Raw genomic sequence first — 214,967 nt, forward strand, 5'->3', positions numbered from 1 at the left:
ATCCTGGTCCTCCCTTCCCCCAGAGTTCCAGGGACTGCCGTCCTTGCCTGTGATATCCTTGCAAGGCAGCAACTCTCGTCTCCAGCTCTATCATGAGCATTAATTGCTGTATTTTGCAAAATAGGGCTGTGTTCCACTCAAGAGGTGCTGGGTGCACCGCCTTGGCAGGGGTAAAACAAAACTTCTGTGCAAAACAGCATGAACTAGAACAAAACCAAATGGGGGGAAAATGTTACAGGTCTGAGTCTGAGTTTCACAAGTGTATTTAAAGAAAGGAGAAAGAAGTTTAATTGGAAGTATGTGAGAAAAGAAAGAAGTTTATGGTTTTACTTTCAGAAGTTAGTCTGAAGACTGATTGAAAAAGCAGTTTAGACAGTTTAGACTTTGCAGTCTCAGACTCACTGAAAAGCCTGCAAACCAAAGGGAAATCTTTGAATAAAGTAGTATTTTTTCTAAAAAGACAATATGGAACAAACTTTACACTCAGATCTTTCATCTTCCCCTCTGTTTCATTGAGCTTCCTATGTTACAACCTGCTGTTTTCTGAAGCGGTTTTTAATAAAAGTGCCTTTGAATTAAAACTTTTTTCTCCTTCTTAGTTCAGTTTATTAAAATGATTCTTTTGTGCTCAGAACAACAAAAAAAAATCACACAAGGACAAAACATGCAGGGAGTCGTTGAGTGGTGCTGAAAAGACCTACAGTTCTTCATTTTTGTGAATCAGTAGCAAAGTTCCTCTATTTTGCAATTAGTTCTGCTTCAACAACCAAAGAAAATACAACCTGGGTGATCAGTTCGGATTTAAAAATCTGAGGCAACAAAAGGCTGTCATGCTCAGATACCAGTGAAGAAAACTCTAGAAACTATCCTCATAAATTAAAAGAACTTGATAGAAGGTACACTTCCTAGTAGGACCAGGTTCACTCTTACACCAAAGGGCGAGCAGTCCTTTAGTTCTTGGGCCAAAACCACACAGTTTTAGAAGGAATTAGAGCACCTGCAGACCCCCATTAATTTCCAGTCATCTGCCAGTGGACTGATAAACTCAGTGCGCAGATGTTGACATGAAGACTTAAGGATGACAGTGGGAGAGGCTCACTTTTGTGCATCTGCATGTGGAACAGAGCAAGCTACCCTCCATGAACATATTCACAGAATAATAAAACTCATGTGGGGCAAGGTTTTATTAAACAAAGAGACTCCTTGTATCAACTGGTGAAAAATTGCACAAACGGAGGGCTATTTTCCTGCTTTTCTGGAAACACTCCATCAGACATTAAAAAAAAAATCCACAAAACTCAGTTTTTTAAAAGAATCCCATTGCTACAACACCAAGAGTGGAAACACCCATGTTCAAATTATCTTTGACATCTCAGTTTCTGTATCTTGTGAATGTGTCTCATGGTATAATCCTCCCATCATCTAGTCACATGCTACTTCTTTGGCTTTGTCCAGCAGGAAGTTTAAGATGATTGCTGAATAAGGACTTGCCCATATACTGGAATGTGATAGGAAGAAACAAATATATAGAACATCTTCATTCAGTAACTCCATCCAAATGTACAGTTAACAAAGTGACTTTATTGTAGAAAATAGTGTATGCTAATATGTAAGAATGATTGGCAGAATTAAATTAGCTGCAGCTACCTTCATTTTAGAATAGTTTCTAAGAGGTTGGTTTTTTTGGTTTTTTTTAATCCTGGAAGTTTTTTGACAGAAAAACTCTCCAGGCTCTTACAGTATAGTAAAGATGATAAAAGTCAAGGAAGTTTGCAAAGACTGGAATTTCAGGCCAGGAAATTGGAATTCAGAGATTGCGACATTCAGCCATGTGCAAGTCCTGGTCTGCAGCTGGAAGTGCTGGATGGAATTTAATTTGTCTCATGTACATTTTTTTAGCTAGAAAATAGTAGAAGCATGGTTGTTTTAAGGAAAATTTTTCAGATACTGCATCACTTCAGAGCAACATTTTCTTTCCTCTAAGACTACCTGCTCTTCAGAATGCTTGTTCAGTCAAATCATTAAAGACTCACAAAATAAATAACGTATATTAGGTATGCCATAAGACACACAGTAAATGGCTTATGGGCAAGATGATGAAAATAGTTAATAAAAATAAACGTTTCTCAATCTGTCACCCTTGCAATGCAGGAGAAATTGTCTCTGATGAATTTGGCAGACAGTGTTATCTGGCAGGAATGGTTCACTGAAGGTAAGTTAAGGGAAGGGTAGCTAAACAGTAGTTCATGTGGCATTCAGCATAGACCTCAAGCTCAGTATTCAGGCAAATAAACTCCAGCCTAGAGTTTCCAGCCTCTACAGCAGTGGTTAATAATAAGCTCACAGGAAAGTTTTTATTTTCTCCTGATTATCAAAAATAAAGATTAGCTATATAAAGCCATTCTCTTAATCTAAATCATGAAAGCACTGTAATACCATATGCTCTGTTTCAAAGGAAAGAAAAATATTTTGCTTCAGGTACAAGGGTTGAGGTCCAAAGTACAGAACCCACCGTCACAGGCATCAGTAATTTGTAATCCTGGTAACCTGAAATTCCTACTTTTCAGAGTATCAGGGGGCAAATTTCTGACAAAATGAAAGTTAAAGGCAATGCCTGTTCAGTACAGCTGGGACAGATCACAACCTCAATGACTGGACTAAAAAAACTTGCAAACTGTAGTTTTTCAAGAATATGTCTATTTTAGTGAACAGGACAGCTTATACAATTACCTTCTGTGGATGAGACAGAGCTTTATTTCTAAATCTATAATTCATGATCTTAAGACAGACAGATTTTCAAGTAGCATGAATTCACAGCTGCTTTAGAAGGCTATAATGATCTCTGAATAGATTTTTTTTTGCTGGTGGGTGGTGGGATGTGCACTTGGGAGAGCAGCAGTGCACAAATCCACATTCACACAGAAACACAGAAAAGTAAAGTCATGCTCCAAACTGATGACTCTTTTGAAATGGCAGAGATTAAGGTGCTGCATTTGGCAAGAACATTGTGCAAGGGACAGTGTGTCTGTCACAACAGCACAAGATACAAGGTTAGAAATGTGGATATCAAGAAGTGTTATAAATGGAGCACAGCTTCTATTCAGGCAAGGCACGAATGCAAGCTTTGGGATAAAGCAACTGTGTTTGAAAGCTTTGACAAGCTTGGGACACAGAACTACCATCAAATTCCATGAGAATCTTTAAAGTTCTCAATTTCAGTTTACTGCAGGTGTCTTTCAATTTACTAGAGAAATTTCACCTGCTACTTACATTTTCAGGCAATTATAGTTACCAAGATTTGAAATATTATAACAAATGTAATTTTTGCTTTTTCATTTAACAAAATCAATACAAACTGTACAGATACCAGTATCTTTTTAGCCACGCATTAAGATGGACTAAACTGTAAACAATATACATGTGAAAGAGGAGAATCCAGACTTTGTGTACAGTTGTAACTTCACATTGCTTACTTAGTATTTTTCCAAAGGACTGAAATGTATGGGTAATTGTAATCAACAAATCTGAGACCAAATATAAAAACCTGGCATGCAGCGTGTATTGCAAAAGTGCCTGCACCTCTGGAAGACATATTGATATAACTCACAGTAAAGATAACTTCAGTCTTTTAACACTGACGGTGAAATATGCATTTCACAGGATGACACAGATAGCAACTCACTGATGTAATACAATAAAGCACAGACAAGCACTCTGACACAGTGTGGATTCAATCCTAAAACAACTCCTTTCATATACCCATTACCTCTGCAATGATGAATTCATATGCCCTTCTGTTTCCTGCTGCTTATTGATGAGAAATATTAAATAGCATCACATAGATGAACATCACACTGTTTTTCCTGCAAGCCCATGGTAGAGAAGGTCTCCTTGTTTATAACATGTATTTTCTGCTGGCCAGCTTGCTGCTTCAGGAGAGTTTGCTGGACTCAAATCATTAGCCTTCATCTCATGGTTAATTAGAATATCTGTTTCTCTCTCATGCCTGTTTATTTTTTGGTTTGGTAAAATCCAATTTTTCAAATTAGAATTAATGCTCATAAAATGCTACCCTCACCTCTCTGAAACTGAAATAACTTAATAGGGTTCTGACTTAAATGTTTCTGCCACAGATTACCCACTGTAATTCTGGATGACAACTAAACAGCAGGTGCAAAGGACTGCTCAGTTAAACCATAGCAAAATCCAGACTTTATCCACTGTGTGATTATGGTGTTGTTTAGATGGGGTAAACTACAGAGCATCAGGTGAAATCAAAGATGACACAACAGAAATTGCCCATTTGCATTCAACACAAACTCCAAGACCTGAAAGTGTGAGGGAACAAATGAAACTGAAAATTAGTCAGAGAAACACAGTGTCGCAGTAACATCATAATGTCCATGAAAACAGACTCTTATATGGAATAATGTCTCTAAGGGAGACGGATAACAAACAAAACTAGCCAGCTTCAGTTGAATGAAAATGCAAATAGTTTTCTCCTGGCCATTTCTTGTGCATGGCACCATAGTAGTGAACATAATCAGTGCCTGCATTACAGGACCTGGTGTCTGCACAGAAAATGGAGGGTATTCTGGTGACAGACCTGTTATTCTAGAAAGAGAAAAAATTCTGCATTCATATTAGCAGCCTTTACACATTTTCATAGTCTAACCAATTTAAAGAAATGTATAAAATGAGCATGGGATTGATATTGAGGACTTCTTTGCTCTGTCTGCTTCCCGGTAACCTGAAATACTGGGAACAGGGCATAAGTTTGAAAAGCTGTGTCAATACAATGCCAAAGATGTCACTATCCTTTCTGGATTTATGTCTGTTCCTGTAAGCAGCTGATGCCACAAGAACAACAGGGCCAGGCAGCCCTCTGTAAAGAAACATCTGGTGAAAAGAAATTCCAAGTTTTAATCACGTGTCCTTCTAATATCCCATCGTGTGACCTAGGGGTCTTGGGTGTGTGGGTTTTGGCCCATCCAGGTGCCCCGGGCATGGCTGAAGCCCCAGGCCAAGAACTACTGACCCTTTTCCTAACAACAGGGACAGGAACCTGTGGCCTGGCAAGGAGATCGGCTGGAGACTGTTATAGGTAAAAATTGACTCAGCCGAATTAAAAGAAAAAAAAAACAATAATTTTTATTGTTTGGATCGAATTCTATCTGAGCCAGCCACAAAGAAAAGGACAGAGCCGAGCCCGGAATCGGCGTTGGGTGAGACGCAAGTTCAACCACTCTGGCAGAGGGTCTCTCCTATGCTTCACGCCACCAGTCCTGGGCGAGCAGTTTTTATACAGTTTATTTTGCTCGAGGCCGGGATTTCGGCGATCAGGCTTTTCTTTCTATTCAAAGTCCCACATATTCATAAAGTCTCTTTTCTCTGCGCCGGGTTGAACAATCCGAGGTCCGGGAAAAAATGTACATCGATGATGGAGTTACGGGAACCCGGGAACCCGGCATTGAGATGTATCTTTCGGTGGTTCCAGTGATCCTAATCTCGGGTAGTTGTCGGGACGATCATCGCCTGGGAGTTCCTAGATCATCTCGAGAAACAACCCGTCTCCGGAGCAAGCTACTTGTATTAACTTGTAAATGAAGCCTTATCGGCAATAGTTTCGACATACGTGAGACAGCCTTCCCCCTCCTTCTGCCCTGGCTCGCTTGCTTTGAGTCTATATCTTTGTCATATAAAAACTCCTATCTATATATATTACTCTATAGGCATGAATATGCCTATTACACATAACCAGACGATGACACCCAACCTGGACTTGATGATGTTGGAGGTGTCTTCCATCCTGAATAGTTCTGTGATTCTATTACTTTCCTGCCCTTAGGCTGTAGGGGTGTTAAAAGCCCATGGCCCGGTCCCTACACGGAGGCAGATCACTCTTTGTTGTTTGGTTATTGCATCACGATTAAATTATTTTAAGGATTTGGTCGTCTGAGCCTCTGCTATGGGAGAGCTAGTGTGACTGTGAGGGGCTGTGCAGCTGCCAAGGAGCCTCTGTCCCAGCTCAGGTGGTGCGGGTCTGACGGCCAGGGTGGCTGGCTCCTAGATGGTCGGACAGGGAAGTTTCCCCAAGAGCAACTGCCTGCCGATCCCGGCTGCAAGAGAACGCCCACTCCTCCTCACCGCGAGCCGGTCCGGAGGGTAGTGGAGCCGCCCGAGGGCGATCAGGGCTCGGGGTGAAGAAACACCGGAGAGGCAGGTCCGGTGCCCTCGGGCGAGGGGCGGCAGGAGCCCGCGCCGGCCCCCGGGGCCGCGCGAGAACAGGCGGGGCGGCCCCCGGGCCGCCTCCGCGATCGATGTATGGGCACTCGACAGCGGTAGAGGAGGCAGCGGCGATGGCGCTGAGCGGGGTGCGGGTGCTGGAGCTCGCCGGGCTGGCGCCCGCGCCGCTCTGCGGGATGATCCTCGCCGACTTCGGAGCGCAGGTGGTGCGAGTCGACCGCCTGTCCCAGTCCGCCGCGGCCTTGGCGCACGGAGACGTGCAGGCCCGCGGGAAGCGCTCTTTGGCGCTAGACCTGAAGCAGCCGCAGGGCGCCGCGGTGCTGAGGCGGCTGTGCGGCAGGGCGGACGTACTTATCGAGCCCTTCCGCCACGGTGAGGGGCCGCGGCTGCCGGGGAACCGTGCCGGGGCGGCGCTGCGGCCGCGGCGCCCGGGCCGGGCCGTGGGGGGTGAGCGGGAGTTTGGAGGTGCGGGGCCGCGTGTTGCCGTGCTGAGAGGCTCCAGCCTGTCTGTGGTCTCTGCGATACTGAGTGGAAGCGGGCAGGGAAGAGCTCTGGAGGCGCTGGGGGCGCTTCTGTGTGGCGGATTTATGCACTGCAGCCGCTGTGTGAAACCACAGAGAAAGACCGCCGGGAGCGCTCAGGCAGGGCCCTGCCGCCCGCCGGGCTCTGGAGGAGCAGGAAGGGTGTCCGAGCCGAGGGGTCACACCGAGCTTGGAGCCCTGGACGAGCAGGAGGGTGTCCGAGTCCAGGGGTCGCACCGAGCTTGGGGCACCATCCTGTATGATGTCCAGGCCTGCTGCTGAAGTCCAGCTTTTTTGACGGTTGCTGTGGCAGTCAGAGTTTGAGCTTAAAATTCCTCTGAAGACAGCAGATCTGGCATTATGGTTACACATTTACAAAACACATATCCCAGGGAGAGGAATATAAGAGTTACATGTGTTAAATAGAGTAGTATGATTCTGTTGTACGGGGTTACTCTGATTTGGGATCAAATCCAGGTTACGAACTACAGTCTTCATCTTCAAACATCATGGCTAATTTTAGGAAGTTGCTTTCTACAAACTAGTCACTTCCTGCCAGACTTAAGTCTACTTTATGAAAGCCTTCCTTGTGTTTTTGCAAGTGCTTTCCATTTTAAATGTAAGATTAGAAGTGAGACAATTCTTTAAATACTCAATTGCAGATTTTTTCAGTTTTTCAAAACTGTCTTTTAAAGAGAACTTTTGGTTCATTTTTTAATTACAGTATGCGTATTTACTAATTTATAGGCATGCTTAACATCTGATTTTCAGTAGCAAAATTAATGCCGTTGTAAGATCAATGGACTTTTCAGATTGACTACATTCCCTCTGTTTATAAGACATACACAGGCACTCACCTGATGGTTATGTCAGTATCCTTGGGTGCTCCTTGAGGGTGCTGTTCTGTTAGAAAAGGTCAGGTTGGACAGGGCTCTGTGTACACGAATCTAGTTGAAGATGTCTCTGCTTCCAGCAGGGGGTTGGAGTAAGTGACCTTTACAGCTTCTTTCCAACCCAAACCATTCTATAACCATGCTTCATTGAGCTAGCTGAAATGTTTTGGAGATTTTACAGACAGTTTAGAAATAGGAGACTTTATCAGTTAAACATCATACATCATGGACAGATAGTGTGGTGTGCCACAAGTAATTATTTTCCTTTGGAAAATGGGTTTATGCTTACCTTAAAATTGTTTGTTTTACTCCCCAGAAGCTGATTAAAAAAAAAAAAAAAAAAAAAAAAAAAGAAAAAGTTACATTCAGCTTTTTCCTTGTAGCTGATCTCCTGGTTTTTCCTTATGAAATTTTATTTTCTTTGGTTTTATGGGTATTTGCTGGGCTTTTTTCTCAGTTGGAATTTTGTAACTAGATACTAGGTTGTCAGGGCCTGTGACTAGGCAGATTTGCCTGAACTAGGGAAATCTGTGAGCCATCATGAGACTGCTGGAAAACAGTGAGAAGGTGAGGGCCCAAGCTGCAGAACAGTTTCTTGCGAGGCATGAAGACATGTGACATTACAACAATGACTTTGTGACACCAGAGGGGTTGCTTGTCACCCCATTTCCACTTGTGCATTTGAAAATCATGCGTTTTGCCAAATTTCACTGCTTTCTTGGGAGTAATCACTTGCTGCTGCCCAGTAATTGGTACAGTAGAAATGGATCTGAATTAAATTGGTGGTGTAGTAAAAATATGGACTAGTTTTGTGAGGCAAGCTGGAGTAATAGATTCTGGGGTGGAACAGGCATTGAAATTATGTTATCCTTTTGATTCCAAAATATGTGGCCCAGCAGTGCCAGTATAGATCATTGGTAAAAGTCTGATCAAACTGCACTGAACCAGTAAGAAAGTATAATTTATTGCAATTCAAATTTATTCTCTTAAAACCACTGTTTTAGGACTGCAAGATTAAAATTTTAGCCTTGATTTCTGTAAATCCATGCTGATTCAACTTACATACCATTGTTTCTAAAAGTTCCTTATTCCCTGCATTAAAAAAGAGCACATTTACTTGTGTGCAGTTCTTACAAGGTTCTTACACATCATCTGTGGAATAGTGGCATGGTCCAGTCACATCAGTGAGTTAAAACACACAGGAACATGAGGTACTGAGAAATGGTGAGGAAGGTATATTCCAGTAAAATACAGATGAAATTTCAAGTTATTTTAATATGGAAAATGTAAGAGTTTTCTCTTTCTTTTTTTTCCTTGTTTTACCAGGCTTTGGTAGCTTTCTGTCTTGTCCAGTGGTGCATAGTTTTCTGTCAGTCTTTTGGAGAAGTAAAACAGGAATAAAAGCTGAAAAAAAGATCCCTAAAGCCTAATTTCCACTTGGTTTATATTAAAAATTTATGCAGTATGTTGGTAATTGATAATGTTCGTGTTGTGACATGGACACTGAAGTAGAATGTGCTACTTCATAAAGTGCAGTTGAGTTCTGCTGTTGTATACTCTAACTTTGAGCCATTATGTTTTGAGTGTTACTAAATGTGAATTTGAATTCCTTGCTTATGTCTTTTTAAGGTGTCATGGAAAGACTTGGTCTTGGCCCAGAGGTCCTTCTACAGGAGAATCCCAGACTCATCTATGCTAGACTTACTGGTTTTGGCCAGACAGGAAAATATGCCAAGTCTGCGGGTCATGACATCAATTACTTGGCTTTATCAGGTAGGCTGTAAAATTTTGTTAAATAAAGTTTCTTTCCCCCCTTTGATCAAGATTCAAGAACTTGTTGAAAGCAGATAGCTCAAAATTTATCTGAGGTGCAGTCTGATAAAACAGCTGATCTGAAGAGTGTCAGTGAAATGGGGCTTTCCTTTCACTGTGCTTTCCTCTGATGCTTTCAGTCAGCTCTGGCACTTACTTAGCTCCTCTGTAAACTTCCTCACAAGTCAAAAACGGGTCACAATAAAAGAGGACGTTTTCTACCAGGTTATTAAGATGAAGCAGCTCATTGAGGGGTCCAACCAACCAGTCAGCACACAAAAGGAGGAAATGTGTACTGGACCGGCTGTTTGTTTTGCCAGCAGTGAGCTGTTACAGGCTGGATCAGCATGTCTTCCTAGGCTGTACATTATTTTCCTACCTTTGTGCTATTCTATCTGAATGAAGTATCAAATATTTTTCTGAAGAGAGGACAGGATATTTTCTTCAGGGCCCCTTTCCTAGAAGCTCTGTATACTTATAATCATGAAAGGACTGCAGATTATTTTATGTGCTTGTGAGCAGATTTTTTTGAGGAAAAAGATCTAGGAAAAACTAGGCAGCATAAGACAATTGAGATCTTGTGCTTTTCTGCTTGTAAATATGTCTCCACTGATATCAGCTGAAAGGAAGAAGGCTTCAAATAAAGTGGAAGTGCTACATTTCATTAAAATGTTGTGGATATTATGCTGGTGTATGCTGGTTTTAAGTGGTACGATTTTACAAGTATGCAGTAGCAAACAGAAAAAAAAATTATGCACCTCAGGTGCTGCCCTTCCATGCATGGCCCTACCTCCTGCTCTTCACACTACTTCTGTCACTGATGTGTCTCTGAGCCTGTGAAGGAGGAGAGAAGATGGCCCAAAAGTTCTTGGCTTCCCACTGGATAAAGTAGTTCTTGTAGGAAAGGGATGGAGCAGAGACAATGCAAACCTGGTGATCTGGTATCTCCTACTATGAGGAGTCATAATGTTGTGGAATTAAATTTCTTTAGAGATGGATTCAGTCTTCCCTCATGGAAAATTTTAGAGAGTAGAAAAGATTAAAGAAAAGATGCCTCATTTGAAACACTTTGACTTCATGTTAAGATGATTTCAAATTATGACGGTATTTTTATTTGTTAGCAGTGGAGGGAAAGAGTCAGTACAGAAACAGCATGGTCCATCCCTATCTTAGTTTGTAGTACTTTCTGGTTTACAAATAGAATTATTTTTATCTCTGGAGCTGATTTAATCAGTAGTGTTTTGGTTAGTGATATCTTCCTAAAATAATTTTGCTTGAAATTTCACAGATCAAGTTTTTCTGCCTATTAAAAGGAAGTAGAACAAGGTGTTTGAGAGGTGTCATTCCTCAAACATGAGATCTCATATTCTGAGTATTTTCCTAATGAGCTTTGGCTTCCTTTAAATAAAAAATAGATTTTGTTAGGAACTCTTAAGAAGTCAGTATATTAATTTTCTGGTGCCTGTGACAACTTGTTAGACTATTAAAAGGAAAGTTTTAGGCAGCAGCAGGGGTTTTACTCCTGCACTGCAGGATTTGGAAACCTTTTATACCGTGCACTCTGTTGCTTGCCTATAGGAAGTGCATTAGACTATTAGTTAATTAAACAGTGCATCAGTTTAATGATACACAGTTTAGTGCATTGTGTGCAATTCTCAGGAAATTCTGACCATGTACTCTGCAAGTCTCAGGTCTCAGGCCACAGACACAGGAGATGGATGATCACACTGCAGTTTCTTGCTTGCCCAAAGGGAATTGCTATGAGGCAATTACAAAGAGTAAGGTCACAGTAAAGAGGTTGTTCAGGGTGGCAGAGAAATGCTAACAAATTCTAAGCTCGGACTGAAGTAAACTAGCTTAGCCTTTACTCTAATTCCTTTTGTTTCTGCATAATTGCTGGCATAAACATAGGTTCCTTGTGTTTACATTGCATGCATTCAGAGATAACCTTCCTGTGTTAGTCACTTTTTTCTTAGATGCAATCTGTTTTTTTCCAAAGGTAGTTGGAGAGGCAGGATAGGACTGAAGCACAGTTGTCAGTGTGAGATCCTTTGTGATGATTATTAGTTCATTTTTATGAGCACATAAGACTATACATCTGCATTTTTATTTTAAAATATTCAAAGAAGAACACTTTATCAAAGTGGCTTTGAGACACATCCATAATGCCTCTTATGGGTGAGATTCAGTGCATGTACAAAGTACTAATATAGAATTACTGCACCCAGGGTTGGGTTTTTTAAATAAAATTTTGTCCCTATGTAGTCAAAATATCAACATCTATCTGTGAGAGTTTTTTTAATCTCTTTAATTAATTACATCTTCCCTAATGTGCTTTCATACATTTTTACTCTTGTGAATTAAAGAGCCAGCCAAGCAGAAATAAAAAACATTAGAAGATTGCTTTATGCCTTATTTATTTGCATAGTTTGAAAAGAATGCTTTTAATGGTAGAAATCAATGTTTATAATTAATTTTATGCTTATCTGTGCTTTGTTTTCTCTTTTGTCAGGTGTGCTGTCAAAGCTGGGTAGAAAGAATGAAAATCCTTATGCACCTGTAAACCTTCTGGCTGATTTTGCTGGTGGGGGTGTCATGTGTGCACTGGGCATTGTTATAGCCCTCTTTGAACGTGCCAGATCTGGCAGAGGACAGGTCATTGATGCAAGTATGGTAAGCTTGTTCTCAAGGAACTTGTGGTTTCTCAGGCTTTCTTAGGTGTTCTCCTACTCTAAATCTGGGAAAGGGAGGAGATTGTAAAGTTTAAAATTGAGAATTTGGGAAAGGGAAAGTGAGTGATCTCATAAAGTGGCTATTCCTTCTCATGCAAGCAATTTTCATGAATCACTGCTGGCATAACATCCTTATGTCATGCACACATACTGCAGCCTCTCCCCTCTCCCTGCTTTTGCCTGTCTGACTTCTTCACAAAGTATTAGCTCTAGGTATTTGATGAATAAGTGTGGTGTATGGAGATAAGGTGTATAATAAACAATTGGCTTACTGAGTAATAGCAAAAATGACAATACTCTTGCAATAAAAATTGCATTAGCTTTATTCGAGATACATCTTCTTATGATTTTGTGACAGGTCATATCTTATTTAGAAACCCTGTTCGCTGGGATAGTTACACTGCCTATGGATCATTGCCAAGAAGTCAATTTCAAACACAAATAAATGAAAGGCTAAATTAGCTTAATAATGAATATTTTTTCCACTGGAAGGCCACCTACTTATACACAGAGAAAATGAAAAACTTAACAAGTGGAGTTCTATAGATGTTTGTTGGGTTTTTTTTTATCTGTTTTCTCCAATAAGTTGAATGATGGATGAGCTATTGTGTTTAGTAAATTTACAGGTGATACACATATGTGAAGGACTACAAGTATGCTGGACTTGGAATAGAATTGAAAATGACCTTTTCAGATTGGAGCCATGACCTGAAAGAACTGGCTGCCATTCATGGACATTGCTGCTCTGTAGTCCTTTGTAAGCAGAAACAATTTGTTGTACAAGTACAGTAACAGTAAGAGAACAATTGGCTAAAGTACAATCATGGGAGTTTTTCATAGTCACAAGCTGAACATAAGTCAACAATATCATGCTGTCACAAAACACATACATATTGTATTAGGATGTATAAACAGGAAATAGAGCCAGCAAAGTTTCTGAAGCAATTATTCTAATCTATTCAATTTTTATGAAGTCTCAGGAAAATAATGTTTCAGACACTGACCATCATCTTTCAAAGTTGCTAATTTGAGGAAGATCAAGTAGCACAACAAAAATTATGACCTAAAAGAAGAATTGAAGGAGATTGTGTATTTGTGAAATAAAAACTGTGAAAAATTGTAACAAGTCTTCAAATACTGAAAAAGATACTTTTTGTAGTATTATCAAATTTTCCGTATCACAATTCAGCAAAATAAAGGAATTTGTTAGAAGAGGAATCAGTGAAGTCTGCTAATGTTCTAAGGAAATTTGTAGCTCATTTGGAGTAGAACGTGTTGTGGGGCTTTTTTAAGCCCTTAAAATTGTGTCTTCCAATTTTTTCTTGTCTCCTCATAATTGTGGAATTTACAGTTTCCTGCTGATGTGCCTGGTGAACTGTGAAATGGACGGAATATTGTCCAGTATCACAGGATGTACTTTACCTAGCATTTGGTCATATTCCTTATTTCTTGAATAGACTTTCAGTGACACAGTTGATGAAAATCATCCATGCATCATCAGCAGTAAAGACTGCAGTAAGTTGACTGGTGGGTGAGCCTGTTTTTACAACTAAGGTTTTTTTTTTTTTTTTTTTTTTTTTTTTTTTTTTTTTTTTTTTTTTTTTTTGTGGAAGAAATTGTTTTAAAAATCACAACACTGCAGCATTTCAGCTGTTTTGTTTTAACACTCTTTTTGCTTAAGAGACTCTTTACTTAAGCTGTTGTACAATTTAGGTAGTCTGAATATGTTAAAGACTCAGACACATGGTACAATTTTCTACAGTAGAAACTGCACTGTGCAAAAAGCAGACAATGCCTGTCTCAGAAGAATTAAGTGCCTGGCCTGAATTGATTCCTGCTGGTTGCTGTCCCTTCTCATTGATCCTATAGGGATCATTGCTATCTCACAGGAAGCCAGATAGTTGCCACTTAGAGCGGACACTGGGATGTGACACAGTAGGCACAATTGTACCTCTTCATTCTTGCACCACACTGGAACAGAGACATGTGAGTCAGGGCCACAGTTTGGGTTCACTAGAGTTTCAGCCACAGAACCTTCTGCTAATGATAGGCATCTGACTGAGTATAACTCACTCTTTGTGAAAAGACAGTCACAGGAAAGCATGCTGGTAGTAATAGCTTGCATAATAGTCTCATGGCAGGAGCACTTAGCAGTGCATCAGAAGACTGAGGTTCTGGGTTTTCCTCAGCCTGGAGGTACTCAAAACCAAAATGCCCACATCCTAGAAGCCTTCATCAGTCACAAGGATAGTTTCAGTTGGTGTGAATTCATTCCCACTTTTGTTTGAGCTGTTTTCAACAAATTGTGGAAAGAACAGAAGGCTTGCGGAGCAGACAGGTCACCCATTAGGGTGATGCCTCTGGATTCTTGTGTCTGCTTCAGAGACTGCAGATGTTTGTAACATGAGGGAGACATGAAACACATAACTCTTACTGTAATCATTCTGCAATTAGACTTAAGTGGAGACTCTTCATGTTATCCTTTTCATGTTGTAAAAGAAGGTGACCACATTAGTGAGTGTGTGGTGTTACTTTTCCATGCCTCTGGAGGTCTGGTGCAGATGTTAAGACACTTTTTTTATTTGTCTCTGAATTATGGTGGGCCTCAGGCAGAACCTAGCTGACCAGTTGCCCAGACATAGATATTTCTAAAGTCCCTATACCAGTCAAAAACAGATGTACTGTTTTATTTTAAGTGTTTCCTGGGTAAGTAGCACATAGATGTTGTACATCTGCGGACTAAGAATTATGTCAGGACCAAAATGTAGTTTTCAGTTAGGTCTTATTCTGATATTTTCCCCATCTTTTACTATCCTTACTTTCAGTGCTTTTTGTGTAATATTACTTTTTGTTAATATGAGCAGTGCAATATTAGGTCATTAGTAAAACAAACTTTATTTTAACATCCTTGCAATAATTTTGCAGATCTGCAGATGAAGGTATGCAGTATTTTCTCATATGAAAGTACTGTAATTGACTTTAACATGTGACAGTGAGGATAGAAGTATTCCTGTCCTTGAAGCAGTACTAGAGAAGAGTCAAAGTAAAACACCTTAAATGAAGAAGCCCTCTTGACTGCATACTTCAGCAATTTGCATGTTTTAAATTTTTGCATAGAAAGGTATAAACTAATAGATCTTTCCACATGAAAATTTAGTAGCTTTTTTTTTTTTTTTGGTACAGTGTCTATTCTTTTCTCTATAGACAATATTAGGTTAGTTTTATGCAGCTGAAAATACATGAATCAAGTGATACTCAGAATAATACAGCTCAGGTTTTAATCTGTTCTACTGGACTGTTTCTGGTCACACACTATTAACTGGCTTATCTTTGCTTACAGTACTTTCAATACAGTTGAAAGAAAATCAATTGTGCTGATGAGCAAAACTGTAGGATGTGATTTTTCTTGAAAGACTGTCCCAGCTTTGGTAATTATTGAAAAGCTGAACAAACTGAATTTTCATCTAGGTGTACTGCACAAAGACAAAATTTCGAGGAGCTATTTGGACTGGAATTACTCATGTTTTCTAGCATTGCATTCATCAGACTCTTGTCTATTTAGATATTCCTTTGCTATGTGTGTGTAGCTGCCAGTGATGACAGCTTTTGTTTTAACGTAGCGTTGGAAATTTTATTTTATTTCCTTCAAATTTTCTGCTCAAAATAGCAGTCTTCCTATAATCAGTATATTTAAAGGAAATTTGGTATTTATAGGACTGGCACATATACCTTGTTTTCCAGAGGTTTAAAAGGTTGATGGCTGTCTGATGCTTAATGTTGCATAGAGCTAAGAAGCTCATCCCATCACTTGTAATTACTCCCTCATAATGAGCTTGCTAAATGAGGAAGCTTTGGTCACTGAAAGGGTGTTGCCCATCTGAAGCTGCCTGACTACATTTATGCTCTTTCTTATTCTCTATTTCTAGATTATTTCACATATGCAGTGTAAACAGTAATTGAAAATTTTAAGAAACGGAACTGCTTACCAGAGATTCGGTCATTAAAAATCTTAGAAAAGGGCAGAATTGAGAATAGCTTTTTGTTGTTTTGTTTTATACAGAATTTAGATAACATGCCAACTAATTTACTGGAGCTTTTATTTTTTTTTTTCCCTCTAAATCTTCAAGGTAGAAGGAGTAGCATACCTAAGTTCTTTCCTGTGGAAGTCACAAAATTTGGGACTTTGGAGCCAGCCTCGAGGTGAAAACCTGCTAGATAGTGGTGCGCCTTTTTATGAAATCTACAGGACCTCTGATGGAAAATTCATGGCTGTTGGTGCCATTGAGCCTAAATTTTATAACCAGTTAATAAAAGGTGAGTAGGTTGGAGCAATTGTTACAGAACAGCAAAGCATGATTGTGTGAATTCTTTCACAGTTGGTTTTGATTCATAATGCATAGTTCACAGAATCACTAGGTTGGAAGAGACCTTCAAGATCATCGAGACCAGCCCATGCCCTACACCTCAACTATCCATGGCACCAAGTGCCACATCCAGTCTTTTTTTAAACACATCCAGGAATGGTGACTCCACCACCTCCCCAGGCAGACCATTCCAGTACTTTATCAATCTTTCAGTAAAAAACTTCCTCCTAAAAAATGGGAAATGTGATTTTTTTGTAAAAGTCAAACACTTCCTGAAGCTAGTTGGGTAGTTGTGCAGCAGTTTAATTGACTTTGTTTTTCCAGCCATTAATTTATTTCCTTTTCAACTTGATCTTGAAAAAGAACATATAGTTGATCATTCCATCATCGATTATTTGCAGTTCTTTGAAATGTTTTTCTCATCCCATCCCCAAGAGATTTTCGTGCTTGCATAGTAGCTGAAGAAAAAAGTAAATATAAAACTGTATCAAAGTAAAATTCAAGCCCTTGCCCTGGGAGTTAGGTAATTTGGAATTCCAATAAATATCTTCAGGGAGAATGCTTGTATTAAGTACAAAGCAAATGAGAAAAAAATAAGGCTGCATACCCAAATACCCATATGTTTGGCTTCAGTGATCAAACACTGGCCTGCAGTATTCATGGCCTGCAGTATTTTGTTCTTTGGAGATTAAGTTGAATCACTTAAGCTACAGGACTGGGATAGAATCTGTACTTGTTCAAAAAGCATCAAAATTCTGCAGTGGGTGTGGTCCTGTTTGTGACTCATTCTCTGTGAACCTTTTCTGGACAGTCCTAACTTCTTTTTATTTATCATTGCTATGGGGCAAGACTTGGGCTTTTCTCTCTCAGCCAGGTTATCTAGAGATAAGCCTGTGATGGATGAAACCAGTGGCCAGGTGATACAACGTGGTCACTGATGGTCTCTGTCTTCTTTAGATGACTCTTTACTGAGGAAAATGCTAAAATTCTGTTTTTCTTTTAGTTGTTTCTCAGAAATTTAGAGCTTAAAGTTAGAGCAACTGTGAATTCTTCTGCTTATGTTGGGGCACCCACACTGGACAACTTTATTTTCATGTTTGGAAGTACTCCTATGTTTACAGTGCAGAGAAGTTGCTTGATTTTAACAGCTGAGGTTTCAAAAACAGTTATTCCAGCAATAAAGAGCTAGTATGTATCCACTTGTAAGTAGACAACGACTGCAATCATTGTTGCACGTTTCAGTCTGTTTCTGCCATATTTTAAAAATCCAACATATATGCTACAGTCTTTGAGGAAATTTTGCTTTTGCTTGTAATTGTATCACTGTCTTTGCTTGTTTACACTCAGTGAGTTTCCTTTGTTTATTTTGTGAAAATGTGTTGTTTAAAGTAAATGACCAAATTCAAGATTTTCTCATAATATTGAATTTAAAGTAACTGCTCTTTTGTTATTTTGTTTGAGGTGCATATCATGATCTGTTCAGATATACATGTAGGAAATATCTATTCCTTTCAGCACTTAGGGTTTCAATCTTTCTGAAGCAATAGTGCACTAAATTAGAACAGCAGAACCTTCTTGTGACTTAGGGATAATTTCCTTTCTGGGATACTTATTGCAGAAATTAAATGCAGAACTTAAGCCTTTGAATATTACAGGGAAGAGAAAGGTGCCTGTGAGAATTGTATTGCTCTTTCACAAATCAGAGGATCTTTGACTTAAGCTGAGTAGTCTGTTTCAGGCATTAACCCCAGCTTTGAAGTGGGTTTAAAATGCTCTGTTCCAGTTGCAATTTCCATACTTTTCATTTCATAGCTTTTCTCCATATTTCTGGTCAGTTCTGCTGGTGAGCAATTTGGTGCTGTTCCAGATGAAATATATTCAAAAACCACTGGATGTCTCTCTGTCCATATTCAGAGGGTAGATCAGTTTTGCCACTCCCATACAATGAGAGTACAAGGATATGGATGTAGCAGATGTCAGTTGGAGATTTAAAGACTGCAGAATTGAGAAAGGAGTGTGATGTCTCTGAACAATTTGTCTCTACTCAAAGAATTCTGCTTAGCCAAAGCGGAACTGATTTCCTTTTGGTTTTGGTTCACTTCAGTGTTTCCCTGCAGAGTTCCTGCAGGAGCCCAATGCTGGACCCAAGTGCAGTTAGTGACATGGTGAGGAAAGTTCTTAAGGAGGCTGCAGAGGGAAACTAAATTACAGACAATAAAGCATATTAGTTTAAGAATATTGTTGGCTTTGTAGATTGTGCTCAGCAGGGACAACTGCCAGAAATTGCCAGAAACGTATTAATTAAATAAATTCCAAAAAGGCTTTATGAGAAACTGAAGCTATGTAAAACAGATGGAGTATAGAAGTATTTTGGGCTCACTATTGACTATTTGCTATTAACAGACAAGCTGTAGTCCTTTTGGCAGTATTAATTTTATTGCTACAAATATCAGACAATAAATAGCTAAAATGCCTTGGCATCTTATGAAAAATATGGTGGAATAAACATTTGCTACTAATGTTAAGCCTTGATCTTTTGACAGAAAGAGACAGAATGTCTTTCTGACCTGTGAATTGCTTCTGCGAGTTTGTTCTGTTTTTTAGCAATAGCTGCTTAGTCTTGCTGCAGCCAGGCTACAAGGGGTGTGAAGAACACAGTAAATACTGTGGAGCAGGTGAGATTAAAGGTTTAATTCTGAGTTATATGGTGTAAGGTCAGTTACAGAGGGTGAACTTAGTGTCCACTTAAATTAATACGGAAAGCACTGACAATCACTGAAGTACTGATCTTCAGTTCCTACTCCACAGGACCCCTTTCATACTACTTCAGTACTCCTGCATTGTATTATTTCTGTTTAAAAAAAAGAAGGAAAAATTCTGAAGGAGTTAAAAACATAGTTTACATCATTATGGAGGATTTCCATGGGACTCTCCATTATGTGATTAAGTATTGTGTCTTGTATTAAAAATCTGCTGATATACTGAATGCAGTACCACATTGTTACTGAGACATGCAACATGAGCAAACAGTTTCATTATGTTTTAGACTCAGTTATACATAATGTTATGTTTTATTTTAATGTATTTATTTTGATAAACCTTAAACATTGTACAAATACTGTAGAGGGCCAGGCTTCTGCTGCATCAAAACATTTGCAATTATGGTAATTGAGTATGTCAGCTTGGAGTACAGCTATGGATGCATTTGCAATGAGGCCTGTAGTACTGTGGGCCTGATCAACTGTCACTTCCTAAAAAAAACTTAAGTTTCAGAGATCAGAGAAAAAACTTTACATTGTTACTTTAATGAAAATTCACTACTCTCTTCTGAAATACGGGATATTCTGAAATTCAATTCCCTGTCACAGTGAGAACAAATTTTATTTAGTCAGAAAAAGAACAATGACCTTCACCTTGCAGCTGTTGTTTAGCCCAAAATTAAGGTTTCCCATGACAGATGATTTTATTCGGTCATGTTATGACAACATCATTTCCAAATTACTCTGCTACGACCATACATTTTTGAAAAGAAAATTAGCAGGTTAAACCAAGAAAATCCTGAACAAAACTCTGCTTTTAAAATAGTATGACTGAAATAATATAAAAAACTGTTTTAATTTCTGACATACCAAAGCAGTTTCAGTGATTTATCTAATGAATTTTGCTGGTTTCTTTCTCTTGAAATTGGTGCCTGATCTTACTACAGTTTGACTAAGAAGTTCTGTAGAAATAGGGATTTCAGTTTGCTCCATCAATAAACAATGTGGGGATATATGTCAATAGAGCTATAGCATTTGAGGGAGATTTAAAGTTACATCATTATAGAGAGACAATATTTCACTTTTCAAAAATAGTTTCAAAGCTGTACTAAAGTAGGTTGACTGTGCTTTTCCATAAAATCTCCTAGATGAACATTTAAACAAAAAGACTTGGAACTAAGTTGTGATTGCTTTATAAGATACTCTGTGTAAAAGATACTTTGCTTTTCATTACGATGAACATTTAAACAAAAAGACTTGGAACTAAGTTGTGATTGCTTTATAAGATACTCTGTGTAAAAGATACTTTGCTTTTCATTACACTGGGTGAAGTCTGTGCTCCTGTGGTATCCCAGGCAATTACGTACCATGTAATAGTTTCCTTGTTGAGTCAGTCACTCCTGCTCTGATACTGCTCATCTGTGCCACAAATGGTGAGCACACGCTGGAAAATGAGAACTTGTAGTGCTTAAATGCTCTCAGTTCATCCTGTTTAAAACTGAAGTCTTCAGTGGTAAGCAGAAAATGACCATGTAATATTAAATTCCAGGTTCTGCATATTGTTCCAGTTTGCCAGAGAATGTGCAGTGAGGCTCAGCCAACTTCCCATCTGCCATAATCATTAAAAATAATTGTGTAATGGGATAATGGTAGAACTCTGCTCATGTTGGACCGCCTGCTAGAAGCCAAACCATAGTTAATAAGAAAACGAGTACTGTGAAACTGAGTTTCCACTTCACAAGATTCCATTCTTTGAGACAGAAGCTCAGGTAGTGAGTATTTTACTTTCCTTTTGTGGAAGGTAAATTTGTCTCACCTCTTATGAACTACTTTTAGTTCATAAGTAAACTATACTGCACTGTTTGTCACTAGTGGAAGACTCTGAAAATCAATACTAAAATTAATTTTGAAAATACTGCTAGCTTTTATCTGATCATTATGTTCAACCAGTGTGAGTTACTTTCAGCTGATCTCATTTTAAGATGACATGAATGGTTATGGACACAAGAGTGTAAGTTCAGTGATTTAAGGTGCACATGGCTTGATAAAATCATAAGGACTTATCATTTGTAGTATAATTTATTGTGGTATCCACAGGCATTTCTAATAAGATGTGAGAATACTTATTTTGTCTTTGACTGTGATGAATTTCTTCTGAGAGTGAACAACTGCAAGGCTGTGTTTCTGAGTCTGGAGACTGGCAATTTCTGTGTGTTTTCCTTTGAAGTGCCAAAGTACCATTTCAAAGCATGTATTCATTTTCAAAACTATGTTTAATAATCTTGTGATCAACAGTGAAATTCTTAAATACTGTGTTAAACTGGGGGCGGGGGTACTGTGGGCCCTAAGAAGTGCATATTTTACAGATTATGAATGGAGAGAAAGAATTTACGGAGCAGAAGAAAAGGAGTTATCTCCCTTTCTTCTCCCCTGTATGTTTAAGCAGCAATATGTCTACCTCACTCAGTGGCAAGGAAGCCATAGAAAGACAAGATATTTTAGGTGTTTTCTGCTTATCTACAGCTAAAGACAAGAGGAGGTCTCTGTAAATTCTGTCTACAAACAGCCCTCTATGAACCAAGCCTGTAACACTTGTTAGTCTGATTAACTATCTAATACCAGATAACCAAAGATATAAAAAAAGAATGCTCAAAATTCAATTTTGCAGAGCTCTACATTTCCTTTGCCTTTTAACAGGGAACTGCTGTTTTCTAAGAAGATCTTTTTTTTGCTACTTATGCATTATGATGATAATTGTTTTCTAGTCTTTCTAAATTCTCAAATTAGCTTTTTTTGTATCCCTGCTTTTTCTGAATTTTTCTTGCTGTGTTCATGCTCCTGAATTTCACAATGTGACTGTTAGAACAGCCTTCAGTAGATCACTTCTGATTTCTATTTGGTATCATATATTCTGCTTATACTTCTGTACTATCTCCATTTTGAAACTGTAATTCAATTGCGTTTTCTCTTTCTTGTTTTTTACCTCCTTTTTGAGATAATCTCTACAATAAGTGATAAAAATTCTTGCATCTCCTTGAAGTAGCAGAATGAAAGAGCAAAGACTGCAGACAGCAGAATCATGAGAACAGAAACAGATATTGGAAACTGTTCTGGCAGCATAGAAGAGATGTAAGCTCCCCGGTGAGAAGGGATGTGATGCTTAGTTCAGGGATAGACCTAAGACTTGCCTAGTTGAGGAAATTTTCATTACAAGGCCTTGTGTACCCATGCTTTGCTCTGGTGTCTCAGAAGGGATGTGCTTAGTGCATACCTGGGTGGTCCTTGCAACTGAGATGGAAAGCAAGGTTATTGAGCAGTTAGTGAGTGAAAGGGCTGAGGGAATTGGAACCTGGGAAGCGTGCTGGAGCAGAGGGAGCAGGAGATACTGCTGGAGCCTCTGGACAGTGGAGTGAAGAAGCAGGTCACTCTGCCTGTAGGCACCTGCAGCTGAGCTGCCACATGTGGATCAAGCTGGGCACATTTATCCACACCATCTTCTCATCTGGGGCTAAAAATAGCCCCATCATGTTGAACTTCAAACATTGTAGCTTGCTGAATGTCCCTCTCTGGCAGATGTGCTGTCTCCTGAGAGATAAGTGTATTGCTGTAGTCCAGTATCAGCGATGATGAGAGACACAGGGAGACTCTGAGAGATGGTCAGAAGAATCCAAATTTATTGTGGACTACCTATGCTTATATACTATTCTTGGAGGGCTAGTAATGTTTTTCTACAATGGTTGGGTTAATCATCACATAAACAAACTTACACATTTTACAACATCTCTTGCTTGCAGAACTTGATGTGATTTTCTTTTCTGGTAAATCAGTCTGATTTAATCTTCAACTTGATTTAATCCTCGAAGTTCTGTTTGCTTTTGCCAAGGCATCCTGACTATCAAATCTCTTATGCTAACCAGGTCCAAAGTCTGTCATCTGTCTTGTGTGTAAATTATCTAAGCTGTACGATAGTTAAACTTTGCTTTTCTCCTTTCAGGTCTTGGGCTAAATTTAGATGAGCTCCCTTCTCAGATGAGTTTCTCCCACTGGCCTGAAATGAAGAAAAAATTCGCATCCATATTTGCACAGAAGACGCAGGATGAGTGGTGCAGCATATTTGATAGCACTGATGCCTGTGTGACCCCTGTTTTATCCTTCAAGGATGCTGCCTCACATCAGCATAACAAAGAAAGAAATTCTTTTATCAAAAATGATGAGGAAGAGATAAGTCCTAGACCTGCTCCTGTTCTATCAAGGACTCCTGCTGTTCCATCCTGTAAGAGAGATCCTTTTATAGGAGAGCACACAGAGGAGATACTTCTAGAATATGGGTTTACTAAGCAAGAGATTGATAAACTTCATTCTGATAAAGCAATAGAATTGAAGGACCTAAAAGCTAATTTATAATCTCTGACTGCATATCAGATAAATTTCAGGCTGATAGTGTAAGCTTTTATGCTTTAAAATTGAACTATATGACACATAAATTTTGGCATAATATTAATTTTAAATAATTTATATTTTTTAAATTATTGACATTTTAAATTTAATTTGAAAACAGTGATACTTACACTGATCTGTTTTCTAGAATGATACTACAGTTGTGATCTGAAGGTCTATGTAGTTTACTTTTTAAGCACCTGTAAACTCTCAGAATGTTGTTTAAATATTGTGTCCTTTGGTTTGATTATTTTCATTCTTGGTTACACCATTGATTTGCAATACATGTTGTAATTACCTGAAAGCAATTATTTTAATAAAATGTAGTTATATTCTTCTTAAATGAGTGATTGTGCTGTTTATTCATGAATTAGAAGGGATTTTTTAAATCTATTTTTCATATCATTAATTTGCTTTATCATGCTGAAACTATAGTCTAACTAATGCTATTCTCATATGTGCTGCTGCAGAGCTATTATCTCAAAGTTGATCTATTTAACAGCCTGACTACATTTTCTCAATGCAGTCTCCTTATTATATATTACATTTAGAATATCACCTTGGCTAGAAACTAAATTCAGAATCAATTTGGTTTATTTTTAAAATATCTGCCAAATAATTATCCTTTCCTCTCCTTATGGAAAAATGGTAGGCAACTTTGCTGCACAGGTTTTAAACAATGGTTATTCTCACTTCCTTCATACTTTCATTTGAAACCACCTCTTTCAAGACAAAAGAAAATAAGCTTTTATAAAAAATAAGTTATATGGTATTAATAAAGTATTGTCCAATGTGTGAGGAGTTATGACATGAAGAGTTGGATGCTCTGATTATTTTGTCTGTTTTGCTGAAGATTGGTTTGTAGGCTACAAAGGCTTCCAAAGCTGAGCTATACTTTAGCTCATTCTAATGTGTTGTGGGAAAAATGTCAACATTATTACCATAAAAAAACCTTTTACATTTTACTACATAAACCCCAGCCTGGAAGCAAGAATTATCTAATAGGTCCTGGCAAGTTGTCTAAATCATAAGCAAAAACACCTGTGGTTTCCAGCTGATAATCAGTCTAGTGTAAGCTACTGAACCTTATACAGGGCTGCCATAGGATTTGACAAGTTTCTTAGTCCCAGATATATCTTACTGTGTTGGAGAAAAATCAACGTTGTCAAATGTGATGTCCATCATGGATAAATTTTGAAACAAAATTTACTGATGTCAATTTAAAACCTTGTGTTTCTTCAGGATATGTTGAATCAGCTGGCTCCCTCAGGTGGCTAACCTGAAAGGTACAGTTTGAATAAGGTCACTACAGGTTTCTTTTAAAGCCTTCCCCTAGCAAATAAGACTGTTTAAAAAACCCACCTCTAAGTAATTTTGATACTCTCTGTTTTCAGAAACCAAGAAATAATCAGTTCTTTTGCAGGCAGTACACAGCACACAAAAAGTACTCATCAGTTGCTTGCATTATATCTGCCTCTAATGCTCAAGGGCAATGGATAGGTTCACTTACTCATCCTTATGAAGTGCGTTGAAATCCCTTTCCTGATAGATGCAGATTTTTTCCCCCCAGGTTAGTCAGCAGGGAATGGTCTGATGCTCATGTTTGCTGAATGGAAAGATGAGGACTGGGTTCCTGGTGTCACTGCAGTCTTACAGCAAGAGGAACAGCAGGCTAATCCTGTGCCCAGACCATGTGATGTATGTTCCCGTTATATGTGTGCTTCATGCATAAACAGTAATTCCTTAGTTGTGGATAGTCGGGAGCAGTGCAGACGCCCAAAAGCTCAGATCAGCTAATGTGAACACACACTTCCCCGCCCCCTTCCTGGCATAACTTGTGATCACAGAGCCATGAAAGTATGTGAGTCCCTCCCCCAGCACAGACCGATCCCACCGGGCATATGATCTGGGCCCCATGTCAGCCGGAGCAGGCAGCACCAGCTTGCCACGGTGCTGCTCGCAGCCAGAGCTATGACCTTAACGAAAGAGAGCTTCCATGGGGCTCTCCTGCCCACCTCTGGAGTGGGCAAGGCTGACATGGATGGCATCAGAGAGAAGGAGGAAGCTCTGAGGCAGTCAGTGATGAGGACTGGAGCAGCGGTGCCAAGGAGGCGAGCAGTGGGAAGGCTGGTCATGCACAGCATGGCAATGTTCGGCCGGGAGTTCTGCTATGCCGTGGAGGCCGCCTTTGTCACACCAGTGCTGCTCAGTGTAGGGCTGCCCAAGAACCTCTACAGCCTCGTGTGGCTCATCAGCCCTGTCCTGGGCTTCTTGCTGCAGCCCGTGGTAGGTTCAGCCAGTGATCACTGCACCTGTAGCTGGGGCAGGAGGCGACCTTACATTCTGGGTCTGGGCATCATAATGCTGTTAGGCATGGCTTTGTACCTCAATGGGGACGTGATGATCTCAGGTGAGTGAAGGGCGTGCGCTATGCTGACAGACAAAATTCATCCTAGCCTTTTGAATCAGAAAAAATTTTCCTTCTTAAAATGCACTGTTAAAATTTGGTATCATGTAACTTGGGCACACTGAAGGAGCTGGGGAGCACTGTAGTCTTTGTGTACATTCAATCCTAACACTGAATGTTATGTATCCTGTGCGTAGTGTTCTGTAGTCTGTGCATGTGATTGCATTGTATGTTTCTTTGGTTGCCTGATAAGCTACAGGTAAATATTTGCTTAGGCCATAGAAGTTTTTATGAGCTAAGACCTACCTTGTTAGCTTAAATGATAGTATTGTTTTTGTGATGTAATACATGCCCAAACTGAATCCCCGTTCATCCCTATTTTAGATGGATTAGTATTCAAAATACTCGCCTTCAATTATTGCAGCACTGGCTTGACTCTTGTGTTGTGCTGGTGAAAACCAAAAATTCTTAACTGCTCGGAAACCCCGTTGCAGCTGAAACATACAAAATAAAATAGGAGTGACATCCATATTGTTACATATTAGTTTGGGATATAGCTTCTTAAAGTCTTGATACAAAGCTGTTGCTGACTAGGCAGATGGGGGAGGTGTGTGTTTAATGGATTGATTTATTATTTCTTCCTCGATATTATTGATGTTGAATCAAATTGATTTCATTAACCCAGAGGGAGATGTTGCAGTCAACTCTTGATTACCTAAAACAATATAAGGGTTGGACAAAGAGAATAAACTGAAACTTTACAAAATGCATGTGTTAGGCCACCAGAGCATGCCTTGAAGGGGTAAAGGAATAGATTAAGAATAGAGATGCCCTTGGTCATGGAGCTTGAAGAATGCTGAGCATGTGCTGACTCAAGGCAGTAAGTCATCCTAACCCAGCTCAGCACTACACAGACTCAGCTCTCCTGCTTCTCTGATGAGATTCTGGTGTCACTGGACTCACTGGACCAGTCGTTGTTTAGATTTTGAGGTATCAGGAAAGACTAAATGTGGTTTTGCAGAACATGGTACTGTTGCTGTCAGAATGAGGGTGTTTTTCTTTTTTTAGCTTTCATCGATGAGAGAGACAAGCAGCGGACGTGGGCAATAGTCATTACCATGCTGGGAGTAGTACTTTTTGATTTTGCAGCTGATTTTATTGATGGTCCCATCAAAGCATATTTATTTGATGTCTGCTCTCATCAGGATAAAGAGAAGGGTCTGCATTACCACGCCCTCTTTACAGGTACACTGATCCCTTCTTTTCCTCCCTACGTCTCAAAGGAGGGGAAGGAAATTGCATGGATTTTATCCTCACTGTGTTTCTAATCTTGAATGAACTGATCATCTGATCCTGCACTTCAGTCACGAGACTTTTGTTGCTGGGTTTTCATTACTCCAGAGAACAGCAACTTGTGATTGCTGCTACAAGAATTCTGAAGAAGGCTGCAGGCACAAATAATTACAGCAACACCGGCATGATTTAAGAGTAATTAGTTATTTTAAAATGTGGAGTAGTGTTTGTTTGGTTTGTTTTGCGTTTTTTCAAGTCTTTGCTGAGGGAAAAATTAATGGATGTAGCTTGTTTCATTGCTATTGCACGTAAAAATAACATTTTTGACTTGTCATGTGACATAGAACAAGAGCTGCACAAACCAATGGAATTGATTTTCATTCTTCAGCAGTGCTCCTCTATGTGCTGTATAGAAACAGGAGTTTTGTGTAAAATTCAGAAATTCACAACTCCCACAAAATAAGTCCAAGTGGTTCAGTTCAAGTTCCTGAAAATGAAGTTAACAGCTTCATTTCCCTTTGTACATTTGTGGAATGTTGTCAAGCTACAGAAGGACACAAAACTGTTGGAACAATGCTGAAGATAATGTTGTGTGGAGACCTCATAGGAACCTTCCAGTATCTGAAGGGGGACCACAGGGAAGCTGGAGAAGGACTCTTCTTTAGGAAGATGAGGAGAAAGTTAGGCTGGATGTTAGGAAGAAATTCTTCCCTGTGAGGGTGGTAAGACACTGGAATAAATTGTCCAGGGAGGTTATGAATGACCAACCCTGTCAGTGTTCCAGGTGAGGTTGGATAAGGCCTTGAGCAGCCTGGTCTAGCTGGAGGTGTCCCTGCCAGTGTCAGGGTGGGTGGGTCTGGATAATCTCTAAAGTCTGTTCCAACCCCTCAACATTGATTCTATGGAATCATCTGTACAATGTGAGCCCTGTGTTGAGGAAATGCACAGGGAAGGCGTGTAAAGCTGTGTACCTATGAAGTGACCCGGGAGGAACCTCCTGCCATGTCTGAGAAAGCACTAGACAAAAAGCAGACTACATGAGAAGTCATGCAATCTTTGTGGCTACTGAGCCCCCAGCAGGAGCAGAGACACGTAAACTCAGTAGCAGTTACTCTGTTCAAGGAGGGAGGTGTAATAGCTACTGACAACAGGCCGATTTTGGACACATGAAATACCTATATCCAGGAACACAGTTAATAAGGGAAACTTAGAGCCACATGGGAATGAAATCTGTATTATCCATTAGAAACAGATAAAATGTTAAAGAAACACTTGTTTGGAAAGACAGAGGAGTAAGTCTCTATGTATATTCAGCACAACTCTGGTTGCAATTTTGTTTTGGATGATACTAAAAAGTCTCCAAGTTTGAAGCTACAGATTTAGCTGATTCAGTGTACTGAGCTGCAAAAGGGGATGTGGGACAAATAACATGAAATAAGACTGGGGCAGAGTGTGTGAATTGGTCCAGCATCCTGTGCTCTCCACAGCAAGTTCATCTTAACCCTTCCTAACTGAAAGTTCCCTGGTTTGGTGTTGAAATCCTCCTTGATTGGAGTTCTACAGCCTCCCAAGGCAGTCTTCTCCAGCAATTCACTGGTCTTAGTGTTTGTTTTCCCTAACTGTAATATTAATATCCATTCCCTACCATTTACATTTGTCATACCCCATTTTATCCCTATTAGACAGACAGCAATCTTCCCATTTCTTGTCCAGGCTCTGTTTTAGATAGTTTCTTTTTCCTACTTTAGTTCCTTCTTTCCTTTTATACTTAACATTTCTAAGATTTTACTCTCCAGTTTGCCTTCAGTTTCGGGTTTGAGCATGAAAATTGATAGCTTTGAAGTTATGAAACCCATGGCCACTTATTCAAGTGGAAGAAAGGGTGCACACATCCAGTAACTCAACAGTCAGGCTGCATTCCAATATCATAATGCTTATTTTTCCAAACAGCATGCAAAGACATCCTCTAATGTCAAACATTCTGTCTGCAAACATACCCTGAAAATAACATTGTGTAGATTTTCTTTAAAAAGTTATTAATAGCATAATTGTTTTTTATGAGAACAAGAAAGGATACAGTCTCCTGTGAAATGCCATAGGTCACAATGAAGGAGGGCCACAATCAGACCCAGGAGGGCAAAGAAGTTACAGAAAGCCCAGAATGAAATCAAAATCCCATTTTTTTGGGGGAAGCAAGTGCAGATGGTGTTAATTTTTCTTAGATGCAGGGCTTTGCTGTAGACTGTTATCAGTTCTCCTAAGCAGAAGGGTAGAAATGCTTCCAAGTTCTTGGAAAGTGCCTATCCTGTGGAACTCCCAACCATCCATCCCCCAAAGCCACCTGGTTAACAAGGTGTCAGGACTCTACAAAGGTGCCACCCCTACCAGAGCTTCGTACTGAATGTAGAGGGCACGTACCTGTGCATCTCTGTGTGCACTTGTAACAAAGAGAAGAAACTGTAAAAAAACCAAACTGACTGAAATTTAGGTTTATTAACACCAAAGAACAAAGTAGCATTCTCATTTTACCCTTTAGTCTACAGCTTCTGAGAAAATTAGTAAATATATATGCTTATATTTGTTCCTTTCTGTTTTCTTTTCCAAGTGGTGTTGTACTTGGATTTGTGTAAGTACAAAACAATGCCATTGGGTTTATTTCCTTTTTTTTTTTTAATTTCACATGGAGGCAGTATTTCTGTTTGGACTAAGCTAAATATAATACAATTTACAAATTCTAAACTATAGAAACTCTCAATATAATTTTTAAAATGTTTGTTCTGTGAAAATAAAAAAAGAAAATCACAATAATTTTTGTAGGATTTAATTTAGTATCACTTGTATTATTTACCATTTCAAAGAAAACACAGTTTTAAAGTGTCAAAAAAAGAGATGGACCCTATTTTGCTGTGTGTTCAGGCAAATTCTGGAGAGCTTTACCTGACATATCTGAGGAGATTTTTCAAGAGATGTTTTAGTAACTGCTCATGTATGTGATTAGCTCAGTATTCCTATTTCTTGTGATAAATATCTGAAGAGTGATTATTCCACCATTTCTAGAGGGCATCACATATTGAAGGTATTATGTTCTTTTTGTTTATTTTGTCAATGCCGGTAGACATTTTTTTTTCCCTTTCTTTTCCCCCACCATTGTAGGTTTGGGAGGAGCCCTGGGTTACCTTACAGGTGCTATGGATTGGGGTCAAACTATACTAGGATATACCTTGGCATCAGAATTCCAGGTGATTTTCTTCTTCGCAGCCTTGGTTTTCATAATCTGCCTTACCATACATCTGTGCAGTATTCCCGAAGTCCCACTGAGATATGAAAATGAAGAGGCAAAGTTCTTGTTGGAAGTGACTGAACACCATAAATACAGCTCCATAGAGGAGGAAATTAAGAATGGTCACTTAAAATCAACATGTACTGAAATAAAGGCTGCAGCCAAGCCAGGGAAATGCATGGTTGCATCACGCACAGAGGTGAGTGCAGAGGTGATTTTATAGTTCATGTCTTTGCATCCTTCAAGAACCCTTAATTAGCTATTGCTGATTGTTTGTAATGGAGTCCTTTCACAAGCACAGAAAAGAACCCTCCACCAGGATACAGACATAGGAGAAAGCCTGTTTGCCTTTTTTTTTTCCTTTAGAAAATATTGCCCGCAAGAGGCATGAGACCAGCTAATTCTGATGCTCTGAACCACTGGCAGGGATGAGGGAGAACCTGGCTGGATTTGCTGCTCAATGTCAGTGTCTTGATGTCCTCCTCATGTGAATTTTGTGAATAGGATCTACTTTGTCCTTTAGTCTTGACATAATTAGCATAAAATTGTGGACAAAGACTACAGACCATTAATCTTTGATGTAGTTCTCTAATTCTCACTGAAGTCCATAGAATTTTGTACATAGTACATGTGAAATGTGTGACGTGGATTTTCTGCCACTCAACATTTTATTGAGCACTAAGGTGTTTAAAATTGCTAACTCTACAGCAGTGCTACCTTGCTACCAGAGTTTGAGTTTTATTTTGAGTGATATTTTAGCTGTGCCTTTGGCAAAATTTTGAGGTGGGAGAAAACAGTGAGTACTTTTAAATCCTCACTGTTGTTTTGTTTCTGATGCATTTTTATAAAAAATTTCAACCTAAAGCACCTAGTAAGAGGTGAGTCTACCAGAAAAATATCTGGAGACCCCACTTCTAGCATGTTGTTGAGAACAGTTGATCTTTTTTACTGTTTGGTTGATGACTTTTAGTGCTAGAAATCCTCATGGCTATCTCATGGTACCCTAGGTAAGCAAAGTATAACACAATAGTGGTGACACAATTGCTTCTCATTTTAATTCCACTTTTGATTTCTTGGCATTATACATTGATACACTGATACAAAGATTTGATAAATCAGGTAAAATGTACTAAGCTTGTTATGTAAGTACTAAGCTGTACTAAGCAAACAGTTATAAGTAGGAAAGCAATACTCTTGTTTAATCTGTAAGTAAAAGGGATTTCTTATCTTTTATTATTTATAATTTGTTTTATAATAATACTTGGTATTTCTAACTGGAAGAAAACTACTATTACACCAGATGCAAGACGTATGAAATGAGCATTGCCTGATGAGAATGCCAGGCAAACACGGAGTGGGGCAGACAGCAAGGCAGCAGTTGTGGGGAGAATCTGACAAAAGCACTGTGATGCTGTCTGAGCTTCCCCACAGCAGACCAGCTTCAGCAGCCAGCATCCTTCACCAGCACTGCTCACTCTGAGTATCCTCTGAATTGTTAGAGATGCTGAGCCTCATCAATTGCTTGGACCACGTAGGCTTTAAAAAAAGAGAAGGCAAATGAAGATGAGAGAGTGATGCAGTGAAAGTGGGGGGAGCAGACTGTGGTTTGAGGTAGCCTCTGCCTTGGGAAGAAATAATTCCATGGAGTCAGTAACATGAAAAACATGGAGTTCCATGTCCAACACTGGAGGTGAAGCTGTGGTGGTGAGCCTGTGCCATTGCTCTCTTCTCTGCCTAGGCTGGGCAGCCTGTTAGAGTCCCACAGTGCTTTGATCAGTCTCATGTTTCTTTGATGTGCACTTCTTTGTGTGCATGAATTCTAGACACTCACTGCTTTAATGATCTGGCTCCTGTGGCACATGTTGCTGAGTTCATTCACTACCATAATCACTTCCTTGAAGAATTAGTTTGGCTTCCTGTTTTTCTGTTTCTTTTTTAAATTGCAGGCATCATGGCTACATTTCTTCTAAATTAAGGCCTATGTTCTCACATGCTAATAGCTAACATGATTATTAATGAGATTTGACCTGCTACAGTATGAACAGACGCCCAAAGCAATTCGCCTTGTATTCTTTTGAATGGTGCCAAATTATTCAGGGTCCACTGCCAAAAAACCCAAGTCATATTGCTTCCTCTGTATTCTTATCATCTTATTCCCTGAACTGTAGTGATTTTGTAGAGATTATTGGTATTCTGAGCTTTTGAAGGATAAGGTGCTTAAACAGAGCCAAACTTCAGCACATTATTTAAATTAGCATGCAGTTTGTGTGCTGGTATGTTTTGAATGTGTGCATTAAACATTTATGGTTTCTATTTCCACTCTCTGGAATATCTAAAAAGAAAAAAAAGTTTTTATCTAGCTGTCAAATTATTTTTGGTAATCACTGCAGTGTCCTTTGTAATTCCATGACCTTATCTTAAAACTTTGATTGGAAAGGCTATTTTAAAAAGCAGGGTGGAAGAATTGCAAACTAAATAAAACCAAGTCAAACAATTGTAATTATCCTTGAAATAACACTAATGAGTCAATCTGGAATTCTTTTGTTTCCTTTTTATATTTGTAGAAGAACATAAAGCTTACCCTGTTTAGAAAAAGACAGTGATGCCAAGAGAAATTCCAAAGGATTTGGACAATACACAGTCCAAGGTGGAAGTCAGCAACTTGAATTTTGGCATTCCTATGGGGATTAAAAACTTCACACTGAAGCAAAATATTTTCCAACTTTGTATGTGGTGATTATTCATAGAGTAGCTTGCAGCATAGCCTAGTTCAAAGGAAAGTATAATTGTGAAAAGCAAGTACAAGACTGAAGGAAGAAAGGGAAAAAGGACATCTTAGAGCAAATTGAAGATGAGATCTAGTCCAGGAATTTTGAGTAATTAGCATAACTTTTGCAGTTCTTCCATATTTCATAACATATACTTTCCCTTACCATCTTTCCCAACACTGTTGTCTCCAAATATCATGAGAGAAAATTGGAGGTTTTCCATCATACATAGTTAAAATCAAATTTTTTTTTCCTCCTCTTTGAAAGCAGTGAACTATGCAGGAGCTTTAATACAGGAAGAATTATGTGTCAAAATACGTGATATCCAGCACACCTACAGTAGTTAAAAAAAAAAAAAAAGCAATATAAATGATCTGATGAATGTGACTGGAAAAGAAACTGAGAATTTTGGGGCACGGGGCTGAGACAAGGAGGGAGATAACCTGGGGCATTAAAGGTGGTGAGAAGATTTGATTTTCCTCATCAGTGAGATTTGTTAACCAGCACCAATTAAGTTTTGATCACGAAATGAGTTATTTCTCACTTGGTATGAGGTGTTCAGATGCTGGAGCTCATATTCTCTGTGTGCTACAATGGGGAACCACAGCTTCTCCCTGCTTCAAGGACAGTGCACAGTGGAAAGCTCATTATATGCCCGAAGATGTAGAAGTTTCCCGAGAAAAAGAAGTTTCCTTGGGAATTTAGCACATAGAATGGAAAGGGAATAAGGTCTCAGAAATCTGTAACACATTTTAATTTTCAGGAAGCATTTTGAGCATAACTTTTTTTCTGTGGCAGCTTTAAATTTTCAGTGTAAAGCTGAATGGTCTCTATAAAGAAATAAATTTTGTTTCTTGTTGTTTATGTTGTTGGTTCATTGGGGTTTTTTTTAACTCTCTGAGTCTGCTTTGGCAGAAAAATTCCCTGTGATTCTGCATGTAAATAATTGTCATACTGATAATAACAGCAAAAAATGTTACATTTCTGCTGGTATACTCCATGTCTTCTATTGTTTCCGTGAATTTTATAAATTGAAGAAAACTCAGTACCCAAGCAACTTTTCCTAGCAAAAAATAAAAGACTTTGGAAGTTTAGCAATGAAAAGATACCACTAAGGGCTTCTTCATTTGCTGTCAGCTATTTCATTAGCCTTCAGGACAATAATACTGTATTATTCTTGAATATTTGCTTTTAGGAAAAAAGGCAGATGACCCTTAAATACCTCTTGAAGACACTTTTAAGCATGCCATCCCACTATCGTTGTCTCTGTGTGAGCCATCTCTTTGGATGGATGGCTTTCCTGTCCAACATGCTTTTCTTCACGGATTTCATGGGACAGGTAAAGTATAAAATACTCTCATTACTCTTTCCTTGTAGCATCTCCTCCTCCATCAAAAATAAATGCAATGGTGTTACTATCCTGAGAAAACTACACTGCTGTCAGAGCCATTTATATCTGGATGGCTCAACAATAGTTTTGTAAACCAGCTAATTAAGGTCAGGCCCTTGTTCCAAGGAAATCATTGGGGAAAACCTTTAGTGTTTGTAAGGCTATTTGTGTCTAAATGTTCCAAGTGAAGCTCTCAGAGCTGGTCCACACACATCCATTTTCTGCTTTGCCTCGGAGCTACTCCCAGGTTTTCTAGCTGGGGCAGTACTTGGATGCAGCTGGCCTTGTCCTGATGTGTGTGCAGCATCCACGCAAAGCCCTTCACTTGCACTGCAGCCTTCCTGGCCTCAGTCCATGCAGCTCTTTGCACACAGGGAGCTACTCGGTAGCAGAAAGTTTTATTCCTGTATTTGTCTGTCCTGAGTCCCTTTTCTCAGCAACTGTTTGCCTTCACAACACCCAGTGGTGCCTTTTCCATGCCATTCCCAGGGACTGTATGTCCTTGACAGTGATTGTTGCCTATATGGATGTCTCTGCCTCCTTCCTTCCAGAGTAGTAATATGGTCCTGCCACAAATCTCTCACTGCCACTCCCTGCTCTACTGTGGTTTCCACACAGTATTCCCATTTCCTTGCCTTTTTTGTCTTTGTAGGCAAGACAAGAGGCAGGGACTTCTTCCCTGCAGTGCAGATGAACAAATGAAAGAAAAATGTTTTGCTTGTCTAGAAAAGTAACTGAATAAGACAATAACTGTGTGGGAAAATTAGTGTGTTGACAAAAACCTGAAAGAGAAAACAGAAAAAAAAAAAGGTAGATAAATTAGGGCAAGAAAGGCTAAGGCAAGAAAGCAGAAGTGGAGAGAGAAAGTTAGTTGGAAGTGGGACACCCAAAGCACAGAAGAGCAAATGAGTTGATGTAAAGTAGACAGTCCAGGAAAAGGCAGAGGGTAAAAAATTAGGCAGAGCCTGGGATGTGATAGTCCAGTGAGGGTGAAACCTGGAAAATTACAAATGGGTGGTTAGGACACTGCTCAACAGATTCCTTGAATGCTCCCTACCAGGGATGGGGCCCATAAGAAGGAGGCATTCCCTACATGGAGCTATTCCTGCCTTCTGTAATTTTTGTGGTCTCTTTCAGGTTGTGTACCACGGGAATCCCTACGCACCTCACAATTCCACTCTTTACCTTACCTACAAAGCAGGAGTGGAGATGGGATGCTGGGGACTGTGCATCAATGCAATTTCTTCATCAGTCTATTCTTGTAAGTATCCATGAACAAACTCCAACACTGTGTTTGCTGTTTGCCATTGTTCAAAAACCATAAAGAGATGCCAAATTACCTGGATTTTTTTTCTACATTGAAGCTTTAAGGAATGTTACATTCTCAGCATTGTCAGAAACTCGTATCTTAGCACAAACAGTTCCTGACCATATGATGAGGGGTGAATTTGGCAGTAGGACATTGTTCTGCACATGAACTGACCCTGAACACTAAAAATCATTCTGAAATTAAATGCCACACCAAATTCCTACATGCTCTTTCACCTAGCAATGCTGTAGCTGTAGGCTTTCAAATGTGACCTCTCCCCATTTGCATTCCCTGTGCAGAAGGTCTTGCCAGAAGCTTGAATCTTGCTCTCCAAAATTATGTGTAAACATGCTAGCACAGCTCCTCAAGAAGATTTTACCATAACTCTTCCCAAGGATTAAAAGACTCATGATCCGAAAACTCAAATAAGTAGCATTTTGGGGGTTGATTTGAGCATCTAAAAGAGGCTTGAGGGAAATGTTTTCACCTTTGGAGCTTAACTGCAGGCATTTTTGTGTGGTCTTTCTGTGGATGAGTATCTCTTGGTGCAGCTGCAGTGTGAGCTGTAGGTTGAGCTTGGGGTGGTGTGAGCAAGTATTCTTTGGCAAGTTTATACCTACAATAATTTGAGGTAATTTCCAAAATCGTTAAGATTATCTCCTTCATTGCATTTTACAAAATACATTTTTTTTTTCCTTAAACGGAACTGCCTGATAAAATGTGACTTTTTTTTTTTTTAATCTTATCAGCATTTTCACTTTCTTTTCACAGACTTGCAGAAAGTCCTTCTGCCATACATAGGATTAAAGGGACTTTATTTCATTGGATACCTACTTTTTGGACTGGGTACTGGATTAATTGGTTTGTTTCCCAATGTCTATTCCACTCTGGCTCTTTGTTCACTCTTCGGAGTCATGTCCAGCACACTGTACACAGTGCCATTCCACCTCATTGCAGAATACCACAGGGAAGAAGAGGTGAGTGCAATGTCTCAAGAAGCATTAAGTTTATATCTGTCTGTGTTTGTTAAACCTGTTTTGGGGGTAAACTGGATAAAAATGGTGAGCAGCTTTTAATTTTATTTTTGAACTATTAATAATGACACATATGAATGGGGAGTTTCTGACAGGCGGAGTTTACATCCCGGCCCCAGACTCTCCAAACAGGCCTTCAGTAAAACAAATAATTATTTATCATCAGATCTGAAACAAAGCCAATCACAGTACATGTTCAGGCAGTAAGCAGGTAACTGGGCTCCACTTGTGTTGTCTTCAAGTCCTACCTTCTTTATATCCTTCCTTCCAGCCACATTAGCAGAGGACTTACTTCTGAGTGCCTGAGGTTAATAACAAGCCTGTAAAGGCTGTCAGAATTTTTAGTTAACTGCAAAGTGTTACAAAAGCTCTTAGCTAATAAACAAATGCCATTCAAGTAGAAACAGCTTTATATGGTTCAGTATTAAATCATATACCACATCCTCATTATCTTTCTAAATGTCTGTGGTTGGGTTTTTCTCCTCCACAGCCTTAAATCCTGTTCCCAAGGAAAATCTGGAAAAACTTGCACACCTTGTATCATGTTACTGGGCACAGCAGGATCTTCATGTATTGTCAAGTGTTGAGTTCTTGAATGGAAATGTCCTCTCAAGTCTCCTAAGTTAAACAGCTGGAAACAAGAAAGATTAAGGAGAGTTGGAAGAAATTAGGAAAAGTTCTCAGTATATCTTGGGACATCTGAAGAAACTAATAAAGGCAATGTTGAACCATTGGAAAACCAAATAAAAAACATAGTTGAAAGCAGCACAGGGCTAGATCAAGTGCTAGACAACATGTCCTACTGTTTTGTACAGCTTTCACCAGCACCCTTTGAATGATGAACACAACAAAACTCTTTTAATTATTCTCCTGAATGCTAGGATGATGTTTCAAAGTGATTAAATATTTCATATATACGATTCCTAATTTTTCAGTTAATTTCTTTGCTCCTTCCAACAAAGAATGATCATGGTGTGTTATCAACACAAAACAAAAGACTGAGAATGAGCCCAGGTTAGGGTGAAATCTAAATTCTTACCTCAGGTCAGCCAACTCAGAGAGGAGGAGTAAATGCAAGATTTTTATCTGTTTCAAGACAGAAGTGAAATAAAATAAGCTAAAGTGTACATGAACTTTACACTTAATAGGCCAATATATTCATGTGTTACTTATAAGACAGTTGTTTCTTGTTTGGTGTATGGTATTTGCTATGACTGATGTAAAATTACATATAAATCTATGTTAGATTTTCTATTAATGGGTTGAGGTTTAGCTCAAATCTTTTATAATGTACAAGGCAGGGGAAAAAAAAGCAAATATCAAGCATTCATTTACAGATTCATGTATTTGTGGTCAGAACTACATATATGAACATTAGGAACAGCCCAGCAAAATAAATACAATTTATTTTTCAAAGTGTCTAAAATTGGGACTTTATCATTTCAGAAAAAGAAGCAGATATTTTTCCCCCACTCTACCAAAATCATGTGTTGTGTTTTATAATGCTGCCATTTCAGCTCCTGTTCTGTGCTGCTGTTCCCTAGGATCCAAACTCAATTTTTTTTTCTACTGGATTAAGAAGAGACTGTTTGTCTCCAGCACTTGTGAGCTTTGTGTAGCTCAAAGGCAAGGTAATAGGGTTTGCAAAAAAAAAAAAAAAAAAAAGGCATCTTAATGGCTAAGAGAATTTGTATACCAGAACACCGTGGTGTTGCTGGCCTGCAGCCTGCAGTGTGGGAACTTCTTGTCATTGGAATAAAACCTCCTCCATTTAACAGCCTATGCAGGAAGAAAATAAATATGTCAATTATCACATAATTTCCCAATAAAACAAAGTAATTCTTTCTGGAGGAAGGACCCCCAGAGATCATGCAGATCCTTCTCAAGGAGGGCAATCTGGAGCAGGCTGCCCCAGGTCTGGTTTGAATGAGATCCCACAACCCCTCTAGTTAACCTGTTCCACCAGCCTCACAGGGTGCTAATATGCAAGACACCTGTACATAATAAATGAAGGCTTTTGCTCTGCTATGTATATCATAGCAGATACACAGATTAGTGATTTAAAGCAGTCCTCAGCAGAGTAGAAGAATCCTAATCTGGATGTTTGTTTTCAGGTTGCTTTCATCCCCAGCAATAAAAGTATTACATTTGTATTTTAGAACTGATTTTCTTTATGTGTTTTGAGCCATAACTCCAGGTTCCTGCCTGTACGTGTGTGGGGTGTACCAGCACTGCTGTAAAGCCTCTGGATGTGGTTCCTCACAACATCCTTCCTTCTAAAGTGAAAAGATGGGTTTGATGAGTTAGATGGATAAGAAAGTGGTTGGATGGTCACATCCAGAGGATCATGGTCAATGACTCAGAATCCAAATGGGTATCAGTGACAAGTGGTGCACTCAAGGATCTGCACTGGGACCAGTGTGATTCAGTATCTTCTTTAATGACATAGACTAAAGGATTGAGTGCACCCTCAACAAGTTTGCAGATTACACCAAGCTGAGGTGTGAGGATACACCTGAAGGACAGGATGCCATCCAGAGGGACCTGGACAAGTTCATGTGGAACATCATGTGGCCCATGGGAACATCATGAGGTTTAACAAGGCCAAATGCTGGTGCTGCACCTGGGCTGGGACAACCCCTGGTACCAGCACAGGCTGTGGAATGAACAGACCCAGAGCAGCCCTGCCCAGGAGGGCCTGGGGGTGCTGTGGGTGAGAGGCAGCACATGGCCCAGCCATGGCACTCACAGCCCAGAGAGCCAAACGTGTCCTGGGCTGCATCCAGAGCCCCGTGGGCAGCAGGGCAGGGAGGGCATTCTGCCCCTCTGCTCTGCTCTGCTGAGACCCACCTGGAGCACTGCATCCAGCTCTGGGCTTCCAGCATGGGAGGGACAGGGACCTGCTGGAGTGAGCCCAGAGGAGGGACACAAAGACGGTCACAGGGATGGAGCGCCTCTCCTCTGATGAATGGCTGAGAGAATTGAGATTTTTCAGCCTGGAGAAGGCTTCAGATTGACATAATTGTGGCATAATTTGAAGGGACCTTGCAAGAAAGATGGAGAGGGGTTTTTCACAGGGGCACATAGTGACAGGACAAGCAGGAATGGCTTCAAACTTAGAGAGAGTAAATTTAGGTTAGATATCAGAAAAAAAATCTTTAATGTGTGGGTGGTGAGATACTACATCAGATTGTCCAGAGAAGTTCTGGATGCCCCATCCCTAGAGGTGTTTAAGGCCAGGTTGCATGTACCTTTGAGCACCCTGGAAAGTATCCCTGCTCGCAACAAGAGCATAGGAACAAAATGATTTTTCAGGTTCCTTCCAGTACAAACCATTCTGTGATTCTATGATGATTCTTTGATAATATGATAGTATGGCTCCTTCAGCCATGAGTCAGAGCCAAGTTATTCATGACAGGATGACCTGTACTGTTAAATGTCAGTTTGACAGAGCTCAAATTGACCTGAACTTGAAAATAATGTGTAGGTTTTCTGGTCAATTTTCAATTATTTCCTTAAGAGAAGGGATAGAGGGGAAAACTGCAAATGAGAAAAAATTTGGTGGAAGCTTGGAAAACTCACTGTTACTTGTAAAATCTCTATGGTAACCTCTGTGGTACCGGGAGCAGCAAGCTATTGATGAGACCCGCTGCCCCTGGAGCTGTAACAATGTCTCAGCCAAGAGCTGCACGTTGCTGACACTGCCCCGTTTCTGGGGTTTGTTCTGTGCTTCTTTGCAGAGCCTGAAGCTGCAGGAAGGGGAACAAGCAGGGAAGCAGGGGCGAGGGAAGGGCATCGACTGTGCTGCACTGACCTGCATGGTCCAGCTGGCCCAGATCATTCTCGGCGTGGGCCTGGGGCTCCTGGTTAGCATTGCTGGCAGCGCCGTCACCGTGATTTCGGCATCCACGGTGGCGCTGGTCGGCTGCTGCTTCGTGGCTTTCTGCATTCGGTACGTGGACTAGGACTGCAAGAAGCAGTCGGAAGGGATCTCCCCAGGGGAGCATTTTCTTTCTGGGTCAGTAGCACTGGTGCTGTTGCTGTGCTGACGCTGCTGGCATGTGATTCTCTCTTACCTCCTTGGATCGGTTGCAATTCCAGTGTTTTATGAAATGGAGACTTGATAAAACTGGTTGCCTTATGCCTCAAACACATACACACACACACACACACACTCTCTCTCTCCCCCCACAGTGTGTTCACGTGCTGTGACATGTGATGGTGTGTGTGGCCACGGTATTTTGATGCTCTACACCGGGAATCATTATGAAACTCCTCATTACCAATTTGTGAAAGTTAGTGGATGAAGAATGTGACAAATTGAAGTAAGATAAAAGGACAGAGTTAGGAAGAATGTTTTTATTTATCTTGTTCTTCAAATGTTCAAGTGTCCTAAGCTGGGGGCTGTTCCCTCCAGTAGTCAAAAGCTGCAGGAGATTCAAACTGGTTAATTACCAGCTACTGTCAAAAGCAAATTTAAGTGTAAAAAATTACTGGAATATAAAAAAGATTGAAGCCTATTGTTTAAAAGCATTACTGTAAAGTAATTATTTTGTACTGGATCCTGCTGGTTTTGTATGAATGAAGTGAAAGTACTGGCTGAGCTTGTCAGGAAAATCTGTCTAAAGCTGCTTTGCAAATCCATGTGTAGGTACCGACCTAAAAATCTATCTATGGAAAACAGTTGCCATTTCTCCCTTCTTTTAAAAATGGCCTCTCAGTTCTGATGCTGTAATTGAAAAAATAAACTTGGTCAATGTAAGAATTTGACAGCTGTTTGACCACATAAATCTTGACATTGGATATGGTAGCATCTGTCTTTTCTCTGTTTTCCTTCATGCTTTGACTGAAATGGCATTTGCTCTCTACAGAATATTGTAGATAAATTCAGTTCTGCAAAGCACTATCAGGAATTATTGTACAGTACATACATAATCCCAGTTATTTGTATTTAATTGCATAAGAAGCTTCATTCTTATTTTTATAATACTGCCAGAGTTTTTAAAACCTGTTTGTGAAAGCAATTTATTGTATTTATGCTGTGCTTCTTCTGTCCTGAAAACTGTCATATCCATCCACTATGTTATATGTTAAGCCACCTGAAGCCACCTGCTAAGGTTGTTAATGAATATTGAGAGTCTATGGGCAAGTATGGTGTTTATGGTTGTTTTCATTCTTAATGTTGCATGTGTATCATCAACACTGTTCAGAGAAATGCAGTATTGAGCTTATCAGCTCTTAGAAGCTCTGCAAGACACGAACTGGCAACACCAAAAATTAAATGGTTACATTTGAGCATCAAGTGCCTCTGCAGAGATGCATCAGCTTCATCCTTTTTCTGTGTTCTATAGAGTAGAATGAGTCACATATTCTCAGGAAAACAAATTTTCCCTTAGGTAAATTCTTATTAATTTTAACAAGCCTGTGGGATATCTTTTCTTGATGATGACTGTAGGCCCCAAAAGGGGCTCAGTGCATGACAAACTGCACCACAGCATCTGCATCCTGCCTATTGAAGAAGCCATGTTTTATGGTTTCTTTTGCTTTGTGGCTCTTCATTTCACACTCATTTCACACCAGAGAAAACCTGGGAAGACAGAGCCCCTGCACTGTGTTTGAAACAGTTTGCAGGTGCTGAGACAGCTGGAGCACGAGGGCCTCAACAGGCACAAACAGGGGGAAGCCAGAAAATGAAGGATTGTTGTCTTCACAATTAGCTTTATGCTATCATTAACTCACTAACTTCCATTAACTCTGTATCTCCTGGGAGGATGAATTTTCAAGGGAAGAGCAAGGCATCTATGGAGCCATAAAAACAGATAAAGGAGGAAGTGATTTGGTTTCATAGAACTGCACCATGTAAACTTGTGCACCAGGAGCTGAGGTCATAAAGCTCTGATTCCACTGTGAGGCAGTCAAAGAAATTTTGCAATGCTTACCTATGTCTTTGTCAATATTTTCTTTGAGGTTTAACTCCATTAGAACATTAACATTTAAATGGTCATTTAAATCCCTGCTCTGTTACGCAAAGAGGATGCTGGCCCACAAAGGGACCATAAGATCTGTGGCAATGTAAGAAGGGTCCTGAACCTGCAGAGAGAAGTGAGAAGAGCCTATCATGTATATCAGTGCTATTATTTACAGATTTATTCAGAGAAAATTGTTTCAGAAACTTGTATTATCATTTCTCACAACCTCATGATCTTTCCCTTTAAAACCCACTGTCAGCTACAGAAGACAGAATTAAACTCATCTTTTCTCTGTAAATCTCCATCAAAACATCCTGTATTGTTCCCAGGACTGCAAAACAGTATGAGTCTTTGTTAGAAAGAGCAAACTGACAAAAAAGTATGGTGCTCATACTGAAGTTGAAAATGTATCTCAAATGTTACTGAAAACAATACAAAATGTTACTAACTCATAAAAGGGGATAAAATAAATATTTCTTTTAGCAATAGAAATGTTACTAATGTATGTTACTAATATAATATATTACAAATACGTTAAAGGGGATAAAATATTTATTTCAGAAAAATAAATGCTAAAATTTTAAAAATGTTGAAGGTATTGAAGGATTGTACTGTAATGCTATTAATTTAAGAAGTTCCACCTCTTCTGTGCTTTTACACTAGTTCTGGACTTGAGCCATCAATATGAGTATTGACTGTACTTAACATCTACTTTATAGCAGTGATGTGAGTATAAAGTTACAGGTACCCTGTTCCTGATCTTTCTCATCTGGTTTTATTTCCATATACATAAAATCAAATAAATAAAGCTCCTCTCTGTATCATGTTTATGCAAATGATACACTTAGACGAACCACATAGAATCACAGAATGGGTCAGGTAGGAAGGGAACGCAGTGGGTTATCTGGTCCAATCTCCCTGCTTCAGCAGGGCCATCCTAGAGCACATGGCACAGGATTGTGTCCAGAAGGTTCTTGAATGTCTCCGGTGAAGGAGACTCCACACCCCCTCAGTCACCTCTTCTCAGGGCTGAACAAGCCCAGCTCCCTCAGCCTTTCCTCATGAAAGAGATGCTCCAGTCCCTTAATTGTTCTTGTATCCCTCCTCTGAACCCTCTCAAAGATGAGATGCCCTGCAATAACCAACCCTCCTCCTTCCCACTTTCACAAAAATAGTCATGGCTGAATAAAACAAGGCAGGAGACCAAGTCTGTCACCTTATCTTCATGGCACTTCCCTTTTTCTTTCTCTTACAAACATCTGCCACTTACTCCCCTTTAACAAGCAGGTATGTGACACAAGCAAATCCTTAAAGGAACTTCTGGTCTCTTGTTTAGAGGACTTGAAGTCTTAGTAATGTCACAAGTATTCTGATTTTTTTTTCTCCCGTGTTCATTCTGTGTTTCATAGTGCTGTCATTAAGTTTCTTTGACTTGCTTGAAAACAAGCAACTCAGGTGGCTTGTGGCAGATAAATCTTTTTTTCCAGAAAGGCTACACAAGTCAGGATGAATCATAAATGTCTTTGCCTTGGGAGAACTCACATCTTTCACATTGGTGCCTGTGAATCACTACCAGTCCCTGCAGCATGTGAAAAGATGGTGCAAGTGAATGTGGCAATGGTGACATTTGATATTTTTGAACTGTAGAAGGATTGGGTGGAAGTATCTGCTGTAAAATGTCTGTAAATGATTTTTGGCATGACAAAGCTATAAAAAATGAGCTATAAAACAAAATTTTCCCCTCTAAGTTTCCAGCATTCATTTCCAATCTCTAGCTGCTCCATCTTGTTTATTTAAGAAGCAAATGTTCGGGGTCACTTGTTAAAGATTGAACTGTGAAAAGTGATTTGTAATTTTTATGGGCCCTGATGTGATGCATCCACGAATGCTGAGGGAGCTGGCAGACATCATAGCCAGGGGGCTCATGATCATCTTTGAAAGGTCATGGAGATCAGGAGAGGTGTCTGAGGGCTGGAAAAAGCAAATGTCACCCACTCTTCAAAACAGGCAAGAAGGAGAACACAGGAACTGGATCAAGTCAGTCTCACCTCAATATCTGGAAGGGGTATAGGCCTCCTCAGGGTGTTCACTGATGACACAAAGCTGAGGAGTGGCAGATACCCCAGAGGGCTCTGCAGCTCTTGAGAGGGACCTGGACAGGCTGGAGAGGTGGGCAGAGAAAATTTGTCTGAAGTTCAACAAAGGCAAGTGCAGTGTCCTGCACCTGGGGAGGAACAACCCCTGGCACTGGTACAGGCTGGGCCCAACCTGCTGAAAAGCAGAAGGACAAGGACCTGGGAATTCTGGTGGACAACAAGCTGTCCATGAGCCAGCAGTGCCCCTGTGGCCAGGAGGGCCAATGGTGTCCTGGTGCATTAGGAAGAGCATTGGCAGCAGGCCAAGAGAGGAGATGCTGCCCCTCTGCTCAGCCCTAAGCAAGGTCTTGTCTGGAGGGCTGTGCCCAGTTCTGGGCTCCTCAGTAAAAAAAACATGGAGCTCTTGGAGTGCGCCCAGCAGGGAGCTACAAAGGTGATCAAGGGACTGGACCAGGCTCTGCTCAGTGGTGCTGAGCAATAGGACAAGAGACAATGGGCAGGAACTGATGCACAGGAAGTTCCACCTGAACATGAAGAATGTCTTTGAGAGCAATGAATCACTGGAACAGATTTCCCAGAGAGGCTGTGGCATCTCCCTCACTGGAGTTATTCAAGAACCTTCTGGATACAATCCTGTGCCTTATGTTCTAGGACAACTGTGCTTGAGCAGGAAGGCTGGAACAGATGAACACTGTGGTCCCTCCTGACCTGACCCATTCTGTGATTCTGTTGCCTTCTATGATGTCCAGTTTCATGCATTGCTCCTATAGATATGCAAAATGTATTAAGCAGAAGCGTTTCCTAATTTTTTAAAATTGGAAATTAGCATTTTACCTCCCCAGGTATTAGTATTTTACTTTGGTATTAAGGATAGTGACTTCATTTCAGAGCCATCAAACTGGAGGCTGGTCCCGTGGGTAAGCACTTGCAGCAGCAGGAAAACAAAACTCAGTGCTTTCCAGCCTGGATTGCGGAGCAGACTGAGATGAGCAGCCCTTCTGTTTCCGGGGGCAGAGCTGCGCGGTGCGAGGTGTCGGGGCGCTTTTGGCGCGGGCCATTCCCAGGGCTCTGCCCGCTCCAGGGGAGCCGGGCGGGGCTGTCCCTGCCCAGCCGGGTGCTCGGCTGCCTCCTGGTGTTCAGCGCCCACCGGAGCCGCCCAGTCCTGCCCTCCCTCTTAACCCTTGTCACGATCCGCTCGTGCGGGGTGTCGTGATGGTTCGTTAAGCGACCCCAAAAGTGCAAAAAGGCAAACGGCAGGGGACCATCAATTTAATCACAACAAATGCACCTTTATTGTGGTACCAACAGCAAATGCGATAGAGGGGACAGAAAAGGGAAATAAAAAATAGAGAGAAAAGAGGGGAAGGCAGATATAGCTACCACCGTTGAGACGAGATCCTCAATGGGCCAGCCACACAGATTCACCATAGTCCGTGGGGGTGCACCGAAGTCTTCCCAAAAGGTTGCAGTTTATATAGTCTTTAGCCAAAGTGAGTGGCATCTGGCCAGAAGGTGGGCAAGATCGATGGGCCATTGTGAAGAGCCCGTTGGTCTGTGAAGCAGGTGCTGGCATGCAGGTACAAGCCACTGCTTGTCACAACCTGTTTGAATGCGGCGTTCTGTAGAAGCACAGCGAGTGCACCTGCTAACAGTCACTTGGCAAGTGTCTGTCACCTCGGCCAGGCCAGAACTCCTGTCAGGGGTCTTCAGGGTCCTTGGGACGGTTGTGAGGCAAATGAAGGAAACTTCCGACTGTCTCTCACACCCCTCCACTGGCTGCTCACCGTGGGGCTGCTGCCCTACCGTTCTCCTTTTCTGTGTGTGCTTACACAACCAAGGAAAGCTGCTCGTTGCCAGCTGTAGCCCGGCTGCCTAACACATTGCAGACCCTGCCCAATGGACATGTGGTGGTGGGGAGCCCCCCATGGACACGTTTAGCATCAAACGCATGGCAGAATCTGGACTTGGAAACCTTCAGTGTTGAAGCCAAGAGTCGATCCTGCAGTGCAGGATTGCTGTTCCCAGCTTGTTTGGAAGATGAGTTTTTGTTGCATTGGCTTACCACAGCTAATGTGCATCAGGAGGTGGGGGGACATTGGTGGCAGCACAGAGGGAGGCAGCATCAGAGTCTTGGACACCTCTGTTTTCAAGGCCCCTCTGCTCGTTAGATACTGAGAAGGAAATGTGACAAACAGCAGATTTGTGGAGTCTAAGGAGTGACAAGAGAGAAAGGAAACATTTCTGACAGAGATGCCTTTTGCTGAAGTCTGGGAGCTTTACACTGGGGTTGCACAGCTGGCAGATCACTACCTAAGTGCAAATGTATCTCAGATGATTTGGAGTTTTTTCAACATTCAACATATTTCAAACATTACATTTTCAACATATTTAAAAAAAAATATGTTAGCTTGCAATGCAACTTGCAAATTATTCAGTTTCCACAGATTTTGAGGGTTGAGGCACTTTTTTCTTTAATAACTGCCTCAGTTCCAACAAAACACCCAAACCTAATAAGCAGACCTTTAAGAAATATATCCCAAATATTGTTAGATTGTTAGATTATCATAACATTGCAAAACATGGCAATAAAATAGCTTTTGGAACTATGATTCTCTCTGAGAAAAAGATGGCACCTTATCAAAGGGTGGTGTTCTTTTCTGGACAGCAGTTTTGCATTTTGGAATATTTTCCTTGGAATTGCTTTATATCATGTGTGCTCAAAATTCAAGATTTCAGTTCACATCTCTGAAAATGAGATCTGAAATTTAAACTAGATTCTTCTTTTCCCTATTATGATCCACTGTACAAACTGAGCAGTTACTTACTAGTACTGTAGGATGTCTTTCAACCTTCAGTTCAGGACCTCATGGTTTGCTCTCTATACCTCTATATCCACCACTGGATTGGCCTATGAACAAGGGACTGGATTTCAGCAGGAAGTGAATTTTGATGGGCAAGGCCCGTTGCTGGCTCATGTCCACCTTGTCCCCAGCTCCTTCTCTGCTTTCCAGTCAACTGGACTCCAGCCTGTGCTGGTGCAGAGAATTCAGGACTTTATTACTGCCTTTGTGAGGTTCCTACCACACCATTTCTTCAGCCCATTAAGGACCTTTGAATGGTGGCACAACCCCTTGGTGTGGGAGTCACCCACCTGATGTCAACATGCTGATCAGACTTCACAAACACAGATGCAAGTAATTTTCCACAAGATTCCAGTTTTATCCAGTGAGGTTCAGCTGAGTGAAAGTGGAAAGGTTCATTGAACAATGATTTTAGAAGTCAGTGTTGAACAGGTAATTTGGCCATTGTACAACTGACCATACTCATCCAGCTGTTCTGAAGGAAAAACAGAAGTCCTTGGAGAAACAGTATTTCATTGTCCCAAAAATGGATGAGTAAAGGAGAGAGCTAGTATCCGAGTAAGACACCTTTATTTTGTTATTTCCCACACTGAATAGTAATCAGTCCTTTCCAATCAGGAAATCAATGTTTGCAAAAGATTCTTAACTGAAGAAACTGCTTCTGTCTGCAGCTGATCTTTTGGCCTAATTTTCTCAGCCATCCTATGAGTCTATATTTAAGATTTTGGGAAGGACTCTGAGTCTATGCACAGACATAGGCAGAGAAACCTGTTGATGTGTATTATCAGCTACACTTTAGCACAGGAATGAGTTAACTGGCTACTAATAGCACTGACTGCTACTGGGATTGTACCCAGAAGAGATTCTTTTAACTGCTCTCATCATGATAAAAAGATATTTTCAGTAACTCTCTTTAAATGGAAAAATAGGAATTCTCTTTTGAGAAATAACCCTCACTAAAAACAGAAGTTCCAAGCTCTCAATCTAATGTCCTTGAGCTGCACCACACCCATATCTGCTCCTGCTCCAGCTCAGGGATAGAAATTAGATCAGTTTCTGTGCACACACTCAATTGAATAACCAATTTTAGAGCAGAATCGTGAATGGGAATGAAGGGGACTGGACTTTTTTTACTGCTAAAGTGAGTGCCAGAATAACTCACTGAGAAAGTGAAACAGCATTTCCACCGAAGAGGCGTTTCAAAGGAGAAACCTGGAAATGCATTTGGAAGTTATTATTACATTAAGACCTTGTTAGTTATTTAGGGGCTGAGATACTTAAACGTCCCTAAAGAATGAAAGTCTTCGCCTAATGAGAATATCCGGTCTTTAAAAGTTCTCTCAGTTTGTCACTAGATGTCAGCCTGCACCTTCACGTCCCTACCCTTCTATAACCAAGTGCACCTCTCCAGCAGCACCCCACCAAGAATCTGTAACATAAGGGGAACAAGCATGAAAATCTTGTCAAGAATTCGATAAGTATTGTTTTGTATCTTTCAAGTATGTTTATTTTAGTACATGAAAAGATGATTGTTATAAACGAAGACATAAACATTTGTAGGAGTGTTTTTGAAGGGTGTTGTAGTCATACCGGTATACTCAGTAGGATTTGTTGTTGTTGAGCTGGAATGATCTCTGCTGAGCCCACGCACCCTGTGCACACAGAGCAACTGCACCTTCTGCCAAGACTAGGCTGGTGACCCTGCCCATGCAACACACAGCACAGATTTCAGGCTGTTAGCTGGGACTCACAGCACAGGTGAAGCAAAATTTCTCTCTGCTTGTTGTTAGAGCAGTGCCCTTTGGCTGTGCTGGACATGCACTGACCTGCACAGCCTGGGCTGCTGGTCTGGCCTAAATCAACATTTGGCCAAGTGTGGATGCATTGTGTCTCTTTGAAACAGAAGATCCATGACTTACACTTGGTGGATCAGTGGCTTGTGAGAGAGTTGCCCGCTAATTTCATTGTCCAGTCCCTACACACTCTCAAGGTATTTTCATGTTTGGGTCACTTGCCAAATGGGAGGTTTTTATGTCTCTAGTGATCAGACATTTGGGGTTTCCTCTGACAATGGTACATTGGCACTCTGGGCTAACTATGCATTGTTCCAAACACCACCTCTTTTACTGTGTTGTTTTCCTGGCACAAAATTATGTCTGCATTGATATCCACAGAAGCACATGGGTTTTGCCATGCTGAGGACCACAGAGGCTGTCTTTCAGGCAGCTTACTATATACTGAAATTCATAATTACACTTTAGACACTTGGAAAGCTGTTTATTTAATGCACAAAAACAGTTAAACATTAGATAGGGGAAAAAATTCCAGCAAGTTAAGCAAGAGATTACGCTGTTCAAAAGCAAACACTAAGAAAAGCATCTGGCTGTGAGAGTCCTCCCATGTCCTTAATTTAGATACTTCCTCCTAGCCTACAGAAATATGATTATCTCTCTCTCTCTGAACTCTGGCTCATGGTATCCTTTTCTCATACAACTGTACAACATTCTTCACGTGCAACACAGACATTAGGGCTTTCTCCCAGATCAGAAATGCAGATTTTTGCAAATCCTTTAGCACAATAAGCTGCTTTACCAGCAGGTCTAGAAAGACCTCAGGTTCCTGGATAGCATACTGCATCTTTAATTGAAACAGGACCTGGGAGCAAGTTAACCACTGTCCTTGGGAAGGGGAGACCTAGAACCCAGATGGGTATGCAATTTCTATTCTGTATTTGATGAAGAAAAATATCTCCACAATCCTCTTTGGAGATTACATCCTAACCACTGTGCTGCCAAGCAGAGTTTGAGGGTTTTCGTTGCCCTTATGATCCAGCAACAGTGAGCAACTCAGGCAACAGGGAACTGTTTCAAGCCAGAGAATATGAGCACATTCACAAAGTAGCCCAGGGATTCAGCCATTCCCCTGCGACGTGGAAAAGGGGAACTGAATCTCTCAGGCTGTGAGGGATAGCTGTGACCACTGATTTAGCATTTCACAAGGGAGGGGGAAGGAGCATAATCTGCACATACATTGAAGCTGGAACAGAAGCAGCACATCTAGGCACAGATTCAAAGGGATTGGGGGGTGGGGGTATGAGTTGAGTCCACAGCCGCTTCTGACTTACTGTGGCCTGGCTCAGGGTCTTCTGTGTTAGGATGCAGAGATGCCTCCCTCACAGGATACACACTGTGGCCAGTCCCAACAGAGATATCCCCATTAAGCACAGAAATAAGTGCTACAGAATTAAGCAGATTTAGGCATGCTCAGGAAGAGGTTTCTAGGCACAAAAATTTTACTAGAAAAAACTTAGGTACCTACAGACTTCACTGGTCAACCAAGTCAGGATTCAGGAGGTTAGAGAGGCAGATGTACAGTACTCAGATGCTCAAGTTCTTCTGTGGATATGTCTGATTTCTTTGGAGTCTTTGCATCTGTGTAAGTATGCCCATCAGCCACCAGCTCACCTCTGCTGTTCTTCTTCAGACAACTTGTAAATCAGTATCTTCCCCATTAGCAAATGCCCAAGGCTGGAGAAGTCTTTTTTGCCTTGGAAAAAAAGATAACTTCTCCTTGCAAGTAGCAGAACCAGCTGCTTTCAGACCAAACATGAATTTTACAACAGGAGTTACCAACACGTACAGTACACCTAACAGAGTCTGAAAAGTGTAATTGCCACTATGGCGTAGCAGTTTTCTCTGGACAGAAATAGCAAGTTTTCTCCATCAGTACTTAGAGGTGACAAACAACCCTCTGCCTTTTTAGATTCAGGCAGATGTTGGAGTTAGACAGCAAGGAAAGGGGTTCGAAATAGAAAACCATTTTGAAACTTGTATTTAAATAATCATCTTATATTGCAGTACTAGGGATTAATGAACTTGTGTTCTGAAATCAAAACCAGAAATGTTGCACTTTTCTATAATTTAAAACAAATACTTTGATATTTTGATTTCGATTTTTTTCCTCATAATAAAATAAATATTTTAAGAAGTAGATAAATAACCTTATCATAAAAACTTACACAGCTTAAAAATACACTTTTTTTTATCCCCCTAAAAGTTCAATTCAGATAAGTCTCAAATTATTCCAGGCATTTCTGTGGAACAGAGGCTGGTAAAGGCCAATCCCTGACATTCTCTAGGCTACATAAGCACTGCAGGCCCTAGGGCTGCTCAGACTAGAGGAACTGAACTGAACTTCACTGAAACACTGGCAAGAGTCAGCGCAAACCCTCAGCAGAACTAAAGCTTTTGTGCTTAGTTTTAAGTGAACCCAGAAGTATCCCGGAGCAAGTGATTTGAAAGTGGCTAGGACTGTTTCTTTTTCCCCCTTTTGTTTTTTTAATTTTAATTTTTTAATTTTATTTACAGTTGTGCTGACTTCCTGGAGTGAAATATGAACAGTCTGAAGTGCAGCAAAAATTAAGCCTGCAATCTCAGTGCCCTGGGAAAGATGCTGTCTTGCTTCACATGATCTGGGGCTGTGAGGTTTCTTTTCCCCTCAGTGGCCTGGAGAAAGGCTGGGGAACAGTATTAGGGGGCTCACATCCTCTCTCCAAACACAGGCAAAGGAACACCCCATGAAGCTGCAAATTCCGTCCTTGAGTTTCTCCTTGGCTGTCTGGGTTGCTTTATACCCTGGCAGCAGCTGCCTGCTAGAAAAGCAGATCCTGCACTGATCTGGAGAGGAGCACAGCGTCCCTTGTCCCTGCTCTTTCCTAAGTCTCTAAAAGAGAGGAAAGGTGCCAAGCCTGAACAAGCAGGAGCTTTGTACCCACTTGTCCTGGCTGTTCCCCTCAGGGCAGGTTTGAAGTAAAAGAGAGGCTGTCTGATCCCTGTGCCTTCAGTAGAGCCCAGGAAGCAGTGACCAGTCAGGCATGCTCCATTTACAGGGTCCTGCAACAGGAGAAAGCAGCTCAGCTCCCTCTCCCTGCCACAGACAAACACACAAGGTGGGAGGGCTACTTGCAACTGCAGCCTGAGGGGAAGTGATTGAGGCCTTCCAGCCTCAGTCCACCCCAACCAGATCCTCACCTCCCTGTGCTGCTTTGCACATCCTGCATCCTCCCTGGCTGGAGTCCCATCACCCTCATTAGTCCTTGTTCCCCAGCACAGGTACAGGCACTAAAAGGCATCTCATAGAGGCATCCCATCACTACCTCCTCCTAGTCCTGTTCTGCAGCTCAGGGTGCATCTTCCAGACAACAGCGTCCATCAAGTGTCTCTGAGGGCAGACAAAACCGCAAAAGACCATCTCTCTCACAGAAGTCCTTTACTCATCCCTCCTCCCCTTGTCCTGACCAGGTATTCAATAACCCCAGGCCACATCTGGCACTGTGCCACCCCCCAGAGCCCCCTGCCATCTCAGCAGTGCTGCTCCATGGAGCTGGCAGGCAGCAGGTCATAGCGGCTGCTGTACATCACCACCCCGGGGGGGTAATAGGCCACCTCTGCCTGGACGGCTGCAGCACGGGGAGCAGCAGGGACAGGGTGCACAGGCATCACGGCATGCAGGGCCTGCTCCTCCTTCTCAGGCTTGGTGGTGTCAGTGAAAGGGCGCATGGTGGTGAGGGAAGGTGAGGTGATCCTCCAGAGGAGGGTCTTCAGTGCCTTGCGGAACTCCCTGCGCATGAGGCAGTAGAGGATGGGATTGAGGCAGCTGTTGGAGTGTGCCAGGCACACGCTGATGGGGAAGAGGTACACTTGGGAGAGAAAGTACTCGTTACTGAAGTGCACCATGTTGAGTTTGATGAGTATCCCCCAGGTTGTAAGTGCTTGGTTAGGCAGCCAGCACAAGAAGAAAGACAGCACCACGATGGACACTGACCTAGTCACTTTGGAGCGGCGCTTGATGCTGGGGCCACTGCAGGTGCGGCCTACGTGCTTGTCACTGATGAAGCGCACCAGAAGCAAGTAGCAGAGACTAATGACAACCAGTGGCACCACGAAGCCCAGCAGCACCTTCTGGATGTGGTACAGACCCAGCCAGAATTGGGCATTGTTGCCTCGGCCCTCTGGGAACTTGACAAGACAGAGAACATCATCAAAGACAGTGGCAGTGGTGGAAAAAATGGCATGGGGCAGGGAAGCCAGGACAGCTGACAGCCAGATGAGTGCACAAAGCCACTTGGCAGAGCAGCAGCCACCCAGTGGGTCTCCTCGACGCTGATTCTTCAAGGCTGAAGCCACAGAGCGGTATCGAGCCACACTCATGGCAGTAAGAAAGAACACACTGGCATACATATTCATTGCTGTCACATAAGAGACGATCTTACACATTGCCTTGCCAAAGAGCCAGTTGAAGTCCAGCGCGTTCTCCACTGCCCAGAATGGCAAGGTCAGCACAAACTGGAAGTCAGTCACTGCCAGGCTGGTGACAAAGAGGTTGATGGAGGATTTCCTCCAGCCTTGCTTGCTTTTCATCAGGTAGAGCACCAGCAGGTTGCCCACCAGTCCCAGGGCACACACCACGGAGTACACCAGGGAGATGACAATCCGCACCACGTCAGAACTGTCCCCCTGCATCCCATCGGCTCGCTCCAGGTTGATGGTCTTCAAGAACTGTAAGAAGGACACGTTGCTCCCGTTGTCCATCTGAGCGCTCTCCAGGAAACCCAGCGCCGCGCCCCAGGACTCCCTGTCCGCTCCTTCCTTTATGCCAGCGGCTGGCGAGCAGACACCGCGCTCGCAGGGCTCGCCCATCCCATGCTAGGGTGGAAGACGGGTCTGCGGGAGCTTTTTCCCCAGAGGCTGACCAGCGTCGAAGGGCAGGCGGACTGCTGGGGCGGCAGCAGGGTCTGGGCACGGCACGGTGCCGGCCGTGCGGTGACAAGGCTGGCGCCGCTCGGCTCCGCGCCGCGCTTTTATCCGCGCCGGCGGGGCGGGGCATGCGCGGTGGGCGCGGAGCTCTCCCGGGTGCTGAGCGCGGCCGCCGCGCCCCCACGGATCGCCCCCGTCCCGTCCCGTCCCGTCCCGTCCCGTCCCGTCCCGTCCCGTCCCGTCCCGTCCCGCACACCTGGTCGGGAACCGCGTGTGTGAATCAACCGGGCGTTCCCTCGGGCTCAGTGCGGCAAGTGCCCGGCCAGAGGCGATGCCCTCTCCCCCCTGCCCGTGTCATGCTCCCTTCCCCTATATCTTTCCCCATCTCCTGAAGTGATCCCCACTCCCCCGATGTGATCTCCTCTCCCCGATGTGATCGCCCCAATCTCGATACGATTCCCCTCCCCGATGTGCTCCCCGCCGATCAGCTCTAACAGAACCTTTCTCCTCCTGCGTGGGGACAAGTTTTGGGGATGTAGCACCTTCGCCGAGCCGCAGGGTGACCCGGAAACCACCCGCACTTTGGCGCTTGAGAAACCTCGGCACCGAGCCGGACCGCGCCTCGCCCTCCCCTGAATGACCGCACTCCGGACAGGGACCCACGAACGCCCCTCCTGCTTTTGGGACTTCGGGGACGGTGTCTACCTTATTTTAAAGCGAACGGCACGGACAACGAAGCTATAAAGGCCGGCTATCGGTGCAGGCGACAGCAGCAGCTCCCCCGGAGGCAGAGGGATCTCGCCCGCAGGGGGCCCCCCTGTCTTGCGCCGGGCCCGAAAATCGCTTCCCCACCAAGTCTGCCGCAGAAACAGACAGCAACCGATGGGAATAGGAACTCAGGCTTCCTTCCTTCTGTTCCGCTTCTAAATAAATCAAGATAACTGCACATTTTGAAAACCAAGATTCTGAATATACCTAAGTAAAGCACTGTGAATCAACCATCTGGGGGAGATCTACGGAACATTTAACAAGTATATTATTTTTCCACTAATTTATCTCACTGAACTTCCTGCAAACATATAGTTGTGCGTGCTATTTGTTATCAGCAGTCCTCTCATCACTTTGATTTGTATCTGCAGGGATCCTGCAAAAGTATCAGCCAGATGATGGCATGGGAGTGTTAAAGGGGAGAAAGAGTAATTAGAAATTTTATGCATCATTCATGTTGATTATAATGAGGGTGCAATATACTGGAATTAGAAATATAAGGCTCTGGGAAGGTTTAGTCTGCAGATTACTTGCTATAATAAATAGTTTGGTACCAGAATGACCAAAAAAAAAAAAAAAAGAGAGAGAGAGAGAGAGAAAGAGAAAGAATTGGATCTTCAGAATGCTGACCACATCAGGCCTCAAAAAATGGACCCCCTGATATTTTTTCCTGTCATGCTTTAACCCCAACTAGCAGTCAAACCCCTTGCAGCCACTCATTCACTCCTCCACCAGCAGATTTGGGCAGAGAAGTGGAAGGGTAAAAGCTGGAAAATTCGAGGGTTGAGATAAAGACAGTTTAATAGGGAAAGCAGAAGCCACAAATGCAAGCAAAACAAAACAAGCCCATGGGCAGGCAGGAGAGCAGTGCCCATCACATCTAAATGTCACTTGGGAAGACAAATGTTGTCACGGGAAACATGCCCCCTTCCCTCTTCTTCCCTCCACTTTATACCCTGAAGGTGATGTCAGACGGTCTGGAATATGCCTTTGGTCAGTTGGGGTCACCTTTCCCGGCTGTGCCTCCTCCCACTGTCCCAAGCACCCCCAGCTTCCTCGCCGGCTTGGCAGTCTGAGAAGCAGAAAAGGCTTTGGCTTTGTGTAAGCTCTGCTCAGCAGTAACTAAAACATCTCTGTGTTATCATCACTGTGTTCAGCACAAAGCCAAAACATAGCTTCACACCAGCCACTTCAAGGAAAATTAACTTCACCCCAACCAAATCCAGCACATCTTCACAATTTTTCTAAATGATGGTTTTCATACCTCTTAATCACTGACTAAGGTTGCATCTGGGTGGCATTTTCAACACACAGCATTAAGTTGCATCTCTCAGCCTGCTGAATGGCAGCAGTTTTCCAAATTCTTTCAACCAGAGGAAATAATCCTTCCAGTGAAATTCAACAACCCCATTAGTCCCATCAGTGTTGCACAGTCGACTGTAAGACAGTATATGCAGAAGAGAAAGACACTGATCCCTTAAAACCATGAGAAGAACCATCATATAAACAAGCAATGTGAAAATGCTGAGTTTCAGCCAGACCTGCAGAGGTTCCATAAACAGTGCAGAGGGTGAGATGCCTCCCAGCCCACAGCAGCAATGACTGCCTTAGCACTAGAGTCAGGACTTACTCAAAACCAAGTTTAGTAAAACATATCAGCAATTTCCCCTCTCCACTTACCCCTGCTACTATTAGCCCCCAAGGAAAAAACAACCTGTAATAGAGCCATGCAGAGACTTAATAAATTATTAGTGAGGTTGATAATGCAGAAGTGGACATTTTCTAGATTGAATTCTAACCTATTCTCATCATATTGCTACCTTCACAACCATGTATCAGTGACATATCTTAAATATGTCACTGAAAAAATTGCAGCAAACATGTCTTGCATAGAATAATTTCTTCTACCATTTTTTCTGTTTGGCACATCTTGCTGATATATTGCTGAGACTGAATGGTCATAATGGTTCAGAAAGGGAAAGAGGAGGAAAATAATGTCCAAATTCAGATTGCTTTTGCTGTTAGTCACCCAGAGAAAGCAACAGAGTGTGAAGTTAGGTACCTCCTGGGAACACTGGTAGTGGATTTTGAACTCAGGTCTGCAAGTGTGAAATGATTGTCCAAAGTTTTTGCTCATGTTTAGACCCCCAGAAAAATTCCTTTTTAGTCTTGGGTTTTTCTTTTGTCATTCTTCATTTCAGAGACATTTTGGAGGCAGGTAAGGGAACTTGCAACATCTAGATGAATAATAAAAAAAATATTTGCTGAATAATTTATTTAACACATTGCCAGAACACTGCCATAGCTGAAAAAATGTTTAAAAAAGCCATCAGCTACTTTCAAAAAGTATTGCAAAACTCACTAGATACAATCACAAGGATTATTGTCCTGGAAGATACTGTTGTCTTCTTGCTCCCTATTCATTCCACCCATGCTGCCAAAGCTGTGTTGCTAACATGTAACTTTCCAGAGCCTTCTTTTTATCCAAGTGTCAGTGTAATTGGTATTACTTACTCCAGATTTCTGAAAACACTAATAAACTTGACAGGCGGAGGCTTCCATGATGCACTCTGGTGATAACAGTGGAAAAAATGGCTGATTTGTGTATTTTGTTAATCTCAAATAAATCAGGCAGAGGCTTTTTTGCATATATATAGTACTATGCTAAAATAATCCACAGGGCTGAGATTGCTAGTTTGCCGGCAGGCAGCATCAATCAGTACAGTAGAATTAAAAAGGTTTTCACTCGTTCAGACCACCAACAGAAACTGCCCATTGGTTTCAACTATATTGTGTCAGTGTCCTGCAGGTGTTTCTCAAAGAGCATTGAAAAAATGTTGTAGTTAAATATGCCAAATAAACATTTGCTGAAATGGTGATTTTCCTATGATTTACCCCAAAGAATTTCTCTAATTTTTCACTGCATTTACAAACCTCATACACAAACAAAAGATTTATTATAATTACAACAGTGACTGAACCATCTGTATGCTCCTCTGAAATATTTTGGCAAGGGAGATGGTATTCTGTTTTCAATATGAAAGGCATTTTTGTAGCTTAAAGCAGATTTTTAAAATATTGAATGTATCACTAAATACAGAAACATGGGACTATTTCTTAGGATATTTTTGTAGCAGTAAGAGATTTTAAATTTCTTTTTCATATTTGACACACTGAAGCAAAAAAAATAGTAATAGTAAAGCTCTAGAACATATTTTATTAGAAAGATTTTACTAGTGTGTGTGGCTTAAATGGGCTTTACATTATTTAAATGTTGCATTCTTGCAATTGAATTCTGTTTTATGAATAATTCTTTTTATGGCATCCTCTCTCAAACAAAATTCTGGATCAGGAGAAGGAAACTAGAAAACAGGAAAGGGACATTTCATGTTTATTTAGTTTTTCAGTTCTAATTTCTGGAAGCGATATGGTCTCCTCTGAGTTTTTTATGAGCTCAGGGCAACAATTTCATCCTTCTGACCAAATTCAGGCAGTAACAGTTCTGTTACTGTTTTTTTTTTTTTTCAGTTTCAGTTCTAGTTTCAACTGGATTTCAGTTTCAGTTCCAGTTTCAACTGGATTTTACAACTCTACCTTCTCCATCCTGAGAATGAACTTGGTGTGACTTGGTGTGTGTCCACCATGGGAAGATTTTGATAGCAATTCTTCTCTTAAAAGTGCAGTAGGAAATGAATACAGGCTTTCATTACAAAATCTCAGATAACACAATGATCATACTGCGATTCATGGACCACAGGCATATCCTCCAGAAAGTACTATTTGGACACAGAAATAGATTTTAATAAAAACAGAGCAGAACAAAATGAAACCCTTAAAAATATTCCAAAACCAAACAAATAACCTCCCAAAAACTTTGGTTACGTTCATCATCCTTTCATAATTTACTTTCTAGGCAGACTACTGAGAATATATTTTTTGGGTACTAACTTAAAAAGATAATTTAAAGTGACTTGTTGCTCCAGAAACATGCTTTTATTTGGTTAATATGGATAGTATAACAAATGAGCTTCTAAATTCATATGGTGCAAGTTTGAAATTATAATTTTGTGAATTAGCTCACTAGTCATAAAAAGACCAATCCATGTTTGAAGACTGACTAGAAATCTGAGTGTGAGCATACAAAAATTTCATGTTAAAGAATCACTTAGAGTTTGCTTGCCTCTTATTAAAATCTGTCCGCAGACATACCAGAAGTGGAATGTCACCAAATACTTTTTTTTTTTTTTTTGCAAGAGTAACTTATGAAGTTCCAAAAATCTGTAAAGATTATAATGCAATGGAAGTTGAGAGATTCAACAGTGGCTCTGGCTCAATTACCAATAGTTAGCTGTTTTAAGAGGCTGCATCTCTAATGAGAAACAGGGAATAAGACTGAAGATTAAAAAAGTGTACTCACAAACTTCTTTATAAATCTGACAGAGAAATAATACATCAACAGTGGCAATTACCCAGCAAACTCCACAGGACCCTTGGTATTCAGAGTCATTCTCTTTCAGTTCATCTCCCTGCCAATAGTCACAGTATCACAGAATCACAGAATAGTCTAAGCCCACCACATCATGTATGATCCATGCTCTTACCGTTTCTAGTCCAAGCAAACTGTTAAGCTGCCTGGATAGTTAACAGTCAGGTCTGGACAGCGTTTCGCCTTGGATGTGACAGACAAGGATGTGTTATACTCCAGAGGTATCTCCTCTCTCTGTCGACTGCAGGAGCAGAGCAAGTGTGTATTACATAATTTTGTATCTTTAAATTTTGAGCAGAAGACTGTCATTCCTAGTAAAGCAAAATTTCCTTCCATGTCTCTCTTCACATGGACTTCATTTTGTAGCAACTCTTCTATGCCAGATCATATAATTTATGTTTTAATTCCTCACTGCTCAGAACTTCTGCTTTTCTGTCTCTCAGTAAACATTTCTACATACATATAAATTGCAATACATAAATTTCTTTTATGGCTATCCTGGAAGTCTACTTAAATTTAAAAGAGTCCAGTATTGTTTCTGGTTTGTCAGTCTAGGATTGATTGTATCTCTTGACTGTGATCTTTCAATAAATGTACAGGCTTTTCTGTGTGGAGCTGCACCTACTGAACTGCAATAACTTTGTTGCCACAAGAACACAGCTGATGTGGTGCTGTATTCTTTTTCTTTTTGTAACGAGGTTAAGTTAGCAAAAACAACTCACTTTCTTTCAAAAAAACCTCCAAAACCTCAGGTTATGCCTCTTTGGAACAGGAAACCACTGGGAAGACACAGTGCCATAAATTCTGTTCACTTAAAATGGACTCAGTATGTACTCATATCAGAAGAGTGCTTTCTACTTGTGCCATTGCTTCACATCTTGACTGTTTTTAGCTGGGATAGACATAGTTTTCTCCTTAGCAGCTGGTATAGTGCTGTGTTTTGGACACTGTGTCAGCTACAGCCACAGCATCCCTGAAGCAGGAACCCTACTGTCCCCCCCAGGGTATTTTCTGGCACCACACCCAGTGAATCATTTTTTCTGTGTATGTGCATGCTGGCACAAAGCCCAGGGAGTTATAGATGTCTCAGACCAGATTTCCACAGCTCTCTTACTCCACTCTGTACGACTTTTCAATCTACTAATTTTTATCATATTTAAAATAAAATCAAATCAAAACAAAACTCATTCCCACAAACTCTCCTGAGTTCCTAAAGCTTTTAGTTCTCCATCACTTTCAGGGTTGGAGAGAATTACAGGCAACAGGAATTAAGTTTTCCTGCTGAGGAAGAAACCAAGATGGAATCCTGCAGGAAATACTAGTTGCTTCCCATCAGATTCCCCTACCAGTGAACACCTAGCTAAAGAGGTGACTGAAAATGGAAGCAGTTAAATGTCTCTCACAAGAAGGGCTGTTTTTCTGATGGCCTTCAAGAAGTACGTTAAACAAGTACTTTGTAAACATATACCAATCCCTTGAACTGTCATACCTTCTTTTCACTACTCCTAGCCTGTTCTCCTCATTTTACAGTATTTTTCCTTTTTATTTCATTTGGCAGAGATACTTCCTTATTTGCCAAATGAATTATTTTAAAATATTAATTTCAAATTGTGTGGCTTTTTCTATACAAAAATTGTCAAGCATTTTTTTTTAAGTTAAATATTATATATATAATATCAATTTCAGGTCACACTTAGCTTTAAATTAATTTCAGGGAAGTACTGATAAAGAGCTAAGCAGGCTATAATTTCCAGTCTCACAAACTAACCTCATGCCTATTGTGTAGGATAAAAATCCTAATGGCAAGAACACCAGAAAACTTGTCACTGTAACAGATGAGATTATATTATTTGTGTGAAGAATATATGGACAGACATATTGAAATAAATACTTTGCAATTAACAAATCTTCTCTTGCCAAGTACTATTGGATATCAAATATTCCATGTTGGATATCAAATATTCCTCTTGCATGGTCTGTGTCCTTCCACTATCTACAAGAGAGCACATGATGATTTCTAAATTAATTATCACTTTTATAAATATGTCCGTTTCCAGAGTTACCTTTCTGAGTCCTGGGGGAAGCCACATTTTTCACTGATTTAGAAAACCTTGGAGCTTTAACTATTTTTTTTGCATTTTTGTGCTCTGGAGTCTGGAGTTCACAGTTCTTATAGCTAAGGCAGTTGAACTGTGGTAGCCATTCATCTTGAGAAAACTGAGCAGAGAAACAAGCTTGATTAAGCACAGATTGCTATGAAAGTATACAAGAAGTCCATGGTGGAGTCAGCTTTAGGCAGGAGGCTATCAAAGCAGATGAGGAACCCAGCCCAGGTCTCAAGCACGGGAAAGCACCGAAATGTGCACCCACCTGCTGATCCTTGGCCTGGCAGTAACCAACTTGGCAGACAGCACATGGCATGCACTTTAAAATGTATATTTAGGAACTTTCTGTTCATAGGGAGGACATTCAGAAGTAACCCCAGTGTGCCAGCACACTGCTAAAACACGAACAGTCTCGGCACCCTGAGGAGTCTTAACCTGCATCAGAGGAGGCTTAGGCTGGACATTAGGAAGATTTTTTTTCACAAGGAAGGATGATTAGACTTCGGCATGAACTGCCCAGGGAGGTGAAGAAGTTGGCATCCCTGGAGGTGTTTAAGAAAGCACTGGATGTGGCTCTTAGTACCATGGTCTAGTTGACATTTTGATATTCAGACCACAGTCTGGATGCAATGATTGCAGAGGCCTTTTCCAACCTGACTGACTCTGTGATTCTGTCAGGCAGCCGGGAAACTGGGCTCTGGCTGCCGGGCCCTGAGGCGCCATGGGCTACGGAATGCTTCAGCCGGGGAAGCCCCCGCATCCCCTCCCGCCGCATTAGAAAGTGGCGGAAACGGGTCAAACTCCCGCGTGCCTCGAACACTTTCTCCCGCGGCTGGGGAACCTCTGCCAGGGCGTGTGCGGGGCTGCGAGGCACCTTGCCCCGGCCCCTCGGAGGACACCACCGGCGTGACCAGGGAGGGGATGCTGCCTTGTGCGGGCGGCCCTCCCCGAGGGCTGCCGGGGCGAACGCCCCACTTCGGCCTCGGTGGAGGGCGGAGAGGGGCGGCAGAGGGGCCTCGCCTCTCCTCCCTCTCCGCCGGCCCGGCCCGGTTCGTCCCGCCGCGTTAAGCCGGGCGGCTCCGAGGCGGGGGCTCCTGGGAGCTGCTCCCTCCCCACAGCCCTCCTTCCTCCGCCGGCAGAAACCAGACACCGGGACGGCCCCGCGCAGCCCTTGTGCGGAGCGGCGCCTGTGTCCGGCGGCGCCGGGAGCGGCCCGGCCATGCCGCGGCCCCGCTAGGCGCCCTGCTCGCAGCTCCCCGGCCGCACCATGCCATGTGTCCCGCAGAGCCGGGCGGCACGCGTGCTCTCCCTCTGGCTCCTCGTCCTCCACGCCCAAGCGCCCTGCCTGGGCAGGGCCCTGCCGGCCGGCAGCTCCCCGTTCCCCGACGGCGGGCAAGGTCAGTAGCAGCAGCAGCAGCAGCGGCGGCGGCGGCGGCGGCGGCGGCGGCGGCGGCGGGCGGGCGGGACGGGACGGGACGCGGCGGGGAGCGGGTGCCGCCGAGGCTGTGCTGCCAGCCGGGGCAGTTCGGCTCCGGGGCGCTGCTCGGGCGGGAGGGGCGGCTGGCCGGGCCGTGTCGGCCCCCGGAGCTGCCCAGACGCTGCCGGAACGCGCGGCTCCGCGTACAGCGCTGTGGCTGCGCCTTCCTGCCGCTCCTGGGCAGTCATCGAGTCATCGGCTGCGTAGAGATGAAGGCTAAACCCTACCTGTTGCAGATCTTCCCCGTTTAGAGGCAGCTCTCTAAATGCCGGAATCGTTTTGTGCTGCTAAACCGAAGAAGTTTACTGTCCTGATGGTTTATTTATTTCTAAACAAGCGATCGCTTCTGTACCAAAGCAGCAGGCGCTGCAGAAGGATCGGTCTTATCAGGGTTCAACACCCGCTGAGTTTCTCACATTCATGAGGATGGTAAATTGCAAGTCAGACTTTGTCCGCGGGAGGGGTTTCTTTGAGGCTGCCCTCACAGTTATTTTCTCCCTCTTTTGGAGTGGGGAGTGCAACTCAAGAATTTTATTTTTTATTTTAGTTTTTGCCTGATTAAGAAAAAGTCGTGGCTCCCAAGGGAGAAAAATTATGAGTAGTTGGAAGACACTGCCTGGCGGTAGAAGACCCAAAAGTATATGAGGAAATTTTACTTCCTGATGCAATCAACAGCTGTGGTGCTTTCAGGAGAGCTTGAACACAAAAGAGAAAATCTTCTGTACCGCTCAGAGAGTGTGGAAAAGAAAGGTGTTTAAATAAGGTGCTTAAAAAGTGTTTCAATAAGGTGCCTGAAAAGTGAATTTTCAAGTATCCTGAAGTTGGTTCCTGTTGGATTCATTGAAAGTGGATGCTAGCAGTAATTACCTCCCTGTGACTCTACATGGGACAGAACAGGGTGGTTGTGTTAGCATGTAGTGGCTGTTTAATTATTAGGCATGTGGAAATTAACGTAGAAGTAATTTAACTTTCTAGGCATGGAAAACAGTCTTTTCTAAGAATTTGCAAATAGCATTGAGTAAAGGGGCAGTTAAAAAGTGGCTAATTTTTTGCACAGGAAGGTTTCTTGCAGTGTGAAGTGTGAACTGAAATTTGTATGTGGTAGAGCTGAAGTGTTCTGCTCTCTCTAGATCCATAAGTGTGGTAGGTGGGACAGCTGGGGATGCCCTTGCTGAGTCCTGAAGGCATGGTCTCTGCCGTGGGGCTTTGGAGCTTGCTGTGTTTCCTAGGTATGATGCTTCCTCACAATATGAGCCACACTATTTCCTATCCCAGAGAATGGTTTGAAAAGAAGCCAGAGGGTCTGAGGGGCACATGTACACAAACTACAAAGATGGAGATGAAACAATGGCAAATGATGATGTGTCACATTTTAAAGGAATTTTGTCAGGGAACATGTTTTTTATTTAAAGTAAATTGTGGTTTTCCTGTCATGTGTGATAGATCATGTATGTTTTTCTCTTTATCCTAGTTTATTCACTTTGTGTACAGCCATTCTTAATAAGGCAGCTCTCTGCCATGTGTGGCAAATCTGAATCCACAGAGGAGCAGAATACACAGGAGTGGTTTTGAATATTATCAGATGTTTTCAATGATGCGGAATTACAAATATCTGCAGGGAAGATTTCTCTGACAACTTAATACTTGGGTTCCTCAAATGAGTGTGAAGGGCCTGAACTTTGTCCTCTGTGCCCAGAGGGCCTGAGCAGACACTGTGTTTGCAAATTTGTGACTCAAATTTGTGCTGCTCATTGCTGTGTTTCAAACTCATTTGCAGCACCAATGCAAGCCAGCATGCCCAGGCATTCCAGAATGTTTTCCGTTCTGGAAAGACACAACATTCTCTGGAGTGACACAGCCACCTTTCCTGGCCTGTAAATCCTGAGCAATGTCCACACGACAGGCAGGACTCCCCTTGAGTGTAGAGTATGCTGGGTGTCCAAGGGGGATGCTGTGACATGCCAGACCACAGCTTGTCACTGGCATTTGTTCTCTCCATTTATGTTTTCTGCTGCAAAGTTTTATGGAAACTTGTGGTGTTTTAATAGGAATTTATGTTACTGTATGAAATTAGAGGCATTTGGTGTTGAAGGATGCAGCCCTTAATTTTGAGCAGTCTGGCTTGCATGAATTTTCTTCTTTCCTATAAGGGCAGAAAGGGATCACCAAAATTTTACCTCCTGTCTGTTTTACACTCTTCTGCAGGCAGAAACTATGCTAGCTTAGGCTTAGTGTGGAGCTCAGTATATTTTTATCTTATAGTTACGACTACCTTTTACTCAACAGTCTAGGCAAAACTTTACTGATAGTGATTACTTGCAGAAATATCATTACCCTCATCCTGTTAGACTTTTGTGTTGTAATCTTATTCCCTCTGGTCTTTTGAAGGCTGTTTAATAATTCATTTCTGCAGTTGTATTACAGTACATTATTATTGCAGTATAATCCCCCTCTCCAGTGACTCAACAAGTATTTAATGTGTGGATGGAAGAAGTTCAGTTTCTCTGCTTTGATAATCCAATGCTTCCGCATTATTTCCCACCTTACTGATCCTGATGGCCTACTTTTCTTTAACCTCTATACACTAAGTGATGCTATAGTGATGAAGTAAAAAACTTCCTTGCATGGTTTTAGATCCAAAACCACAAGTCTTTGGTCTTGCATGGAGTTCAGCAGTTAACCCACAAAAAATTATGTTCAAGACATCAGGCAGAGGCAAATTGCAAAGTGACAGCAAATGAGTAAGTTTTCCTTCAGGCATTTGATTTGATTATTTAATGAGTTGTGCTGAAAACCATAGAAATGGGTACCTGGTCTTCTAGCATTCTGTGTTAGTCTGACTTTGCTAGCCATATGGAAGTCCCGTATCTGGGAATCCCAGTATGGGATGTGGGACTTGCCAGAAGTCTCACAATTTAACATCTACAGATAAGCTGTATTTTTTGGTGTTTCTCATCTCTTCTACCTCCCTTTTTTTTTCCTTTTCTGCTTCACTGTCAAATGTGAGGAGGCTTGGTTTAGCTTCAGCTGCTGAATTGTCAGGCATCCAGCACCTTTTGTGCTGTCCACAGGCTATGCAAACTGCAGGCATGAAGATGTGCACTGAGTTTCCAGTGTCTCAGTCCCCTTATGTGGACAAGGGCAGATGTCTCTCAGAACCTGTGGTAGGCATTACTGTCCATGTTGTCAAGACCTGGCTCTGTGAAGGCCCAAAACCCCACTGCTGTGGCTTGTCCTGCCAAGACTCCAAGTCACTGCAGGCTTGTGTACAAAGAAATCTGTTGTGTAAGAGAATAAGCTTGCTTCTGAAGTAAATGTGCTGCTGAAAGTAGGCCAGATTTCTGATGTAGTTCTATATGTCCTGGGAGAACGGGGATTTTGTGTGTTTTGTTTTGCTTTCCTTTCAATTGGAAGTGTTTCAGTGTGTGTGTCTCAGGGGTCCATGGCCTAAGGAAACTCAAGCAGCCACATCTTAAACTGCAGCTAATGAGGACAGCTGAGATGTGCTCCTTCCAGAAGGGGATGAATCCAGACAGCTGCCTGCTTAGGCAGGATTTTCCCTCTGTGACTTTGAAGGTACAGGTGATGGAGGGAGAAGTGCTTCTAAAAGGATTGTCTAACTAGACTTAGCCTGGAAGCAGCTGGAACAGGCTAACTGCTTTGTTAGCCTAGTTAATGAATGAGGTATAGTCACTTCATGTGTGAGTGGCTGGGACTTTGGGAATGAAGAGCAATTCTGGGTGAAGAGGAACTGGATTAATGCGTGTCATTATAACTTCTTTTTAATTAAATGTGTTCAGACTGTAATTTCTTGGGCAGAATTCAAGTATACCAGCAGACCTGGCCCTTAGGGTATGAGTTCTTATGGATTATGTTTTGCGTGGATTTGTGTTATTTGCATGGGGCTTTTGCGTTTCACAGTAATTTAAAAAAATAAAATTGGGTACAGTTGGTGTTTCTTCTGTATCTTCTTGCATGCTTCCCCTGTTGTAGCAGAGTACAACAATGTCAATAATGCTCTCTTCCCCTCCTAGAGTCTGACAAGTGATAAGATTTCCAATCTTACCCTGCTTGGAATGCCTTATACAACAGAGCACGATGACTTCATTCTCTTCAAACGCTTCTTTGAAATTCTGAAGCTGCAGCTGCAGCAGCTGCTAAAGCTGGTGCTACTGAGATGCTGTTGCTACCAATAATCAATTTGTGTTTTCTTCACCTTTGTGTGTTTGCAAGGCTCTGTGTCCAATATCAGGTGGTCAGCTTTTTGGATGTGTGAAGATCACACTCCTTGATCAGAGTATCATGTGCTGGAGACCTAGGTCATGGAGGGTTCCCAGCCCTTATGGGGTTGGGAAATGTGGGTATGTGTGACAGTCAGTCTTTTATATGAATGGTAACAAAATGTTGGAAAAGGAGAATGTTTAGCTCCTAAACTGAGTGTTACAACGGGAGAATGGAAAGCCCAAATGAGGAATGTATTCCATGGTAGTCTGTGCCCTGCCTGTCATAGGATGTTGTGATGAATTGCTCTCACTTTTGATTTTTCCTTTAAGTTATGTGAGATATGAACAGGCTAGCACTCACTCTGGTTTTGTTTCTTTTTTTTTTTCTTCTTCCCTTTCTCTCAGAGCAATTTGTGAAGATGGTGCCAGAATACCATGTAGTTCATCCGGCAAGAGTAGATGCAAGTGGGCATTTTCTTTCTTTTAATCTACACCATCACATTCCAAGTCTGAGGAAGAAGAGATACCTTGGAAAAAGTGAAAATGTGGTATACTACAAAATTAATCATGAGGAGAAAGATCTGTTTTTTAATTTGACTGTCCACATGGGATTTCTTTCCCATAACTATGTAGTAGAAAGGAGACGTGGCAACCACACCAGAGCGAAGATTTCAGCTCGCTCAGGAGTTCCTTGCCATTTCCTTGGCACAGCATGGCAGCATGGCTCTGGCAGTGGGACAGCAGCAATCAGCACTTGCAGTGGCCTGGTAAGTGGTGTGATCTTTGCTGGGGTTCTGGGCTGTTTGTGGTGTCATTAGAGCTGAGCTGGTTTGAATATGTCTGCTAAGAAACTGGATGAGCCAGTCTGATGCCTTACTAACTCAGAAAGAATGTTTAATTCTATGGATGTTTGGATTTTTTGAAGAATCAGAAAGTCAAAAGGTGATGCTGAGGCCCCTTGGCACTTACTTTTAGCTAGGTTTTTTTTTTTGGTGATCTGGACTGAAGGTTTCTATCAGTCCTACAGCTTGAAGCCATCCAAATATTGAGTCATTGCTTTGATTCCATTAGTAGTTGGATTGCCTTTCCAATGCATCTGATTAAGAGCTTCTGTTCTGTTTTCCTCTAAAGGGAATGTAGCTCAAGTACACTGCTCTGTGAATCACACACAGGGCTGGTGGGTTGGGAAAACGCAATTGTTTCCCTATGAACTGCACTGCAGCTTCAAATATAAATGATAGGTTAGATGCAACCTTAGCCAGAGCTTTGAATTCAAGTGTTAACCACTGGTAGGCATCTCTCATGTCAAAGAGCACTTCTAAGGCTGGAGCTTGAAGTCAAATATTTCTTGATATCCTGTGGTTCACACTGAGACAAGGAGATGGAAACCTTTTATTTTCCATGCTTTTTGTTTTTTAATCAGGGCCATAGCTTTGGTTTGTGCTAGAGCATGAGGCTGAGTATGCCTTTCTGAAGGGGAAGAAGGAACAAACTGCTTGAGTGTGAAGCAAGGTGTGTAAACTGGCACGTGTAATGTGTGAGAGGGAGAACCCAAAGGGTTTGTGGAGTGTGCAGGCAGAGGTGGTGATGAAAGGCGTGCAGCGTGCATGTGCTCTCCTGCCTTGACTCCACATGCCTGGAGTGGTGGTGAATGACAGTGTTTGAGAGCCCCTGAAGCAGAGGACTGATGCCTTTTGGCCAACATGTCTCAAATCTGCAGGAGACTGGGGACTGGTGCTTCATTTCTGAGCCTGAATACCAGGGTGAGTGAAGTGTAAAGTGTAACCTTTCCCTGCTAATGTGTCAGTATCAAAGTGTGTTCCTTGCTGTTGAGCTGTGTGAAGCTTTCAGAAACTGTGGAAATTCTTCTGGCAGTGTGTGAGAAACAACATGAAGACAGCACTGGTATATATGAATTAGGAAACTCTGGAGTTTCTGGAAGTGCTGATAACACATTTGGCGTGTTTCCTGGATAAACAAACCATTGCTTGAGGCCAGAAGTTGCAGTCCCACAGGTATGAAGATCAGGGATTTTATTTTCTAGGTTACATTTCCAGTGGGGACCAACTTATCATAATTTCTCCAAAACATGTTTTAGTCATACAGGGTCAGTAAGTAAAAGGAGATATGATGATGTAAGTAGTTCCTTTGGTTGTTTTGTTTTGTGCTTTATCAGAATGTCTTTGTTATTTTTCAGTAGGATGAGAGCTTGAAAATGAGTTGCTAGATCTTCATTATGTCTTTGGAAGTATTTAGTCTTCAACAAGAACTAAATAAAAAATGCAATTTGCATTTTAAATCCAGCTTGGTAATATCCTTTAAAGTTATCCTTTCATTTGTGTTACAAACTTTGACTTTTATTTTCACTTGAAGGTTTTGAAAAAACACTTGAATCAGAAAAATCACTGTTGAGGTTTTGTGTTCCCAACCTGCCCCAAAATGAAACTTTGGAAATATATAATAATAAATTAATTCAGGTTGAATAAATGAATTTTGCCTCTGGGTAAAAACAAGATGGTTTTGATATTATGATTTTTGAAGTCCAGAAGTTGTTGCTCTGAAGAGGTTGCAGTAAGAGTTGGGTCTGTATCTTGATTCCCCTGGGTACCACAAGCTGGGGAAAGGTGATTTTGCTTGCCTTTCCCCTGAAAGTTTTCCAAAAGGCCTAATGTCATATGAGAACATCTTTTGATTAATAATTTTGTCAGCTATGAGAAATGAAATCTGATTTTCATATTAAAAATGTAACATTTCTGAAACTTTTTTTGTTTGTGGTTGTCTCCACATTTCTGCATTCTAGTGCTGATTTATTTTCATAGTGGTGATCCTCAGTTTTTGCTCTTTGGCATCAAGTCTATTTCTGCTTTATTTTCTTTCTAGGTTGAGCTGTGTTTTTCTATTGAAAATACTTTTTTTCCATTTACTCTTGTGAAAGAGGGGAGGAGAATGAAGGAGAACTGAGATTGAGTAAACATCATGAAATTATAGAAACTTGCTTCAGATACTAAAGTAACCTATGGCATGAGGAGAAATTAATAGCTTGTTTGCTGTGGTAAAACTATGCTGATATGTTCAAGCCTCAGAACCCAAGAGCTGGTGAAAACCAGTGTCTTAACCTTTAAATACTGGGAGCAGGAATGTTAGTGGTGCTCCTTCCCTGATGCTGTTTGGTCTTGACACTTCAGGTTCATCGTCAGATTAAAGCCTACTGTGCTTTTGTTGCTGAGGCATTTTTTAATAAGCTTGGTGAAGCACCAATTTACCACGGTAATGCATGACAGGAAATTCTGTGATCCCTGAACTTGAAATTTTTTGCTTTCTTAGTCATTGGAGCTGGTAAAAAAATACATATACAACTGGAAAATACTGATTTGATTAAATGAATATGTTTTATGGAATATCCTCTTGGTTGTCATTTTTAGTGTTAAATGGTTGCATTATTATTTTGTAATTTTGCTCAAGTGAATTGCTTAAGAATATGTCCACCCCCATTTTACAAATGGTGGCCTGAATTGGAGCAAAATAAAATCCTAAAGATGCCTGTGGGAGGGGAATCCTAGTACTAGTACTCTTTGTGGAATAAGTTCTCATTCTGGGTTTGTTTGATTTGCATTTGGCCACTTCTTAATTTCCAGGACAATAGTGGTGTATAAGAGCCAAAAAAAGATGTGTGCTGTAGGTTTGTGTTTGCCATAAAAAATCACTCACAAACAGAAAATCTAGAAATGTATTTCATCTCCCTTTCATTTTCACTTTGAAATATATTCCTGCTTCCCTTGGCATTACACAGACATTGCTGATGTATTTTTTTATGTACACAAAATGGTCTGCAAGGGAAACAACAGAATGATAGATGTGAGATATAAGAATGGGTGGCACAGTCATTGCGTGACATTGTTCTTTTTTTAAAAAAAAAGTAACTGTGTCTCTGTTTTCAGAAGTATATATGGGAAAAAAATTCATACAGGGATTTGATCAGATTTGGGCAAGGGGATACAGAGGATAATTAACAGAGATCTGGAGGAAATAAGATGTAATTTCCAAATCAATTTTTTTCTTACACCTTGTGAATTCTCAGTTTCCCTTTCATGCTAAATAGATCATGACCTTCTTAGCAGGTTGAAGAACATGATACTGTAATCTCTGTCTCTTTCTCTATGGGTCAGTTGCTTAGTAAAGTCTTTTGCACTTCTGAGCATTTTTGAATAATGCATGTGTTAACATGGTCAGAGTGGGACAGACCTCGCTGTTTATTTTGGGTCACACTTGGATGAGGGAATCCTGGAGGGGAAGTCACTACTAGAACACATGAAACATCAAACTGCGGCACTTGGAAGGGGAGCAGACATGAAATCACCTAGATACATGAAAATTTTCAAGATGAAATAAAGGGAGAAATTTATTTGTTTTTATATCTTTGAGTGAAAATGATGTTTGGATTGGCTGTCTTGGCCAACTATTTAGGGCACTCTTCTAATAATGCTCTGAGTTTTCCCAGTGGCTTTCCACAGAAGGCTACAATGAACTTTCCCAATATTAATTTCTTAATTGTCAGTTGTGTGCCAGTCCTGAAAATCCCTTGTGTTGGAGCAGTGGTGTCAGCTTGTCCTCTCAGTCGGGCTGGGAGCGAGCAAAGCCCAGTGAAGTTGAATGAATACCTTAGGTTTATATGCAACAGTACCTTATGTTTATATGCACCGAGTCCTACAGAGCTGGGAAGTGAGTTTTCCTCTGATAGTCTATCCTCTTCATTAGGAACAAGGCCCTCTTTTATCCGTCAGTAACACAGACATTGTTTATAGTATTTTTAGATGACAAAGCATCATTAAGGCTTTATTTTCTTGACACTTGTTTACAGAGCAGAGCTGCCAATCAACAGTTGCTTCAGGGGATGCATTTATCTTCAAAGGCAATGCAAGCATTAGCATGGGAAAGGGAGGAGAGTGGAAGCACATTAGTATGGAAATCTGTGCGGGTGTATCTGGCAAGGTCCTGTCCATACAGGACCTGTGGGAAGATCTTGCTTTGGCTGTCTCCAGCTAGTCAGAGGGTTGCCTCTGTCCTGGTGGTCATCACTGTTTTTAAGAAGTGCTGTGTGCCTTTGAAAAGATTTTTGGAAAGTTTCCCCCACCTCCATTCTTCTGTCTGTGCTGAGCCACAGTCAGGGCAGACCTTTGTGGACCTTTAATTGGTGGCTGTATGACTGTTTGTGTAGCAGCTGGTAGGAGATGCTCCAAGTGGGACCAAGATGACCCTCTCTGGGCACATCTTTGTCTGTCCCGACACCTGTGACAAATTAGTCACTGAAGTGGAGTGGTGACTGAATTTTGCTTGAATGTAACCATTCTGTATTGCAGGATATCACCATTATATGAAGCCCAGAATGAGCTCATACAGTTCCACCTGTCTTCTCAGTGTAGCTTTCATCTTTTGCAGACTTGCATCAGTTTGGGAGAATTCAGCATGATCTCTGTTCTCCTGTTACATACCAATAAGCTTTTCTAGTTGGTGTGAGATCCTTTCTTTATGTTGACCCACATGTTGCTGTCTTATGACCTGTCCCAAGTTGAACAGTTCTATGCAGGTATCATAACAGTGTTTTACTGATAGTGGGCTCTGTGACAGTGGTCTAATACCGCTGTTTAGACTTTCCTCTCCTATACATATAGAAAGCATCCTTCAACATACTGGACTTGGTATTTTCCTTAGGTGAGGTTTGAGAATAAAAGAACCTTTAAAACAGTTTTATAATATTTGTTCTAACATAATGGAAGAATAAAATGTCTTGATAAGCTTATAATACATATTTTTATCTGCTTCTGTATCTCCCAGCATTTGAGCTTGTTTGATTACTGACCATTTGTTTGTTAATCTGTTGTTAAAGGTAGGTACCAGGGTTTAGCAAAGCTAAAATGCTACACAGTTCACTCCTATAGCCCAGAAAAATAGCCATGTCTTTTTATTCACCTGTAATACACATGCAGCTAGTAGAATTGTTCCTCTTCCAATGGAAGTGTCTTTTGATTATTGAAAGTGGCAAAATGTGGCAGTGAGAAGACAGTTAAGGGGGCATGTAATGTTTTCCTCACTTAAACTTCTGACCGCCTGGAATTGGATTCAGTGCTGATCCCTGACTGGACACCCCCAGAACACATTTGAGCACCTGTACTGTTTAGGTGGCTGTTTTAATTTTACGAGTTGAATTGGAATGTATTCCAATTGCTTCGTAAGATACATGAATTCCATTCTGTGAACAAGGCTTCTGGGAGACAAAACTAGAAGTTCTTCAGGGGTCTCCTGCTCTTCTCTCATCTCTCCTTTCTTCCTCTAAGACAGTATCTTGCATCCTTCTTTGTCTTTCCCCTGAGGCATGGTACCGGGTGGGTCCTGTTTGTGTTTGGAATTATGGCCATATCTGCCTCTCTGCCGGTTGTGTCTTCTTACTTAGGTGTCAGTGACATCTCCACTGCAGCCTCTTTTGGTTTGTCTGGCAAGGGATAATCTAGTGGAACCAAAATGTCAGAATGTAGTGTTTGGAGAATGGGAAGAATGAAGTCAAGCTGTCAGCATTTTCCTTGGGGATGAGAATTGCTCCATGGCTGGATACCATGGAGTTTCCACAGTGTGATGATTGCAATTTGGCTTGTTCTGGCAATCTTAAAGAAGGAAAGACCTGCCAGCTGACCTGGTTGTGTAGCTGCTGTACATCATATGCTTCTCATATGCTGTAGTATGGAAAATACTGCAAGTAGAAAAATATACACTGAAAGTTAATGCAGTTTTTGCTGTGGCATCTGTTCTTTGTTGTGCTTGCTTTGCCTTGTGTCTCCATTATAGTAATAAATATCTGGGTATTCTCTTTGACTGACTAGTGTTATGGTTGTTTTGCATAGTTTTGTTTTTCTTTTTGAATATGATTCAAAGGCAGGATGTGTGGTGGTCTACCCCCATCCCCCAACAGATTCATCATTCAAACTTTCATTAGTATTTGCTGCAGTACTTTAACATCCATCCCTTTTCTTTGTGTTTGAGCTTCAGCTATCCATCTGCCAGCTCCCTTCCCCCAGTCTTTTGTCTTCAAAAATACTCTAATTGACAGGTCAAACAAATTTCATCAGTGACCTCAATACATGAGAATCTGGCTGTGTCTGTGGCTCCTACTTTTGGCCTTGTCACCTTTAACCAGAAGCTGGGTCTGACTGGAGCTTTTATAACATTGTGTTACATTTCAGTGGAGGAGTCTTTGATGGGGTAGGTTAAAATAAGGATTGGTCTTTGTGATCTGTGATTTGGATGGAGTACTCAGATTTAGAATGTTCCTTTAAGATAATGATTTTTTGAGAATATGAAAGGATGACTCTTATAAGATAGTTTTAAGGAATCTTAATCTCTTGTTTAAATATGTATCTATATATTTGCTAATTATTTAGGAATAATGTTCATGTGCAGAGCTGTCAATCATCTTTCCAGTTTCCATGAGTCTTTGTAATCAATGTACTATGCCATGATTTCATTACCTTGGTGTCTTTTTATAAAACATTTATGTTTACTGAGGGAAGCCTGTGAGATTGAAGTTCAGGATGCAGAAGTAAAAAATATGCATAACATCTATTTTGCTTTGATTCTTAATAATGTAAGGTTTGTAATATGGTCTGTTCTTTATTTCTTTTAGTATCTTCTATTATCTTTGTTGTCAAAGCCATTAAATTCTTAAGAATTTTGCAGGTAAAGGTGAGAACTTTTGATCAGTGAAATGATGGATGTGCACACTCAGCTTGGCCAGTGGCTCAGCACAGCTGTAAGTTGTTACTGAGTGAGGTGCAGTGCTACCCATGTCCCTGCTGATGGTGAGGAGCGCATGGAGAGTTCAGGAGAGATTGGAGGAAATTGCTATGACTGGGAAAATGGGGCGCATGTGAGAAGCAAATCTGTGGGGGACCAAGGCTTTGATAGTTCTGCTGTTCATAGAACTTTTTTTTCTTTACTTCATGTTCACGATGGCCTCTTCAGTTCTCTTTGTCTGTCAGAGAGAAGCAGCTGCAGTCCCTGCACAGTGTCAGCATCAGAACTTGGTTATATATATACATCAGACGTACATAGCCATGCAAATCTGTATTCATACATGTAGCTCTGTCACTGCAGAATGGCTCCACTGAAACTAAAGCTCTTGGGTTCAGATCTATTTCGTGAGCTGAGAAAGCTTCTGTCCTGTTGTATGTATTTCTTGTTACCAACCTGTGGCCAAAAAAATTGTTGTGTGTGTTTTTTTTTTCTCAAGAATCTGATGCTTAACAATGGACCTACCCGACTCATTTGTTAATTGCAGCAGAATTTAAGTATTTAGTGATTTAGGGATATTTAGTTGCTTTACATACACACTGGCTCCAGGTGTGCTCTGGAGAAGGACAAGCATTAAAAATTAGTAAGTAGTCATGAAAACGCTTGTGGTCTTGGTTAAGCAGTGGCTGTATTTAGACTCATCCATGGTGTGTTCCAGTTCTCATGGCAAACAGCAGATCCCTTATAAATTGCTTGTTGATGCATTGAAAGCCCAAGAGTAGATCTAAATTAATTCTAGTTAGAACTCACAGTAAAGGCTCATGCAGATGCAGCTTTGGGTTTCAAGATTCCTTTTTTCAAATTTCACTTCTCCCTTCCACCCCCTTTTGAAATGTATATATTTGAAACAAAGACAATTTTAAATGATCAGTCCAAACTTGAATCTCTGCTAATTTTTATGCAGTGTTAATTCTGTCTGTTTCCTTATCTAGAACAGTCATTGACCAAATCTGGTCAAAACCATAAAAATGGAGACTGTGGGTAGGGTGAGTGTCTATTTTATCCAGCATCCTCTGTCCAGCAATGACTAAGTAAATATGCGGATATGAGTAAGAACATGGCAGTTGGCCATCTCCCATTTGGTCATCCGTGCTTCTGTTTTCAAGTCAGATAAATTTTTTGTTGGAAAACCTATTGATATATTAGTATTTTGCACATTATCTGGGCACCCCTTTACTCAGTGTTAGAAATATGAATCATTACATCTGAATTATAACACTTTAAAAATTCTTTAGATATATCTTCATTTGTTTTTCACTAGCTTTTTCTATCAGTTTTATTTGCTGCTTCTTGGAGTTGTTGTCCAACAACTCCTGTGGAGGACACCGAGCATAGTATCTGAGATTATTTACTCAGTGACATAGTGTATTCCTAATTATTTTTAATATTTCTTGATAATTCCAGACGCTTGCCAGGTTTGTTGGACGGCTGTTAAGATTAGTTTATTATATAGATCCAGTTTTTTTTCCTCATGAAAACAGCAGCTCAGGTTCTTTCTGCACAGTAGCAGATAGATCAGAGTCCATATGCTGCTTTCCCCCCTTTGCTGTACCAATTTTCATTCATCTGTTAATTAGATTTTTTTTTTATTTCTTGTCCAGCTGCTCACTCTTAGGAGTTTTCTGACATTCGTTAGTTGTCCTTTGTCCTTGCTTTAATAGCTTCTTAGAGTTTTCTAATATCCTGTATAAGAGATTGTAAATTAATTTTTAATCCAGATGTTAAGACAAGGAAATTGGTTGAATGTGAAGAGTCATAGCCAAGATGCTTCATTATTAATAAAAAACACATATAAGCCATTAAGTTGCTTTTCCAAATGAAGTGATGTAAAATTGCTGAATTGCCAGCTGTGAGATCTAATCTATCATTTCAGTTGACTGTGTAGAAGATTGGTAAATTTGTAGACAATGAGGAATCTTGAGTGGCAGGGAAGTAAATGGGTAAAATGAGCAAGTGGTGGAGACGAACTCCAGCAAAGTGATGAGAAAGTAGCCTTTAACTCAAGACATCCCAAAGTGGAAGGTTTCCAGAACACCTGGAGGTCAGTGAGTGTGTCCTTTTGTCTGTGCTCTGTTCTTGCAGCCTTTTGATAAAAATCTGCCTGTGTCTGCTGATGAAGCTACTGAGTTTGAAGCATCTTTATTTTAATCCAGTCTGGCCATTGCTGTGTTCTTATGGCACAGGGTTTACAGCAGGCTTTCACCAACCTGGAGTAGTTTGCCATATCTGTATTTTAACATAGGTGCCTTCTCTTGAAAGTTGTGTGTGGAGTGGAAAGCAAGAATTGCTTGTTGTTGCTGCCATAAGGCATAAGAAATTATTTTAAATACAGGTTCTTTCTGGCTTTATTTTCTGTGTGGAGTCTGGATGTCCTTTGTTAGATCTTTGTGCTCAAAGAGCCTAAGTAGATCTTAATGTTTATTAAACTGTTTTTGCCATGTCTATAGACAACACCAAAGTGTTTTATCTGCATTGCCTGCATATTTTAGAACAGCTGTTATCTTTTTCTGAGTAATTTATAATCAAAAGGAGAAACTGTATTTCTTATTACATTATGTTAGTTTAGAGTGGCTGAGTACTTCCTGCGATTTTTTGATGTATCTTTATATAATGTTGTTAAATCACAGCTGATGGCAGATGCTTGTTGAAAAACAACAGGTGTGTTATAATACTTTTTTCATCAAAATGCACAGCACAGGTTACTGCTGCTTCTTGGAAGCAGGACCCCAGTCCCAGCTGTCAGAAAAAAAAGGGGTAAATTAGAAAAGTACAGGTTTCTCCTTACATGTAGAACTACATGTTTCTTATTTTATTGCTAGCTGAGCTACAGAGACGGCATGCCACTTGTTTATCCAATTAAGTGTTCTATTTCAAATCAGGAAATGGATTTCACTTGGCTTTGGAAAAGAGATCAAAAGTTTGAGAGTAGTAATAGTTCAGGAGAGAAATGCCAAGGAATGTTATGAAGCTAAATGACCATTACTGCACCTGTGAAAGCAATCCAACTCTAAGGAGGTAATGAAACAGGAGAGTGTAAATTAGCTATGACTAACCACAAAGCCTCTGCCTGCAGTAGCAATCACTGCCTTGCAGGAAATCGGTCGCTGTCTATTCATATAATATAAAATTTAATATTAATATTTTAGTAAAATAAAATAGAGATAACATTAAATGCATTAAATGTCATGCCAGATGATCGGCTACAGTTATTTACCCAAGTGAGGTTTTAGGCTATTAAATTTATTTTGCACCAGTATTCTGAATTGCTTTAGAAAAGAGTATTATCTCCAGCCCAGTTGTATTATCTTTTTGCCCATTTTCTCATAATTAGGACACATCATCTTCTGGCAAGGCAGCAGAGCAGCTTTTGGCATAGTCTCTTCGTGTTATGGCTGTGAATGTTGCTTTATACGGTACTATTTCTAGTTAAGTTGATTATCATAATACTTCTCAAGAAATGTGTTCTGTAAAGGACTGAATGACAATTAGATATTGTAAAATATAAACAAGCCGAGTTTGTTTATGTCAAGCTTCTTTATGGAGACTGGAGCTAGCTGAACTGAGTTGCGTTTTTTCATCCTTTACAAATGTTCTGTGTTTCCCCATCACTAAGAGCTTCTATTCTCTGAACTATAAAGTCCTATGTAACAATTGAATTGAAAGCCATTATTCATCCAGACAGGCCAGTGTGAAGACTCAAGATGCAGAACATAGAGATGAAGTGACGTGCAAAGTCTGTAAGTGGATAAATGGTGTGCAAATTAGAAGCCCAAATGAGAAAAACACATTAGGCATAATAGCTGACATTCACACAGTAGATGGATTTCTGTGAAGTGCAGGAATTTGTGAATTGCCCATCTCCCACTGGCATTCTTAGCCCTCACACAAGCTATTTTTTGTGTACAAGTCAGGAGATCAGAATGATCTAAATTAAAAATAAAACCAAAAATTCAAAGCAGAAAACCTCCACTAACTCACCCCTCTTCCCCCAAACCCTTAAGCTTCAACCACGTTTCTTAGTGCCTTTCTTTTTAATTTTTTAACCTGATTACAAGACAAGATCTCATGAGGAGTTTAACCTGAACATGGCAGTAGATCAACCTGTTTATCTGTCTAGGATCTGCAGCAATGCCACAGAGAATGGAGTAGTATTCTTCACTGTCATTTGTCGTTCCACTGTAGAAATAAATCAGTCATTAATTTATACTTGCACGGTTCATCTACCATTGGTGAAGTGCCACCATTGCTAACTGGAGTCCTGTGAGGCATTTGGGAATTGCCCATCATCCTCCCTACCCACCTGGCTGCATCCCAATAACTGGGCTAATGATATCCAGCAAGGTGAGTATGTGTTTATTTGTGTGCAGCATTTACTCTTGTGTATTTGGGATGTGTCAGGAGTGTGATAGCTCTGCATTTTGGAGCACTGTGTCACTTGGGGTGACACATTGCAGTTTCATGGTATTACTGGGAGAAAAAAAAACTGTTCATGTGCTCCATGAAGTCTCTGTTCTGGGGCTGCTTTTATTTTAAATTTTCATTGATACTCATGGGACAAGAATCAATAATGTGTGATGAACTTTGCTCAGGATGCAGATCTAGAAGGCATCATCAGTATGGAGAAGGACCAGGATATTGTATCGTTAAACCAGGAAATGGTAGACGTGAAGTTGAAGAGGGGAGAATTCAAGTGTCATAGTGTGGAGTCTAGAGTCACAGACTTAGCAAATAATAGACATTTCTACCTTAAAAGCTCATCTGTTACAAGTGTGAGGCTAAGTCTTGAATATATTTGCTTTATACTTTGTGGACTTTTTGGGGGGCAATTTGTTAGTAGAAGGATGTTACCTTGGAGGAAAAAAAACAAACATAAAAAGGAAAAAAGAGCCTAGGATTTGAGCAGAGATTAGAAAAATATGGGAAAATGTGACTAAAGGTTCACTCAGGATACACCAGGCATTTCTCATCACTCCATTTGAAAAAAGGGTAAGAATCTGTGGGAAGTACCACATCTTATTTTACTATTCCCCAGGTGTTTGCTTTCAGCATTTTTGAGAAATAGGATGGGGGTAAGAGATGTTGGTCTGAGACTGTCCTTTTCTTCTTATGTGAGATTTAGTTTTTGTAAGGTAGAACTGGCAATTGGATTTGTAGATTTAGGGTTTTCCTTTTTGTCTTGTTTCTAGCTGCACGAGTTCTGTTTTGAACACTGGGACCACAGTGATTTGTGAGGATTCACAGTCTCTTCTTGAAACATGCAGACTGATATCCTTGGGAAGACCTGGAAAACTAAGAAAACATAAATAAAGTTTTAAATTGTAGCATAAGAGATAAAGTAACAGTGGGAGATGATTTAGCCATACCTGGCACTATATGAAGGTAAGATTTCAGGAAGTCAAGACATCCTTTTTAAGCACTGCTCTTAAATCTGGTTGAAAACATCTTGTGTCCTTTCATGGGTGGTCTTTGTTCACTTCAACCTTACCTTTCTTTTAAGGATACAAAGACTAAAATGAAGGTAATACTCCAAATAATACTCCAAATGAAGATAATACCAAAGATTACCCAAAGGTTTCTGAGCCAAATGAGATACCTAATAGGAGCTAAATTAACACACTTGTGGGTAACACAGGAAGGCAGGGGAGACAAGAAGTAACAGAGAGACAGAACTTTTAAGACAAGGGGGAGAAAAAAGAAAATGAGTGTTATTCATGCAGTTTATTGCAGAGTAAAGATCTTGGCAGCCATAAAGTTCTGTTGTCTGGGAACTGTTATGCATGGAAGCTGAGCCAGCATAGAGTGAGTACATCCACAGGAGAGTAAGCATGGTAATATTCCTGTAGGGCTTGCATCAAGGGGTGTTTTGCTGCAGTGTAACTCAGCTTTGCAGCCAGGGAATCTGGCACATGCTGTTTGTGGCAGAAAAAGTTGTTCTGGGCAAAAAGCACATTTACAACAGGTTTATTTCAGGGTGTCCCATCTGCCTCCCTATCTGAAGTATTTATTTTCCTTAGTATTAAGTGTTTCTCTACTGATCACCACAGGTATACAGCAAGAAAAAATTAAGTGGATCCTGAAAACAAGGTTTGCATGAGGACTGTACTGTTTACCCCATACAATATCATTCTTTAATCCTCAGACTTTTGCCCAACCTCTTTCCTTTGGAGCAACCAAAGGAAGGGTTACTGGGTGATTTAGTTCAGAAAAGCAGGGGAGTGCATCTTGGTACATTGATATGAGAAATGTGTGGTGCCCACAACAGCAAGTGCTTTGGCATTTGATCCAGTGAAAGGAAGGAGAAAAATATGAGGTGCAAGCAGGGCTTAGGATGTTTTTATAACATCTTTCTTTGTCCCATTCTGAGATCAACTTACAGATGCAAATACATTTCATACCTGTCCACTCTAAACAGTGAACCCTGGGGAGTCATGATTGTATCATACCTTCTTGGTCAGTCTTCATTTAAGAATCTGTAAGCAGACCAATGAGGGTTGCTGCATCATTCAGGCAGGAAGCACTAAAGAACATGAGTCCATCATAATTGTATTTACCAATATGTAACAGGAAAAGAATATCTCTTAAATTTTTCCTTTTGCTTTGGTCCTACTGTGGTTGCTGTGGTATTTTGTATCCATTAGAGTGTATGCTGTCAGAAGCAAGTTAACATTTCTCTCTTCACATAACCTTGACTTAAGACCCCTTTGTCCCTTCATGGCTTGACACACTGATGCTGTGTTGCTTTGTGAGTGCAGCTCTTTAGTGTAATGGCAGCTTCCAGGTGTCACTTCTCACTCTGCCCTGTGTGGTGTGGCTCAGCCCTCTTCTGTTCTTCCCTTGCTCTGGCTTTTGTTGCTCCCTCTGACCCCTGCTTGCAGGTGTGGCCACTATTTGCATGACCTCTCTAGTCCAAAAACAAGGATGGCATTGGATTTGGAAGTAGTCTGGCCACCCTTACCCCCCTCCAGTGGCATCCTTTTATTCTCTTCAGCAAAGTGCTGTGGTGCCGTTGGGCAGTATCAGAAATATTAGATTGCAGGAGAAGGCTGTTAGAGAGCAGAGGTCCCATACACTGAGGGAGTGTGGGGATGATGGGGTACAAGTTAGTCTAAATACAGCGTCTGACTCTTGAAATTACATAGGCTTCAATTACTGCTTTCTGTCTTTTGTTGGTGTCTCCTGGGTCATATCCTTGCTTATCAGCGGGAGTGTGGAAACCTGGGAGTGACTGGATGTGCTGCCCAGAGTGCCCTGGAGCTCACTCTTTATCCAAAAGGCTTAATAGTACTACAGTTTCTAAGACTATCATGTATCTTTTTGGCGTTGGTTTCATTAAGGATTCAAATTCGTTGCTTTCTGTTGCTGAAGTAAGATAATGTATCTTACATTGGTTTGTTACATGATCGCAGTGCTCTGGAGTTGCAGAGAGAGAAGCCTGGGCATTCTGTACTTGTGTGCTGAATTCTGCAATGTAAGAACCAGATTAACTCTTTAGAGAGTTATTTTCTGAGCAGTTTGCCAGGGCTAGAAAGGCTTCTGGTGGGTCATCTTTCACTTTAAGAAGTTAGTGAGCAAGTATGTGAGGCAGCAAACTATTTACTTTCTGGCTGGGATTCTTCTATGCATAGACTTGCACTGGTTTTAATCAGAGAGCAGACATGGTGCTTACTCTGTAGTCTCTGTTTTTTTTTTTTTTAAATCTCTGAAAGGCTAATTTGTGTTCCAGCAACTGTATTAAAAACAGAGAGGTGAACCTGATGTGAACAAGAAATTCTAATTGTTTGACTCTGCATAGGTGTTGGATAACATCACAGAAAATACACCCTAATACTTCCAAATCTGTCTTGTATAGAGGCTGAGGCAGAGACCAGCTCTTTGTTTCACTCTAATGCTGAAGAATGAAATGTGCTGCCTGTCTTCTGCAGTGGTGTAAACTTAATGGCTGACTTGTGATACAGTTCTGTGTTGTGTTATGTGTTACCAGAGCAAAGGTTACCCAGAAGGGCATTTTCATTCTGTGCGTACAGTTGGAAAAAAGAAAGTAGTTCCAGGTTATAAAATGTGTTTGTTTTTACTCATCAGTTGTGCCATATTTTTTAAATCTGGGAAATGGGTAGAACTGCTCCCATTAGAGATGAGAAGAGGTGTGGGGACAGGGCTGGGGCGGGAGGAGTGATAGTTAGAGCTGGGCAGCAGGGTGAGTCGGTGTGGTGGGTGCCCATGAGCGACCCCTGGGTGCTGCTGGAGACCCTGTTGTGTTTTCTTGGCTGCCTCTGTGGGCAGTCTCTGATGGGTTCCATCCATGAGCTGGCCAGCTGGATCCTCTGCCCAGCCAGCTGAATGGCTGCTTGCCCAACCCAGTTGTGAAATACAAATTAAAGGCAGTGTTTAAATGCAAAGGATTTGGCTTTGCACATGAATTTACTGTAAGAGATCTAATAGTATAGCAGCAGTTTGGCATAGTATCTCATGGGGCTTTTGGAGTATGGGAATTTTTGTTATAAGCAAAACATTTTTTGAGCCATAAAAAATGATAAGATGATTTGCAAATGTCTGTCACAGCTAAGGGCCAAGTTCTACTCTTGTCGCATAGCCAATAAAAGGGTAAACACCAGTGTGATGTTGAATATTTTTGTATGCTCTGAGATTTTTAGATCTTTGAGTATGTTGATGCAGATTTCCTTGCATATAATGAAGCAAGAATGTAGTGCTTTTAAATAATGTTGCCATTTTTGCAGGATTATTAGGCAACATTATGGTAACACAAGAGTGGGATCTGTAATCTGTTTTACTGAAGAGTATAATGTCAGCATCTTCAGTGCAGCTCAAGTTACTTGTGTGGTTTTGTCAAAAGCTGTATGTAGAAGCACTTTTGCTATCTAGAGGGCTTTATTAAATATAGTTAAGTACCATTTGAAAATGGAGGTGTTGCTTAGTAGAAGATTTGAAGTGAACTACTTGTCTCTGTAACTACTAGTGGTAGAAGTAAGGGTACAGGAAAGTTTTTCAAATCTATGAAAGAAAAGCTGGAATCATGTCTGATAAACTTTGTAAGGAACTAGAAGAGACTGGCATGAGAGGCAAAGGATGGAAAGGAGCAGACAGTTTGGGAATAGGATCTTCGTCTGTGGGCAGTTGTGAGGGGTGCACGTTACCAGTGAAGGAGATGCCTGTGAGAGCTGGAAGTCTGCTTGCTGCAGTTCAGACTATTTTGTATCACTCTGTCTCACGAGGTGTAAACAGCTGTGGAATTTGGGAGTCTGACATGAGAATGCAAGACCAGCACAGTCCCAGTTTCTGTACTTCTGTTATCGGAACAGCTTGCACACATCCACACTGGTTGTTTTTTTGTTGTTGTTGTTGTTGTTTGTTTGTATGTTTGTTTTGCTTGGGGGTATTGTGATTTTTGGTGGGGTTTTTTTTGTTTCTTTGGGTTTTTTTTGGGCTTTTTTCCTTTGTTTTATTTTGTTGTGTTTCCTTTTGTTTGTTTGGTTTGGTTTCGTTTTTTTATTAATCTGTTTTAATTTTAAAGTAGAAAACAATCTCATTGCGTACAGAAAATTACAGCAGTCTGCAGATAATACTTATTGAAATAACAAGCCCATAAGAAAGAGAGGAGGCAGTTGGGAAGAATCCCTTGGGAATATAATCAAAATTGATTTTCAAGCAGTTGTATATTTTTGTGTTGTTCCTGCTCGCATGGTAATGCTTTCAAGCTCCCTGGGAAAAATAGAAAGTTCATGTCCTTAGAACAAGACGGACTTGAGCCTGGTTTAAAACTCATAGGGTACTTTTTACTGCCACCCCTTCCTTCTCTTTTGTACTCTGTCCTAAAAACACCTTGTGCATGTCACTGTGGAAACACACATCAGAGAGTCGTAATTGAAGGGCTGGTAATGGGGACAGGTTTAGGTAGTTCAGATCATTGATTTTCAGGAGCTGTGTGTGCCTTTCAAAGAAAGTTTAGTGCTGCATTGGATTTGCTAAAATAGAAAGATTGGAGAGAAGCAAAGCAGTGGCAGTAGCTGTGCCACAGAAAAAGTGTGTTTCTGGGAAAACATGAGTCTGCTCATGTGAACAAATCAACACTGACAGATGAAAGAATAACAGGGTGGCAATAAGTATATTTTGAGTAAATTAAGCTCTAACTGTACAGACAAGAAGACCATGGAGAAAAGTACGAAATACTGTGTGGTAGGTAGATAGCAATGTGCAATTTTGAAGTGAATACCTCTTCTTGTAATTTGGTGTGGCATCTCTGAAGAAAGAAAGCAATTCTAGTCTGTTACCTGCTTTCTAGCAAAGCTCTTCTGTGCTGGGAAAAGCCTGGATGTTGGTGAAAATAGAGTAAATGTGTTGGTTAGGCAAAGCAGAGGTGGCTTTGCCATCAGAAGAGATGTAAAGCAGCACTTGCAGCAGGAGGTGGTAGTGCAGGAGAGATTCCCAGATCCATTGTGCATCTCCTAGGATTCTGTTAACCCTTTTGGCTGCAGATGTACGTTAAGGACAGTTTTCAGCCATCCTAAGGTCAAACCAAGACTCAGAGTTTCTGCTTTGCAGACAAGAGCCTTGTTTCCAGAAGCACAATTCCTCTTTTGTGTGAATTTTTGTAGAAATTGGACTGTTTTCTGGAGCTCAGATTACAAATGGCAGTGGTGGTTGTGTGTCTTATCACCTGTCTTCCTGAGAAAGATCTACTCCTGCAGTGTTTGTACTGTCTGCAGATGTGAACAAGAACATTTTCATGTTGTCTTTCAGACCTTTGTACGAATGTTCATTGCCAGAAGGGACAAAATCGATAATACCAGAGAGTTTTAGTGGAAATGTACCTGCTCGATAATTGCTTCTCATTTATAATTGTCACTTTAGCTCTCTCAGTTATCAGGTTTTGAGTCAGAGGAATGAGCATAGCATTGATTTTTTTTTTTAAATAAAACATTCTTCATAAAAATGTGCCAAGACAAATGCCTTAGAAAACTTAAATGTGTCATAAATGTATGTTTTCTGGTCAAGCTTGCAGTCTAATTAGGAAATGTGATTAGAAAATGTAAAAAATGTAATCTCATTAGATAGAATCTGTTGGCTTTGGCCATACTTCCTGCTGTTAATTCTTTACTAGTCTGGTTAATATCAGCTGTCCTTCCTTGTTTCCCTTCCTGCCCACCCTGAATCATGTCAAGCTGACATGAATGTGATGTTCTGTGATGTGCTGTGTGCCTCCAGTACATACTATACATATACAAGCACTGACTCTTCTGAGTTCTTGGAAAAATTTCTCTTGTTCCAAAATTCGTCGAACAACCCCTTAAGTTCCCAGGTGTTCTTGACCTTTTCCTTTACAGCTCTTGGATACAAGTTATCAACATTTGCTGGTCCTAGAAATGTAAAGATTTGGGGACCAAGCTTCGCTCTTTAACACTTTCTTTAGTTATTTTCAAAGTAGGAATAGTATGACTACATTGCAGGACTGTCTTCCCATCTACAAAACAATAACACTTGGGTTGACAATTCTGGTTTGTTTTCTTTTCTTCTATGTGTCAACAGTTCAGTTATTTCAATTTAAAACCAGAGTTTGTCTTTGTGATTTGTTACTCCCAACAGGTATTTTATATTTGTGTTTCACTACCTGTGTAATCAGTGTCTGAGGAGTAGAAAGGATGTAGACAAGGTAGATGCCTACAATAGTTGAGCTTTTTTAATTCTTCCTGTCTGCTGACTTAGGCATCTGTTCATTTTGCCTGGGGACCCTTCTGGGGAAATTTGTAAATACCAGTCCTTGTTTCTGAGCCAGGTAGCATGGCTTGTTCATGATGTCAGTTGATGTAGGTAGGTTCTGTTTATTGTTTCTGAGCCAGGTAGCATGGCTTGTTCATGATGTCAGTTGATGTAGGTAGGTTCTGTTTATTAAGGTGAGATTGCAAGGACTGTATCAGTTAGAATAACACAGCAGCATGTGGGCAGCTTTTCAGGCAGATAACTAATTTTGTTTAAACTCAGTTTGGACTTGAAAAAAGCTCTACTGGACAAATGTAGAACCATAGCTTGGATTTATCAGGTTTTGTTTGCAATTTGAGCAGCACTGAAAGAAATAGACTCTTTTAAAATAGTGCTTTCACAAATGTAGTTCAGAGCAAATTAAGTTACTCCAATTGTGCCATCTGCATATGCTTGATCCTTTAAAATACCTAGCAAAAAAGCTGAGGAAATGAACACCTGCACATCTGTCTCCCTGAAGGTTTTATTTCATCAATTTCTTCTTTTCAAAGATTTTTTTATTCTGTTGCTGTGTGACTGTATCATGTTTTAGGATGACTTTGTTTTCGGCTTTTCACTTTTAGTTTCAAAAACCAGTGTGAGATAAAAATACAAAATAGATAAACCATAACAATACCAAACATTACCAAAAATTTTGTTTTTCAGGAAAGGCAGAAATGTTCTAGTGATGGCATTATGGCTTATGCATAAAATTTTCCCCTGTTGATGATAACTTATGTTCACTCTCTTGGGTCTTTTATAAGTCTTGCTTCATTGTGCAGGCTTGTAAATCTCAATTATACTAATGGGTGTCATGCTTTCACATTATAGGAAAGAAGTGCCAAATACAGCCCACAGTGGGATGCCCTCATCCAGCAACTAACTCTTACACTATGGAGCCTTTCTCTTAGCTATCAAAAACATTTAACACTGGGGAAAAGAGCATTAATACAGCTTGTATTTGAGTCCAGGGACCATGATCCGGAAAGCTGTTTGCTGTTGTGTCTCTCAGGCTCTTGCGTGTTGAAAAAAGAGGTAAAAGAGTTGTCATAGGAAAGGAAGTAAGTGGCATTTGCAGGGTTGATGGTCAGTTAATTATTGCTGAAAAATACATAGCAACTTGCTCTTTCTCTTTTTAGAGATGGCATTTGATATGCTACCCTCATTTACTGAAATATCTTGTAAAATTATTCTTTGCTGTGAATTAGAAGGCCAAACATTTGTGCTCCCCTGTTTCTGAGAAACCATTTTTCAGAAGGGCATGAAACAGGTTGACACCATGATATGGCATTTTAATGAGGCCTGATGTCCTGTCTCTATTTTGAAAGAAATCGAGTCACAGATGTTAACTGCGCTTTCCTGAGCAGGACGGGTAACTCTCATTGTTACTGTACTGCTGGATTTGGTTGCAGCATTTGAAAAAGGGGCTGAACAAAACCATGTACATTCAGAGAGATGTATGGACCAGTTTTAGGGGGTTTTGATGCTTTAAACCAGTGCTCTTAGAACAGGATTCATAACGGTTTATTTCAGACACTTCAATGGGTTTATTTTACATGCTTACCCGAAGATGGTGAGGTGGGAGCATGTTTGCATGAGATGGGGGTCCAGCCTGCTAAGGGCCAGAGTCATCCTTATGAAGGCCTCTAAAAGTGTCCTTCAGCAGCTGAGCTCTGAAATAAGGTTATTGGTGCTTCACAGCTTTGAAAGGGCCTTTTCTAGCACAGGTCATGTTTATTTTTCATTAATAATTTCCATAGGTATTTCAAGCACATAAAATTATGTGGAGGGAATCTATGATGTTATCTCTGACTTAAGCAGGGGTTAAGTCTGCACATTCAAAAAGGAATGAAGTTACTACAGCCAGGATTTTTGCATTGGCTAATCTGGTCTTACTCCAGGTTTATACCACACCTAGAGGTGCCTGTAAGTATACTCTGAATCCTAAACCTTTGACTGATTTAAAGAGATATTTTGTCTAGTCAAGTCATATTTTGTCTGTAATTTAACATTGTCTCTCAAAAAAACTGTGTATTTTTTCCTTTTTTTCTCTGTTTCCCTTTACTTTCTCCATTCCAGCCAAAAAAAATTATCTTGACAAATATTTGACCTCACTGAGTATGCTTGAGACCATAGCAGAGCTGATGGGGTTTTTGACTCTGGGGTGCAATAAGCAGATTGACACTGGGGAGATTAATGTTCTGGCTGTTCACATTCCCTGGAAGTCTTTGCTGCAGGTGATGCAGCAGTTAGGATTTCTTAGAATTTAAAAACATGTGCAAGCAAGACAGTAGAATACTTAATATGGTGTAGTAATGATTTCATATTATAAACTTGTAACTCAGAGGGAGAACCATCTGGTTAAAAATATGTGCATTTTTCTCATTTCAAGTATAGCCCCAGGGTTGTTCTTTTCTCATTTTATTTCTTACAGCTTTTGATTTGGTTGAGAAACTAGTTAATGATGTATGCCAATCAAAGTCATCAATAGCTAACAACGAAAATGAGAATTAATTTTGGAATACTCTTTTCTCTCACTCCCCTCTGTTATCAAGTAAATTGCTAAATGAACCTATTACTCCTTATCTTAAGTTAAATTATTAGAAACAGACACTATGGTTTTTCATTGGGGTTTTTTTTTGGCGGGGGGGATTGATCTTTCCATCAGTCTCCTACAGGTGTTTAATATGTATGGTGTGGAGATATGGACAGATGCAAGAATAGAAGGATCTCAAATAAATAGAAGGGTGACTTCCTGCTCTGTTTATAAATGCTTTTCTATTTTTAAAACTGCTTTTATGGTATGATTTTTTAAAAATAGAAAGTGAACTACCTCTGAATGTGTAGTAGAAAACACTGGGTTCCATAATTGAAGGCCAGTTGTTGCTCTTGATATAACAGATGTAAGTCTGCTGTGTTCAATAATTATTTCTTCTCATGTAGCTGTAGATCAGACTCTGCAATGATATTCCAAGAGTGAAGAGCTGAAAAGGGGTGAGAGGCAGTAGGGCTGTTCAGCTGCTGGACAAGAGGGCTTAGTGGCCTTCTGTGATGTGTGGGGTAATTGAAGGAGAGTATCACAGAGATTGTGTAGCAGCTCACCTCATCTGCACTTTGTAATGTGAATATCAAGGTGCATGAGCAGGATTGGATGACCTCAGGTACCAGGAAGGCCCAGCTCCAGCAAACTCCACCTCCTGACAGCAGCCCAGACACAACTCTCTTGTCCTGGACAAGGTGAGTTCAACACCTGCTGTTGTGTTTTACCCCATGGCTGCCTTATGCTGTGCTGTAAATAAATACAGGCCTTGCTATGAGTCTTAAATGAGAGGCAGTTTATTGAAATCTAAAAATACATTAAATAGCCAGGTATCCAGGTTTATTCTCATCAACAGCTGTTAAGTTACCATCTGATGACACTGGTTGCTTGAATCCTGTCACTTAGCTGAACTTTAAAGATTGTGTGGAACTTTAGTTCTGACTTGAATAAACATTTCAGTTCAAGAATTTAATAAAGTCCAGAATTTTCTCTCTGTGTTTCTGCCTGATTTGCAACTCTGGTGTGTGAAAGTAATAAATGAAATTGAAATGGCTTTTTCTGTGTGGCTCTGGGCTATAAGACTTTTCAGACCTGGTGGTACATAGGAATGTCTTTGAAATAATAACTCAGCTTTTTAGAGAAAGTGGAAGGATGTGGGTGACTGACACAGATGGCCTTCCTTCATATCATATTCAAAGAATCTCTTATTTGTTGTTTTTCTTGTGGTCAAGTAAGAGGTAAAACTTAATCTAGAGAAATCCTAGTCTCCCAAGCATTTTTATGGACTCATAGATGTTGGTTTGGGTTTTTTCCCCCAGTCACATTCCCCTTATTGTATGTGCTGAACTTCAGAAAACTGATGAAGGCTCTTTAGCTTGCATGGAGAGGGTATGTATGAGAAGAGTGGATTTTCCAGCCGAAGCATGCTTGAAATTCTTTACAGCCTTCTTTTTTTTTTTTTTTTTTTTTTTTTAAAGCTTGTCAGATCTAAGTTTTCAAATATATTCTCCTTGCAGAGTTGCAGGAGCACAGACTCTGCAACTCCGTCCCTGGAGTTGTCAGTGATTGCATTTCTCTTCCTTTGGTGTGGCAGCTCCAATCTCAGTCACTCCTCCTTTTTCCTGTGGAAGTAGTATCTGAAAAATACATGTGTTTGGTGGTACATGGTCACCCTGTGTGTTGATACACTTTTATTCTGCATAATACCTGTATAATTTTGTTGTTTGATGAACTTGTGACAAGCAACTAATAAAGAATTTTGGACAGCAGTCATTTCTGTGCATTGATAGTGCCACATTAGTGACAGACAGAGGTAAGGAATTCTATTTCAAAGGTGTCTGTAATTCTCAGTGAAATGGATATTAGTAGTTTGGTAGGTTCAAGACATTTCCTGCTTTTCAAAGTGGTGTTTGAAAACCTGTTGCATTCTGCCAAAAGTTACTACAATATGTATTTTCATTCAGCCCCGCTGAAGGGAAAAGAGGGAGACCAGATAGATGAAGATAAGATCCTGAATCGTATTCAATTAATAAGGCAGCTATGTAAAATCCTGCCACAGTCCCACAAAAGGATTCAGGTTTTATGGATCTGTCTTATCCTGACAGCTCCCACACACCAACATCTCACCTGCAGACATAGATTCTAGTGGAGGCAAGGCAGGGTTAATTGTAGTTGTGGCATTAGTTTTGGGAAATAACATTTATCTTCTGCCTTACAACCTACTTCAGAGAATATTGTGCTCGGTAAGTAGGTGAGACACATTAGGGCTCTACTCAGGAGGTTTTCATTTTTCCCTGGCACATCCTGAAAATGCAGGGCTTACTTTAGTCTTGATCTCTACTATCTGTAATTAAATGCTTAAATCTGGTGTATCTGCCTAAACAGGTAACTAAATTGATTCCATCTGAAGTATTCAAAGCCACTGAGCTGAGTGGAGGACTTCATTATATAGCTCTTCCCTGACATAGACCACATGGATCTTAATGTTTGCTTTTTTTCATTTGCTTTTCAAAGGAAGATCTCCAAGCTTTCAGAATGTAAACATCCCAGAGATAAAGAACTAAGCCTTCAACTCCAGCTTTTTTCTGAATGTCCAACATCAACAGTTGAACAGATGTAATCAGATTCTCAGGGAAATGAGAATGTTTTTCTGCTTTTGACTGTAGGTTTCTTTAGACTGGTTCCCAACCCTTAAATATGCAGTTTTTGGGGAACCAGAGCAGGGGAATGATCAAGAAAGTTTGCTCTTTCTTTTATCTGCATGTACATAGCTCAGTTCCTGCTCTTTTTAGGGAAAGATACCCATTCTCTCTATGGAAATGAAGAGGGATGCATAGCCATTTAAAAAACCCTGACCCCTACAAAGGAAATCAAACCAAAACCCAAAATAAAAATCCCTGACTAAAAGTAGCTGGTGCCGTGCATGCTGAGAAGTAGTGTGAGACAGTACAGTAATAAAACCAAAATGGATGATGTGCTTCTTGTATTTTTTCTTAATGCTTTAATTACCCAGTGTACTAGATCTGAGAAAGATTTGTGATGTTCATAAATGGCAGAGATGGGTCAAAATGCCATTTGAAAACAAGCACCTTACAATCCTAGCTGGTGTGGCTTTTACTGAAAATCTGTCCAGGCTGTACTGGAGATTTAATGTCATTTAATGCCATGCTGGTGAGTTTGGTGTATATATATTTTACATACTTGCCTTTTTTGGTATAGACAATAGTGTTTTTGTGCTACCCAGTTTTGAGTCAGTGGATCAGTGGAGACTTTAATTTAAAGTCTTAGTTTTCTATCATTTGATAAACATTGTTGGTGTTGGTGTTGTACACAGTGATTTATGTATATTATTGAAAAAAACCTTATTTGTGTTTTTTTTCTCCTATCTGAAGTTTTTTTAAGCAAACTAGCATAGATATGAGCTTCATATTTTGTTTAAATTTCAAATTTGTTATGTTTGAATTGTTAGTTGTATTGTTAACCAAATCACATCTGAGTGCTACTTCTAAATAAACCTTAAAGTACAAGCATGGTAAGCAGATGGACTTGACTTTTTTCCTGAGTTCTTATTTTAACTTGAGTAAATTCTCTTTTTACAGGAGCCAGTCATTATACTTTGGCTGTATTTTGTTAATTTGTAAGCATGCATTGTAATGTCATGAAAACTGGGTAGTCCCTGGTATTCCTCTAGTAGGCTGCCTACTTGAGCAGGAAAAATTAAATGGGAGAGTTGAAACTGAGATTATGTCCTAAATGGATGAATCCAACCTACTGCTTCAGGTTTAGCAATTTCAGAATTACTGTTTTCAAACTCGTGCATGCAACATGCTGTGAAATTACTTACTGAAATGCTAGTGAAAATGTATGTGGGGGAGTTTTTGTTTGTTTGTTTGTTTTTCTTTTTGGCTCAAAATGATTGATTCATGTGGCCTACAGAGATAATACAATATATCTACTTGAATTAAGATATCAGACTCTTACCTTAAATTTCACCCATGTAGACATGTTTTGACCATGTTTAACGTTAGGAAACTAAATGTCCATATGCTGCTGATGCAGAAGGGAGACCAAGGGCACCTTAAGTACCTGGAGTCCCAGAGGTGCAGGAAATTGTTTGGTATGTCCAGATGATTCTTGTAAGTTTGCTGTGTTGCAGAAAGTGGTGTTGGTTCCTTTCAGATATTCCAGTTTGATGTGAGGAAGATCCATCCTAATCCCACAGATGGAGATGAGTTTTATCTCCACTGTTTCAGCTGGACATCTAAAGATAATGTTTACTGGCACAGATTGTATTCAAGTTCTTTCAGTCTTTCTTCAGTGTTTTGTCATTTCTATGTAGATATCCAGGTTACAATCCCAAATATATTGGCCATACAACAGGAGAGGCCAAAGGTGTGTAATGTGTAATTTCCGTAGCAAATGTGGGGTTTGTGTGGTAGCTAGTTATAGTGATCTGTTGGATTGACTGTGCTACTTACTGAAACTTATCTTTTCCTTTCCTCTGGTTAAGATTGATAAGAAGTGTTCACTGATGCAAAATGTAACCATTTCTTCTTTGGAAGGGCCATTAGTAATGTCTCTTATTTTTGGTGGCCTTTGCAACTTAATTGTTGCTGTAGGTACAAGATGGCAGTTGTGTGCAGAACTGTATTCCTGCTGCTTCCACAGTATTTAAATGAGTTAACCAGATGTGTTTTAGCCTTCTGAGCTTGTGTGTTTCTTTGCCAAAGGCAAGTTTTCATCGAAGGCAGTTTCTCTAGGATTTTTTCACAATCATGTGTGGCTAAAAATTTGATTAGGCTGTTTCTGAAGGATATTACCACAAGTGTTTTTTCCCATTTTTTAGCTGGAATGCATTTGCATCTGACTCATCCCAAATGTCAGCAGCTAGAGGGAACTGATTTGAGTTTAGAATTGCATCTGAGGCCTGAAGATATTCAGATATTCTCTTTTTGTTACTAAGGACACCTTATCCATCATTGCTGTTTGTTCTTTAAAAATTGTCTTTGGTGAGGTTGAGAAGTGCTGTCCTTCCCACACGTGGTAAATTTTTACAGAAGTGTCCCTCACAGGCAGTTATTGGAGTTCCTGAGAGAGAAGTTTCCTGGGAGAAAGGTTTCTAGTGATGTAAATAGTAAAGGGCCAGGAGACCTTGTGCTCCTTTCTTGATAAGGCCTTTATTAAAAGATAGCCTAAGGGGGTGGGGGTACGGGGTTCCTGACGCTGCCACTACTCCCAGGTGAGTGGACGTCCCAGAGGAGGGGTAGACGATCCTGTCGATTATGGCAGGGCCAGGGTCTTCACCCTCGGAGGATACATCTAAAGACTCCCCTTATGGCTCCTTGGTCTAAGGGGGTTACTCCGTTCGGACCTCTCTACAGTCATGGCAACCGGCTCCAGGGATATTGAAGGCTTTCTCTGATTCTTTGGGACTTTCCTATCCTGCAGATGTGGATTGTTGAGCAGTCCCTACTTTGACTTGTGGTCTGAGTCCATTTTTGGTCCACTGCTGGGGTCCGGCAATTACTATGCAATAGACGCTAGGCCTTCTGGGAATCAGGAAGTCATCCTGGGGAGCAGCGGCTGAACTACCCGACGTCGTGAAGGGGACAAAAGAGGGTTCAACTTGCTAGGTACAAAGGGTTCTAACAAAGGGGTTAACACCAGGGAGAAATACAGAAACAAGAGGAATACAACTGGAGTGTGGCTTGGGCATGGGGGCAAATACATCATGTAGGGAAGATATGAACAGGGGTGGAATTAGTGAATACACAAGTGAACTTTCGAACTGTGGAATAAGCAGACAAATGATTAAACGTACAAACAATTTTGAACTGTGGAATAAACAGACAAATGGTTAAACATACCAACAAATGGTTAAACCTTAAATTTATTCATAACACTAGGACCAAGGTATAGATGCTGTGTGTGGTTGTGTGGTAGAGTGTGAGCACTGAAAAAGTGTGCCCAAAGAAAAAATGTGGCATATGACCTGAGCAATATAACAGTGTGTGAATCTGTTTCTTTTCGATCAGCTTTCGCTTGCTGGAAACTTGCTGGAATCCCCTGGTTCTGATTGTGTCAAAGTAAAGTGAGTTAAAGAAATGTAGGTCAACCTGGTGAGAAGAACTGCTTCGTTTTCTTCTTTAGGAGAAATTTTATTGAAAGCTGCTAAGTGCCCTAGAAAAACTGTACTCAGGTTCCAGGAATAGGATACTGATTGCATGCAAAATAAATTAAGAGAAAAACAGATCCAAAATGGCAACAAAAAAGGATTATTGTATCCAGAAGTTTGTTTGAGGTTATGAATGCCTGGTTATATCTGAATGTTCATTCAAAGTAAAAAGCTCAGTGTCTAAGAAGCGGACTCAGTGTCCTTCATCCTTTAGAGCTTTCAGAAATAAGATTTTGCTGATTTCATATGTTTGTGAGTAGCAGGTACTGGAAAGCCATGTGTATGGTCTTTTTTACAATCCTGTGATTCTATTACTGAGAATTAGAACAGTTGTGTTAAAGCACTATTCTTGGTGGGTTCTGTGTGCTTTGTTTTCTTTCTGGTTTTGGATCTATTTTTTTTAATAGTTGCCACTCCATGCCACGTGATAATTTCCATTCTGTTATATGCTCTTTATTATTGATGGGAGATGCTTTGGAGCAGTAAGCATAGCGTACTTGTCAAATGTATCACTCCTGCAAAAGATGGCAATGTGTGGGAAGAATGCACAGCAAATTAAAAAAAAAAGGTTTTTATTGAAGGAATCCAGCTTAACGGCTTTAAGGTTGAGAAATGCCTGCTGCCGTGTTTCTGTTACAAGTACTATTGAATCAAGGGTGCATGTGGTCTAAGATCTTTCAAACACTTGGTCATAAATGCTTTCTGTATTGATTTCTTCATAATGACACTCAATTGTTGCTAAGTCAACAATTTCTCATTGCTTACTCTGTTTTGTTTGATGAGAACATGTTTGGGCTTTTAGGGTTTTTTTTTTTTTTTTTTTTTTTTTTTGTGAACAGACTTAGGTAGTTCTTTTGAGTTTTTCTGCACTCATCAGTGTGATATACAATAATTAATGAATTTTTCACAAAACTAAATTGGCTAACGTGGTTGTACTATCCTGTTTTATATATACTAACTGAATACAGAGAGATGAAATTCAGATATGTTCACTGCTTTAAAGCATTTATTATTAGAGGGTTCATTTATTCTTGCTCTGACAACATAAAATCACAAATTTTTGCATGTTCAGTTCCTGTCAGCTTCCATTGCAGTTTTGATATAAAAACAAACAACCAAAAAACGGATATGTTATCAGGGCTTGCTTATGAAATTTTATGTTAGTGATGTGCCCATTAATTGTATGTTGATGTTTAAAGAAATATTAGTTGCACACGTCTTGAGAAACTGTTGATTGTTTTTGGAAAAAAATTTTGAGTTACTGCAAAAAACCAAAGTGGAATTTTCCTCTGCTCTTTTCTGTTCATTTTATAACTTGGCTGATGAAGAGGATTTTATTCAGAAATAGCCTATAAGCACAGTGCAATGGTCCAAAATCTGAAACTCAATGCCATATTAGGTATAGCTGCAATAAGCTGCAGCTTTGTTGGAATGATTACACTTGGGGACTGGAATTTGGAACACGAACAGGGTTATTAGCACAAAAATACCATTCTAGTGTTATTTACTGCTTAATTGTTTGGACAAATTACACTTCATATAATGAAGTTTCTAACACTCTCCTAGTATCTTTCATCACCAATCTGTGAAGTTGTTGCACTGGTGAAGCAAAGTTGACATAATTTGGACTAAAAAATAATGCTGTTCTCAGCTGAAAATTCATAATTTTGACTAATGGAATCAGTGGAATTAAGGATAAGAATTTAAGAAGTACCCTGATAACTCTGTTGCATGCAACTGGCAGTGAAGACCTTGTCACTAAGCCTACGAACATATTTTACCTATATTGCTGTTTGAAAACCAGTTAGAATTCCTAAAAAGCCAGGAAAGGTCCCATTTGTCTAATCAGCAGTTCTGCTCCAGGAGGAGCCAGAAATTCAAGGCAAACATGGGCCGTGTGGGACACTGCATTAATCCCAGTTTAGCTGCTGTTTGCTGACTTCAGTTTGCAGTTACTAGAAGGCTGGTAGAGAGCCTTAGCAAGGAGTGAGGGAAGAGGGTTTGAAAGGGATAAATAAACATTAGGTTCTGTCTGCTGTTGCAACTGTCTAGGAAAGGATTCTGCAGGACAATAAGGACCTGCAAGGAAGGCTTTGAGGAAATGGTGTTTAGCTCCGAAATATTTTTGTAGCACTGCAGAAGCCAGTACATGAGAGAAGAATGATTTTTACTTGCCACACCACATAGTACATAACAGCTTTATTGGCATTATGCTTTGGAGGAAGAATGTGTTTGTGTTTTCTACTCACATGAAACTAAGGATTGCCTCCCTTTTTTAATGCAATTGTTCTGCACCCAGTTGACAAGACCTCTTTAAACTTTGCTCCAAGCACAGGCTACCTTTGCACTGGAAAGCACTGGCAGAGTTCTCTGTGACTGAACCCTTCATCCATGCTTTGAACAAGGTCAGTTTTCATAAAGGTATCGTATTCTTGGTATCTGAGATAACAGTGTTGGAAAACAAAAGCAGACAAATCTCAGATTTCATGTTTCAGTCTTCCAGCAATCTCAGGCAAATGAAAGATTTGTACAGACTCTGGCTGTGCTTTCACAGTCTTGCACATCTCTTATGTTAAGAATCTAGCTTTAAGAAACCGAATGGTCTGAAGGGGTAGTGTTTCCTGACTTCATCTGCTTTATGGGGTCCCATACATTATGCTTTGAGAATTGACATAGTATATGTAGCACTGTGTGCTCTAAACTGTACCAAGAGGGCACATATAATAACTTTACTAATTCATCTATATGAATTAGTAAAAATAATACAGATTAAATGGCATTGTTTCAGGTTAACATATTTTAGTATTTATGCAGTGTCATTTTTACAAACTGCTTTGTCATTTTTTTATTTCATTATAGCTACAATTTGCTAATGAAAATGAGCACTGTGATTCAGCTGTATTGGAATGAGATGGAAGAGTTAAATGTCTTACAGGACTGCTTTGTGAGGTGTAGGAATAAACACAGTACAGGGATGTAGTATTCTTTGAGTAGTGTTATTCAGAGCAGCAAAAATTTACACAGAGACATAAGAACCAAACAGAGGGTGGCCTGTCTGATCCAGTATTTTATTCACTGGTACTGCCACTGTTACTTCAATATTATGAAATGGTCATCAAAATTAAATAAATGAAAATAATAAATTCATAAAACCTACATTAAAAGCAGAAAAGATCAGAAAGCTGTGTGGAAAAAAAAATCCACAAAGACATTCAGTTACTTAAATTAATGAGAATATTTAGATAAGTGTTTCTCAATTAAATATTTATATTTTGCTTCCACTGCCTTATGGTTTTAAATGTTTCATAAGTTTGATGAACGAGGAGTTACTACAAATGATTATAATTTAGAAATTAAACATATTCCTGAATCTCCATCCATTCCTCATGTGATGATTAGGATATCTCTATACAGTAGAGAATATTTTCAGTACTGCTTGTAGGGCTGCAGTGTTATGTACACATGCCAAATTTTAAGTTAAATGAAGACGTTGTGCCCCTGGTGTCTGAATTTCACACAGCAGTACAGACTTGGCAGCGCTTGGGTTTTACAGCTGAGTAGAGGTGGTGTTAACCACTGTGGCAGAAAGAAGGCTGGAACACAAATTACTGCAATGGTATCCCAAGTAAATGAGATGTATTGGATGGAATATGACTCTGTCCCCTTCTCAACTTGTCCAGACCTACAGGATCAGTGAAGAAGACACTTGCAGGGCACTTTGTGTGCAGTTTAACTCATCCCAAGACTGATGGTTCAGACCAGATGAACTTGCCTGTTCTTCAGTGATGGGGGAAGAGATTCTGAGGACACAAGCTTAAGGGTGTATATCTAGTCTGATGAGCGCCATGTCTGGAGTTGGTTATTGACCTTGAAAAATACTAAATTATGTGTGGAGATGAATGGCCCCAATCAGCCCAGTGCTAGGAGGGTAATTATTTTTTTTGTGTGTTTCAATTTGTAAGAATAAATTTAACATCTGGGATTCATTTTTACCATCTTTGCCAGAGACAAGATCCTGCAGGGACATGGAGGGAATCCAGAGGGATAAAATTGACAATGAAAAGCCTCCCTAAAAGTAGTCAATTTGTGGCCTCTTTTCTAATGCAGGACATCAGTTTACACAATTAAAGTAATAGTTTCCTTGATAGTTGTTCTGTAATCATCTGGCACATAGGCACAAACTTGGTAGATTCTCCTTGGTTCTGCAGTAGAGTATCTTCTGAGTTACTTAAGAACTGCTGTTGAAGACTCTGCAGTCACCTTACTGCATAATGAGGGCTGATGGTGGCATGAGTTCCTTTGCTTTCACAACCAGTAATCTCTCTTCCATTACACTTCTGACTTTTGTCTCAGCTTGGGATCACTGACCCTCAGTGTGTAGTTGTGAGTCCATTCTCCAGAGTCTAGTTCCCACTGATGGGAATTTACTCAACAAGATTTACAGTGAACTCCCTCAATTTACTCTATAGCATAGCTTAGAAAAAAAATCAGAATATAAACAAGGTCACTCTTGCACAATAACTGCTTAAGTGTGTTTGGTCAGGATTTGAACTGGTGGCCAGCTGTAGCCAGGGAATATATTTTCTTCTCCTGCTGTAATGCTACGCATAGTGACTCCTCATGGTGTTCCTGAGCTTCTTTTTGTTTCATGTCACTGCTGGAAGCATGGTAATGTGGCATAAGAGCAATTAATTTATTTTAACTCTGTTTGTTATTCATTATCGCATGTGTTGCATCAGAATGCAAGTCAGATTTGTATAAATCAGAACAAAAAAAAATGGCACCTCCAGTATTGCATTCTATGTGATGCAGATTAAAAGAAATTAGTGTCTTTACCTCAGACAGAGAGCAGGTGCTTCTGATCATGATAGTAACAAAGGTTTTGTCAGTGAAGAATAGGGATGGGCAAACATGACTAGTCAGTGCTAGAGATCTTTAATTGAACAGGCAGTCATTGGGGAGGAAAGCTGTTTCTTTCTAGTTCAAGAAGGAAAAGGCAGTCAGTTTCTTGAACCTTCATCACTTAGTACTCCCCATAGTTGCAAGCAAGTGGGATTTGGTGCATTGAACAACCAGGAGAGGTTTTGAAACTAGTTTCCCTCCTGGCTATTGACTGAACCCATTATTAAAAACAAAACAAAACAAAACAAAACAAAACAAAACAAAACAAAACAAAACAAAACCAAAAAAAAAATTGAGAGAACTTTCTCTAGCAAGTTAAATTCTGTCTGGAGGCATCACTGGGTCTTAGTCTGTCTCTTAAATCATGCTCTCAAACTTTGAGGACATTCTGCTTGTGAGGCTTAGTAGTTTCTGAAAATATCAGAAAAAGACCTTTTTTCGAAAGACCTTCCTGACAAAACATAAACATTCTGCTGTCCTCCAGTGCCACACAATTACATGGAAACCATGGGCTTGTCTGTTCACTGCAGGTTGCAATACCCTCTCTGGGTTTTCTTCTGGGAACCAGCAGCAGAACTTCACATGAGCTCATGGGCTTTGTGTAGTAGCTCTTTCTGCTACCCAGCCTTCTCTGTGGGCTTGACCATTAACATCCCTCCCAGTCTCTGAATTTTCAAAGATACTTTGGTGTCTCAGTGAGGAAAGGGCTGAGTTCTGCTAAGCCTGCTGTATCATTCAGCAACATTCAGTGTCGGAAGGAAGGAAGGAAGGAAGGAAGGAAGGAAGGAAGGAAGGAAGGAAGGAAGGAAGGAAGGAAGGAAGGAAGGAAGGAAGGAAGGAAGGAAGGAAGGAAGGAAGGAAGGAAGGAAGGAAGGAAGGAAGGAAGGAAGGAAGGAAGGAAGGAAGGAAGGAAGGAAGGAAGGAAGGAAGGAAGGAAGGAAGGAAGGAAGGAAGGAAGGAAGGAAGGAAGGAAGGAAGGAAGGAAGGAAGGAAGGAAGGAAGGAAGGAAGGAAGGAAGGAAGGAAGGAAGGAAGGAAGGAAGGAAGGAAGGAAGGAAGGGAAGGAAGGAAGGAAGGAAGGAAGGAAGGAAGGAAGGAAGGAAGGAAGGAAGGAAGGAAGGAAGGAAGGAAGGAAGGAAGGAAGGAAGGAAGGAAGAAGGAAGGAAGGAAGGAAGGAAGGAAGGAAGGAAGGAAGGAAGGAAGGAAGGAAGGAAGGAAGGAAGGAAGGAAGGAAGGAAGGAAGGAAGGAAGGAAGGAAGGAAGGAAGGAAGGAAGGAAGGAAGGAAGGAAGGAAGGAAGGAAGGAAGGAAGGAAGGAAGGAAGGAAGGAAGGAAGGAAGGAAGGAAGGAAGGAAGGAAGGAAGGAAGGAAGGAAGGAAGGAAGGAAGGAAGGAAGGAAGGAAGGAAGGAAGGAAGGAAGGAAGGAAGGAAGGAAGGAAGGAAGGAAGGAAGGAAGGAAGGAAGGAAGGAAGGAAGGAAGGAAGACTTCAGGTTATTTCTTGCACCAACATGACTTAAACATTGACTTTTCAGCAAGTTAGGAAATTTCTGGCTTATCTCCAGCTTGACTCACCATTTACCACCTGACAGCAATTCAGTCTGGACTCTCACATAGAGCACCAAGCTCAGAAGCATTTGGGAGATACACCAGAGATATATATAAGGATGCCCAGAATATCTGCTTGAACAGAAAAACAGAGCCTCTGTCATGAAGTCTCTCCCACCAGAGTCCAGATCTCCATCACTGGACAGTCGTCATGAGGTGACCTGCTTGAACAGTACCTTTAATCACCCTGATGCCTACAACTCTTCTTCTATGAAGGCTTTCATAACTTCATCACATCAGGCTATGACCTCTCAGAATCAGTCCTTGAATCAGATTCCTTGATAGACCATGAAAGCAAAACATGATGGCAATACCATTGACTTCTTGACTTCTCCAACCTTTTAACTTGGTTAGTTGTGTCCAAATGGACAACTGACACATCCAGTGCAGGTGAAAGGGCTGTCAGAAGGATAACTACGCTATGAGGAGGCAGTCACAAGAGTACTCACCTGGACATGGAATGAAAATACTGTGGCATATTTTTCAACAGGATCTTTGAACATAATAAAGTTATCTGTGTGCTCCTCAAAATATTGTAAAACGATGTTCTTCTTTGATGGTGAATTACAAAAAGTGCCATTTATTAAATGGATGTATTTTCAAAATCCCAGATGTTGGTAGAAGGATGCTCTGGTCTAAGTGGATAGGTCTGAACTTGGATAGAAATCTATTAGAAATTAATCCAAAAGTACTTCTCATGTGCATTCCACTTGCAGGTTATTTTTCTGTCTGGGCTTTTCTATTAGAAATCAGTCCATGGGCTTTCCTATTAGAAGTCCACTTGGAAGCCCTCTTGGAAGAGGGGACTGTGATGAAACCCTTATTCTTTCACTCCTTGCAGAGATGTCTTGTGTTAATTATCCAAGAAAAGAATGTGTTTCATTTGCGGCATAGGGATTGTGAAGCGTTTCTGGGAATATGATGCTGTGTTTGAAAAGTAGTAAATGTTGTGAAATAAGAATGAAAAGATTTACCCCAGACTTTGCTATGGTTTGGGAAGAAATTAATAGATTGCTGTTCTGGAGAGCCAGAAGTGGCCTGGATCAGTGCATCTATGGAAGTACAGGCAGACAAACTTTAATACACAGACAATTGTCTCATTTATAGACAGGCTTTCTGATGTGCTTCTGATTCCTCTGTATATGGTGTATCTGTATATGTTTAACAGATCCTGGAATCTGGCAAGCATTAAAAAAAAAAAAAAAAGAAAAGGCTTAAATGGTGGCCAATCTTATGGCTCCATAGGACGCATATTTTTATAATGAACTGTGCCTTGGCTACCACATGGAGAGTTTTGCTGGGTTCCTCAAGAGGTAGAATGTGGCCCATAACATTTTGTAGCTTTGGCTGTAACATGGATTTTTTTGTTTCTGAGACTCTCAGGGAGGTCTGTAAACCAGCATATGAGTGACAAATGAGTGTACATGGTATTGTTTATTGGATTGTTTTTCAAGCCACATCTCTATAGGGAGCCCGAATGATAAAATAAACCTTCCTCATGTACTCATTTTTACTGTTATTGTTATGAAGAGTAATAATTCACATGGCAGTAGTGCTGTGAATTATTATTAGTGATGTGTGTCTGAGTCACAGGCCTTGTGGTAGGTTCGGCATAAATATCACCAAAAACTGCTGTGAGACTGAGAGTGTAGAATAAAAGGCAGCAGGATGAGTGCAGACTGGGAAGGGATGGGTTTTTTTGGAAGATGTTATGTTAGACATACATTTTGCTGTTCTAACTTTTCCTCTCAGCAAAACAATGAAGTTTTCTGTTTGATTCTGAGAGTTTGTTGAGCCTTTCAGCAGAAACCCAGCTTGCAAATGCTGGCAATTCTGTGAGTGGCCCTAAAATGTGCAGATGGTATATGTCACCTAGGAAGCCGTGTTTGCTACTGGGTATTAGTGTCACTAATATTAGTGTTAGAATCCTTTGTTTGTTGGCTGTTAGTCCTACAAACTTAATTTGTAGTTGTAATTTGAAGTAATGGTAATTTGGAGTTGTGGGTTTCACTCTATTGTCCAAAAATCCATGTGGATTCCTTATGTGGGAAGAATCTATATTAGTGGATCAGTAATACTGGCTGATACTCTCTGTGTCTGTCTCTTTTTCATATACAGGCATACAACAGGAGTATGATATTTCTAAAAGATCTATGGTAGTAGAGGAAAATAATTTCTCTACAATTTGAAAAGGTCTAGTATATATATGTACGTTTTCAACAAATGTTCCATCTGAAGGACTGCAGATTCAGTTCAACTGACTTATTTGTGTTTATGCGTTACCAGTAGAATGAGACAAAGGTCAGAAATTTTGTTGTAAGTTGAGGATTGAGTTCTTTTCTCAGTTCTAGTGTAGCTGTAGTGCATGGTTTCTCAAATCTTCTGTAGTTGTAGGGATCCTACTGAGATGCCTGTTGTACTTCTAGTGTTTCGTGTGTTCTTGATTTTAATCTGTATGTCTGTGTAACTGTATCTTTTGCTTATTCCTCATTTGCTTGCTTTCTCCGCTACACACTGCTGTGGCTGAGAGCTGAGCGTGGTTTCAAATGAAGGAACTAGAGCTAATCTTTCACTTCTGCAGCTGTGTTAAGTCTTCCTGAATTAGCAAGATTATTGTTTAAGGACGTCAGACAAATCCCAACAGCTTCCCTGGAGCCACAGAAGATAAAGGCTGAGACTTGAACTGCGGAAAAAAATATGAGAAAAGACTGAAAACTAAGGCAACTGAAAATAAAAGCATCTTATCTTTTTATATAATTTTTCTAATGCCTCTCAATGAAAGGTAATCTCAGACTGTGCTAAGGTAATGGGATCACATTATGCGAGGAAGCCAAACATGGGGTTTTGGACAGTTTGGGCAGTAAGTGCAAAGGGGAGTCTAGAACCAAAGGAGGAGGCACCTGAGCAGTGTCTGGGTAGGCATAGCAGGAAAGTGGCTGTTCTCCTGTCAGCAGCACTGTTGAAACTCTAAACTGATGAAACTGTAAAAAGATTTGTGTGAGTCTTGATGTTTTGAAGAAAATTAGGCAGAGTCCAGATATCTCCGGCCCAACAACAACTGGTTTTGGCTTGTGGAAGGACAAAATAAAGTGTATCCTGGTCTAGGATTAGGTAATGTAGCTATTGGAAAACAGCCAGCAGCACTGGGGGAAGAAGCCTCCCAAAAGCGATTTTTAACTGCCAGTTGCACTACACCAGCCCTGTGATTCTGACTCTACTCTGGCAGAATCTGTCTTGAAAGTCTTCTCATATGAAATTTAAGCTTGGGACCTGTAAGTGCTGCTATGTTTTGAGTACTGAGCATAGAGTATGGTTAAGCATATTTTAAAGTGACAGTAGAAAGGATGGGAACAATGCATGTGTTTTCATCTGAGCCTACAGGGGATTATTCATTGCCTTTGGAATCCATATGTAGTTTGTTGTGTGGTGTAGGCTATCAGGTCCATTCCTGCATATAAATGAATGAAGTTGAGAGACAGAGATGTATTTGTTTATTTTCTGGTTTTCATTGTCTTAGAGGAGAAATAAAAAAGGCTGAGAAAGAAACAGAGCAACTTGAGAAAATCTTGCCTGAATTGTTTTGGAGAGGAGCACACACCCACACCCACACACACTCACAAACATGCACACACACACACACACACCAAAAAAAACCAACAAAACTTTCCCTTCCCTTGTGCAAAAACATTGTTTTTCAATGACAGCATTTCCATTATTGATGCTTCAGTGGAATTGTCAGGATCTGGCATCATCCTGTAGAAAAAACCTATTTTGAGCATGTGTCTTTCAAAAAGTCAGTCTCACGTCTCAGTTGAAAAGATTTCTACACTACAGTTCTGGTATTTACCTGTGCAACTCCAGCCAATAATGAGAGCAGAATGAATTGCTTATTTTATGTTTAAGTTTGAGAGAGGTAAATTGTAAAATATTGATGATTCAGTTCAGAATTCCTTCATAAATTTGTTTGTAAACAGTTCTCTGGCTACACAAAAGCTTGTTAGAGGTTTATGAGTCAAATACACCTCTCTTCTAAAGAACTCTTAAATCCATTGGAGTTCTGTCAGGACTGCTTATGTACTAATATTTAGTATCTTCTATTTCTTCCCATTGTTATCAAGTTTTTGAATTTTTAGTATTTCTAGATTAGTAAGAGTCGTGCTGAGTAGTAGCTGAAGATGCTTAGTATATTTTGTGTTTATGTAAACTTCTTTAATAAAACATTTTATTGTGCAGAACCATGAGCATGAGGAACATGTCATATGCAGACAACATCTCTCTTATTATTTTCTTATTCTTTTGCATTTTCCCCTAAGTATCATTGTATCAGTGTCATGTAAAAAGTATTGAAAATCCTAAGGGAACAAACAGCTGAATTCTTAGAAAAGCTGAACATCTGTACCCTTTTTTTAAGTTTAAAGGGGTGTTCATGGTTTCTGAATTCCTGTGAGGTACATTATGAGGATTTCAAAACATGCCAGTTTTAGAGAGAAAACTTTAACACCCTGTGAGCAAAAGAAGACAGTGGAACTTTAACAGAAAGAAAGAAAATGAGTCCCTTTATTATTATTATAGCAAAATACTTTTTCTCACCTGCTTGGTTCCAAAGAATGTTTTACTGCAATTTTTTCTCCAGATAAATTGCTCAATTCTTTTCTATTTTGGCCTTTCTTTTTAGTGCTACTGTATTCAAACCTAAAAGTCTGACTGCTGCTTTTAAGACAAAATGAGATGCTTTTATTGCAAAAAGTGTTGTATTTCAAAACAGCGAAACCAATCTCTTTGCAGATAAAGAATGGTTTTGATGGAAGGTCTAATTCTTGTCAGTTTGAAATAAACCCAGTAATTTTTTCAACCGTCAAAACCTGTTTTTTTACAGAAATAGTTTACAAAGAAAAAATCCACACATATCCACACATATCAAAACTGTGTGAAATAAAAATCTTAAATGAATAATTTTTAGACTGAAACCATATCCTTTGAACTCATGGGTGAGTTGTACAACTAAGACATTTTCTTTTTGCAGGCAGACAAAAGTGTATTTCCCAAGAATGGTTTCTACAATGGACACTTTTAAAAGAAGTGATTGCTGCTTGCAGGAGGATCTAAGACCGATGGCAGTACAAGGTCAGCCCAAAAGCCCAGTCTGCCCTGAAGTTAGTCTGGGACAAGAAGGATTAGTCTGACTTGAGAGAGGTGTGCACATGTTCTGCACTGACATCCCTGAGGGGTATCTGAGGATGATGTTACAGCTTCAAGGAAATAGAAACCTGGAGCATGAAAGGTACAACAGGGACAAGCCCTTTGGACTGCAAAAAGAATGAAGAAGCACTCAACCAAGAAAGCCTCTTTTTCTATTAAAAAAGCTCCTGCAGAGACAGCATCTGAGAAGCAGATGGAGATTTCCTTCTTGGTGGAGGGTTTTAATTTTCCAGAGCTTTGGCTTTGTTGAGTATGTGACTGACTTTCAGAAGGAAATCATGATCAATAGCAGATTCCTGGCAAGAGGAGTAAGAGAAGGCTGTAAAGTAGGAATATCTCCTTGACATACAGTCTGTTTCTGAGCTGGAAGTGGTATTTTTCTATTCAAAAATGAGGGACTAATCTTCCCTATATAAATTTGTCCAGCTATTTCTGGTACCTCTCTAAAACATTTCTGATTTCCAGTTTTTTGTGGCATCTAGGAGGACTTGAGCAAAGTATTTGACGCTGTGCCACATGACATCCTTGTTTCTAAATTGTTTTTTTCTGAACTGGAGATATGTTTTTTTCTAAACTGGAGATATGTTTGGCCCAGAACCCAACTGTTTCCAGGGCTGCATCCAGAGGCCCATGTGCAGCAGGGCAGGGAGGGGATTCTGCCCCTCTGCTCTGCTGAGACCCACCTGGAGCACTGCATCCAGCCCTGGGCTCCCAGCATACGAGGGATGTGAACCACCTGACTTGGGTGAAAAAGTGTTTCATTTCCTGCGGGGACTGCTGGGCTCCAGGACAGTTTGGATGGGTGGTGGTGAAGGATCTCTGAAGCCTGGTCTTTAGAGCATATGGTTTATTGTAAAGGATGAAGGGCCCTGCGCAACTCGTGGCAGGCCCGGGGAGAGCGGGGGAGAGAGAGAGAGAGAGAGAGAGAGAGAGAGAGAGAGAGAGAGAGAGTGGCAGGTGGGTGTCCCAGCAGGAGGGTCCAAGAGAGAGCGTCCGGTCCCTCGGCCACACCTTATCAGGGGGCTTCAAGGTGGGCTGGGACAGGACTTGGGCCAATGGGGTTACAGACACCTGATACTTCAGGGGAGAGTTACAGGTGTGGAATGAACCATACATTGGGGGGTGAGACAGAACATTCCATTTGACCTTAGGATCTATCAGAAGGGGGGATTGTTTCCAGCTTGGCTGCATTATTGTTTTCGAGATGCTCAGTGATTAAGGTTTGGTATTTCAAACCTTGTTTTCATCTCGATATCTGTATTCTCTGATTCTTTTGCCAGGCCATCATATTTATAGGGCCTTGCTATTTCATCTTCCCCAACAATTTCCCTTCAGCTTGATTTGAAGCTCCCTACTTTTTTTGCTAGGGCAAAGAGGTAAGAACTCTCCAGACTCTGCCACTTGCTGCTTCTCCATGTTGTCTGTTTTCCAGCCTTTTAGGTGCTTATTACACACAGCCTTTCTCTGAAAAATGTTAAACTTGTTGATTTGTCACCAGCTTCAGAAGCACTTTAAAGTATTGAGAAACCCTTGTCATTTCATGAGATCTCTTGCCCAACAGAAAAAGTCCTGGAAATTACCAGAGTTTTTATGCTAGTCTTTGTCTAAGTAGTTTACTGAGTTACTGGTTTTGTATCAGATTTGATTTCATTTTTATTGAGTATGTCCTGCCAAGGAGAGTGTTTGTTTGTCTTGCAGGATTTTGCTTTTACTGCAGTGGGCTTTTTGCACAACTTGTATTTCACAGTATAGGTCATGTCTCCACAGCTCTGAGAGAGAAGTTAATTTTTTGCCTGTGAGCTTTAGTGTCTTGAGTGCACAGGTAAATTTGATGATATATCAGTGTATGCACTGCACCTCTCATATTAGTGGGAATGGATTTCAGTCAGAGTTCAGGCTTCAAGAAGGGATTTACATGACATTCAGAGCTAACTCAAATGCTTTGTGCTTTTAAACTGACCTGAATCCAGTGCTGAATCAGATCAGCCTTTGTTATGTATGAAAGGGAACTGGGTTTCATAGTAGATTTGTAAAAACATTCATGGTGGTGTGCCAGATGCAGTCATGAAAGCACATCGTTCTCCCTTCTCGTGCTGACAGAAATAACCAGGAGAGTCAAGTGATTGGCATGTGCTTTGCCCCAGGCCAGAGGAGTTTAGCACATCTGGTGATTGCCAGTTACCATGAAGCTGGTTCCCAGAGTGGCACTTGCTGAGCATGAACTGTGTACTGGAGACTACACTTCATCCTGCAAGTCCTGGATCTCAGTTTGAATATTGTTTTTATATTTTCATTTAATTTCTTCTCCCTTCTCCTTCCACATCCTAGTTCCTATTTTGGTCCTTTTCTAAACAGAGACTAGTTTGTGGTGCAGAGTAACCTTTTTGGTGTAATGTGTCACTCACTTACCACAGCTGCCCTCAGCAAGGACTGAATTTTCCTGTTTTGTAAGGTATTTGGTTTTGATAAGCTCCCTCCGCCTTCATTCCTCCCCAGGGACAGCACAACAAGCTGCAGCTTGAGCATGGCTCGCAAGCTGTCACAAGACTCTGCAGAGCAAACAGAGCAGCTGCTTGCATACACCACCCTGGATACAAGGGCAGTGTGTTTCAAGCTGCAGTTGTTGAGCAGAATCCATGACTCCTCATGGATTAGTTAGAAGGTTCTTCCATGTCACTGTGCTGCTCCTTTGGTACTGGGAAGTCACATTCTGGAAAGGCACTGGAAACATGGGTGATAAGCAAAGAAGAGGCTGAGGGCATCTGTACAGGCTGCCTTTAAGGTCACCTTGAAATGACACTGATGTTAAGTGATGGAATGACCCTTCCATGGCATGGTGAAATTCATTTGTAAGTCCCATCTGTGCTGTGAAGCTTCATGAGTTTGGAAAAAAGAGAGGCAGAATCCTCCTCTTGCAACACACCTATGGTGACAAATGCAGACCTAAAATATCCTCTCTGCTTCTGACACCACTTCTTGGTTTTGGGCTGAACAGAATGAAGAGAGAAGAGCATCAACAGATGGGTCAGTCTGATGTTGCCTCACAAACTTCTTTTTCATCAAGCAAAATAATTTCTGTGGAGAGAAAGAAGTTTTGCTGTGACCTTCTCTTGCTCTGCTGTTGAGAGGAGTAAGGTTCCTGAGAGACTTCCATCCACTGGAAAAGGGGATAATTGTGCTTTCTTCCAGCCATCTGCACATGTTGTGGCAGCTGTCATCATTTGTATCTCTGCTTTCTGGCTGTTGACTGGGGGTCCTGTAGGTCACAGTAATACAAACAATACTTGTCAATAGAAACAAAGCCACTTGTCATTTGATCAAACGCATTTGCATTTAGTTATTCTCTAATAAAGTTTGAACTCTGCAGTATTAACATTGTCATGCTCACTGGCTTGAAATTAGTTTTAGAATATAAGTGAACAGGAAGCCAAAACAACCATGGTGCTTTCTGTCTCTGTGATTAGAGATCATGTCTGCTTTGTGAATCCTCTTGCCTGTTTTTTCATTCTTAATAAAAACTACTGTTTAGGCACAGAACCTCTTAACAATCTGGTGTTAAATCTTTGCTCTTCATCGTTAGATAGGCTTTAAATAATCAAACATAACCTGTTTTGCAAACTGTGAAAATGTACTGGCTTCCAAATGAGAGCTTCAAAACTTCTCATTCAAAGTGTCAGAGGGGATTTAAAATGCTGAGAAGTACGAACTATTTCTACATAGTTAATTTGCATTTTCATGAAAGGCAGTTTTAATATTAACAAGATAAAAATCCCCCATTAGTACCATGTAAGCCCCCTGAGTGCAGTGCTTTCTGAACAAATTTGATTAGAAAAATTAGAGTGAGATGTTTCAAGAGTATTTTCCATAAAGAAAACAGCTGTTGCTCTTTCTTACTCTCACAAAATGTCTTTGGAAGAATTGGGCAAACTCTTTGTTTTGTCTGAGAACAGAAACACTTGTCTGAGTTGTTTTTTGATCCCAAATGAAGTAAAAACTTGATAATCTCACCCTCTTGGGACTAAAGTCAAAGTAAGCCTCTTGTTCTCGAAAAAAGAGTGGGGTTTTTATTACTTTTTTCTCCTCTAGTTATCACTAAACCTTCCAATATAAAAACAGGGGAGGAAGGGAAAGGGCAAAGCATAAATATGAGGAATAGTAAAAAACTCATAAAAGAGATGTTATTGTTCACCAAAGAGCATCCTTCAAGCTGGATAGCAAAGCTGATTGATTTTCAAATTTATATTTAGCTTGCTATTATATTTACCCTGAGATATACCTCGAGACCTTATTACTTTTTCATAGTCCTTGCTTGATGCAGTGCAAGTGTGACATAGCTGGCTTTTGCAGGAGGAAACTCATCTGGTCATACTTACTTCTCAAGGTAACATCTTCAACTGATGTAACTTGCTGTGTGGCTCAGAGCACTGGCGAGGCACCATGACCCAGGCTGTTCAGGTGGGGTGTCACCTCAGTGCCTTTGGACAGACCAGGCAGCCCAAAGAGCTGTGACCTTGTCTTCCTCAAAGACCCGGGACTCAGCAGCAATTGAGCAACGGGGAAATACTGACAGAAGGAGCCTCAGATCTTCAGAGTGCTCTGGACTTCAGGTGGTCCTTGGTGGTCTGTTGCAGCTGCAGTGTAAAAATCACACTGGTAAATAGAAGGAGGGTTGAAACTATGATTGAGTTAATGAATTTTTAATCAAAAAAATTGTGCCATGCCATCTGCCTGCTGCATGGTCAGTGTGTGGCAAACACACCTTGTTTCAGCTTACTAGAACCATGCTGAGGGCTGTGTAAAATTTATTAAATACTGTCTTTGCTCTATTTCAAGACAATAAAAATGTCCAGTTGCTAGTACTCTAGTAGGCAAAAAAGTTTTACCCTGTTAGAATTTAATGATGCATCTGAGCTTTAAGTGCAGCAAAGAAGGACAGTTTTGGCTTGTCTGGAGTCCAATGGGATGTATTTCAAAAAGTATAAAGTGAGAATGTGGAAAGGAGGTGGACAACATGAAGTGACTGCTGCTGGGCACAGTTAGAGAGGTAGGAGCTTCATGTTCTTCATGAACTGCTGGATTTCAAAGCTGCAGAGATGCTACCTAATGAGGCTCAAAGAAACTTAATGGCCAGGCAATTACCATAATTTGTGGATCTTCTGTAATGAGAAGATGGGATATTTCTACAGTGCAAACACAGCTGCAGCGACAGGGCAAGTAAATGTATGAATAAGATACCTGGACTCTTTATTCTTAAGGAAAACCACAAAATAGAAGAAGTAATAAATGTTTTTAGGATGGACAATAAAGACGGTGGTGGAGGATGCCATGACCTGAATGAAGCATGAACAAACATGTCTTTTAAAAATATGTGCTCCAAGTTGTACATTTTCAAGTGAACGTGCTGCAGTCTCTACAGAAGATTAATTTCACAGAAAGTTTCCTTCAGTAGAAACGAATGTATCTAGGCTGCTTCTGATTCTGTGTGAGATGCAAAGCTTAGAGTGAGTTCAAGATCCATAGAAGTGATACCTGATTCAGAATTATTTAATGAACTGTATCTGTGGCACAGCAGAGGGGCAAATGAATGCCTATTTTGTATTGTTTGCTTCTCTTACATGTTTTTTTGACAGCAGGGGGATTTTAATGCCTTAGCTTCTTAAGACTTTTCCTAGATAACCTTCATCCAGAAAGAGTGAACAGAAAAAATGAAGTCGAATGTGGACACCATCAAGCTGGTGCTATAACCCAGAGGATTGATTCTCTGCCAAGTCTCTCTGAGTGATTGTGTATCTTGAGTAGTTGTATGACAGCTGATAGACATGGCCTGAGAGACTTGACTTCTCTCCTTGCCTGAGGATATGCTCCCAGCCAGAAAGACCATCTCTCTGAAACATCCAGAAGTGATGTCTGTCCCTTAGGAACCTGGGAACTGGAGCATGACAGGCAATCTTTTCCTCTCCAGATACCTTATTTTCTTCCACGTAAATCCATCTTGTGGTACATTTGACTATTTTTTCCCCCTGTCCTCTGTGTTTGAACTTTCTCACATAGTCCAGGGCATAACTCTGCACTTCTGGCCAGTTTTCTGTCTGTTCCTAAAATATTATAGCAACTGTGACAAAAGTATGTAAAATCTCATGGAAGGATAGCATTCTGTTCTTTTACTTATTTTGTCCTAAAAATAAGTTATTATTTTTTCAGACCAAAGCTATGTTAAACCACAAGGCTGTGTTTCAGTTCACTAAGTTGTGCTGAAAGCGTAGTTTTTTTCTGCAGAATTGTGTTAAGAGTGGATGGTGTTAATAAAAATCTTCCATCAAATTACTCAATACCTAAAAACCCCAACCTCTTTCTGTTCTGAGCAACATCATTACAGATGTATTTTTTTCTAGCTCTGTCTGAGGATGTAGTGAAAAATCTCCTCTGGATGCTAGGTTTTTCTTTTGGCTGAAATAGGAACAGATGACAAATTAAAAAAGAAAGATCCCTAGGAAAAAAAACAAAAAAAAAAAAAAAGAAAGGGACATACAGAAAGGAACTAAGTGATTAGCTAAAATAAATTTAGTGTGTGTAATGTTAACAGATAATTTACTTCACCAGCTCAGTTTAGATTATTTGTAGCTGCAGTTCTCTGGTAATGCATGTTTCATATGCTACAATTTTTTCTTTAATTCTTGTATGCAATCATAGTTTCTCTTACCAGTTATTGCAGTTGCAATAAACACCTGGAGCAAAGTACCTAAAGGTATAACCCAAATCTTGTCCTCTTGTTTCATGTTGCTTCTAAAAATCACTGTATTTTCAGATTCTGTCACTGTCCTGTTGTCAAAAATATTGTATGAAATTTGTTGTCAAAAATATTGTTTAGTTTCAGGGAGTTACTCACTGTTCTCACTACAGATGTTATTTTTTTGGCATTATTGTCAACATACTGTTATTGTAACTTTAGACTACAGATTGTTGTTCTTTCCCTCCCTTTTTCTCCTAACAAACACCCACTAATTCCAGGCCCTCCTGTCTGGGGTAATATTGCAATTTCAAAACCAAAGCCAAGGGTAAAACTGTTCTTTCCCTTCCCACAGGATTCAGCTTCAGCTTCCCACGTGGAACTGATTGGAAAAAATATGCCAGAAAATGTATTTTGACAAACTCCAAGCTTTTGACTGAAAGAAATATGTGAAAAATATGTGCTTTCCACTGGAAAATGCAGATGCTACTGAAAATCAAAACAGTTGGTTGAAAACTTTTAAGTCAGAGGTGTTCCAGGATCATGAGTGTCCTTTTGGCGAGTGACGTGCAATGTAGGAAATATGATATGTTCAGGGAGCTGTTTGTGTCAAAATAATGAGGCACATGAATTAAAAATCCCATTAAGTGATGTAGCAGCACTCCCAAATACAGTATGGTAAACATTTGCAGGCACAGCATGTCAGAATCTGCGGGCAAAGAGTGAGACTTGAAAGAGGGGAGAAGAACAGTTTATAAAAAATACTGTGGTAGATTAGTAGATTTTCACCTGTAAGCTTTGAGGGAAACACATACCCCCCCCAAAGAAACACACACACACACAACGCACCCCTATTTTCTGACCATTTCTGTTGCTGGTGGCTTTTCATAAGGAACTTGAAATGAGGAAAATTTCTCTGCAGTAATTTTTTCTGTGGTGATAATTATACCCTTTCATTAATGTAAATATGAATGTTTTTTTTCTGATGAGGCTTTCATAACTGCCCTCCTTTGTGTATTCTGAGGCTGTGTGAATGCGCTCAAAAGCAGGTGAAGCTCGGAAAAAGCATATATTGTATTTACATAGCTTTAAATCTGAAATGAAAAATTCTTCCTTTTATATTTATGAGTCAGAAAAGAACAGCTATGAAGAGCAAAACTAAATATGTATTTAATCAGAAAAGGGAATTTTGCCAGTCCTCAGTGTTTTGAACTAAGTTTAATGTGAAGATTGCTTTTTTTTTTCTTTGGTCTCAGTTAGTGTCAGCATTTAATTTCTTAGTGGATAGCCTGTGCGGGGTGAAAATGCAAAAGCAGAGCAGGAGTTCAGTAAGTGCTGGAAGTCTCTGGAAGTTTTTGGAATGCCCCTATGTGCTGGAAATGGGCTTTTACAGTCACATGAATATAATGAAGTTTTGCTTTTTTCTTTGCTCCATACAGCTTGGATATACAGCTGAATTTTAACATGCAAGCATTGATGAGGGAGCTTGAGGTTACCACTGATAGGCTTACTTCACCTTTTATAGGATTGTCTGGCATTTCTTGTTGCAGATAGACCTTGACACAATAATCCGGCAACCACTGCCACTTGCTTTAAAAAATCAGGGTCTGCAAATGAAGATGGCTAGTTCTTCCTGTTCCCAACTGTCTTAAATCCCCATAAAATAATCTAATAGTCCAGTCACAAATTACAAATATCTAGGAAAGATTGAACCCTGTGGAAGGAAAAGGAATGGACAAGGATTTATGAAGGTGTGTTGATTCCCTGAGCAGCATGAGGAACACCACATCACAGATTTCCTGGTCTGACCACTGTAGATGCATTCTTGCTGTGTGGATTCACTCTTGCGTGAATGTGGATAAAACGGATGCTCCTGTAGTGTGACTCTGGTAAAAGAAATATGAGTATGTTGTTTAATAATCAGAAGTCTCAATTTCTTTTTTCTTAAAAATGAAACAAAGCCTATACAGGCAGTAGCTGTAATCCCAGATGAACAAACACTTGTGACTCTAAGTCCTGAACCTTTGATGCTTTAGGGGTATAAACACAGCTTCGAACCAACACCAACCTCTGGCTTTAAAACTTTGACTTCCATTGGAAAGAAAGAATATCTGATCTTCAGGACTGTTGGGTAAACTGTGAAATGACAGTCACAGTTATTTATTTGTACAGATTTGCTGTGGGATGTATTGGCCCTGTGGCAGTAAGTGTGGAGGCAGAAGGTGTCTCACTGAGCTGCCCCTTGTCTCCTTGTACGTAGAGCCCATGGTTATTTTATAGTTTTATAAGAGTGCTTTTCTTCCATTCATATGATTTCTTTCATATCCTTAACCTCATAGTGGCTTTCCCAACCATCCAGAGAAACCCTAAGGCTTTGGAATAGTTAAAAAGATTTGAAAATTTGTCTGCGATTCTATGTTTGAATACAGCAGCTGCAGGAACAGAGTGTTACTGAGTTTTTTTCCCCTCTTCCAGAATAGATTAAGAGGGGTGCACTGAACACAGCAAGAAAGTAAAGAGGAAACACAACCATAAGACTGGAATACCCCAGCCCCCTGTCGCATCCCCAGTGTGGTCTGAATTGTCAGTAGATCCTTTACTTTTAGATTTAATACTGCTCCATATATCTTGACATGGAAGGACAGTACAGTGGTTTTGCAATGTTTGCAGTCCCTGCCGAAATGCTGAGACACAATGGACCGAGGCCATGCCTGGTTGGAAGTATGTCCTGGATCATGGCAGAGTGAGGTGTAAAAGGATCCTATGCAGTCCAGATGGGTATCAAGGGCCCTGTAGCTTAGGCAAACCAGGGAGACTGATACAAAAGTCTCAGCATGTGAAATGTTGCAGCCTTTTTAGCTGATCCACTGCATGTTCTTAATAGCTTGCTAATTCACAAAAGGCTTCTTATTGCTTCCATTGTAGTGTTGGCCTGGGGGCCAGTGAGGGTTTATAGTCTGAGACACACTTGGACCACACAGTCCAGCCCATCTGATGGGTTGGGTAATTGATTTTGGGACTGCAGCTGGGAACAGAATTTTGATTTGCACTTATGAAACTGCTTCTATTCCAGTCTTGATCTCCGGGGAATAGATGCAAAACACCAGAAGAACAAGATGCAGCTCTTCCTCGTGCATCATCTTTGTCAAATCAGCTTTTGACCTTTTACTTGCTTTGTAAAAATATGAGAGTCTCTGACTCAGTTTCAGTTTATTAGGAAGGGGATATTTTTTCTTTTTCCTTTGGACTGTAATGACTGTGAGGTGTGAAACAGCCTAGATGCATGCAGCAGGGTAAGTACTGAAAACCTGTTGTGTTCATATTTCTCCAGTGTAATGACTGGCTTGTGAGGAAAGCTCGGGGTTGGTGGTTTGAAGAGTATATTTATTTTTGTCTTCTACTACTGAACAGAAGAGATTAACTCTTTTGTGCTTATTTTCAGACTGGATATTTCCATCTGCCCCATGGGGATTATTTCATTGAGCCCATCAAAAAGCATCCACAGAAGGAGGGAACACCCCATCCCCATATTATCTATGGTGCAGATAACCTTCAAAATGCTTTAAGGAGAAGACGGGCCATCCCAATGGAAAAGGAACGAGCATGTGGACTGAATGGTACTAATTTTGCTGGATTTTTCTTTTGCTTTCTGTGTCTTTTTAAGTAGCTTTTTTTCCAGTGGTGTGTGCCTTTCCTTCTGCCAGGCTTTTTAAAATTCTGTAAGAAAAGATTATGTAAAATGACAGCATCTCAATCAAAACACCACAGGAGCCACCCATCTGTGTTCCTTTCTGAAAAGTTAAATCCTCCTTATGACTACTGGGATATGTTTTTCAAGCCATTGATCCTTTCTACCCTTTTCTCCAACCAGAACTGTTCAGTGAGTTTGAAACTTGAATTCTTGAGGAGTTCTGGGATAAAAAGATTTGCAGTCAGCATTATTTTTAATAAAATATTCTCACTCCATGCGAGTTCTGTCTTCAGCATAAAGTAACTCCTGTCTAGTCAATGGTTTAAATTTAGGATTTCTAGATTTTCTGTGATTGTTAGCAGATTATTTAAAGAGTTTTATTTAGTTATCCTGAAAATGAAGTACAGAGCATCAAGAGCAAGATTTTTTAAGTAGAAGTAAAAATAGCTTGAATATTGGTGCAGTAATACTCAGGATTATGTCTTATGTGAAAACAAACTAGTACACTATGCTGGAAGGGAAGAGTATATCTAGAGGGTAGTTGGAATCTCATAATTACAAAATTAATTCCTTTATTTAGTAAAATACTTTCCTTGATTTATTTCACACCACAAATGTACAAATTTTGCGTTAGTTTTCTGACGCCTTGAATCTGAGTCTGCACCAAACTTTAGAAAAGCTTAGTATTGGTAGGGATGAATCAGTAATTCATGACCTAAGGCCTGAGTTATATACAAATAAAGCTGCAGAATTCACAGGAATGTGTTTCTGTCTTTCACAGGTCAGTGGTTTATGAGAAGTAGGTTCCTTTCCAAGAAGGGGAAATGAAGGGAGGAATGTAGGAATTTTTAATCCCCAATCACGACTGCTGATGAAGTTTTACTGCTGTGTAATATGGATTGGTAAATTAAAGAAGCAAAGAACAACTTGACCCCCCTATATTTCTGGTCATAGACCTGAATTGCACTTCTTGCTTACTGGCCCAAGTTATTGCAAAATGGTAACAGGGGAAAAACATGAGAAAGCTGACAGGAGAGTTACTCAATCTTCTGTGATACTGGGAAGGTAAAGGGGAAGCCAAACGAATTAATATGAATGCTGCTCCATTTCATTATTCATCAAGTAAAAATATATATCTACTTAATAGAAAATAACCCTGGATTTGAAAAAAACAGGAGTGTCTAAAGGTGATGTTTATATTGGTGTCAATTTCAGATAGTTCCTTGAATTTTCATTCCTTCTGATGGCTACTGAGCTAGACAAGAGAAATAAGTTTAGATTTGCCTGTGAAGAATGAGGAAGTTGTTCTTGCCTACTGTCTTCCAGGTTTCTTTTATGGCTGAAATAGCATATGGAAGAAATAACATCTGCATGCAGTAATTCTAAGAGTGGAGAGAAGATAGGAGATCCTCAGGAACATGCTGTGTGCTTGCTTTGTGTGGTCTGCTTGTTTTCTTTCTACCTCTCACTGTTTGCTTCTTCTATCTTTCTTCAAAGTCATGCAGAATGAGACAGAAAAAGACTGGCTGTACCTGAACACTGTAAAAATGAGCATAACTTCCCTGCGTCACTTAGATTAGCTAAGTCTGCTCTAATAGATTTGTCAATTTAAACTCCCTGTCTGATGTTATTAATTCCAAAGTGACAGAATTAGTTCTGGTCTTAGTATGTTCATGATATTGCAAGCAAACAAAGGTAGTCCCTTATGAACTAACAAAATAGTCAGCTATAATTTATGTTTCTTTTTTAACAGTCAGCCTTTAGAGGTAATATCTGCTTTTGACCAAACCGTAATCTTGGCTGTCATAGAAGTTAAAGAATCAGTGTGAAGAAGTGTATGGGGGTAAAGCCATTTCCTTCATTATATTTTTCCCTTTGTGTGACAGCATATAACAATCATAGAATCCTCAAAAGGCCTTAGTGTTTATGTTGTGGGTTATGTGTCCTGGGCTGCATCCAGAGCCCTGTGGGCAGCAGGGCAGGGAGGGCATTCTGCCCCTCTGCTCTGCTCTGCTGAGACCCACCTGGAGCACTGCATCCAGCTCTGGCTCCCAGGACAGGAGGGACAGGGACCTGCTGGAGTGAGCCCAGAGGAGGCCACCAAGATGATCAGAGGACTGGAGCATTTTTCACCCTGGAGAAAAAGCTTTGGAGTGAACTAATTATGGCCTTCCCATACCAGAGGGGAGCCTGCAAGAAGGATGGAGAGAGACTTTTTACAAGGGCTTGGAGTGATAGGAAAAGGGGAAATGGCTTTAAACTGAAAGAGAGTAGATTTAGATATGATATTAGCAAAAAATTCTTCATCTTGAGGATGATGAAGCTCTGGAGCAAGTTGCCTAGAGAAATTGTGAATGCCCCATCCCTGGAAGTGCTCAAGGCCAGGCTGGATGAAGCTCTGAGCAACCTAAGCTAGTGGAAGATGTCCCTGCCCATGGCAGAGAGTTGAAACTAGATGATCTTTCAGGTTATCTTCCAAACCAAGCCATTCTGTGTTTTGTTATCTCATTTCTGAGTAGCCAGCCTTTCAACAGGGATAGAAGAAAGAAAGAATTCAGTGTCATCTTCTATTGATAATGCACATTGTCAGAGCAGTTGCTCTTGTTAGAAGTGAAATACAGAAGAAAAAGGGAAAGTGATACAATTCTTGCTTTCTGTATGTTTCTGTGCCAAATTCATTAATTCAAGGCTTTGGTGAATACCTTGTGCATAAATAAATTTTAAAGGTAGTAAATTGACTCTGCCACCTTTTCAGGATTTCATGTACTTCATGCTTTTGAGGTTGGTGCCAGAAATCTTGTACACCCATATGACATCACAGCTTAGAATAATGCATTTTGGGATCACTTCAAGGCAAAGCATTTTCAATTTGCAGTTCATAGTTAATTGTAAAAACTAATTATATTTTATAGGTTAAATTCCATTTTGTGTTTTCAACCCTCAGCAACCACTGTTGCGTATTGTGTGTCTTACAGGAACTGATGTTCAAATATTTTAACCTTCTGTGCATAGGTTCATCATGCAAAGTGTATTTGTTTATTTGAGCTCCGAATTTGTTAAGCTTTTAAAATTAAACTAAGATGCTTGTGTTATTTCTGTGACTTACACTTGGTGTGTGTTCAGGTTAAAGTGTAGCGGTGATTTTTGCTTGAAGAAGTTGAATCACCTCGATGCTTATGAGTCAGTGCACAGAGTTGAGTGGTGATAATAGAAATCTTTTAGTCAGAAACTAATCTGCCTGTGAGGCAAGGAATATAAAGACTAGTTGTACAGAAAAAAACAAAGTAAAGGAATTACTACCAGGGGGAATAGGTAGAGGATGCTGATCTGTGCAGTCTTTTTCCAGGTTTGGGTTTTTTTTAATGTAAGATCCGTGTCTCTTGGAAGAAGCCTTGTGCAACAGCAACTTTTACAACTTTTACTGTGGTAACAACTGCATGAATATCCAGGGTCCAACCTGCTTGTTCCCTGTCTTGCCTACATGCATTAATGCTTTATAATCAGTGACTTTCCTGTAATCTTGCAATGATTACCTTAATTACTTTATAATTGATACCATCTCTAACAGTTTCAGATACTTGGAGAAAAATCATCGCAGTAAATGACATAAATTAAAACTTATGTTTGTGCTGCAGATTTCCATTGCTGCTCAGGCAAATGCCAGCTGACTCAGTCATTAGCTGCATGCAAAACTGAGTTACTAATCTTGAAACTAGCATAACAATACTGGACTCCACTAGCACCTGTCTCGCCGTACCATTTGAAATATGTTTGAGAAGTAGCAGCAAAGATAAATGAAAAGTGTCCCTGTGCCTTATAAAAAACCTCTCTCATCCTTTGTGCCCACTGTAGAGGAAACTGAGGATCTGGGAATTGGTTTTATTCTTCCAAGTAGGTGATTTTAAAAACTTGACAGAGCTTTGAGATATAATATAAGGGAAGAGAAATTGTCCGACCTTCTTACAGAACAAGTCTACTTGTTTTCATGTAGCCTGTCACAAGCTATTGTTTTGGTTTGTGAGCTTTAAAATAAGAGAAATTTTGTTAAGTTTGTGAGTGAAAATGCTGTGTTGTAGTGAAGCTCTTCCTAAGTGCTATGAGTAGGGGACTAGTACAAACAGATGGACTTCTTTTTCATGGCCTGGAGAGAAGGACAGGTTGCTGTTGTTCATAGGGTGAGGGCAGTTAAGTTTATTCAGATTGCAACCCAGTGATTGCAACAGAAGGCTGTGAAATGTAAGTAAGGTGTGAAAGGTTTAGGGTATTAAAATAGATCTCAGAGAATATTTAATTGGTGCTTTAGGTGTACAAAAAACTGTTGTATGTTTTACCCTCATTTTGGCATTGAAGTATTTGATAGATCTGAAGTTAGGATTAGTTTGGGTTTAACATGGGTCTCCAACTCCTTGTCTGCAGAGAAGTTACAAATCTTGAAACTGATTTTTGCATTTGGAGCAATTTTGCTCCAAAATTGTAACTGTAATGGGATAAAGCTGGAGTGGAAGAAAGAAGAGGCTGGCTGCTGTGTGAAAAGATGAGAAGGGAAGGGGGAGTTAAAGGAGCAGAGCAACACTGTGTGTGCAAAACTGTTTTTTAACAGTTTTGCCATCATCACTCAAAATTTAAGTATTTTGAGTGATGATGGCATAATTCATTTAATAAAAATCTAGAATGCCATTAAGCTGTTTCAGTCAATTACTGCCTGTTGTACTTCCTATGTCTGACTGCAGGACTTTATTCAATCATTGTCTTGCTTTTTGACGATTATCTTGATACTGTCAAAGGCTTCTCTTCAGTTTTTATGCTTGCAAAGTGTACAGGATGAACTAGTAATACTGGCTTTTGACCCTGAAATCTTTAATTCAATCACTTGAAAGAAGGAGGGGGAAAAAACACGACGGCAGTATTTTATTCTTAAGTGATAACCTATCTTCTTTTGTTTTAGAAGGACATTGTGGCCAGTGTAAGCAGCTTTGCTTGAACTCCTGGTTTTAAGCTCAGAACTCCTGGTAGAGGCTCTGTAGCTTCTGCCACTTTTAAAGAAAGTTGCTGATATTTTCCCAGTATTTGTTTCTCCTGTATTTAATGACATCAATTATAATTCAGCTTAATTAGCTTGGTTTCTCCAGGACATGGAGATGATTATTCATAGGATGATAAGTTGGCACATTGAAATTTTCTAAGTGAGGTTAATTCAGCCTCAGTTTAGGGAAGAGCACCTTTTACCCTGCATGGCTCTTCTTCCCACAACTGGCTCTTCTAAGCTGCTTATCAGATGCTTATCATGAAAAAAAAAGCACAAACAGGGACATTCAGTCAGAATGACCTCAATTTTAAAGCAGGAGCAATGAAGCAAACAGCTTGCAGAAGAACACAGAGTATCTCTCATCTCTAAAACAGTTTGCATTGAATTGAAAAAAGTGAGTGTCTCCTTGTGCAGATAGCAATATTTAGCATTTCACAGATGAGGAACCTGGGAAATAGAGACATGAGAATTGGTTTATCACAGCAGCCAACGTGACAATTGCTGCTAACTGGTATCAAAACACTTCCCCCCTCCTGAGACAACCTCATGGAATGAAATCAAAAGATTCTAACTTTCTTTTGGTTTTCAGGAATACATGGGAGGTTTTTTTTAGTTGCTTTCAGTACAAGTAGAGGAAAAAGGAATAAAATACTGTATTTTCTGCTATTCTTCCTCTCCAGTTAAATGAGTGAGAAGTCAAAGCTAGAGGTTTACCCAAGTGGATCAAAGTTTGTGCTGAGCAAGGGCCTGAGATGGCTCAATGCTGGCATCTTTCCCAGTCCCTGATTGTTTTCTCATTTTTTTCTCCTTTCTAATGGAATCTTACTTTCAGTATTTCACTTGCTCCTATTAACTGAAGCAAAGTGAATTCCCTAAGTACTTGTGTTATGCAGGAGGTGGGGAACAAAAATCTGGCAACACAGGATTGTTGTTATAAGGTCATAATTGTCACTTGTTGCCACCATATATGCTACCTCACTCAAAACTGAGTAAATTTTAAATTTCTGTGACAGGCCATTTTCCAAATAATATGAATCGAACCTATAAGGAGGGAGAAGTTCTTCTTCATTGTGATTCACCAGTCTTTCTGTTCAGTCACTGTGCCAATGGAAAGAAATAGTGTTTGCTACACCATCCTTGCGTACTGTATTTGCTTTCCTCTAGTTTTAAAGGTAGTCTGTGATCTCTTCCATGTCTTCATTGAAAGTTTGCATAACTGCTTATCAGGTTGAGGAGTCTCAGTCTGCATCCAGGCTAACTTAATTCAGCGTGTCTAACCAAGTACTGAATTAGAGGAATATATTGTGCTCTTACTCTGTACCTGTAGCTTTCCTTATCAATCTGTGTGTGATGCTATTGCACTTCTTGAGTTTAGCAATTGATTTGGTAAACAGATGCCTTGGGAATATAAATGTTGAAATGCTGCCGTATTAATTTGAAGAGCAATAGTACACTTTAAAATTAAACTATTATGTATCACATCCATCCCTTTCTCTTTTATAGAGTAACAATAGTCTTGAATAATTGTAAACCACATTTTCAGAGGTGAAATAGAAAACTCAGAAAGCTAAGCTGCATTTGGTTAAACGTTTCTGATGCAGGAGTTCGAAAATTTGGTCAGGGTACTTGATCCATTAACAGAGTAGTATTGGCAGAGATGTTCAGTCTACTTAGGGTCAGATTTCTCAGTCATACTGAGCTCTCTGTGAACCTTCCAATAAAAAACTACAATTACCTTATTATTTCTGGGCAGATCACAGATTTCCAGTTCTCAGAAGCGCTGGACTCATTCTGTGGGGCTGATGAACTGATATGGGCTCAGTGTCCAAAATTAGTTTCTCTGGAGTTGCATTATCCTTGATGAGCCTCCTATTATAGATGACCCGCTTTAAACAGGTGTCTGAGTTCAGTTTTTCTGCATGAAACACTATGTCCTTGCTGCTTGCCCACTCTTTGCTTGCGGCTGTGTTCTCTACTCTTTGTGTTTCTGAACTTGGATCCATTTTGTGTGTTTGGGGCAATACCTTTGGAGCAATTGTACTTCAAAGGCATTAATAATATTCCTCTAAGCATAGGTTTTAGCTTTATGGTTAGTTGGGAATGAGAGGAACTGAATAACTTGGAAGGCTATTTTTTCTATCCACTACTACTTCAGTTAACTTGTAAGCTCCCTCCTTTTTAGGGATAAGTGGGGTCCCATTTGCATTTATCCCACATCATGCACAATTGCTTGGGCTGCACAGATATTCTGCACCCCTGTGCTATTTATGTACTGTTCTGAAATAAACTGTATGTAAATAACAGGCTGGAGAGATGCTGTTCACTGAAAGGTCATATAGATTACACACATTGTTTTTCTAAGAAATGGAATTATCCCAGAGAATCCATCTTTATGCAAAAAAAAAGATGGACAGAAGATTGCTGAGCTAAAAGGTATAAAAAATGTTTTCAGTTGCTGCCCTTAAATACTGCACTTGTTTGAAGATTTTGTAGAACTGTTTTGTTGCATGACCAAGTTTGTCCATGAAAGACCACAGGAGAAAATACTGATTTTTTTCTCCTCTTACAATCTCATTTAGACTTACCACTTTTCTTCTCTTGCAAATACTCGACCTAAACTTACTTCAGCAAACAGCATGTAATGTGTCTTAGCTGAAAAAATCAGCTATTCCTGTGCTCTTTAAACAGCAATGATGAGGTCTTTGTACACATAAATTAGACTCCTACAGAAAGTCTCTTCTAAACTCTAATCAATGTCAAGAAACACTGTTCCAAAAATAATAGTTGTGCAAAATAAAAAGTCCAAACATTTTATGTCCTTTATTAATCTTTCTTGTAAAAAATGTCTTGATCTAATATTTTGCTCTTCTGCAGAACAGCTTTTGAGTTGAAGCTGCAGAGAAAGACATTTTTATGTTTTAAATACTTTTTAAACACAGTTAAAACACAATGTAAGCCTATCTCCCATTCTGCTAAAGTTGAAATCAGCAGCAAGTTTCTTGCCTGCCCAAACTTTAAAACAAGCTGAAGCAAGATCCTTCCTCTCTGATCTGCACTGTTGTTGGTTGAGCCCCTGGTCTCTGTTCCCTTCAGGTCTGTGGAGGTTTTGGATTTGAATCAAACTCTTCTTTCAAATACTGCAGTTTTAGAAGGGATCATTCCTGTAATTTTCTGTATGATTTGCCTGCCATTATTTGCCTGATGTTCTCCAGCTAGAAACACTCTCTGCTTTATGGCGTTTTCTTTTCAGCATCCCAACTGCATCCATTGCCCATGGTGAGGTGCTTCTAGGTTAGTCAGGTCTTCCTCAGAGTAAATGGAAGATGATGAGGGAGTTGAAATTTCATCTGTCAGGGAGGTCACAGAAAAGAAGGGCAGTAAAAGAAGGGAGTTTCCTGCAAAGCCTGGACTGGTAACACTGACAGGCAGCTTTATATTGGGGAATTAATTACTAAACAACCTCTTCCTCATTTTAGGGTTGTAACTTGGTTTTGTTCATCTTAATCTATTTTTTTTTTGATATTTTTCTCTCCTTCAGCTATAATTAATCATACTGTTTTATGGTGAATGTGAACTGGATGTTTCTTTCAGGCAAACCTACATTTTTCCCCTCTTTCTGGTCCAATGCATTTACATGCCTTTATAATTTACATACCTTTATAACTCCTATTCCTGGTGAGAATAGGAGTCAGGGAATTTTTGCAAATAAAAACTGAAATTGTCATTAAAAAAAAAAAAAACAAACCAGAGACTCAATCTGTTGGCAGGGCTTTGTTTAATTATCTTTCCACAAGAGTAAAAATTTCAAAGTTCAAACCCAGATCTCAGCAAGCACTTTCAAACTCCTTGGCATTTAAGTGTGGAAGCCCCAATTGCTCCTGTCTTGGAAGGATTCTGGCATGGTTTTCTGTAGGTAGTGAACACAGGGAGTTCAGTTAATTAAAGCTGGTGTTAGTGGTGAAGCTCAAGCCCATGCATGACAGAAATGCAAATAAATTAATGGGCTTATGACATCCGACAGGTTATAGTGCCTCTGAGAATCAATCTCTAATAAGAAACTGGAATCAAAAGAAAAAGTCACCCTCAAAACTTGGGCTAAAACTGAAAACATCCCTGAGCGTTGCAGTGATATTCACAAAGAGCTGAATGGAACACAGCTCACCTGAAGCTTTGTTATCCCAGCAGGGTAGCTCATGCAAGCTGGTGGCAGGAGTTATTAACCTCTCACCTCAGAGATGCTGTTGGCTGTCTCCCCTGAGATGATGTGATTTATGCTATTCCTCCCCTTGCTCCTTCTAGGAGTTTACAGATGCCTCTGTCAGTTCTCCCCAGCTGCAGGACCGAGTCTGTCCCTGCTCTGTTGCTTCAATGTCTGTTGTCTGTGTACGGGTGCCTCTTCAGTGGCTTAGTCAGGCAAGTGAAATGGTGTGTGCCAGATTGGAACAGGAGAACCTCAACAGTCACCTCTCAAAATGTCGTGAAGCTGGAAAATGTTGTCATCAGGGCTTGTTTCTAAGGATAGAAAATGTTAACAGCAGTGTAAGTGTGTATAAGATTTTCAAGATGTCATTAGCATAAATCATTCTGGTGTGTGACCAACCCATTCTTCACTGGGGGGAAGTTCTCATTTGCAAGAACTGTGGTCTAAGTGCTGATGTTTGTGGCAGAGGCACAGGGTTGGGGCTGAGCCTGAGCTTTTGAAGGCTGTATTGCTTAGTAACATCATCTGATATACAAGACATTTGGCCTCAGCCAGGGACAAGGAGGCCCCTTAAAATGCTAGCATGTGCTTTTTTCTTTGAGCAAACTGGAGTGATTGGTGTTTTAAATACAGTGGAAAAATGGAATGGAAAAAAACAACAGCTGGTCCAGAGAAAGGCCAAATGAACTCTGTTGTGTAAGCCCAGGGATAAGAAGGTTATAGCATAAGCTGTGTTAATGATATCATATGAAACCTTGAAAGAATAGCATTTTGTTTCAAGATTAATTCCAGACTGCCTTTGTCTTATTTTTCTTAGTAATCTAAATCAAAACCAATCTAATTAAAAGTCGTTGTTTAACTACCACTTCAAAGACTATTCTGTTCATCTTTCTGTAACAGTTTCTCTCACATCAGAGATGTTATACATTAATTTAGTTGGGGTACTTTACACCTCTTGAACTGTGGTTTGAACATTTAAAACTGAGATGTCAAGTTTCAGGAATTATGGGTGAGCTATAGTAGCTATTGTTCATGAATAATGAACTTCGGTGCAGGGGATGTTTACTTGATGAGGTGCTTTCTTGAGAACGTGGCTTCTGTGTCTGCAGCACACCACAAGCATGAAAGTCTTCAGATAGGTGCAAGAGGATTGAGAGATGGAGAAAATTGAACACAGAATTTCACTAAGTTGACCTGTCAGTCCGTGCTATCCCCTTCCCCATCTTCCTTTCAAATTTCATCTCATGTGATGGTGCCAAGAGGACTGAACAGCCTACAGTATTTTATGGAAATCTGTATTTATTTTGGATGTTTCTAAGGATGGCTGATGAGGCAAGGAATAGGATCCAGGCATTCTCTCCAGCCTTCACCCTTGTTTATACAAAATTGCTCATGTTCATCTTGCTTCTCACAGTCCTTTCATTATGAAAATAAGTCATGATAGCTTTGAGCGATGTCTGGAAAAAGTGATGTTTTCTTCATAATTTCAGAAAAAGCAAGGGGAAAAAGCAGTTGAAATTTAAGTCCTGTAAATGTAACATTAAAAATCAAACCTAAGGTTTTGTGCAGTCCATTAGAACAGCTAATTAGTTCTGTTATAAAATGAATGGTGTTACCTATTCATTTGCTCTGTTAGTTCAGGTAAATGATTTCTGAATATTACTATTAATTGGCATCTTCAGACTGATTTGTAATTTTTAAGGTTTTTACGTAGTAAAACTCATTGGTAGCAGGTGAAGTGGTTAGAGATGCCTCTCTTTTAAGCTTGGGTCTTGCTACAGAAATTGCTTTGGTCCTGCCTATTTCTAAGATCCTGAGGTGAGAGCAGGACCATGACAGTGACAGATGGGGTGGGGATGGGGTGAAGCAGACGTCGCTGTCAGGTAAAATGTGTTTGCCAGACAGTGTTGGATAACCCTTCACATTGGAAGCACAGGTCTGCTTTATTTGCTCTCTAATCACACTGTGTGGTCCAGTATGTGGTTTACATGCCCTCCTCAGCATGGAGGTGGCTGTTTCTTCTGGATCTGCAGAACTTTCTGAGCTTGCAGTTAGCTAGCGGCTTGCTGCTTTGCACAAAGTAAACAGAGGGGAGAGCTGAGCATCCTGTGTGTAGAGAGAGGGTTGCAATGGGGGTGCAAAAGCTGTTGGGGGTGAAGGCTGTAGGGAGCACAGCTAAGATGGCTCTGGCAATATGGGAGTCTCAGAAAAGGCTGTTTTTCCTTGATTCTCACATGGAACTGGCACCATGACCTGAATTCTGTTGTGTTTCAGCCTGTGTGCTATGTCATGTCCAATGTGCTCCAACAGGTTCTTGTTTGTCCCCTGTAAACTTAGACTTAGTGAATTAATGAGCAGGTACAGTTTGTAGAAAGGGATCATTGGAGAAATCCTGAGAATGTCACCACATAAAATAACTTATGTGAGTACCAAATCTCGTCTTCACTTCACTAAAAGCCAAGGACACCTGTTTTTCCCACGAGTTTCAAAGCATTTGTAAAACACTGATTACTGTCTTGCTTTCAGGCTTTTAAAATCACTCTCAAGTCTTTTTAGTGCACACTACCTATTAATTATGAAGAAATACTTTTGAGAAAACAAATGTGAAAAGGAATGTGTTTATACCAATGAGCTAAATAAAACATTGAAATGCAACACTAAAATAAAATTTGGCAAATTTGTAAGGGGACCCTAATGGACCTCTGTTCGGCTACTTGGATTACTGAAATAGTTTTGTTTAAAACTTACAGGGAGTACTGCAAATGCTTTATATTTGGTTTTAGAGTACATTTCTTGCATCTCCTTGTCCCTCTGTGTGTTTTGCAGACAAATTGTATGATATATTTTCTTTGACGTACCACAAGTGCATCTACAGCTGACACAGAGAATACCTTCTGGTTAGTTCTGAAAAAAGCAGGGATCTGTCCTCCTACTTAATAGATTTTAGATAAGATGTTGGAAAAAGGGGGAAGTTTAATCTAGATTATTTTTTAACATTCCCCTACCCTTTTGTGTTATAAGTCAGAATTTCAAGGCAGCCAACTGAATTTTAGGCAGCTAAATTTAAAACTATTGATTACAATAAAATAGTTTAAATCCTAGAGGAGGAGCCAATAAATTCTCATTGCCAGTGCTCAGTGAAATAACCACATGTATATTTTACTGGATGCTTTGTTAATTTAGATAAGAAAATGCATCCTCATACATTTTTATTGAAATAATCAGGAACTGAGGTCAGATTATTTCTTAATCAGTCAAATCTGCAAGTACAAAGACAAACTTCTATTTGGAACTATTTTAAAGAAAAAATAATTTTATCTGCTTTATGCTTAGACTTGAAATTATATATTTCTATCTAGGGCTTCATAACTACCACGTTACAACTGGAGAACTCTCTCAAATCCCTGTGTTGTAATCTGAATTCTTGACTTATTTTCACATCTGAGGGAGGTACAGTAAGAAGACAGATAAATCTGTTTTCTTGAAATCTGCCCAATGTTTTTGTGGTGGCAGTTCCAATAAATAAGGGGGTAACAGTAAGGATAGTTTCAACTAGTCTCCCCAGGTCCTTTGCAAGTGCATGTTCAGTAACCTCTCTGTTACCATCTAGAGATTGAAATATGTCACAGTCAAAGCAGTACTTTTTGAAGGCTGAACTAGAAACTTTTATTTCTTATAAATGTGAGTGTATTTGAGTAACTGAATGATAAAATACCCAGAAAATACTAATCCAGTGCCCGAATGTGTAGCAGAAATCTGACATTGTAAACATATAGAATAGCTGCAAAATCAGGCAGTTTATATGGTGAACATAAAGAGATCATCTTTAATAACTTTGCCTGAGAAATTTTATTTAAAAGATGCCTATGGTATTCTCTATAATATGTATTCTGGTTGACCATGTAACTTTTTATATGTAAGGTAAGTGCTGAGCTGGCATTTGTTCTCATTGTGAAACATTGAGGATACTCATGTTCACCACTATTCCCACACAATGAGATCATGTTTGTGCTGATCACTGAAATACTCCAGTGTTCTTTGGCATGGCTGCCAAGTAGCATATAGCACTCTTGGTGCATACATTGAATTTTCTCAGACTCTTGCTCCGAGTGGCCAGATCCTGACTGCTGAGAGGAATGGCTGGGCTGTGCCTCTGCCATGAACATTGTCACAGCAGGTCTGACAGGCACAGCTATCTGCTTGCTGGTTTTGACTCTTAGAGCTGTTTGGAGATTCCTGGGGGATGAGCTGAACAGCGCTTTCCAAGCTCTCTGTGACCCAAAATGAGTCTGAGCATAGTGGAGGTGTCAGGGCAGAGAGTGCTGACATCTGAAAGAGAGTTGGCCTGAAAATGGTGTGAGGGGTTCAGATGCCTGGACTCCTGAGGGTCACAGCTGAGCTGAAACCTTGCCGAGTATTCAATGAGGGGTGTTGTTTGGTGTTTTGAGAAAGGAAGAGGTGCAGTTAGGGAAGGAGATGCAGAAGAATGCTGTAAGATCAGGACAAGGAGCAGTACAGTAGTGGGATGATGTGAAATAGCTTTAGTTCATCAGCCGTGCCTTTCACACATAGTTTCTAACCAAGTTGCTGAGATTCAGCTTTTGTGAGGGTGAAGCTGTGAGCTGGAGCAGTCTCAGAGTGCAGGGAGGCTGCATCCTCTTCTGGGACCACTCAGCAGCCTGGGTAATCACAGGAGTGGTAGTATCTCCCAGCTGTGCTGTGCTGCCTGTTTGTGTTTGCCTCTGACTTCCTTCCTATCCCTCCTGGAGAGGAGGCAGGAGCAGCTGGTCCCAGCTGGCTCTGTACTAATCATTTGCAAGCACAGAGAGATGGAGATGGCTGATTCTGCTTTATTAACTTGAAGGGAAATGATGAGCCGGAGAGGAGTTCCTGTGGTACGCAGGTTGGGTCTTGGGGACCTAGAGGAGGTACTTAAACCCACTGAAATTTGTGATTCTGTGTGGGGAAGCACAAGCAGGCAAAACGGTGCTGGGCATATGTTAATATCTGATTTGTGAGAGATGCTTCTGCCTGAATGAAGGTGCAAACAAGACTATATGCTGAAGTTAACAATATGGATCTTATTTAACAATGAATGTGAGGTAGAGAAATAGGGAGAAGTAGAAGGGGGAGGACGAAGGAGGGTGAGATCCTTCTGCTGTAAGATCAGGACAAGGAGCAGTTCGGTAGTTGGTCTTTCTTCACTTGGCGTCCTGGAGTACCACTTTATACAGCCCAAATCCCAGGGAGCCACGGGATGGTCACAGATGGTGATCCCACAACTTGGGGTGATACATGGATGTGCAGATGCTTCCTTTTCCACCGTTTGCCACAGGAGGAATTTTTGTCCAGATGTGTTAACCAGGATGTGCTAACCAGATCCTGCCACCAGGCCTGGAATAGTGCGTTCCTATTGCAAATTTCTCCCTTCTGTGCTTAACTCAAGTTCTCACGGTGGTGATTTATCTTATGGCAAGTTCCATCTATGACCTTGACAGTGTTTGAAACAGGCACCTGTACTCCTCAAGCCCTTTAAACATACTGGTTTGGGCATGATGAGGATATTACAGGGAGCATTTTGCTAAGGGTGTCTGTGTAGAGGAAGTCCTTTCTCGGTTGTTGCAAGGCTGAAAAAGACAATACAGGCCCCTTGGGTGTATGGAGCAGCAGTCTGTCCTCACCAGGGAGGGACAGTGACATACTGAGGTTTTTGCAGAGGGCTATTCTTTGATTCTGTGAGCTGAACAAGAAAGCAGCTGCCAAATGAGTGGAAAGTTCAAATTACATGGAGTAATGTACTCCTAGGAAAACATCTGACATAGCTTAATTTTTAATTGTCCCTTATTGTCTTGGGTTTAATCCCTGGGTAAAAGAACAAGAACATTCAGACAGAAGGACAATCAGGGTTGCAATGGGGGTGCAACACATTGGCAATGATGCAAAACATTGGCAACTTCAGGCATATGTCTCCCACTTCATTGTTCTCTGTGTACCTCCTGATGCCCAGCACATCTATCATTCCATCTTTACAGCCGGAATGGCAATGAGCAGCAGACAGTATCTGATTAAGTGCATCAGTCAAGACAGGTCCAATTTTAGTTTCATTCTACTTCAGAGTGGTGTGACTTCACTGTTTGATATTCCATGTTTTTGACAGCAGGAATGTCAAAGTTAAACAAACCTTGCCGAGTTGTAAGCTTTCTTTCTCTGTGCTTGTTTTTGCTGGGACTTGGGGGTTGTCAGCATGGGCTTGTACGTGATTAAGTAGTTGTAATAGTTTCCTGTGTGAATACTTCTTCACACTCAGAAAGCATTTATGTGACTTAGCTTGGCCTGTTTTAGAAATGCTTATAAAAAGAGCTAGTTTGGTTATCTGTTCAGTTTTAAATTCACACACTCGCTTCCTTTTTTAGAGCAGTTCTCCCATTACAGCATGTGAGTCCTTACTCTTACATTAGTTTTGTCTGTTTATAAGAATTAGTTTTGTCTGTTTATAAGCAGACCCTGTGTGTAAAAAACGACCTTATTTCAGGAGGGGTACTTAGAACAGGGAAGAGGATTGCTCACTGCATTTGATTTGTAAGCAATTAGTAAGTTCTCACAGCAGATCAGCTATGAAAGTTTGCCCACTTTCTTATGAGTGAAAGTATTGCTTGTACAGTGACTGTGTTTCAACACAGTTTATTGACCTCTTGAAAAACTCACCCCTAAACTGTGTAATTTGTTAATACTTAAACTAAAGGCATGACTTAGAACAAAGTGAAGGGTTTTGGAAGAGTCATAATGTAGCAAGTTATGAACAGTGTGGAATTTATTCTTCTAGCATCATTCACACCTCCTGTCTGGGGTTGTAGAGTGGCAAAAATGACAGAGCTCTTGTGCAAAGAGAAGGGAACTGATAGTAGAAAGTGAAGACACAAATCAATGCTACTATATTTTGTGTGACAGTCTTCACTTGTAGAGTTCTCCTCTACAACTCAGTCATTCTCCTCTTCTGGGAACTTCCAGACATTTTCACCTTGCTTCTGCAAAGCACTGTGTACCTCCAAAGATGTTGAAGGCTGGTTATGTGTAGTTAGCACCTTGAAGTCTCTTTGTTTTCCACTGTATGCCACACTCTTCCTTGAGCAACACCAGCCGGAAACAACAGCGCCTTTTTTGTGGAAATCTCAGATAATGCCTTTAAGTGAGGTGAGTCGTGCTTTCTCTTTTAGGGAGTTTGGAGTGGTGGAAGGAAAGGAGAAATTAACTGCTTAACAATCAAGCTCATTTTGAATGGATGAGTTGTTCTAAATGAAGAAGAACTTGCATGGGTTTTTTTTAAAGTGAGATCCCTGATAGTTAAAGATTAGAAAGCTCTTTCTTGCAAAGGACTGACAAAAAATGTTGTCACCTGATGAAAAATTAAATTTATTTGTTAGAGGGTAGATTTTTTTTTCAAATACAGAAACCATACAGATTAAACTGTCCTGAAGAAGTTTGTGGAATACTGTTTTTTTCTTATATGGCTGAATCTTACAGATAATTTTAAGTATTTCCTAGTAGCTGAAATTTAAGGGTCTTTTCTGTTGTTTTTAGTCAAGTAGGATATGTAGGGTAGTTTCAAGGGACCTTTTTATTTTCACTAAAAACAATTTGGAATTTGATCTTAATACCCAACCATTTTGCTGAAGTTTATCAGCCATTTCTATCTAGAAGCTGATGAAATGTCATCTACACCATTTCTTCTGACTGTGCAGTCAAATGCCTGGATATCACATATCCATGTTGGGACATGGTATGTTACTTGTTGGGCTGAATCAGTTTTTTTAATTAAAGATTCACATCTGCAAAATTATTATCCCAGAACAGCTAGAAACTTCTGAGTATTGCTGCTTGAATTTCATGCAGTTTGTTACCAACCTTGTTTTTGTTTAGTCTTAGACTGTCCTGGCGACACTCTCAGCACTACATTCCTTTCCTGTTCCCAAGAACTGCAACACTATTTCTATCTGTGTTATACCTGTTCTTCAGAAATCCATAGAAACCTTCAGGGTAGGAGTACCCCCTTTCTCTCTTCTGTTTCTTTTTTCTGTTTTCTTTCTCTCTCTCTTCTTCTTTTTTCTTCTGTGGAATGAGCTGTGCTCAGCAGTTATGATGGAAATGAGGCTTTCCTCAGGCAGCACTGTTCCTAGTCTCAGGCCATTCCTCACTTCTTGGATAGTCCTGAACTGCTGGGCTCCCAGTCAAGACTTCCATGCCTGGACAACAGGGTGCCTGTGATTTCTCAGTAAATCTGAAAGCACTTGTAACACTTTACTCATTGAAGGTGTTATAAATGAAAAATGATCCAGCCGAATTAAAAAAATAAAAAAAATTATTTTAGCAATAGAGATCTAACTTAGCCAGCCACAAGGAAAAGGACAGTGCCGAGCCCGGGATCGGCGCTGGGTGCAAGACACAGAGATCAGCCTCAGCAGAGGTTTCACTCTATGCTCCAACCCCACCATCCTGGTACAAGCGATTTTTATAGGGAAAATTTTGCCTGAAGCCAGTATTTCGGCATTCAGTCCTTTGTTTCATTCAAAGTCCCATAAGTTGATGAGATTTCCTTCTCGGTGACAAGGCAGAACAATTCGAAGTCCGGTGTCATTGAAACCCTTGATGAAATTTATAGGAACACGGTATTCACATGTCTCAGCCCGGGGGGATGTTCCTGATGTCCATCTTGGGTCATTCACGTGATGATCAGCACCTGGGTGTCTCCATATCGCCTCAGATAAGGCTCATCTCCTGGCCAGCCACATCCCTTTGCTTTTAAATCGGGTTTCAACATACACCTGGTTTTGCCTGAGAAGGGTGGGGGGCTTCTAATGCTAAAGGGTACATTCTAACAATTATTTAATATTAGATATCATGCAAAAAATGGCGCGAATTATACCTGTTACATATAACAAAGGTAAAAGCAAGGTAAGGTTATTTAACTTCAGAGGTGGATGGTTAAAAGAGAGTCAAAATTTGGAGAGACATAAATGCAGAGGTAGAACTGTACTTTGTAGCTGCCTGTATTTTAGTGTGGCTTCAAGATGTTATCCCTCTCTGCTCTAACTAAAAAAGCTGCCAGGAGTCTTCACGCAGTGGGGATCCATTCCTTAGATGTCACCTGTCCAGGTGACGTATCCCACACAGGAGGTTGTCCATCACTGAGGAGAGTTCTTTCTGCAGAATCCTCTGGCTATCTGGCATTCATTTTCACCTCTTCCCTGATTTTCATACAATACGGTGCCTCATGCTTAACCAGGACTCCAAACTTTTCCCTGAGGGTTGTTCACCACTGCTGTCTCCATGACTTTATACATTTTTACCTCCAGTGCTATCAGCTGCCCAGACAATTAGCAATACTTTTTGCTAGCTGTAAACAGAAAACGTGAAAGCTGGCCTGAGCTTTTATTTGGCCATAAACAAAGCACTTAACCAGCAGTCTGAATGGAGATTTTTGTTCAGATAGCTGTGGGGAAGGTTTTTCTTAGCTCAAAACCCTTAAAAATGTAGATAATGAGAACTGTGCTTCATAGAAGTAAGAATGCTGAAAACTGCGCAAATGTGCAAGGGGATTAATGAATACCAGCTCATAAATAGCCCCTCACTGAGGAGACAATTGCTGTGACTGAACAAAGATTGAGGGAGACGGGTGGAGTGGTGCTGCAGTGTGGGTTAGTGGGGTTAGGTTATAGCAGTGATAGCTCATTGCTGTTGTGTACAGGACACTTGTGCACAGTGGCTCAGTTCTAAATGTGGCCGGTGTTGTTTATTAATGTGGCATATTTCAATTGCACACATTATGTGTTATCAGAATCGAGGCATCTTTCAGGCTTACATCAGAGAACACATTTCTGAAAATGTGAATGTATAAACCAAGATACTTACCATCTTTTACACCAAGAGATACACACACCCCGGTGGTGCCGCATTTTGTTAGGTACACAAGATGGTGTGATTATTCTGTCTGCGCTTGGGTCTAAAGGGCAAACAGCTCATTCATGACAAAGGTAAAGCTGGTGTGAAGGGACCCAGCTGCCAGATCATCTGTTCTTCAAGGGCAGAGTGTCTGGGTAGCTACTTCTCAGCACTGGGAACTGCTGGACTGCTGGAGGTAATGTTGGATAACTGTCCCCTGCCGCATAGTCATGGAGGTGATGCTGGAAAGGCTGTAAGCATTTGGAGCTGCCTTTCTGGCCTGTGGATGTGCCCCATCTGGAATTAGGACATCTTCTTTCATGAGTGAGATGACAAGGGACTACTGCAATACATGTAACAGAAACAAGTGCTCCTGATCCTTTGTAGGACTTGAGAAATCCCACCGCTGTGGAAGCATTTCTCAGGGTCGGGGGTTGCGGGGATTGGAAAAATGCCAGCAGTTGCTGTGAAACTGGCATCTCATTTGCTTTTTAGGCCCTGCATTATTTAAGTTGCTGGTATTTCCCTGGTAACATGGACAGCTGGCATTCAAAGCTAGAGTGAGTGGAGAGGCATTAGCTCCACTGAATACAGTGCAAGGTTGCTAGCAGCCCTACAGAGCAGAGGCTTCTTCCTGAAAAGCATTAGACGCACAGATCCTTACAGTGGAAGCAGTAAGTGTCTGTCCTATCATCAGGAAGGATGGCAGCAGGCGAGGATCCCGTGGCCACCCTGCTGGTACTTAGATGACATCTGCTGGTCAAGTGTCTCCACTTGTCAAGGATATTCTCCATGCACAGAACAAGCCATTCTTGGATGTGCCAAGAATGTGTTGGACTTAATGTGTCATCCTGATGGGAAAATGAGCTGCCTGCGAGGAAAGCATATCCCTTATCTTAAACTATCAGCTGGTGTCATTGGAGGGGTTAGACCCAATCCATAGGAGAGAAACTCCTTGAAAAGGGCATCCTCAATTCAATTTTTTTTTAGCTTGGCTCTGTCTCACAATGTTAATCCCTTGTGTTTGAGTGGAGTGACTTTTTGGTGCATGTTTAATCCATCTCAGGAAATTCAGAATTTAACTGGACAGCACCTTTAGCAGTCTGGTGTCACTTTGGAGTTGCCTCTGCAGTGGTCAGGTGGGTGGCAGCCAGAAGAGTCACTTCCAGCTAATATCATCCTGTAAGTGTTACAGCCATACAGTTCAAGCTTGAAAATATTTTCAAGACAGCATTGCTTTTTACTCTTCCAGATACCCACAGCTTTTTCAAACAGCAGCAGCATCAGAGGGAGAGATGGGAGCAAAATCACACAGCTGCCAGGAGGGTTTCTCGGCGCTCTGTCAGCAAGGAGCGATGGGTGGAGACGCTTGTGGTGGCAGACAGTAAAATGGTTGAATATCATGGAAGTGACCATGTGGAGTCATATATCCTCACTATAATGAATATGGTATGTACAATGTTTTGGGGTTTGTAGATAGGCGAATGAAGCAAATCTGAATTTGGTTATGCTGCTGATCTTCTAACAGGTCTGCTCATGGAGAAAAATGTAGTATCATTAATATATATGAATTGAAACTCTGTATTTTTAAGTATTTTTACCTTGTATTTTGTATAGGCACAATTTTTCTCTGGAGATAAGTCTCATAGCTGTAAGTGCTAGCACTAGCTTTCTTTCCACTGAAATTCTCTGTCTCCCTTGGAACTTGTTGCTCAGTGGTGAATTCAGATTTTTTGCTATGGCAGAGAGAAATTCTACAGGTTTTAAGTATATAAATTCTTTCACATATCTGTGGATGAGAAAGGCACACAGGAGCCTGCTGGAAATTGTAGTAGCTTTGCAAAAGCTAAAATACCATTTTAGCGTTTTTTAACCAGCTTGTTACTGTTTTGGTCACAAATCCAAAGAGCAATATATGACCTATTATGAAGCAAGTTAACTGTCCCAGTTGAAGCCAATACAGCTGTTTTTCCAGGTAAATATCCTTCTTGGAGTACAGAGTTCACAATGGAATAAAGTAAAGTTGAACTTAAAATGCTTTCCTGTGTGGCAAGTTTCAAAATATAAGTTGTTCTGGGAAAAGCCATAGCATCTGCCCATAGATATGCCTTCTGTTATTAATACCTGTTATCAATATTATGTGTATCATGGTAGATATTGAGCTTGAGAGTACATTGAGGATGTGTTCTATCTGGTTATCATGGAAATGAGCAATATATGTGGAGGTAACCAGAGTATAATTCTAGCCATGGTGACTGATCTGTCCTGTAAGTTTATACAGTATGTTCCCAGCTGTGCCCCAAGCAGTGCCCCAGTTTGCTACTGAGGCAATGAGCCTGAGTAAACAGGTACAAAGGTTGTTCGAGCATGTGAGATTTTGTCCACATAGGGAAAAATGCTTGGAATAAAATCCAGTCATTATCAGATTCAGGAACAAACAAGACTCAATATTTTCTCTGCAGTCTGACCTTAGATATCAGGGTTATTGAAAATGTTTCAATTTTCACTAGAGTACCTTGAAAAAGACCCATACACGAATCAGACCTCTGTAAACACAATTTCTACTTAATTTTGGTATTTTCTTCTTTAGTGGTCTTCTCCATAAGAGTTTTGACCCAAAGGCAATCCATTTTGTTCATTCGTATTTCCTGTGATAGATGGTATAGGTCACACATACAGATATGTATAGATAGGTTGTGATTATCTCCTGCTCTGATTCCTTTTCCTCCTCTCTAGTTCAACATTTTGATGATGTTTATAACAATTGAGTCACATTTTTCCAGAGTTCAGTTCTTGTTCTTTTTTATGTGGAGTCTTTTTTGAATGGAGTTGTTATCTTTTTTGTTTGCTTTCGTACTTATCATCCTCTCCTGTACTCTGAAGAGTAGCCATTATTCAACTAATTTCTCTTTGCATATTACTGACTAAATTTGCTTTTTTTGTGACAGAATCTTGTTTGTTTAAAACAGGATGATTTGATATGCTGGTTTATTTGCACCCTGAGTGGTCCTCTCCATCAGTGTTGTATGACTGTAGATGTTGTGTTCCTTTCTGCTAGTATTTTTTATGAACTCAGAAATTTTTGAAAGGGCAGTGGACATAATGTAATCTTATTTGGGCTTTTGCTCTTTAGCTTAGTAACTTTTGCCAAAGGCTGTATCATCATTCATTAGGCAGAGTTAGCCTTTGCAGTAGTTGTAGTATTTATTGGATTTCAGTAAACTTGCAGTGATTCGAGAATTTAAAAAGCAAAACAGTACGCTAGAAGAAAATGTGTTTTCTCTCTGAAGTTGTGTTCTGCTATCGAGGAATCAGTTAATCTCGTATCTCCTGGCTCTGGCACAGGTCACAGGGTTGTTCCACGATCCAAGCATTGGCAATGCAATTCACATTGTGCTGGTCCGGCTCATCCTCTTTGAGGAGGTGGAGGTAAGGTTTTTATTTACCTCAAAATATCACTTACAAAACTTCTGGGTTCAATGCATAAAGCTGTAATTAAATTTGCTTAAAATAATGGTTTTAATTTACTCTGTTAAAACCTACAACATGTCTGGTTTTAGGAGAAATGATGTCCTGGATAGCAAAGAATTTTAAATGATGACTTCAGGTATTTCTGCATAAAATTGCATAGGAAACTGTAATTAAAACAGGCAGGTTAAGAATGGGGAAATGGAATCTCCCCAGTGTCAGAAGAACGTGGGATGCCAAAGAAGACTAGATAAGAAACAGAAACTACACATCAACATTCAGGATTTAATTTTTTAGCATTGCCTGAAATGTATTATGAAGTGTAGTGCTATGGAATTTGCAGATCTCTAAAGAGGCAGATTTCTTATTGTGCAGTTCAAACACATTTTTTCCTTTTAAAATCTCTTTTGAAGCAAAGAAAAATGAGGACAAAGTAGATGTTAATTGCTGTAACTAGTTGTCTATTGATAGTTTCCAGTGTCTCTGTCTCACAAATATGTTACTATGTGCTTAAATACATGCTGATTGTCATGATTCTGTGGTTATTTTTTAAATGCTGTGTACAATATAGCTAGCTCTGACCAGAGGTACACCTTTAAAGGGGTTTTCTCAGTGGCTTAGAATTTATAACCACAATCCAGATGGTCCCAGTGCTATTGAAGGCAGTAAACCAAACCTCATGGCTATGTCTTCAGAAATATTTACTGAGATAGAGTCCATCCTTATAGCTGTCAGCATAAGTAGGACAAAAACTTGAGGTAGCACCTAAACAGGACAGTTATGACCTGAGATCCATTATGCCCTCCAATTAACTGTATTTGCTAAACTTCTGTGGCTGTTTGGGTAAAAAAATGTGGATTCCTGTTCAGTTGAGGAATGGCAATGTTGGAAGTAACAGTGTTAAATACCTTTCAAAATTTGTTTTTAAGTTCCCCAGAAATTACTGTCTGGTAACAGTTAATCCCATACTTTGGTGCTTGTTAAAAATGAAGCAAACTGAGGCAATATAAAGTGAATGTCTCAGACAAGAAATTAGAAAATTCAGTTTTGGATTAATTTATTTTCCATACTTTTTATTTAAGGTTTTCAGTAATTTGCATGTAAACTGTATAATAATAAGTTGAGGAAAAAGCATTTATGACTGCATTGTTTCTCTTTGGAATTGAAATAAATACTCTGTTAGAAGCATAATTGTTGTCTGAATATGACAGTGTTCACATAACATTGAGTGACAAATTTGATCACAAAGTCCCACAATAAATAATCTTCACCTTTTCTTCAGAGGAAAATTTGATTTCAAGAGAATATAAAATGTTTGAAAGTTTCAGTTCAGTGTTGGATATTATGAACTCTCATAAGAGTTGTGCATGCTGTAATTTTTCTTGTAGCTGCACCAATTACAGAAATGTCGCATTTTAACTTAATGTTCAATGTTAGATAAGTAGGTGTCATTGCTCCTAACGATGGCTCTCACTTCAGGCAAAAGCATAATCGCTTACATTTAGATTACCCATCTTCACAGCTGACTTCAGTGAAGTGTTACTGCAATGCAGTGTGGTCTTTACAGTAATATATTCCTTCATTTCCCATTAGCAAGGCTTGAAGATAGTGCACCATGCTGATAAGACATTAGCCAGCTTCTGCAAGTGGCAGAAGAGTGTCAATCCCAAGAGTGATGTCAACCCCACACACCATGATGTGGCTGTCCTTCTTACGAGGTATGACAGCAGTGACTGGCTGTTGTTCAGTTGCATTTCTTTGGTGATGATATTTCCTTTATAGGCTCATGCCATCACTTAGTTCATGCTGCACAGAGCTCAGAAACGTGGTCGAAATGTTGATGACACTACATGTACAGAGGGGTTAGAGATGCATCTTAGTCACAAAATAGAGATCTGTGGGTCCCGAGAGGTGAGCAGTTTCCACAGCTCAGGCCATTTTCCCCACTTGATCCTATCTCATTTTGTGCTCAGTGACTGCTCTATTCTTCTTTGAGACAATATACCAAAACAAGATAGCATGTAGATGAACAGCTCTTGAAGAAATGTGCAGGTGCAGTCAGAAAGGAAGAGTATTGTGCAAACATGGTGCCATTCATTTTTAAGCTTTAAAGCATATGATTTTTAAATATCTTCATATTTAAAGAGACACAAAATGTTAAAATATTTTTTAATGTCTGAGCAAGGGAGGAACAGAAAACTTGAAAGTGAGGTTGTCTGACATTATGCAGGGAGTTTATGTCATAGTACGGAATGGGACTTTTGCAGGTCTGTAAAAATTGATTCAGTCTGCACAGAAATGGCAGAAATGATTGAGTCTATGGTGTGAAAAAAACAGCCCTTGGATAAAGTCTGTCAGGCAAAAAAACCCAACCTAAAACACCCCTCAAGTGGCTGAGTAAAAAAGAATCACAGAATCGTTAGGTTGGAAAACCTCTAATATCATCAAGAGCACCCTTTGACCATTCCCCACCTTCTCAACCTTTTCTCAGTCAAAAATCTTAAAATAAGAATGTGAGATAAAGTCTCACAGTGATGTGAGATTTTACTGTCCAAATATAAAGCACCCAGACAGTTCACTTGAATGAAGCTGAGCTATGGTGACTTTGGTAAAATGTGCTTTAAAATGCTGCCAGATGTGGTGGTTCTAAAACTTTGACTTATGGGAGTTGACAATAAGTGTATGTATCTAGTCACTACAGCCACATAAATACTGGCTGCAAATTACAGCATTTTAATATAGTAGTAGAACAAGTTGTTCCATACATGTTTGTAAAAGACTAACCACTACAATTTACTTAAAATGCAAATTAGTGCATTATGAGATGGAAGCTTGCTATCCAGTGTCAGTGACACTCCACTGGAGTTGGTTTTAAGCTCTTTAAATGGCACATCTCTTTTGTGATTCTAGAAAGGACATTTGTGCTGGCATGAACCGTCCCTGTGAAACCTTAGGCTTGTCTCACCTGTCAGGCATGTGTCAGCCTCACAGGAGCTGCAACATCAATGAGGACTCTGGCCTCCCCTTGGCTTTCACTATTGCTCATGAACTTGGACACAGGTACAGTTGACAGGGAAGGGGGAGCCTGTCTGAGTTGAATTTGTTATTTGCATGTTAATACTCAAATTGTGAGACAGAAACAAAACAAAAAGTGAATTAATCAAAACTTATTTCAAAGCAAAAAAAAAATTCTTAAGGTTTTGATGTGTGTTTCACATATACAACTATTCAGTACATCAAAATGAAATAATTAAGCGACAAAGAAGCATCACTCAATTGTGCTAATTTTTCCAACATGTGCTAGATTTCTATGCAATTACTTTGGATAATCTCCAGGTTGATCCAAAACATTTACAGAAAATGAACCTGTCTCATTAATGTTAAGGTGTTTCAGTAGTGCAGATTAGCTAGAAAACTCATATATTTTAACTCATATAGTGAAACTTATACAGAAAAACATATATTAATCTTATAATATATTTAATATTTATCTTTTTTTTTTTTTTTTATGAAACAGTAAAGTCTTTTTAGAGCATTTCTTAGTAAGTGGTATTTTCTGTATAATAATGCTAAGTGGGTACACTTCGGCCCAGGATAAATAAAGTTCCTGCATGTTTAGTTTTAGATATGGTTGTTTTGGTTTTTTTGGGTTTTTTTTTTTATGATTGGGTATTTTTACTTAAACTAAATTTCTCAGAATTTTAGATTTTTGGAGGTGTTTTGGTTGGTTAGATGGTTTATTAACTCACTTGAAAAAAAATTGATTTTTGAAACTGTTTTGACAAAGCTGTTTTGCTCAGGGCAGAGCAATTATCTCATGGATACCCTGGTTTGACTGTAATGCTGCACTTTTCAACTGGGCTATGTTGCTTGGCTAAGTCACGTGTTCATTGGTTTATCTACAGTCACATTAATTTCACTGTGTGCCCAGCCACCAATCAGGATGGAGTCTCTTACTTCCTCATAGGATATAATGATGATGATGATGATGGTGGTGATGGTAATGACCCTGTTAACCATTAATTTGCCACTATTTATTCAACTTCTCCGTTGCCAGAAAGGAAATTGTATAAATAAGTAATGTTGAAATCACTCCAATTGGATCTGGGTGCTGTGGGTTTAAGTCACTTAGTCCCCATAGCCTGTTGCTGGCAGGGAGCTGTTTTCATTCACACTAATGATCTGAGGAGGATTCTTCCCTGCAGACTGATCCATCTGTGACCTTCTCCTTGTCTAGACTGGCTGGCTGGTGACTCTGTGTCCTTTGGCGGCTGTGAGGCTCAGTACTGCTGTGCTTGCCCATGCAGGAGTGGTGCAGGGCCTTCCCTTAAGGACTGTCTCCATAAGGAATGTCAAATACTGTAGGGTTTGTTGTCACCCTGTTAACCTCAAGCCAGGCTAGTGTGCACAGGTTGAGAAGTTCAGGTATAGACAAATTTGTAAGAACAGATGAACAAAAAATAAGAAGACAGACATGCTCCCATACCTTAGATGAATGCCAGAAGTCAGCTCTTCCCCACACTGTCTCTCTAGATGTTTGCAGTCTTAGGATTCAATAGACCCTGTTTGTGGAAAAAAACCTGTCAGAAAGAGAAAATCGTTGCATTTATGCTTCTGACTCATTACTGGAATTGGTTCTGACTGAAATTAGCTCTGCTTTCAGAACTTTTGAGTCATGATATGATTACATTTTTGAGAAACGTAATCTTAAGTATTTTGAACATACTTTATCTGATTCGTGACTGAATCATGACCTGAATAAAGCTCTCACTGCTCTCAGGACTTAACACACCTCCAGGTGTTAACAATGTAGGTGTCAACATCTTCATATATCAATATCTATGTATGTTATTTTTTCAGATAATCTTCACTCTGAGGTGATGAAGAGGCATGTATGTTCACTCAGTTGAATACCATCCAAACTTTTGTGTTTATGACTTCTGCAAGCTGTTGAATAAAAAAAATTCTCAGCATGTTGGAGATGCTGGAGAGAACCTGCTGTGGAGATCTGTTTGCACAGATTGAGAAAATTAAATGGGATGAAGGAATAGAGGTTGGAGGAAAATTCACTGAACATTTGATAATTTTGTAAACAGTATCTCTGATGCAGTCTATCAAAAGTTCTAAAAATGAAAAAAACAGTAGAGACATAATTATGAGAGAGTCTAAGAATGTAACAAAGACTCATCTTAGTTAAAGTGGTGCAAGTTTGGGTTCAAGAGTTAGGGAGCAGTCTTAGCTGTTATGGTTGTAACCTGACTTTCAGGTTTAAACTTTGATTTCTGCCCCAACTGTGCACTAGTGTTTGGACTCCCTTAAAAGTACAAAAGTATAGTTTGTGACAGCCTGTTCTTTATTTTGTGTAGGGCAATATTGTTGTGCATAACAGACATGTTTGAAAGCCTGTGGGGGTGCAGATTTTTCATAGATTTTGGGTCGTATGTTCTGTGTGTACATTTTTTTTTAGCAAGCGGATAACTACAGCTCTGCAGGGGAGGAAGCAACCTAAGTGTTTTTTTAAGCATGGAGTGGAACATGGAGTATGGAGTAGGTAGGTGTTGTGGTACAGCCAGTCCGCTGGAATTATTAGTTGTTGTTTTTTATCTCCAGTTTTGGAATCCAGCACGATGGAAAGGAGAACGACTGTGAGCCTGCTGGAAAACGCCTGTATATTATGTCCCGACAGTTGCAGTATGATCCTACTCCCCTCACCTGGTCACAGTGCAGCAAGGAGTACATCACACGGTTCCTAGAGTGAGTGGTCAGGCTGTAGCAGTTGCCTAAATTGAGCACAACTCTGCTGGAGTTCAAAGTACATCTTGTATTATTGTACTGATTATTATAGGGGCTTTTAGTGTGCTTGAGTTAATGTCCGTGGGGAAACACTGCCCTGTTGCATACTTATTTGGGAAAAGCTCTGTCTAGTCTTGTAGTCTGGAATTGAACTTCAGTCTTGTCATATTGTCTTGGGTTTGGTGCAATCTGCAGCTTTTTGCAGTTACCAGGAAGAAAGAAGCCGTTCCATCAAGGGCCCTGACAGAACTTCATAGACTCTGCCTTTGGCCACAGTACCATGTGTTTGGCTTCAGTGACTTGTTAAAATCTGTTGCATTCTTTTTAAGACCAGCAATGTGGTATAACTAACCAGTTATACCATACTGAGTATATGCAAACCATACTGAATTCATGATACTTCCTTTTTGACAAGATGTATTTTGCCATTTTAAAACCATCTCTTGCTAGACAGAGTAACGATTTGTTTGCAGCATTTCAGCAAAACTTGGCTGGAATCTGGAAGTATTATTTACATGGGCCATAATCAAAATTACCTCTAAGAAATAGATACTAAAAGTCGGTGTAACAAAAAAGCTGTGGTGGTATGGAGTCTTTTAATATGGAATTTTTGTCTTTTAGTCGTGGGTGGGGATTCTGTCTGGATGACATCCCCCAAAAAGAAGTTCTGAAGTCCCCAGTCATTGCTCCTGGAGTGATTTATGATGTGCACCACCAATGCCAGCTTCAGTATGGTTCCAATGCTACATTCTGTGAAGATGTGGATGTAAGTGCTGAATGTTTTTCTTCATTCTCCTAGTAAGAATTCAAAATGCTTGACCAGCATGGAAGTGTATTCAGTGCACCTCATTTACAAATGCAGTGTGTTTTGAGTCTTATAGGCTAGATGTGCAGTGCAGGCATTGCCTAACACAATTCTGCATATTCTGGAAGCGAGGAGTTGTGCTGTTTGCCTTGTGGTTCACAAGATCTTTGCTGGGTCTCAACCATATCTATGGTTAAGTGCCTGGAGTGGAGTCTGCAGTGGAGTTATTTTGGTTTTAAACTTGTAATACTAATTCTTAGGTAAATTATTAATGCAACTTAAGTTGAGTTTTAAAATATTCTTCAACCTTGTGGCTTTCAATTGATCAAATCATTCTGGGAACAAATCTTCAGTTCCAGGAAGAGTTTTCTGAAGAAATTAGGGTTGTGTTCTCTTCCCATACATCCTGATTTTTCATACTCTTTATGATCTAACAAACAAAAGAATATTTCAGTCCCTGTGGAAAATATTTGTTTTGAAAAATCAGTATTTTTGTGTGGAACATTAGATATTTATGCAGAAGTGTATAATTCATAGAGTACCCTGGGGTCTGTCTCCCAGCATAGCAAATCAGTATTGTGAGGAGATGCAAGGGAGCAATATAGTCGCAGCAGCCCTCACAAGACCTTGGAGCCCTGCAGAGTGCTAGCTAAAATACAGTGATATGGTATTTTACTAGAATAATGGTCCCTAGAATGTTCAGGGGTTTTTGGGTCTGTACAGCATTGTTGAGGTTATCTTGGGTCTTGGGTCTTCAAAGAGATAAGAGCAGCTGGTTGTAGTAAAGTTGTTTATTGCATGAGTACATCAGTCTCGAAGGCAAGGAGTTCAGAGTATTAAAGTCCATGCTAAAAGCTTTCTGGCACAAAGTCTCAATGTTTTGAGCAAAAACAGCAGGAGCAGCAGCAGCTCCCACACCTTTTTTCTTCTTCTGCCTTCTTCTTTCTCACCCCAGTATAACGGATTTTATTAATAAATCATCCAATCAGCTAAAAGCACAATTCTAAAACATTTTTCTTACACCAATCTGAGCTTAATTCTAATGTGCAAAGGTAGTGTCAGTTCTTACCCGAAATCTATGTACATAATTTTATCTATCTATGGAAAAGGTACTATCTGTTTTCTTACCCAAAATCTTAGTATATAATTGTATCGATTTACGTGAGTAGTTCTATCTATTCTATCTAGAAACGCAAGCAATGCTGCTATGCTTTTGTTATGTCTGAAGCTAAGTTAAACTAGGCTTTAGGGCCTTTTACTAGCTAACAAAGCCTCTTAAGGCGCTTGAAACATATTTCTACTTACTTAAAACTAAAACTTACACTTCTGTTTCATGTCTGTATGACTTAATATATTTCAGCTTCTCTAGAGGTTCTAATTCAAACCCTGCATTTCTTTTCTCTCTGCAGGACTCAGAGAGGCTTCTATTTCTTGCACTCCAACACAGCATAATTATACGTAGAACAGCTCAGCAACAATTTTTCCAAGTGCTAGCCTAGCTAAGTGATCACCAATTTTCCTGTGGTTTGAGCCGCAATACTCAGTAAATGCTGGAGACAGCACCCAGCCTGCTGGCCCTGTCAAACACACATGTATTTTGGCTCTTGGCAGTGCTGGTATGAACACAGCCCTGGACTGGGCCTTGTTGATGTTGACCGTTTATTCCATTCAGATAATTGTGTGCATCTCCATCTACCCTTCTCTTAGAGAAATTATTTCTGATTAATCTTTTCAACCTTAATAGATAACACGATTACCAGTGTTGAACTACAGCTGCTGAATCTGAAGAAGGTATTGAAAGATTGCTTTCATTACCTGCTGTTACAGTTTCCTTAATTACTGTAATTTGTCTGTTGGTACAGATAGAAAATTAGGATGTAATTTTGCAGTATTGGCTCAGTCTGTCTCTCCTTGAATTTGAGCCTAATAGGCCTTTACATTCGCATCTCCGGATTAACCAATTTTACAGCTAGACATATGTCAGAAAATTCATTGGTATCCTCTCGTTTTGCATTTTACTGAAAGGCCTGTATTTTGCTGCTAGTTGTACTGCAGGGGAACTGGAAGCAGTAGAGTCAACCTGGAATGTTGAATCATCAGTCTTTTTGTCATTTTGTTTAAGAGGTCTGACTCTTTTTTGCCTTTCCTCTATTTACTTTGCCTTTCTCACTGACAAGCTGCTTTTGTTTTGTGCATTTTAATGTCTGACTGAATTCAATCCACAGATCCTTTTGAGAGAACAATCTGCATTTAGCTGAAGATGCCCTGGGATTCAGTGATTACACTTAGCAAAAACTAATATTTATAATTTATATAGTTGTTTTCATGAAGCACTTAGGCAGTGAAGTGTCCTGTGAAGTATATAAATATTGTCCCTCTAATAAGGCAAAGAAAAGCAAAATATGTATTAGATGGAGGAATTTTCCAGGTCATAGCTAGACCCATAGCTTCCTATAGAACAGTCTGTAGGATATCAGAATGCTCATCTTACTGCCTTTTTCTCTAAAACTTCCATTGGCTTCTGTGAAACTGAGTTTTTTTTTTTGATTCAACTTTCTTCAAGGCACAGACCCTATTCTTATAGATTGGGTGGAAAGTGTGTATCATACTGCTGATGAACAGAAAACCCACTTGCTTTGCAGTGAGTCCATAGCAGAGTCGTGAATTTCTGCGTGTTACTTCCAAAGGCATGCAGTACATAGTGCATCCTCTCATATTGTTGTTTCTCATATTGTAGTCCATCTCCTCTGCTGTTGTTTCAGTATTCTGGGACATGGAGATAAATATGGAAAATCCTTGCAAAGCCAAAGAATTCCCTTTGTGAAGTCTTGACTTAGAAATCTATGCGTGCACCTAATAATAAAAGTAACTGCCAATGAAAAGCTGTGTTCATTTTCTATGCCAGTTTCTCTGATGTTGTCTGATGCATGGTGCAGGAGTACACTTTATACACTAAAACCCCAAAATATATTCTGTGTACAAGAGTTAAAATAAAGGATTACTTTGATAATGAGAGAAAATTCATCAGCCAAAAAACTTGGGTAGCTCTGCCTTAAGACAGCTTCTAAGGCAGAAGGCCTTCATAAAGAATACTACCCTTAAACTATAAAAAGAGAACTGCAGAACAAAGTTTGTCTTGTGTACATTGCCTAAAAACAGTGAAACAAGATGCAGCAGCCCAGACATGGTATTCCAGCTGGAGGCTGGTGTGCTTTGACATGTTCCGTGCCATCAGCTTTTTTCTGGTGCTCTTGTTGACAAACCAAAGTAAACACACAATGGAGAAGGTAAATGATAGTGAACTCTCTCAAAACTTGTGCCCAAGCATAGCCATTTTAAACAGAAGCAGGTCAGAAATGGGCAGCCAAGCTTTGCATTTCCCACTTGGATGAGCTGCTAGCTCATTGGGGATGCATTTTTGGAAGTGTGTAGTTTATAAGTTAACTTCCAAATCTGGTATGTGACTTGCTCTCAGAATCCCAGTAGGAGCTGCTAGTGGGATCCTTCTTATCAACTCTTTTCTCTGATGGCACTTGGAGCCATCCCTTCTTCACAGGTTGATGCTGCCAGCTCTGTTCTCTTTTCCAGAACTGGACTATGGCATCCAAACACCCTGAGTCAGGACCCAGGCTTTTGCTTCTGCTGTTCCCGTTGGCAGCGTGCAGTCCCTCTGAGAGACCTGCTTTGTCTACTTTGGAAGTGGTGTTTCATGCAAAACCCTGATCACTCAGGAGTTCTAAGCATGCAGGGCTCCTGCATGCCAAACTAAGAAAAGCTGGTGTGCATGTGAACTGAAGAGGGAGAAATGGCCCTCCAACTCTGTCCTCCCTTTCTAGAGAATAGTTCTGACTCACTGAAGTGGGTTTGGTAAAAGGTAGCTGGAATGTTTTTTGCTCTGCTTTCTTTGTTGCCTCTCAGAAGTTTCTGTCCATTCTGTGGAGTTGAGCCACTGCACCTGGAGCAGCATCTGGAATGCTGTGTTTTATTGGCAACCTACTGCATTAAACTGGTACCAGTTTCTGAGTTACTTAAAATGCAAACATTCACTAACTAGAGCCTTTACTCTTCCTAGCCCACTGTGCTTTTTTCTCTGCCAACTAGCTGACTGCTTTTTTTTTTTCAGATAATTTCCTTGCCATCTGCCAAGCTGATGTTTTAAGAAGACTGATCACTTTTTCCTCATCTAGTTTTGCAACCTCCATTAATATTGTTGGAGACATGATGTTGTTTGTATTTGCCTGCCTGGCTTCTGTAACCTTCTTTGATTTCACTGTTTCTTTCAGGCAGACAGCAATGCAGAATTGAAGATGGTATTGGTTAGTACTCTTCAAATGAAAATTGTTCAAATTTCTGCTCACCTTATCTGCAAACAGCAGTGACCAAAGTTTGTTAAGCCATTTTTCTTGTGTTTATCTAGGAGTTGAGCAGCCAATTAGGAGAATATCTGAAGTCACAGAATTCACACGATAGTATTTACCTTTTTTTTTGTTTTTTTTTTTTTCAAATAGTCCCTTTTTGCAGAGTAATCACAAGTATATAAATTTGGACCCATGGCAGTTCCTATCTTGTGAAAAGCCCTGATCCCTCTGGGAATACAACTCTTACAAGGCTTTTTAAGTGGCTGTACAAAACTCTGGGAGGCTTTTGAAGATCTTGGCCATAGGAGTTCTGCCCTGCCTCAGACTGCTGCAGTTTTCTTCCTTTTTCAGAACCTTTGCCAGACTCTCTGGTGCTCAGTGAAAGGCTCCTGCCGCTCCAAACTGGATGCAGCTGCAGATGGCACTCGGTGTGGAGAAAACAAGGTGAGCCACACTGTTGGCAAGCTGTACTGCCTGCCAAAGCACAGAGAGGAGCCATGAGTAGCTCTGCCGTTGTTGAGTGTGAAGGAGGGTCATCCTGTGACATCTCCATTTACATTTCCACTTAAGTGTTCAACCCTCATGAGCTGTAATAACAAATAATTCACAGAAACTCAAAAAATTAATTATTTCCCTGTGATAACAATCTGAAGCTCTTTGTGCTTTCTCTTCTCTCCTCAGTGGTGCTTCTCTGGTGAGTGCATTACAGTGGGGAAGACTCCTGAAGCAATCCATGGCCAGTGGGGCGTTTGGTCATCCTGGTCCCATTGCACAAGGACATGTGGGGCAGGAGTTCAAAGCGCAGAGAGGCTATGTGATAATCCAGAGTAAGCTGAGTGCACTATTTTTACCTATTTTTTGTTTAAAATTTTTGAGGTTCTTATGACATTGGAAACTCTCTTGTATGAGACTGTTATCAGCAGGTGCCACATCAACACGTCACAGATACTGACACCTCTCTTCCCAGTTAGGCATACCTGTGTGAAATTCAGCTGGCTCATCTTTTACAGTCATCTTGTTCTTTATTTCTAACCCTCCACGGAGCTTATTTCAATGCAAAATTAATAAAAAATCATACTTAACATTTAGGCTTTGCAGAAATAGTGTAAATATTTTGTTTTATTAATACTGCAATGATAAATGTCCTCACACACTAGGTGAGAACAGTTTCTAGAAACCTGATCCTGAGGACTCACCTGTCATGTTTTCTTCTAGTCATCAGCCTTGTTTGAGCTTCAGACACATGAGTTGTCAGGTACAGACCATGAAAGGCAGAATTCCCCATTACATATCTGAGTTTATTAAGACTCTTCATCTCATTTTCACAAATCATTAGCAGCAGGCATCATTTATCTTTTTAGAGAGAACTGTCAAATGCATTGCAAAGCATAGTATTTAAAGCAGTCCATTTGATAGGTTAATTTGTTGTGAGCTCAGCCAGGTATTGTCAAGCACGTTTTTGGAATACAGGAGTTGTCTAGATTTCTGTGCTTCATGCTGACATATTTGAGTACTCAAACATGTGATGTGAACAGTATCTCTACACTGTCTAGGATTCAGAGTCATCTTGTTGTGCTTCTGGGGCCTGAAATACTTTGTTGGTTTAAAACTATTTTTTTTTTATCCATGGTCTCATGTCCCAGTCTCAATGTTTCTTTTCTAGACCACAGTTTGGAGGAGACTACTGTACTGGAGAGAGGAAGCGCTATCGCATGTGTAACATCAGCCCCTGTCACAAAGACTTGCCAACCTTCCGTCAGATGCAGTGCAGTGAATTTGATACAGTTCCCTACCAGAACGAATTCTACCACTGGGTTCCCATTTATAACACAGGTATGAAGCTACAAATCTTTTTAATGTCTTGTATAAAAAGTCAAAGTTACATGCCTATGAGAAACATCTGTGAGGGTGAGAAGTCACTGAATTATATGTTTTCTAATGAATTAGAGAGAAAAATCTGATGTGCCCCCATATGCTGGTGCATCTTTCATGTGAACAAAAAGGCAGTGGTTCTTCTCTACACTTAGCTGTTTTTTCAGAGCTCGGGTGATAATGGCTGTGATTGTAACTAGTTCAGTTCCTGTAAAGGTATTGCACTAAGAAAAACTGTTGAAGTGATGTCTGTTCTATTTGTTTAGAATAGATCTAAACCGTCTTTTCCAGTGTCAACCACAGAGCAAGAATTCGAGTAGTGTGGTGGAGAGCTGCCTCTTTGGGCCTGCAGACATCACTGCACCCAGTGACCACAGCTCTTCCACTGCACAAATATGATTTTATTACTTCCAAACTCAGATCTGAATGGTAGGTGTACTTGACGTTACAGTGAAAAAGTAATATCTGAAATGGTTCAGTGTTGTGCTGCTCTGTATTGTAGAGGCAGAGTCAATGACTCTGCTTTATAACTTGCTTTGGAACAGCTAGTTATTAAATACAAGGGCATTAAATACTAATAACTGCATTATTAGTATGCAGTATTAGTATACTAATAACTGCATTATTAGTATGCAGTTTGAGTCTTGGTTTGTGCATAAATGTAAGGTGTAGATTATACAATAGAATCACAAAATTGTTAGAGTTTAAAGGAATCTCTGGATTCCTTCCTGCAGTCCTTCAGGAACAGGCTGGAATCATCTTTGTAGCCTCTGCTGGACCCTCTCCAGTAGCTCCTTGCTTTTCTTGTACTGAGGAACCCAGAACTGCCAAACTCTTTCTGATAGATCCCAGGGGCCCATTGGCCTTCCTGGCTGCCGGGGAACACTGTCGGCTCATGGGCAACCGGTCACCCACTAAAACTCCCAAGTCCTTTTCAGCAGAGCTGCTCTCCAGCAGGTCAGACCCCAGTCTGTGCTTGGGGTTATTCGTCCCCATCAGGACCCTACACTTGCCCTTTTTGAACCCCATTAAGTTTCTCCCTGGTCAACTCTCCCTCCTATCAAGGTTCCACTGAAGGCAGCAAAGCCTTCAGGGGGATCAGCCACTCCTCACAGTTCCATAGCAGCAGCAAACTTGGTAGCAATATGTTTTTTAATGAAAAAATAAGACAGACAGGGTAGGGAAGATCAGGATTAAACTTCCATTTTCATTTGCAAGTAGTATTTTTCAGCATGTTACTTGTTTTTTCAGTTATGAAAATAAATGTCTTGAATTGGTTTCCTAAATTTCAGCTACTGTTTCCATGTCACGTAACAAATACAAATTGGTTTCCTAAATTTCAGCTACTGTTTCCATTTCATGTAACAAATACACCACTGACGATTAATCTGGAGCAGGCATACTTCCAGTAAAATTTCTGATGAAAACAAATATGGTTGATAGAGACTTTTTTTTAAGAAATCCAGTAAAGCCATGACAAATGCTAACAGCCTAATGTTTAGGACAAAACCAAACCCCAAAACATTTTCTGCAGTCACCTGTCATTGAAATTAAGATTCCAGACCTCTGTTACTCAGGGTGTGCTACTGCAGGGTACAGTGTTCATTCTATTCATGTCCTGTTTGTGACACTGCAACAGAGCAGGTAGTTCTGCATGTGCATTTCTTACAGAAGGTCTGTTTTTAAAGGAAATTGAGAATCATGAGTCAAATGCTTACTGCACACTGGGAAGCAGGGCTGTGCTCTGTCCATGCTGTATTTCAAAAAGAACTGTTCAGAACTGTACAGACAAAACAGCTCTATGTAAAACTCTGTGCTGTATTTCAAAAAGAACTGTTCAGAACTGTACAGACAAACCAGCTCTATGTAAAACTCTGTGCTGCTGAGCCTGATACATTTAATCTGGAAAATCATTTGCAAAACCCTTCAAATATCAAGGAGATACTTTTTTCTGTGGCCTGAAAACTTATTGACTGTTTTCACCCATTTTCTCAGCAGCCAGAATTTCAGCATAGATTTCCTTGTCTTTCCTTGGAGGCCCTTAATGTTTTCACATTCCACTGACAATATTTAAAGTGTTTTCTTGCTGCTAAACTCTTAACTTAAAGTAAAATCGGCTTCCTCAGATAGACAGGTTCTCCTGGTAACACTCAAATAAGCAGGGAACTGCCCAAATCCTGTACTGATTTTTCATCTGACATCACTGTATGACTGAGGGCGAGTGGCTCTTGTGGGCCCACTGCTTCCAGTTTTGTCCAGCCAGCATTACCTGAAATACATCTGAGTTTCATCTCAGTTTCAAATATTCTTTCATCTTCTATCAGTGGCTAAAGATGTCCTGGGAAAAATACCTGCAAATAAGGTCATGAAACAGTGCTGTCTCTGAGAGACACAGCAGTTTGAGCCTTCCTTCCATGTGTGTGTCCAAACAAACCAAGACTTTAAAGAAAAACAAGCCAACCACCAACTTTTCCTTTTTAAAACCCCCACAGAAATGAGCTGATGTTTCAGGTCTCTGGAGATTTACTCACAGTGTCCTCCATATATACACCAACCTTTGCCAGTTCCCTTACTTACTCTCTTAACTTGTGCAATCCAATTTCAAGGATTTTTCACAGCATGCTGTTACTATGTTGTCTTGCTGCCAAGAAGGCTTTGGCTTTTGTAGTGGATTAATCCTGCCTGGACACCAGGCGTCCACCAAAGCCACCTTGTTGCTCCCTTCTTCAGCTGGATGGGGAAGAGAGAATGTAACAAAAGGCTTGTGAGTTGAGATAAGGGCAGGGAGAGATCACTTGCTGATTACCATCGTAGGCAGGACAGACTGGACTTGGGGAAATGTGTTTGATTTATTAGAAACTAAATCAGAGTAGAATAGTCATGGGAGACAGTATTCCTTGAACCTCTCCTACATTAGTCCTTCCCTGCAGTCCTTCCTGAACTGCTCCTGCATGGATCCTTTCCACAGGCTGTAGTCCTTCAGGAACAGGCTGTTCCAGCATGGATCCCTGGTGCATGGGTCCTGCCAGGAGCCTGCTCCAGCACAGGCTTCCCATGGGGTCACAGCCTCCTTCAGGCACATCCACCTGCTCTGGTGTGGGCTCCTCCAGGGACTGCAGGTGGATCTCTGCTCCCCCCTGAACCTCCAGGGGCTGCAGGGGCACAGCTGCCTCACCATGGGCTGCACCTCAGGCTGCAGGGGAATCTCTGCTCTGGCAGCTGGAGCAGCTCCTGCCCCTCCTCCTTCACTGACCCTGTGTCTGCAGAGCTGTTCCTCTCACATGTTTGTATCCTTTCTTCCAGCTGCAGTTGTGCAGATTTTTTTCCACCTTCTTAAATACATAATCCCACAGGTGCTGCCACTGTCACTGGTGGTTTGGTCTTTACTGGCAGTAGGTCCTTCTTGGATCTGTCTGATGTGGGCTCTGTCAGTCATGGGGGAAGCTGCTAGCAGCTTCTCACAGAGCTACTGTGACAGCTACAGCTGGTTTGAAGCTGCACAGATAAAATTGGCCACAACAGAAACTAATTTGGCTAGCTTAGTTCATTAAATAGTAGAAGTAAACAAGACCCTAGGTAAGACAGTGATAAGTTGGATTCTAACTCAAACAGGGGACCTCTGCCAGTGCCAGTCAATCCTGAATGCAGGCATATATTTGGTCAGTGAGCTGAATAGTGTTGAAACCTCGACCAGTTGGTTGTTCAAGCACGGGAATTTTGAACTCCCTATAAAAGGGGGCGTCCATCAATGAGCTTTGTCTGTTGTCGCATGACCTTCAGTGTGTCCAGTTGTGTGCCTGTCTCCAAAAATGTGACCAAATGTGGGGACCTCTGATGTGACACAACAGCTTCTGCTACCCCTGTAGACTCCTGCTACCAAAGCCTGGCCACGCAAACCCAGTACAGCTCTTGTTTTAGTATCAGGCATTTTGTATACTCTCATGCTGCACTTGGGATATAAAGGGGAAAGAAAACGTAATTAAGCTTTCCCAAACCCTGAGTGCACATATAGTTTTTATGTGGAAGTGTCTAGCTGAGGAAATAGACTCCTGAGCCAGACATTCTGCGACATTTTAGGCATTCTATGTTCCTTCATCCCACTGGGAAAAAACAGTAGATTTTCTGGATGGTCACAATTCTCTCTCCTGGCTTTAATTTAATTTCATAGCTTGCATAAGGCAGTTATAGCAAATGTCAGATACCTAATAGAGAGCCGTTTCTGTTGTATAAATTGTAACTTCACAAGATAACAAAGACATTTTTGAATAGCTAATGATTTAATAAAACAACCAGCTTTAACAAGCAGTCTCACAGAAAAGCAGTAAATCACATCTTGCTGTTTCCTGTTGTTTGAGGTTTCAATTGAGAATTTTCTGGTTCAAATGACTTCATGCCTATTGAGGAACTTGCATAGTCCTGTTATGGAATTTCTCTGGACCTCAGAAACCCATGTGCTCAAGCTGGAGCATCAGAGTACCCCTGGGAATCTTAAAATGATGGAAAACTCCAAGTTCAAGGGTAATAAACTATCCAGCAGCCTGAGCGGGATATTTTCTGAATTTTTCTCATGACCTAGGCCCCTGTCTTGACACTTTGGGCACACTTCAGTATTCACTTCTCTTTCCATCAAACTGACCCTGTGTTTATTTATTTCATACCATTTGATAAATTCTATTTATATGAGTCTGATAGCTTCTCAGGGCTTAACTTCCATCTATAAGTCCTACATTAAATCATATAATTACCTTTATTTTCTGTATCAGTGCCAGGGTCATTTAGTGTATGGTCAGATAGGGCTTGTGTTAAAAATGTTTTAAATTTCATATTTCTTCCAAAATATTTCTGTGTATCAAATAAGGTATGTTTTGATAAAGTCACAGGGGCAGAGCTAAGAGGATGAAATGTTCCTGTTTCAAAATTAAACTTTGTTTTGGAGCTCCAGGCTTGGTTAAAGTAATAAGTAGCTTCATCTCAGATTTTTCCCCATTTTGTCTGTTTGGTAATTGCCTTTTCTAATTTTTTTTGTTTGGGATTTCCTCAGTCAATTCTGAGTTCTCACAGAAATGAGGGGTTGAAGAGAAGAGGCTCACCTCTTTTCTTCCTTGTGAAGCTGGGCAAGATACTGAAGCCTTATCTTCTTCTGACAGACACGTTAATCACATCCTTCTTAAGTCAGGTTAAGCTGGATTCCTCCTGCATGTGAACTCATGGGAATCAGCTGTAAGGTAAAAAAAAAATTAAATTGGGAAGGAAATATGTTCCTTTCTACTTATCTTCATGTTGTTCTGTTTACACTTGGTGAATCTGAACTTTTTAATAATATACAGAGGGGAAAAATATCACATGCCCAAATTTCAGGACTTTTACTCAGCTTTGCTGATTTGCTTCTTCAGTCTCATTCTAATTACAGATAAGTCACTGGGCCCTTAAGGGAGCTCTGTGACTTGGGATTCCATTACATCTTCTATATATTAGGGAATTGATCGTGTCTCTGGTCATATCAGCGGCAGGTGTAAGATGTGAACACCACGTTAAAAAACAGGATATAATTTTTCTGGGCTGCTGAGTGTTGATGGTACTTCAGCTAAAATCTTATGTTCAGCTAGGAGCAAGGCACTGGCAGAGGGATGCAGCCAGACTGAAGAAGGTTGACAGGAGAGCAACATGGAAGTCAGAAAGTCACTGAGAGGGACTTTTTACAAGGATTAATAGAGATAGGGCATAGGGAATGCCTTTAAACTGATTGAGGGCAGGTTTAGATTAGATACAAGGAAGAAAAATCTTTACAGTGAGGGTGGTGAGGCACTGGCACAGGTTGCCCAGAGAAGTGGTGGGTGCCCCATCCCTGGAAGTTTTCAAGACCAGGTTGGACAGGGCTTTGGGCACTGTGGTCTAATGGAAGATGTTACTGCCTGTGGCAGGGTGGTTGGATAATCCTTAAGATTTCTTCCAGTCCAAAACATTTTATGATTCTGTGATTTGAAGAACACAGATTGAGCAAAGCAAGTTTTGCTCTAGAAAGGAAAACAAGGAGTGAGTTAAATGCCAGCTACTCAGTGGAACATTTAAGGAGTGTTTAGCATGTGTATCCCTGAGCTGGTAGAGATACATGGTCATTACTGAGTGCTCCCAGATTGGATCTAGTATTTCATGTATATACTTGTCTGCAGCAATTTATGTATGTTTTGTCTTAAAAGTTACAAAGATGACAGCCTTTTTGTTAAAATCTCATCATGATTTAATTGAATTTGCTGAAATAACTGAAACTGAACCAGCTGCTTTAATGAGTTCCTTCTGAACAACTCAAGTGCTCCTATTAATCTGAGTTTAATATTTTTAGATTTTATGTTGGAAATAAGAAAAAAGATGGAACTCAGTGCAAGCCTTCCACCATTTCAGGAAACATGTTTGTTTTCCTTGTGTGTGAATTTGGTATCTCTTCTGTGTTTAAAATATTAGGTATCTATTCTATGTAAATAATACTAAAATATTATTTTGGGGGTCGTTGGCTGATTCTGATGCAGTTTATTTACAGTCCTAGAAAAACAGAGCCAACGTCCCTGAGCTCAAACATAATAAATAATAATGATAGGTAGATAAATAAATAATTTTAGATAGTGAATGCCAAATACAGTGCTAGCATAATTTCCTCAGTGGTGGCTTAACCAGCAGATGAAAAATCAAATAAATACCAAACAGAATTGAGTTTTGGGTGGAGAAATAAATACCCTGTAATTTCCAGAGGGGCTTCATAAAGAACATACAGAATGAAAAACAGTAAAAATTTGTGGGTTGGGTCTAATTTTAGATCAGTTAACAGAATCAGGAAAAACAGGAAAGGTTTCATACATAGAAAGCATTTGTAAGTATGAAAGTTTCTTTTTTTGTTTTTTTTTTTTTTTTTGTTTTTTTTTTTTTTTACATTTTATTTTGACTTAGCAAAGGAGTTATTTTTCTTTAAAAACTGATTCCAAGTTATAGATTTACAGCATCATAGTTATGGTAGAAGTATGCCAGCACTGTCTGCTTCTTCTTATTCGGAGATTTCTGAAAAGAAATTGCTTGTTTTGTCAACACACAGCTACGAGGAGGTACAGATATCAAACTTCTGTTTGACATATTTCATTAGAAACAATGCAAAAGCTGAAATGGCTTTCTGTAAAATCTGTCTATCTGAGCAGATAGCAGAGTACCTGGAATTGTATGATTCTCCTTGTCATAAATGTATTGTACTTTGTATAGAAAAGTGCTACATTAAGAAAGTAGGCAAGGTGAACCAAAATTTAGAGCACTAAAATAATCACTTTAATCACACTGCCATAAAAAGAATTCTACAGACAGAATTAAAATTACTTGTATCACTTACTATGACAGCTCTTATCAAAGCAGCTGGTGGGTGTTATGCTGGCAGCTTTCACAGAAGGGCTAAGGGTTTATGAGGATTACAAACTTTATATTCTTGCCTGAAAAACTTTTTTAGCTCCACCTCCACTGATATTCTTGAATACAATTCACATCAGCTGGAATTCCACCAGTTGTTTAACCATGGTCGGTCCATGCATGTGCTCTGGGTCTCATCACTGTTGCACTTTGCAAAGGTATTTTTGTTTGAGAAGGCAGAAGCTCACATTGGTGATAGACCGAAGATGTCATTTTAGCTCTACTGACAAGATGGGGAGAAAAAAACCTTCATTAAGGTTTTGAATTTCCTCTAGTGTTCTGTTTTATCTTTTTTTTTTTTAATTTGTTTTTGTTCCCAGTTCTGCAGTGTTTCTGTTTACACAAGTGAGATTCACAGTACCAAAGCTCAGGCTTTGCAGGATTCGGCTCTTAATCTGCAAGAACTTTGAGGGGGAGAGTTGCAGTCACCTTTGTGCATTGTGTGGTGTTGTGTGAATGTTGGTGCTGTACAAACCAGAGTAATGAGAGCAAATTTTCCTCCTTCAAAAGGATAAATCCTTTTGTTGGAATTAATTAGTTTATTTGCATTACCAAAAGATTGCATTTCTCTCATTACCAAAAATTTCTTTAAACACAGTCCTTTCTATGGCATAAACAAAGCCCAATAAAGGAGGAAAAGATAAAAATAAATTTATCAACCGGGATATGGAAGGCTTATAGTTAGCCTGCATCCCTCTGAGACTAAGGAAGCAGCTTCTGTCAACTCTGTCAGGCACAGGATAAAACTCACTCCGCATTAGCACCTCTGCAGCACAAAGGGTGATAGTTTTAAAATTATTAAATAATGGTGCCTTGAAGTCACTACTGACTGGTGGATTTAAGGCCCACTGCTTTTCTCAGCAAAGCATTTCAGGTTGCTGAGCATGAACAAATTGCTTTAGTACTGGGTGAGACTGGGGTCTTTGAATAGACCAAAACCTGAAGACAAGTCTTGTGTTGGTGTCCTTCATTAATATGATAGTGGATGATTTTTAATTCAGGCAGATAGTTCTGGTTCCACTGCAGAGTTTTCAGAGGGTTACAAAGGCTGGGATTATGTCAGTCCTTGCTTTGACCCTAATTTCAGCTCTAACTCATCTTCCATTCAAAAAATTTATTTATCAGACTTTCTGTCCTTTGTCTCTCTGATGTCTCAGTTTCAAGATTTCCCATTCACAAAGGCCAGTATCTGTGGGACAGGGAGGTTGGTGTTTGGCTCTTCTTACTCCGTAGATGGAATAGATTAAGGCCTTGATCCATTACAGAAAATCTTGTTTCAGAGGCCACTTGTTGCTCTTGCTACAGCTTTTCTCTTCCCTGTTGCTTCTGTGATAGATCTATCTGAAAATAGCCTGAGTCTGTCAGACTTGAAATATTATCCCTATTTCATAAGTTGTCAAGCAGAAAAAAAAAAAGAAGTTTGAATTTATTTATTAAGTGCCAACAGGTAGATGAAAATGATGAATGACACATAAGATCAGAAGCAGGCAGCTGGCTGCTCTCTGAGAGAGGTTGACAGCAGTGATGAAAAGTTTAAATTACCTCTGAAATCACTCAGTAATGGTGTGGAAAACTTTCTTGTCAGTGTCCTTGGTAATCCCACCCCTTCTCTAGTGATAGCTGGATTTGCTGGTTTCCCATCCTTTTCTCCATCACAGCTGATGGCCTTGTTGCAGCCTCGCTCAGCAGTGGCTGCTGATGTACCAGTGACAGATAACACGCAGGTGTTAGGGGACCAGTCTCCAGCTGCTTCCCACAAATCCACAAGTGCTATTTCTCAGGCCTGTGCCATCCTGGCTCTGCTCAACTCTTCTAATTCTGCCAGTTCTGGCAAATGACAGGGAAAGTGAGCAAATGGTTCAGCAAAGTCCCTGTGCATTGCACTTCAGTGTCCTACTGGCGTGTTGTCTGAGTGAGTGTTCTTGTTTTCCTTTCAGCAAACCCCTGTGAGCTCCACTGCCGCCCAGTAGACGGCAATTTTTCAGAGAAGATGCTTGATGCAGTCACTGATGGCACTCCTTGCTTTGAAGGAAGGCACAGCCGAGATATCTGTATTAATGGCATGTGTAAGGTATTGGGTATGTTTGCATGTTTCTTTCTCTACAATTTAATTTGGAAAAGTTACGGGAAAATGCTTAACCATGCTTTTGGTTAAGGATCAAGGCCAAGTACTCCATTTTATCACATTTTTATAGCAAGTTTATAGCAAAAGCTTTCCAAGTAGACATAAGAGTAATTTCCACCCTTTTTAATGAGTCTGTTTGACTGACTGCTGATTATTTTAGGTGCCTTTTATGTCCTCTGTTTTTTCCCCACTAATTTAAAACTTCAGTTCAAGAAAATCTGTTTCTGATTAGAAGTTTTCACAAAGTATTGTAGCTTTAGGGTTGTAATAGGTATCACCGCTGTCTGTGGGGTTTTCTATGAAAATGTGATTTAACCATATATGTGTAGCTGTTCTGAGCTGTCTTTTAATAGGATCAGACTTTGCAGTTGAGAGTAATAAAAATTATTTTAGTTTACAACATTGAATTGAATAATGTTATACAATGAGATAATTGGCAAACACAGAGTATGTGGCTCAATAATGTTGTGCATTGAAGAATAAGTATAATGGTCTCTGCATATTTTATGTGTTGCTGGCAGATTTCCAGGATGATGTCTGTGTCTGTATGGCATTTGAAGGAGTGCTCTGTGAATTCTATAACCTCCCCAGTCTTAGCATTGCTTTTAGTCGCTTCCTTATAAATAAAATGAGTACTTTTCTTGTAGAGGATATATTTACATCTGTGGTTTATTTCTTCAAATTGAGGGTTTGTCCTGTACCTCCTTGAAGCCTAATCACTTTTTTTGCCTTTAGCATCTTTGGAAACAAAAGCAGGACTTGGTGATTTGTGGAAACTAAATTAGCTTATCCAGTATGGGAGTTGTATGCCCCAAACCACTTAATCGTATAAAAATGCAAATGGAAAGTACTTCAAGAAGTTGTCTGTTTCATCCCTTTACAAATTATATTCCTTTTTTGTCATTTTTCACATTCTTTTCTGGAATACTTCTAGTGATGGAAACTTCACATTTTTAATACAGAGGGTATTTGATACACCCTCTTTTTAAACTTCTTATTTTATTAGAATGACAGTGCCTCAAAGACCACTAATAAAATATGTGTTTTAAGCTTTCCTTGCAATACTTGCATTTATGAAAGGTAGTTACCAAGACTCTGCTCAAGTTCACAGTGAAGAGATCCTGCTTAACTTTGCTGAGAGCCAGGATAGGCCTTTGAACGGTTCAAGCCAGAATTAATCATATCTTCAGCATATTGAAACATATAGTAGATGTTTCATACCATAGCAGTGCTTTTGACCTTAACTTGGAAGAGACCAATGACCAAATTCAGAAAGGCTGTCCTTGTGAAACATTCATTTTCTGATTTCCAGCCCAGCTGGACTGGGATCACTATGATTAATTTTAGTTTCTATATGCTTTCTGTATTGAAACCTTGCCTGTGGCTGCTCAGATTTATACCTGTTTTAGAGATAGTAAGACTCAGTTAATCCAAATTGGGAGATCAGAGGTGAAAGAGAAGCTAATCTAATTGCAGTTTGTGGAGCCCAGATACACTTCAGCATTAACAGTTCTGTGGACCCAAAGCATTTCTGAGAAATTCCCTCCAAGGTGCTGTCAGTGTTGCACATGGTGACTGCTACTTCACATCTCCTGGCAAACAGATTAATTTGGAGTCAGGATCACAGAATGAACAATATACCCATGTAAAATGAGACCAAATGATGAATAGGTAACCCAAATAGCTCACAGTATTCAAAGATAGCATGCTTTCATCTGAAATAGGTACCCAGCACAACATCTGAGGAGAAGCTTTTTCATGTATTTAATCTAATTTACTAGTATTTGAGTCCAGCTAGCTAAACACAATAGATACATTACAGGTCCTGGAGAATAAATCTGGAAATGCTTTTAATAGAATTAGTCTGGCACATCATTGTGGTCATTTGATTGCAACATGTTGCTAATGATATGGAAAAGACATTCACAAATGTTAAAGTGCTGTTCTGGTTTTCAGAACTGTATCTCACAAGAGCACTTCACATTTGTCCCGAGTACGAAAATAACACTTCACTTTGGTCTGAAATTAAAAAAAAAAATTAAATTAGTAAGATATCAGGTCCACTGTCTAAATTGCTCACATGTGATTGTTGTGTAGAGTAGCTATTTTTTATCAAGTAAGTTCAGAGTTTTCCTACAGTAGCTATTTTTTATCAAGTTCAGAGTTTTCCTACTGGGTATGTCAAAACAAGATAGATAGATCCAATAAAGAATTTCATCTTCTAAATTAATCTGATTTTAGTCTGATTTTGCATTTTGTCATGAATTTGTTCAGAGCAATCAGAGAAACTGGTCTTTCTTTGATGGCTAAATGTGGATTGAGATGCTTCATTTTAGCTACTGAGGTATACTGGATGCTTTCCGAGCTGGCCTGACAAAGCCACAATGTGCATCTTCAAGTGAGAAGTAGGTACAGACAGACCATTGATTCACTTGGTCCTTTTAATTTATCCAATATCTCCTAATTTTTTCGAAGTGCTGCCTGTGCATCAGTGCTGGATGAAGGCTTACAGCAGTGTGTTGTTTGCGTGGTATTCCTTTAGAACTTGTTAATTTGAAGACAAGCTAAAATTGTTAACTCATTTGAAGGCATGGCCTATAAAATATCTGGGTCCTCTCTCAACACTGACCTTACACAGAAGAATTCTGTCAGGAAATCTAACAAGATCTGTCAATAACTTATTCTCAAATCATCAAGCTATACTATGACTGTTGGAATCCTGGATGCTGAGAATTTTAAACTTTCTGTGCTAAAAGGCATAGACTTGCAAGAAAGCACTTCATTTGACCTGAGGCTGTGGAGAAGACTTCCAAAATTGATTAAACAGCACTGGGATTACAAGTGTGTGGTTGGTTAGAAGTGTGTAATATCACAGGGTGGAAAACTTAAGAGTTTAGGTTTTTAGAATATAGTAATGGAGATGAAGCAAGATTGAGGTTTTAGGGCGGAGGCAAGTTGTTCTTTTTCTTCCTTCTTCTTCCTTCTTCTTCATGGGTTTGGGTCGTATCTTGCAATTGGACAGAAAAGTCCGCATTGCTAGGTCATTTCTTCATAGTAATTTCTTAATTGGGTAGTTTAGTTTTAGTTCAGCCTTAAAAGACTTTGTAACTGTACATCTGAGGCCATTTTTATGCTGTTTTTCCTGCCTGCAAGAACTGCTCTAGGAGGGCTTCCCCTGTCAGGGGAGCCCCCAGGGAGAAGCCCAACATGGGGCCAGTGAAGCCATATATGACTAGTTTTCTTTTTTACTATATGCCTTAGCACTCATTTTTCAATTGTTGTTTTCCCCCTTTTATTTGGGAAATCTTTAATGCACATAGCCTAGATTCCTGTGCTTAAATTATACATCACAACTGCACTCTTAATTTTTACTAGGTGAGTTGTTCCCCCAGTGTTAATGAATGAAGGTACTGCCACCATAGTATGGTTGTTTAGCACTGATAATGGGGATTTTTGATTAAGTACAAGCCATCACATCATCTAAAAGTTAAGGCTTACATGTTCTTTGCACTGGAGTGTGCAGATGCTGAGGGTGGAGGATCTGGCATCTCTGATGTTTCTAGCAGGCATTCATCTCCTGCACAGAATTTTGATAGGCCTAAGTGACCTTCAGTCATGCAAATCTGTGGTAATTCACTGTTGTGATTGTGAGAGACTGACATTGTACTGGAAAATTACACAGCTGTGTAGTAGGGAAGGAACCATTTTTTTCTGTTACTGAAAAGCAGATTACACAGCTTGGATTTTTGTGCAGTAACTTCACTGCTTTGCACTATGGTTCAGCTTTCTCCTCCCACTGCTAGTCCAACAGGACATTTGATTCAGACCCATGTAGACAAATTACAAGATAAATTATCAACATCAGGACACATTTCTCTCCATTCAAGGCAATGTCAGGGCCAACATGAAGTAAACATGATTTCTTTATTTGAAGACTTAGTGGGGGAGACAAAAGGAGGGAAGACCTTAAAGTTCAATATAGCATTCACATAATGGATATTGAAGCACTATGTCCCTTCAAGGCCATACCCTTCAGTGACAGCAAGGACTTTTTGTATCTGCACCCCACTGCCAGTCTGACACAAAAGCCTCTCCTTCTGGAAATGGAAAAAGGCCAATATCTCTGGCTGTTTTCCCTTTAGTCACTGAGCAGCAGGAAATAAATTGTTTCTCCTTCCTGTAATTCAGCCGGGCAGTTCAGGTCAGTACATCTGCCTCTGCACTGTGTGCTGTGACCAGAAACAAAGCTGATCTCAGATGCATTAAAAAAGGCTCTTTGTGAGTGGGACAATGCCAAAGAGCTGCAGGGAGGCTAAGTTGTGTTGTCTGTGCCATGGCACACAGTGATTCCTGTAACACAGCATGGTTCACAGGCAAAGGGTGCACAAGGTAAAAATATCAGAGCCTAATTGCTGCTAATATTCTTTCCTACTTTATAACCTGCATTAGTCTCCAGAGCTGCTTTAGCAACTGCTTGTCAGAAATTCATCATAGAGTTCAGGTCGGAATGGACCTTAAGTATCATCTAGTTCTGGACTGTAAGTGCACATTAATAGGTCATATTGACCTTCTGGGAAGTTTGAGGCATGTTTAGAAAATGCAGCAAATGCATCCACAAGAATAAGAATAAAGAGGAAAGCAAGTAAAAAGAAGAATGAAGCATCTTGAAATTAGTCTAATGGATGGCAAAAATAATGTGGTATTCACTGGAGTGATAAAGGAAAACATGGTCTGGAAATTGAAGTTCATGGAAATGTATCTGGAGTAAATGAATGCTGTTTATTCTGACACATGAGAATATTGCTTTGTGGTGGTTTTTAATGCCTTTGTAAGATGAGGCCCTGCTGTTAGATGTGAAGGTCATGGCAACACCAGCAGCACCCAAGGGCTGGGGAATAAAGCAAAGGCTTTATTTACTGTAGCAGAGTAAATTGCCCTGCCTCTTTCTTGGTTATTCCAAAACCCCAGGAATGTGTAGGAATGTTGCATGTATAGATGAGGCTCATATCTGATCAGATAGAAACTGTTTCATATATCAGAAGAACCCTGAAATACAAACTGCTGCTATTATTGGAAGGGACAAAGGGATTCCCTTCACATCACAGTGATGCCATATTTTGATGCCATAGACCTGTCGCTAAAGGAAATGGTCAAGTGGGAAAGATCTGAGCTGATTGTGACCGAGCTGATGGAGTACAGCCCGTGCAGAAGCACTGATTTGCCAATCCCAAAGGCAGGGAAGTGATGATACTGTGTTGCTGCCATCTCAGTTAGAGCCAGGGCTGCAGCTGTTCTAGTCAGAGCTAATTAGTTAAACCGTTGGGGGTTTTTACACCACACAGTACTTGGAAGGGAAATATGCTCAGTGATGTTCATTTCAAAGTATCTGATTGACACTGTGAACTAGATAAATTAATTCTGTGTGCAGCCTCTCAAACAAGAATGCACAGTGAATAAAGAAGGACAGAAACCTTTTCCAAAATATGAATATGATAATTTGGCAAAAAATATACAATTTGAAGACAAGTAATTTTTAGGGAAGTTCAAAATACAAGCTCCCAGCAGTCATTAATCATATTTTCTAATAGCAAAGCACAAAGCATAAGAGTTCCATCTTCAGACTTTACCCACCTTTTTGTTGAAGTATATATGTGCATAGTATAGAACATAATCTTCAAATTCTATGACTCTCCAGAGTGTCTTATTATTTCTCTGGTCTAATAATAGGCCAGATAACTATGACTTCACTGTTTGCAGGTGATTAACAGATGTACTAGTAGTACAGTTGATATACTGTGGAATGCATCACTGAGAAAACAGCAATGCTTCAGCCTCTCTAAATTATTAGGAAGTGTTAAAGATAAACTGGTGAAGAGACAGATCTGAACTCCTGGAAAGATAAAGAAACATCCTGTTAGTGCAGCAGTGGCATCTGTGTATTCTGAATGGTTGATTTAATCCATCCCAGTCAAATAGCTACATACTTGGAGGCAGAAAGTTAGTCACCTTGATGACATATTGTTATCTCTGTAACCTTCTGTATTGCTCATAAGTGTGGTCCTTGGCGCCAGGATCTGTCTATGTGCAAGACATTACAAAACCTTTCATTTTTTGAAAGTGGTCTTCTACTGAAAGGAGGGAGAAGCTAAGGCTGCTGCAGAACCTTTTGACATAGCTGTGACTTTTCAGAGTTGGTGTGAAAGGTGCTGGATATGAATTGGCAGTAAGTGATGGATGCATCTTTTTTTTCAATCTTCTTTTAAGTGATACAGTTTGGCACCATCTGTAGCTTGAGGTCTTCCCTTGCTTCTGCTTCTCACGGTTTCTCTAATTGTTCATTAAATCCTTGGCACTTAGACAAATGTTCATGTGTTTCTTAAGCTGAAAATGATAGAAAAATACTAGAGAATGCAGGAGCCTGTATACTTCGATTAGTCAAATAGATGGATTTTCCTGTCAGAATCTTGCAGAAAAATACAGTAGCTGATGTACTGAAGATAAAATAAAATCAACATCAAAAGAGGTTTATATATCAGATTTTCATACATCAAGAGGGTTTTAGACAGGTTGGCAGGCATAGCACCTGAAAGCTTATTTTGAGAAAAATCAGCTGAGAAAACCTGTCTTGGAGTGACTTTTTGATACTGTATCCCCTATCTCAAACCAAGACAAAACCTTGACATTCTACCAGACTTCTGGCTATTCATCTGTATCACAGGCCTCCAGGTATCTTAGATGCTATTAGCAACCACTAAGTGTTGGACTTTATGCTGCATTATGCAATCTTGCTTGTTTTTAAAGAGAGGCAGAAAAAAAATCCCAAAACCAAATGCAAATTCTGTCAAAATTTAAAGACATTAGAGCACAGAATTTTTGGGTTGGGCATGGAAATTTTTTCCTGACTCAGGATGAATACATTTTCCCTGACTTTCTTCCTGTTGCAAGCATAAACTGAAAAATCAGTTTTTACTAGAACTTGACCCACTTGACCCACTGTATCTGGACCCATGCCCCTATGCTGGCAAGGTAGAGCGTCATTGATGCCTGCTGAAAAGTTTCTTCATGCCAGGGGGTTGACTGTAGTAGACATTCTGTGCTGTGAGATGGCCACAAAAAGCTGGCAGAGCTTTCAGTTCTGTTACTACATTGTATTCCCAGGAACCTGTGGATGGCTCTATGACATAAGAAAGCAGACACAAATCCTAGATGTAGTGCCCAGTCCCAGATAATGAGGCCATTTGGGTGGCACATTTCTGTCTCAACTGACTGGTCACTACTGTATGTTTTGTGACATGGTGATGGTTATTGTTTATTAGTTTGTTTTTCACCTTGGTGTAAAACACTATACAGTATATATACTACTATACTACTACTCCCCTGCTCAGAAGTCCAGTGATAGATGAGCACTCAGTAATTCATTGTGGAGGCTGCATTTATTCTGACACTGTTTTTCCTTCTAGGCTGTTGGCTGTGATTATGAGATAAATTCCAATGCAACAGAAGACCAGTGTGGAGTTTGCCTGGGAGATGGCTCTGCTTGTCGTACAGTGAAGATGATGTTTAATCAAAGTGAAGGATTTGGTAATATGGGTTCTTCCTTTAAATTCTTCCATTGGTGAAGTAATTTCTCTATGTAAAAATGATTAAAGTGCTTCTCATTTAAAACTGAGTGGTCATCTATGTGGGAAATTGTAAATGGGTGTTTCAGTGAATCATGCTTCTGCCAGAAAAAAATGCATGCTCTGTGCATAGTCAGATCTGGTCATCATGTGATCTGCAATGCTGGGCTAATGGCCTGAGTAAAACTACTCTTTTCTCACTGAATTGGGAAAGGAGAAACAAGTTCTTCAGTCCTTGTAGAGCTGTGCATACAGCAAAAGTTTCATTAATTTGTTCATATCTGTTTTGGTAGCATGTAGATTTAATTTTAAGGAAGGGAAGGATTAATAGCATCTGAGGGTTGCCAATTCACAGGTGTGCAGAAGAACCCACAATAAGGTTGCTCCAGGATTTAATGAGCCCAGTGTGTAGGTAAGACAGCTGACATTTTGACTGTTATTGAATCTTGGATCTCTAGATTCTTATCAAATGAAACCACATAACCAGGAACAATTACATAAACACCATCCACAGAATTTTAAGACAAAAATTTATTATGTTGAGTGACAAGCTCAAAAGCTTGCTGCTGATTAGCTTTCCTTTCAAAATCTGATAATGTTTATTGGGAATCAGCAAGAGGCTCTGGGAAATCAGGAAGTAATTGAGCTGGTGGGGAGGGCCAGGGTGAAGGCAGAAGGCAGAAGATGATACACTGAACAAATGGTAACTTCCCTTACCAGACAGTTGCAATACATTTAAAATAAAGTTTATGTGCAGCAGCAGGTGATTCAGACAAAAATAACTATGCTAAAATCTTGAAAGGATATACAGGTTTTTGTGTTGTAATAGGATACAAATTGTCTTATAGTTTTTATGCTTTGTGTTTTGAACAAATGTTATTCTAATTAAATAGAAAAAAAAAAAAAAAACAAAACACCAACCCAACCCTACTATAAAAAGACACCAACATTGCAAAGCCAAGCTGCCAGGATGTGACATAATTAAGATTTTCCATGCTGTTAATTTGTCCTGGTTGTAAGTATGCCTTCTAATCAAGCCTTTAGTTACATAACCACACTCTGTGTTTATAACATGTCTTCACTGAATGAATAGAACATTTGGGAGAATCATTAGACTTGGTTACTTACTGTAGACCTAGACCACAGATTTCCTGAATAATAGAAGTAATTCAGTGAGTTTCCAGATCTTATTACTTCATTCACTTAGAAAAAACTGATTCACTTAGGAAAAAATGTTTGGATTTCCACAGTCAGTCAAGGAGACTTGCAAAAGGTAACATTCAAAAAATGCTCCTTCTTAAACATCAATCACTGGAAATCCATATATATAATTATATATCAATTTAATTAGGAAAGACGTGAAGTAGACAGATTCTATTTTGTACCATAGGCAGCATAGGACATTTTAACAAATATTTATTACACCACAAAAGAGCTGCAAAGAAAATCAGATTACTGATCAGAATACTGATTAAGGACTCTCAGGCACTTATTTACAGCAGCAGGTTATTGTGCAGCACATAAATAGTTCTGGTAGGAGAAGAACATTGATACTGAAGATTGCTTAGCACGCCCAGTGTGGTTTGTCTCACTCGTGTGAGATAAATCAAAGGTGATAAGCTCATTTCACAAAAAAAAAGGTGAACGGGATGTGACTCTCAGAATTTAATTCATGACCTCAGAAAGGTGTGATGAGAACTGGGGAACTCATGTTCCAGTCTTGAAGTAAACCAGCACAAAAGGCAGCTCACACCCCCAGTGCACCAGCTTGTAACAATGTCATCCATCTAATTTCTGGAGCTCAGCTAGGGGCAATAACAATAAAGCTACCTGTGTTTGTGTTCAAGTATCTATGTGAACTTCCTATTTTTACAATTTAGTAGCAACAACAACAGCAGCTTCCTGTAAGGTGAGAAGCACAGCGTCATCACATATTGCCTGTGATGTGAACAAATTTCTGTTCACATAATAGATGTTCACATCACAAATAGATGCTTTGGGTCATTCTTAACACACAGACCAAAAATCTCTAAAGAGATAGCTACCCATGAAGAGCCCTTGAACTTTGTTATGAAGATTGGTAGTTTACAAAAATGTGCTGAATTTATAGTAGTAATTTGAGGTATTTGAATAGCATTATTTTGTTATTATTGTTGTTGTAAGGCACACAGTCACAGAGAAGTTAAATGCCTTAAGAGAAGGCACATGGAATTCTGTGCATACCTGTACATTGGGTGCAGATGAAAATGTTCTTTGCAAATTGAAAAAAAACCTTTCCCACAACAGGCTGTTAACTTGCTGGAACACCCTGACATTTCTCCAGATTACAGTATGCCAGAGCCCTCGGGCATTGTTATGGAAATGTTGATACTCTTGTGTGGAGTAGATTTCCCCTGGCACAGCTCTGAAAGTCATTCACCTCCTCATCCCTTCTAAATACCACTGGCATTGCCTCAACACTATTCCCCAATTGATACTAGAAACCCTGACTCAGAAAGTCACACTATTAACAAACTTTGTGACACTATTAACAAGCTTTGTGACAGCACATTTGTGTATTTTTTCAAGCAAAGCTGTTGTTTCAATCATCTTACAAATAAGTAAAATGCAGTGACATTTCTGTTGTTCACCTACATAAATTTTTCTTGTCTCTTAGGATATGTTGATATTGGGCTAATTCCAAAAGGTGCAAGGGGAATCAAAGTCATGGAAGTTACAGAATCAGGAAATTTCCTTGCTATGCGAAGCAAAGATCCAGAAAAATACTACCTGAATGGAGGCTTTATCATCCAGTGGAATGGTGAATACGAAGTGGCAGGCACAATATTTCAGTATGACAGAACAGGGGATCTAGAAAATTTGACTGCTCCAGGACCCACCAATGAATCAATATGGATTCAGGTAAACAATAGATCAGGAGCAGAACTTGCTCGCTTGCATGGCAGCAGAATGTGCTGGGGCCCTGGAAGTGGGGCTGGGAAAATATGTATGTTGGTATATAAAGCTCTATTAATGTGCTGTCTTGAAAAAAAAAAACCAAAAAACAGTTGAGCTCTTTTGGATAGAAATAATCACTGTGCTTTTGAGGGTTGTTCATCCTGCCTAAGAGCAGAAGTCCTATATTGCACATTTGTTAAAGGCTGGTATAATCCTGTGCTGCCAGTAGGACAGGGATCCTGTTGCCTGTAGATGGTCAGTTCTTTGCCCAAACTTTCTTATCTCTTGTACGAACACATTTGACGAACACATGGCTGTGATGTGAACCAGATCCAGATGAAAAATAAGTTGTTACAAAAAGGGAGCTGATGTCAGCCTGTGCAAAGTGAGAGCTAGGGACAGCTGACAGCAGTGACAGTTTACACAGAGCAAGAAAAGCATACAGCATTACACAGATGGATTAATTGCTTATGGTAGGTGAAACTCACCCATTTAACATCCACAGAGGCTGATTTCTTTTGTTTCTTTCATGTTATTTTATGGATTCTGACTTAAGCATAACCAGCTTCTGTCAGTTCTGAAAAAATAATTTGGAAGTAGCCCGTTATCTTTGGAAGTATCTCTCATGGCTTGTTTGCATATGTATCCACCATGCAGTCAAAATAATTGTATTAGGGGTTTGATGGGAGACCACTTTCACACTTTGAATGTCTGGTGAGAAGACAAAACTAATGAGTGCTCAGACTTCACTTTTAGTAAAACTGGGAAGAAGAGTAAAAGTTCATGGCTGAAATATTTTCCCCTTGATTATGTTTACTTTCTGCCTCTCAGATAAATTTCTTGAGTGCTCCTTCTCAGCTGGAATTTTTCTTCTTAATTCAGAAACACTGAAAAATAATATTAAAGCACTGTCTGAATAGCATCTGTAATTTTCTGACTTAACGGTTGTTTTGTAACAGCTATTTCAGAAGGTACTAAAATTATAATTAATAATGGAGATAGGCAATAGCTCTTAATCAACAGCATAGGGATGCTTTGGATGGATCTTTTCTTATAGTCAGTAGAATACCAATTATGGTGACCCATTTATTCCCACCTGTATTTGCAGAAATGTGTGGTAAACAGCTGTGTCTTTGAAAAATTCATGTATACCACTGTCGACAAAGAAGTGGAAATTTTGCAAGTCTGCTTCTCTGAACTGGTAGCAGACTTTATGGGCAGTTTTAATTATTCCAGTTTAACACTTTGAAAGCTTTTGACTTTAAACAAATAATAAACCCCACTCTCTCCAGCTGCTTTTTCAAGAAACTAACCCTGGAATAGAGTATGAATACACTGTACGCAAAGAAGAAAGTAATGAGAATGAGGTTGGAGAGCCAGAGTATTTTTGGCAATATGGAGAGTGGACAGCCTGCAGTGTTACCTGTGGAAGAGGTAATTCCTCACTTCCTTTTTCTCTTACTGTTTGCCTTCATTTCAGATGTAGTCCTCAAAGAGGTAATGTTCTTTAGTCTGCATTTGGTGGGAAATCAGATCACATGGTTACAAAAATAATGTGAGGAATCACTTGTTTACTTTAAGGGTGGTAGAGCACTGGAACAGGCTGCTCAGAGAGGCTGTGGAGTCTCCTTCTCTGGAAACATTAAAACTCTGCCTGATTGTGATCCTGTGCAGTTTGCTCTAGGAGACCCTGCTTTAGCAGGGGGGTTGGGCTACATGATCTTCCATGGAAGGAACCTGAAGAGGTTCCTTCCACCCCAGCCATTCTGTGATTCTATGAATAATGTATTTTGACTTCTAAATAAGCATTTTTTAAATTTTATAAGTCAAATAGGTTTCTAAAACACCTGCCCTGAAATTCTCAGCTTCTGTGAACCAAAATAAGAAGGTACAGTTTTCTTTGTCCTCATAATTTTTTTGTTAATACTGTTCACCATAGCCCTTCTTTGCAGCAATACAAATTTATAGCCTATTGTTTCCCTATTAAGTCTTTTCTAAATAATAACTACAAAAAAATTGTTCATTTCTGTCCTGCCTTGACAAGCAATAACTCTTTTTTGTGCATTGCTCAATAATTACTTAACTGCAATTAGTCTTGAGAACTTCCATGTGTTTGCCAGTTTGGCAATAGCTTGGCTACCACTGCAGTTATACTGTAGTTCTGTGCAGCACATTAAACCAGACAAGCAGAATGATGACTGTGAAGTAGGATCTAACAATAGGTGTAGAAGTTGGCTTCTGGTAACTCACACAAAATGCTAGCAGGAGAATTTCCTCTGAGGTAGCTAACATCAATGAGATAAAGTTAATATTTGTAGTAAACAAACAAAAGGATAAAGAAAGCAAATCTTTACATTAGTATTTTTTTTATCCATCTATTGTGGGAATAATTTTGAAAATGTGATGAAAAAGTTGTATGTGAAGGAAAGTCTGAACTTGGGGGAAAGGAATTGTAGCCTTCTGCCTGAATTAACTCTTGATTTTCACAGGACAGTAAAAGAATTCTGGAGATACAACCATAATCTTGTTCTTTGACCATTCTGTACAGTTTGAAAACTGTACAGAAGAGTAGAAGATCAGTGTTGCAACCAGACCAATAATATGAGAAAAACCTTTTCTAATGCTAGAGTATTGTTAATGGTTTTTGGTAATTACTGCTTTTTTTAACTGCTTTGTGGAAGAAAGGAAAAAGGACAAACAAGTGTTGTAACAAACCCAGTTGTGATTCTAAAAGTAGTGATGATTGCAGGAATAACATTTTTAAATCTCTTCTGCCAGAGAAGATTCTAAAATGATGCATTTTCAGTGGTTTAGACAAAAGGCATTTTATGACCTAATTTTATAAGATTAAAAAAGAGAACTTTTAAAAGCCTAGTATAAAATATCGCATCCCAAAACCATCCACATATTATTTGAAGATATTTATATATATATATAATAATCAACATATTATAAAGATGTGTGTTCATTCATATATATGTGTGCTTGATTAGATAGATGTTGTGGGTTTTTTTCTGGTTTTCTTTTTTTTTTTTTGAGAAGAGTCTCTCAGCACAAAACTTTATGTGCTTTCTGATGGGGAGACATCCACCTTCTTCTTTAAGTAGGTGCCCAGAACAAGTGGTTTTGCTTAATTGTGTTCTGTAAGTTTTATTTCTGATACCTGCCTAAATCTGAGTCATGTTTAATGTAAAAATTGTTATGATAAAAAGGGAAAAGGAGGGGAATGTGTTAGTAGACCGTTTGTTATGCTGTTTTGAGGTTCTTTTTACATTAGCTGCAGTTTTCCCAGAGCTGTTTCTCACTAGGTAAATTGTAGCCCTGTGTACTCTCTTCTGGCTAACAAACTGTGTGATGTAGCTTTGATTTCTGCCACATGAGTTACTTAGATAACTGTGGTATGTGAGGTTTTTTCAGTTCTTATTTACTAACTGAATTCCTCTCTTTCCTGCATTTTTGCTCTTAGTAGGTGTTTCTTGAGCTTGCTGCCTTTGTATAAGTAGAAATCATGTGTTTCAGACAAGATTACAGACTTGGTGGCATCAGTTGGAAGGGAAACCAAGAGGTGCATCCCAGTTCATGAAGGGCACAGACACCTCACTTCTCTGCATTCCTTCGTGGACAGAAGAAAATAAATTAATAAACCTGTAGCTCTCTTTCTACTGAGATACAGATGTTTAGAGAAGTAACTGGACAGGTCTAAAGAAGGATGTAGTTTGCTAGTACAGTGATGCAGAGCATTGTCTCTAACTCCCTGCTCATGAAAACAGAGAAATCCTGGCACAGAGTTTCAATGCATCACTTGGAGCGGGGAAGTCTGATATGCCAATCTGCCTGCAGCTTTCTGCACGTTCACATTGTATTTGGTTGCGCTCTGGGCCATTGGGATGTGGACCAGCATAATTTTTCATAGCACCACTAAGGCTGGAAACACCTGCAAGATCAGGGAGTACCAATCCTTGATCAAACACGACCTTGTCAATTAAACTGTGGCCCTAAGTTCCACATCCAGTTGTTTCTGGAACATTTCCTGGGATGGTGACTCCACCACTTCCCTGGGCACCCTGTTCCAATGCTTGACTGCCCTTTCAGTGAAGAAATTCTCTCTGATGTCCAGCTGACTTCCCCAAAACTTCCTTCTGGCTGTGAAAAATGTGATTGATTTTATGTGAATGTTCACTCTGCTTAGATTCAGAACTTACTGCTGTTGGCAGTAACACACTTGTTGTACCAAATCACTGGCATTTTGAAGTGTTCTGAGAAGTTTATAAGATAAAAGTGCATTGAAATAGAAAATATCATCTTCTGCTATGGCTGTACTGCAGGACAAGTGTTATTGAAGATAAACCTACATGGAGATAAATAAGAAAACTGTATTTATTTAGCCTAATGTTAGTAGTAAATAGCTGTTAAGGATTATTGCAATTACCATTTGGTAAACAATAAACCAATATTTTTAGGATAAAAAGGAGGACCAAGAAAGATGAACTGCTGAACTAACTTTGACAGCCACAGCCAGTGGGAGAAACTGATCCTTACCTAGACTTCTGTTCTCTTGGCAAACCAGGACCTGCCAAAGATCCAGCACAGGTCCTTCCATGACCACTGGCCAAAACCAAAAAATCCAAGGGTACTTCAGCCTTTGGTGGCCACAGAAATCAGGACAATACAAACAAATGCTTTCTGGAGCCAAGAAAGAAAATTTGTATTAGGGTATAAGAAATTGGGCTACAGGCAGGGCAATGGACTGATACAGGAAATCTTCATCAGTCCTAAGAGAAAAAAATATGATTTAGCCCTGCGGTGCATCTCCTTATCCATGGGAAATATACCCAGAAAAAGTCCCAGTGATGAATAAAGACTTTGTACAGTGAAGCTGTCTCTTCCCAGAATGAGCCCAGGGTAGCTCTCTGGACATATTTTCCCCCAGATTCTTGGCCTCAAGGTAGCACCATGCCATGCCCTGATGTGTATCCTTCTCCAGCTCCACTGCAGTGGAGAAATAGAAGATTCAAATGTTCTCATGGCTTCCTTCATTTCCTTCATGTGCTCCCACCTTTTGTAGTGTCAAAGAAGGCTCTGGCCAGTCTACTGTAATGCCACTGAACGGGAAAAAATACTCTTTGAAAAATCAAGGTTTTCTGCATGCAGGGAAAAGGAGAACACACTGCATGCAAGGAAAAGGAGAACACACTGCAATACTGATACTCATTTGCAATGTAGAAAATAGATAAGTAGTTACACTGCAATCCAGTTCATGGCAAACAAGCACCGAAGGGGATAATTTGTAGTAAATGTCATAATCCTCTCTCTGTCCTCAGTGCAGGACAGGTTGAATCTCTTCCTCCTGTTTGCTTTATGCTGAAAGGAATTGCTTTGCAGTCAGAATGTGTGCACGCTGGTGTCCTGCAAACTGCTGCACCCTCTGGACAAGAGCTGTCCCACCAGAGCCTGCTGTCAAGACAGCAGGTAGAGCCTTTAAGCTTTTGTACATGCAGATTAATTGAAATGTGTCACTGAGGTTCTTTTCTAGACCAACTACCTATTATTCCTTCTTTAAATAATCACAGAACAGGTTATATCGGAATTACAAGTATAAATGCTTTCTCCTTGTCTAAAGGCTTTGTTCTTGTTTTTTAGAACCAGCTTTGAGTGGCATTAAATGTAACAAAAAGCGTAGCACAGCACAGTTGCAACTAAGAGAGAATATTAGCCAATATCAGAAGTTTGTTTCTCCATAGATAGTATCGGTAATTGGCAGATTTTCAAAGCTCTGCAAAAGAACTTAACTCTAAGATTCTTTTTGGGGTTAACAGTTATGTGCCCTCTAAATCCTTCACAACTTTTATAAACGCCACTCTACAAAATTATCTCCAAGTGTTCCTAAACTTGCAGTGCTGTTTTTAGAATACAAAGGTCACTCTGTTTCCATTCACTGTTGGGTGTCGGAGAATAGCACTGAGAATGTAAGGACTAAAACTTGTATTCTGTGCATAACTTGTGCATGTGCAGAATATAATTTGCTCATTCAAATACAAAGTGAACTCCTTGCAGACTATCTAAGTGCATAACTGAGATGATATGTTCAAATGAGCTCTGAAGTCAAATATGCATGTTTCTCATACACCTTTTATACACTTCCTTGTGATCCTTCATTTCTGTTGTTTACAGCCCATATTGAGATCTCTGTGGCAAAAAGGTTTCTAATCTCTCTTTCAGAAGGCTTTCACACTCAGATGACTTTGAACTGGTACCTTTCTTTGCAAACCAAGTGAGAAATCAAGATACATGTGTGTCAGCCTCACATCTAAAGACTCCTACTTGTAAGGTTTTTTTCACAAAGCTGAGATAGTACACATCAGGTGAACTAATCAGCATTGAGGTCAGAGAGAAGTAAAAGTGGTGAAGGGAGGAAACACTACCTCTCAAAGCCCTTTAAGAAAAACGGTTAGGTTTCAAATTTTACTGAGGTTTCAGTATATTTAGAATTTTTAATCTGTGGCTTAAATAGGATATTATCCACTTAAGTTGTATAACTTGCTGGGTCAGGGTCAGTAGTGACTAGTATTCTTCTGCAGTGTTTTCCAGTTCAACTTGCTCAAACTGATAAAACCATTTCATTATGTCATAGCATGTAAACCTACATCTATATGTGTGTGTTGCTATATGCATACAGCATATCTTCCAACTTTGGAGCTGAACTGCTAGAGATTTTGAAACTACAGTGGGAGTTCACATAACTTTCTTAAAGAAGTTGTTTATTAGAATAAACTAGTTCATTGATGTCAGCTGGTCATTTTATGAGAATGTACAGCTTCAAAGCAAAACTTTTGCAAATGTTTATAGGGGCTTTTAAATTAATTGCAGCAGCTGAAATGACACTAAAAAATTATCAAAGCAAAAGATTTCTTGTTGTTTGTATTTGGAACAACAACATATAATTTTGAAAGTAATAGAAATATTTCCGCCAGCTGCTTTGTTTACAGCTAGCAGAAAGGTTGCTGAATTTTCTAGACACATTTATTCCAGGGCATAAAAGAGAGCAGTGCTCCCTGGGAGTTCTATGCTGAAACAAAAAGCTTTCTCTTGTTTGAAGTCACCTATGAGTAAGATGTCACCATGTCCAGGCTTACTGCAGTCTTGCAGCTGCACCATGGACCCATGGACCCTTGAATGCCTCAGTCCCTTAATCTTCCCTTAGAGGTGACACTAATCACTGTTCTAGAAGATCAGCCTTCATATCTGGCTGGAGCAGAGTCAGTCATCAAATATTATGCTGTAGTCAGTAATTGTTTTATATGTCTCAGTCATAAGTCTGAAAGTAATCAAAAAGTGAAAGCATTTCCTAACATACCTGATGTTCTCAGCTGGTAAAAAAAAGGGATATAGGTTTCCATTGGTTTATATGAAATTACCCAAATATGCATGCAAAACTCTGTGCTGTGTTCTTGAGCTGGTGCAGGATTAATGATTTGATTTGTTGATCCTACAGGACTTTTCCAACCTTGACATTTTTATGATCCTATGAGTATATAGAGGAATATATTACTATTTCCCAAGTATTTTCTATGGATTGCTGTTCTTATCTTCCACGTAGTTTCCTACACTAGTTATTAGGAGGCCTGAGGAAAGGAAAAGCTTGTTTCCTAAACATACTGCTAAATAGCCTAACACTTATCCTTGCTGTCATGATTACAGTGCTGTTAGGCCCTGTGCATCCCAGGAGGAAGATAAAAGTTCTAGAGAGGCAGTGATCTGCCAGTGTGTATTAATTGCTGAGAATTAATAGCACAATTAATGAGAGTTAATAAATAATTTTTCAGTCTTTTTAGTCCTTAAGATTTGTTTGGACTGTTTTAATGCCTCTATATCAGATGCCTCTATATCATATCTCACTGCAATCTTTCAAACTGTAATATTGCAGTACTTTTGTTTACACTGGGTTGAAGCAAGAGATCTGCCTCAAATTATTGCAGAACTATGTGGGAAGCAGGCTCCTGGAAACTGGCTTTCTTTAGATTCACACTAGCTTAATGTAGTATTTTGGTTCATGTTTCTTTCTGTTTAATGAGTGGGGTTTTGTATAAATGGAAATGTTAGGAAATAACCCAAATGGTTTGTGTGGGTTTTTCTGTGTGTCTCTTCACCACTGTGCTTTGCCTGTTGTGCTGAATGTTGTGTATTACTTACTTAGCAAATAGAAAACATTTTTCATCATCAATTTCAAAATGTGTACCAAAACTTCTTAAAAGTTGAATTCACATTAAGAATCATAGGATTATTCTGTTACTCTGATTTGTGTTCTGCTTAAACAGCCTTCCCAATTAACAGAGAAAAGGTCGGCAAAACCAGGCTTGCTATGAATAGCCTGATTGCTGCTGTGTTTCCTCATCTGTGGGTAACTCAAGAACCTTTCATAACCATTTTAACCTGATTGAGGGTCTGCAGGAGCCCTTTCTGAGGCTAACAAATACATTAAGGGAAGTGCTTTCAAATCTGTCATTTGAGCTCTGATCTGATCCGAAAGAGCTCCACTTAACCTTTTCAGCTTGGCTGAAGGATGCGTGTACCTGGGGATCTCTGCAGTTCCTCCCCAGCCCGGGGGATTACTGCTTCTCTCTTTGTGTGTGTGTCTCTCTGGCAGGGCTGCAGCGGCAGATCGCCCACTGCGTGCGGAGGGGGAGCAGAGCCGTTAAAAGCTCCTTCTGTGACCCAGCGACGCAGCCGAACGGGCGGCAGAAGAAGTGCCACGAGCAGGACTGCCCGCCCAGGTAATGGGTTCTGGGGGGCTCCGGGGGTGGTAAATAGTGTCCCTACTCTAAGGAAGGTATTCCTGATGCCAGGTTGGCATGGCATCCACGGCCTTCCATGGTGCCATGGTGAGGACTGCTGCAGCTTGCAGAGCAAGGTGCCAGGAGCCCCATAATAAACAAATCAGAAGTGAGCCATCCTGAGAGGTTTCTGAGTCAAGTTACTGAGCAGTTTGTGCTGGAAATGGCAGAGATTGTTCTCTCATGTATGTAGATAGTGGTTTTGTTCAGTTTGGGTATGGGTGTGCCTGAACAACCATATAGGTTCTTACTTAAAAGCTGTATTCTTGCCTTAGCTCAAGTGAGCTAAGAAGAATTACTGTGTGTTCCAAAAGCAATTAGCAGAGCCTTTAGATGTTGTTTCTCAGTATTTATGTTCCTTCCCTTGAGTGAAGTGCAGTTTTCTTAGTTCTGCGATCACATGGGAATAATTCTTTCTTTTCTCATAACATTGTCTTAATTTATATTCATCACTGGTTTTTCTGTGCTACCATTCTGTGCTACCATTCTCTGCTACCATTTTAGCATTTAGTAGGGTAAGGAAGATTAAACATTCCAGATGCCTGCAGAACTGTGGGCTTGTACAATAGGCACTGACTTGCTGAAAGAGATCAATATTAGTTTTTGTTTCATGCTTTAGGTACTTTGGTTTTGTTTTCTGCTGTCTTTGAAAGTTGTTTACCATGCTGTTCACAAAGGTACAGCAGTGTTTCAGAGTTAAATCGAAGCAGTGAGTCCTTGGAGTTCATTGTGTTGCATTTGTCAGCAGTGAATTTCGTGAAACTTTAATGTGAAAAGTTATGTGTGGTTGTTGGTTTTATTAGTTGTTTCCAAGTATCTTTATAACAGTGTATGATGCTTTGGTGGGACTTCCATCTTTGTGCTTGCAGCATGGACTACCAGCATTTCATAATTCTTTATAGATTGCTAGGAAATCAATTGACAGTAGACCAAACTTTTTATTACTTGACTAGTTAAGAGCTGAGGCTGCCCATACACATTGAGGTGTTTTTTCATGGCACATACAAATTATACTATCAAAACTATACTGTCAATTTAAAAAATCCTAATTAACTCAATTTATGGCATTTGTTCTAAGTGACAACATTATTCTGACCTGCTCTTAAAAGTGAGAGAGGGGAATTTGTCCCTTATTGAGCAGATTGCACAATGTCATACATAAACCAAACTCTTCTGCAGAGCCGGCAGAAAAGATCTCATCTGCTGACAGCCTGTGATGCTTCTTAAGCTCATTCTGTGCTGCAGGGAAAATCACAAGTCATCCTTCTGAGGACAGCAAAACCACAACAAAATGCAGTGCAGGAAAACCATATGTATTTAATTCTAGACTCATGTTGCATATTTATTTTTCTCTTAGGAACTGTAGGAACTTGACCAAGGGACTGAGTTCCTGTTCTGGCTCTCAGCAGGGCCTACATGCCTAAGGAGAAATAAGTCAAACATAAATCAGATTTCTTTGTAATGCTCTTCCAGCTTCCAACTGGTTTTAATTCAATGCATTTCCAGATGTTTTTATGGCTTGTCTAATCAGTAACCTCCAATGAACTTCACTCATCCAGCCTCCTTCTGCAGCCTTGATAAACTTCTATTACATATAACATCCTCTGCAAGAAGGACCACCGCTCTAGTGCCTGTGTGAAGCATTACCACATTTTAACTGTTTTAACCTGGCTCTCACTATCTTCTGTTGGTGGCCCTGAGTTCTTGTATCAGAAGAGATGGCAGCAAAGAACGAATTATTACTCACTCTTCCCAAGCCCTTCCTCTTGTAAATCTGCTCTCTGCTCCAGGGTGTGGTCTCAGCATGGGGTTAGTTGGTGTTCACTTTTCCATAGCATATGTGGCACCTCTAATCCAGACAGATGGTTACTAATCTTCCTTCGAAACCCAAGACAGCTTAGTGCAGTTTGTTGGTTCTAAAGGAAGTCTGAATGCTGGAGGCAGGTGTGACTGTCCCACATGGCATTCTGTGGGATAACTGAGAGTCACATGGAGCTGCTGAGGACTGTTCCGTAGAGAGGCGGCTAAATTCTGTGCCAGAGGGGAGGACAGTGCTGTTAAACACAACCCTGCAGGAGACCTTTCTTTAGTGCTGCAGCCACAGAACTGAAATCGCTGGATGACCTTGTACTTCTCAACAGGTGCTTTATAGTAGGTTCTAGCCAAAAAATGATGGCTGTTCCCTACTAAATTACACCGATGAAAAATGCTACTGACCACTAAATAAGAAATAGATAATTTATCAAACAGAAGCTACAGACAAAGAATAAAATGGTTGTGACTCTCACAAATAAGATCTTACCTCATGAATCCATTTCAGGAAGTCAGTTGTATACTGTTTAAATTACAGACATCTAAGAAGTCTAAGCCTTAACATTCTTGTTTGTCAGCTAATTTGCTCTTTGTATTTATTTTATGCTTATTATTATACTTTCTCCTAAAATAATTCAGAGGAAATTTAAAAAAAATTAAAATATCACAATACGTGTATTTTGCTGTGTTTTGATTCAGAACAAAATAAAGGTGACTGGACAGCTGAGAGTTAAAATGTCATGCAGCCATTCATGTACTGCTTCAGTGATATAGCTTAGGTGCAGTGCATCGAGACTGTAGCACAAATGCTTGCTTTTTCCCACATCATGCTATGGAGTATGGTTTCCAGTTGAATGTTTCTTTGGTAGACAGGTATTTAGTCCCATAGATGTTAATGTTAAAATCAATGGATACTACTTGAAAAATAGTGAGATTTTAACTACTTATAACATTGTGAATAAAGTTTTGCTTTCCCTTGTAAAGAAATTGTCTTCGGCCTTTTTAACTTGACTACCTACTTGAACAGAGTAACCATAAATAGATTATTTTAAAAGTACTTGGAGTTTGCTACTTTTTATCTGTTGTTATTGTGTTGTCCTGCTTCCAAACTGCTGACTAAACTTCCAACAACCTAATAAGAATGGTTTCTATTCCAAAGCACAGAGTAAGAATCCATGCACTGGATTCCATGTTATTTGCTGTGCCTGATGCTGGACAAATACATAATGAAAGCCAACAGTCTCTCTTCAGGTGTGACATGCCATGATGGGAAGGAGGGAACTTTTGGCCCCATAGCCCCAAAATCCCATGCTATTGCTTTTTCAACAGGAATCACACATCATTCACCACACATCTTCTATGTATAGATGAGGACTATGTCACAGGCTTTTGAGCTCTGCCTAATTTGTTACAAGCCTTAGAAACCCAGTTTGTAAGGAAAAGATAAGTCTCATTTAAGGCAGCTGAATGCCACCTGAAAGAATGAGATTTTCTTCCTATCTCTGTCCCAGGCTTGCAGAAGAGCTGAGCACTCATACCTGCAGCTCAAAACTACCTGAAGTTATGTTTTCACCAGACAGGCTGCTCTCTGTTTTGACAGTCTCAGGAAAAACAGTGCTTATGCAAATTAATTACCTAAATTGTGCATTTTGCTTATTTGTTTGTTTGTTTGCTACCACAATCTTTCCATGCCATGCCTGCCTGTGGAGATAAGACAATCGTTTCACTTTGCAGGGATCTGTTGATGCATTAATACTTTTAAGAACCACTCAGTTGCTGTAGCAATAAATGCCAGAGGTATAATCAGAAACCAGAGGTAGGAACAAATATTGAGTGCTGACTCCCATGAGTCAGCCCAGTTTGTCCCAGTCTCTCACTACAGTCTTTAGCTTGTCCCAGTCTCTCACTACAGCTTGTCCCAGTCTCTCACTACAGTCTTTAGCTTGGCTGGGAGATCCAACATCTTGGTCATTTCCTCTCAGAAGTTGCATATTTAGAGCTCGGATTGCTGGATTAATTCTGGATATGTGTTTGGCAGTCACATCCAGTTTTGGTTATGCCTCTGCACTGCGAGGAGATAGCAAAAGCTCCAAGATAAGCAGAGCTTGGCAAAGCAGTCACTCAGGTGCTGCTCTCTTCTCTGTGGTCCGGAGCCTGTGCCAGAGCAGACAAATGGATGTTGGTTGTTTTGCCATCCTTGCTTTGCCTTTGTTCCCCTTTGGCTGAGATGCCACAGTTCAGGTCCTCAAGCAGAAACCATGAAGAGACAGGAGCACAGGTGATTGTCAGGTTTCTGACTCTTGGATAATTAGGCATATGCATGTACCCTAGGATGAAAATAGGAAAACACATCAAAAATTCCAGTTACTCTTAAGAGTAAACTTCCAGTTAGAGCAAGTTTTTTTGAAGTTACCTGCACTGAGTGAGAAAGAAGTCTACAGAAAAAAAATTACCTGGCTGACTGTAGTTTTATTTTGGTCATGAAGATGGAATAGAATAAAATCTTAATTCTGGGATTTTCTAACTGTGGAGCACCTGACTTTTTTGACTACTTCCACAGCTTTTAAAAAGTATATGGTGTGCAACAGTTAATCAAACACCATTACTGCTGCTCAAGGGAGGTTCTGTGATAAGCTCTGATTATATATTGCTTGGAATTTGGTATTTCAACATACCAATTGTTAAACCCTCAGTCAGAGCCACTTGAAAATGCTGAGGGGAAAGAGGTGTCAGTTTAGCATATCTGTACCTTGAAATATGTAATTTGGTCCCATTAAAATTAATAGAGCAATTCACATATTCCATTTGTGCGGAAATGTCAGCAATTTACAAGATTATAGAAAAGATAAAATTGTAAAGAAGATGCAAGAGATGATAACAACCCTGAAATAGCTTGATTCAGGTGATGATAATTTTTTCTTTTTTTTTCTTTTTATTGCTGTGTTTAGCTGAGGTGTACTTAGTTTTTATTTACTTGTTAGAATTCCTTTGTTGTTTGCAGACCTGGAAGAACAAGAAACAATCTGAAGGAAGGCAAGAGGAGGAGAAAGATATTTTGGGTTGATATTTTTGGATGTTTTTTAGTTTAGTTTGGAAATATTCATTTATTTGGAAAGATATTTTGAGATATTATTTAGTTTAATTAGGTCCAGAGACCTTACCACTGGGTTCTGGTGGCAGTGGACTGCATTCTGGAGCAAAGCAGTCAGTGCCATGAAGGGCTTTGGGGTAACTTAAAAGGAAATGCTGTATGTATAGATTACTAAACAGGAAGAAGAAAGGTGTAGGTACCACAGAGAGGACCAGATGACTGCACAAATAAGCTGTATTGTAGCTTGATGGCTCTGAGTCTTGTTTGTTTGGGTTGTTTTTTCTTTAATTATTAGGAATAGATACCAGTGCCTTCCACATGAGTGGCAGCTCATTTGCAATGGAAGTAAAATAAATTAAGGAACATGGAGACCACAGTAGGGAGAGGAGAGGGATTATCAGCAAAGACAAAGCATAAAAACTGTTATAAATCTGGATGCTGAACTTTGATGTATTTATCAGAATAGGATTATTTTGTCTCGAAGTTCACGGACCTTAAAAGAAAAAAAAATTAACAAAACTAGAATACTGTTGGTTCTAAGATTCTACTTTTTTTTCTAGAAAGGTGTTTTTAAAATATATTCCTGCTTTGTTTTCGCTATAAGGCTTTGTTGTGACCTCCTTAAAAACTCTGGAACAAGCAGTATTGTTAAGGAGCATTTTTAGCTTAAGAGTTTAGAGCTGGGCCAGATTTTTTATGCAGCAGCTTGAAGTTGTATTCTTGCTTAGGGCATGCTTAACTGAAGGAAAAAGGCTGTTCTTGGTTTGATGTTTTTTTCCTTCTTTTTCAACTATAAAGATAAATCTTCAGGTAAATGTCACAGTTGATGCCAATGCTTCTCAAACTGTAGAAACCCAGAAATTTTTGCTCCCGTTTCTTATCACAGGGGGCAGATACGCAAGTGCACAAGTTGCTCTGGGTCAGCAGGGGAAAAAGTAGTTGGGTGATGCTGGAGAAATGCTAAGGTGAACCAAATGTAAAGGGAACAGCTCTTGTAGGTAAGGTGTTTTGCACTGGAAAATACTGTTATAGAGGAAAGGATTACCCTCAGTTTGGTGGAAAATTGCATGCCACAGCATGGAAGACTGACTTCAGTCATGACAGAGACACATAGAGAGCTCGTTTCTGCTTCATGAAGGAATAAAGTACAGAAAAGTCCAGCCTAATGCAGGCCTGGACACCATGCCCACAGGGGCAGTACTACAGGTCACTGATCCCACACAGCATAGCTCTGACTATCCTGGTTTTGGGGCTGTGTGCCTCACTGCTTCCCCTAATGGGAAGAGGCCTTGTGGAGGGAAGTAACCCTTATGGAGAGCCAGTTTGAGTATTTGTGCAGTACTGGCTGCTTAGACATGTGTAAAGGGACCTTTTCCACCTCTGTGCTGTCATTACAGACTCCCCAGTGATTCTCATTTGTTAACTCTTCTGTACTGAGGTAGCAATAAACAGACAAACAATAGGATAGAGTAAATAGATTACTTGCTTAAGTAGATTTGCTAGCAGTTCCTCAGATTTGGATTTGAAGGACTATCTAGTCAGTAGATTTTTACACTTTATTGAAGCATAATGCTTATTGCCTACTTCTGTCTGGAAATCATGCCTACTTCTGTCTTCTCTCTTTCACTGACTGGCTGGTACAAGAGCACAGGGTGGATGGGAGAGCTTAAGTGATCTGAACCTTATATGAAGAGCATATATCTGAGCCCACATTTACTGGCTCTTTTTCTTGCAGTCTCTGACCATTTCCTTGATGTGCTTGTGGTGGGTTGTTTTCTGATGTTTCTCACCCTGCTGGTTTTCAGGTGGTGGGCAGGGGAGTGGCAGAAATGTTCGACCACATGTGGCCCAACAGGCCAGAAGAAGAGAACTGTACTTTGCATCCAGACAGTGGGATCAGATGAGCAAGCTCTGGATGTCACAGAGTGCCAGCACCTACTTAAACCAAAGACCCATCTGTCATGCAACAGAGATATCTTGTGCCCATCTGACTGGACAGTGAGCAACTGGACTGAGGTAAAGTCATGTCAGCTGAAACACTGAACTTTTTCTCAAAATTATCTATTATAGTCAGCAGAGAGGACCAACAACCTGCTGTTTTGCCTTTTTAAATTTTTTCTAAAATGCCTTTTTATAGTTTAGTGTGTTCACAGATCCTTTGTGCAGAAAGGAAAAAAAAAAAAAAGAAAAACAAACCAAACCAGTCCTGCTTCCCAAAGACTTAAGGAAGTATTTATTGCATGTTAACTTGCTGAACTTTTGGGAGTGTAGAACGTAATGTGCTTACTGCTAAAGAATCTGTATGAGAGCAGTGGCTGCTGTGGGCCAGACTATGGGGATGATGACTGCTGTCATCTCTGTAGGTCAACAAAGCGTTTTAAAATTCTTTACATTCATATCTCTTGCATCCAAGACTCTGCCTTTCTCCCATAGCTTTGGGAACATATGGGAATTGTTCAGATCTGCACCAGGAGAGGTTCAGGTTGGACATTGGGAAGCATTTCTCTTCTGGGAGGGTGGTCAAACCCTGGAACAGGCTGCCTAGAGAGGTGTTCAATGTCACCAGTCTGTCAGTGTTTAAGAGATCATTTGGACAGTGCCCTTAGCAGCATGCTTTGACTTTTGGTCAGTCATGAAGTGCTTAGGCAGTTGGATTGTTGAGGGTCCCTTCTACCTGTAAATACTATCTTCCCTTCTTTTTTGAAAACTCCACTCTCATCTTTCTCCTCCGTCTTTGTTTTTATTGGACTCACTGGTATAAGAACAGAGTTACATACTGTACTAAAGCAATCTTGTGACTGTATTGGATTGGTTTATGCTGCTCACAAACCATCATCACAGAATGTTGATTGTTTTGTTAATTGAATAACCCTCATGTGTTAAACACCTGTGAAAAAATAAATTGAACTTAGATGACTAGCAGTACAGTTACATAGGAATGGCATGCTGCTTGTGCTCATGTACTGTTGGATTATATTTACAACTTACTGACAAAAATGCATTTTTACACCTGCAGAAACTGGAGAATGAGTGTAGGACAGGTATTTCACCTGCAAAAATGACGGGAGCTGATAAACCTGTCTACTGTGAAGCTACACTGGTTGCTTTCCTGCTCCTATTGCTGCAGAGCTGATGTTATTTTACAGCTGTGAACAACAGAGTCCTCCAGCAACAAAAAGTCACTGGTGTTTCTACTGCCCTGTGACCCAGACTAGCTCTAAAATGAGTTACCTCTGCCAGGGGCAATAATGTCCTGGCAAAATGAGAGTTTATCACTTCATGTTGAGCACCTGGTTAGGCTTCCCTGCTTCCTAGGAAGAATTCTACCAGTAGGTTTTTTTGTAACATCTCCAGTCCTACTCAACCAGTCATCCAGCCTTAGTATCTCCAGCCAGAGAAGTGTGATTTTACAAGATCCTTAGTTGAGGGACAGCTGGTGAAGGCATTTCTGTACCTGTGGGCCTGAGGATGAAAAACATCACAGAAAATCTGTGTCTCCTCAGCTGCCAGCACTCTTTATACACAGCAGTGCTCTCATTTAAAGAGAAGCCAGGTTGGCTAATTAGTTTCGGTAGTCTCTAATTGAGGACATACGTGCTAGTAGCTCTGGCAACAGTTCATGGTTGTACTAAGACTGAATGAAAAATCAATTTCATAGTCAGCAAGGGTCTGTGAGCTGCATGGATCACCACAGCAGGTTTGCGGTACTGTGAGCAGCACTGAGCCAGTCAGGTGTCTGTTTGATTCCAGGTTTTTAGTCTGGTTTTTTATAAATCTGGTGGAAAAGGTATTGGCTAAATGACTTTGTGAGTCAATGAAGAAGTCAAATTCTATTGTATTACTTGAATATTTTGTCTTTATCATGTAGTTTTTTCTCACTACTATTTCCCTGAGGTGATATTTACTGTTGAAAAATAGCAGAACATCACTAGAATGAAAGGCTTGTTCTTCAGGAAAAGCTTTGTAATTGATTTTTTTGTCATGATGCTTCTTTATTATAAACAAATGCCATCCAATACTTCTGTGCAGGGCAGATACATTAATTCTGTTTCATTTGCAGTGCACAGTCACTTGTGGTGGTGGAATAAGGACTCGTAATGTCACTTGTGCCAAAAATAATGATGAGCCATGTAATAGTTCCAAGAGACCAAACTCGAAGGCCCTGTGTGGTCTTCAGCAATGCCCTTCTGCTGGAAGATTTCAGATTCCCCCACAGGCACCCAGAAGAGGCAAGATCATAATCAGAAAAACAGCTGCCGATCCTGAACAGAGTCTTCCTCACAGAATACCCAGACCAAACTCCAGGTTCCATACTACAACAAAAATACCTAAGCATGAAAGTGTAACTCCCTCTTTGCCTAAGTCCTCTAGTTTGGTCAATATCTCAGGAAAAGAAGGAGCAGCCAACAGGACATTACAAAGTAATTTTGCTGAATCAAGTGATGTTTACAATTACCAAATTGTTTCTACTGAAAATAGCTCATATCAAAATAGCACTTCGTGGCTTTTTCATAACAGCTTAAGTACTGAAATTATAAGGCATGCTGAAAACACTCCTAAAAGTGAGCCAGTTTCTACTGCAGAGAGTGAGTTGCAAAGAAGTGAGGACACTCCTGTTTCCTCTTCTACCAGTAATCCAGAAATAACTTCCAGCTATGATTACTTAACTGAGGAATCTGACAACACTGATGGGCCACTTGGAGTCAGCAAGAAAACAGGTGATCTCTTTTACAGCACAGAACTCAATCCTGAAATCAGGACCACAAGCACAACCTTGGATACTGCCTCTCCTGTCACTCAGAATGAGAGTGTGACTTCTCAGACCCCACAAGCATCTCATCACCAAGACCTTTCTGTGCTCAATCCTGTAAGCAGAGCAGCACAAGGGCTGGCATTTCCAACAGCAGCAAACTATGTCAGTCTGCAAGTTGATGTGCCTGTTGTAGAAGTAACAACCCCACAAGCACTGGTTACAGAAATGCCTACAGAGCTTGGTCGTGTACCAAGAGAACAGGCTGACAGCAGAGAAGAAATAAAGCTGCCTGACACCATAACCACTAGCACACAGTCCTCAGCTCCCAAGCATGCTCCGAACAACCAAAGTGCAGCATCTGAGGGTGTTTTAATGAATGCCACAGACAACAGCCATATAATAATATCCAACAATTTGCCCAGTGATGCCTATTGGATAGTAGGCAACTGGAGTGAGGTAAGTTATTTTTTGCTCATAAGTGGAGAGTGTGAACAGCAGTTTGAAACATTGCAGAGGAAATGGAGTTTTTTAGTTTGTCACAATTATCTGAAATCAGTATTGTAAATATGAAAAACTTATCACAAAAACAAAAAAGTGGTAACTTGGGATACCAAAGATTAGATTGCTTACAGAGAATGAATAGAGTCATTGTGGGGCCTGGCCATAATTTACCAACTTTTATTTAATACCCTTCCCACTTTCAAGTTTTATTTTTCTGTAAACAGAGTTCCATTTATGCTAATGGATTTTATATTCTTGAGCTCATGATACCTGAAGTGAGAGATATTGGTGTCTGAACTAATCATCTCATTTTTTGATGGCCTTTTTTTCCAAGCTAAAGAGGGTCAGATCTGGAAACCTCCTAGTGCTGATCTGCCTCTATGTCTCAGTACTGATGGAGAATGCTATCCAAGGTCTGTTTCTGTGTACCTGTTTGTCTTGTGTCTGCCAGGAATGATTCACAATCATAGAAATGCAGAAATTCAGGCCCAAAAACAACAGTATGAGATTACTAAGTGTATCTCATGTCAATGGAGGCATATCTAGACCCCTGAGATCGTGTTGGATGCAGACAGTGGGTAAGACCCCTGCTTTGTCTTCAGTGCATCAGCACTTGTTCAGGACATGTACTCCTGATGGCAATTTGAGCTTTCATCTTGTGCCTTCCTGTAGCCAGGTGAGAATGGCCTTAGCTTCCCATGTTCTACTGGGACAGGTGAAGCATTCCCTCCTGCACATATCCCTGTAAGAGAAGACCTGCTTTTAGATCTGCTTGAGTGCAAGACCCTGCAAGAGAAGATCAAGGGAATGGTTGTGGCCCCAGGCCCCCACAGCCTGAGCAAAGGCCTGTCATGCAGGGATGCTACTGTCCTACTCATTCATTATCCACCTTGAAATATTTTCCTTATGCATAGCAAACATCTTCCATACTGAAAGTGAGGATACTCTTTTCTTATATGCAGACTGTGGAGGAAAATTATCTTCTTAGTAACTCTTTTGGGGTCTGACATCTAAATTCTTTTGAGATTTTCCTTGTGCTCTCTAAATATCTGGGGATTTTGTTTTTCTTATCTGATCTTGCTTCAGTTTTACCACATATTTTTTATCAGTAATGTTCATTGTGGTCCCAGTGGACACATGGCATATAAAATCAATTCATTACTATCATTTTATGTATTGCCCTCTTTGTGAACACAGAAATGAGATTTGCCTTGTTTTGTAACCATCTTGCTTTGATATATTCAATTTGTGGTCCATTGTAAATGCTGGATCCCTATTACAGTATTTCTAGATCAGAAGTTCTCAATTGCATTTGGGAGCTCTGTGTGTGTATGTGTGTGTGTATGCATAAAAAGTTTTCCCTAAATGTAGCATTTTGTATCCATTTTTTTATTTCAGGCTACTGCTTTCTTACAGTTTTTATTGTGGTGAGGTGTCATTGAATTCAGATTTCAACATTCCTGCCTACTCTCCAAGCTTGTCATCATCTTCAAATGCCTTAAATGCATGTTGTCTTTCCTCATTCAGTTAGTTAATGAAAATGCTGAAGAGAGCCTGGCTTTGGAGCCCTGTAGAACCATGTTTGAAATGTCAGTTCATTTTGACATTGAAAGAGTAAGAACCACTTTATTACAGTTTTTCAGTTAGTTGAACACTAACCTTGTAATTATTTCACCTAAACTGTATTTATATTTGCTAAAAGAACGCTTTGCAGGATCACGTAAAAATGCATCGCAGCAGCCAGCTCCTTATTTTCATTAAGCCATGTTCCCCTGTCAGAAAAGGTTATTAGAATCAATTGAATTATTTCTTCTACATGGGTCCATGTGGGCTTTTCAATTGCATTATCATCTTCGTTAGTATTTGCCATTTTGGTCTTGATTGTTTGTTTAATGATTTGATTTTATCTTCTTGTGAAGTGTCTTGGGTGAAGCATTCCATTAGACCACAGATAGGACTTTTTATTTTCCTAGTGATAAATTGGAAGATATTCTTATCTAATCCTCTGCGACTTTTCAAATCTATTATAAAAATTGATTTTCAACAGTTCAAAGATTATTGAATAAACACTTGAATGAATGTAGAGATAAGGTTAGTACATTTGGTTTCACAGAACTGATGAAGTCAATTTGAAGGTACTTAATGCATCTAACTTTGTTATTCTTTAATAATTTAGTAGTCTTTTGCTACTGTCATTCAAGCTGTTGTTCCATGTTGAAATAAATGTTATGGGAAGTGTGGCACATTGTACTTCATTTTTCAAATTTGAAGAAGTGATGAAAAAGAGAATTAATGGAATCTCCATCTTTGGAGATATTCTGAAGCTGTCTGGACATGGTTCAGGGAAACTGCCTTTAGGTGGCCCTACTTGAGCAAAGTTCCTTTCCAATTTCAACCATTACATGGTTCTATTAATAAATTCAGCTATTCTCTTTTGCATTAAATAAGAGTTATCTATTTCACATACACACCTTGAGTCTGACATTCACAGAACCATGTCTTTTTGTTCATTACTTTTAATTAATTTTCAATCTATAGTTTTCTGACTTTATTTCTGCTCTTTCTGTTTGCCCATCCTTAGTAAAACTTTGAATCTGTTTCTAGATGACATCTCTCCAAGGCATTGGTATTTCAAGACCACTGTACCTACCCTGATGAATATCTTGCTGTGCTCTTTCTATTTTAGTAGCTGTCAATATTTTGACATTGCTTTGGTCTGTAGGAGATGTCCATACTAGTAAATAAATAGTGCCAAGAGCAGTGATAATCACTGAGGTGGAAGGGTGTGACATATCCCATAAGAGGGCTGGCACTTGTCCCCTCAAGGGAGAGCACTAATTTGAGTAGGGGAAAACAGTGCCCATTTCCACCATTACTTGTCTGTAAATTTTACTTCTTTCCTACTACTTTCCTGGGCTGTTCTGGGCTGTCACTTTTCTTTCTAAGAGCTTTCTGGGTAGCAAAGATACTCCATTACCACGAGATCATCTCATACTAATATTGGTCATCTCATTTTTCTTTTGGTCATGTAAAGTCACCTGTACTTTCTCCCTCTGTGACCAACATATACTGTGCCAAGAGGAAATTTTTGGTTCCCAAATGACAAAGGGAAAAGCAGTATGTCTTCAGAAACTTACTGAGCATCAAACAACAGTCAAGAAAGCTAAGGCTTTATTCTGAAACCATTTGAAGTATCATGCCTTTCTCTCTTGGCTCTATGCCTGCACACAACAGGGTTTGAAAGAATCCTGCTGTTTCACCTTCACCAGACAAGAACATAAATCTTCCTCAGTGTGATCTGTCCAGCATCATCATGGAGCCACCTTTGCTCTTCTCACGTGTGCTCAGAAAGGGGCTTCAGTCAAAGACTTAAGCATCCCTTTAGTGAAGTCTTGGTGCTGTCAGACTGGTGTGGCAAAGCTGGGGAAGGCATCAAGCCATCAGAAAGCAAGACAAGGGCAGTCTGTCCTCTCAGTCAGAAAAATTGCCTTGGATAGGTGTGTCACTATGCAAAACAGAGCAGTGGTATGCAGTTTCCTTTAATAGGACCTTTGTGGCCACTTGGACACACATCCCGGGAATCACCATCAGATAAAACATCTCCAGTGTTGATTTTCTTCCTGCCTTAGCTTCAGCTTAAGTTTCCTTATTTTTCCAAGGACACTTACTCAGCATTCCATATTTAACTTTCCCACTGCCACGCAGGGAGTTCAAACCACACAATAGCATTTGCTTTCTTCATCATTTTGCTTGGATTAAGTCTAATCCAAGATGATTTATGCTGTTTCTCATGCCAGCTACAGGCTGCTTAGTGTGTGTTGAACTTGGCTCTATGTGTGTAGCTCACTGACCCACCCTTTCTAAGGCAGAAAAAGGTAAATGGGTATCTTCAACCACTTTTCAACCCTTCCTGCTTCAGAATACAATGACAATGTTTGGGTTTTTTTGTGAGGAGTGTGCACTCTTGGGATATGGATTGGAATAATCAATATTCTCTTTCCTCAAAAGAGATACAAAAATCCTCCCAGATGTTGAAAACACTCAGCCACTTTCTGAATTAATGATTTAGAGAAACATTTTCCTGTACAGTTTTCTTAAGATTCTCACATATTTATTTAAGATTTTCAGCATCATGCACTCAATTAGCTGACTCTCTCATCAGCAGTATTAGGGGAAGAGAGAGAACATCCTGAAGATTGGATGCAATTACATTTTACTTTGGATCCCCAAAGATAACAGAAGAAAATAGTGGAACAGCTGGTACAGATTTAGAATGTCTTGGTAAGCAGGAGTTTGCCAAAGAAAAGAAGTGCATAGTATAAATCAGGATTGGTATTTTCTTAAGAAAACAAAAAAAGCCCTCCTTCAGAATATTAAGTAAAAATAGTGTGAATTTCAAATCTTTTTTCAGGTATCTCCCATAACATATGTCATCTAAAATGGCTCTAGATATTTATATTTAGGTTCCAGGATTGTTTCCAGAATGATGTATTAATGTTGAGTTTGCCCCTGGGCTTTCCTCTTGCCCTTGTGCAGTGCTCTACGACCTGTGGAATGGGGGCTTTCTGGAGACACGTGGAGTGCAGCAGCAGGAACACATCTCACTGTCAGGACATAAAAAAGCCTGATCCTGCAAGGAGATGTTATCTCCGCCCATGCGCTAGCTGGAAAACAGGAAATTGGAGCAAGGTAACTTCATTCAGAGCTGTGTATGAACAGTAAGCTTGCAAATTTCAGTGGGTATGAAACTCTAAATATTTCATTTTTAAAACAATTATTTACTCAGTGAATGCATGCATGATTCCCAGTTGACCATTCAGCACTAATTTTCTAATTTCCTGACCAAGTTATATCTGGAAACACATCTGCTGTGAATTTCTTTCTTCCTGTGGTGGATTGTGCTCATTAACTCTTGCATCTAGAGCAAGTACTCACTGCTCATGTTCTATGGAGCTGACAGGGCAAAGGTGTGCATAGTTGCTTGTGGCATCTTTTAATCTCTGCCTCCAGAAACATATCCTAATTTTAAGAAGCAGTGGGAATTTGGGAAAGGGAGTTGTCACGTTCTTACTCACCCTTGTCACCACATACTGTCTCTTGACATGGTTTATTCCCCATTCATGTAACCTCTAAGTCTGCTATGTGTAGGATTCTGTTTGGTCCTAGTTTCATACCCATAGCCTGTTCAAGGGACAGAAGAGTGTCCAGGGGTGCTAAGTGGAGCCCAAAGAATTGTGATTGAGTCCTATTTTGATATTTTAAGCTATGTGAAGAACACCTGGAAGGACTTAGGTGACTTCTTGAAGCTTATTGCATTTTGCCTTCATGCAGTCTGAAAATTGAGTTTCAAACCACAGGTTATTTTTCAAGACTGAAAAAAGATAAACTACAAAATTCTGTTTTAAATATTGTTGATTTAATAAGGAAAAAGATATGTGTCTCAAATTTTTCCAATATAGATCATTTCTATGGACAATGTTGTTGCCATTGGGCTAGAGGGTAGATTGAGATTGATATAAATAAAAGGTTATAGTTACAAAACCTGTGTTATTATTGACCTCTTAGACATAAAATTGATTTGTACAGGAATTACATGCCTCTTTAGAAAGTTCAGGAAAGGCCAAGGCTTTACATAACTACATTTAAGCCTTTGAAATTAATTTTAAGAGATACATAGACATCCTGCCCTCCCAGCTGTAGTGGGCAATTTCACCTTCACTTTTTCTTCATAAATGTCATTGCTCTTGCAACTAGTGAATTATGGTCATGTCACAAAAAAATAGCTGGCAATCAGGTTTAATGATGAAATATAACAGGAAGCAATTTTTTTTAAATGTCAGACCAGTTATGAAACAAGTTTGAGGCAAGAAGCTTCTCCTATCAGATTTGTGTTACCCTTCATTTTTTCTATCAAGTGAACTATACAGACCTAATTACAGTTTCATATATTGAAAAGGGTTAAATTTTGCTTGCTTTACAAGTGGCAATTATTTTTGGTTACTAATTTCAAATGTTTTGAAGACATGTTGTCACAGCAAGATGTCTGGGTTCCCTGCTAGTGCAGTAGAGCTTTTTCTGTTTTCTACTCTGATTTAATTTTTCCCCTCCCCTAAAAGAAAGGTGCTTCAGACTAAATCTTAGAGTCTGTGTTTAATGCCAGATATAATTTGCATATATCTTGAGACTGTTGTACTCAGTTTCTTATGGAGTCACTTTTGTCTACTGTTTCTATCCAGAGAGACAGAAACCTGTCCTGTGGACAAGCATAAGGATTTCCTTTCCATCCATTCTTCATCCCATAGGGGAGGTATTACATTCAGATTCCTTGCTCAACTAAAGGATGCTTATTTATGCAAAGGAAAACATAATCAGTTGCTATTGCATCATAGTGGTAAAGGTGAAAGGTGATTTGAGAAGCTTTCAGTGGTGCAGCTGGAATTGGCTATAATTCTGCTTAAAGACAAAATGTACATTTTTCCTTATCCCTGGGGTAGCAAATTCAGTTCTTCCTCAAGAGCAGGAAAGGTCCTGAATTTTGGTGCCTGGAGACTGGGCTTGGTGATGCTGCATGAGGCTTGGAAGAAGCTCTGGCTAGAAAAAGGAGACTGGAAGGGTTAACTTAGCTCCTCAGCAGAGCTCTGAGCTGGGCAGTGATTTCACAGGCTGTTAGTGAGTCTCAGAGTGCCTCTCACTTCCCTCCCACCCTCTCAAACCAAGGCTGCTCTTGGGGTATGAACTTTCCTGGTGCCTTGGAGGTACAAGAAAGATGAGGCTGGGAACTACTACTCACTCCCTTCCTCTCTCTGAAGCAACTAAGGAACTGACAATATCCCTGCATACAGAATCCATTTTCTGTATTTACTGCATTATGACTCTTTCACTATGACATTTTCGGAAATAGCTGGCAAGATTTCCCAATAAAATATATATCCATATTATTAATGGCCATAGCAGTGTAGCAGGGGAAGTACTTACATGGCATGTTCTAGGCTGCTGTGACGAAAGCCACAGTGTTTAAGCCTCACGACAGGTTGGTGTTACAGTAAACTTGAAATTCCTTCTGTTCAGGATGCTCAAAGCTCAGGCTGTCCTCCTGCTCTGTGACTGGGTAAGGTACAGCCCTTCAGCAGGGCTCATCATGTGGAGATGTGCCCCTCTCTGTTTTGTGTACAGTGCTCTGTGAACTGCAGCGGAGGCTTCAAGACCCGAGACGTTCACTGCATTGATGTTGGGGAAAAGCGACTGCTCAGGCCTTTCCACTGCCACTTACTTGGCTATAAACCACAGCTCAACACTAGCTGTAACACAGAACCTTGCTTGCAATGGCATGTGGAGCCCTGGAGTGAGGTACTGTTCTTTAAAAGAAGTTTTGTCAGCAATTTCTTTTCAGGCAACAGCAGCTGTTGGATCCCGTGCTGTCAGATAGAATTGTGCTCCAAGGAAGACACGCAGCTGGTGACTTCTTGTGTGACTACAGCAAAAACTATCACAGGTGTTCATAAGCCTTCACAGAATCATTCTTAAGATTGAGTGTGATTTACAGCTGGAGCTCTAAATTACCATGTCCCAAAAGGGAGAAGCAGATGGCCTGGAAGAAAATTTGTTGTAGCTATCCTCTTGCATCAGTAAATGTGGTTCATTTAGATGAATCCTTTTTGCTGCTGTTTTAATGTTGCCTTCTCATTATGGTAAATTTAGAATGTTCCTTTACACTTTTGGACTGAAATTTTATGGAGCAAAGGCTTAGACCAGACATAAGATAAATCTGACTTTTGTGTCCCTTTGTAATATAAATCTGTGCCAGCAAACTCAAAGACAGCCAGGCACATATTTATGTCAGCTAAATCATGTGACCTGATTATATTGTAGAATTTAACCCCACTGAAAGCAGTGCTGGAGAAAGTGCCATGATGTTTGCAGCCCTGTGGACCTAATGCTTTGGGATTTTAAGGGAGGTGATCGCACTATCTTTAGGGGCACTAATAAATCACACCTGGAGGAGACCAGGGTGTGCTGTTAGAGCAGTCAGCAGGGGTAGGAAAAACAAAAATAATGGAATGATTGCATTTGTTTGCCACTTAAAATACTTTATAGAAACACTAGTCCAACCCTGGAAGATGTCCTCATTCTAAGGACACTGGATAGAAACGATTGAAAAGGTTCATTTATCAGATGTCAGATATATTGTTCTGTCCATAGGAGTTCCTTGTAGGAGAGTAACAACGCATTATTCAAAGTGTATTTGGTACCTCATTTCATATCAGAGTATGAAATACTTTGTGTATTTCAAGCAGACTCTACTACAGACATAGTGAAAAAAAATAGTAAAAAAATCAGTGAATAAGTAATTTTAGAATGTGGACAGAAGAATGTTTAAAAACTAACCTGGGTCACTATGTTTGTATGACACTTCTACTGCCAAAGAGTTCAATTTTTGTATGGATTCAATTTTAATGTCCCCAACCACCTCATAAAAATTAGATGCTGCATCTTATGAACTTGTTGTGTCTTCAGTCAATGTTACAGATTAATCCTGCTGATACATGACTTCTACTCTCGTTAGAGATGCTACTGGTATTGGTGACGTTGATGAGCAGTTCTCTGTTGCCTGTTCTGTGTAGCCACTTCTACTCTGCCCTTTAGTCCTTCTAGTAGTATGTGCCAGGAGCAGCTTTTCCCTGCGTAGCAGGTTCTTCTCAGTCTCCTTCCAAGCACATGGAATAAGTGTCTCAATGCAGAGCTTTTCTTCATGTCTGGACTTTAGGACTTGATGTACAGGCTAGCCTGTACATCTTTCTAAACTCATGGTCCTGTAACCCTGAGTCCTTGTTATCTGTGGCCCCACATTTCTAAATGAACATGTCCAGCCATCTTTGTGGTCTGTTTCTGGTTTCTCATCCTCTCCTACTCTGACTGTGCCACTTTCTTGCCAGTGTTCGAGGATGTGTGGTGGTGGCCAGCAGAGGCGGTACGTCTCCTGCCCACGGGAAGGGCACTGTGACTGGACCAAGAGACCTGAAGCCATTGCATCCTGTAACAGGCAGCCTTGCACACAGTGGATTCACCAGGCCTGGAGCCCGGTAGGATTCATTTTATTTCTGTTTCATTTTTTGTCATGAGTTGGCCATATCTAGTCTCATCATCCACTTGTCTTTGAACCTCAGCCCCTGTGGCAAGTTCCTTATGCACAGCTGAAGCTGCAAGAGAAGAACTTCTGAAAACATTACTGAACATTTCATAGCCAGCCTGTGTCTGTTCCTTCAGATGACATATATTGTAGCTTCTATTTTCTGTTGCTATATTAGATGTCATTGGAAGTCTGGGATCTTTTATCTTGTCTAAGAACAAAGGGTTTTTACCATTAACATTCTTACTCTGCATGTTTGAAATTTTCTGCTGTTTGAGGCTATTGGAGGGAGAGGGGATTGGGTGATCCTCAAAACAACTTTGGGGAATATTGTATTTGCCCACACAAAGAGAAATTCTGAATTTTGACCAATAGCCTCCTAGTTTGTACCTGGAAATCTTATTGATAAATGTGAGGTGTGTCTTTGGGGAACCTTCCTGTATCTGCTATACATATTTATCTATTGCTATACATTTTTATCTATAAAGAAACTTGTATATCTAATAAATCTTTCCCTTCAGTTTCATTAATAAACATTGCATACATTACAAGTACTCTTCACAGCATAGTGGAATACTGAAGGAATGCTAAAAGCAGAAGCCACAAATCAGGAAACATTGAAGTCTCATTTAACGCAGAAAATTCAGTGAGTTGGTTTTGACACAAAGCCATTAGGTGGGACATGACTATAAGGTAATGTAGAGTCAGTGTAACACTTAAATATGGAAATTAAGCACATAAAATAAGTAACAGAATACCAATTGTTATAGCAACTATTTTACTTATTTATTAATCTCATATTGATGTATTCATTAATAATTTTGCTTTATAAAAATATTTTAAACATCAATATTGTTGCAAGAATACTAAGATCTTTCAGTCTACCTCACACTAGTACTATTGTGCTTCATGTACAGGGATACACATGAGAGAGGGGATAATTTGCAGAAAAATGACAGAGGTTCCACTCCTGTCTTCATCTCTTGTAATTTGTTAGCTGACATTCTCCAGCTGCTGAATTCTTTATCTCATTTATCTGTTGGCACTACTTATCTGTAGAGAGAAAAAATTTAAAACTAATTGGGGTTCTCAGAGGCTCTGGGAAATCACAGGAATTAAGTACATTTACAGAATGGTATAGAAAGATATTTTAGAAGTGCTTGGGTTTTATGGCCTTCTGTATACAGCCAGAACAAGAAGCTGTCAGTACTTTTGTGGTCCCAAAGAAAGGGTAACCACCTGTTTAAAATCCAGGAAAGAAACCAAACCTTATTGGGCTTTTTTAAAAAATCTTAACTTAGTCATTTATAGACCTAATATTGCAATTGGTTATTCTTGTTTTACTTAGATAGTCAGAAAACACAGGAAGCAAAAACTGTCCTAATGGGTACAAATTTGGTTTACAAGTCTCTTATATTGTAGGACTGGCATTGCAAATCATCCTTTTCCTCTGTAGAAAATAGTCATTTTCCCCTGTTTACACATTCCAAGATGCTATTACCCTCTACTGTATCCTGCCAAATCTGGCCAAAATGCACCATGGAGGTGTCTGGATGGAGCATACAGTACACAGAGTACTGTAATGCCATTGCTTCTGGATCACATGGCAGTTTTAGCTTCCTGTCACATCACAGCTCAAATACTGCCAAATTACAAAATTTCCGTGTTAAAAAAAAATTACATATGTTAAAATTACTCTTTCAGTGTGCTGTTTCTTGTGGAGGGGGCATTCAGCAAAGAACTGTGAAATGCATGAATACAGAAACCAATGAAACTGAAGATGACAGTATGTGTGTGGATAAAGCCAAGCCCACAAAATATCAGAAATGCAATCTGCAAGAATGCAGGAAAAATACAGGTAGAGTAATACACACACATGAAACAGGTTTCTCCATTTCTGCTGAGATTCTGCAAAAACTGGCATCTGACTCAATCTATCAGCTTCTTTTGAGTAGTGTGGGGTCAGTAATTGCAGGTCACCCTGGGCTGCTACTGCTCAGTTGCTCTGTTGGCAGAACCACACTGTTGTCTCTTCCAGCACTTCTGGCCTTGCATTGCCATGATGGGGAGTGCAGTCTCTGAGCATGCATCCCTAATTTATGACGACACAACTAAATTAGTAGGTCTGTTTGTATTGGCCTGTTTTAGGTAACTCAGGGTGCAGTGAGGACTGTGGAAGGACACACAGTGAGTCCAAACAGATGCCATTTCTTAAGATAGATTCCTCTATGGAAGCTGTAAATTCTGGACTGGGAGTGCAAGCAAATTCTTACAGACACTGTAGAAAAATCAGTGTCCCACAGGGTGAGACTGTCCAAAATCAAGAGGTGAAGTGCTCTTGTGACTCAGGGTGTCCTGTACCTCTGTCCTTCAAAGGCCCAGGAGCCCAGCTGTGTAAATGGTTAATAGCCCCAAAAAAGAGGTATCAGGGGAAGAGGGAAGCTTACAGAAGGAATAAGATCTTTATGAGCAGTCTGTGTACTGCTGTATCCAGGAAGTACCCTTGGATAAGAACAGCAACATATCATAGCCCTTCTAGAAAAACTTTCATAAGCCTTTTGGAGTGCTAAGGGTCTAATTGGACAGTAGGACAATATTTTGAATCTGGAGGGCAGTTTAGATCTGACATGCTCTTGAGAATGATGCATCACTCTTCCTGCAGTTCAAATAATTTTAGCACGTGTTTTGCCCTGGGGTGGATTGGTCTGCTTATTTCCTGTCCCTCTCACGTTCAGAAAGACAAACTCAGATAAATACCGCCTCCACATGTTAGTAGTAGTTACTTCTGTGAATATAAGCTCAAGTGGCCCATGAAACATAATAAATGCCCTACCGAGTAAGCACTAGTCCATGCAGCCCACCCTTATGGCTCCAACAATGGCATTAAAAAATGCTACTTAGCAAGAATGCAGGAGGTTGGTGCTTTCCTGAGATTCATTTCCATGATAGTCCTCCAGCATTTCCAACTGATATTTATTAGAAGTTCTCCATGCAGTACCTTTTTATTTAAACTTTCATTAATATGTTTCAACTCTTTTTGATGCTGTGGTGCTGTCTGCTTCCACCCTCTCCTGTGGCAGCAAGTTCACAGAATCATGGAATCATCAATGCTGGAAGAGACCCTCAAGACTATCCAGTCCAACCATCCACCCAGCAGTGCCACTGTAAGCCCTGAACCACTGAAACACATCACCCAGTGTCAGATCCAGATGCCTCTTGAACACCTCCAGGAATGGTGACTCCACCACCTCCCTGAGGAGCCTGTTCAATGCCTGACTACCCTAACAGTGAAAAAATGTTTTCTAAAGCTAATCTGAACCTCCCCTGTCTCAGCTTGAGGCCATTTCCTCTTGTCCTCTCACTGTAGGTGTGCCAAGATAGGCTGACCACCACCTCAATACGGCCTCCTTTCAGGTAGCTGTACAAACCTGTAGTCCCCTGGATCATCCTTCTGATCCTCCTATAGGTGGGAATTACATTTGCTAATTTCCAGACAGCTGGAACTTCTCCAGTTAGCCAGGACTGTTGGTAGGTGATTGAGAGTGGTTTTGCACGTTCTCTCACCAGTTTCCTCATTACTCTGGGGTGAGTCCATCTGGGCCCATACACTTGTGAGTGTCTTAATTGGCAAAACACGTCCCTAACCATCTCCTCCTGGATTATGGAAGCTTTGTTTTGCTTCCCATCCCTAACTTCCAGCTCTGGGGGCTGGATATCCTGAGGGCAGCCTTTCTGTCACAGCCTGGTGTGAAAAAAACTGCATTCATCTGTTTTAAACTACCTTTATACAAGTTTTCATTGAATTGCCCCTGTTGCAGTGTTGAGGGATTTGCTGGAGAACAGTCTTGCTAATATACCATCGTCCTTCTTTTGCACACATTGTCTTCTAGCAGCTGAGGACCTCCAGTTTCTAATACCTGGCTAAAATCTGGCCCATCTCAGTTCATTAGAGCTACCACCTATCAGCATGGTGGTACAGACAGCAGCAGTCAGTCCCTGCCATGTTCTGATGCTGCAGGAATTAAAGCATAGCCAAGCTGAACATGCAGTTGCATGTGTATTGTCTGTGCTCTCCTGCCTGCCCTGGCTGGCTGTGCAGCACACTGCCAGCCCATGCTACTCATCTTAGGGGCAGTTACAAGAATGCAAAAGGACCAAATTCAAATCATTGTTGCCAGGCTTTCTCTGGTAGTCCTTATCGCCAGAAAAGTCAGAGTGGAAAACATAGATCAGCTGTGTCTGCCATGAAAGTAAAGTCTCACTGAATAGTCATGAGTGCTGTATTTTCCAGAACAGAAGGTCATGTGTTCACTAAAAGATCCTAGAATTTCAGTGGGAAGTCAAGCTGACCCATAATACAAGGGAAGAGAAAGCCACCACAAATAAGACCCTTAACAGACATGACCATCTGGCATAAAGCAGTGCAAAATTCATAAAGCAGGGAGTGTGTCAGCAAAATACAGCTAATTCTTGTTGTCTTCTTCACTACAGGGCTGCCCTGCAGCAAAGACCAGCTGTCAGTTCACTTCTGCCAGAGGCTGAAAGGTATTGGCAAGTGCTTGCTGCCATCAGTACAGACTCAGTGCTGCTTCACGTGTAGTCAGCCCCGAATTCGGAACAAAGCAAGACATGGGGATCAGCGAGGCTTCAAACAACAAAATTACACTCAACCTAGAAGAAAACCACCTCAAAACTAAGAAAACAACAACCAAGCAGCTTGGCACTAGCTGTTTTTTTTTCTTGTTTCCTTGAATAGAGCTTCTGTTTACAGGTTTTACGTTCATTATTTTTTTCTGAACCATGCAGCATAAATGGAAATCTGAGATCAAAACTGGGAAAGCACATCACCTAGGGTTATCAGTCATAATTTACTGCTTCTGTTTTTTCTCTGTAATAGTCCAAAATTTATAACGTAATTTTCAATGTGCCAGCAGCTAGTACTACTTAGGCATGTGTAGACACTATAGACAGGCTGCAAGAATTTTCTGATTTCTTGTAATGAATGTTTAACTTGTTCTTCCATCTCTTTTCCAAAACCCACTTGAAACACTAGCACTGCTTACTCAAGAGTGCTTAGTGAAGGTGGCTCTTGGGGCACATACCTGTGCCATGGGCCAGTTCTCTTTATGCTCTCTTGCCTTTCTTTTTTAGAAATGAAGGTGAAGTGGCAGTGTTTCTCTAAATTCATTGCTCACGTAATAAACTTAAAAGCAGAGTTTTGTAATATCTACTTATGATAGGCAGGATGAATTGAAACATTGTTTTTTTTCAGGAGAAAAATTTTCGCTTAGTACTTGACTGAATCTGTAAACGATACCTCAGCCATAACATGTTCTTGACAATTTTCTTCTGCTACAAATGTCTTGCTGTAACCTGAAAACCCCATAAAATGTGGGATATTAAGTTCCCAAATATGTTTTAAGCAGCATTTCTTGGTACCACAAAAGCCAAGACGTTTGCATCTACCACCTTAATAGTCATAGAATAATTTAGGTTGGAAAAGACTTTTAAGATCCAACAATTTCAACCTCTAACCTCTAACCCAGTGGTGCCAAGACCACCACTAAACCATGCCCCTAAGTGCCTTATCTATGTGCATTTTTACACATTTAAGGGAGAAACCAGCAAAATCTTTGAGACAGTTTTATACATTCCATCTGATAGAACAGATGTTCAATTTCAGTATAAAGAAAAATTTTGTTTTTCAGATCTTTTGCTAGATGGGCAGTAACATTCTTATGTATCATCTGTAGTTCCTCTCCATTTAAAATTAACTATCCAAGGCCATTTGAAATTAGATAAGGCAACCAGCTCAAGACTATGGCCAATCTGTATAGCTGCAGATATTCAGACATAAATGATACATGTCAGCAGGACATAAAAAGCTGTCAGGAAACTGATACAGCATAAAGGTTGTTCCAGCTTGTTCTGCAGCAAAAATTTAACCTCAGAATTCACCCTTAGGAAAAGGTGGTGGTCTCTCTCTCTTGACTTCTTACTTCCATCAGTTTTATGTTAGTGGTCAGCTACATTTAGTTCCAGAGTATTACAGCTGCTGAACAGAGGAACCAGGAGCCTTCACTGTAGTGGTTTCCACTCTTTACAGCATGAAGAGTAAAGGAGTCACATAGTGAGAAAGCAAAAGACTAAGTCTAAGCTAATGTAGGTAAAGACAATTGGAAGGTGAGTATTTTGCATTTAAAAACTGAAATCTTTCTGTTCTTTGACAAATGAAAAAGGAAGGAGCAATGAATTGGGCCAACAAAACAATTTTGCTAATAGCGTGTTAACCTGTGTGATGAAATTCAACTTTACAGACTTAAACCTTTCCTGCAGCTTCAAATGTGGCATGCAGGCATTTTAGCTGGAAATTACCCATACTACATTTTGAAATCAATTTTACACCGTCAGCATAAAGGCCAACTAGCATCTGGAAACTCTGTAGTTCACACAGATGTTCAGTGGTAGAGCTATCATGTCATCCAGTATCTCCCAGTAGAGCATAAGAGTACATTCACAGGAGCACTCTACCACCTCACTCACAGCAGACAACTCCTACAGTGTAAATCCATAATCATTGTGGAACTGAGGGCTCCTGGAACAGGAATCTGAGGCCCAGAATAGTATCTGCATACCTCTGGCCTCAGGTATGAGAGCACCACTAGTCAAATAGCATTCCTGTTTTGCTAGTGAAGAAAATGCCAAAACAAGCTTCAGGGAACCAAGACCAGACCTTTTGAACAAAGCTGGGCATTTTGAAAAGAGCTGGACAAGAGCAGACATTTAGATTCCTTTGGAATTCTGTAGGATTTGGACACCTTGGTTCTTCTGGCTTTTTCGAAAATCTCAGATTTGCATCCTACTTACCTTATAATTTCAGACTGTAGTACAGGGAAATGCACATTTTATGCAGTATACGGTGAGACACGTGGTCATGAATTTAAGTGTCATTGTGGTTACAAATCTATGACTAGCAGTAGCTTTTTTTCTAGACAGACCTTTATGAAAGTTAATGTAAGTATTGTAGCCTGGCTATAATGTATTACCCTAATGATGGCCACAAGTCAAATTGTCATTTTTCAAAGGTTTGTGTCCTTTGGTTAAGGACTTAACTTCTTCACTTGAAGTCTCTGGGAGTTCAAAATATGCAGCATGGATAGGTTAGATTTATTAACCTCTGTGATGGCAACATAACCCCAGTTTTAGGTGCTGATAAAACAAAATCCACTGTTAAAAGTGTGGTGCTAGGTTAACAGATATGGGGATGACTTGCAATGGTGCATGTGTGTACATGCACACACTCTTACAATAATATATGTCTGTGGTGTTGCTGGCCAATGCCAGACATGATGCTTTTTAAGTTTCACAGTTTGCTTCTCTTCTTCTGGGGACCCTTTGAGCAGCAGAATTCTGGGCAGTTCTTACTCCTCTGGACACAGAAGTATTGAATCATATGCAGGAGCAGAGGTGTCATGCCTGATTCAGGAAGGATTTGGGCAAGGCTTGGGCTCGACCTGTGTGGCATAGAACAGTTCCCTGACAGCCAAACAACCTGGAGTGGTGGGCAGTGCAGGTGCTCCTCACATTCCCAGAAGCATTCTATAGGATTTGGATGGGACAAAGTTCCTGGTCAGAGTACTCTGTGCATAGAGGTACCTGCATAGCATTTTATTCACAGAGGTCAGCAGAAAGAGGCCACCAGGTGTTTGGGCTAATGAGAAAGGAGAGCTGACTGAGTGGATGTGGTGCAGGTTGGAGGAAAACGCCTGCAGGAGTTATCCTTTCCAGTGCTCCTTAGGGCTAGTATGGAGTTAAACCATTTCTGCCTTCACTGTTTTTCTTCAGGGAGCTGTTATTTCATTTGAAAGTAATAAGAAGTGAATAAATTATATCATCGATATTAGTCAGATAATCGTTCTACCCAGGGAAACATAGTCATTACTGTTTCTCAGCTTAAAACTTAAGGAAAATACTGTGACAACAGGAACCGTTTTAACAGAGCAGTGCCATTGCTATTATGACACAGCTGTTCTTAAGGTGGATTTGTGATCTGAACCCAGATGGTCATTAGTCTCAAAACTGAATTGAATACTAAGTGCAGAGGTGTATTATCATTATATTATCATATTAGCCCAAGACACATCAGCTTCAACAGATTGCTCAGGAAAAAATATATATTTGTCACATTCACAGCTTGTTCTAACATTTCAAGATTTAAAAAGCAAACTATGATGACATATTTGTTTCAAGCTTCAATAAATGGCATTGCATATGTTTGATGTCTCTGGTATTTTGTGTTTCCAGTGCAAGAAGATTCATACAATGGAATTTCCAGGTAAAAACAAAAGCTTTAAAAACGTATTTTATATGCCAGGAGTCCCCATCACTGAGTTGTTTTGGTGCTTGATACTCCAGCATAAAAAAGATCATTAAAATGGGTGAGGGAAAAAAGTAGAAGAATAAGGCATGGTGCTAAGTAAAAATACACACTAAAAGGATTCATTACTTCCTATGAAATAGAGGAAATTTTACCACTTCTTAAGCAGATATGTCTTAATTTGTTGGCAGCAAGTTAGAGTGTCTGTCGTGTATATAACACGACAGAGATGTATATAACATTTCCATGCCTCTTGCCCCACACCCTGAATCTTCCCAACACTCAAGTTTTGCCAGTCCTGCTGATGCCTATGCCCAGAAACTTGATCAGACCAGCCCTGATCCTTAACATGCTGCCAAGGAGCACAGTTAGGCTCAGGCAGAGAGCACCATCAGTTCTCACTCTGTCCCCAAACTCCAACCCATGCATCCATGTATGGGCTCAGCCTCACAACACCCTGTGAAGTCACAGGAAGTTGCTCCTTCTTACTTTAGAAAGTCCAGCCCACAGGGGCAGCACCCTCACAAGTGCTCTGAGGGAGAGGGTTGAACTGAGGAGTGAGTGGAAGCTCCCTCTGCTTTGCCAAGTGCAGTATGCATTCCTGGATGACCCAGTGCTCAGCACAGCCTGACCAGCTGATCCTGTGGTTGCTGCCCTGCCTGACACAGCTTGCACCACCCCCTTGGCTTGGCCAAGCATCACTGTTACAAATGGGTGTGGGGGTTTAGTTAAGTCCTTGCCTTTTGCCCAGGCCTCTGGCAGCAGGCAGTAACTTTATTGAGATGGCCAGCAGCCCAAAACCTACTCTCATTTGCAAGTTCTTTAACAATGGTTCATTCGGTCTATTATAGAATGGATTCTTTAGACACAAAGCTAACAGACAGAAGACTTAAACCAAACTAAGTAATACACAGGAATAAGGACAAAAAGAGACTACTAGTAGGTAAATACAGCATGAGGTTAAGGTACCTTTAATTAATGTTACAGCTAGTGAAGAAATAATATAACTTACAATTCAATCTTACCATCCCATTGCTGGTGGAGCACACATCAAGATCCTTTCTCTCAATCCCTAGGGAAGTAACCTAGGGAAGTGTCCAGACTCCAGGGAGAGGTCTCCTACACTTTTAGGGTTTCTGCCTCTGTGATAACTTGCGTGTCTTTCATAGTTTGTAAAACAGGGTCTCTTAGTCGAGAATACTTCTTTTATCTCTTCCCACATCAGCTCTCCAGACTAAAATGTTCATTCTTAGCTGAGGCCTGAGCCCTTTTGGTGCCAGATGCCCCCTTGCTGAGCCTTTCAGGCCAGGTTATTATAGGCTACCCCGGACCGAGTCCTGCAGGGTAACCCTCAGTTGGTGGTCAACAGGTGCCTGGATAGCGTAATTAAAATCCCCACCAGGAAGACGGAAGGACTCTTGAGCTGCTGGAATCCGAGCGGGTTTATTCAGAATTGATCAAAGGAGTGGGGAGGCAGAAATAGGAGCAGGCAGACAACCACACTCAAGGGAGGCAGATTCCGAGAGCCCCGAGGAAGGAGGGGCCAGAGTCTATAACTGGGGAGGGAAGGAGTAACTAGGGTACAAATGATCCAATGGGAAGAGGGTATAAGGGATGGGGTAACATAAACTGGGCCAATGAGGGAAAAGGGAAGGAGTGGTTTACAGAGGGAACCATTAGAAACAATGAGAACGGGGAACTTTCCAGAACTTGGGGAGATGACAACCATAAACTGACAGGTGATGGGCATGTGCTCATTTGCACTGGGGGGCAGAGGACTCTGGGGAAATGCCTTATGTTAAATGACTCTAGTTTCCCATGGCATTCCCACACTGTCCTTCCCATGGGCACATCCCACAGGTTATCTCTTCATGCACCACCTCTCTGTGGTAAAGGGGCAGGGGATGTAGACATCCTGCCACAAGCACCCACCAAAGAAACTGCCTGTTGGTTGCCAGCATCAGCTCAAAATTAAATCAGCATGGTGACAGGATAAGTAAGAGAAGGGGATATCAGGTGGGGAGTTCTAGACAGAGGTACTTGATGCAGCACAACTGATAGTTTAATTTTGTGGATATAGATAAGAGGGAGAAAGTTCAGCCCTGCTGAATGTCCTTTTGTTGTATTCAGAGGATATTCAATTCCTATCCTTGTGTTCATGTATTCTCATGTTCCCTGGAGAACAGGCATTGGTGGCAGATACTTCTATTTTCCTTGAATTGGCTGATCTGTGTTTCAGAATGGTGATTAATAAGAAACATGGTTTATTTCTGCTGCCCAGCACTGCAGCCTCCTAGCTCTCATTCCATCAGTAGAACATGGGGAGCTCACATGAGGATACTTCTTATTTCTGCCACTGAGTGATCCCAACCTCCTCTTTTCTCTTAGTGAACAAATGCAAATACTTCCAGCACACTCACAGGAACAAAACCTGGGATATGTCAACCAAGGAATACAAGTTTTTCCTACAGATGCAGTGATTACAGCAGTAAGACCCAGGGAATGAGAAATAACCACAGGAGCCTCAGAGTGGCCCACCATAGTCTGTAAGCTCTGTCAGGGTCTTTAAAGGAGTCTCTGGAAACCATGGAGCTGCTAAATAACCTGGGCAGCACTTGGCCAAATTGGTATCACAAACTAATAAAAAAGGAAATACCAAGATTCTTGAAGGCTTCTCCTAATTCACTGTTACCATTATGAGTCATCAAGTTATCATTTGCTAAATCAAAGTTAAAGATTAGGGACAGAGGAAAATATTATCCAGGTGAAATTGGATGTTTTCAAAGGCAGTCTTTTGCCAGATCTCTGGAGTTACCTCTACCTCTGTCATGTTAAAAGCAGGTGAGATGGTCTGGATTCAGTGATTCGGTGGCTTCAACTGGGACCTGAGACATCAGAGAATGAATTGTAGAATGACAGGATGGTTTAGGTGGGAAGAAACCTTAAAGATGATCTAGTTTCAACACCCTGCTATGGCCAGGGACACCTTCCACTAGACCAGGTTGCTCAAAGCTTCATGCAGCCTGGCCTTGAGCACTTCCAGGGATGGGGCACCCACAGCTTCTCTGGGCAACTTCTGCCAGGGCCACACCACCCTCACAGGGAAGCATTTCTTCCTAATATCTAATCTAAACTTACCTTTTATCAGATTGAAGCCATTCCCCCTTGTCCTGTCACTAGATGCTTTTACAATCTCTCTCCATTGTTCTTGTGGCTCCCTCCAGGTACTGGAAGGCCACAATTAGGTCACCCCAAATCCTTTTCTTTTCCAGCCTGAACAATCCCAGCTTTTTCAGCCTTTCCTCACAGCCAAGGTGCTCCCTCCCTCTGATCATCTTGGTGGCCTCCTCTGGGCTCACTCCAGCAGGTCCCTGTCCCTCCCGTGCTGGGAGCCAGAGCTGGATGCAGTGCTCCAGGTGGGTCTCAGCAGAGCAGAGCAGAGGAGCAGAATGCCCTCCCTGCCCTGCTGCCCACGGGGCTCTGGATGCAGCCCAGGACACGTTTGGCTCTCTGGGCTGCGAGTGCCATGGCTGGGCCACGTGCAGCCTCTCACCCACCAGTCTGGGCAGGGTACTGCAGTTTACTCTGGTGCTGGTGGTAAGGAAAGCTCCCACTTGCAACACTGGCATACTTGAGTAATGGCAAATGTGGCATTAAAGGGAAACTGCCATAAGGAAAAGTTCAAGGTGAGGGAAGCTTATCAATGAACTATCAGAGAGGGAATGTTTTATTGCAAGCCCATCAGGACTCATTGTGAAGAGAAGTACAGTGAACCTTCAAGCTCCCCACATGCTTATTACAATGGCAGTCATGGAGATACTGTGTTTCCTGTTTATTCTCCTATATCTGTTATCTGTTTCATACAATAGCTGAACTAAAGAAGCTTGACATTTAATTACAACTGTGTTCACTTGGAAGTATATTTCCGTGTTGCTTGGCTCTGGAAATAAAAATATTGTCAGGTTATAACAAATGGGAGCATGAATCAGACTAATAACAAACAGTGCTGGCTGATAAAATTACTGTCCTGTGCTGCAATACCTGTCTGAAAACTAATGAATGGTGGTCTTTTGCAAGTTCTTTTCTGTTATTCTGTTGCTTGTCCCAGCCTTCATGATAGTCATTACAAGTCACTGGAGTGCCACACGCAGTGGAAGACAGGTGAGATTTTTTTTCCCCTAGCAGCTGTGGATGTAGAAGTGACTGATTTCACCCTCCTGCCCATCTGATGAGATGTTGAGCCCAGCTAGTCTCAGCTTCACAGCCCTGTAAAGCTGAAGTTTTCCTTTGCATCTAAACTGAAGGGAGGCCATGAGCATCTGCAGGCTCCAGCATGAGTCAGGAGTTTGCTTTCAGCAGATGTCCCTCTTGTCAGTAAGTGCTCCCTGTGTGTCACCTGGAAGCTGACAGGTCCCTGTTGCTCCTGGGTCACTTCATTTCTGTTCATGCCTCTCTTCCAAGTTTGTGTTTAGGCAAGGAGGCA

At 40.3% G+C, this 214,967-nt stretch overlaps 4 protein-coding genes across 5 annotated transcripts; 3 read left to right on the top strand and 1 right to left on the bottom strand.

The window, feature by feature from the left end:
- The first annotated feature begins 6,245 nt into the window (after positions 1-6,245).
- Positions 6,246-24,107, top strand: AMACR (alpha-methylacyl-CoA racemase). The gene is made up of 5 exons (XM_053932622.1): positions 6,246-6,618; positions 9,290-9,433; positions 11,985-12,145; positions 16,332-16,518; positions 23,322-24,107. Exons 1-5 carry the CDS (start codon positions 6,321-6,323, stop codon positions 23,729-23,731), a joined length of 1,200 nt encoding a protein of 399 aa, XP_053788597.1. The 5' UTR covers positions 6,246-6,320; the 3' UTR covers positions 23,732-24,107.
- A 1,628-nt stretch (positions 24,108-25,735) lies between these two features.
- Positions 25,736-41,498, top strand: SLC45A2 (solute carrier family 45 member 2). Of its 2 annotated transcripts, none has more exons than XM_053931899.1 (7): positions 25,736-26,174; positions 27,240-27,416; positions 30,618-30,943; positions 34,708-34,851; positions 36,040-36,163; positions 36,983-37,188; positions 40,986-41,498. In XM_053931899.1, the coding sequence occupies exons 1-7, from the start codon at positions 25,736-25,738 to the stop codon at positions 41,208-41,210; spliced, it is 1,641 nt and encodes a 546-aa protein (XP_053787874.1). In that variant the 3' UTR covers positions 41,211-41,498. The 2 variants fall into 2 exon arrangements, with proteins under 2 accessions (XP_053787874.1, XP_053787875.1); XM_053931900.1 differs by having other exon boundaries at positions 30,723-30,943.
- A 12,033-nt stretch (positions 41,499-53,531) lies between these two features.
- Positions 53,532-54,869, bottom strand: RXFP3 (relaxin family peptide receptor 3). The gene has a single exon (XM_053932570.1). The coding sequence runs from the start codon at positions 54,867-54,869 to the stop codon at positions 53,532-53,534; it is 1,338 nt and encodes a 445-aa protein (XP_053788545.1).
- Positions 54,870-63,552: 8,683 nt separating this feature from the next.
- Positions 63,553-207,061, top strand: ADAMTS12 (ADAM metallopeptidase with thrombospondin type 1 motif 12). The gene is made up of 24 exons (XM_053968776.1): positions 63,553-63,682; positions 68,391-68,752; positions 118,164-118,338; positions 138,828-139,024; positions 140,921-141,004; positions 142,637-142,761; positions 143,954-144,103; positions 146,654-146,797; positions 147,458-147,602; positions 152,351-152,443; positions 152,681-152,826; positions 153,663-153,832; positions 163,249-163,382; positions 170,897-171,017; positions 173,712-173,956; positions 175,285-175,426; positions 182,637-182,763; positions 189,532-189,742; positions 191,787-192,935; positions 197,517-197,669; positions 200,154-200,327; positions 201,914-202,060; positions 203,812-203,965; positions 206,599-207,061. Exons 1-24 carry the CDS (start codon positions 63,553-63,555, stop codon positions 206,802-206,804), a joined length of 4,884 nt encoding a protein of 1,627 aa, XP_053824751.1. The 3' UTR covers positions 206,805-207,061.
- Positions 207,062-214,967: the final 7,906 nt, after the last annotated feature.

Source organism: Vidua chalybeata, chromosome Z, assembly GCF_026979565.1.
Source record: "Vidua chalybeata isolate OUT-0048 chromosome Z, bVidCha1 merged haplotype, whole genome shotgun sequence".
Classification (NCBI taxonomy): domain Eukaryota; kingdom Metazoa; phylum Chordata; class Aves; order Passeriformes; family Viduidae; genus Vidua; species Vidua chalybeata.

Bases quoted from the DNA above. Each gene is read 5' to 3' on its own strand.
- AMACR (XM_053932622.1), top strand. From the start codon at position 6,321: ATGTATGGGCACTCGACAGCGGTAGAGGAGGCAGCGGCGATGGCGCTG. The intron at 9,434-11,984 runs GTAGGCTGTAAA...CTCTTTTGTCAG, and splicing joins CAATTACTTGGCTTTATCAG to GTGTGCTGTCAAAGCTGGGT. The intron at 12,146-16,331 runs GTAAGCTTGTTC...TAAATCTTCAAG, and splicing joins AGGTCATTGATGCAAGTATG to GTAGAAGGAGTAGCATACCT.
- SLC45A2 (XM_053931899.1), top strand. From the start codon at position 25,736: ATGACCTTAACGAAAGAGAGCTTCCATGGGGCTCTCCTGCCCACCTCT. The intron at 27,417-30,617 runs GTACACTGATCC...CCACCATTGTAG, and splicing joins TTACCACGCCCTCTTTACAG to GTTTGGGAGGAGCCCTGGGT. The intron at 36,164-36,982 runs GTAAGTATCCAT...TTCTTTTCACAG, and splicing joins TTCTTCATCAGTCTATTCTT to ACTTGCAGAAAGTCCTTCTG.
- RXFP3 (XM_053932570.1), bottom strand. From the start codon at position 54,869: ATGGGCGAGCCCTGCGAGCGCGGTGTCTGCTCGCCAGCCGCTGGCATA.
- ADAMTS12 (XM_053968776.1), top strand. From the start codon at position 63,553: ATGCCATGTGTCCCGCAGAGCCGGGCGGCACGCGTGCTCTCCCTCTGG. The intron at 200,328-201,913 runs GTACTGTTCTTT...CTTTCTTGCCAG, and splicing joins ATGTGGAGCCCTGGAGTGAG to TGTTCGAGGATGTGTGGTGG. The intron at 202,061-203,811 runs GTAGGATTCATT...TTACTCTTTCAG, and splicing joins TTCACCAGGCCTGGAGCCCG to TGTGCTGTTTCTTGTGGAGG.